General features: G+C 36.0%; 6 protein-coding genes across 12 annotated transcripts; 3 read left to right on the top strand and 3 right to left on the bottom strand.

The window, feature by feature from the left end:
- Positions 1-77,844: 77,844 nt before the first annotated feature.
- Positions 77,845-84,400, bottom strand: LOC139967591 (probable G-protein coupled receptor No18). The gene has a single exon (XM_071971552.1). The coding sequence runs from the start codon at positions 81,931-81,933 to the stop codon at positions 80,716-80,718; it is 1,218 nt and encodes a 405-aa protein (XP_071827653.1). The 5' UTR covers positions 81,934-84,400; the 3' UTR covers positions 77,845-80,715.
- A 49,008-nt stretch (positions 84,401-133,408) lies between these two features.
- LOC139967589 (exocyst complex component 6-like) lies at positions 133,409-175,180 on the bottom strand. Of its 3 annotated transcripts, XR_011793048.1 has the most exons (20): positions 174,668-175,180; positions 166,256-166,421; positions 165,488-165,626; positions 164,335-164,380; positions 163,542-163,746; positions 162,470-162,601; positions 161,392-161,544; positions 160,626-160,672; positions 159,856-159,976; positions 159,132-159,203; positions 158,510-158,607; positions 155,597-155,702; positions 154,744-154,967; positions 150,444-150,524; positions 148,915-149,020; positions 147,302-147,430; positions 144,724-144,865; positions 138,293-138,479; positions 136,019-136,716; positions 133,409-135,965 (listed from the first exon to the last, which is right to left on the bottom strand). XR_011793048.1 is itself a non-coding variant. In XM_071971547.1 (19 exons), exons 1-19 carry the CDS (start codon positions 174,814-174,816, stop codon positions 136,584-136,586), a joined length of 2,433 nt encoding a protein of 810 aa, XP_071827648.1. In that variant the 5' UTR covers positions 174,817-175,179; the 3' UTR covers positions 133,409-136,583. The 3 variants fall into 3 exon arrangements, 2 of the variants coding, with proteins under 2 accessions (XP_071827648.1, XP_071827649.1); XM_071971547.1 differs by having other exon boundaries at positions 133,409-136,716; positions 150,444-150,523; positions 154,746-154,967; positions 174,668-175,179; XM_071971548.1 differs by lacking the exon at positions 174,668-175,180 and adding an exon at positions 169,688-169,979 and having other exon boundaries at positions 133,409-136,716.
- On the top strand, positions 170,150-185,037 carry LOC139967590 (uncharacterized). Of its 3 annotated transcripts, none has more exons than XM_071971549.1 (5): positions 170,150-170,620; positions 180,279-180,462; positions 180,795-180,984; positions 181,717-181,802; positions 182,411-185,037. In XM_071971549.1, exons 1-5 carry the CDS (start codon positions 170,566-170,568, stop codon positions 183,108-183,110), a joined length of 1,215 nt encoding a protein of 404 aa, XP_071827650.1. In that variant the 5' UTR covers positions 170,150-170,565; the 3' UTR covers positions 183,111-185,037. The 3 variants fall into 3 exon arrangements, with proteins under 3 accessions (XP_071827650.1, XP_071827651.1, XP_071827652.1); XM_071971550.1 differs by lacking the exon at positions 170,150-170,620 and adding an exon at positions 179,319-179,477; XM_071971551.1 differs by lacking the exon at positions 170,150-170,620 and adding an exon at positions 179,325-179,477 and having other exon boundaries at positions 180,288-180,462.
- A 1,964-nt stretch (positions 185,038-187,001) lies between these two features.
- LOC139967592 (uncharacterized) lies at positions 187,002-250,663 on the top strand. Of its 3 annotated transcripts, XR_011793049.1 has the most exons (14): positions 187,003-187,676; positions 215,676-215,777; positions 227,790-227,921; positions 228,778-228,908; positions 231,303-231,412; positions 233,351-233,540; positions 234,803-234,990; positions 237,920-238,989; positions 239,471-239,587; positions 241,880-241,934; positions 243,585-243,634; positions 244,674-244,718; positions 245,166-245,812; positions 246,002-250,663. XR_011793049.1 is itself a non-coding variant. In XM_071971553.1 (13 exons), exons 2-13 carry the CDS (start codon positions 215,726-215,728, stop codon positions 245,234-245,236), a joined length of 2,211 nt encoding a protein of 736 aa, XP_071827654.1. In that variant the 5' UTR covers positions 187,003-187,676; positions 215,676-215,725; the 3' UTR covers positions 245,237-250,663. The 3 variants fall into 3 exon arrangements, 2 of the variants coding, with proteins under 2 accessions (XP_071827655.1, XP_071827654.1); XM_071971553.1 differs by having other exon boundaries at positions 245,166-250,663; XM_071971554.1 differs by lacking the exon at positions 215,676-215,777 and having other exon boundaries at positions 187,002-187,676; positions 245,166-250,663.
- Positions 198,801-210,075, bottom strand: LOC139967588 (uncharacterized). Its single transcript, XM_071971545.1, has 5 exons — positions 209,488-210,075; positions 206,023-206,123; positions 205,012-205,135; positions 204,058-204,186; positions 198,801-201,979 (listed from the first exon to the last, which is right to left on the bottom strand). Exons 1-5 carry the CDS (start codon positions 209,763-209,765, stop codon positions 200,353-200,355), a joined length of 2,259 nt encoding a protein of 752 aa, XP_071827646.1. The 5' UTR covers positions 209,766-210,075; the 3' UTR covers positions 198,801-200,352.
- A 2,668-nt stretch (positions 250,664-253,331) lies between the features above and the next one.
- Positions 253,332-260,953, top strand: LOC139967587 (uncharacterized protein C2orf42-like). Its single transcript, XM_071971544.1, has 8 exons — positions 253,332-253,476; positions 255,350-256,097; positions 256,312-256,432; positions 258,164-258,283; positions 258,877-259,080; positions 259,616-259,824; positions 260,236-260,395; positions 260,670-260,953. Exons 2-8 carry the CDS (start codon positions 255,372-255,374, stop codon positions 260,864-260,866), a joined length of 1,737 nt encoding a protein of 578 aa, XP_071827645.1. The 5' UTR covers positions 253,332-253,476; positions 255,350-255,371; the 3' UTR covers positions 260,867-260,953.
- Positions 260,954-271,558: the final 10,605 nt, after the last annotated feature.

Genomic DNA, 271,558 nt, shown 5'->3' with positions numbered 1-271,558 from the left:
GGGGAAATGAGCTCATAAATATAATTTAAAGATTGTTATATCGATCATATTTTAAGCAAAAGTCAAGGTCACGTGTATTTCTATGTAAACCGCTATTTGTTGGCATCAAGGGATGTTAATGTTGGTTCTTTGCTAATTTAACCACGCATTCATCATTTCCCCCTATCAGTGACATGTGACATCATAAAATGTTCACTTTCTGAACTTGAAATTTAAAATATATATAATTGGTACGGTAATAAGACAAGCAAATGAAAACATTAATTTCCTTTTCTAGTTCACATTCTTTGTCCAAACAAAAAAACTGAAAGGGGACATGCTCATTATTTCCCCTAATTTCTATACAGGTACTTTTTTTCAGAAAACCAAATAAAATTGATCCACTCTCAAGTGACCCTAGTCCCCTTATATCGATACTTAAACCGTATTATACCCGAAGATAATTATATATAAGTATGACGAGTCAATGGGAAGGGGAATATATCTTACACATGGTCAGGTTTAAGATTGTTCAGAGATATGCACTACTATTTAGACATGATCTTAGCCAAAAAGCACAGATACTCTACATTTTCTTAGCATTCATGAGTATACAAAAAGGCTATACTAACTATGGAACGCGAAAAAGGGGAAAAATCGTTAACAACGTCTTGATTTGTAGCAACCACCGTTTATACGTTGTTAACGATTTTTTTAACGAATGTTTTGTGTTACAATTGACGCCGTTGTTAACGAATTTTATCCTTTTTCGCGTTCCATGACTAACTGACCAACATTTCAGTGATATTCACGTTAAGTCAATAAGCGCCAATCTTCGTCACCCTGATTAAACTTTCAAACGGACATGAATAAAATCACTTAAAATGTTGCGGAATCGATCCATTTCACGGTCAATGAATAAAACACAAGTTAAAAGGAAAGAAACCAAAGGAAAAGAGTAAGAAGAAACTAAAACGTGTTTGTAAATGTAACAGTGGGAACGGAAAAGGTACTCAAGGGGTACCAGCTTACCAACACCCAACATACATTTCTCTAGACATACTTTATCTGAATAACTTCAGGCCCTGATCGGATAGGGTATAATAAAATCAGTATGGATATAAGTTATAACCTCTATTTGGTATGTATTAGATAACTATGATTATTCATATGTAAAACAACTAAAAGGTTCTCTCTAGATATTAAACAATTTGTACAATCTATAAAATTAAAAAAAAATAACATCTAACCACCCTTGAATAATAACGAAAGAAGATTTGCTGGCTTAAATACAACCAGCGCTTGTTAAATACCATCTTCAACAGTCAAGAGGGAACTTCCAACCATTGTTTTTACTCAAATGAACATTTTAGTTGCGAGTGATTATAATTACCTTTCCATTTATATTTCTCAAGTTTTCCTTGAACATTCGTAGACCGTTGCTATTCTCGGCCTTTTGGCTAAGATTATAGTGTATAGCATTATGTTCCCCTTGTATAGGGGAACCGTGATACACACCTGCCAATGTACACACAGTCACAATCTCGATGCAAGGTGACTGGGGTTGAGAGCGGGTCAGTCGTTCGGTTGTTAGGTTTTTCGTGCCCATGCTGCAGGTTCAATTCACACATTTTATTTCGCTCGTCAAGAATATAATCACACGACAGACAGTACTATACAAATACATGAAGGACGCCGTTGTTATTATTTATTACTATGGAACAGTTACTTTAATTATGATTTCGTGGTTTACAACAATTTAATATGATGTGGTTGAATGTTTTCATCCTTCCTGTCTAAATTTTAGGAATAATGTACCATAAAAAGTTCATATTGTTTGAGAAAGCTGTGTCATTTTACCGGGAAATAATAATTAATAGAAATGTAAGGAAGTTTATCATCCTATACTTGATCAGCTGTATATGTAACAAAGCCTCAGTATATGGATTTTGTTAATTAGTGTTGTTGAATGTTATTTGTTATATCACAGGTCAAGAAACTGCTTTGATTATCAGAACTGGTAATATATGGTTTAAAAAAAAAAGTTAGAAATATCCCGTTACTCACTTTTGAGGAACGGAGGGTATTTGCAACTTTTGTAGGACACCAAAACCTCAAGAATGCGTCTCCAATCTGAACTGAAGACCCATCCTATTTTTTTCTTTTGAGATGAAAAGATTTGCAACAGTGATTCGAGTTACAGTGGGCCTCCCAAAATAACAGGACACCCTAAGATTAAAAAGTATCATCCTATCAATGTAATAGCTAAAGGGGAAAACAAGAGCAGATTTCATGCAATTGTGCCGTAAAAAAGTCAATGATGAATTGCAAATTGATATATATTTGTAATTCAAAACGCTTTAGTTAAAGCTGACATTCATGAGAGACACACCGAGATACATATAATTACATTCCAAATGTAACTCGGGAATGAATTTAAATACCCCCCCCCCCACTCCCCCTAAAAACAAAACCCCGAATGGACCCTATAACCGTCGGTTATGATAATATGCGGTGATTTAAAGGAGTCAGACATCCAACCCTTATTATTGTTCTAGATGTGATAGAGAAAACTGTCATGAACAATCTACCGAAACAGATAAGGAAAATCTTACCCCGGTATTCCATTTGGGACAAAAAGCAAAGGTTTAATGTTCTTTCACACACAAGGCAGAATATTTGATCGAGTCTAAACATGACATCATTGAGCCACGAGTGCTTCGTTATTTTTTTTGTTTATTTATTTATTATATTTATTCTAATGACCCTAATGATGACATTGGTTTCAATGTCAACACTCTGTTGACATGCTACCTTCAAAATATGAAAAAAAAGGAGAAATTTTAAACGGTTTCAGATCCTTGAGGCACTATGACATCACAGGATTAAAAACAATCACAGCTCTAAGACATGACTTTCAAAATAGGATATCTCCCAAAATCGAAAAAGGATTGCTTAGTTATTTGGTGAAGTTAATCATGACCGTTATCTCTATCACATTAATGATTAATGATGATGGCAAGGTTTGTGTCTACAAAGAGAAATACAAAAATAATATTTCTTATATTTCCCATGTCTAAAAGAAACACATGGTAAAACATTTCGTCTAGACTACCAGCCGGAGCTATCGGCGGTGAAACGTGTACGTTTCTGAATGAATCGATTCACCCCCCCCCCCCCCTTGTGACTTCTGATTCATGAAGTTTGTGAGCAGTATGCATAATGATATATTGAGAACATTAAAAGGCAAGTTGTAATATATATATTCCTGTTTATTCACATTCCTCAAAATGAGCTGCAGTTCTTCTCAAGTGGAGTTATTTTCTCATTGAAATTGAAACGATGCAATGTAATTCCACATTAAAAAATATATATAAAAAGCTTTTCGTGATGAAATGAAATATGTTAGCAAAACTATCTTGTCAAGTGATTAAGCAAGACTCTCTAATGTCCTCCCCTTTTTCATCCTCAATACAACGTGTTTGTTAGAATTAAAAGTAATATGCTTCCTCCTTGTTTCACTTAATTTGACTTCAAAATCATGGCTTGTATTTCCTAATTTGCTTCGAAAGATAATCCTTGATTTTCCAAGCGCTTGACAGTTTCAAAAGACGGGGTGACGAAAACGACCTGATTTAGCTGGCTTGGTTGACTTGTTACGAAATGAATTCTTCAAATTCCAGAACAGAGAAGTTTCAGGTAGAGGAAATATTGATTTAGTGAAAGTAAAATCATTATGATAGAAAAACACTCACTGCAATTTCAGTGACATTATCGGCTTTATTAAATTCTTGAAAGCGCGTTGAGTTCATTTGTCATTCATACATTCCAAAATCCTAAAAGTTACAAATCTATTTTAGCTGAAGTTTGTTTCTCATACGAAATCCGTTTCAAGAGATTAAATAAGTTTGGATAAAATTTATGATAACCATCATGCTAAACTACAAATATAATCTATATCCTTAAATATGGGATATTTTTTAATTTTTTTAATTTAGTCCATGGAATTAATATGAAAATTATTTGAAATTTTTTACCATAACCTGTTGAGTTAAACGCTTCACCAGTAGCAGAATGTGACACTGTTATACTCAATGATACACATCATATTATACTAAATTATACAATTATACTTATATTTTCAATTTTATTAATTTTAAAGATAAATTTTATACAGGGATACAGAGGAATTCATAACCCATATATATTAATATAATAACATTATTGCAATAAGTATTGCAAAGAATAACACTTTATCTACTGAATAAACATGTCTTTCTTGCAAAATGTAAGTCATGTTGTACAAGTAGTTCAAAGTGATTCCAGGTACATGAAAGGAACACCCATAATACTAGGGACACAGATCTGGTATAGAAGAGGGAACACAGGTGAAAAGTCACCCCACCCCACCCCCACCCCCACCACTTCCACCGAGTTTTGTTAAAAACCTTGAAGGTGACCCCTTCTTTTAACGAGAAGTACCACTTTGTCATTGTTAATTGAAAAAAATATAACCTATTGTTGCAACATTAAGAACGAATTTTGATTAAACAGTACCGTTTTGTTGAAAAAACATTCAATTAGTGGATTTTTTCCTAGAGAGGGCACTGAGGGTCTATTTTGATCGAACGTTTGAGGTGATATGGGATTTACCCCCCCCCCCCTTAAAACAAAGTCACATATCCAACTGCTCCCCTCCCCCCCCCAACCCACCACGCCTTCCTTCCCCTCCATGTTGCACCCTCTCCTGCTGCCTTTGTACATAATACTTCTTTAATAACGCTAACATTACAAGTACAGTCTTGTTTGTAATAAAGAAAACAGTTGCGAAGGAAACCCATTTTGATAACGGTTGTGTACTTCATCTAGTGGTCAAGCGGTCTAGTATATGTTTATACTTAAAACAATTCGGTCTCTACCACCGGAAATCTCTTTAATTAAAACCAACACTCCCTTGGTTCCACATCGTCTCTCGTAGAAGTAAAATAGATGGATTTCTTGCAAGAAGACCAGAGACCTAGTTCGACTATATACTCGATAACATTTGTTGTTTTTATCCATATACGCACTCTCTTACACCCCAAAAATCGTATTTCTCCTTTCTAAATTCGATGCCGTGGTGAAACGGAATTCTTCTTTTTTGTTTTTTAATTAAACTGTCATTGGATATTTGAGTCGTTGAAGTACACAACTCAAGGGGGTTGATTATCGCTTGTTCATCAGATCCAAACTGCCATTTCTAGCAAACTCTTAGGCCGGTGGGGATGTTCTTATATACAGACAGATTTTCAAGTGTGAGAAAACTGACACAGAAGAGTTTCAATTACTCTGTATATGAGATGAAAGAAAGAAAATGATGTACGAATATGAAGAATTAATCCTGGTTCAATTTAAATGCAAGAATGACAGAGACAACACCAAGAAGAGACAACACATTCCTGCATAATTTCTAAGACTCTGGGACTCTTTATTTCGTCTGCATTAAGAATAATCTTGCCATAGTCGTGTCTTCCGAGAATTTCACTTTATCTTCTTTATAGGCGGATAAAAGTGATATTAGAAATAGGCTAACCGTCCGTAAAATTCGATACATAAGTAAATATGGAAGGGACTTCTATATATGTTTAATTGCGAAAATATGGTTACTTTTTAAAAATATTTGATGACATCATCTTGGCAAAATATCTTTGTTTTTCGTTGTTATCGATAAAATCATTTTGTAATCCGGAGAAACATTTCGAGTCTTGAATTTAGACTTATATCAAAAGCTAAGCCAACATTCCAGATGTTTCACATGTCATTTCAATGACCAAATATATTACAATATTATAACAATACATTTGTACGGTCTATATGTAAAGAAACAAATGAAAACTGGCTGGGACATTATCAACAAATGGAAATGAACAGAAATTTTTTTGGCTAGAACGGCGTTAGAAAAATTGACCTGATGCATTCTGGGACATTAACCGCTATCGTATGAAAGAGAGACGTTGTCCCATGTTAGACTGCTTCTTTGTCATCCTACCAGCACATACATCAAAGGGATCGCTACTAAAAATGTGCTAGATAACTCAGTTATATACAGTATAGGGCGCTAGGTTTGTAATCCTAAGTAACTGGTTTTGAATCCCGTTCTATAACCAAAACAATGTATTTTGTTCTTTTCCAAGATTATCAAATTAAAGAAAGTATACAGTTCCAAAAGTTAACAAAATTATCATTAATATAAATAATATGATATGTACATATATATAGGAACCGGTACAGAGAGGTACACAACTCCTGCTTTCGAACCTGCAGTGTGTCGGGGTCCCTGATAAGCCTAACCTTTCCTGATACCCTACACCCGCCCCTCCCGTCTCCCCGTCTCTCTCTTGACGCCTATATAATGTCAAACCGTGGTTATCACGATGCTTGCTCATGGGCGTCAACAGGTGGGGGACGGGGGGGACATGTCCCCCCCACTTTCAAAAGTGGAGGGGATATCATATCATTTGTCCCCCCCACTTTTCAGAGCAGTTATTAAAAAAATCACATGCATATGCGCGATTTTCTATCACAATTGCTGAGCTGATTCAAGTAGAATCTAACTTAGGAATCATTATCAATAAATTGCACTGGAAATTAGAACAGTGCTTGGCCCTTTATCCCCCTTCCACTGATATTCACCCTCCCCGCTTCGTCCGAGACCTCTGATAAAAGTTTGTGCGATGTTTGAACGATGTTTTAGAGTGTTTTGTGGAAGCACCCCTTCTCGCCAGAAATGGAATTCCCCTTGCCCTACACTGTGAATCAGAGAAAACGACGCATTTCAACTTGAAAACAAGTCGAAGACCCCACCAGGAAGGTAATATCATATATTTTAGGCCCTACAGACAGTGTTCTGCCTGTATGCAGGGTATTATATGATACCAAACTACCGAAAATATTTCGTTTGAGATGGACGCTGTGTAATTCGTTTCCCTTGGTGTCAGAACGGCATCTTTCTACCAGTACTTTCTGTCGGAATTTAGTTTTGTGAGACAAAATTTCTCCTCACAGATCTGGTTCTGATGTAACTAAAAACGACTCAGGAAGGCCGTCTCCTGCGATCTAGGGGGTCTTATGTACCCAAAATTTTCTGGTACGCTACGCGCCAACCAATGGTGGCGCTCCGCTTAGATAGTATAGTGTCCCCCCCACTTTCTGAAACCTGCTGACGCCCATGTGCTTGCTTATAGTTAAATCCCTACGAAGTATAAGAAGACATCCTCACTCCTTGGGATAAAGACTGTTTGCGAACTGTCAGGATTTCTGTCAAAAGATATGACAAATCAGATTAATATTCTTGTCCCACAGCAAGAACAAACATCAATTCAAATCCTCTTTATTTGACAGGTTTGCCACGTTGGATAATTTTGTATTATGTATAGGCTATTTTACGTTAATATTATCAAATCTTATAATAGTAATATATTGAATTGATGGAAAGTCGACAAACCGATAAAGTTGAAAATCCTTTTCTTGATTCTCAACAATTCCTCAGGGATATGACTGTTCACGAATCCTATGGATTTTATGATTTAGTAAAATACTCTTCTTTATATACACCAAGTTACACATACTGAAATATTAGTTTTAAAATATGATTTCACGTTTTGAAATTCGATTACTTTTTCAGTTCAAATGCAAAATGAATAAACCCCATCTAACACCACTAAAATCTCCCACACAGTTTCGAAGCTTCGTGTACAACAGAATCCAACCTCCCTCCTCCCACACCCCTTTCGCCAAACAAAATCGGAAGATGCAACACAGCATAATGTGTGTTTCTTCAATAAAAGTCTCCATTACATACATTTTCATAAATTTATGATAATATAGTTTCCTTTTATATTACGACTCTCAATGGTCCATATCTATTTAAGGGAGGAATACCATTAGACGACTAACAAGACAAATACTGTTGTTACTTGTGCTGTAATCGCTTTACGTCATAAACCAGTAAAATATCTTGATATGAAAAATAGGTTTAGAAGCACGATATCTGTGAACACGTGTTCCGATATATATGCTTTCGCTTCTTGAATATTACTCAATAGGAAATAAGGTGGTAAATATTATACATAACCTAACCCCCCCCTTTCATAACTTCATATTGATCAGACCAAATCTTACGCCCACCCCCCCCCCCACATAAAAAAAAAATTGTGAACACCCACTGATATTCATCAAATAGTTTACGAAATATTCTTTGTTTACATTCCAGGAATTATAATTAATTAAAACTTTTAATTCGGGGGATTCTCTTTGTCGTTGTTTTCGAATGGTATTGGCGAAGAATTGAACGTTTTTATCGAGTCATATCGTGATTTGGGTCATGAAGTCCCAATGGAGTATTTGATCAATGGAATCTTTTAGTTTGAGAACTGCTTTGATTCTCAACCAACCAATTATCCATATTATCATTATTCAATACAAATTCAATCACAATTCAATACTAATACAAAAAATATAAACAAATACATTCACTACATGCAACAAAATGTGAGATTTTGCACTTCATTATATGAAATGAAAAATGAACCGTTACATCAAGTTATGCTAATGAACTACTTTGGTAAAAAATTATAGTCTTGGTTATCATCCAAATATCATCAAATCAAGTCACAAATATGCTTTATTGCGAGTATTAGAGCTAAAAACTATATAGCATTGGCATCAGTATATTACCATATAGAGGACATGTTGTGCTTTCCTGCATGGAGCATATAAACTGCAGTACATATCAAATAGCAAATAGTTTAGTTGTGACGTCACGGTGAGCCGTATAATGTCTTGGTCAACAGCATTCTGAATCAGATCCACTTTGTAAGATTGTGTTATGCACTATAGCAGAGAGACTCAAAACTATTAGGTTATTATTATCATTATGATGCTTCAACTACAATACTGCAGACGATCAGCGCAGAGAGCTGTCATTGGTCAGTCCATTGTATAGGCTCCCGGTCAATTGACTTTCTAAGAGCCATGTATAAATGGTCTTTACATGGGAAGTATAACTTCCATGGTCTTAATGGCGATATGCTTCAAATATCTCCAGGTCAGCTAGAGACAGACCAGAACGTCGATATATTAATGATTTGTATCCTTTTCATTTGCGTTAAAATGTCAGTTAAAACAACTTTAGATATACCCCTGAGGTGAACTGGGAATCATAAAATGTATGTTTTGAGTAAGAGACGTATATAACAGGTATAATATGAAACGTTCATTTATTTATTCTACTCGGCAAGAGAAGTACGGAATTACTTTAAAAAGCATCAATTTGTTTTAAAGTTATTGTTTTAAGCAGTTACAAAACAGTTCATTATAGCTATTACAAGTCATCAGCTTAGCTTACAGTTTCAGTTAAGTTTTTTCATTTCGTTACAAAAATTGCTTTAAATTATTATTCAGATGTACCATTCATCGTGTTGGTAATATATTCAGACACGGAGGAGCGTCAAATTAGAAATTAATATGTCTCACATATGACAAATACTTATAGCTTAAGAGTTTGGCAGTAAATATGTCACGCCATTTTTCATAGTGACAGTTCTCCTGAAGTTTTAATGTTGAAGTTATAGCTGGTAATTAATCATTTAAATTAATCAAACAAGTTAAGATGAATAGTGAACCGCCATCCAACTATGACCTTGAGATGTCATTTGAGGAACAAGTTTCCGAAAGCTTTATGGATATTTTTACTCCATTCCAGAGATATCATCTTGTACGTATACTCCTTGATATTATAGATCGACAACCGTTGACTGGAGTTAGTCTAAAGATGACATCGCAGAGTGATTAATTACGACTCTATATAATTTAGATGTTTATCTTCATTCATTTCTTTGTTTACTTGCATTGATAACGATAACATTGACAAGTGTCATCTGCAATGATGACGTCAGTAATAACGACCGATCTTAATCTTAGCAGTAACAACGTATTATTTTATTTTTCACTTTGAAAAATATAGGAGAGAAAACAACGTTCCAGTTTATACCTTCCCATATTGCACTTTGACGCCAATAATTGACAAAATGGACGCCCCTGACACGAATTCGAACCTGGTAATTCTCCCATACGAAACAAATACTTCCCTTAGCGCCGAGAGGGGGTGGTGAGGGGGGGGGGTGAGGCGTTGTTCATAACAATTAAATCTTTAATCTGAGATGAAAGTGATGTTTGTGTTTGCTTCTGTTACATCAGAAGGAGGATACAGGCAAGAGAAGACATTTTGTACAAGATGGAAAGTACACCCCCCCCCCCCCCACTCTCGAACCAACTTATTTTCCTCTTCTGTTTTTGCTGTCTTCTTAGCGGGACTTATAGGGCACTCTACGTCAGTTTCCTTCGTCGTCATCCAAGCAAACAATACTCGACTCTTACTACTCGGACACTTGATTGCTTGAAACCTCTTCTCGAGTTCAAATCTGCTATCATAACAGCTCTCTGAAACTTTCAACAGCCATAACATGTAATATATCTCTACCTTTGTTGATTATAGAACGCCGTACATCATCCTATGTTTTTGATTTGACAATTAATCGTTTGGATTGACCATGGTCTTCTTCGACACTGACGCGAACAGTCCCACATGATTATAAAAAAAATATAAACAAATAAAACAAATACGTTACCCAATAATTAAAAGTATAGGCGTTGAGGGAATTGTATATAGTTGTCACATATTATTTACTCCCACGTTATCGACAGAACCTGTAGCGTAAGTATACAGTTGTTCGTTTAATAACTGTGACCACAAAATGTTTTCTATCACCTGTCAAAACAATGATGGTGAAAAATTGATATTTGGAAAAATTGATTTGGAAAAATTTGCGAAATCTAAGACTCTCCAAGGCCCATCAACTGTTTGTTTCATATTCCCAGAGGGTTCCAATTTGCATATCGCAAAGGGCAATCACTCACATAATATACTTCAACTGGGCAAGAAGACTGACATTTCTGAATAATCTTAACAAAATCAAACCAAAAACTTCTCATGTCTGTTTTTTTTCCTCTTTCTCTCTCTCCTCTCTCACTTTCTTTTCTTTTCTTTTTCTTTCTACATCTTCTTTCTCTCCATCTCTCGTTTAGCTTTTTTGGTATATACCCTCTAGTTATTTCGCATCGGAGACTTGTCCCTGTGCAGAAATAAAAGCTACTTCGGAAATGAGGGAGACCCCACTCTAATAAAATACGGTTTTCTTCAGAGGCATAATGTCCTTGGAAGTTGGAAATCTCTCTTTATAGGTGGTTCCGTAGTGTTTAATAATAAAGAGGATTTAAATCCCAGTTTTGATTGAAATTTAACCCTAGAATAAATTCAATCTCATATTTCTCACGTCCTTATGTAGGTATTGGATTCAATCAATGCGGGTATATAACACAACTTGATGCGATGTCAGATTCCTCATCATTTAAAGACCGTAGATGAATTATATTATCACAATGCAAGCACAGGGGCTTTCAATAGTCATATCCGAAGGAAATGTTTTCCCTATCGTGCTCCTTGACCCAAGCTGACCCCTTCCCATTTCCTGATTTTCTTACTCCACTTCCTCCCGCCCAACATGCACACCGGACGATACAATAAACCACGTGAGAGATGTCTATCAAATATCAAGTCAATATACATCTCTGCAAGTCGTATCTGCATTCAAAGGTACATGGGCAACACTTTCCGAGTAGATTTACGCATGCGTCCAGCTTCTTTGCATGTAAGATTCGGGACAATTCCTCATACCACATAAAGCCACATGGTGAGTTGTGTTTTACCTATATGACATACAAACCAAGCCATGGAATCGTTGCACATAGCGGGATGCCTATCAATCCAAATCATATAATTTTTGACGGCTGTACAACTCTCTCAAGAAAGAATTGACGTCTTTCAAACTAACAAACTAATGAATCCTCTTTCATTTGTTTTATGTAATGAGCGAGTACCGTAACTAACTAATAACGATGAAAATTGTTCCCTTCGCCCGGTTGTTTTTTTTATCTTAATATTAATAGTAACCTTATGTAAAAACCAACATAGTGTAATTGTTTAAGTTTTTATTTAACATGAAACTTGTACCAAGTTGAAAAAAGGGTTTTTTTTCGTTTTATAAACTGTAGTTTCAGGCCAGGATTCAAACATTTGTACTTTCAGTATGATCAGAATCAATATTCAATATATCAATATTCAAAATATCATTATCAATTAATTTATATTAAATAATATAGGTTAGGATTGGTTCATACTGACAGTACGAGTGCTTCGAAGCATGATATGGGAGGACAGTATATAGTGTTAGCACTTAGTCTTGGATGTTATCGCACCCGGATGCCTTTAATCGAGCTACAATGATATGCAAATTGGTGAAATCTAAACCGATGACAGCATTGGAATTTTAATCAATATCAACTTAAAACTTCTTTTAAAACTTGTCTGACTATTTGGTGAATTTTTTTTTCATTCGCCATCTTTATTCAAAGAAACAAAAAACCCGGAAATGTTGATCCTTTCATTTGATTTGTTTTATCTTGATCCAGTCATGCGGGGTTTTGTTCCTGAGATTTGTGACTTATGCCGCTCTCTCTATCTCTAAAAGTTATCTTTAAATGTAATTAAAATACAAATTAGAAACAGTATATAATTCTATAATATGAAATAATGGATATGACCTCGAGGCAGAATGAATGCAGATTTTATTTCACTGTAAAAAAATTAAAAATAAAGAAATGCAAAAAGTTAAAACACATCACATCTTAAGTCCTTCTCGCACTTTTATTTTATCTATCTCTCTATCTCTCTCACATTATTCATACATATATATATATATTTATGTATTATATAATTCTTTGGAAGGATTATGAAAATATACAGATGGTTCTACGTTTTGGTCTGCACAAAACTCTTGTCAATACTTTAGACTCTTGTCGCCATAAAATTTAACTTTCATACAAAATTAAGTCTTAACATCGATCTTCTATAATGAAACAGAAAACCAAACATAAATTCCTTGGATCAACATAACATGCAAAGTATAAATAATTCGCAACTGTATATTCCATCGGTTGTGAGAATAAATTAGGTGTAAATTTCTAACTTTTCCCTTATAAGGAAAGATCTTCGAGGGGATGGAGGTATAGTTCAGTTCGGGACAGACCTGACTGTATCAATGGTGTCAATTTCCATCATTTTTGTCTTCAATTCTGATGTATAATATTATATCCATTCATAAGCCTTACTGTCATGAAGTTTTCAACAAACGTTATAACAGGTTGATATGAAAATATTGATCCATATATAGAAATGAAAGAAATTGGAAAAGTATAGGGAAAATATTTAGTAATTAAATCGATAACCATAAAACAACCAGGAAAGAAAGTTGCTCATTACATTTGTGATTCGGCCAATACTTTAAACTTGTTTCTGCAGGAAGAAGTAACAGTAGTTTACGAATATCTGACCAAGATATGGTAATATGTTTGGAACTCCAAAATGTATATAACGAATATATGAGAACTTGTTCCATTCATAGTTTTGGTCTATTTTCATGTTATGTTTTTGTAAACTTTATTTAATCTAACTTTACAACAATAACAAATCTTCATTATAAATATGCAACAGCTTGATAAAACATGAATGACATACATCATGTATGCTCGCTTTTATTTTCCCACATTTTACAGCTTGGAATATATTATGAATATTAATGAATTAATTTGCATAGTATTTTGAGCTTAACATTTGCTCAATTGTTGGTTTTGATTAGCGTGCATGATGTTTTGTACCTCCGTAGTCTGTTATATGTCCTATTGTTATTGCCTGTGTTATTGTTATATGTTGTGTTATTGTTATATGTGGTATATGTGGTATATGTGGTATATGTGGTATATGTGATATATGTGGTATATTGTGTCATTGTTATTATACTTTATAGCCTCTCAAGCTATACGTATCTACGTTCCTCTCTGTTAATTTACGCCTTCGTATATACGATTGATGTTCCGTTAGAAGAAAACCAAATTATGTAAGATCTTGAAACGCTTCTCACTGCCTGTGTTGTACGTCGTATTTGTATTGTTGTCTTGCAGCGTATGAAGCAATTGATTTACGCTAGTTTACGTATCATATGAAGAGACTATGCGGTCTGGCCGTTACAATATACACCGACAGAGGAACCTAGCGATAATTAATTTCGGTTTTTGTGCCCTAACTCAATCTTGGATGATTTTTTTTGACAAAATAGCTATCAATAATGTATTTCATCTTCCCAAACCGTAGGAGCATCCATTATATTGATAAACACATCGCCTTCGCCAAAAAGGAGAGAAATAGTCTTCGACGTAACATACATCACCCTAATTCAGTATGAGAGGGGAAAAAACCTGTTTCAATAAATGCCTAGCGTCCCCAATTTAGCTAAGTCGATTCAATCACACCTGGTTGTGCATTTGTAAGGAGGGATGGAAAGGAATTGGGTGGAGATGGGGGAGGGGGTGTATCGAGAAGGAGGGGCATGAAGAGGGAGGCGTGTCTATTGAATATTTGATTTGTATGATCATTTTATAACTTGGAAGTTTTGATAAGATATAACATGCGCCATTTTGCAGGTAGATATATACCACAATGGTGCAAGACAAGTGTACATTACCTTCGCATTTACCGCTACAATATATAGGGTAGCATACTCCTATTAAATGCCCCATTGACTTACAAACTAAATCGTCAAAGTAATGTGGTCTCTAAGTATAGATCGAAGTTCTCACTATATGTCGCCCTAAGTCAAATGTGTCCATATATTTATGTATATAGAGGTCGAAAATATGGTTGATACTATGCAAAAGTAAATTCATTAAAATTACAACTTTTCGGGTATAAACCCTTCAACAAGTTAACAAAATACAACAAACAAGACACGTAGCAACACACAGTCTTTAAGGATACGCTCAAATGAATAAGAGAACCAGAGAGGACAGGGATAGGGGATAAGCTAAGGGAGGGAACTAAATTATCGAACTTGGAATTGAGACTTATAGGGAAGAGGGTACCCAAGGAGGAAATCAGCCTATTCTCTGCAACAAGACGCTCATAATTAGAACCTCTACAATCAATATCTGCTGTGACCGAAAAATGACTGATATTACATTGAGATGGAGGGTTAAAGTGAGCAGCGATTTTGTGATTCCTTAACATATACCGTTTGGGAACAGCTATTCGTGTTTGGTTTACTTCGCACAGTATATATGCGAGTTGATATCCTTAATAATGCAGTTTATCCGCCTAACTGGTAAAGTTTCAGAGCCAAGTGTAATAGAAAAACGTCAAACGTTTCCAAGTTCGGTATTGGATTTAGTTTATATTAATAATTACAAAGTGTTCTCTTGACGAAATTCAGCTTCTTGTAAGAAAATATGAATTGTAGTGAGTGGACAGTTTCCTACATCCCATAACTGTAGCCATTTAAGACTACTGGGTTGTCGAACCCGTCACAAGTACGTCACACACCGACAGACCATCAATAGAAATGCGAATTATTAAACAACCATCCCTTTATAAGAGACAACCTCTCCTCTGTTTTAACTTGTTTTTTATCCTTATGTAGGATTTCAGTTTTTCCTTAATTTGGAGTGTAAATTGTAACTATTTTCACTTTGCGTCTGACCTTGGTTTTGCTCGTTAAATAAAAGACACGTCAATTTATTTGATTTATTTTTTGGGGGGACCGACAGATCTCAGAATCTGCTCTTTGATTTTCATTGTACATATATCATATTTTATACAGTCACTGCCCAGAGGCGACAAAAGAGAAATGATGTCAGCCATGCAATACGAACAATTTCTGTTTTTTTTTAATTCAAGTTGGAAGTCACTCAGTGATAAATGATGAATGATTAAAATGTGTCTAACATTACGCATTAAGTTGACTTATAATTGAAAGAGCCATGTTCGTGATGTACAATGTAGGGGCATGCTCGATGAAACATGTTGAACAAACCAACACTGCTTAGTGGCACCAAAAGTATAAATATAAAAAACTTGTTTACAGGTTGTTTTTTTCGTCCGGCAACTGTTGCTTACACGTTATAACAAAGAGATTACATAGGATGGCGGCCATCTTAAGATAGTGGAATACTTCATTTAGAAGACAAGTGCCAAAAAGCAAATGAGAAAATATTTTCAGATACATTACCAAATAGAAGTTTGTTTATGTCCATCGGTCGTTAAAGTGCATAAACAGTGGGGCAATAAAATCAACTGTATCCCCTCCCCTCTCCTTCCACTATGTCTCCAAAGCGGTATAGGCCTTTGTTAATCACTGTGTAAGGCTTGTTTATAATTGGTGAACTGTCACTGTTACAGCAATTCAGATAACTAAGGGTGATAGCTTTATCTGGTAAAAACTTCTGCTAAGCGTTAAAGACCAAATCACTTTGACGATTTAGTGTTTAAGTCAATGGGGAATATACATGTACTATGCTAACACCATACGGCACTTTTTTTCATATGGCGGTTTCAGTAGTTGGGGTGAACCAGGTGGGGTGGGGGGGGGGGTGAGTGGAGGTGATGACAAGGAGATGATTTGATTTTTTTCTTGAAGGATTCAGGAAGCTGGATGAGACACGTAAAGGAAGTAACATTTGTTGTACACCTCAATTCTTAAACATGCGTGATAAAGTGTAGAACTCGTGTATATTCATGCGCATTTTCTTCAGATGTGAAAGAACAGTTACACAGTTTGTAAAGGGCGCCATGAGTGACTTTGTGAAGGCTTCTCTTTAACCATATCATCCGCTTAACACACCGAGTACATTCCATGCTATATACTGATATATTACAACACTCGATCTTATTACAGCAAATTCTCTTACAGTCGGCAAGAAATTCCGAAAGATGTTTTTTTTTCTTCAGAACTAATTGTCGTTACGTCAAAGGAAAGGGTTGAAGTTAAGAACTTACAATTTCTCAATTCATCATTCATACTTTTGCTGCAAGTGAGGTTATAATCCAGGTTGGAGAACCGAAACTAAAAAACTTGCTTTGTCATAAAAGCAATATCAATTTTCAGCTCCAAGTAATATTCTAAACCAAATTATGTTCCATCCATACTAGACTGCAGAGTCTCTTTAGAAAATTCCTCTCTATATAGTATACCTACCCTGAAAACTTGTCGCAGCTGTTCTTTCGGTTATCGCTAAAATACCTTCCTACCTCAAAAACAGCACAACAAAGGGTATAGCCAGTGAGGAGGAACGATCACTTGTGTGTTCATCTTTGTTAATTATATATATATATATATATATATATATATACATATATATATATATATATATATATATATATATATATATAAATATATATATATATATATAAATATATATATATATATATATATATTTATATATATATATATATATTTATATATATTTATTTATTTATATTTATTTATTTATATATATATATTATATTTATTATATATATATATATATATATAGCAAGTGATATGACAGAAATATAGACAGTTTGAAGATACAACTGAATCGTTTTATCAAAGTAATAATCCTGTTAATTTTTGTGGGAGAGTCGATAACCCCTGGCGTGAGTATACAATTGTTAGGATCTCACATTTACTCTTCTCTTGTTACGTTACAAACGTACCCGAAATACCAACAAGTTCTTACCCCTCAAGGTATCCCATGCTATAATTCATTCTATTTATAAATAGGAGACTAGCTTAGTTGAATACACAAGTTCCCCTCGACAGATTTGCCGATCACGATATTTTGAAACATTTAACATGAAAAACATATTCATGGATTCCATCAAATTTGTAATGATGTGCATGGTATACTAAATGAAGGGCATACAGGTGAGCGTAAATTGGTTTAAACGAGCCCAGAAATGTAGAAGATTGACAGGTGGATTGATTAGAGAGATGAGTTAAACTTGTTCCATTCAAGCTTTCCTTCAAATCGATAAATAAATGTAACGTTATGTTCGTTTTATTTGACAAATTCATCTTTGATAAGTACCGTGGGATGTATTGCACCTGGGAATAAATTGTACGATTCCTTCGTGATTGGAATGACAAGAACGATAAATTTGTCAGGAATAAATACACATTGAAATCGAGAGGAATTTTCAGTTTTTATAAATAACTTCTTTTTCGTTCGAACGAGAAGGTTCCGCGTAAGGTAGTCTGCATCTTCCTGCCCGCATCGTTGAATATGTACTCGTCTAGTGGTGATGTCTTCCCTTCTCCTCGTCAAGAAGAACCTGTGATACGTGTTAAATATCCCCCACCCCACCCCAGGGCGTCGAGTGTCTAATCCAGCGGTATTTCAGATCTGTTCGTTATCAGACAATAAGGACCTGCAAGGCGCACACTCTTTTGACCCTATACCAGAGGCCATTCAACTTTATATAAGCCCACGACCTAGGATCTTCCTGTGAGGGCTATGCCACGGCGCTCCAGAACCCACCCCACCCCTTCACAGAACACCCACACCCCTTCACACAACACCTCCACCCCTTCACAGAAATGAATGCTCAGGATACACGGAAGTTAGCTTGGACTAAATGCTTGATATTACAAATAGCATCATCGGTCACCGTCGGAAAGCACCCTAAACTGCAGATCAATTTTTCGACGTCTGGAAAAAAGAACTCGAGACGCGACCCAAAGGTTATGCAACTCACTCTTGTGTCGCTTTCGATAGTTTGCTGACCGACTCCCTTTACGACCTTTTACCTGAGGACTTGCCCTCTTTCTCTTACCGTATCGCTTCCTTTCTATATAATTGCCCCCCCCTCCCCACCCCTCCTAACGGCAGGTGAGAAACTTCAATACTATGAAGAAGTGGATACACTTTATTGGGGCTCGTTTGGGTTTGGTCTGTCGAAAAATCGACACCTTCATATGGTCGTGTTGGCAGGCATTAATGAGAGTTTAAAAAATAAAATGGTGCCAAGTAACGTATGATTTTCAGACTGAAATTCCTTCCATGGCCTGCAATAACGTCATAAGTGTTCCCCGCCACTCATATATGATATAGCATGTTACCGATGGTAAGGAATGGTCACTCATGTCACAAGACCACAATTTTTTACTGCCATTCACCTTCAAACAGGCCAGGCTCCATCTTTGAGACATGATCCTATTGCCAAACTTAACAATATCTATAAGTAATGTTAATGCTAATACTTTGGAGGGACATAGAACCTACAAAAACTCATGTTGAAACTTTATATGGCAAATATAAGGCCATGTCATGAATGATCAACAAATGACGTGAAGTCCTAGAAATGTTATATTTGATGAACCAAAACTTCATATACCATCTGTTAAATTATCTGAGGTGATAGATGCGCCGAATAGAATGTGTGACTCGTGGTATTGGTCATGAATCAACGTCAAACATTAGTATATCGTCCCTAAATGTGTTAGGTGAAATAATGATCAATCATGTAACTAATGTAAAATTGAAAACATAATAAGAAGGAAAATCCAGAATAGTGAAAAAACTACAAGATAAAAATATAAAAAATAAAATATAAGATAATAGGCCTATATATATATAAATATATATATATATATATATATATATATATATATATATAATCCCTCCACCGGGATTCGAACCCGGGCCTCCCGCTTTGTACGCGGACACCCTAACCAACTATGCTATGGACGCTGATTGCATGTCCAGAGGTTCGAAACCGGTAAAGGAAGATCATAATTTCACTGTAGGCGTTTGACACCTGTATCGAACAATACTAGTATATATATATATATATATATATATATATATATATATATATATATATTTATATATATATATATATATATATATATATTTATTATTAGAGAAAACCAGAGAAATAAGATATGACTCATAATTGACAAATAAGGAGTAAGTTTTAGAAAATATATTGGAATTTTCGGTCCCCCTGGGACCTTCGTCAGCAATACTTGGCAGTCGAAAATAATATATTTTCTAAAACTTACTCCTTATTTGTCAATTATGAGTCATATCTTATTTCTCTGGTTTTCTCTAATAATATTTTCTTTTGGAGTAAACGTGGATTTTCGTTATATTATATATATATATTTATATATATATATATATATATATATATATATATATATATATATATATATATATATATATATATATAAATATATTATATATACATATCACATATACATGTAAATATGGTATAATCAAATAACTAAGTAATTTTTAGAGTTTGGAAATGTTGCCGAGTTTACAAATTCGTTGGCGTGATGATATTTTATCAACCTGTTACCTTGACGTGAACTTGTAAACACTGACAAGAAAGTTCATCACATCAACACGGGTATATAGTTTGATTGAACCGGATCGTTGCACTCTTGTCAGAGCGTTCACCCAACATTTGATCTGAATCAACCAAAGGCAATCACAAAATTTAGACGATGCGCATTTTGTTTTATTATAATCTGTATTTTTATCGTCGACTAATTGTTTGAGTGTTCCGAGGAGAAAAAAAATACAACGAGAAAGAAAAACAGAAAAATCTCTCTATGATGGTTTTCTCTTTTAAAACAAAATTGTGCTCTTGAAGAAGAGGAACCTTAAAAACGACAAGGATGGGGCAATATGCAATTTACCTTTTTTCTTCTTCTTTGAATAGTTAATTCGGTGGATGTTTGGACATTTCCTGTTAGCGCTTATGAAGGGGTCTTGTTAATAAAATTACATCAGCTGAAACCTGTAAGAAATTTGATGCCAATTAATGGACTTGACTTCCTGCAATTGCTTTTGGCTGTAAAACGCATTCGGGCGATATGAGTAAGAAAACTATGAAGGACAGATAGAAGTTTCGTATAGTTAAGTCAAAAGTGGAACTTTCCTCGAACATTTTACTGCAGTGATTATATACGTATTGGACTGAAACAACGACTGCACTTCCGTGACAATTAGGCGTCAATGTAAAATTGTCAATGAAGATAATTTCTCGTGAATTGTCTCATTTACTGGCCTTCCAGATATCATTCAAACTACCAATGTATACCCCAAAGGAGGATTGCTAAAACTGCTACCGACTAATTTATCGCTGATTCATCATGTGAGCAAGTCATTGCCCTTTTATGACTGTATTGAATTAGGACTAAATTAAATAAAAGTATACCGGTTGATCGATGTGCCACGATATGTCAAAGCAATTTACTCTTTGTTGGAGGTAGACGGAGGTTCTTTTGATCGCTTGAACTTTGACCTTAAGATTCTGATCGTGGGTACTAGAAACATATGTGATGGGGTATATTGACATCGCGTTATTCAACAGGAAATTATTGGTTTTAGACAAGTTTTCATGTATGTTATTTAATGATCATGTTGGAGAGTATACCAAATAATGAAAGTATAACATAAACGAGAATGAGGAGGAATATGGTTAATAATAAACACTAAGTGATAAGTCAACATTCAGTTTATAATATGAATTTTTTATCCGTGGCAACAATCAACCATTGTATGAAACAAACAATGACAAACGACCAACAGCAACAATGACTGCATTTACGTGGGTGGGACACCTGTTGCACCTGTCTTTATACAATAACATTGTTTCCCCGCTACACCTCTGTAATAAGAAAATCTACATTTGTTTTCGGCAGCAGGTAAGCAATCCATGTGAAACCTACTTGTTTATTTGGGCAGACGTAATAATATGAGTTAGTACCACTGCATTGATGTAGCAGGTATACAGCTAACACGAATTCTACATTCCCTTGTGGCAGCATTAAGCATCAAGTTGTTCCGAAAATAGCATAAAATCTATACTCAACATTTCCAAGTACCAATGATCACTCATCTCTCCAGAATTCCATGTTACGTTATTTGTCATTACTTAACTATAAATATGAATAATTGATCTCTATAAAGAAATTGTGTTAACGACACCTTCTTAGGGCTGGTTAACCTCGTTCCTTTTGAAGGACGAAACATAAGAAAGAACTTTTTTTCGAACGCCTTGATCTACTTTCGTGATAAATTATCATCCTCGATCGGGATTTTGATATACATAAGTAAGCATTCTAATGAATACCTTTAGAACTTTTTTGAGAACGCACACTTGTAACTGTGATTTTCATAGTTTGAGGGGTGACAAAAGTTCTCTTATGATTTCATATATAGTCAATGTTATAAAGTATTTCTGCATGGTTACTTATAATGAAAAAGTGAGAGTTAAGGCACGACATAATTTTGAAACAATTTAATGATGCTAGTTTTCCACACAACGATTATGTCGTCACTATATATATAGAGCTGCAGCATGAGCAGGATTTCATACCCTATACCAAATTGCTACGACGTCATGTCGTGCATATTCAAAGCAAACGTCACTTCTGTCTGTGACGTCACCGTATACTTGACTCTCGTGTCCTTTCGGTTACTTGAGTCTGTGATTATTGGTGACGTACGTAGTGTACTTTTCCTGCTATAGGCTATCACCAATTTGCCAGTAATCTGACTTGTTAAACGTTAATTTAATATGTAGAGTTTTTATTTGATACGCATCGATTTTGCAACGAGGAAATTGTTTAATATATATATATATATATATATATATATATATATATATATATATATATATATATATATATATATATATATATATATATATATATATATATATATATATATATATATATATATATTTAATCTTGCACAAACTGGCAATGTAAATCCCCGTGATAAGAAGAGATTCTGTGCAAAAGTCCTTTGAAAAATTAAGTGTATGACTATAGTAAAGTTTGCATTTCTTTTATAGGATAACTTTAACCTTATATCAGGTAACTTGAATAACTTGGTATATTCTAGTGGACTAGGTTGAACATAGGATACTCGTGCAAATAGCTATAGCTTCCACTGACAGTTCTGTAAATGTCGACATCAAGTAGATAACTTGTAAATGTTCTGTAAAAGTTCTGTAAAAGTTTAAAAAGGAAAATGAACGCTCGCGGTAATGAAGGTCGTTTGCTTAGCTTCCTTTAAATGTTCTGTTTTTTTGTTTCGTTCTTGGCTTTCTTTTACCAGGTCTTTCATATTTTTTATGTTCGTAATTTAACCCTTCACATGAAGTAAAAGTTTAATTTCAACATTTAAGTGACAAACTTGCCTTGTTCTACTTTAATATTACCCCCCTGACTGGCATTCCCGATTACAAGACTAAATAAGGGACCATCTACAATGGCCTCCAAAGAAGTTGAATCTACTAGTGAAATTGAGGTCAAAACCAGATAGCTATCTAGAGTAGACGAATACGTTCTAGAATTCTCGATGGATTTGTCCTTGTCATCCTGTAATTACTATCCAAGTACAACGTGATTACTTCAATTGCCTGTCGACCAGTTCCAAGAGCTAATAATAATGAATACACGTTTTCGTATTCTGTATGGATCTTGTGCCGGTTTTATCTCTCAAATCCTGCAGCAGTCATTTTAGACAGCCGTATATAGTTACACGGTATAGTCTTTTGGCCTAAAGGACTTAAACGAATGCAATGCATTTATTGCTACTATATATACTAAAAGCAGGGTGCCTCCAAAGTTCAAGAGTCTTGGTTGTTTATGATCGATGGGCTAGCGACCCACGGGCCCCTCCTTAAATTGGGAGTTCATCCAAGCCTGAAGGCTTAACGTCTTACTTCCTCTGAATACGATAAGTCATAGAAAGGACCCGGAAATCACCCTTCCAAAATCATGTGTTCATCCAACTGACCTACATCACCAAAGGTTTTGTGTTGGATAATTCAACACTTGTAGTTTTCAATTGGTAAATGGCAAGTTGTGTTGCTTTGTAACGTGTGTCATAGGACGGCTAACAAGTGTTATTTTTACAAGTGACTCTTTGATGAAGTAATTATCCTTGTATATCATTCAATCACATGTTCACTAAACGCAAAAAAAAGCGTAATGCGCAAAGATTAGCAGCCTTATGTATTTAAAGCAATGGTGGCTCTTTTGAATGTGAATAATTCATATAGACTGTTACATAAGGCATTTTTATATCTATATAGTTGTATCATCAAGCAGGTGGCCATTTGAAATCTTGCTATGTCAATATATACCAGACTGAAAGTAATACTGGACAATTTGCTAAACTGAGACCTTCAGAGGTTTCATGGGTAAGATGGAAGGGAACTGTCCTCGAAAAATGGAACAAAAATGTTCCTCACGACAAAGTTGAGTTACTGATAAACTGTTTTATTGTGTCTTATGTCCTTTTATAGTCTAGGACTCTTCTCTCACTTAAAATCTCGGTTACACTACTGGGAGTGGGTCGGCTGCCTCTCCTTCCCAAGTCTCTATAATGAAACATATATTATTACAGTCGACTTCCGAGACAGTCGTAATTATTACCATCTCGTCAATGACGCAGACAGGCCGCTATAAATATATAGGGCAAGGACGTCTTATAGGTAATCGATGAAAAAGACGAACGCCTTCAAACTCTCAACCAAACCATAGTATATAAATGTACCTTTGCATTTTATTCCATACATTTAGCCCATGTACAGCTATTATGAGTAGCTCAAAAAAAAAAAGAAGATTTACTGTAGTACAAAACTTTAAGAGTGACCGTACAGTTACTGTATATGTGTGTGAATCAGTGGTCATAATTCAATTCACCTCGCATATTCGTATCAAGAAAAAATCGCGTCTCGGAGCCCTGACGTCATGAAAAGGCGTCCGGGTAAACCTGGGATATATAGAATTAATGGATTTACATTTTCATATAATAACTTACCGTATATATGTAAAATATGACGAATGCAAACAGTTCAATGACATAACTGTCCCCGAGTCCCTAAGCTGCTTCTCGAACGCCTCTCAATTAGCCTAACAGAGAAACTTTTGGAACTTTTATATGTTAAACATTCTGATTATTTGTTCTAACTCTCTTTGGGTACATCCTCGTGTTACTTTCTCTTTCTTTTTCTCTCTTCTGTAAAAGTAGGTGAGTGCGTTACACTTTCAGATAGGCCGAGGACAAGACTAAAAATCACCATCAGGGAATTGGTGCCTGATAATTTAATTTTTCAAATCTTTTATTCAACTTAAACTCACCACTTCTCAGTATGTCGTTGTGTTTTCTATAACTTTCTTTTCAAAATGTCATCCTGGCGATTTTCTTCGCTAGATTATCTTTTTCTTTTCTACTTCATTTGCTTTTCTTTCTTTATGTTTTTTTTTCTTTTTGGATGAACGGTTACAATATAGTATCGATAAGATGGCAATTTAAGGAGCCCGATCATCCTATGTAATTCCCGATTCAACTCTGCATTAATTTATCGCTTGAATACTTTTCAAATGATCACTTCAATCTGAGAGCGGAACATTTTTGCTTACAACTTAGCACCTGCAGTGGTATCATTTACCCATCGTTAAGAGATAACTTTAGGTTCAAAAGAAATTTTGATACATTTCCTGTAAAAGCCACTATTACCAGTTCGGGTTATCTATTTATAGCGCTTTAAAGTTTTGAGGGGGGAAAAAGCTGACTATAGCATTGAGGTTCATTAATTAAAAACGACTGGACAATTTAGTCTATAAAACACAGATCATTAGGCCAGTTACTCAGATGCAACATAGAAACTCAAATGGGAACAAGAGACTTTCATTACCTCAATTTACATGCTTACAGAGCATTGCAATATGTCAAATAAGGTCAAATGTGGGGCGGGGGGGGGGCGGGTGATTCAAACAATGTCACCCGACTGATTAAATTATAGTGCTGAGCTTTCGTGGAAGTGCCAGACGCAAACAAGGTAGTTAAGTGGGTGGGGGGGGGGAGACTTCACTGGAGTCATACGAGCCGACTCGTGTGTAGGCGCATATGGGGGTCCTGATATGTTTAATGGTGGATTATACGACAAATATAAACTACAAACTATGTCTATATAAGTAACCATAAACGCAAGGTTTTGTCCTTAAATACTTTTTGAGGTTACAAAGAAGGGAAGAGGGAAACCCACCATCATGGAAGGGGTTCCACCCCCCCCCCCCCGCTGAATTAAAAAATCCCCCGACTGAACCATTTCTCCCATTCCCGACCCCCCCCCCCCGCCCTTCCCGCTTGTGCACGCCCTGATTCTGAGCGTTTTTAAGCTATTACCATGATGCAATTAAATTCGACATGCAGTGTATGCATGGAGTAGTGCTTAAAATTTAAATGTATTTGCGTGATACGTATATATGTTTTACTCTTTGGATTATACCTTTTCGTTCCAAAAAAAGTACAAGCAAATCGATAAAACTTTGACTAGTTTTCGGAAAATAATGATACGTTCGGACTATTTTATTCGGCTTATTAATGGCTCACTGAGAAAATGAGAATATAAAAATTTATCTCAACGGAAATTTCCTATATAGTATGTATATATATATATAGGTTAAGTTGAATAAATTGCATATAAGTATGACTTCAACTCGTTTTCTTCAGAATAATGGCAACTATACAGTAATGTAAGAACCAAAATCACCATAAAGACTTAAAGGTCATCACAATTAGCCCCATTGCTAGAAATTTCCAAAAAGTACATTCTTGAAAGCTGTGAATAATTTTTATTTTTAAAGTAGGCCTAGACAATATATGTCCCATTGTGGAAAGCTATACTTTTATAATTGGCATTAAATGCTTGTTCAAATTTGAGATTGGGTGACCATTATCTTATACTTCCTAGCATATTTGGGTTCAATACTGATAATCTTGAAAGTAACATTTCCATCGTCGGCATTCTGCAGCGCTTATGACGTCATGATACATCATTTGGTATACACAGGAGACAGAGTTTGACGGATTATCTTACTAACGCGAACAAGATGTTAGCTATGTACCTGTGTAATTATGACCAACAGCAGTCACGTTCGGCTCTCGCTGCAGCGATGGATTTAAAGCCGCGAGTAATGATGAAGTACTATTCTCCCCAGTATGTATATATGTATGCCGAAAGTATAAGAATACATCTCTAATTTGGGCAAAACAGCTCCCTTGACACTTAAGTGACGTCACAAATTGTTTTGAAGCAGAGGTGTATTTCAACACCTGCTCAAGAAAAACAATGGGAAAGGAGGAAATTAGTTGAAAGTGTTAAAGGCGTAGTTTATCTCATGGCGTCCTCATTAACCCTGTTTTCTACTCCAATAGTCTCAGAGTCTTTCGATCACGAAAAGCACATGTCTTTTATCCTCTTTATCTCTCTCTGTCGCAATTTCTTTCTTTCTGTCTTCATTCTTTGATCCATGCAAAGCACACAAAAATGTGAATTCTAGGTCATGGTCGAAATGGAGACATAGCAAATAGCCTAAGCGAATGGAAACCCTGCAGACGACACCATCTTCAGCAAATGAAAGTATATAGGCCTATAGGCCTTTACGTAAGTAAAGTCCGTTGTAGTTCTGGCGGGAACAGGAATAAAAGACAGGAAATGTAAATATAGGATCGAGTTTTTTTTTCTTCTTTCTTCATGTGTAAACGTATTCGAACAAGTGTGTGACTTATATTTTGACACATATTTTTGTCGACTAAAGACGTAACAGTAGTCTAAAGTTAGCAGCCAAGTCTTCGGTGAGTTTTAATAGGTCAGTTAGATACGTGAAGGAACATTCTGATGGCTCAGTTATGTAGAACACGGACAACACTTGATCATTTAAAGGAACAATTCCCAGGAGATCTTCCGATCTTATTGCAAACCTTTCCCATGAGATCAATTTTTGCTTTTAGATGAAATCTCAAGAGAATGTAACAGATAGCTCAGCTTATATATACGAAATCTGTTTTTGTGAGTCCATATAGATGTGAGTAACATATCATTTCTTTTTATATGATTTCACCTAAGAACAGAATAGAGAGATCTATTCAACCACGTATAACATTTTCTTAACTATAAGGGGAAATCTAAGTGCTTCTTTGTTTACGGCGAATTCATAAAGGCTGTAGAATTATTTGATTTTATGTTGTTGTTGCTGTTGCAACATTAAAACATTTCCCCTGCATCGTTTCTAAAAATAGGTTAACAAAAGATTTATTATGTTGAAAATAAAATCCATGAAGCGAGTAATATAAATGAATGGTGGGAGGAATATGACTTTACTTAATAAAACTAAATACTAAATAAAATAAAAACATGACAAACATTGTATTTGTTTTACTACAACATTGTTTAATGAAACAACGGGAACAGGGAAAGGGAAAACTGTGATTCTCTTGGGTCTGATGCAGCAAAAACTAATATTGTGACATTTAAAATTACCAGAGTGTGAGGTGCCTCATAATGTGCATATGAAAATAAAATAAAGGAAGGTGTGTATTAAGACTCATGGGAGTGGGTGCAAGCAGATTAATTCATTGACTGTATATATCATGCAGAAATTGGAAATTCAGATAAGAGTTAAGATGATTAAACGATCCCTTTTTTTCTGGCGTAGTTACAATAGGATGCATTGAGTGATAGGTCTTACAGACAACTTTTTTAGGGGGGGGGGATATCATTCTAATCGCACCACGCAAGGCTTAAGGCGTTCACCCCCTCCCACTCCCCACCCCATCCCCTCCCTCGTATGTTATACGCTGTTCATGGCGCACCCAATACGAACGTTTAGTGACGGATTACACATTTAGCGTGCAGGTTATGACTGGTGTTAATTACTTCTCTTAGTGTGCAGAAAGTATTGAGATAAATAAGGGCAAAGAGTAAAGCAGTAACCGTCACCCACGCCAATCCTTTCCCATCAGAATTCTTCATTTAGATGACAGTTTCTAAGGAAAGTAATCTTTATGTTCGTTATCACTTTCTGTTTAGTTATGTTCAAATGAAAAATGGTTTTCGAAAACATTGAAATGTTTAGTTTATTCTTCATTTTAACCAACACAAAATTCAATTTTATTAGTATGATTTATAAAGTTCTTTAGTTTCTTTACAATTCTCAGGAACATGTAGGCTACATTAGTCTTCGGAACTTCGTCAAATTCAGTGATATTTTTTATTTCCTTGCGACCTGAAAGATAAAGTTGTATTCCACTAATCTGTCATTTATCTGTTGGTATTCTTCAAGTGAAAGCTTTTCCAACCGTAGACCTGGAAAACAAATTCTGTCTCTTTTACCCACTAAAATTCCGCCCATATCAGGTAAAACGTTGCACTGTTATAGAAGAAGGAATGAAATGCAACAATTCTAAATTATATTAGATTTGTGCGGCACAAAAAACAGTTCTGGATTGAATTAAGCAGTTCCAATAAGGAGTAGTTGAAAGGCTGCAGCCAAAGAAAATCCTTTAGTTAGATTGAGAGGACATCCAATTATAAGTGGATATTGCATGATTTGGTCAGAAAAACAAAACCCAAATAGGCAGCCGGGCGAAGAGGAAGCTTTGACAGAAAAAAAAACCTCTTCAAAGTAAGTACCTCTTCGAAGCTTTGGGTAGCCCTGTATATCAAATTGATTAAGACCTAGATACTTTACTTAGATCACCGCTCAAATTGAAGCTTAGTCATTTAAAGCAGTGTTCTCATCCGATTCACTAGATAGCGTGAATAGTCAATACTGAAGTAAACATTTATCACTTCTTGTATTTGAATAGCAAAACTGGTAACGCATGGTAATTATTACCTGTTAGAAATATCAGATTGTTGTGCAAATCTGGATGAACCAAAGTTGACCTCGCTCCTTTCCTTACCCCTTCCCCACCAACCGTAAGTACTGGACGTAAGACACGTCATGCCACCTACACATGGTCAACAGAAATGACCAGACGGTACCTATTAACACGTGTTACTAAAAAACACAAACAAAACACACACATCATGCAGGTTTAAGTGATGAGTGGTTCAAATTATATCTTTAGAATTAACTGCTTAGTCGTTGCTTAACTTTTTATATTATTCTGCAAGGAGTAAAAAGTAAGATCGTGACGCATTTCATAAGCTTTTTGTTTTAGCTATTAAGAGTAATTTGAAATAATGAAGACAGATGCGAAAAAAATGGAAGTGCTTTTTTGTTTGTTTGTTTTATATCCGATTGCTAACATATGGAAATATGTTGGATATATATATATATATATATATATATATATATATATAATTATTTAGGGATAAGACGGTGTTATAATTAGAAGTTCAATTCGGTGTTGTTTTATTTTAGTTTATGTCACCTCCTTGTCGGTAACTCTGTAATCTCCTAGTTGAAGAACAATAAGCTACTTTAACAACTACCGTCTGATAAGTAGGTTGGTTCACCAGACGACAGGCTTTGCACGATACAGTTGGGGTCTAATCAAATGCATCAAGCTCTGCTCATTTGCCCTATTTCCTTGATGGTATGTAGATTTGTCTACTGCACTCGTCTTGTACTTAATTTACCTCGTGTTTTTGCTAACACATATCCCAGGAACCTCATCCTAAATCCATGACACCAATCTCAAGACGTAGTTTACATACATACATACATACATACATACATGCATGCAGACTTTTTGTCGACATACGTACACGGTCCCAATTTCTAAGCCTTGGAGATCAGGCTTAGATTACAAGACGGTGTTTAATAACAGCGAGATACTAATACGGAAATCTCTCGTCCATCGCTAAAGGAAAGTTAAATATCGTCATCAGGTAATTACAATTCCATGATATGATTCATCTCACTGATAAGCTGACAATGATAATGTATGTTAGAACGATTATTGATAAGCCTTGTACATGGGATTTCAATATATATATATATATATAAATATATCTGTTTCGAGAAATCGACTATCATGCAGTGACGTGCTCAGGATTTCAAAGGTGAGCGGTGGGACAAATTCAAAATTCCCGCGACTGATCTAGGTAGGAGCAAGAAACTTTCGGAAGGACGTCCTTGGCCCCAAGGAGTTGTCATATATTCTACCCTGATTAAATGTAAGAAATCCCAGGCCACACCCTCGCCCCTCATGCTCGTAAGCACCTATAAAGCGTTATATTGGTTCCCCTTTGCTATTGTTACTCAAAATCCAAAATAATATTCTTTCATTTTGTGTTGCATGTCCATAGTACGGTAAAGGCATATTTGTTATGTGTCTCAAAATACAAATTTGTTTTACTGTGGCAATTTTGGTGGTTACGGTTTCGGCTTTGCAGATTAAAATTGCGATTGAAAAAGTACTTACAATTTGACACACAAACACGGCAGCTACAGTGTCTATCAGTACAACTAAATACTTATGTATAGCACAGTACGCGAATTTAAGGGAACAAAAGAAGTTACCGCATACCACAATACATTAGTTGTGCTTTATCGGTCACTAAGGACTTACAAGCGTTACAGAAATGTAACCTGACCTGTCTTGTTAGTTATAAATGTTGTTAACGTCACCAAAACTACTTTTAAGAATTACGTCATGACCTGATAGCGATAACAACCTTTCACCTTCCACATTCTACTAGACAAGCATGGCTATAGGTCTAGACGTGCATCGGGTGCTTGCAATTATGGTTTGCCAACAGTTAGTGATTAAGTTTCGGTTGCTAAAGTATAGACTACCTTCTAGTAAGTAAATATCTGTGACGTCATTCATTTTAACAAATTAATGTAATGTAATGCAATTCTGAGTATGTATTACCATACCCATCCCGGTATTAAAGAAAATAAAATCAGATTTTTATTGATCGAACAAATTAATATCATGTAATGAATTCGATTCCATCCTCAGCGTATATTTTCGCTCAGATACTTGTCATGTTAGTATTAACGTGCATGCAAGGCAGCTTCATATTGTGTCAATCAAACAGATAAAAAGAACATATAGAGTGTGTCGTACTTTCGCTAGATAATATGAAATGTGAAGAAAAAAAGAACGAGTCAAGTGTAATGACATACAACGGCATTTTAGTATTGAATATGCAAAGAAATATATTCTAGTTCGACTGGAGCAACTACATGTCTTACGCAGAAAAGATGCTTACTTGAGTTTATGTTTTTGTATGACGTAAGCGGCAAGCACATACTCTACTACATTTTTTATAGTTTTGGCTATTGGACTAAAGTCTACTATATGTTCATTTCGTCCACTTTAAAGAAAGACTCTAGGCACAAACTGAAGGCTGACATGTTAAAAAATCGTTAAGAAACAATACTGCAATCCGGGTTGTATTTCTATAGCCCTTTTAAGTTTCGAGAAATGACCCATTTAACCAGTTGAGATTCATCGACTAAAGTGACTGGACTATGTAGTCTAATATACAGACCATTAGTTCAGTTCCTCAGATGCAACACAAACGTCAATAGAAAACGAAATAAATTTATGGTTTTGGAAGGACAGGTTTACATTATACAAATTGTAAAGAACAAATAATATTTAATGTCATACAATGATGTTGTGTCGTTTAAAAGAAGTTTAAGGACCATATTCTGCTTGAGGTATGAAAAATTATATAACGTTGTATTAACAGTAACGTTAAGACATGCACTGAGAAGCCGACGTCATTATCACTTTAACCTTAAAGGAGCATTCCATAGCTGTTAAATATTACAAATTAAAATATCTTGAAAACCGCTATTGGCCTACCTGTAAAAATATTACTGGTGTTCTCTTTTGAACTATAACATATCAAGACTAAATTTCTGCCGAAAGTAATTATTTAATATAAAGTCCTTCTGTTATTAACTCGCTTAGCAAATTCATACGTGTGTACAATTTCTTCAATTTCAATATAAACAATATATATGTATATCTATATATATATGACAAACACTGTTATGAGACCGTTACATCATATTACATAATCGTCGTGGACAAAAATGACATTTAATTGACGGTTTCGCTGTTCAAACAACTAGTCACAGTTTGTTTGACTATAGAAACATAAAAGCAAACACAACTGCACCTTTATTAGAATTGCAGGGTGTGTATACCGTTGTGACATTTTCAATTTTTGGAATGAAGAAGACGAGTGCAATATGTTAAATCCACAATACATTCATTTTATGTTTTAAATTTGTTTTTTATTTTATCATTAATTGAACTTTTTATTGACAGCACAAGCTTGAGTGGTTGAAGGTACCTCTAGACAACACTGAAAATTATATATTGAAATCGTAGGCCTAGTTCAATTTATTTCTTCGAAACAAATAATAAAAAAAGGCTATTAATGAATTATTAAGATCGAATTCCAGAGTTTTACAATTCAAAATCTCGTCGTATTCAATGAATAATTCACTATGTTTTAATAATATCATGGTTACCGCATTGCAACCATCCATATGTTTTCAACTATAGACACAACAGAATTTGATATTCTCTCAATATGTTTAAGTAAAAGCTAGGCTTCCTAAGCAATCATGATTTAGCGTAATAGGCAATGAAAGATCTACTGTATTGTCTTCGTTGTCTTCATATGCGAAATGGTATTGTTTGAATGTAAATCATTGCATTTATTATAGCTAAAGCGATTCATGCATTAAATAGTATATGGCAATTACTGAAAGGAAGAAACAAATATGTCACTATGAGTCCATTTGTCAGGATAAGTCGGTCTCAGAGCAGTTTTAAAAAAGGCCTAAGTTTATTTCATTTTACCTTCAGTTTTTATCTTGCACTGACGTAGAATTGCAAAATAAATTGCCTGAAAATAAGGATTAGCTCGGCCCATAATGATATTTGCTATCTAAATAGCTCACATGACCGACTTGAAATTTACCCTAGAGCACTCTATTCGTCAAGATTTTTCTAAATTGTATTAGTGAAGTAATCCCTGTGTCAAACTGTAAAGCGATTACCTGAGAATAGCTAGAGAGCAGACAAATATTTCACGGCTATGGGAAGTTCTCTTCAAGTTGAGCTACAAGCAAGCGATGCTTCAAGAGAGGTCGTTCACCAGAGGAAAACTGTATATTACTCACGCTCATTAATATTCAACAGTTTATATACTCGATGGATAACAATGGTCAAAAAGTAATTATGACATTGTACAGTGAATTATTTATTTTCTTTTGTTGTTGTGTTTTTGTCTTGTTTGATAGTGGAGGGGGGGGGGGGGTTGCCTGGTTCTGCGAATTCTACAAGTTCTCTGAATAGAATTATTCTATAGCAGATTTTCCTCTGACTAAACTTTAAATTCCTGTGGCAAAAAATGCATTTCACAATTAATAGCATAAGGGTCCCCCAGAATAAAATCAACCCCCACCAACAGAAAGAATGTTACAAAAGACCTAAAATACATAAATATGTAACATGTATGTGCCGTACAACATAAACAATGGACACTTTTATATCATTTTGCATGTAAGCACCTTTACTTCTAACACCAATTCCCAAAGGGTAGGAGACCCCTGCCCTGGATAGCATAAGATCTTAGCCCCCCCCCCCCCCCGCTCAGTATAACAATGGTGGTTGAGTCCCTGATTGCATCATACCTCCAACGTGATCATACAAACAACCCGAACACAGTTATACAGTCTTCCGTTTAAGATGGTGAAAAAGATAGGAAATTGTAAGATGTAGTTGTTTTCTAAGTCACTCTTGGATTGAATACTAACTGATAATAAAATGTGTAAGCCTGTCAGAATACCATCAACATCAAATGGACACAGATGATCGTAAAGATAAGAAATATAATTCAAACAGTGGACACTTAGTGCCATAACTTCTCAGAATGCTGTTTCTTTATAAAAAAAAAATACCAAATACCTAAATATATATATGAAAGATATCATCTTTGATATCTCCAATCCAAAACTTTACAATAAACAGAAACCTATTGAACTGTGACAATGGCGTTTGCAATTGAAAAAGTGAGCATAAATAATATCAATATTGTTCAACTTTGTTCAACTTTAACGTCTTCATAACGATTACTGCACATCTCTGTACCTTTCGTGGCCTACTACCACTTACGTCATAACTTTATTAGACGCCGGCTGGCAGATGAAGACACTTCTTCTCGTTAACAAACGTCTAAAAAGAGAAATAATTATCCAAAGCTGTTCCTCAAATTGTTGAAGAATGATGAATGTTATTGCAGAAATCACCGCAAATTAATAGTTTGACGAAATGTCGTCAGCTTCGAGACATTTTTTTCCGACATCAAATGCAGATGGGTATATTTTTTTATCGAATTAAGACTGAAAACAGAAGAAAAGTGTTGCGAACTTTGATAATAAATTGCCTAATATTAAATAAGTTATCGACAAGAATATTAATGATGATAGTGTTTGGTTTGTTCAGAAGCGTTGGGGGTAATAGTACATGGGGAAGCATGTTTTTGTCGGAAATAAGAACAGAATCAAGTTGACCATGCACAATCTTCTGAAAGAAATGACAAATGTCTCATTATATGAAAAATGGAGAAGTAAAACGACGAAGCAACGCCGGATCCAGGGAGGGTAATCCGCGGGGAGGAGGGGTGGAGCTGTGGTCCGAGACTCCCTTTCTAAAAGTGTTTTGGTCTTACATGACCACAAGTAAAATATCAAAGAGGTCCTTTAGGTCCCTGTAGAAGACTGATAGGAAGGCTAACATGAAGGAGCTGCATGGTATCATCATTATTGAGATCGGGGATCTGCGGGATAAGAACTTAACACGCGATAGCCCCTGCAGATGGGACATTGAAAATTCAACTTGTAATCTCAAAATCCCTTGAATTCCGCACTCTTAGACAATCAACTCTGCCTATAAAGACATATTGTAATGAGCACAACCGTCCATGTAAATCTAATTATAGACCTACTTTATAGCCTGCATATGCCTCTGAAGGCACAATGGACGTTAACAAATTGACTTGACATTGTTTCCTGTCGAGAGGACCCTTACATGTCCACACCATGGAGAGTCGGTTTCAAAAACAAAAGGGCCACATCCCTCTTGTTTTTAAAAAAAAATCCTGATCCGCCCTTGAATTCCATGATATATCTGCAATCTAAAGAAATCTAAGGCAGGTCTACCAATTTAATAGCCATAAAGTCATACATTTGTCCAAATTGTCTACATTATATCTCTATTTTTTTTGGGGGGGGGGGAGCAAAATTGTATCCTAAGTTGGTTGGATTCATACATACCCAGTGCTGGGTCAACTATTTCCCCAACGATTTTGTTTTTATGTTTTAAGAGTGAGGCCTTTAAGACCTATATTTGCCTCGTGAGTAAGGCCTCCATTATTATAATTATTATTCACATTACCTCAATTTTACGTTATCCTTTAACCACGAAATTCTATTTAAAAACAGACACAATCTTGCAGTGTTAACTATTCTCACGACTGCGTTTCATAGCTAACATTTAAGAACTTAAATCGTTAATCTCTCCCACCTTCATTCTCTCTAGCCTTGTCCTATATTTATCTCAAAGTTTTAAACGTCAATTTTCTTTCCGATGTCAACCCTTACCTGTATTCGGTACAACGACCCCCCCCCCCCCCTCATCATATATAATTATAGATTTACCTCTCGGGCGCTTCGTATATGAAATCGATTTTTCTCGGGCGATTATTACTTTTGGAAGGATCATGAATTGCCCCGTAAGGGTCAATATCATACATCACTACAAAAATCACGACTACAATTACAAAATATATTAGAAATTGTTGTTTTCATTTTTATTGTATGGAATATAGATGGTCAGGCCTGCAATATTATGGAGGAAAACAATGGTACAGCATTGCCCAAGGTTTGTACATACATTATCAAGGTTTTTTTTTTTGCCTTTTTTATCTAGGTCATGATTCGGGTGAAAGTCCTCCAAGCAAAATAAAACACTTACACTACCCTACTGGGTGTAGATTTGCCATGAATTTACAATTTCTCAACTTATATTTGTTCTCTTCTTTGGTGATTATTAAAATATGAAAGAATTATTTAATAGGTTTGAGAATGTTGTAATGATTTTGTAATTAGATCAGTTTCTAATTTCTTTCGTTTCCTTTTTGTTGAAGTCATTTGGGAGACACGTTACTGTTTTTTAAAGAAGAAAACTGCGCCATGGATCATTTAGGCATATCACGGTCTAATTGACTAACAAATCTCGTACGTGCTGAAATATATATGTATATTGCAGGAATTTGTAATAGATACATTTGTTACAAACTAGAGCAAAACTTTGAAATCTAACAAGCAAAAGAAAATGAGGACAAGAATATTTTCTTTTCTATTCTTCCAGAAAGGCAACTTCTGCTTCGAACTTCGGTGAACTTGTTATAAGGCAGCGTATGGTAACGCATGATAGTCTTTTACGGTGATCTTACCTGTATATTTAATTTATTTTATTTTATATATTATATTATTCAAAAGATAAAAGGTTACTTTATTTTTGGTACAGAGGAAGACAATTTTGTGAAGATAGGTTGGTACGTTACCTTTAATTAATTCATTTGTTGTGTTGTTGTTTTTATTTGTTTTTTGTTTTTGTTTTTGTGCTTCTTCTACTCCTTGGAATGGAATGATTATCTTTGATTTTCAAGATCAAAACCTTTTTTTTTAATTACAAAGAAATTATATGGTGTTACTGTGAGGTCCATATTATGTGTTCATCCGAGCCAGAACTTTAACTTATAAATAGTGGATCCATGATTTCTCGGAAGAAGGAACCTGAGATGCAAGCATTACTAGATCCCCGACAGAGCGGTGCATGTTAGAAAAATCGGTGGAAAGTAAGAAATGCCCGAGTGCGAGGCGTGCTGTTTTGTTTACACTATGTACCTTGTTTTGAGCAAACCCGATGTATTGGTGAGGAGGGAGCGCGTTGGCCACTACCCACCCTCTCTCTCTCTCTGGACTCGGTGGCATATCTACTTGTGGCGTTTCATTACCGATATGCCATTTCACACTATAGTTACAGGGGCAATGTCTTGTGTTCCCCGTGTATATGACGTGTTGTATTGCTAACTGAAGGTCGGTAAAGCGGGAGGGGACGGGCGCGGGGAGGGGGTGGGCATCGCCTGATTGTTATAGCTCCGAATGTTATTTTTAGTTGATATGATCCTTTTAATGAGGTATCAGAACCATAAAACAAATTTGAAGGTAAAAGAAGCAATGGTTTGCAATAATTTCCTGACGTACAATGGGGGGGGGGGGGTCGATGTCAAATTCTAGGATTTAGAGGAAAGGATTTGCAGAAAGTATTACCTTTGTTTTTTTTCTTTTAGCTAAAATCCACAAGAAATATACCAGACGAATGAAACCGCGGAATGCCACATAAACTTACAACAAACAAATATGTTGCTTGGAGACTATCTACGTTTTGATTTGAAAAGAAATTCCCCGTTAATCTGACGCGAAGCAAACTGCTGCAATTCAAAACATAAATTTGGTATTTTGATGATTCTTTTCAAATCTGACGTAAATGATGCTTACATAGAAACAAAATAATGATATTGAGATTAAAAAAAAGAGGAGTATATTATTGTCCCGAAACATCGTTAACTAAAACCTACTTTAACCAAGCCCAAAGAAACACGAGATTTTTACTGGTCTTTTCAGCAAGAAATGACTTTAGTCAAGATAATTGATAAGAGACATTTTAACCATGCACGTATTCCATTATACGCAAACCAAGCTACAATATATGTGCCAAACCATTGAAAAAAGTTCTTTCAAAAGCTCATCAAACAGGTCAAACATTAAACGTCAAAGTTTCTTTTGACAAGATTCTCACGTTTTAGGTATACTCTTCAAAATGTCTATGCATCAGTAGTCATGGCAACAACACCAAAAAAATCCGTTAAAATTATTCTTTAATGTCAAAAAGACATTAAAATCCTGTTCGAGTGTCGGCAGAGATCGCTTGCTCCATTTCAAATGGTGTTAAAAGATGCAGTAACATCCCCAATGGATTCGGAGCTTCTCGGAGCCCTCTCAATAGCAACCGTTACCGTGGAAACGACTACTTAATCATAATAATCGTTGTTTTTTACCTTCATGCCTATTTCATTTTAAAATTCAGCGTGCATGTATAAATGAATGTCCGATGCATTGACTGGATATCCAAGTATGACACATGAGACTAAACCAGTCTATCAAACAGTAAAGGCGCGCAAAAAATGAAAGAAAATAAGTAGAATTTTGAGCAGACGGTTTAACACAAGTAAGGGGTCATACCAACATTAATAACACCATTGAGTTACACAATCAATTCGTCACTTTTGCTACAGCATATGGTATACAAGTTGTCACGTGACATGTTCTACCCACCTTATTTTAGCTAATGGACTAGCATCGCACAAGGGCACTTTCATGGCCTATTTACCAACTAAGACCATTAAGATTTTGGCCGAGAAGAGATGAAAGTTTGGAATAGTATAAATCCCAAAACCCGTGTACCAGTTCTCATTGCGGCATTTTTTTTTCTGTTTCACGAAGGAAATCACAAAATGCCTTTAAAATCACCTTCAACCTCCTGATTATTAAAGACTTCATAATGAAACACTCAATTTCTTATTTAACTGAATTAAGCAATCCGAGCAACCCCCTATCATGCCCCCCCCCCCTCCCCTCCAATTTCTCCGCCGTTATGCCTCAACACGCATACAAAATATTCATGGATTCAATAAAGTTGGATTTAGATACGAATCCGTCACGGACTATACGTCGTTATTATTCCTCGGAATGTTTAACCCGTGAATAAAACCTACAACTTAAAAAGATCCATTAATTTGAAACTTTCGACACTCTACAGAGTAAAGTTAACGTAGATATAAGTTAACATGTCCGTCCTTTCTTTTTTCTAGTTTTTCATTTTTTCTAGTTTTTCTTCTTTCTGTATAGGTGACCGACCTAATCAAGGTTACGTATTCTAAACATGCCATTTCCCCCCCTTTTTTTCCCCCCTTTCGTTCTTGTTTATAGCTTAAATCAAATTTAAATTTTATTCCATTATCCTTTTCTTTTGTAGATTCTTAATACTTCTTCAAATCACCCTGCAGCAGCATATAGTAATATATAAAGTGTATACGTGTGTCACCGAGATGCATTACACAAGCCATGCATCTTCGCTTATATTTTCGTTCTATAAATTATAAAAAAAATTTTTTTAAAGAAAGTGATTCCATTAATGTCTTGGTAAACTTATTTCTTTTCGCGAGTGTGTTTCTTTTTTTCCAAAAATTAGTTGAAGCTAATGGAACAAATTATACCCCAATTTTATAAACGACCTTGCCGATGATTGAAATTTTACCCGGCAATTTTTTTTTCTCCAGCCATACTAATACATCCTCCAGGGGAGACTGAAATAACATTGCTAGGAGATATGCCTTAATCTTTAGCAGCCTCTGTGATCTATCGCATCATTCTAGTAGATAGCAGTTTCAAATTACTGAAAAATATGAACTTTTTTTGTAGAACAAAAAAAAAGAAGAAAAAAGTTTAGATATTATTAATAAACTGTCGTCTCGTATTTCAGTACAAAACTGTGACATAAGGTAATTCTTACTCCTGACACGTGCAATAAAATAAACTAATTGCTCGTAACAAAAGATCAATCAATAGAAACAACATGCCATAGATAAGTGGCTTAGAAGAATACGTCAATACGCGCATGCGCTTTAAGCTTCTTTGCCAGTCGGTCTAAAAACAAATTTCTCTGCGGTATTTTCACCGTTGTATGTTATACTAGTAACCTCTATAGTTTAAATGTCAAAAAATGCTCTTTTTGGTTTCAAAATACAAACTTTTTCTCATTGGGTTATTGTGTTAAGCAGAAGTGTAATAATAAACTTCCTTATTTTTCATACGAAACAGTTCTAATTTAAGCAGTAAGAAAATCGCTGATCAGCGACAATCAATTTAGGACTTTTTGCCCACATTTAATTTACTGAACGCAGAAAACAGTATAACACCGTGTTACCACAGCTCATTAACATGTATGTGGAGTTTACCTATTCAAAATGCTCATTATATTCTGGCTGTAATTTCGTCCTTTATGTGAAAGTTTTAGTCATTTTAATTTTTATATCTGCTTTTTTTTCTCTTTTTTACTCTGTAAATGCAATCGCCCGATAATAAACTGATAGGGGAAAATGTCGAACCTATGTATTACTGATAACTTTCAATATCATATATTTTATTAATTTCTTTGCCAAGTTGATGTTGTCCTCCACATATATAAGTCGGTTAAATAAAACGACAGAGAAATTAAACGGTGGATATTTTAAAGCCTGACAATTCCATCAATCTTCTTCGATCAGAAATAGATTTTTATATTAACCACACATCATTCAAACCACTGCAATAAAGGATCTAGATATTAAACTTGGTTGTCAAGAAGCATCCGGAGTATTTTATTTGTTACCATAAAAATGTCACAATTTCTAACCACATAAACTTATCAATATACATATATAGTTTCTTTTTAATATTACAGAAATAAAATGATTGATATATCCTTGATATGTAAATTATTCAAGTCTTGCTTTAAGGAAAGAATATGTGTTGATATGGCACAGTCTTATACAAATAAGAGGAAATTTGGAGCAAGTCTTGTTTCAGTATCTATAAGATATTAATTTTTTCCGGAACGCTCCTTTAATGTTAATCCTCTTTTTAATATTAAATATAATATCTCACCCTCTTCCTTACTTTAATTCTGCTCAATGATTATAATACTGTAGCCTGTTATAACATCAACTGGTAGTCCAGTTATTATTTCAAAACAACTTTTTTCTTTTTTCTTTATATATTTTTTAATATTTTTTTGCAAAATAATCCTTTTAACATCTGTCAAAGTGACTTGATGACTTATTCTAGGAAGACTGACCACTAGATCAACTACGCAACGTCAGTGACAATATTTTTTATTTTTGCAAAATAATCCTTTTTTAACATCTATAAAAGTGACTGGAAACAGAGACCTCTATGTCAACTACTCAACGTCAGTGACAACACAAAACTTCATCTAGGAAATGCACCATGCTTCAATGGCGGAAATAACAAGTGTAAAATGCATTCCAAACTTTCTCTATCGCCAGTCTTGGCCCCAAATTTAACTTTCTAAATATTGCTTAAAATGTTTCAAAAGTACTCAATCCAAGGTTTCGACTCCCAAACTCTTGCCCCAAAATAACAGGGGTTCACTAAGACAATCAAATGTATAATAGAGGATCATATGCTCTCAGGTTAGCATAGGGTCATGAGTTAGACTTATTATAGGGGAGGCCCAATATTTTCTCTAGGGGGACAGGCAGAACCTATTTTCTAGGGAAAAAAATTCTGACAACTCTTTGGAGGGGTGGGGGTGAGAGAGTGGGCCAGCAAAATATTTAGGCGCCTAAGTCTCTCCACCGCCCCCTCTTCGCGAGCATGGCTACGCCACTTGGGTGAAAGTAAAGATTTGTTGTTTTTATAACTTTGAATATGGGTGACCATTATTGAACTTCCTAGCATATTTGTTGGCAATTCTGATCAGTAGCCTTGAAAACGACCGGTAATTTGTCTTGTTGTTAAACCGAGCAGCAAGCGTCTGTTTAGTACCACAAAACATATATCTTTAGTTACATAGATGAATATATGATCCGAAGAAATATGAATATTACATGGCTTTATCACTCTCTGCCAAACGTAAATTACGTAGCATGAATATAGCCATATATTCAAGTATATCATAACAAACTTCAACATTTTCACACTTTTTTGTTCTTCATTCTGACACTTTGGAATCAACTGACCGTAAACTGATGGATGAAACGTCAAGAATAAGATCGAAACGGCTGAGGGAATAAAGGTAGGGAATGCACTTGTAATAACTAACCTGCACATTAGCCACGATTGGAGAGATTTAAAGGGACTGTCTTATGTTGTCTTTTTTCTTCTTTCTTCTCTTATTGTTATTTTACTTCGGGTCGAACATGTTTTCTTCCTTTCGTACCGCTCAAACCGTTGTAGTAGGTTTTTTTTATGTTAAGGTAAGAAACAGCTTGTTTTTTCTCTCTTTGCGGTATGTTAGGACACCAAAATAAACACGTACATAGAAGAAGAACCTTAGGAAAGTGGATATTGCTGTAACTACAGTTTACACAGTTAGTAAGTTAGTTAGTTCTACAATCATGAGGACAAATAACAAACAAGTTTGACTTGTCATCCTCAGGATTGATACAATTTATAGCAATTTTAAGTCTTATTTTGACAGAAATTTCCAACTGAACAAACTTTATAATCGACTATGCTGTTATCATGGATATTCGTTGTTAAACATCAAAGTATAAGTGTTGAAAGTGACTTACAGGAATCACTTAGAAATTTACAAATTTATTCTCTTAATTTAAGGTAAGCAGAGTCAGAATGTCGACAGCTCTTTTCGCAGGGTCTGTTTCTTCATCATTTTCTCAGAGTGAAACCGTTTACTACTCTTTTAGGTTTAAATTATTCACACGCTTATATGATCAATCGAAAAAGTGCATAACTTGTGTGTCTACTACGCGCTGTTGGAACGACCAACCGGGTGAAAGTATGTGAACGTCACGTGATACGAACATCAACGCATGGTCGAAGTCTTAACACGAACGAAACCGGTTCGCCCCTTATCCGACTATGTCTATGGTCTAATTAGCTGTCTAGCCGAGATATTGAGGACATTTTCGAGTTTCCACAACCTGAATTAATCACGATGTAAGAAATTATGCCAGTAAATCGCTAACATTCTGGATTACAGTTAACATATACGTAAACGAGCCAGTGGCGTGGAAAGTATTTCAAAGGATTCAGAAATTCTCACGGCCGATTTAAGAATGGCTGAAAATACATGGAATGGCCCGAGACGAACTAAGGAACCCCCCCCCCACCCCTTGAGCACGCCAATGGTAAGAGTAGTTGAAATCGGATAATTCCATTACTATAACAGTGTGTCTAATTCGATAACATCGCACGTTTCTGTTAACGTCGTCAGGTTTCGAGAAACGCGCGTCGCACCGTTCTCAAATATACATGGCGTGAAATTTGGATTAATGCGTTTCTCCTGTTTGTCCATTAAAATAAGCGTCAACCAACTTCAACGACGCATTAATGAACGTCACATGATCATTACTGAGTAAAAGTAATGCTGGGATTTTTGAACGTCAAGGCTTGACGTTCACCACTCGAGAAAGCTTAATCCATAAAATTGTGGATTTTTCTTTAAAGTATATTAAACGCTTGCTGTTGATAGTGCGAGTGAAACTTTGCCCGATTGAATAACCTTGCATGAGTTCAATCGATGATATTTCGTAAAAAACGAAAATCACCTTAATCATCTGATTGTCTTTGTTAAGTTATAGCATATAGCTTTACAGTAATATTACTCGGCTAAATGTGAATAACCTTTCCATTGTGCCTTATTGCAACAAGAGAATATGACGTCACACTTTGCAGGATCGAATGTCCGACTCAAGGATCAAAAGTTTCAGAAAATACTTTCAACGACTTACCTATTAGTTATCTTCCCTCTGAAGTGACCTCTGGAATAAAGTTAGGAAGTTTCAAAATAAAAAACATTAAATTAAATATGAATATGAATATTGCAAAGAAAATTTTTATATGGAGGGGGGTAGCAGTAAAGTAGCATTCTCCAACAACGGACCTCTAACTTGTAAGCTCACGACCCCGAGAGTTTCCATGAGTTTCCATGAGCCATGACTTTACGTACTCCTCAGACTCGGCGATGATCAGAATGAATGAGAGCTAGCTATGGAGGTCGGCAAGCTACGGAAACTGTTCATAAATTTTACAACATCTGGAGATATCCAGTTTCTAACCGAAAAATATTCGTGTTCCACTTTTTTTGGGTCACGCCCAAAGTTTGGCGTACCATCGTTCTAAATGTTATTACTTTGCAAAGATTTGTTAACTTTACACTATCAATTACAATATCTTTTGTATTTTCTCATAACATAGAAACCCTAAGCTGCATATCGAAAGGGTGTTCGTGATGTAAGTTGCTCAATAATAGTCTTACTTAAACCAATATTTGTGGAATTTCATGGGATCATATATGCTAGAAACCAGGGGCGAAACAATTGCTTGTACTGGGGGATAAAGTAACACGTCATTATCGTCAAGGGAAAGGGTCGAAGGGGAAGAGGTCCCACCCCCTTTGAAAACTTGTCCTACCTGTCGGTGGGGGTAGTATTGATGTTATTCCATAATCCCACCCCCCCCCCCATGCCTTAAAGTATACGTGGATATGTCTCCCGCTAGATACTTTACATTCCGGATGTTGCGCGACTTTTCCGAAACATTACAGAATTTTGCATAGAACAAAGGCACACGTGAAGCTGCAGTATTCTTCGTTGAATTTTTAAACATATTTTTAGAAAGTTATCACGAAAACATTATCCGTTGCCTTAGTTTACCGAGAACACAGATAACAGAAGCAATGGAATTAGGTGCCTATATCAGAGATTTCCACATGAAACAACTATAAATTGTGTTAAATTTTGTAGGACACGAACTAGTTGTAGTATAGTTTTCAAGTTTCTGCTGAAGACGATGACTGCCTTGCGTGTAGACCTATTTAAGTATCTTTTCGATAAATATGCCACAGAAAACACAATAGTTTCCGTCCTTACGGTTTCTCTTTTTTGTTTGTCTGGGGGAAGAACCCCTGACCTCACTGCATTGGACCAAAGGGCCACACCTCCTATACCTTTTTTTAAATCTCGGATCCACCCCTGTCCTGTTCTATCTGCGATTTCTGTTATAAATATACTGTTGTACAAAACCTGTTTTATTTCGCCCAAGTCCTTGTAGCTATATACCTGAAATGCTACATAGCACAATGTCTGAATTTCTGAATAATGAACTTATAAGCGAAAGTTCAAAATTATATAAAAATAAAATTATAGCAATCTCGCTTTATCTTTTCGTAATTATATCCGCCATATTGAAATGTAAATTAAGTAGTTTTCGTTGTTTACTTTTGTTTTGTGTTCAGTTTCATGAAGATATTGTCTACATTTGTATTCCTGAAGGTTAAAATCCCATTACTACTTAGCTAATTGGTTTACTGGGTAAAATAAGGACTTTAAGTCAACAGTTTTATTTATGACTAAGAGTTTTCGTTATATGACTCAGGTATACAGTTTCACGATACAATGACCTTGTCAGACAATACCATAGATGTACCATCTATGTGAGAATTTTATATGTAACGTAAGGTAGTTAAAGGAATAACGAAGGCAGTGATCAAAGACATATTATATTATTAAGTAACCTCAAAACTATAATATACTCGATTTTTAAGTGAACCGCTTCCTGTTGGACTGAATACGCTCGCTTTGAAAATTGGCTCCTAAGGCATCATCACAGTACACAGTAAGCCGCCATTGATTACGTAATGCGCTTAATGACGTCAGAGAGGGAAAACTCTCGTAACAAAGTCATTTTCCGTGTGGTAAACTCCCCGTGGAAAATGTTCAGCTATTGTTGCTAGGGCTATAACTTCAAAAGGCTTTCAATTTCCTATAAGCCCGACGCAGTTTAAAATACTAACGAGAAACCCATAGTTACGAAGAAAACCAATAGTTCTCTCTTCTTAAAATTTTCGTTAAAAAGAAGGCCTAGGCTACGCTAAACAAGCACATTGAAGCTAGGCCTAGGGTACGCTAAAGTAACAATGTAGATGCTGACTGTTAGGTTAAGCATACAGCATGCAAGACTTAGGCTTACTTCATGTCCAATTCAAATGGGATGTACCTTGCGTGGCCACAGATATCGTTCCTCATCACTAAGGTAGCTCGTAGTACCGCTTTATTTTGGCAAATGGTTTCAAAGTCTGTATTGACTATTGGAATGAAAGAAGCTTCGCAAAATTATCCACTTCGTGGCAACAACCACACTCTACCTCCGTATGCAATATCGCACAGTTGAATTGCCACACCATCATCTTCTTCCCTATTTACTCTTACGTTTTCCCTTACCTGTAATTCCTCTGCTGTAAATATTTGATCAAAATCATTAGGCTGCGACCCTGCCATTGAACCTTCTTTGATTTCTTTCGTTTTAGTTCAGAAATTTTAACAAAATTGTTGTTTACTGATTATGCTTTAGTACAGCGTTTGTACGGAGAAAGCGCTATTGCTCGATTGAGTAATTCCTACATGACGTCATCAATATGGAATTTTAAGCGTATTACGTAATCAATGGCGGCTTACTGTGTATTGTGGTGAGGCCTTAGGAGCCAATTTTTTTCTAAACGAGCGTATTCGAACGTTACATTCTAGCAGCTATATCTTGAATTAAAGACAAGTTATTTGTATAGATGGGGCTTTCAAATACTGTGAGGGGGTGGGGGGGGGGTTGTTCTTGAAAAGGTTTTAAGTTAAAACGCTTCGGCAAGGTAAAATGTCTTTCAAATCACGCATGCGTTAAATTGTACTGTATAATTTCGATAAATGGGTTAAAGCATTCATGAAAATGTCTCAATATGCAAAACTAATGTATCCTTCATTTGACTGTATCTCATTTATAATTGTTCTCAATTTCAGACTTCGTAGACTAGAACTGGAACCAATCAACATCATAAAGCTGACATTTTTTTAAAGGAAATTAACAATTTGAAAAAAATTTATATCTGTAACGGTTATAGAAGTTCGGTTATGAAGTCAAGCAAAGTACTCATTCAAAAATCGTTATCTTTCCTTCATTTTCTAAAGTGCCTGGCACGATATGTGCCATAAAGGTTAGTATAGCATGGACACTGCGAAGTTCGGACACCTAAGCCTTAAAACACCCCAAAACTATAACTTCCTTTTATTGACAAATATGTAACTACTTGCTTGCACAAGGGTCATTTTGGAGAGAAAATAATTGTAGCTTCGTAGTTTTTCGTGAAATTGGCTCTTGATGTAGGTTGCCATGGTGAAATCGTGTATTTCTTAGGGGTGTCCGAACTTCGCAGTGTTCCGAACTTCGCAATACTGACTATACATGTTTGAGGTTTTATATACTTCATCTGACGCGCAACTTCGACACACACACATATATATATACGCAGTTCATGTTGGCTAGTTATGCCAAGTTATAAACTTCTCCTTTTCGGTTTGCTAACATACACATGTTTTCGTTTCTCTAATGTTTGCCAAATTATCGATATGATTCGTTATGACTAACATCTCATAGAAGCATGTTCCGTTACTTTGTGTATTCAACTTTCATTTTAAATAAGAAGAAACTTAATGTCTCCTGTTTGCTTAAAGATACTTAAAGGGCGCACTCATTTTTGTCATCTTGTATGTTATTGCGTCATCTCATATATAATCCCGATCCTGATCGCTAGAGGATTATTTACAGTTCAAATTGGCTCGATTTTGGCCGTGATTATAATCACATTTTAATTAAAAAAGCAAAAAAAAAATGTCACACAATGATATGAATACCTGCATATACAGATATCCATATTCCAAAACATTCGAAATAAATGCTGAAACAAACACTGTATAAATGCACTTTAAATAACGCATGCATTCATAATATACAAGAGTGTTGTAGGAATATAAGTAACATCTGCAAACACACGTCTTATCTCTGATATGTATTTCTGGTTACGTGTGTCCATCTTATTATCAAAGTTGTGCTTAAATCGTATAGGATATATGTTATATAGAACGTGCCTTTCCATAAACAAATGATACAACTCCTACTTCATATCCTTCACCAACAAGAACATTTCCTTCAGATATTTCTTTGCGAGTTTATTTCGTTCCCGGGGTCTCTGTCAATGGTGACTTTCCTTTAAAAAAATATATAAATACTATTAAAACGTTATTATTCTACCTACAAATTTGTTGTATTGTTATTAAGATTTACACGTGTATATGGAGAATACCTCATGTTTTTACATGTTTTGTTGTCAGTAATTTTGTAATGTGTGGACGGGATTTTATCGACTGATTAACAGTTATATATAAAGTGTAAAATATATGTAGTGGCTATATACCTGCACGTCGGCATGTGTATCACGCGAGTTTTCAGTTAACCTTCCACGTTTACTACGATTTGATAATCGATAACTCATTTTACAATAATAACACGGCGTAATTGCTAAGTAAATTTTCTTCGTATAATATTGACAACTTTTACATTTCATTAAACCTCGTGAAAGAGATTCATTTCATTGGTTGTAATCTTCCTTATTAAAATGCAAAAGAAAAACATCTCAAATATTTACATCGATTTTTGTCTTTTAAGAATCGATTATTTTTACCGTAGGGTTCACTGCTTAAATAAAACTAGGTCAAATGCAACCAAAATAAATAAATCAACGCTTGAACACTTAACGAAGAAAAAGAAGGGCAAAAAATGAAGATAACAAGAAAGAAAAAAATCCCGCGTTTTTTGGTTATTGAAATACGAAGCGTGCATTCCATGATAGAAAGAGACAAATTCAAGAATGCCAGAAAGAGAAGGCGAAGACGATACAAGCGACAATACAGCGCGGAAAGATTAAATCAATAAAAGTCTATCAAAGCAATATTTTGATTTGGTTGATGTAACTACTAGTAGTAATGCTTTTATGATTTCCCTGGCGGAATTACCAACAAAATTTTTTTAATACTTCGCCCAGATTTTACTTATTTTATACCTTAAATAGCAAAATGTTCCTTTGGGTTTTAGGTAAAGTCGGTGGTTTTAAAGATATGTGTTATATTGATTTGTTTAAGTTTTCACTTTTTCTTGCATATTTGTCATCGCAATATTTAATGTAGTCACATTTGGCTGTATATGCATAAGACATGTATCGTATAACACGCTGATAGTCATTAAGAAAAAGAACATTAAGATATGACGACTTTTGTTTTTCGTTCAGTGTTTTTGTTTTGCTGTTTCTTTTGTTTTGGTTTTCCTTTCTTCTGCTTTGTTTTTTCTTTTGTATTGTTTTCTTTTTTCGTTGTCTTTGTCTTTTCATTGTTTTGTCTTGGTCTTTGTCTTTTTCTATTTTCTCTCTTTTTTTTTCTTTTTTTCTCAATTTCTTCTTTCTAGTATTTTTTTCTTTTCTGTTTTGTTCTATTTTTGTTCTTTTTTCTAGTTCTTTGTTTTTTTTTTCTTTTTCTTCTTTTCTCCTTTGTATTACATCTCAGTTCTTGTTCTGAAACTGATAACGCTACGATACCCTGCATGTAATTAAAGCAATGTGTGTGATATCCCGATGAAAACAACTATATACAAAATACAATACAATGCCATGCAGAGTCACAGCTGACTACTGAACAAAATAATCTGTAAATAGACTTGAACAAGAGGCAAAAGCCTGTTTCAGATCAATAATATTAACTTTCTTTTTCATTCGAATTTTCTAATGTTTTTTAATAACGAATTTAAATTTATGATAAAACTCATTTACTGCGGGCTTCATGTTTATCAATTTGCAATAAAAAATGTACTGCTTCATACAAAGCGTTAGAAAAGTATATATATATATATATATATATATATATATATATATATATATATATATATATATATATAGATCAGTTTCATGATATATAAAATCAAGGAAAAAGAGAAGACTTCAACACGGTAGTCTGGTAACACGATTGCTGCACCCATGACCTGAGTTGGCTCTTGACGCTATACTTGCCAATGTAAATCATTTAAAACAAGCGAATTGAAGTAATGATCCAGTTCTGGGGGTAGGGGGATGCTAAATTTTCTTTTATACAAGGTTTAGTCACGACGAATGATGTCGCCACGACTACCATCTATAAAATGTGTTCTACATGTCAAGCAGTCATAACACAAATATTGTTTTATATTGATATAGGCCTACATCTATAGGGGAAACGATGTACATTACGTTTCGTAATATGATTCCATTTTTTTCTCTCTTTTTTTTTCTTTTGCGATGTCATTGTCGCCCCACTTATCGGATCTTGTGCCATTTCTTCTTCTTGTCTTTTTCCTTCTATATATTTTTCCTGTCACATGTGTTGAATTGATAACCTAAAGAGATTCGACGTTGCAACATGATGTTTTTTCCCCCCTTCGATGCAGTCCGCCTGTCGCCTCATATATTTCATGGTTTTCTTTGGTGAGCTGACCCTGTAACGTATTTTAGTCCATATATCCTTTATATGAAAGATGCAATTCCCATGTATTGTACGTCAGAGAAATGTAGTATAATTTATAAATATATATCTATAGAGAGAGAAGAGAACTGATGTAGAATTTTAGAATATTTTGGTCAAATATTGGCGACAACATTCCCCGGTAATGCTTCGTAGTGCGAATATCATAAAGATAATTATGAAATATATTCTTAGAATATTGTGTTTTTTTAACTCTCGTAATGTGCGTTCTGCATACGCGTGTTGACAATTTTTGAAGCAACGGGTTTAAAGAAAATTCCGATGGGAATAATCCATGTAAATTGTCGCCAAGTCGATGAACAACCGGTTACCCAGTGTATATATCACGGGAGGTTTGAGTCTCATCGATATTAGAAAGACAATATTGTTTTATTGTTTTAATGGTCGCAACTTACGTCATTGGCTTACTTTTAATTATCAGTGCAAAACATAAGATAAAAAGGTTAAAATAACTACAAATTTACCAAGATTTAAAGTCTGATTTTGTATAGCTATTATAGACGGGCATTTAAAAGAAGACTTAGATTTATTTTCACATATGGCGGAATTCATTTGATTAATGGTTCAATATGCAATTCACACGAGGAAAAGTGATTTTCGATAGGTTTTCTTTGATTAACTGCATGCACATAGCTTTTCTTTCAGCTCTCTGATATACGATACAGAACTATGACGGATTTAGTGGCGTAACCAAGAGTATTATGAGAAATCGTAATGTCTATAATTAATAATGTTAAAAAGCCACTTAACTTAATAGTGTGTTACACTAAGATATAATTAACTACAGTAAGTTATGCCATTTTTTTACGAGATCCCAAGCTAGGTATCTGGTTTCCGGGCGGGGGAGTTCTTAGCCTATAAAATGGGTAACGCCTGTGACCCACAACATATCTGTAACGTTAAGTTATTAGTGCAACTATTCTCGTGTTGGTCCATAAGAAATAAAATAATAAAGTATGTAAAATGCGTGACGGGATTGTGAGTTGGTCGACAAGTTGTATAAATTAAATAAACATCGTTAGACAGATGAGATGTTGAGCTGTTGTTCTTCTTTTTCTTATTTGTCTTTCTTCTTCAAACTCGCAGTTTTTTACCAGCACGCCTGGTTCCTTCCGATGTACCCTCGTAATTGGAATTTGGGTACCAAATATGTGGGTAGATCACGCTTTAAATAAATATAAAGAGATTGATAATAATAGAGACGAAGAGATTGTTAGAATTGGACGATAATGTTTTACCCTATTTGCTGCTACATTCAGCCTGTAGATTTTTTAATGTTTTGAGAGTTTTTTTTTTTTGCTATATCGAAGCTCCTACACTGAGAAGTCATCTTTTCCTCCCGGTGACAACAACGAGAAAAAAATATGAAATTAGGATTAGGGGGTATCTTTGAAGGGATGCAAGAGTTACCGAAACTTCTTTCAAACAACTTTTAAAACAACTTATCAGTTTTAAGAGTACTGTATAAATAACAACAATGAATTAATTAATGTCCAACTAATGCTTTATACAGAGAAACCTATTAAGCTGTAATGCCATTGAAAAAGTTTCTTTTTTACCTAAGGGCGGAGTAAGTCATTTCTCGACGTCATTTTTCGGGCTGTGCAAGGCAAGGGACGCCAGTCCCCGGCATATATATATATATGGTTTGGTTCATTTCTGTAAAACTGTCCTTGAATACCTAAGAAAATACATTAGTTAAGGCAAACTTATACTTGGAAAAACTCAAATAACATTTTATCTTTTAATGTTTATTAAAATTCTAATTATATTCTATATTGTGCAGCAATTGGAAAGATTGACTGCATAAGACCGTGAGACGTCAAATAGATCAACGGTATTGATGCATTAGTAAGTATAGCGTGTGACAGAAACATCTTTTCCTGTAACGAGTTGAATAAAAAACTTGCAATTGTCACTGCATGCCTTTCGTCAACCGAAACTTTCTAAGTAAAACTGCTCCGAGGTTAAACCCTTTCGTGACTCTCACACTTAAATTTTGTTTCAACAGTTTGTAGTAGATTATTTTCAACTTGTGCAAAGTACACGCCACAAATATGATTTACGACAATTAATAAATTAGGGTAGTATATGTGTCTGTAGCTATTTCGGTTTTCAAAAAAAAATTCACCTTAAACATGTGAATTCTCTAGACAGTTGGAATAAAGGCTCAAATTAATGATGACGTCAGGCTCCCTGCAGTAAAAGCCTTATCTTTAATATTAGTCCATTGTATTATAATTTATAATAACCCACCAAAAACATGTTCTTTTAACTTCACATAAACAACAGAACTTCCGTGGATAACATTCAACTCCATTAGTTTCATTTTCAAATTCTGAGGTCGATATTTCGAAGAAAGTCTCATATTTGCATGGCGACGAAATATCGAGAATAGACCAGCATCATTAAGAACTTATACATTTACTTTAATTTGGTGATTAACTTTATAAGATAATGTTCTTTTTAACTTTATCAGTGTTTAATTTTGCATAATACGAATTGCTAATTTGTCGACCAAGCGTTAAAAGCTGCTCTAAAAGCTAGATTAGCTTTAATAATAATTCTAACTATTTTTTAGGTTTTAAGTACATCTCCTGTAGTAAAAGTGAACTGATGATGACATTTGTAATCGAGTATATGCACATAAATTATCGACTTATGAAAATACATTTTTAGCTAAATCGAACACAAAATTAAAAAGATTACCACAATGTATTGCATTATTACACGTAACCCAAAGTGCCTTAACTATTTAATAAAAAATTGTTGAATTATTCATTGAGGGGGGGGGGGGGTAATTAGCAAGGTGATTTCTTTATTTAACCAGTAATAACGAAGACGTCCTTCAAGGTCTAAATTTGAATTTTAAGGAAGAGTGAAGTTCAGCTAAAATTGATCGCCACTTACATCGTAAAGAGTTGAAAAGTTCATATTTTAAAGTCAATAAATGCCATCTTACAGATAAGGGGGGGGGGGGGAATCATATTTTCACGTTTTCGCGATGACTATGGTCAGAGTTTTAATAACATTCCGCTCTCTGAAGGTGTAATTTGACTCTTCTTTTTGTCGTTATAATGTTACCAATTTACTTTATCAGAGGTACCGTGAAAGTGCCTTTTATCGGGATATATATATATACATATATAAATATATATATATTGAAATCTTAATGAGTTGGAAAATCAAGAACAGTGAAAAACTTCCAGACTCCACCGGGATTCGAACCGGGGCCTCCCGCTTTATATGCGGACACCATAACCACTAGGCTATGGACGCTGATTTGTATAACTGAAATAACAAAGGAGGTTTCTAATGAAATTAACACACACAAAAAAAGTCCAAGTGAAAAGTATTACCAATTATTATCCTAAGAAACAAAACAAAATCAGTCATAAATGCTTTTATAGTTTTGGTTTCATCGATTGTTAATGATTGTTTTAATATTCCCTCCCTGTAAATACACCTTTGATTGGCCAAACGTAATCTCAGGCAAAAATTTAGGAATCCATCTCAAGTATTTTATTCTCAAGGGTAAAGCATCTAAAGAAAGCAATCATACCCTAGGACATTTATGAGGCTAACAGAAAGGGTCACTTTATTATCATCTTCCCCTTTTAGTCTTATCTTTGAAAATACTAAATAATTTTCTGCCAAACCGACTGTCGACGTTTGAAAATCCATGAGTAGTGGCAGAAGTAATAGTACTAGTAGAAGTGGAAGCAGTAGTAGTACTAGTAGTCGTAGTAGTAGTGGTAGTGGTAGCAGTGGTAGTCGTAGTCGTAGTGGCAGTAGTAGTAGTGGTAGTGGTAGCAGTGGTAGTCGTAGTCGTAGTGGCAGTAGTAGTAGTGGTAGTGGTAGTAGTAGTGGTAAATTAGTAGTAGTAGTAGTAGTAGTAGTAGTAGTGGTGGTAGTAGTAGTAGTAATAGTAGTAGTAGTAGTAGTAGTAGTAGTAGTAGTAGTGGGAGTAGTAGTAGTAGTAGTAGTAGTGGTGGTGGTAGTAGAGGTAGTATTAGTAGTAGTAGTAATATTAGTAGTGGTAGTAGTAGTTGTGGTGGTGGTAGTGACAGTAGTGGTAGTTGTGTTAGTAGTGGTAGTTTTAGTAGGGATGGTAGTGGTAGCGGTTGTGGAACTTGTAGTGGCAGTCTTGCATGTAATGGTAGTAGTACTTGTATTGGTAGTGGCATTTGTATGGTAGTCGTAGTGGAGGTGGTGGTGGTAGTAGTTGAAGTTGTTCTTGTAGTGTAGTGGCAGTGATACATGTAATGGTTGTGTCAGTGGTACTTGTAGTGGCAGTGAAAGTGGTAGTCGTAGTGATAATGATAGTGGTGGTAGTGTTACTTGTAGTGGAAGAGATAGTGGTAGCGTTACTTCTCGTGGTAGTAGTACTTGATGTGGTACTTGTAGTGGTACTTGTAATAGAAGTAGTAGTTAAAGTAGCGTCACCATCATGTTACCCCAAATTCTTTCGAATGGAAGTGATTTACAATTCTTCTTCTCCATTCAATTCTTTACTGAAACGATAATCAGAGATTGAAATACTGCATGTTTTGGCTGTGAAAACTGTAAACTTTTTAGAGAACGGATTTTCCGATCATTCCGATAATTTCTATCTAGTCACAACCACATGGCGAGCAACTTTTCATTTGCCCCCTCCTCCCCTTTCACTAGCTAATCTCTATGTTCCCCCTTTATCAAGTTAAGATTATTTCCCCTCCCTCTAACCCTTTTCTCTCCACCCCCCCCCCCGCTTCCCCTTGTCCCCTCCTTCCTCCGCCTAACATCTCTTCTTTATATTTTATGTCTTAATTCATATTAAGGAGCCTCGAAGCAAACTCTCATGAGTGGAGACTTCCTGCGTAGATTACCTGTTCTCATTTATACGAGTCTTCTGGCGGCCATGTTTGCCAGCAAACGAAGACCGGAAGTTGGAATCATTACACATTCGTTTAGAACGTGGGTAGGAAATGCTGAAGTGTTCTCGCCGTGAAGGCAATATGCGATAAAATGTCTGATAGCTGTTATTACCGTAGTTTAAAAATAACCGAAGAAACACAAGTAATGGTAACGGGCATTTAATGTTTGTTTTATAGACTCGGGATCATGCGGTATCTATAACGCATAAGCATAGACATTTACAGCACAGCAGACGATAGAGTTTATTCTTCCAGCATTTTGGCGCGATCTCTAAGGTATATACACAAACGCGTTTATTCTTCTAGCATACTGCTGCAATCACTTTTTTTCCTCTATATATAATAGCCCTATGCATGGTGGTTGACATATAGCCCTATATATGCAAGGTGGTTGACACGAAACTTGACACATGAATTAAAAGCACTTGTTGCAAAGAGATCGAATTCTCTTCAGGCTACCAAACACAATAAACATAGGAGGGGGGGGGGGTTTAGAAAGAAAGACAAATTGATCCTAAATTACTTGCTTTAAGTTAAAGAAATCAGATCACCTTTGTCTTCAGAGTTGTCTTTTTCTGTCTTGTTTTCACATCTTCTCAAATCGTAAAGTAGATCTTTCGTCAAGATACTTGCAACATATATCTGCCTTGCTTTTGGATATAATACAAGGATCGATTCCATTTTCAGATATTGTTTCTGATTAAGTCTCAAAAAGAGGAAGGTTCTCTCGGGGCAACGGTTTATTATTACATAAAAGAGAAGATTCGTTAAAGATCGCACTGTTAGATTTGTGTTTAAGATTCTAAGAGGGCAAAGACTCTTTCTAATAGTACAGCAGAAAGTTGAAGCAATCTTTCTGAAACCTTTCATTTCTTTCTATAAATTACATAAGCTGACCCTTTGCCACATCTTACAAGCATGAAAACATGATTAAATAAATATTTCTATTAATATTAAGTAAATTATAACCGGACATCATTTATTTCAGATTGTCCACATTTTGAGCATTCTTTTGCTTTTTTTATATGAAGGAAGAGCTATAACAATATTTAGATTTAAATTTCACGAAATTTTAAGTACTTTGCTTGGTTAATTTCTTATTTAGTCCAATATGCGATATCGTTTTCCGAAAAAATGAATATTTACATATTTTTTATTAACCTGTTTAGTTTGTTTTGATTTGATAATACGTATTTCTCTTGTGGTACATTTTATAAATAATTCAAAACAAAAACACGCAGAGAACGTAGAATCTGGCGGACAGGGGTTCAGTAAGACACGTGACTTTAATTTGAGGGGAAATAACGAAATTACGTCAAATCCTCCCGACAAAATGGATCATTTGGTTGGATCAATGGTGCATTTGTGTACATAGAGTATTCCACTTTTTCAAGAAAACGGTTCTATTTATATTTATCTCAATTTTTCAACAAAATGTACAAAGGGTGTCCTTCCATTAACAAACAGGACACTTCTAATTTTCAAAGGGCGCGCTTTTGAGTCTTTACACAAAACTTGTTGGGACGTGCCCTTGTATCCCCCGACTATGCCACCCTTGAAAACGGCAAGATAAATGCCAACTAATTGTTAACTTTCATTATACTTCAATCTAATATCCCAGTCATTATACTGTGGCCAGTCAAAGTTTGATATCATATAATAAACAAACGCTTCGAAATGTTTACAATTATAAATAAATTACAATTGTTGCTCACTAATCATATCTTTCCATACTCGTCGTAATAACATTTACATGAAATGACCAATAATCGACGCACGTATTCAACGGCAGATGAACCATGACTAAAGATACCCATCAAAGACCTCATGAATCTCAATAGAGAAGCAACCTACCTTAATTGAATAACATACCAGTACCTGTCAAGTCGTCCCTATAAGCCCCATGCTAATCCAGGCATCATCCGAACTTTTTTAAATAAGGCTTGTTGCATGCATGCGCATATAATTCTTACTGTTCACTGAGCAAGAATAACGTATACACGATAATAATAAGCCCAACATAAAAGGGCAATAATATGTGATACCCTACTTATACCATAGCAAAGAATTTAATTTGTTTCTACTTTCTTATAAAATAAATAATAATATAGTATATTACGGTGTTTATATTAATCTTAAACAGATGTGCTTTATTCCCCTACAGAATTGTGTGAATGGAATTATTTCTGATGTGCATGATGTCATTTTCTCCGCCATTCTTGTATTAGCCAACGTACATTACGATTTACACCTTCAGCATTCATCTTCTCATGACGAAGATCATGGAAGTGATATGCATGCCCGCAGTTGCCTTTTTGTCATTTACTTACTTCCGAAGTCTCTTGAGAATGCACAAACCATTGATTGTAGACAGACAGATTTTCTATGTTCCTTGTATAGTATCTCACGTGCGTTGTAAATGCCGCGGATATAAGGCCTGGAATAAATGATGTAAACGACTTCGTGAAGAGTTCACAGAAAAGGTGACAAATCTACATTCACATGACCTATCACCAAGACTTACTGATATATATATGCATATATATATGTATATATATATATATACATATATATATACATATATATATATATATATATATATATATATATATATATATATATATATATATATATATATATATATGTGTTGATACTAGTTGAGACTAGTGGAACACTAGTAGTTGTAACTCGGAGTTTCACGCGTTTTAGCGATCGTCAGACAACTATATATATATATATATATATATATATATATATATATATATATATATATATATATATATATATATAAATATATATCACACAGTACCTGAAGTTACGGAACTCGTGAAGTTACCGTATCCCACACCATACTTCTTTAACACGCTATTTGTTCTTCTTTTTCTCTTTTCTTCTTGGTTTTTTACTTTCTGTAGTAATGGATTTTTGCAATAAGCTCATCACCTAAGGCGTAAAGATCCGCCTGCCCAAGCATTTTCTTGTCTGCTCAATTTTCTATTTATTTTTATCTCTAAGATACGTATTCTTTTTCTTCTTCTTTTTGCTTTCAACAGCGAAATACAAATTGTCAAAGAGCTAATCAGATTTTTTTGGCTCGTTTCGTCTCGTCCGGTAAAATTCTTCAGTACAGTCATTAGTTTTATGAATGTAGTGTTTTCCTTTTGACACACCATCTAAAACGGCTATTTGTCTATTTCCTGAAGAATTAGATAATTTATGACTTACACGACAGTCGAACAATTCTTCTTTGATATATCTCACGTTTTTAGAAAACTTTCGTTTTTCTGAAGTCTTTTTTTTAGATTCCTTTTTTTCTTTGCTTTTCTTCTTTACATCGCGGCTTTTGTTTTTCATTATAAGTGTAATAGACATGTTACTCAGATTTTTCCTGTACTGCTCCGAAACGGTATCAGGAAAAAACCCAAAAGACCATGTAGACGATATGACGCGGTGTGTCTGTTTTATTATAAGGAACTGCAATGACGCAAAATAAGGGCTTCGGGGACAGTTATGCCACGGGTCCCCCTATTTGAAGTCCTACTGAAAATTGAAAATACATTATTCTCTATCCCATTATCCCCAGGACCCCTAGTTGACTCCGAGCCCTGGAGATGTGACCCCCCCCCCCCCTCTCATCAGGTTTGCTCTTTATCGATGCTTTCTTATAATGCACTGCTATTCCTTTTATTATTTTGGTATCTATACATTTGCCTCCAGAGCCCCATCTTCCGAGAAACAATGGATCCACTATACTGTTTAGGCTTTATCTCTTTTCCTTATTGTAAGCTCCTAATGTACCCAACATGAACCTTCTATTATTGTATGTAATTACTATATATATATTGCACATTTAATTTGTACTTATATCTATGTATGTATTCATACACATAAATATATATTTTGTTTTTTATTTTATTTTATTTTCTTCAGGGAGTCTTCCACATTGTTAAGCTTTTAAGCTTTATGGAAGACTTCCCTCCACTTTGTACTTTCGTGGCAAACAAATAAACAAATATATTATCTGTCTTGACTAACATAAACCTGCCTTCATATTTATGTCAGAATGACATGCAGAATGAATTATTCCATTATAGAGTTATAAAAACACTCTGAAATAAACATGACGATGTTCCACTGTCGCACACTTCGACCTATTTTAGAAATAATCGCCGGGACATTTTAACTGCTTTTGGTGACATTTAATTGCAAAATTTAAGGTGAACAAAAATTAAATCTGAACAAAAAAAGTGTTACTCTGTGACGAATTACATTACTTTTCATTTTATCGAGCGGTAAAAAACGGCATATTATAAGAGAAATTCATATTTATCAGAGTAGAGACGTCCCTCCCTAATTGTATAACCACTTGATAAAATTGTTCCCGCTTCTTGACCTATTTTAAACAACTCCAGAACGAATTTATATATTTTGCTCTCTCTTCTTCTTCTTCTTCTTCTCCTGCATCTTCTTCCTCCCTCCATCCTCCTCCTCCTCCTCCTCAAACTGCTTCGTTCGATCCGTGGGTTCTTCGTTGTAATTACAAACGGGAATATCAACATGAATTCATTTATTAACTCAGAGAGGCAGATCTTGAAATGTGACAAAAAAGTTACGAACAGATGAAATGAATGGTGCTTGTTAATAGATTGAATTTTGATTAAAAATTGGTTGAGTTGAATAATAACCATATACCTTATCGTATGCGTCTTCGCTTCACGATAAACTGTTGAAAAAATGATGACTTTATGTGACTACATACAGAAACAATAGTAGTAGTGTGACTGAAGGAAGTGATACGTTAATTCTGTGACACCATGTATGGGTCGCATGTACATGCACATTCAGCCAAAAAAATGATTATTTATTAGAAAAGAATTCCCATCATTTTAATAGCAGGGAGGAAATTAATAAAGCAAGAGATGTAGTCTGTTGCTTTCATGGGGGTCTGAGGGAACCTCTCCCGCCTCCCCCCCCCCCCAAGTAGGGACAGATGACAGGACCGAGATTGAGAGTGAATCCCTCCAAGATAAACTGTTGAAAGAGTGATTTTACAGCTGACTTTTGTTCATGACAAATATTCATGCAATCATAACGATGGCACCAGTGCAGTCTGCACCAGTCTTACGAAAGAGTCGTTGTTGGCTATGCAATTTTTTTTATTTTATAAATGAACATATTGTGTGCAACAAACACGATCTAACATTACCAAATTGATCACGCAGCTTAATTCTTAACAATAATTCGAGAAAAAAAAAGTCACATGAATTTGATCCTCTGCAGCTAATTTCAAGCGGATTGGCGTTGTGCTCTCGTTTTATCCTTAGACAAATAAATATTTCCTTCAAAACCAATTTTTCCAACATTTCTCGTTGCCACAAATTTGATTAAAAAATAGAAAGACGGTGATTAAAACTTCAGTTTCATGTAATCACGTGACACACATATCATTCAATTCGACAGTATATGTAAATCTATGTGTATATATATATATATATATATATATATACTCACCCCGACAAGGTAAATAATGCTAGTTCCTTCTATGTAAAGAACAGAAATCGGTCAATTTAATCTTGTGTCATAGGTTTTCATAATTTCATTAAATGTTATATCGTCCCACGGAAGCACCAAAGCCATGTTTACACTTAGAAACTTAGGTAAACTTTAGCTGAGCTGTGACCGAGTTTTTTTTATCAGTCATACACTATTCCTATCTCTATATGTATATATATATAGATATATAATGCGTGATGGTGTTGATCTCGGTCCGTAGGCAGGTATTGATTTTAGTTTCGGTGGTTACTATATATACGATTACTCCAGCTTCAAACCTACTCGTTCAGGCTAATTGCAGGCCTCGATGCTGTGACCAATAGTTTGGCAGATGTATAGGTAGTGTTACTTTCATTGGTATAGCACCTATATATGTATCATTAAGGTCATCGAATTTCCAAAATATTTATTTAAAAAAAATAAGAAGAAGAATAAAATGGTTCCCGTGCATTTATGACGATTTATATCGGAAAATCAGAATTTCGCGACAAAATAAATAATTATAGTCTAATTTAATTAAAGTGCGTAATAACATTAAAAGTTTATTATTCCACGGAGAGTTTAATTGTAACACCTCTAAGGGACGGACGGACGGACGGACACTCGACCATGCCGTATGCAGAATAATTGATTAACAAAATTAAGTTGTAGGCCTACACATATTGAGGTCAATCCCTATGAGAGTACCTTGAGCAGGTCAGTGAAATTATAAATAGTCATGTACGGACTATAGGATTAAATCACAGTTTGAAATTCTAGGATTAAATCACAGTTTGAAATTCGATAATGTAATGTTTTTAGTTTTGATAATAGTTTGTTATTTGGCTTTTCTCTAGTTACTTCAGTTCCTGCTAAACATATTTCAATCGATTTTCTCACAGAAATCGTCCTCATCCAATCTGTGCTGAGATATGTAAGGAGAAAAGAAGGGTTATGGAGGTAAGGAATGGTTAAGGGAAGAGGCTAATTCATAGGGTGAGATTCGTGTCCGGTTGAGCCTGTATAAGCATTCCCCTCCACTATACTGTAGTTGTACCATTAGACGATCGAAACGTAACGGCGCTGCTATCTTCAACCCCAGTTCCAATAGGGAATTTCGAGCGGATAGCATGCATGTGATTTAAACTCAACTCGGTCGTCAGCACCACGTTTTTTTATTTCCACAGTGTTATGTAAAATTGTTTTACTAGCATAGGCCGAAGATTCGAAAGATAGCGACATGAGGCGTATATAATACATACACTTTTGTCAGCTTGCACAATCTAGTCAAATATTTACCTTTTCCGTCGTAAATACTTAATAGCGTGTCCAAAAAATGAAATTACCTAACACGTCGTTATCTATATGTTGGTCAACGAGGCAACATGTTACTAAATTTGATATGACAATGAAACGTAGGCCTATATGTTATTACCATAGTTCAATTAGGGTTGGTTCATAAGCTCAGGACTTAGGCCTATTTTGTTTATGTCAATAATTATAGAAAAGAGGCAAACACAACCACACTAATCTCGATCAGCCATGGTTATCCCTGAGTTAAAATGTCTAAAGCAATAGAGTTCACCACTCTTGTATGTGTGGTCCAACGCGTAATTTACCTTGCATTCAAAATTAACGTGCGACCTTTCATAGGTGTCATATAAAGTTGTGCGTTAGTATACTGAGCGTGTGGCTTTGTCACACTATAGAGAGATTTTATTCATGAATAGTAGCTCCCTAAGGACCGAGTACCTGGTCTAGCTCCTACTGAATATCGTATACCCATCACCCATGCATGGTCAGACCAGTGAGTTGTCCTTACAACCCCCGATGCAGTCGGACTATGTCAGTTTACTTTACATTGTCTATCGTGCGTTAAACAGGACAAGACTAAAGCGTGCAACTTGCCACGGACATAATTATCGATCCTTCGGTTGAGCGCCGACAGCTTTCAAAATAGCCTAACTTTGTAATTATGACCGGATTAAGGATGCTTTGTCTTTCAAGAAGCATTATAGGTGTCAATTCCTTGGTACGAGTAGCCCAACAATGAGTAAAGAAGACAGCGAAATATTTGTCTTATATGTTTTCTTTGTTATTCCACTTTCTTTGCAATATGCGTCCGAATTATTAGAATACACGCTTCTTTGATAAGGTTGATTATACCCCTTAGTGTAACAATAATACGCAAACAACAAACTTCAATTGCTTGTTATTATTATTTAAAAAAATCCTGTCTTTTTTCGGGGGGGAGCTTTTTTTCACAATGAAAATGCATGTAAGGGACTCTCAGAAAACCTCCTGTTATGGGAATCCCAGCAAAGGTTCTCTCGTGTTTACTAACTTTATTTCATAACAGTGAATCCCAAGAGGAGGTTATATATATGATTCATCTGTGCATCTTTACTGCCGAAAAACATATCCATTTATGGAGTTTTAATATTAATTGATTAATATTGCAATTAAAGGCTTCTCATAATAAGATAATCCATTCAAAAATATACATATACTGCTGGGAATTTTGAGATGGAATTTATTGAACGATATTTGGAAAGACTCCGTTAAGTCTGGTAGGGCAGAGAAAACTTCTCAACGGCGGAGTAAAACTGCGACTATTTGACGAGAGTATACCCTTGATATTAACAAGATCTTATTTTCAAAAGAGGCCATGCGATGAAATTTAAATCTTTAAATGATGTCATAAGATACTTGTCAAGATCACTTATGTAATATTTTTACGACTGCGCTTGTTCCGTTTGAGCTGCCTATGCTCTAGGGCCAAAGAAAAGGTAAGATAACGGGATTTCATGAAAGAAAGATGAGAGTAAACTCGAGTTTTCTTGGCAATAAAAGTGGGAAATGTTGTTTGATTGATCTATTGTTCGTGTTCATTTTGGAGACATATGAGTCCATTAATCACCGTACGTGTAGTATTACATTTATTGCATTTGTAATTTTCGCTCGCATTACAGGTATAGGGTAACGACGTGTGCTTCGAGCTGTCGGCTTCTCACGACGACATGTGACGTCACAACAGTCAAACGTTATTAGGGTACATAACATCAACTAAGAACACACGATAAAGCCTCAAAACAATGATGCTGATCAGTAATGAATACACAGTTGGCAATAGATAGAAGATACTAAAACTATAACCACATTGAGACCGGTAAAATGGTTACAAACAAAACTGAAAGAAAAGCATGAACATGGGCATGATAAGTGAGTCACAAATAAGGACCTCCCATGCCAACTTTTAAGACCAGGAGATTGTCGGGCACTTAATGCTTTTTTTCACGGTTGTAATATAGGCTATACTGTATAGGTTTTTAAAATAATAATAATAATAGTGTACACTTGGTATTGCGCCGGTATCCGCCCGAAGACGCTCATGGCGCAGGGCCTATAACCAACCGTCTATTATCATTCCATAACCGTTCTCAAGTCACTGTGGACTATACACGATGAGCTGCCACAAAGGGCGCTAAATCGTATTTACCGATCAGACACACATATTCCCCCACTCCATACTTATATGCTGAGCACCAAGCAAGATAGCAGTAGGTCCCATTTTTAAAGTCTTTGGTATGACTCGGCCCGGAGTCGAACCCCGAACCTTCCGGCTGATAAGCGGATGTCTAACCACTAGGCTAACCAGTCGGTATATAATAAAATAAGTGACGAAGAACCACACTGGTGTTATAGGGGTATAGGTGGGTGGGCCGTGGAGGTAGGGGTGTAACATTTAAGTGCCAGAAAGACAAGAGCAGCATGGCCACGCCTCTGTAGTTAGCTGCGTAGAGTAGAATGCACATGTTAAGTTCTATGGCAGTAGAAACGGTCCCTTCTTTCTTTCAATTGAAACTATAGATTTACGCGAAATTTGTTTCAAGTAAGGCAGTTTATTCTTCTTTAAGAACACTGTATTCGTGGTTTGTTTGAGAACATGATCACAGCGAGGGTTTCTTCTCTTCGTATTTGTGAAATTACCTGTAACCAAAGAAACGGAAATTTGGCAGTGAAAGTCCGTGGGCATTGGTGCTTTATCTTTCGTCTGGTAACACACATGAGCAATTAGGTTGTTATTTATATTCAGCTTAAGTCTCCAATTTTCTCATTCGCCGGGCACCCTCAAGATTGCTAGCCCGGTTGCTAGTAACACACGCGTTAACTTGAAGTTCGTAATACAATAAGAAGGCAAGCAGGTCACGTGGTGTTTCTCCATGCCCAGCAGTAGAGTGCTGAGACCAAAGAAGGACACATTGGTGAGAAACATTATGAGAGTGTCGGGGTGTGTGTGTTTAAATAAATAACACCCAAATGTTACATGACATTCAAATCTTCTAAGAAGAAGTCGTAATGGAACTGTCACAGTAAAACTAGTAAGGCTAGAGAAGTATAGTCCGTAAAGGACTGTCTTCCCAAGTAAAATCAGTCTAGGGGACCGACGAAGGACCTGTCTGACAGTACCAAATCTTGCCTGGCAGTTTGAAACGACGTGCATCTAACGAAAAGCTGTGCCAAAGCTTAGATGACGTAATTTTGAACCAATCACGATACCGTTACCGAAATGTCCGAAAGCGCTCTTTCCGTCGCACAAATAGGTATAGGTCATAAAGTGAGAGCAAGATTTGGCACAGAATAAAAATAATGCAGGCCATATGAGGTTTGGTAGTATTCCTCCTCCCCAGAAATTGCATCACCTTCTAATCAGCAGAATTTTACCAGTAGAAGTACGTAATAGAGTAAAAAGAAGCAGTCAAAGAGTTGTGTATCTTCCTGCCTACTTTTGGGCATGACAAACTTGATTTGGTGGCCCAGGATGGGGGGGGGGGGGGTATCGAACATGTTTCGGATGGCAAATATTTCATTCTTTCCAGCAGCATCAATGATAAAGATGATGAATGAACATATGCCAAAATCTATTTAGATCCATTTAGGGACTTTTCTCGCCAATAGTTAAACTTTACAGCGGATTAAAACTACTCTAATTGCGGTATGGTTAACCTATTCTGCGAAGTCATTTAGGAATCCAGTGGGAAATCGTTCTCGTTCTGATCGTACTCACCGAGGTCATGTAATACTATAAGATATGACTGGAGGAAATCGATTCAGTTTTGTTTTAGTTTTCATGTCTGGAATTTGATCATCATTGAAGTTTGTAAGGACGTATCCGAAGAGCGCTTGAATAGCGAACTACAGATCGACATACAAGATTTGCACATTTAGCAGTATAAAATGTTGTACACCAACTTGTATGTTTAGTACATGCATGGAACTGATGCCTGGTATTTAGTAGCACAGCATTATATCGGTAGAGTAAGTATTAGTATATATAAAAATTAATTGTAATATATTAGTACTGTAAATTTCAATGTAAGTAATAGATAACCATGTGCTTAGTACGATAAATTACAATGTAAGTAATTGAAAACCATGTGCTTATACTGTAAATTTCAATGTAAGTTAAAGAACATGTCAGTTTAGTACAGTAGAAGTCAGTGTAAGTAATAGAACACTGAACGCGTCAGTTTACGTTTCGTAAATCCGAAGAATAACGAAGGCCGTTAAGCTACTAACAGATAACGATAGAGGTCGAAACTATCATATTTTACGTAAGAACAAACCGAAGCCACGTCGGTTAAGATGCACCTCACACTTGTAAACTGAACTTAGATGTAATTTAAGACAAGAGAACTGAATCTGATTTGAAAACAAAAAAACCTTTCCTTTCTATAAGGTACCGTGGTATATAAAGGCATATTAAATGCCAGGTAGTGCAGTAAAGTACATGTATAGCTAAGATTATGCGTAATGCGAAACAGTCAAATTTATACTCTTGTCCTAAACTGTACTGTAAGCATATCAAGCTTCCGTTTCGCTTAGACTTACATGTCTCTACAACAGAAGGATGGCGTCGATTAATCATCTTCAAATCTGATTATGTTTCAATTTGATAATTGTTAATGTACTTATCCGGTTGATTCGCAGGGTAAATTTAGACACCGGAAATTGAAGAAGAAGAGAAGAATGAATACTGATAGCCTTTGGGCAACTACGCAACTTCTAGATCCAACTACCAAAGAAAATGCTTAAGAAAGACATTTACTCTTGTTGTACTTTCAAAGATATACTGACGCCTCCTCGCTGTAAGTTATTTGAACTCATGGAAAAGGACGCCTTCGGCCACATCTGTGTAATCATTTATACATATATGTATGTATATATATATATATATATATATATATCAATTTAATTGAATGTTATACCAATCTGTCTTACGGACAAGAGAATCTTAATGTCACTCGATACTCAGTAAATAAAAGGATTTCTCTTTCCCCTCCCCCCCACCCCCTTCTTATTTACTTTAAATGAATCCCTTGCCAAATGTAGGTCGTTTCTTGTACCTCAAGTCATCAATCAATTTCATTTGCTGATTACAAGTGTAAAAGTACTAGACCCAGGAAAAAAATAACAACTGATTAATGATGTTTTGTCTTCTTCTTTCTTTTGTTTTACTTTTCTGTTACAAGACTCCGTAGGCGTCACCCTATGGTTATATCCGTTTAGCATCTGATTTATATAAATCGACCCATCACGAGCTTAAAGTTTCAATCTAGGTTGATATGTGCTACAATCATGTGACAGCATACTCGAAGATTGAAGGGAAAGAAATTAAACGGTACTTGCAAAAAACGTAATCTGTCTCAATGCTGAGTCCATCAAAATCGCAACAGGAAACTATTAAATTGCGGAAACTATTTCAAAAGTTTTCGCATGAAAAATAAAACTGACATGGTATATCTATAGCTATTTTAATCGGTAAATTAACATTAATACTTACAGAAATTTATTTGACCAAAATTTGAACCAACAGCTATAAGGAAGCAACATATCGGGATGTTCATTGCTGATGTTCATTGCTATACATCAATCTATATCAAAATTTATTACACAAGCAAGAAGAAATTGCTCGTTACATACTCTGGTCTGGAATTCTCCTATTAAACACAAAATTCATGATGACGTCATTTCCTCAGACATGAACCAAATACGGTAACGGAGAAAAAGAAGTATTGAGTTTTGTGTACGGTTTTCATTTGCAAAACATTTCAAGTTGATGCATTTCATTGTTCCTGTTGCAAATTTTGATGAACTAACGAAATAGCAATTTCCGTTCTTGTGATGCTTTTTTTCCCTTTTAGTCATTGTAGTTAGAACTTGTAGTTAACAAATTCTGGGATGACACTTGAGGTAAGGGTTTGAGAGAGACCCCGTGAGATGGATTTATTCACTGTGAATTTTGGAGTAACACAAGAGGGAGAATCTTTAATAAACTTTTTCATTTTCTATGCTTAACATTTTATATTGATTTGTAAACATAAAAAGAGGTTCCTCCTGATGACATAAATTGTTTACGAAAATACAGATTTGTAACTGAGGTTGAAGTGTCTATTTGAGAAAAAAACAGAACAAATTTGAAATGATTGAAAATATAATTTTGTTTTCGATTGTGCGTGAGGGTACGTAAGAGTCGTTTACATTATGTTCACTCACAGTTTATTGTTATTAAGATGATGTAAAATTTTGTACTGACATATTTGTGTTCAAGTTTTGTTCACAAAGCAAAGGAATGAACGAAAAAATGAGATGCATAAAAAAAATTATAATTGTAGTTAGAATATTATGTTTGAGATTTGCCTAACTTTTAACAAGTGAGTTTTATATTGTGTCACTTGCAAAACAGTTGAGGCCGATGTCAGTTGATGCAATGTTGATACAAAATGTAAACTAGAACCGGTAGATAGTGTGTTACGTAACTTTATTTCCCTGCCAAATATACGATTTCACCAGATTCTGATCAATATTAACTAATTTTGTCGCTTCAAATGCAACTCTTTCAGTTAATACAAGTAATACAGAACATAACCTAAACGACTATTTTTTAGTTGTGGTTTTGTATATCTAAATTATTCTCTATATTATGCATTCTCTATACACAATATTACGTTATCCAGAGGGTTCGTGACCCGGAGTTCACTGATTCCAATTATATTCTAGCAACATATTTCTTTGCTCTTTTCCGTTGTTCAAAATATCCCAGTCAGTTTTTTCGTTTTTTATATTTTTATGTAATATTATTCGGCAATATGCGATATATATATATATATATATATATATATTAATATTCTCTACTGAACTTCATGCTTTCAACGGTATTTTTAGTTTAAGTCTAAAGATTGAAGTGGTTGAAATACGTTGAAGAGGTATGTAGTAAGTAACATGGTGAAGAACCTTTTACACATAGGAATTTTTTTTTTTAACGCAATAATTGTTCATTTCCGCATATATTTTGTCCTTGGAAGTAATTACCTGTATAATCATTCGCAACTCCGTAAAATCGTTTTCTTGCACCAACGATAATTGCAAACAGCTTATCAAGGTCATTTTGAAATATAAATTGAATTAATTGGTCTGTGATGAACTGACGGTTTTCGATTCTAATTTTGCTTCTGCCCAAATTTTCCAAGGTAAACATTATGATTGTACCATGAGAAGTCATACAATTTACAAATACGTGTAAATATTAGACGTTATTTGGTTAAGCTATACTGCAATGATCAAAGGTCAGATCAAAATATTCAAGTAGAATATTACTGTAACTTAAGATTTATTATGAAGAATAAAATCATAATTTAGGCGATATAACCCTCGTCTGGCGATGATTTACAACTGTACATCAGCTAAAAACTAGAAATCATATATTGTTTAAGGAATATACAACGTGACCAAAGCTAATGAATAATAAGTAAATACAAAAAAAGCATATATAAAGCTCAACCGAAATTGAAACCGAATCGTAGCAGTATCTTTCTCACAAGCAGACTTATCCGTACCAGTATATCCTCACGTGCAGACTGAATCGTAGCAGTAAAATCCTCACGTGCAGACTGAATCGTAGCAGTATCTTTCTCACACGTGCAGACTAAACCGTACCAGTATCTTTCTCACAAGCAGACTGAATCATACTAGTATAATCCTCACGTGCAGACTAAAACGTACCAGTATCTTTCTCACACCAGCAGACTGAATCGTATACCAGTATCTTTCTAACAAGCAGACTGAATCCTAGCAGTATAATCCTCACGTGCAGACTAAACCGTGCCAGTATTTTTCTCACAAGCAGACTGAATCGTAGCAGTATAATCCTCAAGTGCAGACTGAATCGTAGCAGTATCTTTCTCACAAGCAGAATGAATCGTAGCAGTATAATCCTCACGTGCAGACTGGATCGTAGCAGTATATTCCTCACGTGCAGACTGAATCATATACCAGTATAATTCTCACGTGCAGACTAAACCGTTCCAGTATCTTTCTCACAAGCAGACTGAATCGTAGCAGCATAATCCTCACGTGCAGACTGGATCGTAGCAGTATATCCGTCACGTGCAGACTGAATCATATAACAGTATAATTCTCACGTGCAGACTAAACCGTACCAGTATCTTTATCACAAGCAGACTGAATCATATACCAGTATAATTCTCACGTGCAGACTGAATCGTACCCGATCTTTCTTACAAGCAGACTGAATCGTACCAGTATCCCAACAAATTTACGTAGAACCGTTTAAGAAACAAACTACAATTGATACAGTGTCACATTCCCATGCAGACTCAATCTCTGTAGCAGTGTCTTCGTTTTACATCTGTATACGCAGAAAATCAATTTATAACGTACTGATTATTGGTTGGTTTCCTGTTTATGTGTATGGGTAGGGGAGGGGGGACTCTAGCTATGTAATTAAGGTATTTTTGGGAATGCTTTAAGCAGGGAGAAGATAATATAAACTGTTAAGCCTAAAACTTACTTGTTATTTCAAATATGGAATTACACTATCTTAAGGGAAACCATACCATAATGGCGTGTAACAACCTTTATATCCAATTTTACCGTTGTCAAGTTTTCATCCTAATGAGAGAAGCCATATTGGTTTCATTTGTAGTTAATTAATGAGCAGTGGCTACACGCCATAGTCTACACTGTGTTATTTTATGCACCTTTATTCCCATTGGATTTTACATGAGTAACGTGTGAGATATATCTTTCGGCTAGCTAGCTGTAATTAAAACTAATGACAGTTATCTTCCCATATAGAGTATAGCCTTTCAATCGTTCTATAATTTTAATGTTATTGCGTCTGTTTCGATCGCCAGTAGCTATTTTTAAATAGTCAAATTATATCTCAATTATGATCACCAATGTGTACATCATATTATGTTTTGTCTATGGCGTTATTATGTTGTTGACGACGTATTTTCACCGTTAAGTTATTTCAAATCAATCCTGAGTATCCTGAAGAGGAAAAAGAAGAATAAATACTATTCTTCAAACATCGAATTTACAATTCAAGTGTTTTGGGTTGTTTTTTCTTCTTCCATGGTTTTTGGCTTTTTATGGCCGTATATTTCAAACTGACACCCCTTCAATCCACTCAAAAGGTGATAAAAAATTCCCAATAACCTTCGTGCTGCTTGCATAAAATATTTTTTTGCTGCCAACACTTAAAGAGGGAAGACCTCTCCAGTGTGTCATAGTTACTCGCGATAAAATTTGGCGTAATTGCAGTTATTTGTAAACTTGTTAGGTATCCGATGACATTTTTGTAGGTTGTGGCTAATATCTTAAAGCAGTATAATGACTTGTATTCGAGTTGATTATAACGAGTTGAATATAACGAGTTGATTAGCTTCAATATCTAATGTTAATTTCTACCCAAAATAAAATCGAATTATTGACAATACTCACCTTTTGGGATATAATAGCCTGGTATTATGAAGAAAATATTTACATGATTATATCTCTCTTTAAGCTGTTTTTATTAATGTTTAATTATTGTGTTTAATAATTGTGAATACTTCAAACTTAATTTATTCCAACAAATGATTATAGTCAATAGGCTTGATAAAATAACCCGAAGATAGGACCAAACTCAATACATCTGTTTCAAAATATGTAAGTATAAGCGTCGTTCTGTGTCTTATATTTCTCCATTAAGTTACCGGTTATACATGACTGTCTAATTTTCGGTTTATATATACTCTATCGATCTATTCGCGGAAGCATTATTCTGTCCTGCAGGAGAATGTAAGCTTAATTGTAGTCAGTAGTCATTCTTGATGATCTTGGCATATGTCGGTCAGAGAATCCAGTTAATAATGTTTGAATATTAAACGAGAATGTGCCTTTAAGTCTTATCTCTTGTGTGTTACTGAACTCAACACAGTGTAGAATCATAAAGCAAGGACATGTCTAAAGGATGCCTGCCACTGAGTCCCAACCCCCCCCCCACCCCTTCCCACAAAACACACACCTCCACCTTCCACAGTTCGGTCAGAGGGGGCATGATTCAATCAGGGGATTCTTACATACAGCCCAGGGAAGAATAAGACCACTGCTACGCATGTAACCCTTTTTCAACCACACACAAAAGTAGTTATGAGGACAACCATCCTACTTATAGATTTAAGAAGGACAGTGCTAAAATAACATGCTTACGATCAATAACTTAGCCATAAAGCACAACGTTTTCTTGCTGTTGTAAGGCTATCCGTGTCATGAATTATATGAACATTGAAATTTGATTCTATACATCAGTAAAGTTTTAAATTAAATAGGAAAACCTCTCTCAGTGATCTTGTGTCTTCAAGCAAGTTAAAGTTAATGTAATATTTAGGACTGCTTGAAGTAAACAGAAGTTGCCTCATTTTGTCTCGACTTGAAAGGTATGACCACTCACATTGTCTCAAAATTATGAATACCACCACAAATAAAAAATTAGTTCGAACCTGTCAAAAAAAAAAAAACTGAAAATTGTGTTGTGACTTTTGGAGCCTTGAGGCCAGAAGTTCTAGCAGTTTCGCATACCTTTATGGCCGATTTTAACAAAACTGAATAATCAAAGATCTACTCCTGTATAAGCACATGCTTTGAAGAGCACAATATCTGGCAATTGAAGTAACAAGAGCGACAGGCAGAAATACTTTAACAAACACAAAATACTGATCCAGAATAAAAAACGTAACTTTTATTTCTAACTCCGTTGACTCAGGTTTACTATATTGTACCCGTGTTCCATATACAGTCATATTACGCATAGTCACGTGATTTCGAGTTTAAATATTTATTATGCTGCATTCGCAAACAGAAAAAAATATTGTCAGTCAATTACAAAGCCTACTCAAGATAATGGAAAATGTCAATCATTCCTTCATATGAAGAGCCAAAACCAATCAGTAACATTAAATATTTCAATATGATCTTGGAGAACTATGTAATTCTTTTTTTTTTAATAATTCATCCATTTTCAAGATAAGACATTTTAAAACTTTTACTTTTACATACTTTTACATATTCAAAATTCAATGGTTGATTCAAATGCAAGCCGGAGGTTTTAATGCAAAACTGAGGTTCCTCTAAAAACAAACCGAACGTGAATTTTTTTTTTTTTTTTTGGGGGGGGGGTGTATTCCTTCTATCTTTTTAACAATATTTCCGGGTAATGCCATAGAATTTAGAGATACTTAACTGTTAGTATTGAATATCACAATAAAATTCAGTTTCTTGTGTTAATATATCATTTATTTTCTCACTTTTGTCATATTTTTCTTTATCTTTTTATTTTTTATCACTGCTTCTATCCATTTGTAAATTCAAAGAGTCATTGTTATCTTGACAAAATCCCCCTGCATCGCCTCTCTTTCATTATTGGAATGCACTCTTAAAGGTTCTTACATATCCTTCGGAATATATCTATTATTATTATTACTATTATTTTGTTAATGGTAGACTCTACATCGATTTATTGATTTGGGTTTTTTTTTATTAGAGAGAGAATGTTCATTTCGACAGTGAGGAAACGGAAACTATGAGGGAGTTATTTTTCTTCATTTGGTTCATTTCCTTTATAAATTCATTCTTTTGGTATATATGATGTTAAACTGAAGACAGCTTACAAGGACAATCACAAGAGAAATAAATGTGCATAGAAGCAAGAAAATATGCAAATATTTCAAAACAGGTTCAAATTGACTTCAGATCTCCCTGAAGCTTGCAAATTGAAATATTAAACCGCGGGGAAAAAACACCCTTCTATCGCAATGTGGAAATAGCAGAGCTTCTTACTGCAAATAAAGCTTGTGTATAGGATAATTTATACCTCACTCAAAATTGTGTAAATGTATTGGCGTGTCTGTGTTAGGGCAGAGGCCAAAAATGTAAATTAAACTGTTACAACGCGAAACCATAAGTCGACGTACATGAAACCTTTAAGAAAAACACACCTATAAAATAGAGCCTGCATGGGCACGAATGCAATACAACGTGGTTCACTCTCAACCGAAGTCTCCTTACATCGAGATTGTAACAGTGCGATCTTGACTGTATAGTTGCGTGAAGTGAGATATAACGAATCCTTGACCGTGACCGTGGTCTAGTTGGTTATCAGGGCATCCGCATTTAAAGCGGGAGGCCCGAGCTCGAATCCAGGTTCAGGCTGGAAGTGGTATTTTTACACTGTTCTGGATTTTTCAACTAATAACAAATTCAAATATAGATACATTCATTTGCCTTTGTCTTTTACTTCCATTTCAATTAACAGAGTCTGTTCAAAAGTATCTCCTTCGAGATTCGTCCTTAGGACTCGCAAATGATTTTCGAGTTGGCATCATGTATGAAATATGTCACCAAACAGAACTAGCAATGTTCGATACAGATTGCCAAAGTCTACAGTGGAATGACGACCTTCCTTACTGGTTTCGAACCTCTGTACATACAAGCAGTGTCCATGGACTAGTTGGTTTGGGGAGTTCTAATCCCGGTGGAGGCTGGAGGTCTTTACACTGTTCTGGATTTTCCAACTCACTACAATTTCAATTACATATGTATATAATAAATTACTAAAGATCAACACACCAGAAAAAATCTACTTCACTACCGGTTTTCGTCCTTTTGGGACTCGTCAAGCGAAGGTAGGAATCGAAGCCCGGACCTTGTGTCACAGACCGAAGTCCGTACACTCGACGATGCGTATGCTGTGTCATTCAGTTACACTGCAGTAAACATATATCATGTAAGTTGCGTTCGTGTGGATTTATGTAGAGAGGGTACCCTTACATGTAACATTGTAAACACAAGCATGAGCTTACATCTACACGGCGTGCTGTTTATTCGTGGAACTATTTAACTTGATGTCTATGTCTGTTAACGAATCTACCTGTATGTCTACGACAATGCGTTTGTGTTGTCTGTGCTGTGTGGGGGCTGGGGGCTGGGGGAGGCGTACATTAAGCAGTAAAAAGTACCATAAAGTACCACAATTCTTATTCCTACAATGACAGAACAAAGTGCTAAATATACTAAAATGGCCCAAGGTTATTAAAATATTCATTCAACATGCACGTTGCCGCATTTCTTTGAAATTTATATGAATTTTGAGCAACGCAGTCTTCGCTGAAATTTGGAACCATCAAGCTACGAATTGTATTTGATTCACTGTATACTCATACTTGTATACTCATACACTCATATACTGTATACTCATACACTCCTACTCATACACTTCCATACACTGTATACTCATACTTCACTGTATACTCATACTTGCTTCACTGTATAAACACTTTAATGATTGAAGTAGTAGATCAAAAGTAGATGCAAAATGAATATTCATTATATTTATGCGTGGATTTTGAAGATATTCACAAAAGTCTATCAATATTGTTGTCAATAAATCAAATCAAGCATGAGAATGACTGTTAATCGTGTTTAGCAATGTCTTATCCTATTGTTCCTGTAGCTATTTATATCGCATTGTACTATCTGTATCGTGTTTATCCACTGAATATTCATCGTTTCATTACAACACTAAGTATATACCCCTGAATATAATCACTACCAACTAAGTCTCGATGACTGACGATATTATTTCCTATAAACATAATTACTATATATGATAGAAGTGATCTAGTTGATAATACTTCCCGTTAAGTATATAATAACTGTCAAGTTAATTCACTAAGATTAAAATATAATTACGTTACCCTTTTTCGATCATATATATATGATGACATCACGAATAAAAAAAAACTGTCATATTAGTACGGTGTTACTTTGACATATTTCCATTGGTTAAGGTTTGGGTTAATTCTGATATTAGATACCATATAGTCAAAAGTTTCTGTGAAATGTGAGCCTGTATAATTAAAAATTACCATATATATATGCAAATATCAGAACATGTTTTCAATCTCCTAAGATGAATATGTTTTCATTATAGTCATGACAAAATCAATCTCTATATAGATTGTCGTCGCATCTGAGTGAATTAATCTCCCTTCGGATTCTATAATTATCTGAAACACCACTTCACATTTCCAAGGAGATTACGATTACCGTTTATTATGGGTTCCACTTACACATATTGATGCTTGATCTCTAATGCAATGTATAGAACCATAAATAATACTATACTTGAAAGTTTGTCAGGTTGACTTTAAATTCTTAGGCTGTTTCAACGATGAATTATATTTCCCTTACAGAAACATGCAGAATGGTATAACTGTTGAGGGTCACGTGGGAATTTGGGGGGAAGGACAGAAGGGAGTATTGTTATGATATTTTCTGAATCTTGGACCACTGTGTGTTTTTGAAGTTTCAATACAATCTCATACTCACATATACGGTGATGTTTCATTCCCTTCATTGTGGGTATCTTGTAAGTACATCCAGTTTACTAATAACAGACGACTGTAACATACGCCAACATTGTTGTTGTCTGTGTGTCGTTATAACTGCGATTGAAGTACTGATGGTGTCTTCCGTGTAGTTTGGAAATAACACAACTGCCAAGAAAGGTCATTGGAAAGAAGTCTGGTGTGACTGAGAGACTCAAGTCTTTCTTTATGCGATTTATCATTGTGAGCTGCAATATCATTCCAGATACAGGAAAGGTCATCATAAGCCACTCCTCTTGTGGTCAGTTTAATGAATGCCGATCAAGCTTACGATACATTGGAGTTTGATGGGATCATTCATGTAAGGTGCTTTCCGGGTTAAGTTCCTAACACTGGAAGTTCCTTTATAGTTAGAAATAACTTGCAAGATTTCCATTGTGGTGTTGGCGGGAATCGAGTCGTTTGGTTTCACGTCATGGAATCACTTATTTACAATTCAATCTTGAGAAACACACACACATACGTACACAACAACAAAAAATGTTTAACAAATATCAGACGAGGAAACGTAATGAGTGAGACGTGTGAGGTATTTGAACGCATGATTTATTCAATATACTATAAATTTTCTTTTTACAGTGAAGCAATGATTTTTATAAAAGAACTTGATTTTATGTTAACATTCGATGGAGTCTCACCAAACTACACACAATATGCGCGTTACAATCCATTATATGTACCGTTTCTTCCCTTTGCTGTGATCATTTTGCGCAAATTTAGAGAATTCATATCATTTTCTTCGAGAATATTTTATATGTATACGACAAACGGATGACATTATTTTGTTGATTCTTTATGTACCCCTGTTGGTTAATGGAATATCCCGGTTACGGGAGTCGACCGTACCAAATACTAACTGTACTCCACCCCGAACCAGCAAACAATAACCACATCCTATTAGATTATTTTATCGCAAAAGGTATATGAATGTTTAAAGTTTGGTCAATTGATTTCAGAATTGTGCTTGTTACCTTACATAATAGAGTGACGTCATTGTTGTTATTGAACTGACAACGCTGTTTTGTCTTCTTTATTTATGATGTGTTAAATCATTTATCAACAACAACAACAAAATATGTTTTTGATTTTGCATCCATGTGAAGGGATAGGCAGTATTATTCAGTAAATATAATTCAACGGACATTGACATAACGATATGCATCTCTATTTATTTCAGGTCAGAGAGCATATATACTAGTTTAACAGCACATTATAGCTGTTAAACAATATAAGCCAATATCGCCAAGTTCGTCTTGTATTTCTCATGTTAAACTCATTTAGTTTGACTTAAAATAACCAACATATTTAATATTTCATACAGTACTAGTGTTATGACTTGGCAACTGTAATATGGAATACTGTTGTTGTAATGTAGGGCGAATTGGCCAAACTGTATACCCCCCTGCAGGGTGTCCATTATAAGCACATAATTATAAATATGTATTGATTTACTGGATATAAGACTCATTAACAATTATCACTTTGTTTGACCATAATGAACCCTCCAGTTAAAAGTTAATAAAGAGAAGGAAGTTAATTAGTTTTTCTTTAGCAAACTCATACATTTCTACTTCTGCGTTATGACAAAGAATTCTGCAATTCTACCATATCTATCAAGTTTTATTCAAATTAAGATTATAAAGGATGAAATTTGAACCAACCCAAAACCACCATCTTTAGCTTTCATAACAGAGACCTTTGTGATGGACGACTCCTCTAACTAGCTAAGTTTTACATGAGGCTGTTATTATTTTTTATTTCTGTGATGTCACTACTTTGCTGCTGGGATCTGATACATTTTACTTGTTCTTCTGACTTCAAGGTAGTCTGCTAAAAGTGTTGACACTGAAACCAGTGCTATATTTAGGTCATGTTAAGAACATTTATTATTTTTAGATTTAGCATTTGCAAATCCATCTCGATCATTATAGCAACGACAACAAAATCGATTGAAATAAATAAATAGATAGATAACAGAATAAAACGCATAACAAGAAGAAGGACAAGTGTCTATAGATGATGCCATACGGCTTAGACTTGATCGATGCTTTAAGCATTGCGTGTGAAGGAACATTAACTATTGTGCTATTTTCCCAAAATAGAGCACAATTTGTCTCAGCTGTTTGTGAACCTGTGTTCATCACAATTATCTTAATCACATAGACCAATGTTGATGGTTGGTTGAGTCTGTATCTCCTTTTAACCTTTAACCTTACCTCAGTTTTTCTTTATGTTTCTAACTTCTATTTTCGTTATTTGAAATATAAAAATTAATTGATTATTTAATTTAATAATGACCTACATTTTTGTGCGATTTTAATATCAAAATAATATCTATGAAAGCAACAAATCCTTTCCAATAAATTAAGCTGCTTGAAACGTCATAACTAGAATTTAGGGTCTTGTAAATTTACCCAATAAAAACTACCTGCATAAACCTTTTGAAAATTGTGCTATAGAGAGTAAGTCATGGATCAATATTGAAATACGTTTTTAACAATAGGATACACCTTCATAACACATGTGACATACTTTCGGTCTAATTGCATTTTGTGCCTTTTTTATCTTATTCTTTCATCTTGCGGTTATTAGTTGTTGTCCCATATGTTGAGCTATTATATTTACCTTTACCCAACATCAAATGTTGACTTATAGCCCTTAAGCTTATAACCAACTGTTATTTCAGTTCCATTGGTCTATTGGTAATCTGTATACCCACATAGTTACACAGTATATTTTGTTTGAGATGAATCGTTGCTGAACCCAAAGATTCCATCTGACCTTTGATTATTCTCGAATAAAATGTATTATTAAATCTCATTATGTGCATTTTCTCTTTTCGTATCATAAGGTGATAACATATAGGCTAACCTAAAAAGATTACCTACTATGCCTTCAATAAATTGTACGTTAACATGTCATCAAGGTAAATAAAAAACAATTTACATCCATCTATTATCAAAGACGTTACTCGCCTTATGCTTAAAACTGACATAATACGGTAACTAACTTAAACACAACGTAAACGTAAACAATTGTAACTAAATGCTTGGGTGACTATTTATAAACAAAAACTCCAATTCATATCTGATTCTGACTTTCCTGTGTTGTTCACTATGACTGACGTAGCTCCAAAAAATGTTTATAGTTTTTCCTTCTTATAATTACAAAACGTTATCAAAAGCAAAATTTCTTCAAATTCCACGTGTGATTCGCAGTGCGATATTGGTATAGATTCATTCATTCATGTCCATCCTTTTAGATTAAAAACGAGTTCTTAAACTTACTAAACAAACAAATAAAGTTGAAATAACAAAACGGAAAAACAACTCAAAGATTTGAAAAAGTTATATATAGCTGCAAATGACATATTATTTGTATATTATTCACGCTGTGTAGACCACTTTTAATATCTCTGAGAGTAAGGTGAATGTTGGTTCATCTTACAAGTCAGTATCTTTCGAAATGCTTGTCTAAATTCACGGTTGAATATTGTGTAAATGAGTGGGTTAGCTGCAGAGTTGGCCCAGCCTAACCACGTAACTGCATTGAACGTTTGAAAGGTTACGTTACAACCAATTCCAATTAAGACGTTAGTAATGAAAAACGGAAGCCAGCAACAAATGAACACTGTCACAACTATGGAGAGGACAGACGTCGCCCGACGCTCCTTGGCAACCGAGATTTTCTTCGTGCTCTGATGTCGATCACGCTTGGATATTGATTTAGATGGCTTACTCGGTAAGCATTCTGTATTAGGCAATTCACTCATACCACTCGCCGTACTACCACTGCCGTTTGGCTGCTGTATTTTAAGCCTATCCATTTCGTCTATCTGTGTCGCCATAGTTTCTGCTTTTGTATTTAAAGTTTCTGCTCTTGATGTAGGATCCCTTAAAACTCTCTTAGGTATAACTTTTTCGCCGGGTCTTCGTTTACTCAAAGCTTGTACTGATCGGTAAATTTTATAGTAAACGAAGAGGAGAATGAAACAAGGGAAATAAAATGAGAGCATTGAAGATGAAATCTGAAAAATTGGACTAACATTAAGAGCGCACTCACCCTGTCCTTTGGTTTCGTCAAAACCGCCGACGGCAAGAAGCGCGGGAATTGATATCATAAAACAAAATAACCACATGGAAACAATCACAACGACTGCCATAGTCGGAGTACGTCTAATCGCGTATTGTATCGGATGGTTGATTGCTAAGAAACGATCCACACTTATAGAGCATAGATTCCATATCGACGAAGTACAGGTCAATACGTCTATGGCAACCCAAAGATCGCATATTCCACCCCCAAGTTTCCAAACCCCTCTCGTGATCTCCTGATGTAGAGCCATTGGCATTATCAAGAAACTCACCATCAGATCAGCCGCTGCTAATGAAACGATAAAGTAGTTGGCAACTATTCTTAAACTCCGAAACTTGAAGACTGATATAACGACGAGTGTATTTCCTACTACTCCACATACAATTAAACAACCAAGGATAACCAGCTTTGCTGTTAAGGCAATCAGAGATATATCTTCTTCATTTTCTCCTGTGGTTTCGTCAATTGTCACTGAATTTCCTGTGACATCATCTCGCATTGTAGTGAAGTCTGTATCCAAAGACTCCATCGTTTTTTGACATATACGCCAGGAGCGAATTTTTTGTTGTTGAAGATTTAAGACTCACGTTTATTCTATAGACCACTCCTTTTGAGTTACCTTTCGCAAAATATTAAGATATTCAAAAGTAAAACCCAAAAATTGATTAAAAAACGAATTATCCTTCACTTCAAGGGAAGGTATGTACGTAAAAGGTTCTTTCCTTGTTTCTTTTAATCAAATTGACTACTTCTGAGCATGTAGTACATTCTATCATAACACTCACAATATATAACATCAATATTAGGGATGCTTTCTAATTAAGATGAATCCAATTGACTGCTCGACAAAGAACTGCTACCTTGAAACCCCCCCTGGTGAAGATGTCGTTGAAAATGTGATATAACGAATTGATTTCAAGGGACTATCCTTGTAGGCTTATTCGAAGCTTTTGACGACTCAAAGCGTACAAGCATAAAATCTTTATTTTTCGTAAATAGATCCGTCGTTTTCCCATGTACATCATTGTGATTCTACGTTCCTTCTTGGAAAATCTCGAGAAAAAAAATACTGTGACTTGGATTTTTTAAAAGATGTCCTGTTTGTGAATAATCAGCTAACTTTAATCAAATAAATAACCTTTCTTGTGGAATCCTATTGCGGTTTTCCAGTTCTGTGTTTTCGGTGAACTCATCGTGTCCGTGAAAGAATCCCTATATGTTGATAATGACTTCCTGATGAAACCCTTCTACTAAAGCAAAATGACACGCATGGTTAATTCTCCAATGGAATCATTACCATGCTCAGTGATTTGAAACTATAGTCTACATATGCACAACACACGCTCTCACTGACTCTGTTATTCCCAAAGTTATTCCCAATATAATTCAAGGTAAACCAATCGCTGGTGTTAATTAAAAGCTTTGAGATTATTTGTCGTCGTAGGGGGAAGAATCTGGAATTGTTTTCCGTGATAAGTTACAAAAAATTAACATTTAACATTTGTCGTTTGTTGTTTTTATATGATTGCTCTGGAGGAGGATGCGGATGTATTAAAAGTCATTTGCAGATCATTAACGAAACCAGAGAGAATACATCTATAAACTCCGTCATCATTTCAGGCAGTACTGTAGCGAGAAAATGACATGAAGGACACCCGAGCCTCGAGTGTTAGGAATAATCTGAAATCACAAAATACGCTGGTGGAATATCGTACTCACGAAATGATTCAAGAAGATTATTGCATTATAAGATGACAGTTTTTCAGCATAAGTGATTAATGATATGTTTTCCCGTTGGGTGTCATCAGTTAATGTTGTTATTGCAGATGGGCTATATATGTTTGTTTCCATGTACGAATACAAGTAAGACTTCTCCGTCTACTAATCGGCTACGATAATAGAAAACAATTAAATGGTGTCTCAGACCGGGTTCATCCACATGAGATGAATTTAAAGACCAAATAGGTTTGCAAGCACTGCGATAGCTGGTTGTTTCCAGTCTTTTATCCTGTCAGCAGCAATCAGCTCATAGTTACTAGTTAGCAATTCGCAACATCTAAGGGAAATCCCGAGGTAAACCAATAAATATGATTTTCTAATCCATTTTAGATTTCACGCTGACACTGCTGCTACATGACACTACGTTTTCGTTTTTGTTTTAGGTTAAATCAATTTTTGTATTTATACCAATAGAATGGTAAGGATTGGTAACGCTGGTTCTTCGCCTGCATGAATGATACAAACGCACTTCGTAGGTTAAACAAAAAATGCGTAATTTTAATCGCACTTATACCATTACAGTAGAAACCAAAGTTTCATGAAGTTTTGATATGCTTTAGAGTCTAATATTTACTCTAGAGATGACGTTTTCACACCGTTTGCTCTTATGCAACGTGTATACAACCAACTATACTTCCAGAGATTCAATTTCAGTAACCGACAGTTAATGACAAATACGTTCGGAATACTTTACAAGAGAAAGGCAAAACAGTCGGTCAACGGAACCCGGCAACTGGCATAAATTCTTCTTGTAACTCTGAAGGGATTCCTTTATCCTTAGAAGTTGCTGTTCCACGGGTGTTCGTTGTCTATGAAGCCTTGTTCCTTTTATCATATCTTGAGTAAATGACCGCCAATCTCGCTTAAATAAACTCCGTTGCATTGATTTGTAAATTCCGAGCGCCCTTTAGTTCACAATTTAATTGAATACCTGTATTGATCCAGTAATAACGTGACCTAGCACAAGCACGAGAAAAGTTTGGAAGAACATCCGTTTCTAAAATACTCGATTTCGTTCTGTCCCTGGTAAAGATGAGAGTTTACTGCACAAACAAGACAGATGTATCAACATAAATAAAAAGGAAACGAACGCACCGATGATGTTAGATCTGTCAACTCAGAGACTAACTATGTATTAAAACGCTGACAGAACTTATATATAAAACCATCGAGAATGCAAATTCCGTTCTTAACAATTCCCAATTACGAAGTCTACCACGCAGAGTAGACCGTGTAAATATTGTGACTATCTACACGCTAGCGATGTATATATGTGGGCGGAGTTATATGACATTTTATGTTCAACGATTGGTCAATTTTATATGATTGATTATGAACGTGATTGGGTAATATTAGCGTATTAAAGAACGAAAACGCCGTCAATTTAATCACTCGTCCAAGTTTCGTAATATAAAAATATGTAATGTACTAAGTAATCAGACAACTGCCGTAGTTGGAATTCAAAGTAAGGACAATGTGTCCAAGATCGGTCAAGATGAAGAGAGAGAATAAAGAAAAAACACACATTTAACTTCGGGATTAAAAAAAAAAAAACGATTTCCTGGTTAATAACCAGTCCTTGTTTGAGTTATAATTGGAATGATTGATGGCAATCTATTATGTCATAACATAATTTCCTGGTAATATGCGAACCATTTAGTTGATTGGATCTAACGGGTTACGTCACTTATGTCAATTTGTGAAAGAGCAAGATTTATATGAATGAGACAAATATCAGAAGTGAATAGAAATAACTCAGTGTGGTATTTAGCCTTTGTTATAAAAGAGTATCCATACGAAACCAAGGTCATGTAAAACGTATAGCATATATGCTAGGGATATATATGGTTGTTTCAAACAACCTTTGAATATTGTTAATCTTACTCATGTTGAAGGAAGACACACTGTAAATACTGAAATGGTTATTTTGGTTTTGAAAGCTGAAATAAACGCAACTTTTTGAACACCTCCCAGTGTAAACTGTGTCAAAAGTTGTTTAACATACACACGCTAATTGTGTATAATCAGTGTCCAAACATATGTATTTCATAAATGTCACGGAAGAATGCATTGTACAAAGACCTACAAGAATAAGAACAAGCCAGGCTATCGTGATGAGCAGACATATTTGTAGATTCAGGCAATGCATAGGATATCCTTCAATGAAGAACTTCTCCTCATTAAGTTGTTTATTTACCATACAAACCTCACATACGTTTATACCACGTTATCTCTATTTATTAGTAGATAAACCTAGGCTATTTGTGTATCGTCTTTAAGTACGCGGTTTCCATCAACATTCATAAAATATATGAGCGACTTCTAGGATACAAAGAATGATTAATAGAAAGGTTCAAAGTAAAGTTTGGTTAGTCCACAGAAATTTCAATTTCATAGCAATTTGCACCACTTGGTAATGCCATTTATGTCGGCAGTGAAACGCAATAATTGGCAATACCAGTAATGAAGACTTGAATGTTGATTTGTAAGTTTAAAACAGGCCATGTCCAAACCATAATGGTAGTATACAACACCTTGCTTTTTTAACAACAAGAACACTGAATAATTTGATACATAGTAACTAACCATTATGACTAATCTGGATTCTTCGATTGAAAAATACTTATGCCTAATATATTGATATCTTAAACAACCCTATAGAAGAGGTAGCAGATGATAAAGATGATAATGCACAAAGGGCAATACATGTGAGTTATTGCTTCAAATATTTGCGTTCATCTGCTGATGGAGCTCTTTCAGTAAGAGCAAACATTCAACCTCCAACCAGACTGCATGTCCAGGACGGTCGACGTTTCTGCGAAGTGTGTGTAGCCTTCTTCATGTGCTACTCCCAGCATGTCCAGCGTCACATTTACAAGAAGACCCGTCATTAGTCTCTTCAATGATGATATCAAGGTAGCAAGCACGTCAATTGTCTCTTCAATGATAATATCAAGGTAGCACATGTGTTCTTCAATGCCGAGCTCTGCCAGGGCTTCCAATTGACATCAGGTGTGTTTACGATTCAATATCATTTGGCGGTGCAGGAGTAATGGTAAAGAGAGCGCCATCCTACATTAAGTATGTATCTTCAAAGGAGAAAGAACATGACAAACGTCAGTGAGCCGAATCCACTAACGTGCACTAAACACGATGTTCTCAAAGTCTGTATAACAGATGTATGTAAGCATCTTGTGGACTCAGAACTCAATACAGCTTGTAATTTTGTGCGGCAGAGGTCCACAGTGTTTAATTTACAGCAGGGATGGATCTGCCTTTCCCATAAAACTTTTTATTGAACCAATCGATTCTTTAGAATACTGCCGAAATGTAAAAACGATAACAATCGTGATACGTTTGTTATTGCCGAATTTACATTACATATACATTCTCTACATGTGACCCAGTTGACCGACGGGAATCAAAGGAAGGTATGGACTTAAATTGTATAGGGCCTCGTTCCCATCTTCTTCAATCATATGTGCAATAATGGCCTTGAATGAGCAAAATGGTTGAGATCTCGACAAATGACTACAGTCCGAGCTAGAATCTTGAACTCTGCAATCTCAATTTGCCTTGGAGTACCTCCTTCATTTGAGATACATATTCAGCCAAGTGTTTGTCAGCTCATGCTGATCTTGCTACTGGGACATTTCTTTGGGATCAAGTACATCGCGTACACTTTGTATTTTCAAGTAATATGGAGAATGGTAAAAGGCATCATACCAATTACCGGTCCGCAATGAATGCATTAGTTATATAACTCGCTGTTGTGCATTTTGTGGCAGTGAATAATGCTTGTGCGTGTCTGTAACTAGATCCTGTTGGGCAGGAAACTGTAAGATACAATGCTAACTGTATCCGGGGTTCAATCTACCACATATCAGTAACATAGAAGTACAAAACAAATCTGTTAAAGTTACAGGACGTTAAACTCATTTGATTTCACGATATATAATATATGGTGGTTCTAGACAGGTGAATTGTAGAGGTATAGCTTTATAGTGTAACGCGACATCCATTTTGTCTATAGTCGACAGGTTACGCAAAAGTTACATCTGGACGAGAATGATCAAATTGTCCAGTTGTTGCGTTGTACTTGACCAACACGTCAAAAATTTGATTCGTTTTTGTCGAGTTGACCATTTACGCTAACTTTACGTATTGTTGCTGTGTTGCGCATAACTTAGGAAAACGTCAAAAATATGACATTGGTCTCGCTGACAAGTAACGTTAAAGTAAAATATTAGCGAAAATTGTCCGATTGTCGATTTGCTGCGATGCTCGTTACTTGTCAACTCGATAAATAAACAAATAAATACTGTCTTGTAAGTCTTGTTGTATTAACCAGAGTTAAAGTGTGCTATCACTTTGCTTTGATTCCTAATGGATTTGTTCCAGTCACTTACAAGTCATATAAATATATTAATGACCTTTCAAGCTGACATTTATCTTAATGTTTAAATTGCTATAATGATTTAAAATACTGTGCCGTCCGAGACGTGTATGTCATTCAAAAAAGCCAAAGTTAAGCTAATGAGGAAATTTTGATATTTTGATATCTGTTTTCAATTATATACAATTTTCGTACTGGAGAAACATGTAGCATCTAATTCGAAACCTTCAACACAAAGCGATTATATAGCTGAAATAATTTCATGGGGTTTAAAAAATACATGCGCTGAAGAAGGACACTGGCGTTTCTGAAATATACGCTATTCGTTATTCAAAAACTTTGTGTTCTTATGTGTAATTTTTCTGGTTTGAATACAGTGTTAATTTTATATGTAAATAATTTATGTAAATACGACAGGATTTAAGCTATTTTCAATAATATTTGACAGTTCGCGCTTGTCTTCTTTCACTGAAAGAATTTCAATTTAAATCAGTTCGTACTGCACATTTCAGCATCACATTTACTTTTCGTGAAAATAACCTGTAAACGATCGGTATCGTCCATTAAAATTGCTGGATTAACTACTCTTAACCAGTATAACAACTCTTTGACAGCAACATAAAACATCAAATAAATTTGGAAAACAAATAAGATTGTATGGCCTCAGAAGATAAATAACGTTGCAAATAAATTTGTCAAGGACATATATGGTGTGCGATGTCGTGCTTTGGGGACTCTGCCGTTGCTATGAATTGTAACGAAAAATGTTACTTTGAATTGAAAGAAGGAAGAAATATAAATGTTTGTAATTTCAGAGTCAAAATCAATCTTTTTTCAATATTTTCAAATAAAGAGTATAGATGTAATTTAAAGAGATATCTTTAACCAGTGCAACACTAATAGAGACCAGTGTCATGAATATTTATATCTTCTACTAATTTAGTATGTCAATTTATTATGTTTCATTCCTTCAATTTACACTAACAGATTTGTAATAAAAATTTATATATATATATATATACATATATATATATATATATATATATATATATATATATATATATATATATATATATATATGTATATATATATATATATATATATATATATATATAAATATACAGTTTTTTCACTGTTCTTGATTTTCCAACTCATTACGATTTTCATTTATATATATTCATTTGCCTTTGTCGTTTACCTCCATTGCATTAACATAAAATATATATAAATATATATATAAATATATATACATATATATATATATATGTTATATTTCACAGACCACTAAAGAGTATTCCATTTTGTTGGGGGGGGGTTGCTTTCATGCTCTTAGTTGAGATACATGTCGAATCCTCTATATGTTAAAATGTTGCGTTCATGTAGTTTTCTAAACCTTGCGAATCGCTGACTCTGTGTTATGTTCTTGAGAACATTGACATGTCGAGATAGAGGATTACCTTTCATTGAGTTTAACGTGGTCGTGATGTGGTTAATTAGTCTGACGTATACGTCATGCTCGGCGTCATGGCATCTCGGATAATAGGTAGTGGAATCAGCCCTAAGGCACCCCTAGCTAACTTAAAGTAGTTCAATTCAAAGGTAATTCTACCATGGTTATCTGCACAGACTCTTTAGACGTCACCATCGAACGAAAGAAAGTTCATCGGCACAGTGGACGACCTAGTACAATAAGTCTTTTAAAGGGCAACAATACAGATTATAGAGGAATATTTCATGTGGCAGCAGATATAAAAGTGTTGAAAGAACATCACACTGAGTACGTTTAGTAGGTACAAAATAAAAACAGAACTGTTTGTTTAGGACTTTAATCAATTGTTCACAATTAAATAACACTGAATCCCATTATTATTTATTTTGAACAATAGAAAATTCGAGTTAAAAATCTTTGACAGGAATTTCCTGAAAATTTAAAGGTTAATGATTTTCTTCATTTGTAATATTACTTTTATCTGAATGTCAAGGTTATTTGTGATATGATATTGTTATGGACGGGGGAAACGAAATAAGTTGAAAAGTTGAGGAATAACTTTAAATGTATCCTTGACGTGAAATTAAAAACCTGGAATAATTATGAAATTTCTTACTCAAAATCGTCTTGAGAAATTCCAAAATGATTTCAGCCTGAAATAAAAGCAACACGATATGTAATATTAATCCCATACCCCTTTAACCATATACAGCTGGGATCTCTTGAACCATCTCCCCATACTTTTTACACATGCATAAGGCTATAGTGTTATAATTTTCACTTCTCCATTCCCCTCAGTAATCTCACAGTCCTGTGGACGTCGATATTAAATGCTAATTACAATAAACTACCGTTTATCTCGAACAGCGCCTCGCATTTCCTCAGGTGGTCGAGGCCAACAATTTATCTTGGCCTCATTTCAATAGCTTAAGTGAAGGTTGAAAAACTCTAAACCCCACAAAAAATATTCCTTAAGGAACATATTGTGCGTTATCGATTCCCTTCGCCTAGTTTTTCTTTCCAAGGCCAATGGTTGTTTTTCATCTGAAACTGCGGCTTGACAGACATCAAAAGTTATTTCTTCATCTCATTGAAACATTTTCAAATTCAAACGTTTGGTAACAAAAACAAAACAACAAGCAAAACTAACGCAGACTACATCAGGTATGGAAAGCTTTATTGAAAATAAAAGGACAGTTTATCGATAATATGCCAACCCAAATTATAAAAAAAATCCACGTGTACTCCAGAAAGAAACTAAATACAAACAAAAGCAGAGAAATAAGATGTGACACATACTTGACAAATAAGAAGTAATTCAAACTTTTTTATTTTTTTTTGTAATTATGTTTATGTTGTATTTACAGGACTCATTAATTGTCAAGTAGACAAGACCAGTTGTCTGATGATCGCTCAACGCGTGAAACTCTGAGTAACAACTACTAGTGTTCTCAACTAATTCTCATCTTTATATATATATTTATATATATATGTGTGTATATATATATGTGTGTTTATATATATATGGGTGTATATATATATATGTATGTATATATATATGTGTGTATATATATATATGTATATATATATATGTATATCTATATATATATATCTATATCTATATATATATATATATATATATATATATATATATATATATATATATATATATATATATATATATATATATTATCATTAGCCTAAACTACACTAGATTCAGCCGTATTCATAACTCCAACTTATCTGAGATAATGACTGCCACGTTCCACATATTCAAGTAGTATATTAGTACGATGGATGATTTCCCCCCCCCCCCCCCCACCCCCGATTTCAATGACATCCGTTTTTAAAATATTTGAGAAAAAAACGCTGATCGATCCTCTGATTTCAGAGAAAGGATTTCGAAGCACATTTTATTACATAACATAAATTTGTCTGCATCTATTTTCGTTTCTTCGCATATACGAGAGAATGCTTCAGAATCAATCAAGTTAAGTTGTGTTACTTTCTGTAGAAATTTGACGAAATATGTAAGGATCATGTAAACATATATAAATCATCTATCATATAGCTATATCACTTTTGCCATACTGTGTGAGAAGAATGGGTGCGTCAATGTTAAGAATATCTCTGAGTTTGCATTAATATGAAAACGAAGAAGATTAATAAAAACAAAGAAAAGGGATTTCGATCTCAGTCTATAGGAGTCAAGATAGGAGTAGTATCTGCTAAGAATGTAATCAGACCTCTGAAAACCTTCTAAACATACAAACACAGAATCTTAAAGTCCCAAGTCGAAACAAGTTACTGATACGGCTATGACATAAAAATTTCACGTCGATGATGAATATATCTCTCCTACTTCGTGTCTTTTGACTCCTAGGATTTCTATACAAACACGATTAAATCGAACCAGTTGGATAGGAAATGATCTTCCATTGATGCTCTCAATTTCATGAATTTAAATTCGGTGATGATGAATTACTCTCCAGAACTTATGTGCATTATGTGCACTTTCGTTCAGCTCTGTTGAGCTGTACCGCTCCAGCTTGCTCTCCTTCTCCCTCTAACTCCCCCTCTCCCTCCACCCTCCCTCTCCACTCTTCCTCTCCCTCTCCAACTCCCCCCACGTCCTTCTACTGCTAATGTCAAATCATTTATAAAACAGTCACCATGGAACGTGTTTCATTTTAGTAACACATATGCATTTGTTCGGTTTAGGATCATTGGTCTGTGAGTGTTAGAACACCTGAGCAGACGAAACACGAACGCCTATGTGGATTAGAAATCGTTCAGTTATAATGAAAAAAAATCGACCCATGTCTCTTCCTCGGAGGTCAGTCTGCACTTTTCGGTAAAGTAGACTTTGAAGTATTATCCTATGAATGATATTTAGTTCGATTAGATTTCACGCGAGCGTGCATCTCTCTCTCTCAATATGTATCTACTGAAATGAAAAAGTGTATCATCTTATCCTTGATACCATCGTACATTAAAATTACGAAACATAAAAAAAAACCAATCGATAGTTTTGTCGCTTACATTCATTAAACAGATCATACGCTTACAACGAGATTAATGGTTCTTCGTGTTAATATTGTTGACACGAAGTAATAGTTTTAAGTATCAGACATATGGTAGAAAAAGGGGGGGGGGGGTGGGGGAGCACGGATCGATCAGGAGAACAAGTTCAATACAGTAGATATATGTTTAAAGGTTTATTTGATCGAGCGGTTTAGTATACACCGAGGTCCGCTGTTCAATTGCCAGTTTCTTTGTACTTTTTCGTTTTGGTTTTTGGTAATGGATGTTGCAAAGTATTAAAGTTATACAAGGTACAATATTAAACTTAATATTATCACAAGTAGGTTTCTGTGTGGCCTTAACCTTTCAGTTATAAAGATCTAAAAATTCAACGAAAGCATTGAAGAAAAAATATTCAATGAGCAATGTGTGAGAATGCCCTCTAAATAAATTAATTCGCTCGAGTGCATGTAAAAAAAGCTCATGAAACATGTAAAGCAAAATGACACTGAACTAAGTCGTTGATATAAAGTTTCAATTATTTCCTTAATTTAATTAAGGCTCCATATAGACGAGATTCGGTTAAATTCTGTAATTGTTTATTCCGAAATAATTAATCATATCTCAATATGTTTAATTCATTTGATGTAAGATACGTTCGTGTGTATATACACAAGTTCAGCAATCTCTTTTGAAAACAATTAGAATTAATTGGACTTTAAAATAGACTTCATGAGAAAGTTAATTTTCGGCTTCCCTTACTTGGCAAGTTGACAGTTTGAAGTCCAAACTGTATACATTACCAGGTAAAATTACTTTAGAATTATAAGCTTAAACATAAATTTGGAACCTCCAATTAGGTCATATTGATATATTTTAAGTGCACAATTGACTTGCACGCGCCATGCTGTGTGTGTAGTGTCAAATGCAGGTTATAGAGAAGACGAGATTTGATACACTGTGCGTGTTAATATATAATATTATAAACGGGGAATACTGTCCTGCAGTTTGACCCGGTTAAATGGGGGAGGGAGAAGTTTTCAAATTATACTGGCGACAAATTAAATTACAAGGACATCTTGAGCCTTATATACAAAAAAAAAAAATATCCAACAATCTCCAATATGTGTGATATTCAAACGTGCTTAAATCTTAAACAGTGGTGGAAGCGTTATGCAGACTCGGATATTTGTTTAACTCATAAGACTCCATTGTTTATTGTAGGCTATATACTGCAGAAACTTTTATTGTCTTAGTTCAGAACTAAAACAAATATATCGAACATGTAGAAATGCAATTTAAGTTGTATAACATGACTTCAAAACTTACCTTCAGATGGTATTGAAATTTACGAATTGATTGCCTTTCGCAAGTTCCATTCCGGTTCTTGTCCATGCATATCATTAGACCGGTCTGAAAGTCCAGAGAGAAATACAAATATTATGCTATTAATTAAAAGAGATATGGACATTAACTTAATTGTGCTGATCTTGTCTTGTAGAATATCGATCTTTAGTAAGGCTATTTTAGGCAGAGGAAGTGGGAATCGTGACAACGTAACATTGATTAGTATAACACAAGTTAATGACATTGTTTCTCTATGGAAAAAAGTTGATTAATTCGACCATGCGTGTAGCATAACCGTGGGCGAAAACTCATCAATTTTCAAAACATATATATATATCTAGGTCTCTATATATATATATACCTGCCAGTGAAAATTAAATCGCAATGACTGTTTTTCTCCCTTTCCCTACGGTCCCAAAAGCGAGATCGCTTAACATATATTTGCATTGTTTGAACAATGCAGGACAGGAATTCTTATGTATATACGTAAATCACTATTCGGTGAAGTCGCCCTAAGAGTTCTTCTTCCTTGGTTTAACATATAGCCTAACATTTTATTTTGATGAAGCCTATGCAAATGTTGTTAACAATCGGGTACGGTATATGCTATACGTACAGGAGCGGTTTAGCTAAGTCATGGTCACGTGCGCTATAGGCTACAGCAAAGGCTGATTTAAAACAAAACTTATCATTGGCATATTGCTATGTACATTTTTTAAAAAATTTAATTTAAGAGAATGTTTAAAGCCTTGGGTATTGCTGCGTAGGTGTGCCAAGCCCACTGTGAACTATTTGAATGAATAATATGACTAATTATGATGCACATGCATGTATCTTTGCTACGGCAACAGCTGCTGTTTAGACAGTTTCAGTATCATATCAAAATGTTTCCATAGTCGGTTTTTCTAAACTTTGCAGAGAGCGTGGATCTGAATATCTTAAGAATTAAAACATTTATAAACGAAATCATCAATGTAGAACTTTTTTTCAAAGTAGAAAAAAAAAGTTAAAAACTTTGGTACAAAGTAAAATCAATACAAGCGATACAAGCGACTATTAACAGTCACACCGCCATCGACAAATACATATATGCTGACCATTACCAGGCACACCGCCATCGACAAATACATATATGCTGACCATTACCAGGCACACCGCCATCGACAAATACATATATGCTGACCATTACCAGGCACACCAACATCGGCAAATACATATATGCTGACCATTACCAGTCACACCGCCATCGACAACTACATATATGCTGACCATTACCAGGCACACCGCCATCGACAAATACATATATGCTGACCATTACCAGGCACACCACCATCGGCAAATACATATATGCTGACCATTACCAGTCACACCGCCATCGACAAATACATATATGCTGACCATTACCAGTCACACCGCCATCGACAAATACATATATTGTGACCATTACCAGACACACCAACATCGGCAAATACATATATGCTGACCATTACCAGGCACACCACCATCGGCAAATACATATATTGTGACCATTACCAGACACACCAACATCGGCAAATACATATATGCTGACCATTACCAGACACACCACCATCGACAAATACATATATGCTGACCATTACCAGACACACCACCATCGGCAAATACATATATGCTGACCATTACCAGACACACCACCATCGGCAAATACATATATGCTGACCATTACCAGTCACACCACCATCGACAAATACATATATGCTGACCATTACCAGACACACCGCCATCGACAAATACATATATGCTGACCATTACCAGTCACACCGCCATCGACAAATACATATATGCTGACCATTACCAGTCACACCACCATCGACAAATACATATATGCTGACCATTACCAGACACACCACCATCGACAAATACATATATTGTGACCATTACCAGACACACCACCATCGGCAAATACATATATGCTGACCATTACCAGTCACACCGCCATCGACAAATACATATATGCTGACCATTACCAGACACACCGCCATCGACAAATACATATATGCTGACCATTACCAGACACACCGCCATCGACAAATACATATATTGTGACCATTACCAGACACACCACCATCGACAAATACATATATTGTGACCATTACCAGACACACCACCATCGGCAAATACATATATGCTGACCATTACCAGTCACACCGCCATCGACAAATACATATATGCTGACCATTACCAGTCACACCGCCATCGACAAATACATATATGCTGACCATTACCAGACACACCGCCATCGACAAATACATATATGCTGACCATTACCAGTCACACCACCATCGGCAAATACATATATGCTGACCATTACCAGTCACACCGCCATCGACAAATACATATATGCTGACCATTACCAGTCACACCGCCATCGACAAATACATATATTGTGACCATTACCAGACACACCAACATCGGCAAATACATATATGCTGACCATTACCAGGCACACCACCATCGGCAAATACATATATTGTGACCATTACCAGACACACCAACATCGGCAAATACATATATGCTGACCATTACCAGACACACCACCATCGACAAATACATATATGCTGACCATTACCAGACACACCACCATCGGCAAATACATATATGCTGACCATTACCAGACACACCACCATCGGCAAATACATATATGCTGACCATTACCAGACACACCACCATCGACAAATACATATATGCTGACCATTACCAGACACACCGCCATCGACAAATACATATATGCTGACCATTACCAGTCACACCGCCATCGACAAATACATATATGCTGACCATTACCAGTCACACCACCATCGACAAATACATATATGCTGACCATTACCAGACACACCACCATCGACAAATACATATATTGTTACCATTACCAGACACACCACCATCGGCAAATACATATATGCTGACCATTACCAGTCACACCGCCATCGACAAATACATATATGCTGACCATTACCAGACACACCGCCATCGACAAATACATATATGCTGACCATTACCAGACACACCGCCATCGACAAATACATATATTGTGACCATTACCAGACACACCGCCATCGACAAATACATATATTGTGACCATTACCAGACACACCACCATCGGCAAATACATATATGCTGACCATTACCAGTCACACCGCCATCGACAAATACATATATGCTGACCATTACCAGTCACACCGCCATCGACAAATACATATATGCTGACCATTACCAGACACACCGCCATCGACAAATACATATATGCTGACCATTACCAGTCACACCACCATCGGCAAATACATATATGCTGACCATTACCAGTCACACCGCCATCGACAAATACATATATGCTGACCATTACCAGACACACCGCCATCGACAAATACATATATGCTGACCATTACCAGTCACACCACCATCGACAAATACATATATGCTGACCATTACCAGACACACCACCATCGACAAATACATATATTGTGACCATTACCAGACACACCACCATCCACAAATACATATATTGTGACCATTACCAGGCACACCACCATCGGCAAATACATATATGCTGACCATTACCAGTCACACCGCCATCGACAAATACATATATGCTGACCATTACCAGACACACCGCCATCGACAAATACATATATGCTGACCATTACCAGTCACACCACCATCGACAAATACATATATGCTGACCATTACCAGTCACACCACCATCGGCAAATACATATATGCTGACCATTACCAGACACACCACCATCGACAAATACATATATTGTGACCATTACCAGACACACCACCATCCACAAATACATATATTGTGACCATTACCAGGCACACCACCATCGGCAAATACATATATGCTGACCATTATACCAGTCACTCCACCATCGACAAATACATATATGCTGACCATTACCAGTCACTCCACCGTTGGCAACAACAAACCTACAAGATGCAGGAAAGATCTACATGTATATACTTCATATTACGTTGTTAAAGTTATACTTGCTGAAATTTATACAAATGTTCTATATGTGACTATGTGACTATATGTGACTATGACTTTTATGCTGATGTTTACGACACTAAAACCCAAATAATGTTGTTATTAGTATCGTGTACCTGGTCTATTGTATTACAAGTCCGAAGATACTTTCACTGTTTAATCAAATATATATTCCACAAAGTTCAAACACACTAAATTCGAATTGCCATGATTCTGTAATTCATACGTTTTGTTTGCTAAACGTGGTTTCGTTTTATTTCACAGTCGATTGGTTATAGCCATGTGTAAAGAGCAAGTAATTTCACAAAATCTAAAATTATGATTGAAATGTACAGATCTGTTGCAAGGGTACGGAAGCTTAAAGGGCCATCACCATAATAAAAAAAACTTTGCCCTAATAATTCAACATTTTTCAGTAAATGGTTTAGATAACAAGGTAATATCTTATCAAAAATCAGAAAAATGTTGGATTGCTCAGTTGCTTTAACTGAGCATTCCAACATTTTTCTGCAAAATGTTTAATTGACAACTTAGCATATCTCGCCAAACAACATTTTTCTGCAAAATGTTTAATTGTTCACTTCATTTCATCTGAGCAATTGAATAATTTTCTGCAATATGTTTAATTGACAAGCTTCCCTGCAATGGTCTAACATTTCTCGTTTATATTTACGGGAGTAGCGGATGATGTTTATAATTGAAAATTTATCTCTATACTTCTCATCTGGAGGACAGCCAGCAGGTTCAAAATTGCCAAGTGTCAAGTGGACATTTGACAAGATTTGACATTCGAAGATCAAGGTCCATCTTAATGAGCTCTGGGATAAATGTTTATAACATATAGCAGACGGCCTATCTGTGATTAGCTAAAGCAGAGGACTAAAAGATCGTTCATGAATCGATTCGACTTCAACCAAATGATCTCTCGTCATCGCTTTCCGTGTGTTCCTTCCATGGGTTTCAGAGTTAACCTCTGACCTCGTCGCAAGACATTATCGGTAGCATTTTGTGCCTTATCAACTGAGACAGTTATTGCTACCTTCCAGCTCTGATATTTAATTCGGTGTACAAAAAGCTATCTCGCTATGCCTTGATTTTGATGCACGTCGACATAACTATACTTTACTTGAACAAAACGATTTAAAATACCAAGGAACAGATGCAGCCATGAGATCCAAAATGTTAAAGAATAACTGATGTGATTTCTCTCTCTTTCTCTTCCCTATTCATGAATTATTCCCCCTTTTCTATTTTAGAAATTACCAATTCCAGTCAGTATTCATTAATTTCTCAAGAGCTTTTCGTCTTCTTATTCTTCTCCTCTCCGTTTCTATGTTCGATATGGTATTCCGCGTGGCAAGTTTTGCTGTTACCCTGCGGCTTGTGATCTTTCAAGGTCAGTAGTCTCTAATTAAACTTCGACTTTTCTCCTCCGTCATCTTACCAAAGACTAACCCCTCTATGATTCAGATGGGGATGTAACTTGAACTTGCAATTCAAAATCTGTGAAGTGGATTCGAGAACGGAAGTTTTTTGTAAATATTGTTTTGTTTTTGTTTTCTTATAAGAGTTGTTATCAAACGAAGAGGTATATATTTGTAGGAGAAATGAACCACAGGTGGGCCTTCATTGAAATAATTGATACAGACACTCTTTTCCGAATAGACTACTAACATGGAAGAGATACCTACGTATGATACTGAGAGATAGTCTGTTGCATGGTTTTAAATCAATTAGCTGTCACATTTAGTATCCTAATTATAATGTGAGTACTTAAGATGCCGTTTTGTGTAAATTATAAATAACATGTCTGTTTCGTCGGTTACTTCCTTACATGGTTTGTCTGTTTGTTGATTGGTTTGTTTGTTTGTTGATTGGTTTGTTTGTTGATTGGTTTGTTTGTTGATTGGTTTGTTGATTGGTTTATTTGTTTGTTGATTGGTTTGTTTTGTGGATGCTTTGCTTTATTACCATCATATGCTAATAACAACTTTATATTTGATAGATTTTGATAGATATTCAAATCTCATCGTAGTTGATAATTGATAAGTTTGACTATAGCCAAACTTCATTTCAAAAATGAGGTGAAGAAGGAAAAGTTTGTAGCTGACATTCTTTCCAAATGAGAATTAAACTTTTGGAAAAATGTGTTTGGGCTAAAAAATGAATAAAGGTATCGAAAACAAATGTATTAATTGATCGTTTAGTGATGTTCGCATTGTGGAATAAATCCAGACGATGTTTTAACCGCATAAACTTCTCTTAGCTCGATTGAAGAGTATAGTAAGCAATAGCACGTGTGAATATCACATCGTTTTGACACAGAGCTACAACCTACGCAATTTGCAACTTACAATTCAGTGATGGCGCTTGAAATCACATTACCATCCCTACTTTAAGCCTTGGCTCTAAGGCTAGGAGATAGTAACCGACCTATAACATTTAGCAAGTTATAGCTTCAAAATGGTTACCTCGTATTTTGCAGATAATGGTATATGAAGACAGTTTTGAACAACAAAACGTTTTCATTAGCATACGTCAGATCAAACTCGATATTCATGTTACTGCATTCTAAGCTTCTTAGACCATTTATAGCCAATCACAGCCAATGTTCATTTTGTAATAATACATCAAACAAAAGTTTGAACCATCTGTTTTGTACAGTTTTACTTTATGTTTTATGTTAGAGGTAGAAGAGCGATTTGTAAGTAAACAAGTTTGCGTTGCAAAACAAGACACTTTCGTTAATTTTGGAATAAGTTGTAATCATGTATCTAATATATTAAGCGGCAAAATGATATTGATGAAATCTTTTATAAATTTAAGTTATATAAGTAGTGTTGGAGGTGCATTAATTTAGGAACACGCAACTAGAATAAGAATAGGGTTAATTTTATATAGCTAAATAAGATGTTTCTCCAACTGTACTAATTATTTATTCCATTAGTGGAATGAATTAAAGTGAGCCTTAGTCAGGCAACAAACCACAAACAGAACTTAGAATAAATGGAGTGGAACAGATTTATAGTTGAACACGTACATTTTAGTCACAGAACAATGACCAAGAATGAATCATTGTCCAGGTAGACTTTTGTAGTTGACCATGTGAATTAACAACAACATAATGAATTCAAAATAAACCTTACTCAGGAAGACTTACAGTTGAACATGTCCGAAATATGACTGATATTTGTAACTATTCAATTCATCAAACAGAACTGGAATAAATGGAGGGGAAGAGATTTATAGTTGAACATATGAATATAGTCACAGAAGAATAAATACAAAACACTTGTCATAGATAGAGAAGTAAATCGACGTTAGAGTATACAGGCATTAAATCCTCCTCTTCATGTCGTATGGTTTGCCAAATTCCCTCTTACGATATTTCTTTACCTATAGCAATAAATAATTCAACTCCAACGCAAACTGCTAGCTTCGCCTACACTCGTTGATATTTCTGACACTCTAAATCTATTTATATCTGTGTGTGTTGTTGGCTAACTAATATGTATATAGTTATTCTATGTAAAGAATAAACCACGTCGGTTTCTCCTTTGAATTTCCAGGAAAAATCAACTATTTGATCCATGACTTACAAATGCACAGAAGGTTGTCAAATCCATAGATTTTTTTTATTATAGCATAAATCAAGTTTCTTAACGTAAGAAAGAAGCTTATACTCGGTTGAACAACCAACACTCATCATTTTCCTGTTGAGCCTCTCATGGGATCATTTGTCGCATATTAGCATACTGTGTCTTCAACCTTAACAGAGAGTCAGTTCCGATATTCCGATCGTTCGGTTCAGGCAAAATGTCTAAATTTCATCGGAAGAAGATTTAAGAAACAGCATCTTGACGTCGCTTGTTTTCCCTTTATTGAATCTATATTTTTCTTCATCTCAACGTTCAACTTCAGAGAGTTATGAAAGGTCAATTTCAATAAAGGATTGCTACTAGAGTTTGATAAGGCGTCGTGCGAGTAATATATCGCGTGCTTCTGTAAGAATATATCAGCGCTCATTAAGATCTTTTCAGGAAGTTCATTTGCAAATTTGAACTTTCTACTTTTGCTGTTAGCGATGTTTTTTGTTTTTTGTTTTTGTTTTTATTTTCCTTCATCTTCTTCTTCTTCTTCTTTTTCTTTGAAAGAATAGTTCAAACACCAACTGCCGTTTCACTATAGTATCGCTTATTCTCAAAATAGTTTCAAGAAGTCATAGGCCATACAGAAGTGATTTCTCAAGGGTCATTGCAAAGTAAGTATGCAATGATATGTGAACCGTCTTTTAAGAGCGCAATATCAAACGGTGATGTACTCTTCATTCGAAATAAACTGTAGTTATCAATATTCATGAACTATACGAGGAACATGTCGTGAGTGGTACAGGACTGCAAGCTTGGTTATCATTTTCAATGTGGTGTACTGTAGGTATATATATAATATATATAAATGGGTACACTTGGTCTTGTATTTTAAACACCCATATTCGTACCCCACCCCCCCCCCCCTCCATCCCATCCAACCCGCCCCTCCAACATATGCAGGGATACTTTGGAAGGGAAAGACATGCAGGGGGAAAATGAGAGCATTACTCATGACCTTTAAGGAGGTCATCATTTTTATGAGTGATATAAGTACAGCAATCACGGGATGATCTTAAAGCGTGGCTTCATCCACCTTTTCACACCAACTAATGAACCATCTCAAATCGAATTATTCCGAGGACAACCAAATTTTCAGAAACTCCAAGAAGATTTTATACTTTATTCCATCTCTTGACTTTCCAGTGCTTAAGGCGTAAGTCCCTTCAATTCATACTTGACCACGGTAATAATAACACATTCAAATCGATCTTCTGATCGACTTTCATGGCGGTTTTAGCAGTAACTTAATTCACCTTTTACTTTTAATTCTGTTTTACCTTTACATCTGCGAGGCTGGGAAAGGGGAACATAATCATGACCTCTTGCGCTCTTTTGAAGAGTATCATGCATTGCATGGTGAGGTCCTGTTAGCGAATCCGCCAACCATGTATGTAGTACGCAAATTGACTCTGTTTAGTGCCTGTGTTTTTATATATATATATATATATATAATATATATATATATATATATATATATATATATATATATATATATATATATATATATTATTTGTTTATATGTTAATATGTTTTCAGGGACCTTTTTTTCTCGTTTGGACCTTGATTTTGATATAACTCCAAGATTATGACAAAACGTATAGCTTTAAATTAGATTTGGTTTACGGCTTTCCTTGCTATTGAGGTTACTAATTAGTTTTTGCTCTGCTTAAGGGTTAATTTTAATCGCATCATTGCACCCCGTATATGAATAGAAAGCGTCATTCTTCGTGCCTGAATAATGCTAGAATTATCTGCCCAAGTTGTATGAAATTTAATTTCGCAAATGGGTTAGACATGATAAAAAATGTGTAGACATCATTATAACTTTATGGATTAAACTATAGCTCATACAGCCTCTTATTCCCTTACGGGAGGCAACCAGCTATGGAATTGACGTATACATCGGGGGTACGGCAAGTTACAGCTATAGAATTTAATGGAGGGGTACAGCTTAAAAGAAATCAAAGCTATAGTAGGGGGTTGGGATACCACCTGCAAATGTCAATAATATAGAACGGGCACATCTTTATAATTCAAGACAGAAACAGTTTATACTATGCAGTCTTGTGGTACAAGATGACGATTTCAAGTGCAATATGCTATATATAGTAAAAGGAAGAGAATCTATACAATTCAATATTGCAGTTCGGGGTGCAGATGTAGTCCAATGTTGTAAGATCATTGCTTCAATACTATAGGACCTGATACAGCTATTGAGTTTAATTTATATCGTATGACCGGATACAGCTATATAATTTAAATTATATCGTATGACCGGATACAGCTATATGATTGAATGATGTATGACGGGATACAGCTATAGAAATGAATGTTGTACGGGATACAGATAGAATTCAATACTGTTGTACGGGATACAGATACAGAATTCAATGTTGTAAATACGGGATACAGCTATATAATTGAATGATGTACGGGAGACAGCTATGTACCTCCATGTTGTAATACGGGACACAGCTATATAATTCAATACTGTTGTACGGGAGACAGATACAGAATTCAATGTTGTAATACGGGATATACAGCTATATAATTGAATGATGTACGGGAGACAGCTATGTACCTCCATGTTGTAATACGGGATACAGCTACACTAATTCGATACTGTTGTACGGGATATATACAGCTATAGAATTCAATGTTGTATGACGGCATACAGATCTTTAAATACTATTTTGTTTTACAAATGTTGTGACAATGTTGTGTCGTCGCGTAAATAACACTTTACGCAATTTACCTACAGAGGTTGCATCATTCACGTATATATCGTATATACCTCTATAGTGATTCTTTGGCTTTCCATATTAAGTATCAGGTACACATATAGAATACAATTGTACGGGATATATATATATATATATATATATATATATATATATATATATATAGAGTACAATGTTGCAGTTAGGGGTACAGTTAATCATCAGAGTAATCATCATTCTTGTTGTACTCATAGTTTTGTAGTTGTACTCGTAAAACTTTAAATAAAGAGTACCCGTACCCGTGACTTTCTCTTTTTCTACTCGTACTCGAGTACATTTTTTCTGTACTCCAAGGCTCCAACTCGTGTTTGTACGCCTACTAAGCTATTTGTACTCGGGACATTGTACTCAACTGTGGAAGGGGAGATTAAAGACCTGAACCACACATGGGAACCATCCAAAAACTAGCCCAGGATCGGAAGGAGTGGAAGACTTTTGTTGCTGCCCTATGTGCCAGGAGGCATAATGGGCAGTAAGTAAGTAAGTACATTGTACTCATATGAGTACGAATAGTCATCATATCTCCTTAATCAAACATCCATTTATTTTCCTACTTATAATAGTCGCATTCGCTTCGTTGTTATGTTTTCAGACAACTGAACACTAACATGTGTTTATATGCATCCGTAAACATAAATAATTGCAAGGCGCTTGGTTTTCGAAAGCAACTACAAATGGAACATCCCACATCATTTTCAAAGGATGTGGACAATCTCAAACAATCTCTATAACACACATCAAGGAATCAAATTGGGCGTTAGTCTTCATTGAGTATGAAATATGTTGAATTCGTTCGTCTCCTAACTGTTTACAGTTCTTATAGTAGATTAGTAAGTTCACTACAGTTCTATTGACCGCCAGTGAACTTTGACCTCCACCAAATAGCAAAGGTAGTCCACAGTTCGGTGTGGGTTATCCACCTTTGATTATAATAACATCTATCTTTGTTGCCAGCTATATGTAGATAATATGTATATAGTTTGACGTCACACATATACACGTACACAGTGCACACATAGAACAACACACACATACTAATATACATACATAGATGCCAACTCGAAATGCATTAAGTTCATTGCCTATGGCAATGTAACCAAAACATGAACTTATCAACAACCATCTCAGACTCCACTTACTCACATTGTATAGGAAGTTTAGTATAATAACCCATAGAGATATAAACATGGTAGAATCCTTGATGAAAGATCTTATCTCTTTGCTGTAGCAGACCAAAAACAAAAATATGAGCTACACGAATCAGTAATGAATCTCGCGGCAATTGCTTTGCTCGTCAAAAGAATAAGAGACAGAGATAGAGAGAGAAAAAACAGAAATGACTGTATCACATATCATGATCTTCGCGAGTTTATGGTATCTGGGCATTGGAGTAACAAATATTCCCTGCACGACAGATCGTATGTAAAACAATTCTTTCAAAACCAGTAAAAACAAAACAAAAGAGAGATAGTTAAAGAGATATTCCAGGTGTTAGACAATGTGACACTCCTTGGAAGATGTATGTATGTATGTATTTTAGATCCTATCCTCTGCAAGCAGGAGCTCGCGAAGAAGCCTCATTGGCTTATCAAAGCCGCAAGCTGACCGAAGTCAGTCTCTTAGATTCATATTTAACGTCCATGATTATGAATTGTCAACAACTCTGTAACTGGACGACATGCATATAGATAGATGAAATATTGAAATAGCTGAAATCCATTTTTCAATATCTTGTTTCTAAACTCTTAGTTTTATTGAGGATTACTTTTTCTTGTTTTTGTTTGTTTGTTTGATTGATTGTTTTAAGGGGGCCCCTTTTTTCTCTTTCCCTTTAAGATGCCCATTTTGTGTAAACCTTTCATGTACCTCTGCAGGGATGGATAACAAGTGGGTGGTCAAAGATGTCATTATTGCACATGTTCATCGAGTCGATATTGCTTTAATATGTCATGTTTGATAGAAAAGAATGTTCACTTAAGTAATAATGTTTACAAAAGTCGAATCCTTTCAAAAAATACTTTTTTTTTTGTGAGGATAATATTTCCTATTAGCTGCTTATGTCGTCATGGCGATCACTCATTCCATTGTTTAAGTTGTCAGATACCTGCAAAGTAATTCACCGCACTTTAATAGTGCATATTTTGTGCGGTAAAATATACTAAGTGGTTATGGCTTTCGTACAGAAAGTTTATAACAATTTAGAAATCTCAATTCTTACAATTGGAACATCACTTTAAAAGATTATCTTAACAACAATCTCTCTGATCTGCTATATATGTCTCAATGGACGTTTTCTGAGCTTAATTTGCCATTCTACGGTATAGAGATGGCGGTCTTCAAACTGCAAGGTATTCAAAGTTAAAATCGTTCGACGTGCACTTCGCAATATACTCTTGGATGTAATACGGAGATTACACATCAAATGTTTTCTTTATAACTTAATTAAAACTAAAAATGATATGTGACTGGATGTTTTTGTATGTTGGTATGGTAGGTATGATCAAATGACTTCTTCAAAATGAAACAGTGAATTCAACCGTAGAGGCGTTCTTATTGCATCCGTGACGAAGAAACAACAACATACAAAAAAGAAGAAAGAAAGAAGTTTGTCGGTGGACTGAGATATTAACTTCTATACTGGCGCTGTGATCCAACCGGCAATGCTTTATGTAGGACCTTGAAGTAAGGAGTGTATTTTGGCACCTCCGACGAAACTAGCACTTTTCCCGACCAAAAGGAAATCGGCGCCTTTGTCGCCTCACTCCCATCGGCGTGGTTCCGAGTCAACAAACCGATAGTTGTGGTGTGAGTATAATGAAAGATTTCACTAGTTTTAATAAATATCTCCTACATTATTAAAACAATAGAAAGAACTACATAAACACAATTAAGGAATTATCATCTGGATGCGATGAATCATTTGATCTGAGCTGGAACTGAAATTGAATGCAATGCTTTCGTCATACAGCTTGTATATACTGCGGCATGTATCAATATTAGCAGTGTCAATATTCTTGGGATTCAATAACCATTGGCACCGTGTTCTTAAAAACGACGTGACCTGGGTTAAAGGTCATCAGTATTGGCGCCAATCAATTTAAATACGCTCAACATTGCTACAAGTTTTCCAAAGGTACTTGCATGGAGGTTTTCCTTCCTTGTACTTTTTTTCTTCTCATACTTTCAGGAGAAATTCAAGATGAAATTTCTCTTCTTTTATTTGTCTCTCTCCTTTTTGTGTCGTTGTTGTACGTGTGTGTGTGTGAAGTGTTGGGTAGAAACAAACACACAAACAAAGGTACCGACCAAATATATACGGACAGTAAAACCAATTTGAAACAGTCTCACTGAATAACTCTTTTGGAAAACGATCTTCTGAGGTCAATAATCGGAGTCACGAGTGAAAATGGCCTAAGTTATGGTGCGATTTCTGGACTGTTATGGATTTCTACATGCGGTCAGATTCCCTACTTTGTTCGCCGATAAGCACTCTAATGGACTCCGCACGGTTTGACTGCGGGCGGTTAACGATTCCTTGTCTTCTACTCACAGAGACACACAGAGATGAGATAAAGTTGCACGTTAAAGAAGAAGAAAAAAAGAGAGATAAAAAAAAGAAGAAAAAATCTAGAATAAAGCATTTAACCCAAAATGTCATCTCCTTGGGAAGATTTACTGGAGCAAAATGAGTAGTAAGTCGATTTTACAAGTGGATCCGTCGCAACCCAATTCCTACTCTAGTGCTTGCGACTGAATTCGATGGACATTTAGGACCCTCCAATCCTACTTCACGTGTCGGTGCTGGAGTAAAGATGAGCAAACATGATTGACGGTAATAAAATCTTGGCCTGTACCTACTTCTTTGTCTCTGTACGATGGCAATGAACGTGACGTCATCTACCTGAACTGCGTGTTAGGTATAAAAGAAGCTAAAAATAACAGCTACTTGAAATTAAGACAATAGTCAATCAAGCTAGCTTTACAAGAGACAGAGATATAGTATGGATGGATAGATAGATAGATATTTCAATATTTCTGAGTAATTTATGTATTTCCATTTAAAAAAGTACCGTATCATATGTAGATCTTTACCTATACCATTCATGGCAGCTATGTTTGTTTTGACGGATAATATGTTTACTTGGAAATCGTAATAAAACATATAGCTTGAAACTGGATACAGAATATGGTCCAATAAATGGATAAACATTTGGTTGTTTCTGACTAACATTGGTCGAAGGTTTCCAAGAATCGTAGGTTATCGCTTTCTGCAGAAGATGAGTTCATAAGAATATTCAATGATGACAGGTGTATCGCCTACTTGGAAATATAGACAATTGCTTTGAATTACCTTGTATACAATGATTGTAACAACAAAATAAATGACGTCATCGTGTCATGTGATCTATCCAAACAGTACAAGTCATTGTCTTTTTCACACAGACCTATTACCTACTTACCAAGAAGAAAAACGGTTTTCTATATTCACATTGATCCGTTCTTGAGATATTAAAGATAGCACTTTATTCAAATATAGGATATTATACATAGATTATATCCTCTAAACTGCTTCCGGTTTTCTTAAACCCTGAAAACAGAAACAAAACTGATCAAATTTGTGACGGGATGTTATTGTATGTTTGTAAGATGTAATCTTGTAGCTCCATCCAGCAGTGTTTTTAGTTTTACAGGAGAGGGAGGGGTGCATCCGTGAAAACTATATGACATCGCAATGTTTTGCAAAATGTATTAGTATACTTATCAAATTAAACTGCATTCATTCATTCCCCATAGCAACATAACAATCTATACGAGAAGAGGGTGGACCAATCTGTTTTATTCCACTTTCTCCGAACCGTTTATTTAAAGGAATGAAAAGCTTCCAAAACCTAAGAAAGAAAACGTCGGGAAATGTTAAATTTCCTGTCTGTGAAAGTGATAAATAATGCAAAAAGGAAGGAATGTATTTAAGTTAAGTTCATAATGTTTTAGCCAACTACTTCTAAGTGTTGTACCACCTTAATATAACACTTTGATTTATTATTATTGAAGATGGTACTACATCGGTACACTTTTTGGGACCATCTAGAACTCCGCTCTGAATAGGTACACGTACCTTCCTAAGAAAAGGTTCCCAAATATAGAACCTTGTACCGAGACTATAACATGATGATCATGATGATGTTACGTCAAGTGAGTATCACGAGTGCATTGCAAAGGGAATATATCCTACAGATGATAAGGTTAAAGGTTGATGAGCGAAGCACTATACTGTTGACACAAGCACGAACAAAAGATATTCATTTGCCAAATGCCTCAAGAAAGTTCGTTTGACTCCCCATTGTTCTGTCTATCAAAGAGTCAGTTACGTTGTACCCAAATCATGTTTATTTCAAGGAATTATGTCATTATGCTTAAAGTAATTAAAATGCTTAAAATGAGGGTTCTATATTACTTGGGAAGACGGGGAAGAGGGAGCCTTTCTAGAATGAAAAAGTTATTCAAGTTAAATAGACAAAAAGTACATCACTTTTCTTTGCTCTATTTGTCTGGTAGAGGAAAGTTTCAATTCTTTTATCAGTCCCAGCTTTATCAATAATTCTTAATCACGAGTACAATAAAACCTATATAGCTGATCACGTGTGGGAATACTGATGGTATTAATATACCATTATAGTATTCCCACATGATATATACAGCGTACGTTTGTCTCTTCTGTTTCGTTCGACTACTGCATGCGATAATTATGTTACTGCAATATCTATCTCTATCTATCTATCTATCTATCTATCTATCTATCTATCTATCTATCTATCTATCTATCTATCTATCTATCTATCTATCTATCTATCTATCTATCTATCTATCTATCTATCTATCTATCTATCTATCTATCTATCTATCTATCTATCTATCTATCTATCTATCTATCTATCTATCTATCTATCTATCTATCTATCTATCTATCTATCTATCTATCTATCTATCTATCTATCTATCTATCTATCTATCTATCTATCTATCTATCTATCTATCTATCTATCTATCTATCTATCTATCTATCTATCTATCTATCTATCTATCTATCTATCTATCTATCTATCTATCTATCTATCTATCTATCTATCTATCTATCTATCTATCTATCTATCTATCTATCTATCTATCTATCTATCTATCTATCTATCTATCTATCTATCTATCTATCTATCTATCTATCTATCTATCTATCTATCTATCTATCTATCTATCTATCTATCTATCTATCTATCTATCTATCTATCTATCTATCTATCTATCTATCTATCTATCTATCTATCTATCTATCTATCTATCTATCTATCTATCTATCTATCTATCTATCTATCTATCTAACTATCTATCTATCTATATCATTTCATTTTAATAAGAAATGTAAAATGTGTCACAGATGTCTACGACTATAATTTATCCTGATATTAATAATTCAAAATCTGGATCAATTACTCGAGAAATTAATGTATAGTAACTTTATAGTGACATTTTGTTTGAAAAAAAAATGCATCAGTTCCGTTTCGTTGAAGGTTTTATTTGAGATTTGGCGCCACTGAAAGTGTGAACATTTCCTTCCCTTGATTTCTATACGTTCTCTCGTTAATTGTAACATTCCTATCACATGCTGCACTTCTTCCCGATAATCAAATGCATCTCTCATTCTTAATATGCTGCCGTGTGGTAATCAAGTCCACCCCTTAAGCTGCACAGGGAGGAGTATAACGACACTTAAATGTTTCCGTTCATAGTAAGTGGGTTTCCTGTTTCATTAAGACGAAGTGCATTTAACCAAAATGGATTCTTATGAAGGAGGTAATAGCAATATATAGCAAGATAAAGGGTTGGGGTGTGGGGGCGGAAGAGAGGCAAAGGAAATGTTTTCTATTATTCTTAGTACATTACGGAACCCATATCTAAGTGGTCTTGTCTCTTTATATTGTTACTATAAGTACGTCTAATGCTTTTTTCTTCTTGTTTACATTCTTTCGGGGAATTTGAAGTAATGGAAAGATTTCAAGTATCTCCGACTTACAGTGTATACAAACCGGTCATAGTAATGCAAGAGAATATGGACCAGTGTAAATTGTCGTTTTTTGGGGGCGGGGGGGGGGGAAGACTCAAACCCAACGAGCATCTTTGATGTGTATTACAGAAAAGCTCTCCAAAACAGCTCCGTTTGGGAGATATCCTATACTTTAAAGTTCATGCCTGGTGACTTTCATTTTGTAAATCTGTGATGTATATAGTGTCACTGTGATGTCATAGTGTCACTGCGATGTAATGGTGTCACAGGGATGTCATAGTGTCACTGTGATGTCATAGTGTCACTGTGATGTGTCACGGTGTGATCTGAGACCTTTGATAATCAATTTGCTAATCTCGTCATGTTTTCAATGTAAAATAATTTAAGTGTTGTCACTTAAACCAATGCCATGATTTAGTCATGTATAAAGAGCTTTAATTTCAATGATTCAGTATAATTGCAAAACCCATCTCTATTTACAGAAAATATACATTGTTATAAATAAAGGAAAACATAAAGAAATTAAGCCCATGTGGCTCGATGATGTCATATTTACACTTGACCAATGGAGTGTTTGAAAGAATATTAAATGTGTGATATCCCTCATATAAAATACGATATTTATGAGCTGTTTGGAGTTAATAGCATTTTTTCCTATCAAATAGAACCAATGAAAATAATGGTTGGAGTTGTGTATGCTTTATGTTCTTGTATCATAAAGGTTTACTGTTTACTTTACCGATCCATTTTGGACCTGTCAATCAGAATATCAGCCAACAGTTTCAATTTATGATATTTCTTAAATTGATAGAATATCATGTTCATTGAATTGACAAGTTTTAAAAACAATGGAGGTTGTGTTATGCAGGTCAGCATGTACTTTAAATATACAGATATGAAAGTGACAAAAATTCTTATCTATGGATAAAGAAACCTCTAGTTTGGGACAATTTCCAATGTTTGTACCACTGTCTACTGTTCTCTCATCTCAAGCAGTCGTTTTGACAATAAAGACAGTTTCGGAACAAGTTATTCATACTGTTAGCATGAACTTGGTTTGACACGTAACATGAATCGTACAGTGTATACAAAAGATAATGTCGACATGTGACTTTCATCAGAAAATATTCGTTCTAAATGGGTCGTGAAGTTGGACTTTACGCTGATTTTGCCTATCAAAGCATGTCACTATTTCATGCAAACAATCAAATAACACGCATGAAACTGTTAATTCCTTTTTCTCATATTACAGCTTGTTGTCTTCCCTCCCTCTCTTTCTTTCTTTTTTTTCCTTTGGCGAGATTTTAAAGACAACTAAAACCTAGGACTGTAAATGAACATTGAAATGACAAAAAATTGTAAACATGAGCCATTTAAGTTAAATGATGGACATCAAATTTAAATGTCCCCACCGTAGTCCGCTCTTAAAATTATTTAGATGACTAACACGCTTCTAATCCATCTTTCGTGACCGTGATAGAAAAACGCTTTTCATCCATGGCACGCCAAATTGGTCATTAAACCGTAGCGTACGTTTGTAGAAAAAAAAAGAATTATGAAACCTGAAGCTAAATAATTCACTTTCGTGCCTCTTTTGTTGAAATAGTCCTTTTAATACTCACGAGAGGCGAAGGATATTTTTTTTTTTTTTTTTTTTTTGGCTTGTCATTTTCTGTACAATTCCGTTTTACCCTCCAGTGCTCACAGATATCGTTATGTTATGTGCAAGTTTGATATATATATGTATATATATATATATATATATATATATATATATATATATATATATATATATATATGTATGTATGTATATGGATTGAAAAGGCACATGCTTCTTCACTGACCACTGCATCCCAAAAAATTGTATTATAATTATGCTGTATCTAAGGGTATTTTATAACGTAACAGTCAATTTGTAAAACTAGATACTCCACATTCCCTTAAAAGTAGTTTTCTGGGTAAAGCATTTACAAAAATGTGCATTTCTTCAACTTAATTGAAATGTAACATACTTTATGCATTTTGCTTATACTATATACTATAAAATACTACTATACTAATGCAAAGTGTCAGGAAAAAACGAACTCTTTAAATGCGTCTGAAATTGCCGAGACGACTTTCCAACGGCTGAGGTTGACTTAACAATATTTCTCATAAAATTCTGTATGGCAGAAATGTGAACTTTGGTGACCTTTTGTGAATCCATTTGGCAACAATTGAGTGATTCATGTCACCATGTCATTTCAGCTGAAGACATTTCTTTATTTTTCTTCACAATATTTATTTCATTTTATCCACAGACCTCACACAGAAAAAAAAAAAATTTCAACAAGACAAGAAGCATTTTGATGATATTCTCAATATACACAACAATAACAACTGAAAAACTGCAAATTTATTTTAAGGACAATCAACAGCTTGAATATTTACTACGAAAAGTAAAGCTAGCACGATGACGTCACAGACCACGTATAGGAACAGCTTTGTGGAGTCAGGAAGAAGGTTATCCAGTCCATTAAAGGTAACATTCAATCAACCATATCTCGAGTTAGGGGCGAGATATTGAGATGGGGCTTCAATGAACAGTGTGATTTTTTTTTTAATTCCTTGCAATGTAAGTGATAAACTGTCTGCCACCGGAAAAGCCCTTTAATCGGTTTTCCGGTTGCAAAAGTCTTATTTACATAAAGTATAATATAAGTATACTATAGGTTTGGTAAACTTGCTGAATGTTAATATAAATATTAATGTTCTAAATACTTAACCAAAAAAATGTCTCTCCTCACTTCAAAGTAAACAACAGAGAAACACAATTTTTCTCTGCCTGAAAAAAATTGTACTCCATTGTACACATGTCATAGTAGGCGATAAAATTCTTATCTTGTCCTATTGACTTTTGTGTTGCATCTGAAAAACTCACTAAATTGTCTTTGAGTTTAGGATAAAAACTTCAACCAGTTTAATTGATGAACCTGATTGATTTAATGGCCATTTCTCTAATGTTTTTAAGTGGTTTAAAATACAATATGAATTAAAAGCCGGGTTTTTTTTTTAATGGTTTACAACACATCAGAAATCAATTAAGGCACCCCTTAGAATATCTAAAGGTACATATGCCAGTAAAGAGGGGGGGGGGGGGGGAGAATGTTCCAACACGTGTAGGATGAAATATTCATTGTTGAATAAGGTTAATCGGAAAGTTGTCATCCCTCACTGTTCTTTCGTATTTGAAAATTCAAATATATTTAAAGGTTCCCCTGATTTCTCGAACAAGACCCATGTTTATCGCTGGTTTTCCCCAATAGACTGCTTCAATACTTTGAGTCCTGCCTTCCTCGGTCCGGGCCTCGTAAATTTGAGACCGCTTTCAGGGAAAACTTAAAAGGATTGTGATCAACTGCAAAACGTTTATATTTTGTGACATGTTTAATTGTACGAAGTTTCCGACGCCATCCATTGGGAAATATTGTCTTGTCAAAATTTAGCTCGCAAATCTTGATAACAAACACCACTCAGAGTTTACATGAGGGTAAGAATGTATAACCGTGAACTACTTTCATCGTGAGCTAAATTAATGTAGGATTTTCGTCACGCTACAACTAAATGCCCTACACAGTATATAGGAAACTAAAACTCCAGTGAGATTATTCGGAAAGTACTGATCTAAAAATAAGTTTAACTCATGAAATATTATTAATAACCGTAATATATTATAATAACAAGAACATCTCGATGAGGATTTTCTTTTGATCTGCAAATACATATAACATTTTCCATAAAGTGATGTATAGTATATTGAAAAACAATATTTTGTAGGTATATTGTGGGCATTTGAGTGTGCTGAGTGTACCATACAAGTCTTGCAGTGATCCGTGTACAAGAAGACTTCCATTGGTATGAGTACTGGAGCATGGTTCTATAGGCGAATACCAGTAAGTAACCTTACAGGCCATGGCGATATATATATATATATATATATAGTATCTATTAATCTTCACTTACTCTGAGGTGTATATTGTTTAAAAATAAAACATACATTGACATTTACAATGCGGCCTGCCTTTTGTAACTGATGTGATTATGTCCAGATATTTTAAGAGAAAGGAGCACCAGAAATTAAACATGGACCGATTTTATTGTAATATATGTGAGTTATACCTACCCACCCACCCCTCCCCCCTTCAACCCCTTCCCTTTATACTTATAAGAAAAAGATAGCAAATGAACCCTGTGAACACGTATCTTTAAAAAGCTATTTTAAAAATCATTCTAAGCGGAAACTCGACAGCTTGTAGTTGAACTACCTTCACTGCTAGTATGACTAATGTTTATTTTTACTCCAGTATTATCAGTTATTTTATTTTTCTAAAAAAATATGAAACTGATTGTATAACTTCCAGATGTTGTCCTTGTCAGACTAGAGTCTGCCAGACTTCCTGGAGGATAACAGGTAATGGGTATATTTGGAATGGAACGATGGAAAATGTCAAACGTTCACACAGTCTACGGCAGATGTGAACATAACGCGATAGAATATGACAATATCATAACTTTATCAACTTACATCGCTCAATATCAATATGTAAAGCAATCAATGATAATGCGTGGAAATGCCTGTTGTAGAATTTTATGTATGTGTGTATATGTGGGTATGTGTGTAAGTGTGTATATATGTATTTATGTTTGTATGTATGTATGCATGTGCGCGTGTATATATGTGTGTGCGAGTCCGGACAAACAAAAAGAAAATCATGTGATCGCTTTTTTTACGGTGGCCCAGTAGGAACCTGTTAATGTATAAATTTATAAGTTTCGTAATAAAAAGTTTGAAATTCCCAATAACGCGATTTATACATATATAGGCCTATATGCTATAGCCGAACCACGTGGAGTTAGACAATTATCTACATTAGCTTACCAATATTACTGACACCTGTCTCTGGCCCAACAAATTTCCGCTTTTCTTGCCTTCTTAGCAATCATATGACCTGAAACATTGCCTCGTATCTAGGCGTGTTTTTAGTGTAATCATTTTGCTGAAGTCCCATTTAATACAAACAGTGACTAGAAAAACAGACATAAAACGGAAAGGAAGAGCTGCTGCTAGAAAATGATTTCGAACCATCCTGTCTAAGATGGTCTCAAAGGTATACTTGAGGCGAGCCTTTCTTTCATTCGTTGGTATTCACCGTATCAAGCCTGCAGGGGTGGATGTCCTATCCATGAATGGTAAGTTGATCGTTCAACTCAATACTAAGATATAGCGGACAGGATCAAAGGTACGGATAAGCCTATAGATAAACTGTCTCGAATAATTACATACAAGTGTTCGAACCTATAAGGGTGAGAGGAGAGTGGTCGTTGGGCCAACTGACATAACTATTGCATAACGGACATATAAGGATGAGCTATATGAAAAGCTACAACTGCATAAAAATGTACGAAATTGTTGCAAGAAAACATCGACGATATATCAAAATTAATTTTTTGCCTAAAGTCTGCCGTGTCATTTTAAGAAGAAACATATTAGCAAAGTGTGATCCTCAAATTACCTTACTCACTTATACAAACATAAATACAAATATCTCAAAATCAAAGCCAAAATATTTAACATTGGTATTCAACAACAAAAAATATCTGAATAATTGAATTGCAAATATTTCTAGAATCCGTTGCAAATATAGCCTTCAACTAAGTTAGAAATATGACATGTGTTTAAACATCCCCAATTTATATATTACGTTTCATATACGCCCGCCTGCAGACAACCTTGTAAAGACTGCTTTATACTACTTAAAAGTGAATTAACTCAACAGCCAGATACACATCACCGTGCAATTACTAATGGACTGAAAGACAACCGTCTCTTGAGCATTTTAAACTGTCTTGAATTGACAGGGGCCAGTAATGTTTCACGATTTAATAAAGCTAATGTCTTTGAAGCAGGTGTTTCAGTTTCACCACTACCTCTTTCAATAACATGTTTACCATCATGCTCATGTGCTTTTTGCAAATTCCATACTAACATTATATATTTAATAAGTCATTATTTTCTTCTAAAGTAAAAATTGGTCCAATGTCCGCATGATTAGTTCATTTAGAAATTAAAAACATTCAGAGGTATAATATCATATTTACATATATATATATATATATATATATATATATATATATATATATATATATATATATATATATATATATATATATATATATATATGTATATATATATATCCCAAATCCTCATTCAATATATACGTTAGCATGCAGATAACCTTTGTAAAGGTTCTTTTTTTTTCTTAAGCGATTTCATTCAACAGAAACACAAACCTCAACGGGCAATTTATTGTTAATGGGCTGAAAGAAAATGATCGTTTGAACATTTTTAAATGTTTCCAAATGACAGGGGCCAGCAATGTTTCACAAATCAATCAAGTTAATGTGTTTGAAGCAGGTGGTTTAATCTCAAGATAACACCGAAATTTCAAGAAGAATTGAAGAATTGAGTTTGACACAATCTGCGATACTTGTTCGACGAACATCTCTTAACATTTTTTTTCAGTAGACTATAGTCAAGTTTTATTTAACAAAAACGGTTCAAGCGTAAAAGTTGTATAAAATCCCCACACCCCACCCCTACCCGCTACAAAAAAAATCAAATTTGCTAATGGCAAGGGATAAACAATAGCATGATAAGTATCTTGTCAATTATAATCGGGTAAAACAGAAGTCGATAATTCCTCGCTCATTAACCAGCACTAATTGGTTAACAGTCTAGGGTATGTCTGATAATTTTATACAAAACAGTCCTATATGTTATATAATACTCGACATGGGCACAGCCGAGGGCGGGGGAGGGGGGGGGCACGTGCCTCCAGGTTAGTGAATAACCAAAAAAGCGTTCTTTTCTAAAGAAAGAAGTACCTTTTTTCCAATGTTGTAAATAAAAGCTTTGTACCCTTTTGTTATTTACAAATGCCTCTCTGTTGCGAAAATAAGGGAAAACTTAATTAAAAAATTTCGTCTCTATGGAAGCAATCCCGCGGATACAATGAAAAGTCAAAAAAAGCAACCTTTCAGAATCAAGCATTTGACTCTGCTACAGACAGATTTTTACCGCGACAGTAACGTTGTCAATATTTAACCATTTAGGCTATCATTCTGACCAGCCTGTCCTGTCAAGTGATTGGCGAGCAATCATCATATTTTCTGTATGACATACAGTCAAGTTCGTAGCTGTACAAAATTTAAATACTTCGTCACGTTTGGAGTAAAATTATCGATTTTGAACCTTTCTACCTCGAGGGCAACGTTTCAGCCTAAAGTTTCAAAACAAAAAGCCGATTAAATTTCGTGGAATTATTTATGTCGCATAGTTCTTGTCTAAAAAGATTGATTTTTAATGTTCCATAGCAATCATCTTTCTTTGTCTCCTTGTTTCTTTTTTTTTCTTTCTTTTTTTACCTTTTCATTTTTTTCTTCTAACATTTTCTTTGAAAGAGAGAAAGATAAGATGAAGGAGGCAGATAGACAAGAAGAATGCTTATCAAACCTTTTCTTAATGTTAGAGAGTAGAGGACAAAGTGTCAATTGAAAATGTACGTCGCCAAAGGATATGTAGTATATCCTACCTACACCTTCAATTACTTTAGTGAGGACCGCACGGAGGAATACATATATATATATATATATATATATATATATATATATATATATATATATATATATATATATATATATATATATATATGTATGTATTCCTCCGTGCGGATATGTAGTATATCCTACCTACAACTTCAATTACTTTATATCATTTAAATTGTATTCATATATATATATATATATATATATATATATATATATATATATATATATATATATATATATATATATATATATATATATATATATATATATATATATAGAGTAGGTTGGCGTCTATCTTGGCGCAGAGTGCTCTATGTCCATTGGACAGAGCGGAATATATGTTGATACTAGATGAGGCTAGTGGAACACTAGTAGTTGTAACTCGGAGTTTTACGCTTTGTAGCGATCTTCAGACAACTCTTCAGACAACTCAGTTGTCTGAAGATCGCTACAAAGCGTGAAACTCCGAGTTACAACTACTAGTGTTCCACTAGTCTCATCTAGTATCAACATATATATATATATATATATATATATATATATATATATATATATATATATATATATATATATATATATATATGTATGTATATATATATATATGAAAAAAAAGAAAGTCATTCGCCAAATCAGTATATTTCTAACAGATGCATTTTAAAATATTATAAAAACAAATTAACAGTGAATTAGTTTTGCCAACCGACTTTTTATATTTAACTCAATAATGACAGAATTAATAGCTAAGACCAACTATAATCACACAAATTACATTGTTACTTTAATTTTAATATCTGGAGAGCTCATTGCTTTCCATTTCTGTCTCGTAATGCGATTTTATTTGTTCTGGATATGTGATGAATTTGAATCATTTGTTTGTCCTTCCAGTCATAACGATTCCCAAGCTAGACACAAGGAAATATCCAATAACAGCTCTTGTCTTTTGGGAGAATGTCAAAATATATAGTAAATAAAAAACAACAACTGTTGTAAGTGCACTCAAAGCACGTAAATAATTCCAGCATTCTGTCATTGCCAGAAAAAAACAAGCCATAAATAAAAATTGGCAATAAATATTTTATCTCCATTCATTTATGCAACAAGAAAGTTGGTTTATAAGTGACCGTAATTTTTGTTCTCAAAGTTTGATCATCTGTGACCATTATTTGACTTTCCAGCATATATGGGAACAAAACTGTCGATGTTTTAACAGTCGGTCGTCTGCCTTTGACAACATCTCCCGCCAGTTAGTTGTAAAATGAGCATAAATTGTGTTTACTATGTAGTTGATGTAACATTGTCTATAACAGATACTCAACATTTTCAGAAACCTCCGTTTACTTTTCAAAAAACAAATATAAACATTTAACATTTAAAGCTTATGTCAGTCTTTCTATTTCAATATAATTAATGAACATATGGCCTATATTTTTGCATAAGGAATCGGGACTGTGCATTATTCTGATTGGTTCAATAGACAGCCAATTAAAGCGAGAGTAATGTTTAATAAAGACCAATTAGCGTTTAAATTTGTACATGTCTTCTTCTAAGGAGAAAGCGGTATATGGTCATATCGGTAATGAAAGTACAGCAGGATCCTTAGGTTTCATTGTAGGGCAAGTTATTGATTAATTTCAGTGCAAGCCTTTGCCTTAGTAATGCTAATAGGACTAAACGTTTTGTCATATCGTATGCGAGTCAGTCGCGTCATACACCACTGCACATACATATATACATTTCGTCAAGGTTTTTTAAACTGAACCTGTTATATAGAAAACACCCGATAGCCATCTGTCGATTGCACAGGTCAAGAGCGGTCTTTCTCAAAATAAACAAAATTCATTATCATTTGGGCCGGAGCACTTCAACAAGTCGGCTCTTCACCTTTCCGGGAGCCAGTCTGTCAAGTGATTAGCCGATCAGGCGACAGGTAAGAGAGGTAACACAACCCCCCAAAAACGACCAACAAACGTCATGCAATCATCACGTGTCAAGATTCAACACGGGAGGCTGTTGAATCAGACGGGAATTAAAACTAAAATACTTACTTTTCGTTTCAAACTCTAGTTTTATTCTTTTGGGGGTTACGGTAAAAAAGCGTATAGAAGACAGAGGCGTGCATGGTAATTGCATCATAGGAGGATCCAGGGTTTAAAAAGTATATGGAGGGGGTGGCCCTGTAGTCGTTAAAGTCGATTGCCATTTAGGGGTAAGGTATCCAACCCCCCCCCCCCTCCTCCATTTACGGATCCCCCACGTGGTCATGATTTGGGCGATTTGTGTTGTACGTGACAATTCGGAGACATTTTCTAATTGATACTTTCAAGTGCTAATGTTGTTCCATAGTTTACATTGTGAGGATGGTGGTGGTACACTAATTTAACTAATTGATAATAACAATTAACGTTCTCAACATTCTTAGTGGGAAATATTTATGAAATGGTGGCATGTCCTACGAGACACTTCACGGACATGATTTTTTCCCCGCTTTGCAAAAAGGTTCAAAAGTTCTCTGAAGTGGATGCAGATATTCACTTTTGTTGATTCTAGTCTCAGCATATTAATGTAACTTTCAAATGCTCAATCTAAACCTATTTAAACCGGTAGGTCAGTATAAAATAATACCATCCGTGCACTTAGGGCTGCTTGTGTTTTGTTTTATTCATTACTCTATAAATTACGTATACGTTTGACAACTCTTGATGCTAGAGCTATAGGCAATTTTGGTGTGATGTTATGCGGTTCGTCTTTGCATGTCTTCTCCTAATTCCTCTTGTTTTAGGCCTACATTTCACGCATATATTACTTTAAACGCAGTACATTCAACGTCTGGTGCCATGACAACCGTACACCGGACTAAAGTGATCAAGAGCATTTAGAGAAATGTTCATCCGACAAGGAACCGATAACATAGAAAGGTCAAGACAAAGACGGTTCAGCGACTTCGTTTTAATTTCAACACTTCTTCTATCTCCTCAATAGTCTATGCAAGATGCAAGATTGTACTATAGTTTGCAACTTTGAAACAAGTAATGTTGAATTATGTTATAACTATTTACAATTTGTTTAGAATTTTTAATGCATGCCCGTACAATGTTTTTTTGTTTTGTTAGGAAGGGTTGATTTTATTTAAGTCATGGACTGCCGGCCTATGGGAGGGGTATATTAGGGAAGGGCCTATTAGACGGGTCTAAGGGCGTCCGTATCCCCTCTAAGAAACATTTCTATAAGATAGACTGCTTAATATGTGAAATGGGGCGGTCTTGCGCAACTTGCAAAGAACATATACTTTCAAAAATGTCTATGCGTCAGTAGAACAACGACTTTTTTCTGCAATATTCAGTCTTTCGGTGCCCCCCCCCCCCCACCCCCAACTGTATTCTCTGGTATAACATTCCCGTAGAAGTATATACGGGGTTGCGCCCCTGCCCGTAGGTCTCTCAATCTAGCACACATACATATTTAACCCCCCCCCCACCCCGAACGATCAAGCTATTTATTTACAGGCCCGTGTAGTGTCCTATAGTGAGACACATATCATTCAATTTTAGCCTTAACATGATACTGTCCGATCCTGCTTCGAAGGAAGAAAATCTGTCCATCGTGTTAAACATAAGACTATATAAACTTAGAGCATGTGCCTGCATTTCGGAATGCGTATATGTTTGGGACTCAACCCTTCTGAGAAATTGATCTATTTATAGGATTAGTTCTGACGCTGCGAATGGGGGCCCTGAAGGAGAATAAATCGACCAGACAGACCCACTGTTCATCGTGTGGAATGACTATTTCATAATCAACTCTGATTTAGATAAAAGGAGGGCATGTTCTATAGTTGGCTTTATTGTCTTACTCATGTCTGACAATCTTAACCTCCTTTTACTGACATGTATTTTGTCCTTCTTTATTAAAAAGAAGAAGAAGAAGAAGCTTTGTCTCTGTTGGTTATGCAAAGTTAGGCTCTTCATTAATGGGGGATTGGAAGGAAGGTTTGGCAAAGGAGTAGGGCGCTGGAATAACTGTTATTGCGTAACCCGTTGTTTTTTAAATTGATAGAAAGGTTGCCTAAGTTAAGTTCACTGGTAAGATTTATGTCTTCTTTCACTTTCATTCAACGAAATAGATTTAAATTAACTAACAGATGATCGTCTGTAAAGTGATGATATCGACCCTGAACATTATTACTCTACTTTCTTGTATCCAGTGTTTAGACCCCCCCTGTCACCCCCTCCCCTCCATGAAGAGAATGTGGTTCAAAGCAGAATGCAGACATTGTTTCAATGACATGGCAGGTTTTAGCCTGTTTTGTTTTTTTACATCTTTTGGTAGAGGGTAACAAAGCTGTTGTCTTCCATTTTACCTTCTAGTATCATATTTGGAGAAATTATGGAAATAAAATAATTCTTCAACTTCTTCAAGCCAACCAACGTTTTTTGTTTACAATTTTCTCATTTAGCATATACAAAGCAATCAGGTAATGCGAGCACTTTAAACGGAGCCATCATTTGTGATTAATTTATTATCGAAATAGATTTTAGAGAAAAAAAAACTTTTAACAAAATATTAATGATCTAGATGTCAAAAAAAGCAAAGAAAAATAAATTAAAACAAAGAAACACTACAGGAAAGAAAACAGATAATTAAAAGAAGGAAAGAGAGCGGCACATCATAAAATTAAAGACAAATCTCATTACTATAAATGAAGTTTGTGAAAAGTGGGTCTGTTTGAATAAAGATAAATCATTTTAGATTATAACAGACCAACTTTTACTGAGTTTTAGAGGGGAAACAAGAGCAACTTTTTTTCTACGGAGTGTTGTCAGGAGAAATAATTCTATTAGTTATTTAGTGGCATGCCTTTTAAAAATAAAGTTGATATTAGTTCAGGGTAAATTAAAGATTTGGAATGTTGATCTCAAACTGCAGTTATATCACAATACACCAGTGACCAATCTAAAATTTTGCGATTATGAATATACATCAATTTTTTTTTTTTTTAACTAACATGGAATGTAGCGTCTAAAATTGTCTTTCTGTCGGTTTTATCATAATAAGAGCAAAACTACATGTAGAAGTGATTAATGTTTAAATTCATTAATGGCGATTGATCTGCTGACGTCATAACGGATTAACATTACTACGACTATATCTACATATCCATATAATACAGAAAGTTACGTCACCAAGAATACACTCCAAGAATTACGTTGAGGAGGATAATGGCGTTTGAAAATATCGTGGATAAAACTAGAGACAAACGCGACCCTGTACAGTAATGAGTTGTTTATTTATTTTTTAATTATTATTATTGTTGTTATTATTATTGTTGTTACTATTATTGTTGTTGTTATTATTATTGTTGTTGTTATTGTTCTTATTGATGTTATTTTCATTTTTATTTTGTTTCTTAAACCTGCGTCACTTCCCCCTCAGCAATATTCATGTTGTTCTGTACCATGCACGTCCGAATAATGTGTCTTGGCAGGTCCATTTACATTGTTGACTGATGAGCTCAAAAATCAAAACTAGTTTGCTCGCCGTTTCTTGCGAATTATAGAATATAAAATAACTTGTCACCTCTTCGCTATGCTCGTGAACAAGAACATGGCTGTCAAATTAAAACATGCAATCAGAAATATTGATAAAGATGTCCTTCGAAGGTTCTTAATAACGTAAAAAGACTAAAGTATTTCTAACATTCCCTGTGACGATCAGTTATTTGCATGTACATGTTTAATACGTACATTGCGAGGCCTTTGATGGAAATGACAACTGTTCAAGGTAAACCGCTTATACAGCCTCGCAAAATATTCTTTCTACGAAAAAAAAAAACAACCACAAAGTTCCATCACGAAAGGTATACCGGTATGTGATCTTTTCTGCACTTTTTTCTCTGGTTTGTCCTTCGAATTACCCAACAACTCTGTTAATCAAGGAATAATATACCTGTCTCTAGACGAATTTGTCGAGATTCCAAACGTAACTTGGCAACAGTTTACTCTTGATAATTTTGTCAAAGTCCAAGAAAAAAAATAAGAAAAAAATGAGAATATGTTGTTTCTTCCAACACCTTTTTCTTATCTTACATGTATCCAATTTAAAATCAATGAAAGATGGAAAACTTCATTTAAAGCCGACCTCGTAAAGCTCGCATAATATATTATAAATTTCATCAATACATGTTGTATCTTTAACTCAAAACATGTTTTTTTTTTTAAATTAATAGAGCACCGATGGAAGATGTCGAGCATCACCTGACCTTACTTACTTGGTAATGCATTGTTATGATCCTTTCTATTAGGGGGGGGGGGAGGGGTGGTTGGCCTTCCATAAATGGTCTTTTGTTTTACTGTGGACTTAATCATTGCTTCTGACTTAATATTCTAGTATTCTAGTCCAGTCGCTTTCATTAGTGAGCATATGATGTTAAACGGGTAATTTCTGAATAAATGAAAGTGGTATTGAATTTAAACCTGAACCAATATCACTAGTTGGAACGGCTGATAACAAGTCAAGGTTAATTTGCCGCCAATATACAGGTATTATTTAAGCAGCAGCTGTCGTTAAGAGACTAGTCAAGGTCAAAACAATAGAACGTTATATAAGTAATACAAAATATTGTGATTTCAATGTGCGTCTATATGACGTCACACCTGTTTGACGTCACACTGTGACAATCTCAACTATACATATTTCGACAATGGTGCTTGGGAAATGAAGGTTCAATTGTAGGATTGCCTGTAGTAGGAAAATTATCATTTTTCTTCGGTTGAAAGTAACTTTATCCTTGGACTGTCCAGACAGGGAATTATATGCACGCAATTGTCACATTATACTGGATTGCTCCGAGAGGTCTGAGGCCTACCTGTAAAAAATATGTACACCCTGTGAGAGTTGTGAACACATGATGTTGGACGCTTTTGTAATACATAACTTGTGCAAATAATGAATAATAGAGGTATTGTGTGCAGTCTGTGGTCAACTTAAAACATGTGTTTTGTTGGCTTTTTCCTTTTCAGTTTGTTTCTAACTTCCGGTATTTCTATTAAAAGTTATATTATAAGATCGAGTTAAGACACCTTCCTATCACATCTCACGAAACGGAGATTAAAATTAACGAAAAATCTATGAAATTTGATCATACATATTCGGTATCCAAAACCACATTTTATATTATTATTATTATTATTATTATTATTATTATTAATGACCTGACGAAAATTCCCCGAAACGAGTATATTCGATAAAGTGAAACTTGGAAAGTCAGTTAAGTAATGAACTGCATTTTTTTGGAGTTTATGATTATCTATTGGAATATCCAAAATGTACCAAAATAGCTTAAAAAAATGCTTAAAATATCCATTGTCCTTGCCAAATTGTGTCTTGATTAATGGTGGTGACCAATGGCTACGAACTATAACAAGCTAAATATTAAACACAAGTGAACCATAAACAGATCAAATACTACATTTGCGTTATGAAATAACTTATGCCACTCTGGATATATACACCGTATGTGGTTAAGACAGTACGAATTGGTTATTCCTACAGGGAGGTCGTACCCCCTATACTCCCAACCAACGCCTAAAATTGTGAAAAAGTAAGCACACGATCGTACAAAAAAAATGATGAACGTTTGTCAGTGCCAGTTCCACTGTCACATCTTTGATAACATTTGTTGTTTTTAATTTCACAGAGGTTAAAGTTCGAGAAATAATTATCTCAGCCACTGCCCCCCCTGCCCCCCCCCCCCCCTCTCTCCATTTCCCCGCCAATTCAAACGAGCTCCGATTTCCTGTTCTGACTATAGGGAGTTATCGATGGTTTACTCGATCCTGTGGAAACATGCTCAACTTTATCATTTGTGGTCCTTTAAAGTTTGTACCTGCCTACACCGTACCTGGTTGAGATATAGATGGCTATAGGCTATAAAGTAACAGATACCTTATTGTTTCTTTGTACATTATCTTGTCATTAGCCAACACAAAAACTTCCGGTACAGCTTCAAGGAGTAATCCATAAAATTACCACAAGAACCTAATAAAATGTTCAAAACCATGGCAAACAAACCCACTACTTGTGACGATCTTGTTTTTGCCATCCGATCAGGGTACCTGAAATACACCCTGATCCGATATTCCTTTAAGGGGGGGGGGGGGGTGGGGAGGGTGAACCATTTTCGTAACCACAGTTTCGGAGAGGGCGTATACAATGTTCGTAACCAAAGGTTCATATTTTTGGCTTCTTCTTTATTTCTTTGTCTTATTAGTCTGGTTTTTTATATTTAAATTACATAAAAGTGGACCACTTATGCTTGCCTCGATGGATTTAATCACATTCCTTCTGACAATAATTGTTTCAGTTGTGTTGTTCATTGCACTTACATGAGAAGGTCTAAGAACAGCAGCACTTTGTAATTGTTCCATTTCTATAGATTATTTAATTTCAATTCAGAGATTTGTTTCTTTGTTTCTAGATCAGCTGCACGATTTGCTTTTCCTTGCTCACAGCTTATTGATTCAGCTGGATATTAAATTGACAGCTCAATATATTATTTTATCGTTTAAAAAGAGGTTAACACGGACTCGGTTTCTCTTTCAAATTTAGTTAAAATCTTAATTGAAGTTAGTAAGCACGGCGAATCAAAGCGAATGAAATGGTAACGTGAGCTTTGGGAAACCGCGAGGAGGTTTAGTAATGCCCCTAACTATACCCATACTGCAGAAATGCCTACAGCGCAGTGCAGCAAAACCTTACTTGTGTGATTAACAAACCAGTCATTTGCATTTCAATTTCTCCCCCTCGGCGGAAAGCCACTCAATACGTTTTCGAAGAAAAAAAACAAACAACTGTAGCGGTTCGACTTGTGATTGTTGCTATAGGCCAATATTTACACGTAATAATATATTATAAAAATCGAAACTACAATTAAGGAAAAGAAATATATATGTATGTTTGTTTGTATGTTTGTATGTATGTATGTATGTATGTATCTATGTGTGTATGTATATGTGTTTATATATGTATATATATTATATATATATATATATATATATATATATATGTATGAATATATATATATATATTTATTTATATATATATATATATATCTATATAAATAAATATATATATATATATATATATATATATATAGATAGATATATATATATATATATAAATACATATATATATATATTCATACATATATATATATATATATATATATATATATATAAGAGGCGACTTTGTCTAAAAGCGGAGTAGAATTTCAAAATACGCTATCAAGTGATCACTGTCTCGTTCAAGGACGTTTTCTTTGCTTCATAAGAGGTATAGGCCACTATCAGATCAGCTAATTTCATTTTACTAAATATATGACAACGGAGACCATTTCACTCTATAATCGAGTGTTTCTTCGGACTTCGATGGGACTGCCTTTCTTTTAGAGTTAATAGATGTTAAGGGAAGCATGCTGTCTTATCGATAGACCCCTTCTGGAATAGAGTGAGCACGATAATATGAATCAAAAGAAATTCAAATATACCGTTTTTTTCAGGTAAAACATCATTCTTCTTGGATCGTCTGCCTTTGCATTTGTTTTCCTCAGATAATATCTTAATGTGTCGCAGAAGAACGTGACGAAGTTTCCTACTTGGAAAATGAAAAACCTAGGAGTGTTAGTATAGCGACGAGTTGGATGTCAAACTTAGGTTTTCTTTGAATGTGATATATTAGCATGCAAGCGTGTACATTGAAACATGAACAAGGGTATTGTCCGAGCTGGGTTGACTATATAGGCCTGGTTATAACATCTGGGTAATTATTTACGAGTCAGTACCTAAAGGATAAAATTAAGCACAGCATTCATGTTCATATCTTGTAGACCCTTCCAAACTATACTGCTCTCGTTACAACTGTATTTCTGTCCCAAATTTTTATTTGAAACGACCCTTTAAACATCGCAGGCTCATTGTTGCTTATTTCTAAACATCTTGGTGTCATCATTTAAGGTAGGTAGCTGGACTACTTACAATGTAACAGGTCGATCATTAGGTCCATTCCACCAGTTGCAACACAAAAGCGTTACGAAAATATAAGACTTTAATTACCTCAAATAACATGTTTACAGTTACTTACAAATTTGTCCAGGATAAACGGTGTTAAACTATATCAGATGCGCTCTGTTGTTTATATAAAGCTAAAAAGAACATACTTTGATTAAATAATTGAAACAATGGAAAACATCAACAGTTATACCTGCTCTGAGGAGCTGACGTCATCATCAAGTAAACCTTAAATCAGCATTCCAGAGAATGATAATATTTTGAAGCTGAAGATCTTGAAAACCAGAGTAACTTGTTTTCTGTTTTCAGCCATGCTGTTCCGGGACCAAACCCGTAAATTTACTAACAATTTTAAATACTATATAATTTCTTCTTCCTGTATGCTATAAATGAAGTATGCTGAACGAAATGAAGTCTGCTGAACAAATAATTCCATTCGATTCACTATGATATTTCGTCCAGCAGGAAACTAACCAAATTAGTATTAAATAAACAAACAAATTTGAAAAACAAAACTTAAAAAGAGTTCGACCTTTTCTTCATCATTTGAAATCGATATATATATATATATATAGAAACCTTCGAAAATTGTTCATTAAAACTTTGTCTGTAACCAGACAAGCCTCACGCAGTTAATGTTTTAATTACTTAAAAGTCAGAGCCACAGTCAAGAGGTCTTGAAGGTCACTGCATGTGAAAATGCCAAAGGGTATTCTCAATCAAGGAAAGTGTTTCATATAGAATGTAAGTTTTTAGACTCAACACTCTAGAGTCCAGAGAGTGAGAGTTTACTTCTTGAAAGTGTTCAGGATGATCACTCCTATAAGTAGTGGAAGTCACTCTTATCAAAGCTCTTATAAAATTAGTAAGTGGTTTTTACTCGATAAGATGTAAAAAATTTAGCCCCCCCCCCTAAAAAAAAAGTTCCTCAACAAAGGAGAAGATTGCTAACGGTGAACCACCCTGTATACACTCTCATATAGAGTTAGATGAGTTCTCGCTCTTTGCAATAATTTGTTACAAACCTGAAGACTGTAAATCACGAAAATAAGAATATACTGACGGGAATTTATCTAATGATGAACCAGGACAACAATTACTATGATAAACTATCAGGTGAATAATGCCCAATCAAGAACTACAGGACTCGTCTGAGTACGGAGAAGGAGATTGCTAAAAGAGGAAGAAGAATCGTCACGTATACCAATGAATAATTGCTGCTTACGTTTACTGCAGGAGATTAGTAGATGTAGGCCTTCTGACAAAAGTCTAACGATTTATTCTGTATCCGCACACATTCCACTCCACGTTTAGCATTGTACGTCATTGATTGCCCTTAATTTTATAGCCTATATTAGTCCACAAAGTCATGACCATGGGTATACGCGTATCCCTTTAATGGGTGAATATACCTTTCATTGACGATGACCACATCAACCACGTGACCCTATTGCGCACTTGCGTCTGACGGTCGTGATCACGCACCAATAGGGCGGATGAACCTAGAGTCTCTGTTCAAGTGTTTTACTCTGAGGCTGACAACAGGGAAATGTCCTAAACGGCCCTCGAGAGAACGTGTCGAAAATTCACTTTGTAAAGGCTCTGCAATCGAACGTACTTCAACGAGTAGCAATGTGTAAAGTCTTTTACGTACAAGGTTAAGTTGTTGGAAGGAAATGCCTCAATTTTCGCGCCAAGCTATGATTAGAGAGAAATTGAAACTTGCAAGTCATGTCAAAAGAAGGCCTCATCTTGCTTTAAGATGTGAGGGTACTTTTTAAGTGTTGTTCAACGTTTCCTCCTGTTTCGAGGCGTATACTATAGTAAATGGCTACTTCAAAGTGTAGAAATGTGAGCCCTTACGGACATGTCCATTTCTATATAAACACTATTTCTAGCACCGAGGCACTTCCAAAAGTGCTGCATTATAGGGTTTATATTGTAAGTTGAGTCAATATCTCCAAGCTATGTAGTCCTAGATAACCAATTTTTAAAGTACAGATATTGTGAATGAATAATAATAATACTTAAAGTCAAATTCATCGAACGATATAGAGTTACAAAAGTAATGGCGGGAAGATGGTCCAGAAAAACAAGGACATCTTAAATGGCGTTGGTTTACGTAATTACATCGAAATTGTAGTCTGAAGACATGAATGGTTTGGGCCATTGAACTTGGATTATATTTAAATACTCCTGTATGATAAACTACGGTGTCAACGATCACCAGAACCCGAATGAGAAGTTTACCTTCTGGCTAATTCTGATCGGCAGAACATTTAAGAAAACCAAAAAGGAAGTCAAAGTCCAAGACGTGTCTTTGATGAATACATTGTATCTTAAGGTCGCACTCCAATAACACTTTCCCTATACTGAAACTGGGACGAGATGTATAGTGTGGAAGTTAGGGTTAACGGTAAAATGAGAAAATACCCCAATTATCATTTCAATCTTACGCGTTAGCCTAAATGCTTATGATAAACGAAAAAACCCAACAACAATAACAACAATAAAAAAGAGAAACAGTTCCATCAGTTGGAAGATGTTATGGTTTAGATGTCATTACACAGAGGGGCTGCCATTTTTGTAATTATTATGCCGTTGTGCCACGGTTTAATCGTGTGTCGAATATAGTGATTCATACATGACCATTGTGGCAAAACATCAGCTACGTATATATTTCATTTGTTAACTATCAGATCCTTACTTGTCTAAAACAAATGTTTAGTCCACACTTAACCGAAAAATTAACAACCCAACACAACACTAACGACGAAACGCATTCATGATGGGACACAGTCACAGCCGAGGCTTTTGTTGTCGTGGATATGTCATTAAATCGTTCGTGTCTGTAATATAGTGTGGTGCGGATATAGTACAGATCCATACCTTAAAAGTGTATCGCGTTATTTCTTACTATTCTCTGATTAACGCATTGTTAATATCAAGTTCATTCCCAAGCCATTTTATAATATATGTATTCCAGTTAACTCCATATTTATACGGATCAGGGAGTTTGAGCTTGTCTCCAAACTTTCCTGCACTATTTACGGACTATACGTTAGCTCATGCCATGAAATATATGATGTTGTACTCCACACATAATGTACCATACGCAACTCAGTAATGGTTGGCTATAGCCTATCCCCGGTTAATCTTTACTCGCTGAATAATATCGCTTACGCACTTAAAGTTGAGGCATTTCTTTACTGCTACATGTATTATTTTAAAATGATATATACTTGGGCCTTCTTCTTTTCAGCTTCTACCCGTCGAGACCCTCTAAAGGGAAGGTCGAGAAGCCCACCGTTTACTTAAGCATTTTCTACTCAAATTGACCGTGCGACAGTAATTCTTTGTATAAGCAAGCCGGGTTATGATGACACATGCATCACGTGAGTGAAATACGAACTATTTTAACCAATACAAGTAATACGACTCTTTTATGGTTTCAAAAAAATTCATGGAATGAGTAACAGTCATGAAGTCACCATCTTGGTAAGATATCATCGGCAGACGCCAGCTATTCCTGGTATCATGAATATTTACAAATCATGTAAATTATTGCTGTATAACGCCGGGCTATTATATGGTGAAACTGATTGAAGTAACGCGCAACTGAGGACCGTTTCAATTCTCATATACGTTGGAAGAAAAAACAACCCTTCCATCAAACGTAATATACGGTCTAAAAGTGTATAAGATGAGAATATTTATTTGAAAGTAAGATATGCCATCTGTCGTAATCATTGAGGTCTGTATATATTCCACTGACATGATTGGTCATTTTATTGACTGTTTCCGTTTTCAGAAACTGGATTGCTATCGAGTGCTGTATGTTACCTTTAGAAAAGGCGCTATATATGAATGTGTGGACGTAAAATACATAAGACGTTTACTCATACGGTCTACAGTTAATAGGAGAGATTATACTTCAGTGCTTCATCCCTTCAGTATTGTATGTTTCTCTTATGCATCTTTTTGTAATGATTACGATAAGATTTCTTAAATGTCTCCGAAGAAATGTAATTCATTTGCTCCACTTTCTTCGAAGTTTCACTTCACGAACAATTTCAGAAACAGGTCAAAACTTTGAAGAACAGCAATATATCGTTTTTTCTTTCTCTGCATGAGATAAATTTTAATAGGCAAAATCTTTCCAGCAGACTACGAACTTTTTAGAATGCAATAGAATCATAATTTGATGATAGTCTTGAATAGTGTTTTCTATTGATCACGTACAATTTTGAAAATTTGGTAGCGGTATGTAATGAAATTATCGTTAATTTCAAAATTAATGCGAAACCTGAAGGGGGAGGAAGGCGGTAGTATGTCAGGGCGGAGGTGGGGCAGTGAACAAACCTTGAGGCAGTATCTATAGGACAGTGGGAAAGCACAAAAACAAGGAAATACTTGAATTTTGCAAACCTTACTCTTCTTCAGTGCATGACCACCGAAAGTGACAAGGAGTAGCAGAAATTCAAGCTTTTTTTTTATAAGAGACGGGTGTCAGTTTAGCAAATCTCCCTCCATCTACCCGCAAGTACATATACCTCTACGGTCAGTTCTTTTGGTTATTCATTATTGAGAAATATTTCAAAGATTTCAACAATTTGATGAAAAAGCAAAACACAAGGAGATGAGCGAATCCTTCCCCCTGCCTCTCCTCAGGAGTTGTAGCAAAAATAAAGAAAGAAAGAAATGTCAACCACAAACATAGAAAAGATTGATTCATATATCGTAAAGTCCATTCATTCTATTTATTTTCTTCAAGTTTCAAGTTAATGGCAAAGGAAATTACACAGTATACACACGGTTATACATATTGCACTATTTACATAACTTACAACATTACCGACAGTTCTAAGTTTATTTTGTCTTCTTTAAAAACACGGAAGAGGAGATAAGTTAATACACATTTCATAACAATCAATTCTCTCGCACAAGGTGACGAGAGACCGAGGTGTTAGTATTGTAACCAAGGCAACAACTACATAATAACAATGCAAAATAAAACATCTTCAGTTGCAACTGAAAATAGAAATCATCATTATTTCGTCTTGTATGATTGAAATAAAAATTTGATTCTACGTGAAGGGAGTTCGGTGGTGGATAGCCCTGGTGAGCAACTTTAACAAAACCTACTCGAGTATTGCTCAAAATAAGAATTTGCATTTGATCAAAAGTAAGGCATATTTCTTTGTTTATTAAACAAAAGTCGCATGAACAAGTTTAGGACTCTAGCTAATGATTCCGGTCAGAGTTAAACAGTTTGTCTGACAGATACCTTCCTGAAATGAAACATGACACGTGAGCCTAATGAACCAGGTTTTTTATTGGTGTTTAGTATTGAATGATAATCACATAATTTAGCAAAACCAACTCAAAAACCTGCTTTAAGGTCACTCTTAAAGGTCACTTTACAGGTCATTGGCTCCCAAATTCTAGTGTAACTAAAAAACTGCGAAAGATTTTCAAAAGTACTCTATCTCCTGGAGGTTCAGACCCTCCCAAGTTATTCCTCCCAGACACAGAGGAGGCTTCAATTGGTCATTCTAATGTCTATAAAGTGGCAACAGACTGCTTGTGGAAATATCAACATCAGTGACCAATATGTCCACTTTATTTGCTAGAATGACAACCTTATGAAAGTTTCTTCAACTATCAAGTTGAACTTTAGTGCGAAGTGTTTTTTTTCTCCCCTGTGGTGAATCTTATTTGATATATTGCAGGTAAAATCCCACCTAAGCTTCCGCAGGATCAAACTATCTGTCTCCATGTCATCTAATCCTACTTTTTCAAAGTCTATATTTGGCTTTTTAATTTTGGCTAAGTCACGTTCTTTCTTTCTTTCTTTTGATTTATCACGTGACATATATAAGGCGATCTTGACAAACAATTTTAATTTATTCATAAACCTGTGCCCATAGATTATAAAAATGGTTCAGTAAATACATGGTTCACACGGCTTTCGACAAAATATTAAATTACAGAATTTTTCAAGCCGCCAAACCATATTTCGTGGTTTACTTTGCAGTCTACACACAAAAGATGACGTTGTGTTGGGCTTCCTAAAGTAGGTCTGTCAATTGTCAATTCGAAAGTGCATTAGAACAGAAAATTACAATTCGAAGTTGTGTAAATGCTGGGCATAAATGTTCTTATTGCAGAAAAGAGACATTGTTTTAAGTAGATATGAAAGTAAGAAGTCTTCAAATCAGGATCTTTTTCTTCACTTTTCCAGCAAAATTCAAAGACTTCTTTAAACCCAGAAAAAGATCATTTTTTTCTCCTTTTTAAAATCCTCCTTTTTTTCCCAACTTTGCCTGTTTACGGAACCGTGGTGACAAGAAATTCTGCAAAGATTGACAAGAATCAAGAGAAGAAAGCACATATAGTTCATCACAAAATTAATTTTGAGAAGATGTTGAGCTGCAACATTATCCAGATCTCTACCAATGGTGAGCTGGCCATAGGTCAGCTGGTAGAGCACAGGCATGGTCATCTGTAGAAATATAATTCAGAGGGTCAAGTCAAACTTAAAGTTTTCAAAAAGTGGTTAACCATTCAATGAATTCACTGATTTACGAAAGAAGCAGCTTAACCAACAAATTAATACGGTTGATCATACTTTTAGCCAAAGAACACAGATTTTTGGTTTTGCTATTTTACTGCTTTGATTTTCGAGGCCCCCTTCACCTCCCAGCCTCCACCCATCTACCACATTTTACTACTTTGATTTTCGAGGCCCCCTTCACCTCCCCCCCTCCCCCTTCCCACATCTACAAGCACAGGACTTACAATCCTGAGGTTACTAGTTTTGATCCTGTTCTAGCCATTAATTTCAACTCTTTCAAAGTTCATGAAACATTAAGATAGGCCTACAGTTGAAACGACTGCAAACGTGACTGTACCAAATGATGAATTTGATCATGGCCTTCAAGGCTTCCATACAAGGAGCTGCAGGCAGTGCGGCTGTTCGAGATTATTATTCAATGAGTAGAGTAAATATCCTTCAATAATTCAGTCTCAATAATCTATTTTACAAGATACTTCACAGACTTTTTGGGTCCCTATCTTCTTTCTTTGCTTCAACAGCAAGTACAAAGATCCACTGGGCTCCACCCCCACCCACCCCCTCTTTCTTTTAAATCCACACAAAATAATTATTAGCACAACCTTGTGTGTAGACCTAATTATGGACATTATTTAGAGCCTAAATATGCCTCAGAATTGCATCTAATATTGTATTTTCTTCTGAGGGATCACCCACAGACAGGGGAGTCTGCTTCAACCACCTTACAGTCTGCTTACAAGGGAGTCTGCTTACAAGGGAGTCTGCTTCAACCACCTTGTGGTCACACCTCCTTCCTTCTAAAGTTCTGGCTCCATCCCTGATAGTCATACAAGTCTGTGTACCAGAAACAGTCAATGCTGCCATCATACAAACTAGGACCTAGCTTTACAAACTTTGTCCAACCAAGATTAAATTTTGGGTGCTAAATCCCATGGATAACAAAACTTAACAGACCTCCTTACAAATGAACAATACAGAGTTAAAAACTTACAGCCAGGGAAATTGGAAAACAACTTTTTAAGCGACAGGTTGAATATTCGTGATTAATAAATGGCTAACTTGTGTGACATCGATTTGCTCAGTTTTGAGACATGTAGAATGAAAACCTGTAACATTTTCAATGCAAACATTTAAATTTGACATTGCCACTTGTATGTTATCATCAATAGCTTCTCCACTTAGATATAATATAAACTGTGGCACCAGCATCATAGAAAACAGCATTTTGCTACTTGGCTCAGATTGTCTTATGTTTGTAGATCGTAGCCATGACCGTTCAGAAGATCATCGTGAGTCACGGACCCAACATTTTGAGGACCACTGGTCCAGGATACCCTGGTCAATGTCCAAGTCCTGGTCTCGCTGTCAGTGCTCTCAGTTGTTTTAAGACTGTATCCATCAACTTCTTCCTGTCTCTTTCATTCTTCTTGAATGTTGTAAAAAGGTTTTTCTTTTTATCAGCATCCCTCATCCTGCAAAAATATAGACATAATATAACAATTTCAATTTTCAGATTTTATCAACTCAAATAATGACGGAGAACAAAAAAATAAATAGTTACATCCATATCATCCTTTGGATGAGCTGTTCCATAACATATACAAAACTACAATTCTTTTCTGCAGCATTTATTTATTTATTTGCTTTTTATAAAAACAAGTCTATAGACTTGTTCTAATCAGTTTACAAGGTTTGGTACTTAAGTTTTAACATAAAAAGTTATATATAACTTGTTAGGTTAAAACTTAAGTACAGTACCAAACCTTAGAACCTTAGAACCATTTCCTTTCACACAAAGTCTGAAAAGGTGAATTTAGGAATTTCCTTAAAAGAAATTGCATGGGTTTCCCAACAGAAGAGTCATGTCAAACTTTTTTTTGCCTTCCTTTCACTTACACAACAGAAGAAAGTTTCAACTCTCCCCACTTGGATGAAATGTTAACATTTTGGTGACCCTTTAATGACTACTTCTGCCACTTAAGGGACAATTTTTCTTCCACAAATTTTTCAAGTGGTTTGAGAGTCAACGCTAATTTAGTGTTAACGGGGAAGTGTTAGAGACAGAGACTGGATGTTCTCTCTCTCTCCTCAGATAAAACCCATCTCAATATGTACTTGAGAGTTGTTTAAGGCTTTCCATTTTCAAGTCATCTAATTAGCGGGTCCTTGAAACTAAAGTATGATTAGCCTTCACAAGGGATACTCGATCCTTCAAGAAGCTAGAACATCCTCAGACAATGACACGGTACACGTGTACATAGCAGGTAATGTTAATAACCATCTGGCAAGCTAGAAAATCCTCAGACTATGACATGGTATGAAACAACTCTTTGAAGCATTCGTGTACGTAGCAGGCAATGTTAATAACCATCCAGCGAGCCGGTTTAATAATCAACGAAAGGTCAAATCAACAGTAACCATCCATCACAGCAGTTTATAGGAGTCATTAGTTAACTTCTGTAAGTTCTGTAAAATTCTGGGAATTCTTCTCCCTATTCCCATTAGACAACCCTTTGGTTAAATGCTCTTGTATTCAACATGATGGCATCTATTTATTTAAGCCATTCAAGCGATGGTTTCGCCTTCCCTCTCTGTCAGAATCGTGTGAAAGTCTCTCCAAACAGTAAACAAATAGCCTTCTGTTGAACCTCTTTATCAAGTTAGCAGAGCCAACACAGTAGCGTGAACACTACAATGACTACATCACTTAAAGCTACAGTAGATGTGTCTGCTATTTTATTTATTTCTTTTTCAATTCTTTGCTTTAAATCCTTTCTTTTCTTTTCTTTTTACTTTCTTTTCATCAATGGTCAGAATATCCAATATTTCACACATCACCCTCCTACCCATTGCACTTTAAGAATTTAGGTTCAACTTACTAGGTAGAGGGTTATACAGCTGACTGCTGCCTCTGACACACATTCATTCTACCTCCCCCCCCCTCCCCCAACCCACCTTAGGCTGCATATAATTCCATATCAAACTAAACATATTTCAATATCAATAATATCATAATTTGATAAGACGTAGTATTTTAGCAGGGCGTACTTTTCCAACAATATGATGGCAGTTTGTGGGGTGACTCTGTCGTATTGTCTCTTTGGATTATTATAATCCGCCAGATAGGTCGACCAATCCCAATGGATGAACAAGTCCAGGAGTTGACGTAGTTCCACAAAGGTCATCTGTAGAGTACCGTCTTTGAATCCGGGAACTGGTTCCGAATTCACAAAGACTGAGAGAGAAGCAAACAAATAAGATTCGGTTATTGACGAATTAGTCATGACTTCAGAATGTACAACATGAATGTTAAAACTCATCAACATGGGACAATTCAGCAGATTACTAGCATTAAGGGGGGGGGGGTATTATTTAAAAGTAAGGCGAAGGCAAATTACTCTTGACGCTGCCTATGGCACAGGGAATAATAGCAAGAATTTCAAGTAAAAAAGCTAGAATTCAGCTAATAAAATCGAGTTCAAACTTCCACAGTGATGAGAATTGTAAGTCCTTTCCCGGACAAACTGTATTTACGAGAGCGACATGGCCTACTTATATCAGAAGGAAGTCAACAGAAGGAGTTCGCAGTCGTTGCAAATTTCATGGATATCGCATCTGCCCTCCAGTAAATGAATGAATCTATTCCTCAGATCAGCGGTGTGTGTGTCATATTAAGTCAAAACCAGAGATTAGTTAAGATCTCTGTAGACGGTAGGTAGATACAATAAAAGTACATTCTGATAGGGAAGCCAACCCGTAACATTTCCACGGCATCGACATATTTATTCACAGAAGAGTACAGTAGTAGGGTATTCAAAGTCAAGGAACGATGTTAAAGGTTCTTCACATCACATGGGATGTTTTTCTGAAGACTTCTCAGCCATTCATTCCCACATCTCTGCAGATTACCTCAAAGAAACTCTAGCTCAGACTCCTAGTTTTAATTGTGGCAGATTTTCCTTGTTTTTGAATCCTGTTTAATTGGTTAATTAATCTGTAATGTAAAAACTTTAAGCAGTAAATTAGATTAATTTTAAAGTAATTTAGCAGCCATCTTGTTACTTGTGCTTTGAAAGAATTGAGCCATTGAACAACTGAAGAAGCAGATAACAGTGTAATTTTATTCTTCTCTTTTCGTCATGTATCAATGACATACAGTAATGTGCATTTTACTACAGCAAACCACTTCAATGACATATATTTAACAAAGAAGACAATAGTCATAATTGTTTTTATGACAACAGACAGGGTTTTCATTTTGTAAAATTTTTACAACATTACAAATCTTAACCATTTGGTAGTTTCATATAAACATGTAATACCATATTCACCAGCCTTGAAAGTCAACTATTAAACAGGCTGGGAAGGCTTCAGTTCTGACCTAATACAATCTCCTAGTGTCCTATCCACCTAGACTGGCTTTCTCTAGTGTATCCAGGGTTGGCCAAAGAGGGTTCAATCTGTGGTTGGAGGGGGGGGGGGGAGATACACAATCTTGAGGGGCATTTGGACATGTGACTTTGATTTGAGGGGCCAACCAAAAGTTTCCCAATCCAATTTTGAAAAAATAGATCCTATGTTCATTGGTCTAACTGATCAGTTGTACAGGAATGATTTTCAACAAAAACTGCACTTTTTTTATTTATTTTATATTTCTTAATAACAAAGGGGGAGGGGCACTGTTTTAATTACAAAATTGGAAAAGAGGGTAATTTTTATTACTAAAAGGGACTCTTCAAATTTATGAAATGGACACTTTTGAGGTTTCACACAAAACTTGGGGCAGGACACTGCCCGCCTCTCAACTTCCTGCCCAAATGTATAGCTTCCTCTATGTTGCATTAAAACAATACAGCTGCTATCTTGCTGCACAGTATTTTAGTTTTGTTGAATTTGTTTCACATTTGTTTAATTTGCTTGTGTGGTTTCATTCAATTCACTTCGCGATATGATTCAAGTGGAAAATGTAAAAACAAAAAGAAATATTACAAAAATTATGACCATCTAGAGCTGCATCAATTTGTTTCTTCACAAATATGTTGTTCCATCTTACACTTTTTATTTCAATTCAGCTGGAATCCGTTCACCTTCTGTACCCCGTTTTGAAGGGGGGGGGTTCTATTTTTCTAAAAATATCACACCACTTTGGTGCTTTTGTAAATAACCTATAAAGGTGTTCTGTGCTTGAAAATATTGTTGGAAGATCCATACTAACACTTACGACATAGTATTAACCAAATTGCAATTGCATGATTTTCTCAGATTTTTTTTTTTTTTACTTTCTTTACATTACTGTACAAATCTTCATTCTTGGGATTTAGCATTCTGTAATGATCTCCTCGTCGTCGTATTATGTTGCACAAATAGAATGAGAACTCACTTGAAGAGGATATTCTTGCCATTACGATAGAGGCGATAAAACTTTCCTAAAGTTTCGGCTATCACGCAATAAGGTTTACTGCCTTCTGTCTACCATGTTAATTGAGAAGACCGAGGTGTCGGACGTCTTCAGAGTGCTGGACATATCCAGGCTATTCAGACATCTTATTGACATTTTAAATTGATACAACTCATTTATGCTTTCTGGTTTACTTATCGAGGGAAAAATGTAAGGTTCACGAAGAAAGTATCTGACATTAAAACTCTCTAGTGGAACCATTATTGTCAAACACAGACACTAAAGTTGGGTGTCAAATCTACACAGGTGTTACCAATCCGAGATTTTAAAAATGTAGTGAGCTTTGACACCGATTAATTACAACTTGGGAAAAAGAAACATCCCATCTCCTGTTTACTTTTATTCATCAACTGCCGTGCAATGAATCATCAAAAGGAATCAGCTCAAAACTTTCAACTTGCAGGAAGTTGAAAAAATTTAGGTAGCATAAGGGAAGTATATGTTGCACCACCGGGCAAAACAGTACTGCAGAAAACGTCTGTTTGAAAGTTCTGAAGTGCTTAATCTCATAAGAATGTGATATTAATTAGTCTAATAGCATACTAACATTGTTAAAATCTGTTCATAATGTTACGTGTGTATATGGCTATATACCTGCCCTACCCATGAAATGGTGCAGTGAACTAGTAATTTGTCCAGTTTGTTCATGACAATGTCAACTTTGACCTGAATCTTACAAACCAAGCAAAGTAGGAATGGCCTTAATATATCTTTTTCATATGGAAGTGCTGTAGGGGTAAGGCTAACTTTTGTTATTTCTTTTGAAAAAGTGGCCTTGAGTTTGGGATAAAATAACCAGTTTTCTGCAAGTATTCAACATTAATATCACAACAAACGTGTCTGTTAAACAAACTAAACTTTAGTGCACGAAACCAAGCAGATGAGACCAGATTCAGCAGGAATCCATCCCCCCCCCTCTTCACAACCCCCATGTTTTTTTGAGGGGGGGGGAAGGGGGTTGTATTTGAGTCAATAATTTGGCAGTGCACTGGTCATAGCTAGTGTAACTAAACATGTCTGATGATAAATTTATTCCAAAATCTGATTGAATCATTACTTGACATTAAGATACCTTTTTGTGTGGAAGGAGCATAGAGATTTATGTTAGTTTGATCAACTGCAGTCTATCTGCGATCAACACTTGATGTTTGCTAAAACTGCTGCTTAACTAAGGAACAAATGTGGGGGGGGGGGGGTTTGGGCGGGGGAGGATAATCCCACAAAATGCAAGGGTTGTACATCTGCTTGAGATATTAACAGAATTAACAACAGGACTAACAAAGAACAATAACTGGCAGCAAAGACAAGTTAACCTTTTCAAGAGTCAAAATCATCCTTCTTTTTTATCTTCTTTCCGGGAAATGAGCCGTGAAATAGTAAATGCAATAATTTAAGAGGAGTGGTTTGCCTTGCTCCTTGGTACAAGTTACAACCGATAGGAACACTGCACCGTCATCCCAGCATCTGAAAATTCCAAATGCTTTGAAGATCAAGAGTCTAACTACTGTATCTACCTGGGAATGTGACTTCCCTTTCATTAAATGTTGATGAGATATTGTCAATTCAGTTCTTCAAATGATCTCCATTTAATTTTGCTGCATATGAGTCAATGGTTCCTACCTGTCTGTTTTCTTTACCGTCTGAAAGAATTGCCTTATAATTTCTCAAAGATCTTATAATTGCTTTCAATTTTGATTCATAATTTCTATAATTTCTGTTTATAATTGCTATAATTTCTGTAAAATCATTATATTTTCTATCCGATCAACACATGTTAGTCTTTAATAAGGCATAAAGTCTTTTGTTAGGTTAAGGTTGCTCTTTTGTTCATTAGGGTAAGAGGAATGCTTGACTCCTTACCCTAACGAACAAAAGTGGCAATTAACAGCAAAAAACAACTTATCCCCATTCCCATAAAATTTCATTCTATCCCTTTAGAATGATTGACAGTCCCAAATTGTGATAAATACCTTTGCAAGACTTACAGTACGGTTTCCCATTTCTTTTCCTTTCTTTCTCTTTTTACTTGGAGGGGAGGGAGGGGGGGGGATTTTTCTTACTACATTCAAAATGTCTTTAAAATGTACTGTCAGGGTTCATTATGGGCACAAAACAAGGACTTTATTATACTTCTGCTGAAACACATTGCCCAAATTCCAACTATACACGAAAAACAACACATTTGATCTATCATCCTTTCGGTCCACCCGTCAACCACGGAGGGGGGGGGGATTTTTCTTACTACATTCAAAATGTCTTTAAAATGTACTGTCAGGGTTCATTATGGGCACAAAACAAGGACTTTATTATACTTCTGCTGAAACACATTGCCCAAATTCCAACTATACACGAAAAACAACACATTTGATCTATCATCCTTTCGGTCCACCCGTCAACCACCTCCACGCTCCGATGAACTGGCCGGTTACAAGTATACTCAGAAATCAAATAAAACCTCCTCCAAACACTTCAACCTAGACCAAAAAGGTGCATACGCCTTGCGGAACTGCTCTAAAATGGGAGAGACAACCTCAAGATCAACCGTCTCAACGATGCGACGACAATTGTAATTTTTGATGTCAAAGATTATAGCAGAAGGCAAGGCCATTCTCAGTTCGGTATCCGATTACTTTTGACACTCTGAAAAATATGATTCTATTGCTCTTATCGAAGTAAGAAGATCCGAAGAGAGAAGCCACGACTGTCGTTAGATTCCACAACAGAATTCCTATCACCGTGCCGTGACACCCTCGACTGATGACTCTTACCCACTTGTGGCAGATCGGGAAGACATTTAATGACAGCAAAAATGGTTTAAATTCAGACATTAATATGAGCTGAGGTCTTCATGCCTCTTGATGTACAAAGAGAGCATTTATTTCATATCAAAGATATGTTCATTATTCCAAGATTATTCCAGTTTTGATCGATAGATCCAAATAGAATTAAGAGACAACTGAGCATGATATAATATTCAAGAAAACTGTTTCTTCCTTTGGATGCAATTATGTTGAATAATCATTGATAATAGATTTTTTGTGCCACCTAACTCACATAAACATACTTTAACCCCCCTGCAGCCCCAATCCCTCCCTCCCCCTCCGCCTTCTCACCCTTCTTTCTATGTCTCCTCTCTTTCTGTCTTAAAAGCCTGCCGTCTATTATACTTCATAATAAATATAAATATATGCAAACTTCAGGACTATGATTACTTGGAACTCTCCAATGATTAAGTCTCACTCAAATTTCCAGAATTTTTTTAATTTGAAAAAGTTGGTTACTTGCACACTTCAAAAATATGATAATACCAAATAGCTAATTCAAATAAACATCACTGGTCTCTTCAATTTACATCAGTGGTCTTTTCCCGGGGGAACAAAATTAGAACTTTAACCCATACTTTCAGTGGCCCTTTCCAAACTTAACACTACAATATAATGTGTTGACAGTAATTCCCTGTCTTCTTTCAAGTATCTTTGTCGTGAAAATATCTGTCCTTGGGAAACAAGTGTCCATATTTGAATTTGATACTCTGTAATCATTTATGTATGCATCCATCTTTAGCCTGACTCTTTAAGACTGAGCTAAACCCTAGTTTTTTGTTCTTATCTCACACAGAAAAAAAAAAAATTCTTTTCAAGTGTAAAACAAAATCTTGTCTCATTTTGAAAGATGGGGCAACTCAATTCATGTGTTATTACAAAACTTTTCACGACTAGAATGATTTGCATTGAACAATGAATTTAATGGTCACCAGTATCAGCCCCAAATATGCTAGTAAGGTGAAAAATGGTCACTCATGCTCCTGACTTCATCAAACATTTGACTATATCCTTGATCTATTTCCCTCACTGAGATATTTAATTTTTTTAATATGAAAACATTTGATTATGTGGAAATATTTTGGAGAATCCGAACTACCAGGTACATACTTTTGAAAACTTTTTCAGCATTTTTTTTTTTAGGATGCTGAAAAATTTGGGGCCAATCCTGATGACCTTATAGAGAAGACTTGACTCACGTTCACATTGGATGACGTCCAGACTGAACTGCCTCAGGGCTCCCATGGAGATGAAACAGAGATTGTCATCGAGGAGAAAGGCCATGAGTGACGAGGCCAGATACTTACACGTTGACATACAGGCCGTGATGGCAACTTTTTGCTGACAAAAAGAGAAGGAAAATGTATGAAAGTAATTAGACCACAAAAAGTTGTATTTTCGTCATATTTTGAATTGAATTTTGAGCCAAAAATCTACATCAAAGGAAAGATAAAGTAGTACATGAGAGCAATAACAACCACAACAACAAATTGGAACCATAAAAAATATCAAAATGGCACCCAACAACAAGACCAAACATGAACTTTAATGGATTTTTAATGAATGATAAAAACATCATATTTTTGGAACACAAAATCCTCTCTGTAAGAATCATAGTATCATACTAATTATAGAAGGAATCATATTTGTTGTAGTTGAACTAGATGCAATGTAGATTTCTCTGCTAGACTGAAGGTTACCTAACTAATTGTGAATATCACATGACTTTGTTTACACCACCCTTTGCAATAAAAAACTGCACTTTTAAATAATTTGTATAAATTTTCAGAGACTGTAGTTGTTAAGTCCTTACTATTTTCAAATCTACTAATATATTAGCAGAGAATTCGATTCCTACGTAAAGGTAACCATATTCCATTAAGACACTGTCTTCTTTACACATTTTAAAGAATAATTTTGTATAGTTCTGCCTTTACATTTTGAGCATTGTATTATACTTTTTTCTTACCCAGTTCTATTAAACACCTATGAGTATGTTTTCTATGTGTCTTGGTATGTTTTTCTTTTCACTATATAAATTTTAATTTTCTCGTTTTACTTTGCAAGGGACTAGACTCAAAAAGTTATCTTACTTCTGGTCCCGCTGCCTCATTGCTATAACTTTGTCTTCAGAAATGAACATCATCGTGATTTAATGGCAGAAATAAAGTAAACAAACCAAACAAATATTTTAGAGATTTATAGATTAGGAGATGAGGTCATTTTGAATGTTTATCATTCCATGACAATTAACTGGGTCTAAATATTCTGTAGCATATGAGCCATAACATTACATAACACATGAGATATCAAACCAGAGTCCTTCCAAGAGCTCACAATCTCATCTTTGGACCATTTCTAATCAAGAGAGACATCATAAAGGAAGCTTTTTTTAGGCAGAATTTTAGTCTTAATATGTTATAGTCCCAAGAAGAACATATAAAAAATCTGAATGCTAATAATCATTCTGGAATGCTCCTTTAAGGCTAAATGATATTGAAGTCTACTTTATCAGTGCAGGATTAAATATTAATTTGAAACCACTGTAGTAGAAATTCTAGAAACTCAACCAAAACATGTTCCATTTAACTTGGCATTAACAACAGAGCATCCTTGGACGACTTTCAAGCAAGTTTGCCCTTTGATAAATCTTGTTCTTCATTGCAAGCATGTCATTTGGGGCCATAATAGTCTGTTTTTCCCACTGAGTTTTTGTGCTGCATCTGAGGAACTGACCTAATGGTCTCTGTATTATACTAAATAGTCCAGTCACTAACCTAATGGTCCATGTATAGACTACTGTACATAGTCCAGTCACTGACCTAATGGTCCATGTATTATACTATATAGTCCAGTCAATGACCTAATCAACGGTCCATGTATTATACTATATAGTCCAGCCACTGACCTAATGGTCCATGTATTATACTATATAGTCCAGTCAATGACCTAATCAACGGTCCATGTATTATACTATATAGTCCAGCCACTGACCTAATGGTCCATGTATTATACTATATAGTCCAGTCACTGACCTAATGGTCCATGTATTATACTATATAGTCCAGTCAATGACCTAATGGTCCATGTATTATACTATATAGTCCAGTCACTGACCTAATGGTCCATGTATTATACTATATAGTCCAGTCACTGACCTAATGGTCCATGTATTATACTATATAGTCCAGTCAATGACCTAATGGTCCATGTATAGACTATATAGTCTAGTCACTGACCTAATGGTCCATGTATTAGACTATATAGTCCAGTCAATGACCTAATGGTCCATGTATTATACTATATAGTCCAGTCACTGACCTAATGGTCCATGTATTATAATGTATAGTCCAGTCACTGACCTAATGATCTCTGTATAAGACTATATAGTTCAGTCAATGACCTAATGGTCCATGTATAATGACTATATAGTCCAGTCACTGACCTAATGGTCCATGTATTATACTATATAGTCCAGTCACTAACCCAATGGTCCATGTATAGTCCAGTCAATGACCTAATGGTCCATGTATAGTCCAGTCACTGACCTAATGGTCTCTGTATTAGACTATATAGTTCAGTCAATGACCTAATGGTCCATGTATTATACTATATAGTCCAGTCACTGACCTATTAGTCCATGTATTATACTGTATAGTCCAGTCACTTTAACTGATGAATCTCAGCAGTTTAAAGGGTCATTTTCAATAAAGTACACGTCAATCTGTGGCATTTGTATATAACCTGCTGGATCACTTCTCTTGTTTGTTTACTCACCGGTAAGTTTGTAAATGCCTTGAAGCTTCCTTCCAGAAAACTGATAATATCTAGAATGTAATCACTTGCTTTGCCATTTGAATCCTCCATCGACCAATCGTAAGAGCTCAATTCAAGGAATTCGTTAACCTGTAGAAAATCAAAACAGAAAAGTCAGCAATTAATTCAATGGCTGGTAATTTCGGTTGTATATTTAGTACATCTGCTGTGACAGAGATTAGCCAATCATGACTGGCATGATGGATGAATGCAGCTATTTTGGAGCAGATCCAATCAGGAGGCTCAAGAGACACTAACCCCTCCCCACCCCCTACCCCCTCCCCACCCTGACCCTTTAACTCAAATATTAAGGAGATACAAAGTAATGACATTGACTAATTGATCAAATCTCTAAGATTCTTTTCCATTGTCATAGAATTTAATCATTTCTTAACAAAATCCTTTAACGATCAAAATTGCCTGTTTCAAGAAAAATTAAAATGCTGTTTATTTGTCTGGCACTGATATATGGAAACCACATCCTCACAGGCTTGTTGAAACAGACAGATATGACATTTTACCATTTGGTTAAGTTTTATGAGTTTATATCTGGTAACAGTGTAAAGACTGGCACCATCATGGCAGATGAGTTGAAAATGTCTCTGTTTTATCTTTATAACCTCCAACAATTTATTTATCCGTACAGGGGGAAAAATTAATCATTTATATAGGACAAGAATTAATATCCTTAAAACCAATTCGGATGAAGATTTGCATTCACTGTACAATTTGTAAGCTAATAAAACAAATCGATGACAAGATGATGAGACTTATTCAAGAACATGTGCCATGATGACATCACAAGCCACCTTCTGTGATCCATTTTCTGTGAGTATGAAAGATTTTATCTGGCCAAAACATAAGCCAATGACAAACAACCATATCTTTAGTCAAGGAGCAACATATTAAAATGAATTCTTCACTCAGCAATGTGGAATTATTTCTGCTTTCAATGTATAAATGACTGTTTCATTGTCTGTCTCTGCAGTACTCCTACAACAGAGAGATATAGGGTAGCTTTGCCCATTGATTTACGTTACCACCGGTGCACATGTACACATGTGTGGAAGTAACACAGCTCTGCTGTATATCATTTTTTTATCATGCTCTGTGACAGAGAGCAAATTCCATCCAAGCAAGCCATGGAACTGCAAACAATTGTCAGCATTTCTCCGTCCCATTGGAAGAAACGAGCTATAAAGACCAAACGCTAGAAAAATGAGGAATTCTTGACATTTTCTGTATTGATATTAATTAAAGAAATAACGAAGACAGGGATTAAGGACAGTTTATCTTACTCAGTAACCTAAAAAACTCTCTAATACTCGATTCATCAAGATGGAATCTCAGGTGTATTACGTAATCAATGGCGGCTTGCTGTGCATTGTGGTGAGCCTTAAGAGCCAATGTTCAAAGCGAGCGTATTCAGTCATACAGGAAGCGGTTAACATAAAAATCGAATGTTAGAGAGTTTTTAGGTTACTGGATAATATAAATTGTCTTTGATCCCTGCCTTCGTTATTCCTTTAACTTTAAACCTGAAACTTGAGTTGTTTCATGCAAGAGGTGTTTACCTTGTGGTCAAGTCTGTTGTAGATCTCTTCAGCGGCCTCACTGCCGGCATCTCGGAATATTCCAGCACCTTGCAACCTTGCGGCATGGATGTTGTCACCCTGCGTCCTACAAGAAGAGAATGGTCAATGTTTCAGATTACACTTTAACCCCTCTGAGAGAGAGTTTTCAGTGAAGATGCTTCCGAATCTTGTACAAACATGTGAGATGCTAACAGTGTTGACCAGTCTCGTAGTGAGTCCTTACTCAAACTTGTATTGTCATTGCATAGTTACATGTACTCAGCCTTGTGGATTTGTACTCAATACTTAAATGTTTGGTGTGTAGTATAGGAACTATTGCATACTAGTGCATAGAACACTGTACCGATACTCATACCAAGGGGAATATTACTTGTACTCATGCTGTTGTACTAAAAGTCTGGTTTTAATCCTAAATATTTTCCAAAGACCCAATCATAACCATTTAAAACATAAAGTATGATGATAACTTAATAAAACACATATCTTGCTAATACAACTGCGTTTGACAATGTTTTTCTTTTTTGGCTTTTAACTTTAAGAGGAGCTCTTCATTAGCTTTCCATTGGAATTAACGGTGAAAGCTATGATTAACACAGTTAAGTAGCTGCTTAGCATTTGTAAAGCAAGTGCCTTCAGGCTGGTGACACACTCCCCAGCACATAAAGCCTACTTTAAAACAAAATAAAAAAATCTTTCTTTCTGTCTGTCTTTCTAAACATCAATTAGTTTTTAATTGAACTTTTCTGTACACCAAAAATAAATGGAAGCTGATGTGCTGCAGAGTCCTTGGCATTCTGGAAACCAGTCTAATTAACATTTAGAAAAGTATGGCCATTAGCTAAACCTCTGAAGTTGAAAAAATGACATTTTTTGACAATCAAATGATGCATTGCAGATTAAAAAGAGCTGATCTGATCTGTGTGTCTGTTTGGAACTACCCGGTTGATATGATCAACTCAATAGAGGGAGTACATTAATCTTTAGTTTATAGTATTCCAGTTTGCTAACAGGGAACTCTCCAGCATTTTAAAGGAGGGCGCTGTTCTTTCCGTCCAAATGTGCATCATCTGTACTGTTTAACGATCTCTGAATTGTAGTAACAGGATCGTGTGAAAAGCCATCACCAGGAATGCAAACACGCCTCATAAACTGGCATAATCAAGCACTGGGCGATCGACAAGTTCATTGTTAAACTGTGCAGTGTTGCAGAATGCTTTGGAAATCACAAGCAAATTTAAGTGCTTAAACAAGGTAGCTTGACATGAAACTCAGAAAATGTATCAGAAGGTCTCTCCTTCAAATCATCTCAAACAAAATTGATCGGCTCATGGTACCGTTATTATGAATATTCATATATCATAGTGGAACATATGCTATTGTTGTACTCTACAGTTGACGACTTCTTGTATTTATCTAAAAAAATGTTGAAGATTAACTGCAGAGCAAAATAAAAAGGTTAGTATCCATGGCAACAACACACAAAAATGCAAAACCCCAAGATGACTCACCCTGTGATATTTGAAATAAAGTCTTCAAGATAGATACATGCCTCCTCCAACTGAGTAGTGTTAACAATAACTTGAACAAGCTGGGGGCAAATTGCAAGAAGATGAAAATTTGTTACCAATTTTGTTTGAATATGTGACAAAACACTGAGCATTTACCATGTGTACAAAAGAGATTAACCATTGCAGGGTTTAACCTGATTCAACTGTACTTAAATGGATATTCTGTTGGCTGAAACTGATTCGTTATATTAAGTTGCTGAAAATTTCTGCTTTTTACGTCAAAACCTCATCCTCATTGCATTTTGTCTGGTAAAGATAAGAATCTTTGAAATTGGTGATATTTCTGTGAATTCATCTGTCAACAACAGACTAATCATGACATCATCATGGCAATGGAGCTACCAGAAGTCTTTAACATACCTTTATAATAAACAAAGAATTTTTCCATTCAGGAACCTAATATTCTTACAGAAAAGTTGCCAAAGTTGCATTGTGATAAAATACTTAATGAAAAGAACATTGATAAAGTAAGGCAACCCTTCAAAAGTGTATCATATTTCAAGGACACATCAACTGCCAACAACAACAGTATTATACCTAGGAAAACAGTCTGAAGAAAATTGGTCATGATTACATTGCAAACCACCTCCTGAACGGTACATCCCTCAGTAAGGCAGTGTTAATCTGGTGATGAGTATCCACACAAACAACTATGCCAAGATATAGGAACATACTAAACTTTCAATCATGCACACGAAAATGTGGCAATTTAAATTTTCATTTTCCTTTCCACCTTTAAACAAGAAATTGAAGACTGATCAAGAAGACTCATCAATATCATCAATATCAGAAAGCTGTAATTGAACAAAAGAGCTCTTAAAAGTTATAAAAATGAAATTATTTTAAAGTCCCAGCATGTGTTTTCTTTCTATTCTTGTTTACATTTAAATAAGGAGACAATATAAATATTTCCTACCTTCTTGAAGTAGTTTCACCATCTCTCATTCTCATCATGACAATAAGTCACATGTTTCTCTTTATTGATTAATATTCAACACAGACTATGATTTGTTTAATATATTCGATTTAAACAAAATAAAAAAGCTCTACATATTTTGTTATGCGTCTAAAATATGACCAGTGATGTGCACATGATTTAAACAGGTGGGGAGAGTGGGGGCGGATTCCAAATTTGTCCGACTGATTTAGGTAGGGGATATGAACATTTATAGATGGGCTGTAGGTGGATCATACATTTCAAACTGAGAGGTGTGAGTGTGGGGTGACCGAATGCAAGTCTTATGTAGGGGAGCAAGGCGGTCATCTCCCAGAATGAAATTCAAAGTTGAGACTTCCAATGGTGCAATCTGAGGCACATTTTGACAATAAATATTAAAGGCCTACATGCAAGGTTCTGCTAATAGACACTTTTGAACAAATCTCCAACTGAAAATTTGTCCCTATGACTGGTAAAGGTGGGTGGGAGAGGTCACGCTATCCCTTCCCCCTCCCCCTTTTGCACATGCCACTGTAATAAATTATGGTCTGATACACTTCATAAAGCAGATGGTTGCACTTATTACTTAAACAAAACTACCCTACCACAGTTTCCACATGAGCAGCTCAATCTATACTCAAATTCTTAAAGGGAATTTCATGAATATGTTATGACTCTTTCCATGACAATCTGGAATTGTGAAGTGCATTTTCCTGGTGTGTTGATCTACAATGATTTCCCATATCTGTCATTCATTTTACACATACACAGACATACACACAGACACCCACTTCCCTTTTGGAAAAGCATAACTTGTGGCTATGGTAACTAAAATATGGGTCTGCTCTGAAATCTTTGCGTGTCGAGAGGATGAGAAGCACTGAGGAGCAACCAACTGCTTTATTGGCGATATATCGTGCCTCCATTAACAAAGATAAATCGAAACATAAAAGTGTTAAGACAAAAGCATAAAGCTATCAAACTAATCATCAGCGAGTTATCCTAAAGTGATATCGGAAACAAAAATAAGAACACAATGAGTTAATTTAATCGCTTAGACTTACAAGTTGGTTATGAAACTTTCCGATAAATTCTAGTTAAATGTGGAGAATTTTCTATTGCTTCACATTGTGGTCTCACTTATTAATTAAGTAATAATTATGTAGGATCAGTGTGATCTTCCCTTCCAGACAATAATATTATTGTCTCATAGCAGGTCACATGCATCAACAACTGCAAGAAAATGAGATTGAAAGCAGGATTTGGGGTTTCAATTTCATTGGCTTCCCCCTCCATCCATCCATCCATCCCATCAACCCCACCCCCTCCCCGCACCATTTTCAAACTCCAATCCAGCCAATCTGGATGAATTACAAATATCTGCAAAAGAAGTCAGGCCTAAGTTGAATATTAATGAGCATGGACTTTGTGCAAATTTAATCACTTTGCTATGCACTACTTTGAGTTGCATGACCATCTCTGCTTTGTTTGGAATTTGCTTGTAATGTAACTGTACAGTACTTATGTCACATATTTCACAGCATATTGTTTCCTATATAGTACTATCCGCTGTCAAACTGTTGCTAGTGTTGAAATAATTGTAACACATCAGTTACATTACTTAACATTTACTAATTCCACAACAGCACTGCACATATTTACATGCAAGTGTTCCTTGCGATATGCATTTAAACAGAAGCATGTTATCAATCTGATTTCTTACTATTTTGTTTTCAAACCTCACTTCCATTGTTTGGCACATCACTTACAAACCTGCTTAACCTTCTATTTCAAGAAAATCACACACACAGATTTGCTTTAAAAGAATTGGAAAAATCCTGAATTGTTTATAATTTGTTTAAAGAAGAAATTCGGAGGAAGGGGGGTGGGCTTGCATGTTGTTAAATACAGCAATTACTCTTACCATGCCAAGTTTTAATTAAGATTTATGGATTTCAGATACTTGAAGAAATAGAAGTAAAGTTACTAAATGTAAATTGTTTTGATTTCTCCAAGGTTTTCATTTTGATGAACTCTATTACTGGAATACTGAATATTTTCTTGCTTTAATCTGGTCAATGCTGTGTGTGTGCCTCATGAAGTCGTTTTGAGACCCTACATTGTGCAATTAATAATGCTCTTGAAGAAAGCATCCACTAGAAGCTGTGTTCGTGCCAGATGTGTTGATTGTGTTCAATATTTTCTCTTGTTGAATCTAGAAACCACTGAGGGGGTTATCTGAGTTTGATCACCTGAGATGACTTTATTAATGAAACTCCCAAGGTATGGTCGATTAACACATCAAAACCCAGTAGACTATTTTTAACCAACTGTTTCCATAATAGGGCTAGCAAGAAGCAGCCAACACAGCAACATTTTTTTTTAATTAAAAATATTCAAATTAAACAAAAGAAAAATAAAGAACTAAAAACTCAAGGTTGCAAACAAAATTGTTACAAATTATAGATGAACAGGGGTAATGTTTCAAATTATATTTTCATGGCAGCAAAAACAGAATAGTTGCATGATATTGTTTTATTTTTTATTGTTTATTCGGAAAAGGGGGGGGGTAGTCAGTAGAGCAAAAACTTACCACCTGTAAGAAATAAACAAATTTTGTTGTATTTATCACCAAAAACACAACAACAAAATCAATATCTGTAACAGAGACATAATTCAAAAACAATTCGACTCTCACAGCAAAGTGATCTAAATGAAGTACCTAGGTATAAATTATTTTATTCCATATTAAAAAAATTTTAAAAAAAATGATTTCAACTTCACTTTACCATTAAAAAAATTCAAATAAAAACTGTCCTGCACTATGTGTTCAAAGCATATTCAGACGAGTAGCTGGGGTCTTGCTCAACAACAAAAAATGTGATAGGACAGGGCATCTCAAAATGGAACAATGATTGATGATTGATGTGAAGTGCAATGGAAATATCTCCATCACTACTACATAATCCATAAACATCCAGTTTCAATATTCTTACTATATCCACCCTCCCCCACTTCCCCACCCCACCCCATCTCACACCAAACCAGACACTTCTCTGCCTGTCCTGCCTTCTACTTCATCTTTCCCTGCCTTGCACACTTCTTGTACCAACCCCCACCCCAATCAAGGACCCTCCCCCTCCATTTCCCACCTCACCTCAATTCCCTTCCCAGATAGCAGATACACGCCAAATATATCTTTACCTAAACATCAATGGCTTTTGAGTGGAATATAAAAATTGACAAATAAATATTTGACTTTTCTCTCGTTAAAATGAATCGACCTTTCTGCGATATATACTAACCTCTGCTAGTCCAAGACTGTGTTTCCTTATCAAGGCCGTCAAACAGCCGCTCAGGGTCCTGGTCAGTAAGACGTTTGTCGACTTCCTGACCATATCCTCCCTCTCGGTGTCCGTGAGATTCAGCTCGAGGGAAAACTTGTGGCAAGCATAGATGAACTCTTTGATTTGTCTGTACACTTTGGGAACAAACTGGGAGAATGGCAGCTCTTTGGGATACGGTGCCTGCGGAGAGAAAGGGGTACATATTGGAAGGCAGTCCAGGTCGTTTCGAACTTATTATATCAATGCTAGAAAAACTTATAACAAACAAACAAAAAAAGTGATTTCTGATGTTGTACCACATGTGAGTCTTCCAGAGTTTCTGGATGCCGCAAATCTCCGATACTAGTCCACCGGGTTTGGAAAACTAGTATTCTGTCACAATGTTCAAAAACTACTTTTGTTCCACTTTAAATACTGGTTACATTAATATGTATGAAATACAAACAAGCTTATTGAGGTATAAAGCAAATTAGGGGTTACATCTTCACAACTGGAAGGTTCTTTGTATGTGATGCAAACAACGAATTGAGTTTAATAACTCAAGGGCTCCATCTTCAAACCTAGATAGTCCTTTAGGAAAAATGACCTAAAGTTTTCAAAACTTGCCAATAGAGATCGATTTATATATTTTTTTCTTCTAGGCAGCATCAAGTCCATAGTCTAAGCTAACTTACATGCATTCTGAGCATATATTCTGAGGGATGGGGACCGGATGGGGGGAAGGGGGGTTGTGGATGAGTACTCATGAAATCTCCTGGGTCATGGCTCTGAAAGTTTGCAAACCGCTGAGTTAGAGGGTCAGTACCCACCTTTCTTAGATCTTGATCCTTGAATGGAAAATTCTGTACAATTCCTTCAAATTCTTCCTGACTGTGCACTAGAATGGCAGTGTAGTTGTCTTCATCAAAAATTTGACTGAAAAGAAAACAACAACAACAACAAAAGGAAACTATTGTAATTCTGCCCGATGAAAGCAGCAGTATGAACGATATTAAATACAATCATAAAGTACTTTATTTGCAATTCTGGTGCTTTTGGCAATACTTTGTTACTTTTATGACTCTTTATGTATCTTTTATTTGTATTTTTAAAGATTTGGGGCTCTAGTCCCATGTAATATTGTTACATAAAGTGCTACATAACTAAATATATTACTATTGTTATTTTTATAAGGATTATTGAAATCCAATATGGGTGCTTTTGGAAATCAAGATTGTTGACAACTTATTATGACTTGTAGAACCATGTAAACGAGCAAAATAAAACGAAACAGTTGATGAAAGTCATAGTAGTGTATATTCAAACGTTTTCGAAGATTTCCCATCTTCCTCATCAGGAAATAGATAACAATATAGTCACTTATGTATAGTGCATACAAAAGTTGTAGTATTAATGTTGACTATCCATGTTCAAAGATATAGGAGGTTCTAAAATAAGTTGAGTATATATGACGATCCATGTTGAAATAGTTGATTGTTTAAAACGGGTTTGAGTTTCTTGATGTACAGTGCCTCCTTAATTTTAATTTCAAAGTCTGTATAGCCACTGTCGATGACACTATAAAAGTTGGTGATGTTAGCTGTTCGGCAGTCTATACAGTGAGTGATATGCTCATAGATTGCAGATTTATCAGATAAGTGCTCCTTGACCCTTGTAGCCAGATGTCTTTCAGTCTTACCGATGTAAGTTTGGTTCTTATCACAGGAACCTTCAAATGAATAGATGACATTGGCTTTAAGGGTCATGGGGGTCTTATCTTTCAAAGAAAAGTAATTACCGACTTTAAACGTTTTGAAAACTATAATACACTTCTTGTTAATGCCTCTAAAATGTTTAGTTCAACAATTATTTCAACATGGATCGTCATATATACTCAACTTATTTTAGAACCTCCTATATCTTTGAACATGGATAGTCAACATTAATACTACAACTTTCGTATGCACTATACATAAGTGACTATATTGTTATCTATTTCCTGACGAGGAAGATGGGACATCTTCGAAAACGTTTGAATATACACTACTATGACTTTCATCAACTGTTTCGTTTTATTTTGCTCGTTTATATGGTTCTACAAATGTAAAACTCTTCCTAAACTTTATTATGACTTGCTTTCCCAAATATATCACACAGAAATTTTACCTGCTTCAGATGTTCATTTAAAAATTTTCTGAAAGTATTAATATCTTGGCCATTTTAGTTATTGATAAAAACTGGGTATAATTTAGATACAAGTTTAAATTTAAATGCAAGATAAATTCAGCATTCAACCAATTGACCTGGCAGTTGTGCGACCTTACATGTAAATGGATATTCCATTAGCTAAAGTTTGACTGTTTATCATAATTGTGGGAAATGTTCTGTGTCTGTAGGTTAAAACAACATCCTTGTAGCATTTCCTAACGCGATGATTGCATTTTTCTAATTTTGGTGATATTTTCCTAATGCATCTGGCAATTGATGTTATGACTGAAATTGAACTGTAAATGTCTGTGTCTGGGACCGGTCATTTTATAAATCTGTGATGTCATAGAGCTATATGATCTGAAACCTTTCACTTACTCTTTGTTTTTTGTTTCTCATAATTTCAAAGTAAAGTATTAACTGTTTTGAGACTGAAATGAGTACGATCTGAAACTTTGTTTTATTTTTTCATAATTTCAAGGTGAAACTAATGCCATCAATCGGTCATGTTACGAGAATCAATATTTTAGATTCAGCATTTTCCAAAACCCATCTCCATCACATATAAAAAAACATTGCAATGAAAAACATAAAAATATGCAGCACATTGGGTTTGATGATATCATTATTAGACTGGATCAAGTCTTCAGCCATGTGTGTGAAGGGAACATTAAACCTGTGATACCTACCAAATGGAAGAACATTTGTCTAAGCTGTTTGGAAAATATGTTCATGACAGTTTTTGTCATCACATAGACCAATTGTGATGGTTGGGTTTGTGTCTCCTTTAAGGAGCAAGTTATTTAATATACCAATTTCAGTTTTGAACATTACCGTCACCGTTAATTTGAAAGTTCCAAATTTCAACAAGGACTTATTGACTATTATTAGTTATGTAACTTTTTTCTGACCGGTCCAGCTAATGAACTACATTGTCCTGGGATTTTAGCATCAAATAAACAAAAAATTGATCAAAATCCATTCAAAAAGATGCCCAAATACTTCTGCTACATGACCCCCCTTCCATCAGTTCCCCGCAGCAACGATGCGAACAAGTAAATAATGTCTTCCAATCGGCTAATTACTCAAATGTCCCATCAAGTCATATTGCAGAATATCATTTCCGTTAAATCCTGGCAAAAGTTGGCTTCTAAGTTTTGCAATATTTAACTGTAAACGTTTAACTCTAATGGAAAATAATTCCATTTATGCCATTCATATTTCCAGAGAAAGTGTTTGTTTACCTCTGTAAACTTGCTTGAAAATATCACCACCGTCAGAAATAATTATCAACAAACACTTTCAATTCTCACAGTTCTCTTCATAGATCATGTGCCTCACTGTTTTCTTTTCTTCTTTCAAGATTTGGTTTAGTGATGAGAATGAATCAATCTTGTGTAGCTAAAGTGAACTTACTTTCAGTAAGCATTCATCAGTTAATTTGAAGTTTTCTACAAGTTGCACTAAAAGCAATCCTACAAAACCTTTTGTAACCTGCTATGGAAGATAAAAAATAAGAAAAGAGAATATTTTACCTGAATATTCGTAGCCAGGTCTTCATGAGGATTTCATTGTACTGATCTTTCAGTATAACCAAGAGATCCGAGATGACGGTGGTATTGAATCCGTAACTCTAACGAGGAATAAATAACGACTTTGTTTAACCAGCAATGAACGCATTTTAATACATCCAATTTAGATTCTTCTTTGCCAAAAATGAGAATTTGCAATCTCTGCTTGAAGATTAAATTTTCCAAAAATGCAAAAGCTAAGATGCTCTGTGATTCCTTTTTATGTCTTTCCTGTTTTTCACCAAAAATCAAATAATGATGAATCTCATACATGGCTATGACACATTTGATTTCCTTTGTCAAAATATTATTTGAAAAGAAAAGCAAAAAATAATCAAATGCCCAGCCATATGGAACATCTTTTGATGAGTTTGCTTGATGGTCCGTCCTACCCTAGACAGTTTTTCAACCGCTACCACTCAAATGATGATACAGATGTAAATCTGGTGGCCGTACTTCTCAGAATAAAAGAGTAACAGGCAACAGTTAAAAAGTTTACACATTTGCACTTAACACTGCATTTTAAACACAAAACTGAAGACACCTTGAAAAGCCATAATGCTATGGAATATTTAAGATCACTTACAGTGAGTGTTTTTAGAAAGAGGACAATTTGGTCTTTGATTTGAAGAAGTAATGTAGCATCGGTACAGCAAGCCTGTATCAAGAGAAACAAAGAAGGGAACATTTTAAAAACATGATCATTACCAATAAGATAAGTTAATCATGTGACCAGCTAGGTTGGCAAATATTACCAGCCAAAAACCGCCATTTACCTTTCAACTGATGCATAATGTCCCAAACCGTTAACATGTTCAACATTGGCAAAGAGTGCCAGAACAATATAACTGGCCAAACAATGCTATTGCAAGTCTTGTGTTTGTGAATCAGGAAATTGTTATCACACACACCAGAAACATAAAGAGATACTGTAACACTTATTTTCAAGTTAGGTCAACAGGAGGCAAGACAAAACAAGCTGTTGATAACAAGTCAGTAAAATCTAGACTTTGGATTCAGGTCATCAGTTTTGTCACTGTTTTCTACAATTTTGGAGGCAGTGATGCTTTATTCTTGTTCTTAAATCTTAAAAAAGCTTAAAATATCCTGTGGATATATGAAGTGACAACACTTAATTTGATCATTTTAATTACATTTGATGTGGACATGCCAAACTGTCTTCCTTACTTCTGTGAAGCTAGTGGCTATTAAAACATCGCTATGTACAGTTAAAAATGAAATGTAAACAATAACTTGAATGAAAGGTAACATACATTCAATACCAATTAGTCTAATTAGTCTAAACTTACAGTGTTACTGGTCAAGGTGTCATTAATCTTGGAGAGAGCCATGTTCCAAAGTTGATCAATGTATTCTGAACTGGCCAGTCCATCTGTTGTGTTATATATATGATCCTCGACCACAAAGAACCTATTTCAATGGATAGGTAAACGAAAATATGAAAACAATACTTAACCTATAATTAATTTAAGTATAATTAGAGAAAGAAAAAGCCATTGCAACAGTGATATCGTTTACAAACAAAGGCAGAAAATCTATTCCGAAACACATATCTACAGAAAATAATTTAGACCGGTATCGAATCGGAAAATGCTATGCACAGTGGGCAAATGCTATACCAGTGCAAAGTTGTATAGTATCTTTTGTACACAGGGTCCATAGTATTTTATAAGAGAAAAGTCAGTCTTCACAACTGCTACACAAAATTTGAACACTAATTTATTCCCTGTATCTAGCCAAAAGAAAAAAAAAAGAAAAGTATGCTTCCACTAACTGTAGAACAAGATTATGTGTTTGTATATATATATATATATATATATATACGTGTACGTACGCACGCACACACGCAAGCACGCATGCACACAATATATATATATAATATACATAAATATACATATATATATATATATACAATCATTTGCCAATATTTGATGCCTGCATGTTTATGTTTATGGTAACAAGTTCTGTAGTACAATAGTTTTAGTAAAACATAATAACATATGGGGAACAAAGAAAGTAGGAAGGGGTAGGTGGAAAGGGTGATAACATGGATACTTACCCTACAACCTGGTAGAAATATTTCTGGTAAAATTCCACTTTATCATACTATAAAAGAAAAAGGGGGAAATAAAGGATTGAAGATTGCTTTTGAACAGTGATATGTTGGATTCACAAATTACTTTCAGAGATGAGCCAAAGGTAAATTAGTAAGTGAAAGACTATCAAGACTAAAATGTCCTGTAACATAAAAGTTACACAGAGGCATGGAGAGGTACATTGAATATGAACGGCATGTTTAACAATTCAACAGGTTCAAGCCTCACTATGAAATGAAACATTTCCCACACTTATTATTCAACCCGACGGATAGACCAGGGAGCCGTCACTCCCTGGACAGACTGTTATCTAATTAGAAACGTGTAGGAGTGTTAGCTATAGGAGTGTTAGCTATAGGAGTGCTAGCTCAGTGGTTAACGCCGGCGCCTTTCAATCATAAGGTCCCAAGTCGAGTCACCCCAAAATTAATGTATGTCCGTCCAGTCACAGAGTTGTTGACGATTAACAATTTATAATCATGGATGTTAAATATAAGAAGACTGACTTCCGTCAGCTTGCGGCTTTGGTAAACCAATGAGGCTTCTTCGCAATTTCCTGCTTGCAGGAGGATCTAAAATACATACATACAAAAAATGGTGCACATCTACTCACAGTATGACCTTGGGGAATCATGGTGTTATCTAATTAGAAATGGTGCACATCTACTCACAGTATGACCTTGAGGAATAATGGTGTTATCTAATTAGAAATGGTGCACATCTACTCACAGTATGACCTTGGGGTATAATGGTTAGTCTAGCCTGTTTCTTCCTCTCTCTTCTGTAGTAGTGTTCAAAAGTTTCCTTCTCACCGAGGACAGTGTATATATGAAGACATCTATAGACTGGAGAAAAGTCTACTTTGTCCTGTGCAAGAACCTCCTGGTAGAAGAAACAGATCAAAAAAAAGTTTCACAATTATATCTCCTAATTTTACACTTTTGGTCAGGGAAGAAGGAGGGGGGAGGGGGGAGGGAGAAGGGAAGAAATGTAAAATTTTACCCCGAATTCATTATTTCTATTTTCATCAAAGTAATCCTAACATATGCTGCTTTTCCTTACAGTTCAACAGAAGTGCACTTTTCTAATAACAAAAGGGTAGTTTTTAATTACACTTCTTAAGACAGACAGGTGCCACCCGTGCTTCCAGGCTTTGCTACTGTACTTCTGGTTATACACTAGTGCTTGGAAGTACATGCTGCTATTGAACAAGAGGATAGGCCACACCCACCAGTGCTGGACTTGGTGACTTGGAAGTACACGCTGCTGTTAAACAGGATGATAGGCCACACCCACCAGTGCTGGATAAGGTGACTTGGGAGTACACACTGCTTTTACACAGGATGATAGCTAGGCCATACCCACCAGTGCAATGGTCCCTTGTTGGCAAAGTGCAGCCCACCAACAAATATTTCTTGCCACTCATAAGAAGGTTGTAAAACCCTGTAAAATGTGACCCACAAAGCCACAGAACTTTGTATACAGTGCCTACTTGTGATATAACAGTTGGGCAATGTGCATATGGTAGAAATCTCTAATCTTGTATTTCTCATATAATTATATTTTGTCACAGGAGTAGGCCCACATCCTTAAGCATTGCGGTGCAGAGAGCGTGTACATTATGTCACAGTTGCTTGCAGATCAAATCTGTTACCAGCCCAGAATAAGGCCAATAGGATGGTTGATTGTTAGTCTGTATTGATAACTGAACGCATGAACAGACTTCAAAGTGACATATTCTGCAACTTTTCGACTATTTTTAAACTTGGCTTGTAATTTGGTGTTTCTATTGTTTTTATAAACTAACCTCTTCATCTTCCTCCTCTTCAGACTCCTTTTCCTCCAGGGAATTCTTATCAACTTCTGTCAGGCTGGAATCAGATTTGCTGCTCCTGTGTCTCTTTGGAGCAGAATGTTCCAAAGCTGTCCTCTCATGAACCTAAGAGTAATGAAGCAAACCAAGTCAAGCAGTTTGTTGTTATTTTTCTATTCTTCATTTGTAATTTGTCCCATCAAAATCCAGAGCTGATTATAAATCTCAGCTTAAATCAGAAATCAGTCTAAACTATAAATGTATCACTGCCTTTGCCCTTTATTCCTCTCACATCTGAATTGTTTCATAAGATCTGAAATAATCCCCCACCCCCCCTCACCCATTTTTAATCACAATTTCTGTCATTCTGGAATCAGATTTGCTACTCCTATTTCTCTCAAGAGCAGAAGTTTCCAAAGCTGTCCTTTTCTGAACCTAACAGGAACGACCCAATCAACAATTCTAATTTTTTCTATTTGCAACTTGTCCCACTCATTCCCAGAACTGATTATAAATCTCAACTAAACCAGGAATCAATCTAAATTAAAACGTATCACTACCTATGCTTCTGTCACTTCGGAATTATCTGGTGTCTTTCATTTTTCATACCCCCCCTCAACCACCCTCCACACCTCTTCCAGATCCCTCCCTAACATTTTGAAGCAGTACAATTTAAACTGATCCACATCATTACTTCATCCTATATCACGTCTCATAATTTATCTTATGTTTATCTTCTCCTCCTCCCATTTGCCCTTCCCCCTTCATCCACACCCTCTCCTTGCTACTAGCATCCTCTTCCATCTCCATTGCATCTGTAATCTGTTTAAACTAACCTGTATCATTGCCTATTCCCAAATCATATCTGAATGCTTCCTAATGCTCTCTAGGAAGTCTGTCAAATTAGACATGGACCGCTGTTTGATGTTCCACTTGATGTTCCCTTCACCCCCTTTGCCCTCCACTCCCGCCCCCACCCCCTACCTTGACTAACTCACACCCCTCCTCTCCTTGCTACTAGCATTCTCTTCCATCTCCTTTGCATCTGTGATCTGTTTAAACTAACCTGTTTCATTGCCTCTTCCCCAATCATATCTGAATGCTTCCTAATGCTCTCTAGGAAGTCTGTTAGATCGGACATGGAGGCCTCTTTGATGCTGTCTCTGATCTTGGGTATGTTTTGAGCGATTTTCTCACAGAATCTGTATCGGCGCACTCTGGGGAGATAGGTGTGCTCTAACTGCTCCAAGGTTTTAAGGGCTGGATAGTATCTATAGGAAAAGAAAATATTTATAGCTTATCAACGATGCCACTCCGACCTTCTAAAGTAACATTATATAAAATCAAGCATTGTAAAGAACAAAGTGGAGTTCTTCAGTTGGAGCACTGACCATTCTGAATAAAATCATCGACAACTTACTAGAAAATAGGTCTATGACCAAAATGTTTGATAATGTTGAGTATCGGTCTAGTTCAGCCCAATCCACCTGAACGGAAAGGAAGCTGTTTTGGAAGATATTTTATGAGTATGCGTTAATATTCTAGCAAAATATCAATACGAGACGTTTTCTAAGCAAATTTAAGAAAAGGGAACAAAGTCCAAATTTGAAATCTTTTAGGAATACACTCATCAACTTAGCATGATTAAGTTAATGTTAATGCTAATGCTAATACTAATTCTAATTTCCCCCCAAAAAACTGAAGGTCAACAGTTGGAGTTCCATGATGTGCCACACCAGCATATATACGTTTCATTTGGGGGTTGTTGGTTTAGGCAGACTACTTGGTAATAAAGATCATAACTACATTGTGAAACAGAGGAATAAAAATGGTACATCTCTTGAATTGTTGCAACTCACCTCTTCGAATTAATTTGATCATTGAGCTTACAATAGACCTGTAGCACTGCAAAGGAATGAAAAGATATTTGATTATTCATCAAAAAATTAGAAAAAGAAAGTGTTTTACAATTAGAATGAAACAGAAAAACAGGAAACAATATATCTTTTTATTGTTCTAAACAGTGACACAAAACATGCTGGATATGGTGACATGGCCATCAATGCAATTTTTTCTTATCTGGGGTGGGTTGGGGGGGGGTTCTGGAATTATCTATATGCATGATATTCATAACAATCTAAATGTTTACTGGTGATGAATACTTGACAGGCAGTCAGCAGATGAATTTTGTAATCACTTAGTGCCAGTTCCAAGTTGACATTACCATTCCTCTAAATCTATATCTGTATTGGCTTGTAAGTGTGCATCACACATAAACCAAGTTAAATAATAGTTGGATATCCCTCAAACTACTTTCACCTCGATCAATCTTGGCCACAATCCAGTGGAGGACGTTGAGGCCTCCGGAAGGAACCTATGGGAAGGAAGTATCACCTCCCTTTGAGAATTTTTTTAAGGAAGCTATAGTTTAACAATGGTGTCATATTTTTCAATTTTTGAAGTAAATTCACGTTCAAGACAATTCCACCATTTTTTCCCAAAAATAAAGGCATTTTTTTTCTTTTTTTTCTTGGAAATCTTTTGACGACCCTTCAAATATTTTGGTGACCCCAACAAGGATCCTGACCCCCCAGACTGATTACCAGGGATATATGCAGCTCAATCAATTGGCTGCTGCAAACTTAAAAGCGAGTTTATAGTTGTGTCATGCACTCCAGAAAATTCTGTGTCCCACAAAATTAACATAATGTCTTATGGTTTGCATTGCCTGAGACTTTGGTCACTTTACGTCTACAAAGTTACTTTTTTTATTTTCATGAACTAGACAAGATTAATTTTAAGGCGCCTCATATTCCATTAACAGTCAAAAATGTTACCAACAGATTGTGACAGATTGTGACAGATGTGACACAAAATAGAGCTTCTACCTCTGGCACTATCCAATGTCTGAACTTGAATGTGTCTTTATAATTTACCAGTCAGTTTTCCATTGTTCCTTTTACTTAATATACTGTTAACATACTGCTCTAGATGACTGGTCTAGATACACACCTGGCAGGCAGGTCTGGAGGTGTTCCGTCGTGGCAGCGATGTTTAGCAGGACTTTCCTCGCCTTCTGAAGTTCATTGGCTTGTTTCACGACTGGCTGGCCTGAACGCTGAAGTGCTTCATTCGTGTCCAATACCTCCTTCTAATATCAAAATAATCCAGAAATGTATTCAAATAAAAATCAACGATAATTAGTAACAAATATATACAGACATCCATTGCTCTTGTTTTCAAGCAATATGAGAGAGCACAAAGTTGAACGTGAAATGAAAGGAATAAATTTAACCCGTATGCTATAAAACAAGAGCAGTTGGATTCAACCATTAGCAGTAATATGGTGGAATGTAAATACAGTAGTTCTGTAGTTCATCCAGGTGGAAAAACCATCTACTTCAGATTGCACTGTAATTAAATACCCCCAAATAGGACAAATGATATATTGGTATTACCCCTAAATCTGGGTTTTCTATTCACCAAATGTACAGTACTACACACCTATCCTACAGTGTACATATTGCTGTTCTATTCACCAAACCTACACATCTCTCCTACAGTGTCGGCCATTGTTATTTTTGCCACCTTTTCTCGGGTCAACCAAATTTGCTTTTCTGAAAACCAAAATGTAAGCCCTCCTTGTTGTCCGAGGGACAACCAGAAAAAAAAAATCCTTAAAATTTGCCCTGCTACTGTACCACTGGTGAGTCTGGTTGCTTTAAACCTATATGTGTCTTGTTTTTATTTTAAACTCCTCAGATTTTTCATTCTGAATACCTTGAGTGTTTCAGCATATGCCCTGACTTCGAGCAACTCTCCAACGCTATCCACAAATCCCTGGTAGTGGAAGTTACACATCCTCTCGATGTCCTTGTCATGGTCCGAAATACGAGACTGAAGGTGTTCCACAAACTTCTGTTGATCGCTCCCATCTTGAATAGCTCTGCATTGATGAGAAAAAAATACAGCAGTGAGTGAATTACCTGTGGTAGTTCGTTACATGATTCGGATATTAGGGCCCTAAGATAAATTACAATAACTCAAAAAAGCAAGAAATTTGGGGTTTCATTTGAAGTATTGCCATCACAAACCTAGTCGCAACAGTGCAGTGTAATGCAATTGTGGTATAGGTCAGAGAGTGAATTGTGGTAGTTAGTTAAATGATTCATTTATCATGGCCAGGGATAAATTAAAATAATTCAAAAAGCAAGAAATTTTGGGTTTAATTTGGCCATCAAAAACCCAGTCACATCATTAGCATTCCATATCTACAGGACATCAAAGGTATAATCCTGCCTTTTAATATTTTCAGTGACTTTTTATAAATAAATAATAAAAAAAACCTACCCAGTTCCCACCAATTCATTCTCATTTAAAAGAGATGAATCATTTACAAGATCACAAAACTGTAAGTACATAATGAGAAGGCACTGGCCAATTATTGGGTATTGTTCTGATCAATTAATTTACAACTTAATGATAGAAACTACTTTAACTCATGTTAACAGATTCTTCTTTCCCTAAGATTGTACAGTATCACCATGCATGTCAACAGCATTCAACAGACACGCGACTTCAGCTAAGTACAGTAATGGCTCATTAACTGCAAGTAGTAATTAGGGAACTTCCCGCCACATACTGCAGCACTGTACTGTTACACTGTACATACTAGACTATGGTGTATAGTACAGTGCCTGTGTCCTAGCAGCATTTATGTACACTTTCAACACAGAATGTGTACAACTGGGTCACAGCTTTTCAACTACTGTATATACATATTGTACAATGTAGCACTAACAGTTAGTATTTCATACTGTGTTGAGGCTCGATCAAGTTGAATGCAGATATACCAAGCTACTACAAAGAGCAAGAAACCAAGAACGCAGTACTGGTTTAGCATACAATACCAATATAGCATATATCATGCTGTAAAAAATGAAGGAATATAAATATATATACAGATACATGACGGTACAGTATAACAGTTTTAGTACCAAAAAAAACAAAAACATATAAACATTTCCAGAACCTTCTCTCACAGTATAAGCAAACTTCACTTACCTCAAAACTGCAAGTACATAATATTATAACCCTAAATTATTCTCTGTTAAAGATACAGTCGATCAACCAGTATTAAGTTAACACACTGTAAAGCTGAAACACGTTTGCAATCTGCTATAAAAACCAGTAACATGCACTGCCCGGCTGAAAGTGACCTGTTTCAATCAATTTTCTTAGTGTACAGGGGGTCAGGTGTAAATCTAAGGGGTCTTCACGACCATCAAAAAGCAAGGTCACAGCAAGCAGACATCCCCAACTATTTTCCACTCAGTTCACTGGCAGCATTAATTTTGCCCTATGTTTTGAGTGATATCATACCAACCTTTGATGTACATTGCAGTGATAAAGTTTTCTTTTCCTTCAACATCTGAATAGTATATTACACCAGGCTTGTTGTAATGTATACAGCTACAGGGGTACACTTGGCACTTACTCAGCATTAAACACAAGCTCAGCTAGCTGTGAAAGTTTAAGTCATCAATCGGCATTCAATCTAAACATACACTTTTTACAGTATACATCAATAGAAATGAGCTCTATGTTAAACAGTACTACATAAAGGAACAGAACTGCACTACAGGTGCACCCTGAAGACTGCAAGTAACCACATGACTGGCACCCTGGTCTCCTCCTCAGATGACCTCAAAGCTCATACCAACCTTTCAAAACTGTTGCTACCCTAGTTATTATTTAACTACCCTGCAGTACACAGGAGATGTGTGCACAGTATAGTAAACATCACATGTCCATACCACAGGTCACTTTGTAACTAAAGCTCCCACCCTCCCTCCCTCCCTCCCTCCCTCCCTCCCTCCCTCCCTCCCTCCCTCCCTCCCTCCCTCCCTCCCTCCCTCCCTCCCTCCCTCCCTCCCTCCCTCCCTCCCTCCCTCCCTCCCTCCCTCCCTCCCTCCCTCCCTCCCTCCCTCCCTCCCTCCCTCCCTCCCTCCCTCCCTCCCTCCCTCCCTCCCTCCCTCCCTCCCTCCCTCCCTCCCTCCCTCCCTCCCTCCCTCCCTCCCTCCCTCCCTCCCTCCCTCCCTCCCTCCCTCCCTCCCTCCCTCCCTCCCTCCCTCCCTCCCTCCCTCCCTCCCTCCCTCCCTCCCAGTGGCGGAGCGTCCATACAGTCAGGGGGGCAGATGGGGGGACAGACTCAAATGGACTGCTGGCGCCCTTTTGAGCTCTTTACCAATTTTTACTTATTCGCGATTATTGACTTTTTTAGTGCGCTCTCATCTACCTATTGACATTTGTCACATTTTGTTAGTGTAATTTGGCGATGACACCTATTTATTCTTCGTTTATCTGCAAATAAGCCAGGCCCGGAAAGGGTCATTTCCGGCGATCTAGGGAGTATCTTTACTCAAAAAAATTTCTGTACGCTACGCGCCAACCGTGGTGGCGCTCCGCTTAGATAGTGTCGAAAGCGCCCCTACAGACCATTCTCGCCCCTCCTGACCAATACCCCTAGCTCCGCCACTGCTCCCTCCCTCCACCCCTCCCTAAATGATCGACATGCCGCAATGCAGTACGTAGTGAGTACATGAAGAAAATGACCTAATAGTGTGAGTTCTATAGAAGTATGCCACTTGCAGAATAGCAGTACAATCCTACATACAGCAATATCTGTGTGTACATGCATAAAGAGTTATTAAACTATCATGCATAACTGGTCTGTAAGTGCTAGTTTTATATATGTACCTCAGTGTCACACCGGCCATTGTTTACTACTGCATAGGATACAGTTTAATACAGGAACTCACTGAAAACGAGAGACATGACTGTATTACATATATGGGTACATGATATATTAATGGCATTCAAACAACACCGAATAAGGAGAAAATATTTCGACATGCCCAATGCTTTTCTCTAGTGTACATACAACATACAACGTTTATGTACACAAATTCCGCCTAACTTTGCTACTCATTGCATTGTAAATTGGCCCAAGTATATCATGCAGTGCAAATAACAGAAAACATTACAGAATAGAGCCTACACGATAGAAGAAACGTTGGAAACCGTTTGCGACAAATATCACTGTTCAGTAATATACTGTACTGTAAGACATATCAACCGTACTTTGTTCCCCTCCTATGAAAACTAAAAACATATTCATATATGTTCTATGAAGAATATTTTTGTTCTTACCTAAAAATTTGTCCAACAGCAGTTGAATCAGACTCTTCAATCACATGGATAAGTCGATCAAATTCAGGGTTTGCATCTGGCCCAGTGTTTTTGTCATCTCCCCTACTGATATACATTACACAATGTGATTTGTGGGGGGGAGGGGGGATATTCTCTCACACAGTATAACAACCTACTACAGCTCAAGAATTAGCAAACCTGAAAACCTGGTGAGATCAAAATATTTATTTTATCATTGAAGATTTATTTTTGGGGGGGGGGGGTGGGGGGATAAGTTCTTCAACATCCGTTTAAAAAATTAGTATTAAAAGGTTTGCTGCAAACACTAAATCGCACAACAGTGTCAATAAAAGCTTAAAACTAATCCCTCAAATTCCTAACCACCTCGTTGTGTTCAAATTGAACACCTAAGATCATCCAGATATGTAATCACCCACAGACTACAGTTTCTCACAACACATCCACACAGTACTATTGAATCGCTTGTACAGTATCTTATATAGAGATATATACCCCACACAACACTAAAAAACAATATTGATCTCCATTAGAAATAATGCACTGTGAAAGCTCTTCAATCGTGGAAACCACACAACCACGCACTTTTCCTCTCCATGAGCCCTAATGAAAAATCCCGTTGGCAAAAGCACATCCTAGCCAAGTGTCGACAGACAACTTATTAATTAGCTCCAGCCAATCACTCCCTTCTTTTCAGGAAGTGAGCCTTCGTAACCTGACCTCCTCCTCGGCTCTGTAATTTATTCACACACAGGATAATACTCGACGATGAATCTGTTGTCTAGATCTGATCGAAGACTGCGACTGCACACATCCGAGAACGACGAACCGAAACTGACTTCAATGGGAAGTGAAAACTGATGCGCTTCTTCCTTGTTAGAGTTATGCATGCGTCTCTAATACATGGCATCTACAGTAAGTACTAGAGATTGAAAACTGTTTGTATAATGGTGCACAGCGGATCCCAAGTACCAGCAATCTCATCATGTACATTTATTTTCTGTCACTGGGATGATCACCTACACAGTGTGTATGTGTGTGTGTACATACACAGAACTGTATATACAGTCACAGATAGGTCACTTTTCTCACTGAAGACACAACTCTGCTTTGTCTCCTTTCGACAAGGAACTTAACCCAAAGGTGCGAGTTTCAATTGTTCAGAGCCACTCACCAAACCATGATTGCTCATTTTACTTCTATGGATTGTCATATGGATTTGTAACGATATCACTAAAAGGTGAAAATGGGGCAAAAACACAATAGGGGCATGTATGGTCTATATAGGAGAACTTTACAGCGACTGTGAACTTAGCTGTCTGAGAGACGAATTCAAATATACGTATCAGGTTACATGTTATATGCTTGAAATGATTTTGGGAATTGATGGTTTTCGTTATCATACTCACAGTAGCATGTTGTTTCTGGTGTATTTTGTGAAGGATCTTCCAAGAGAGAGAACTTGTTATGTAGGACGCTATAGACATATATGATAACTCAAGTGAAAATATCATTCAGTGGCAGATTGTGTGAAGTCATGGCCTTCCATTGAGGAATGTGAGCACAATTTCAAACTTCTAGCTAAAAAGCCCATATATCTCAACTGAGCTAAGTATAGTAATACTATAGCTGCATGGTTGTTCCAGGGTATAGTAACTTACTATGTGTGTCTGATTGATGAAGCCTTCATTTCTTCTTGATAGAGTCTGTCTTGTTAGCAACTATAAGCTTTAAACATTTTCCTTTCTTTTCATAATCGTTTTTTTTTAAATGATGATCCATTTGAAATGACTTTTGTTGAACTATCAGTCTATGTACATGCAGGTAAGGTGTAAATTTAAGTAGTTAAGGCTTTAATATCCTAATTCATTTTTTTATTAAGAGTATAATCTACACTTTAATCACAGGTGAATAAATTACAGAACAAAAACAAATAGAAGTTTCGGCTCACAAAGTATGATGATGTCATTCGGACATTTTGATTTGACATTTGATTTCAGATACAATATACCAGTGATGTTCACAACACTAAAATGTATAGCGTTATCAGGTTCCTCATTTTCTCTTACAGATACAGAAAATTTAGGGTCTCACCAATATAAATACGATTCATAATTAGTATTCAGCGGCATATTATGGCATGCTTATGAAAAAATTTTGGTGGGGTTTTTCACTGTACAAAATTACAGCAACAGAACTCTCTGCTGCATCATGCATACTGTACATGTACCTTATGGTTACACAGTGGCCTACCAACATGCCAGCAATTTAATTTGGAAAAACACTATCCTATCATTCCGGGCATACTTTTGTTTTATGATTCTGTTTGACCAAAGTTACATTCAAAACTTAGGCTGTAAGTCTTACAAAATACTTAATCTAACTGAGTCACAAACTTATTTGCATAAATGATTAAAGATGACATCTTTGATGAATAAAACTGATATCATGTAGCAAAGACATTAGCATACTATATATCCTAGATAAGAATTTTAACTGCCTCTTGTGTTTAAGAGAACAAAAAAGATGTATAGTATACTTACACTGCATTATAGCTAATTATAGTATGGTACAGTGCAATACAGTAATTGCACTACAATGCATTACAGTACAGGACAGTATACAGTAGAGTACTATCAAATACAGTACAGTGCATGACACATACTTTACAGTACACTAGTACAGTACAGTGCACAACACATACTTTACAGTACACTAGTACAGTACAGCTACTACAGCAGTACAGTACAGTAATAACAGACTACACACTATGACCATCACCACTACTGGTCTAGATGTGATAAAACTAAATGTCATGAACAACCTCAGTATACTGTAGTTACAGTAGTTACAACCTCAGTACACTGTAGTTACAACCTCAGTATACTGTAGTTACAGTAGTTACAACCTCAGTATACTGTACATAGTTATGTACAGTAGTTACAACCTCAGTACACTGTAGTTACTGTAGTTACAACCTCAGTATACTGTAGTTACAGTAGTTACAACCTCAGTATATATACTGTAGTTACAGTAGTTACAACCTCAGTATACTGTAGTTACAGTAGTTACAACCTCAGTATACTGTAGTTACAACCACAGTACACTGTAGTTACTGTAGTTAAAACCTCAGTATACTGTAGTAAGTACAGTACAGAAGAGCACAGTACTAGGCTTATGTACATGTACAGGTATGCAGTATAATAACACTATACTACAGTATTTATGTTACTTGTTACCATGGTTTATCATCCAAATGAGCTGCAAAAAGTCAGTTAACTTCACACAGATATAAAAACGGATGCAGAAACACTGAATTTATCATGGTCAGTGTACATTTACTTGTATTTTTAAAAGCCAATATCAAGTCTTTCTGTACAATATGTTAGTCTTTAACATCCTGATGCAATGTGCATTAAATTTGTATCCATTTTCAAGAAATTAATTGTATCATTAAATATTACCAAAGAATACTGGAATGTTATTCAGTACATTCCTACTGTCAATGCACAGCACATACACTGTAACATCGTACCTGCACCTGCTTTGCTTCAAGTTCCTTTAGAGGTCTGTTACCTGTACCAAAGGGCATCAACTTCAAATAATCACCAAACTGTACAAGTTATATGGAAGAGGCAGAAGAAGGAAGGTAACAGCCAGTGAGGTACGGTTTCCACCCAACATCGTTGTCATTCTGGTCTTAATAGGGATGCATTTTTCTTTCGTAAATTTCCTTCTTTTTGAAAGAAAAGTTACTATAACACAGCTTTGTTCAATGGTAATGATGAAACATGTTTATGAGGATTTAGCGCTGGGCCTAACATATGTCTCAATCAAAGCCTCTTTGTGGGAATGGGTGATAACAATCCAAATGTCTGCTATTATCTCTTTCCATGCTGCACAGTTCAAGCCAGTCATTTCCATACTTTGAAATTTTCACACAGCTTGAATGAGACAACTGTGTTTCAGAAATACGTACTGTACCAGTACCTCAAGTTAGTTACAGTTAAAAGTAGAGATGATGCAATTTCAGAGGAATGCTCAAAAGTACTGCACATTAATAAGGTTTAGACTTTTGACTAGTCTTTGCATGAAAATTAACCTTTATCAAGATTTCTTCATAACGTACTAAAGAACATAAACCTACCACTACTAGGCTTTCCTTTTAAAGACAAATTTCTGATGAACATTATTTTACAATGATCCACTGATTCACATGATATGTTAGTTACAGAACTATATAATTGTCATAAATACATTAGGCCTATGTTAGAACACTAAGCTGGTTTAAGTCAGGGTAATGTTGTTGTAACAAATACATACTATTTGGGGGTAAGGTCGAGTGGCGCTTTCACTTAACGAAAACAGCCTCCAGGGGTCGGAATGAAATAAATATGTTGGGATAGAGTCCACGGATGAAAAGATAATTACAGGTTACTTGAGGGGTGCCAAAGGAATAAAAAAGATTTATGAAATGAAGACGCTCATAACAAGAAAAACACAGACAAAATATGCCCAATAGGACAAATAACTTCAAACACAAACTCACCCTGTCCGGCCCAAGAGAATTCAAACTCATAAAACAATTCAATGAAAGAATCTTATACATGCACACACACCTCCACCCTGCTCCCAAACTTGTCTCCTCCAGCCACCATATTATTTACTCTTTGTTCCTGTTCAGTTTTTTTCTTCCCACAGTTGTCACAAACCGGTGACATACTCTAATTATACTTTATAGGCCAATCACTGGGATACACTTCCGCCCAGATCAGCCTGCATTGGGCTAGCTGTCTACTTCTTACAGTACCAGTCGTATACGATTGCAGTATAGCATAGGCTACACCAAATGGTTTTCATCCTGTAAGTTAAAGTACATGAACCTAATCAATTTGCACAGTTAGACACAGCTTAGGCTAAACCTTGAATTAACGTGTATGTCCAGATGAATCATTTCCATACCTCAGTATTGGCGCAGCCGGATCTTCTGATGTTTCGATGTATGATATAAGATTAGAGACATGGGTGGCGGCCGCATCCTCACTCACCATACTGGCAAATGTAATAGCTAACCCAGCTTTCTTCCACCTGCTCTGTGCGTCAGTTGTCATCTTTGATGTAGTGGTATGACGATCATTTATGTCAATATTACATTTAACAGCCTAACGTTAGTAGTAGTGTTACCAGTGCTAACTTCCACTACACACGATCTGTGATCTTTGTTGATAATTCAAAGTAAACATTACCAAAAGCGATATTGATATAGTGCAGTGAAAAACAACAACCATAACCCTAGTATAGGTCATACTCACGTTCTACGATGCCAGAATCAAATTACAGATTATGGCCACACCATATGGTCCATCCAGCTTCCCGCATGCGGGACCAATGAAGGAATATGACCCCTGGACAAGGGAACTCTGTTTAATTGAGACGATATCTGGCGCTTGGAAATGGGCCTTCTGCAAGGGCGTAGGAACCGGGGCTGGGGGGCGCCAGCCCCCCCCCAGTGAAAAATGTGGAGGGGCGGAAGTATCATTCCGCCCCCCGCTCCGCAAGTCAGAAAACCGCTTTTCATTTCCAAATGAGAAAAAAAAAATCTCATTTGGAGCACCAAATTGCATCTAAGGCCAGGTGAAAATACAAAATTAAGTTTACAAAATGGAGTGGGTGTTGAAGTGTGCTATATTGCACCAAATTGCATCTGAGGCCACCTGGAAATGCAAAAAATTCCAAAGGGGAGGGGGACACCCCCTCCCCTTAGACCCCTCCCCCAGATTAAGATAAGATTAACATGTGACTTGCTGCTCTGTCTCTCTGTTGTAGGGTTATGGTTAGGGGACAGGGTTAGGGTTTCAGACATTCGGACGATCGGGACCAAGTAATGGACGATCGGGACTTTAAAATTTTAAAGTCCATTAATGGACAGTCGGGGTACGAAAATGGAAAACCGGGACCTGAAAAAGCGCCATCGGGACATGGAAGTTCTCAATTGCGACTTCAAATTACCCAATCGGGACCTGAGAGTGGATAATCGAGACCTTATGAAAATGGACAGTCGGGACTTGACAAATATTATTAATAAAATGCTTCCCCGGGGGGTGGGGGATCGAAATTTATATTTACACCAGTACTATTCCCTCGACAAAATGGCGCCAAAATTGCAGGGGGTTTAATTGTTGGGGATCCACCTCCCCCCAAGAAAATCTTGGGAGGGGGGCTTCTTCAAACTTTTTCCCCGTCATTTACATCCTATTGATGAAGGTCATATCAATTTCAGCATATTTGCATATTCCGTTAATTATATTAAGGAATAAACTTTAAACTCATATATAGTCAATGTAAGTTGTCACGAAGAACATTTGCTGTTATTTATAAGGCAATTGATCATTTAGGTTTTGAGTAATCGATCACATTGTGTTTGGTTACGTCACTTCCGGTCAGAACGAAATGGTCACAACAACGGCACCTATTTCGTACATCATGACGTGATTAGTCTTCGGCTTAATTTACAGGTTGATAACTATTCCTACGCTCGCAGAAACGCAACCCTAGGTAAAATTTTAAAGCGCCCTCATTCCCAGAGGGGTATTGATAGTACTCATCGAGTTACATGACGACATCAATTTTTATTTCGAAAAACCATTTCGTGTACATACATCAGTCGAGTATGTTAACCCCAAGCTAACACTAGCTAACCCTAGGGGTTAGGTTAACTTTTAGTGACCGCCACCTTGAATTGGTATGACCTTAGGTCAAAAGAAAAGTTCCCGTGGGGGTGGGGATCGCTAAAAAAATTGACGTTAGGGGTCTCAGGTCCTGGTTGGGAATTTTGTGGTCCCGATTATCCACAATGTACTAAATAGGAATATAATGTGCATTCATAGCATTTTCGGTTCGCTCATATAGGTAATTAAAAGAAATACAAAATTTGGGGTCAGTAGTCTAGGGAGCACAACTTATTATGAGGGTGGCTGGGAATTTGACCACAGAATTTTCCTTTCCCCCCCCCTCCCCATGGTGCCCAAAAGTGGTGCAAAATACCAACCCTCCAGAGAATGGGTCTGCAAAATTATTTTGGTTTTCAGTTTCCCACAAACTGCACTATTTATGAAATTGTTTGGAACCTGCTGCTCAGCATAAAATAGAATGGAGTAGGGCGACACTATAGACTTGTTCACCTCGCTCATGTGGAATTTAGACCTAGGCAACTGGCCAAACACTACGACAATACAATAGTCACCACATATACAGTACTAAGTAATAGAATGTCAGCTCGTAAATACCCAAATAATTTTGGGCATTGTTAGAATGTTTGTCATATTAGCCTATTTTTCTGAGTCAAACATAGAATTTCTCTAATAACACATTCATATGCTGCTGTTGGGGGTTAAATATGGTATAAGTCATACCAATAAGTATCATATCCTGCAAGTGTATGTGAAAAATCAGTGATTCCATTATCAACATTTTGTGGGACAGAACAGGTTAAAGGGCGCAATCCTGAAATCTACAGAGAGAGGCATAACCACTTTCATCTGAAACTAAAGACCAATGTGGGGCTCTTATTATTATTGATTGACTAAGTAAGATATTTGCATAGTACACAGTAACAGTGATTCAGTTGTGGGACGTCCCACAACGGTAGGTCACACAGTTTTGTCCCACGTGTGCTGGTGTATGTGAGTCACACTGTCCTACATCAGTGTGCAATGTAAACACACGCACACATGTAGTGTACTAAGGCCATTGTTGTATTGCGCCCTCTAGTAAAAAGAGGGTACTGCCTATGTAAATAAACCGATAGCTACCGTCTGAATCTTATTCGATCACCTTGAATCCGACCAGGAGGACTCTACAACACACACGACCTTTAAGTCCTGTATACGCCACTGAGTCGACAGTTGGTGAAGATAGTAATGGAATGTCGGAGAATACAAATCGAAATTTTGTTACCAATAGTCGTAGGTTTTAGTAAAAAGTAATATTTTGGAGAATATAAGTCAAAATTTCGAGAAACTATCATCAACATAAGTCGTAATTACAACTTAAAATGTCAAACCTATATGTAATTATATTGATATGTCAGGAAACTTAGTCAAAACCATTTTGAAGAAAATGACATTTAGTGAGAAACTGGCCGAAATTTTTTTTTATAAAATACTTCTACAAATGATTCTTTTATACGTCCTACAATGCTTCATAAACATGTTCGTCGTTTCCCCCTGGCCTTTACCTCCTCATTTAGCCCTTCCCACCCCCACGTACCCCACTCTCAAAACAGGTGCGAACGGTGTATACTACTACATACTCTCTCATGGTAGTATTTGTCCTCACTGACACATTTCATTGTCATATCATTACTACGTGCAGTTCATGTGATGCTTTGACTGAAAGCCACAAGAACTGCACCACATTAGAGCAAAGAGGTGATATACGGTAAATGTTGTACAGAGGCACCAGACACAGCTATAATGGTGCCACAAGATTGCTTGTTAGAGTTAATTATAGCTGCGAATTACAGTAAAATCCGCAACAAATTCGCGGAACCATTTTGAAAGTACTTGTGCAAAATTCTGGCAATTTTCAGCAGATTCAGCTTCATATTCAACGGCATCTTCAGATTCATACCACATTAACTCAGTTCCACCGAGATGAGACCCATATTGATGATATGTTACTATTACGCAATTAATGATAACGGAACTGCTTCCGTTGTGATTGTGGAACAGAGTGCGTGAAGAGAATGACGTTTTAAGCACTCTTCGAATGTCCCTTGCTTGTTGATGTGTATCACCATAGGCATAGGAGCCCATTTTGGGGGGGGCAGGCACGTAGCCAAGGGGGGGGGGGGCGAAGGAGGCAGCCGCCCCCCCCCCCCCCATGAGCATTTTTTTAAATGTTTTTTGTGATATCGCTAGTAATTTCAAAAGAGAAAATGCTAAGATGCAACTTACAAGGCCTGGGAAGTGCCATTTCCAGCGATCTGGGAGGCATTTTCAGCCAAAATTTTTTTGTACGCTTCGCGCCAATCACGGCGCTACGCTTAGATAGTTTGTCTAAATTTTCGCCCCCTCCCCTTGACAAATTCCTGGCTACACGCCTGGGGGGGGGGGGGCTGTAACGACTTGCCCGAAACTTTTGTTGAATAAAACCAGATTTTTGGGCGGAGCGCGCGTTCACCGTGTTGATGTGCATATAATATAGGCATGCAGCATTTATTACATCGCATGCCAATAACATACAATCATTTGCCGTGTTATTATCCTTCCAATTTGGTTATAATTATTGGGGAAGTCGTTACAATAATAATGATAGTAATAATATCAATTAAACCATTGAAAAACACATTGCAAATTATATTTCTTTCAGTAGGTGCCCGAAAATTCTCAGCACATTGACCGAATTTTCACAAATATTTTTGGTTGGGGAGCTGCACCCCAACCCACCCCCTCCCCTCCGCCTACTACGCCTATGTGTATCACGATGTAATTCTTTAATGTGCTGAATAGCTGTTGCATAGAAGGGCTGAATCTAGTGCTGAATATTATTCTAGCTTCATGTTTGTCCCAAACGCGGCAAATGCGCAATCTTTACCACTGATCTACACTAGAGTAGATCAGTGCAGTGATCTTTACCAAGGCTATGCAGCCTAGGCTACCTTGTTAGGCCAGTAAGTAGTTGTACATAGGGACAATCTTTGGTCTTTACTCGGCTAAGGCTTGACACAAATTGTGATGTTTGTTTCATCCTGGATCTGAGACTAACGCATGTAAGATATGAAATGTTTGTTTTGTGTATTGAATTGAGGCAACCTTTGGGAACTTAAGGACCGTGTCTAGCCTAACTCATCCGTAATATTACTAAGTAGTTACTACTAAATACTAAGTTTAAGGTGTCCGAACTTCGTAGTGTCTATGCTTAGTAAGTACGCTAATTGATAATGTTACTTGTTACCCTTACTGCCTTAGACCTAACGAACTTATGGCAGTGGTATCAGTTTCAGCACTGTTAATATTTCCCATTGGAAATATTAAAGTACATTACAGAGAAAATTACAAGTTTCAGATCAAAGTGGCACTAGGCTACGGCATAGTCGGCATTGCAGATTTTCAATTGACACTGGAGTGCAATTGACAGCTCCCAGACATAACTTCCAAATTAGGCCTAGGCAGTTTTTCTCGTCTTGAACTTTGCTAGGCCTATGCATAAACGAACCGACGGTGTAACAAGGTAACCATATTATGAGCATGACACATTGCACATACTACTACTTAGTTCTTTTTTTGCATTTCTCTGTGTATTTTGTGCTTAGTTCATTAGCTAGCTAAGTTAGTGAGGTCAAGTAACCAAAACGCCATGTAAAGCATACATTGGTGATTAATTCAGCATTTTTCATAATCCTGATAAAACACCAAGATTAGGAGGCAAGATCATTTACAAGAGAATATTGTCCATGATATAGCCCATACCTGGTTGGGCTCTCTCTTGGCCTACTTTCAGCTCAAGTAATATTATATATTTGGAATATTTCCTCCATATTTTTATATTGTTTTGGTCTTTAATTCAAAAGCTTTAAAAGAAAAAATTATGGGGACTGAAAGAACACCAAGACATTCAGGCAGATTAAGAGAGAAGTCCAAACGGGAGTTTAGAATGCCAAGCAGAGATGACGTCTTGGATGAAATCGAGGCAATACCATATCGAGACTTAGGTCACCTTAAGCCAAGGAAGATAATCAATGATTTCACCAAAGAGTAAGTAACACTTACATTGTGAACTCAGTCATATTATAAGCAAGTTATGCATGCAAAGCTGCTGCAAAACTGGAAGGAAAAGCTTTCTTCTTGTCCCTTTCAAGATTTTATTGGGGGGGGGGGGGACAAGGTGCTTTCTCAGTAAATTGCCATCACAATGGAATGCTCACCCTCAACTGAAGTACTTGGTACAGTAAATACAATATTGAGTCTTTTGAGGTTAAAAAATTGTCAACATTTAAAGCCTTGTTATTCTCAGAAAGGTCAGCTTGGTTTGCTTTTTGAACAGTGTCTAAATTATTTCCTTTCTGGTTTCAATCTCACTTTCAAAGGCACAATTCGTACAACAATAGGAACGATCTACCAGAGTTTTCTGAAGATGAGGAAAGCCTCTCCGACTTCATAGTTGAAACACCCACTACTAGCAAACGAAAGAGAAGAAAGAATGTTCTTGAAACCAGTCACAGGAAGAGAAGACAGAGAGTAAGAGCTCTAGATTCAGATTCTGAAGAGGAAGAAGTGGTTAGTAATAGTATATATAGTGCAGATTTATAAGAGAATTTGATGTTTTTAATATGGACAATCTTTCTGATGATAAATTTTTCTGAAAGAAGAATATCATAATTAACTGACCTGAAAGATCTACCTCAGTGCATTTTAATGTAAACAAAATGTTTTTAGAAAAAAGGTTGCCGGTGTTGGGACAACCTGAAGAATATGTTTTCGTTGTCTGATATAGAGAACTTTATCAATCCCAAACCATTGGCAACTATCACCACTTGAAATAGGACAAAGGTCTATTAATTTTATGTAATGCATCCTGTTCTCTCCGACTGGAATTTTCCAAGTCTACTTGCAAAGAATGTTTTTGAAACATTAACAGTACAAATTTACAGTACAAAAGGTATAATAGATGAAGGGGAGAAAAGAAAACACAATTAGCTTAATAATAATATGTGTTGCACAGTTGTGCAACTGTTTATTGCTTTTGTGGAGTAGTTAATAGTTGAGGAAGATGTAATTCCCTAAAGCAAAGTTGAATCAATATCAAAACAACAGATAATCACTGCAGTCCAGCAGTGCTTATCTTATAATAATAAAAAAAATTAAAATCCCACAAACGATTATGTCCTTCTCAGCTTGGTTGCATTATGCTGCAATTCCAGATTGTGGAATATAATAGAAGCAAGTTTTCAAATGAACTTATTTATGTTTTATTCATTTATTTCTTTATTTATGTTTTTTGGTTTTAAGAGAAAATCAAGGAGACTTAGAAAACAAGCAAAGAAAGAATACCACAAACCTGATAAGGAAGAGGCATGGAAGAAAATTCTTGAAAGGTAAGAGTAACAACAATCTGTTGTAGTTATCATATAGGGCCTGCAAGGCAGATTGTAACTGATGAATAATGAATTTACACTTACCAAAGGCAATTTGGGGTAAGAGCTGCAAAAAGATATCTGGGTCACAAACTGAAAGTGTATCCCTCGATTAGTAGTACCAGTCCTCGCTTAGTAATATCAGTACTCGATTGGTAATACCAGTCCTTGGTGATTAACCAAGCCCTGTAGCCATTTTGATCTAATTTCAAAATCATTTGGACAGCAGGATGGGCTACCCTGCATTGGTATCATATCAAACAGACTTGGTCCTGGTCTCTGGTCATGTTGTCTGGCATTAATCTTTTCATGGGCAGGCTAAAATAAATTAAATAATCAAAACGTAAAGACTAATCAGACAACCGTCTGTCACTAATCACTATTGAAATGAGCAACATTTTCAAGCACTTTGCAAGGAAACACTTAAAAGTTGTATACCAGTTTTTAACTTGAGTGAAGCTGGCCGGAAATGGAAATTGGGTATTGCAATGCAACCTTCTGCTTCAACCTCTTGATGTTTTTGTTGTTATCTTTGACTTACTTTGCTAACTATTTTACATCATCGACAGTGAACCGGACTTGAAAGATGTTATAGAAAGTGACGATGCCGAGGATTTTGTGGATGAATCTAGCTGCGAGGAGACAACATCCGAAGAAGAAGGAATAGTGAGCTTAGGTGGAACAACATCTGATGATGGTGAGAAAATGAGAGGCAGTGATGATGACACAACAGAGGATGAAGGAAGAATTGATAATCTCAACCAAATAGAGAAAAACAAAAAGAAACCTCTTGCAGATGATTCGGAAAGCAGCAGTGGAATTGAAGAAAATAATATGTCGTCGGATCAGAACAATTCCTTTGGTTCCTCATCTGGTGATACAAATATCAATAGACACAAACTCTGTTCACATGTAGGAGCAGACTCGGACCGGAAGCGTTCACATGCGAAAATAGAAACAGGTCAGACCTGTCCACACAGAGAGACAGAACTAGTTGAAGTAAACGATGAGCCAGCGCTTGAAGGCAAAGCGAAAAACGAAGACCCTGATCTGGATCCGTCCAGTGACGAGGAGGCACCTGCTATCAGCATTAACAGACGCTTACGGTTTAAAGTGCACCACAGATCACAACAGGGCAAAGCATTGGACAGCGAAGATAGTGACAGTGATAATGAAGTGAATGCTTCATTTGCCAAAAGGGAGCAAAAGAGAAAAGGAAATTGTTTAAATTCAGACGAGGATGACTCTGACGTAGGAGGGAGTCGATAGTGAATTCATAGATAATTAGAATAAAGAACAGAAAATTTAAATTTCAGTCAGTGTTGTACAGAGTCCTTACTCAAGTCAGCAAATATCCAAAATGGAACGACCCACACAAATCTGTGAAGTTATTCTTCATAGGTTAGAAAAGTGACTCCAGTCACCGACTGAACTCAAATCAGGGAGAATTCTTGTAGTGGCCCCACTCAACTTTGTTGTCAGTTCTTGAAGACTTTATTATTCCATTCTCTTCTAAACCAAATTCCTGGTTTTGTCCAAGACTTACAATCAGTCCTAAGGCTACTATAGAACAACGTTGTACCAAACAAGACAAGTCATTGACCCAGCCACTAAAGTCAACTGGAATTGCAGATTCATGGGGGCCTTGACCGGACTTGAGCAAGAACCCAAGAAGACTTTGAGGGGGAGGTCGACAAACCAGACTCATGAGCTTGACTTAATTGGGATGACATGATGTCAGTTTGAAGGAGAACTTAACCCAGTAGTGCATGTATGACATCATAGAATATTTCTCAGCAGAGGAACAAGCTGGAATGCTGGAATGTTAAAACCAGTTTGTATTTATATTAGAATATAGCTCAGTTTTTTGTCCCATGAAAGAGTTTGTCTCAGGATATACTGACAATGAGTACTCTTGTTAGAATATTAAAATAGTGAAAAAGCAGATGTAGTTAAACAGATCATGAAACAAAATTGATTCTTTAAATGGGGGGTTGGTGGGGTGGGGGTGGGGGGTGAGAGTCAAGGGCGGCGGAAGCACTTTTAATCTGGGGGGGCACCGACATTAAAGGGCACTTTGCAGAAATTCGATTGGACTGATGTAGCCTGATATTTAGTACCCTTTATAACTCTTATTGTATTATCTTATTTGCGTATACACATCACTCCATCAACGCCCCCCCCCCCCCCTCAAGGAAAATATGCATACTAGCACTGCAATATCCAATGTGCAAATTGGAAACAAGGAACAAGTTTTCTATTGAGACAAATGAGGTGAAATCATGCTAGTTGCTAATGTAGGAATCTTCCGAATTAGAGTTTATTTCTTGTTAATATCTTAACAAATTGTTTCCATTCGAAATAGCTTTGAGTTTGACTCACATAAATTCATTAAAAGTCAGGGGCGTAGCCAGGATTTGCAAAGTTGTATGCACGACTATCTGAGCGGAGCGCCACCATCGGTTGGCGCGGAGCATACAAGAAAAATTTTGGTTTTACAAACCCCTCAGATGGCCGGAAACGGCCCTTCCCGAGTGTTCATTCTGGTTCCTGGCCTCTTGCTAACTTGAGACACCTCAATTTTTATGTAGAAAAAGGGCACATTTTTAACTCTGAGGAAAAGTGGGAGGCACGTGCCCCCCCCGGTTCCGCCGCCCTTGGTGAGAGTGCAGTCAGGATGATCAGCCGGGATGATCAGTGACTTGTTTGAGGAAGTAAATGAACAGAATCACAGAATTAAACAGTTATTAATTCATTTATTTGTTTTATCGCCAATTGTGTACGATGGGAAAGGAAGTCTCCTATAAAGTCTTAAAAAGACTTAACAAGGTAGGAGACTCCCTGGGAGAAAATGTACAAATATATATAATACAGTTTATACGTAAGGATTAAATATACAGTAATAATTTCCTAATGATGCTGAGATGGATACGTGAATAGATTATATAATACTAGTATAAGTTAATAAATTCCTTTTTCAAATGTCTGGTGAATGTGGGTTTTGAAGTTATAGACTTCAACTTTTTTGATAGATCATTCCAAATTTGTATTTGCTCTATTACGAAGTTAATTACTTTATGCCGAATTGGTACTTCAGAAACAAATTTGTTTATTTTTAAGGGGAAGGGGGTGTAGGGGGGACAATGAAAAGTAACTTCTTCGAGGATATGAAATACATACTATTGAAAATGCCAAATTCTACCGTTTGTAACTTTATGCCTAAATTTACTACTTGAGATCGTTTCTAAGTACAATACACTTCTTTATACCGATTAAACATATTAGAGCAGTGTCTTTGAAAACAGACATCGATAAATGAATATTTCGTACAAAGTTGTAATGGAAATGTCTTGAAAATTAGATCAACAGTTAATATTTTACTTTAGATAAGCATCTCATTGAAGTGATTAAACATCCACTCCCGGACACTGGCCTACCCTCACCTCATCCTCATAGGAATGTTTCATGTAGTTATATCTTCACAAGGCAATGTTCACAGATTAGAGACAAGGTAAAATTTTTTTGGTTATTCCAACATGTGAAATATTTATTATATTATTTTGGTCGTGATAATCTCTCCCCATCCTCCATTCCAATTGCTGAGAATGGGTCGGGGAAGGGGGGGGGGAGGGGATCAAACAAAACGGTATTAGAGCATAGATCTGTTGACACTGATCATTATAGGAGGAAGGGTGTTAAAACATACCTCTCCTTTTTATTGAGCACCATCCAAGTTCTGACATCAAAAATGACCTGGCCGTACTTTGTTATTCTTCCGTTTTGGTTTAGCACCACACGGCCATTATAAATGAACATATTGCTCCCAAAGGAAACACCTAAATGTTCTCTAACCAACTCTGAATGCCTGGCCCCCTTCCTATCGTAAGACCCTCACCCCTCCCCCTCCCTTCTCTTTCTCCTTTCATCTCATGTCCGTGTCATTGCCTTCCTTAATGCTCTAGACCTTTGTAGAGTTGTCAGCTGGTTGAAAAGAGATTCTAGCTTTGCACTGGTCACACGCGAAGCACCGATATGTCCAAATTTTCATAACCCGTGTTCCCCTTCAGCAGTTAAAAATAATTCCCATACATTTTGAAATGACGATGCTATGAAAAATTTCTTTGGCCGCGCCAATCAGGTAATTGACAAGAGCACAATCTCACCCACAGGTAGTTAATCATAGCTATGGTATGTATGCTTGTTTTCTCTCTATATTCCTGACACGGAGATGGAAGAAGCACATAGGTTGATGGCAAAAAAAATGTACGATGCTAAGGGAATGAAGTTGCTTATCGAGACAAACTCGAGACCCGGAAATGAAGTTTCAAAAACGGTAGGTGAGTGTGTGCTCCCAATTTTAGAAAACAGAAAAATCAAGAGTACCTCTTCATAAATGAGAAGTGACCCTTTTTGACAAACTATTTTTTTTTTTTGTGGCAATTTTGGTAATGCAAAAGTGTCCCTTTCTTATTTGATAAGAAAATGCCTTTTTGTTGAGATGTAACGCGCAAGTGGCCTTTTGTTGAAAATAATGTAATTACAAAGTGCGGGTTTATTCAAGTTGTAAAACATTCAAATACTGGTTTCCCCTCGAATCAAAGTTGACCTAGTTAGCACCTGCTATGACAAACGTGGAGATGGTAATCAATATTAATTTAATTAAATAAATATATTTCAGCAGCGTGACAACGACTTTTTTAAGTCGGATACAAAATGAGTAGTACTAAAACATGGAAAGTTAAGGTCCCCTCAAAGTGATACAATCACTATTGTAAATAATATAAATTAAATTTCTGTTTACTAGAAAATTTGCAACAATGATCATTTCCGTACATTTTGGAAGTGAACAAGTTACTTTCAAAATAATGATATATATAATTACATATCGACTCTCAGCAATTGAAAATTGTTCGATGCTTCTTATTTAAAAATTTAACATTACCATGAACAAAAACACAATCAAGTATTGTTTGATAGCGCCACCGTTCAGTTCTCACAATTCTTTATCCTACTAAGGGATTGAGGGCGTTTCGATCTTTGGTCCAAGCATTGCGTTAGATCTATAGTCTACGGAGCTTTTAAACTGACATTTAGATATATATATCAAAATATTTTAATGTTTGTTTGTGTCTAGATATTGTTAAAAATTAGTTGCAGCATTTCCCTAATGTCTGAAACGTCAATCGTCAGAAGTTGGAGCTGTATTTTAGAACCTCTGATTCTCAATTTCACATAAAGAGCTCCTTACTAGTATATTGATCCGTGCGAAGATGATTTTCACGGACTTGTACTTGTAGTTGTAAAGCAATCAATCACTTGAATTGGAATAATAATTTCATTGTATAGTATTCAGTGCAGTGCTGTAGTTGTGTCGTCTGCTGATGATACATCGATTCCTCACTGCAAAGTGCGTATATCTAATACGCTAAATCTGTCGTTGAATGGGGTTTGTAAAATTTTACGATCTCACCTCCATCGCGTATTTATCGGTTATTAGAAACACACGCAGTCCTTCAGGTAAAGCGTCGATAAGGACCTTGAGTTATGATTAGAAGACATCTTTTTCAGGAATTGCTCTTTTTGCTATAATGGAACGCGTCAAGCTTGCAGTTGTGCTATCGACCGTTGAATCAATGTTCAGTATAGCCTAGGTTTATATAATACTAGCATCAGTCAAGTTCATTGCACCGTAGTAAGCCAGTAAGTTCATTTAGCTAATAAAAGTAATATCACTTTTACCAGTGAAAACCACGACAAGTGGTATTTTCACCATATACCTGTGGAAAACCCAAAACTTTCATCAGATGCTGAACGACAATGGGACACGATATCAAGGTAAGGTAAAACGTTCATAAGTGGGCCTTAGATCGTTCACAGAACTAGGCCTAGGCTACGTACAGTATTGAGGGTCGGCTAGGCAAACGGTACACTGATTAATTCGTGGTGTTTGCATTGACTTAACTTGTCCTACTGTAGGCCAGTTACGCCTATGTCACTCACTTGAGGTTCATTGTCAAATTGAGGATTTTGCTCCCAGGCTCTGGCGCTATGCTACACATTATGAGGACAAACTAAAACGAATGACAGCGAATGACAATTGACTTTGTACAGGGTTAATTATTATTTGCGAATGACACCGAATGACAACGAAGGACGGTGGTGAGAAGAGATAGAATGATTAACAGAGTGGAGTAAATGCGGTTATTGGTTTTCTGCGCAAAAATGATTTGAGGAAAATCGCATGTTACGTGGTTGCAGGGTTTTGATGTAATTTTTGTACAACAATATTTTTTTTTCAATTCCCCTAAGTTCACGGGGTATAATCCCACAGGGCAGACAAACATCTTGCTCGGAATTTCCGAAAACACCGGTCACAGTCGCAAAATGTCAACTCAGATTTTTGCGATTTTAACCCAGATTTTCCATATTTTGGGAAAAATTTCCGCCAGGGGGCGCCCCCTTGCCCCCCTTCCCTACGCCACTGTTACAGAGTAGCTTCATAACTGGTGCAAATTTTCTCCTCTTCCAGTCCCCTTTGCACCCCCCCCCCCTAAAAAAAAAAAAATTCATAGAAATGTCCAATATAAGGACTTCCTGAAAGTTTTAGCTGTTTCAAGATTATAGTATTGTTAGTTTCTAACAATTAAAATCGGAAAAATGACGTGAAATTTACGTTTTAAAATCAGACTTACAATTTCGCTTACTATAAGGTTTGTTTGTATCTTGTCCGTACTTTACTAGATCTGTAAGCCATGCACTTCGCGTCCACTCGGTTTGCGTGGCTTTAATATACCCACGAAGTCTGAACTGTGATATCCGGTTGAAGCAAATGTCTGTGCTGTCATTCACTGTCATTCATTTTAGTCAACGCAAATTTTTAGTGTGTACAACATATTGTCATTCGTTATGTGTAACGCAATTGTCATTCGTTTTAGTAACACCCCACATTATGTTCTAGGCATGAGCCAAATACAAATATAGAATACCCCGCCTACACGAGAGTTAACATTAACTCGCTAGGAAACGATTGGGGTCAATGATTGCAGAGAAATCATATTTCACTGCAAGGTATTTGGCGAAGTATCTGCTGGAGATGGTGTAAGTAGCCACTCCTTGAAAAACCATTGGACTTAGAAATATTTTCAAACAATTTTGGAAAACTTGATGAAGCTAATCACCTACTCACTTTTAATTAATGTTTGTATGCACTGTTTCACTAGTAATCTTGGTGGGTCTGATACTAATCTCTCTTGCCCCTCGTCTGAGAAATCATGCATGGACTAACCACTATCTGTTATGTAACAATAACATAGATATACTGTACATTACTGTGGGCCTAGAAGCCTATAGATGTCAATGCAAACTAAGGCTAATGAAAGTGTGTTTTTATAACATGCTTGTTGAGACATGTGAGTATTGCACCCTTCTAGGGTGGTAGACATTGGCTTCCCCATGCTAAGTGAACAGATGTTCTTTTAGAGGTGAAAGGGTATGACTTTATCATTGATTTTGGTCTGCTGTTTAGTTTTATCCTTTAAAATCTGTGTGATTTCACTGTGACTTCGATCAGATTCTGCCAGAATGAGATGGAAAATACTTGTGAGGTCTTTGATCAAAACAGTCGCAACAAGGAAAATTTTAACAACTTTGCCCGAAAGTGATAACCATTAGACTGGAGTTTTCAGTCAACCACTCAAGTACAGTTTATCCAAACAGCATTGATTGAGACAGTCGCAGTATATGTTCTCACATGTTTTTGTCCCTTTGAAATATTTGTACGGCTACTAACTATTTTTCTAAAGTAGGAGGACATTAACTATTATATTACTAGGCTCTGTCTACTCTTCAGGAATGGTCTATGACACATCACAACTCATCCTTTAAAGGTGGACTATAGACCATTAAATATCACTGATTATCAGTCTAGAGAGGTTGTATTTTAATCCCACTTTCATGTTTTCTTTTGAGATATGACCTTTTAAACAACTGAAGGCTCACCTATTTAAGTGGTTGAACCACTTAGCCGAAATATAAATAGGTTTGCTCATTAGAAGCGACACAAAACTCATGGGAAAACATGAGACTTCCCTAGCCTCAAATATCATGTTTACAATGCATTAAAAGTTTGTCATGGTCTAATATAATGGTGTTTAATTTCATCCAAGGAATGCATCATTTTTGTCAGTGACATTCATACTTGAATTAATAAGGTTAACAATGCAATGGACCAGTTACATTAAAACATTAAGGTCTGCAGCGAGAAGCTGATATCATTAGGAATTATTTAGCTAAAAAGCCTTAAATTAAAAATCCAAGTGGTTTATTCATATATATATTTCAAGCAGAATATCTTTAAAAAAAACAATATCAATAAAATAAAAAATAAGTGATATTACTAGCACTCAAGTTTTCTTGAACTTTGACACATTTGAAGCTCTAGACATAGTGAACTCATGGAAAATAACTAAAAACAAATCATAGGTATCCCGTCGTTGTATAGCAGTCAAACTAAAACATTAATCGGACGTATAAGCAAGGACATGTCTTGACCTACTTGACCTATGTAAGATATAATATTGAAAAACAATAACCAACCCAGTGATCAATCTTTGCTGGACTCAGTACGTTCATGGATTCAGCCGCCAGAGAATCAGTTAATGACCGCAGAAACATTAGTTGAGAGAGAGAAAGCCATTACATAATTGTGCTTTGTCATAGAAATTTCGTTTTTAAAAATACGTACCCAACTTTTACACTTAGCCTTATGTCTGTTATGACTGGAAAGGTCAATACTACTTGCCTGAGATTGATTCTGACTAATCTTGTAATTGCCTGTTTGGAAACAAACAAGTTTGTTATTGCTTGAACTTTGATGGGCCAAGATTTTGCCCAAAGAATAACTCATCTTGATTGTGTGATTATATATACTGTAGTATTACCAAAAAGACTGTTTGGACCGTCGAGACCAAATTCATCATGAGAATTTAAATTTCTAAAGGAAATTTACAGTGAATTTCAAAGCACAATTAATCAATAAGTCAATCTTGGTAATGAATAAAGTATTAGGTATAATAGCTAGGGTTGTTATTAAACAATTGAGAACTACAGTAGGAGGAGTCTTCATACAGTAATTTGTCCTGTATTTTCGGTCAGCCTCGTCAAGCAAGTCTCTACAGCTAACCACTATCAGATTAAGTTCATTTATAAGAGTTTGGATTGGTATCTTATTATTTGTTTGTATTGTCTTTGAGTGATAACGGTTAATTTTCTCACTACCCTGTAATTACAACCTTCTGAGGAAGAACAAATTTTGTACACTTGTCAGCTGTCTGTAGTTTTCAGTACATTGTTTACTGTGCAGTTAATTGTAATCTTCTTAGCTAGCAAAATGCTCGTCAGCATGGGAAACCTGTATACTGTAGTTCTAAGCTTGTACAAATTTAGAAACTTAATGAATTTGTTTAAGTACTCTTTCTATTTGTCACAGAGTGCCGAGTCCATTTAGTCACAGCTGCTTAAATGTCAAAATTACAGCAGCTGCAGTCCTCAGGCTGAAGTGTACAGTAAAAAACCGTAAGGACTCACTGGACACCGAATTTCACATTTCATGGGCAAACAATTTTGGGGTGCTGTGCCCAGGGGCGGCGATTTGTCAAATATTGGGGGGGACATTTGCTTGGGTGCAGGCTCGTAGCAACTTTCATCCCAAAAATTGTTTGCGCACTTCGTGATATTTTGTATATGTATATATCTATATATGTATATATATGTATATATACAGGCGCGTATCCAGGATTTTCTAACCCGGGGGCGCGAATTACTATCAAAGCGGAGTGCCACCATTGGTTGGCTTGTAGCGTAGAAGAAATTTCTGGTTTTGACAGCCTCCAGATCACCGGAAATGGCACTTCTCTGGATTGAAATTGACCAACCAGATGTACACTTTTGCCTGAGAACCAGGATATTAGATACTACTGTATATCCCCCCCACCTAAAATATTGGGGGGGACCCCCATGATCGCCGCCCATGGCTGTGCCCAGTCATCATGGGAACCCATGGCACTGGAATCTGTTTGCTTTGAAACATGTATGCAACATGAAAAGAACCTTGGCTAATCTAGCTGCCAAGTTCTGCTAATTTACAAAGCCAGTTGACCAGTTTATCAATGTACTGTAGTAATTATGTTCAGATAATTTGGTAAGCACTCTGCATCAGTTCATTAGTTAATTACTAAGGATTTTGTATACCATTACAAAAAAAATGATTGGAAACTGCATTGACATTGGCTGGAGTGTAGATTTGGGGTGTATTTTGTTTTTTAAATTGTTTTATACTCCACAAGTTGATGGCAAAAGCCTCTCAAGTGTCTTTTGTGTTAGGGGCATTAAATGAACTTTACTAGTAAAATTAGTGACAATTACAGATCAGACCCCCCCCCCATGCTTTGTGTACATTCAGCAATGAAACAAGATCAATTAATTTTGACCCTGTGCGTGGTATAATATTTAAGACTGCATGTTTACGATAACAGAACAAGAAGTTGAAGTCTGTTTACAAGATGAAAATGTGGAGTGCTGCAAATATACAGTCAAATCATGTGATGTCGGGTCAAACCCGATCTGCGTTACCATTACAAATTTCACGCCCAGCACACTGTCTGATCGATCTGCATACACTTCAAAATTGGTGCTGAAACCCTCACTCTTTCTCTCAAGCATAAACAGGGCTTAGATATATAGATCAAGCTTGCATACAGTTAAAATAATTTACTTCCATGGTTAGACTAACTTTGTTTAATATTTGGTTGTTTCAAGTAATAATTTTTTCCTTTTTCTTTCCTGATTTGTCCTCTTTTATATCCACACTCGTAAGGAGTAGATTTTCATCCAAAAGTTGCATTTCCCATTTCAGACCCCTCGTTGTATGAAAAATAAATATGTAACACTGCATGAACAACAAAAACTCATGAAAAAAAAAGCATCTTTTTTTGCCTCAAAGTCTTAGGTTTCATAACCGACGTGTCTTCCAGGACCAGCTGTCTGTGAATTTATCACTCCTGCAGCAAAAGTATTTGGGTGTTAAAGTGAATGTCGACAGGTGTTCTGAATTTGATACACTCGAAATGCCACGCTGCATGCAACATAATACTGTATGGTTATGTTCTCCATGAAAGGCAGTGCATATATTTATATAAAATATGAATTCTATGGCACTTTTCAGCTTTGGTGCCAATCTTTCAAGAACAGATCTCAATCTTACCGCTGTGCAGTCTTACTATCTATACTGTCATCCTGGCTTTTATGTGAAGTACAAAAAGTCCCGAGTGTGATTTGTTCCACGTAGCAAACAAACTCTTTCCAAAATCAGTAGGCAGTTGTATTGGCATTGTTTGTCAGTTTTTTTTTTGGTGAAATTAAGTTGAGACCACACCCAATGTTCCTGTACTCAAAGAGACTACTAAAATCTATCGTATTATATAATAACACGTAACAAACGAAGGGAGCAATCATTGCTTACCAGCTGTGGGAGGAAAAACCTACTTGTGTTTTATACTAAGGGTGTGACCTAACGGATATTTCGCTGACCGTTTAACCGGATCGCCGCCGGTCGGTTAAACGTTTAAACGCCGTTTCCCGATCGCGCCTTTTTCGACGCACCGTCACTCGACTATTAATAAACATAGGACATTATGAGTACAATAATTAAGGGTTTTTTCCAACAGGTAGCAATTCAGGCAACAAGACGACAATCAATGTATGTTAATTAGGCCCAATAATATTGCGGACATTTCGTGTAATAATTGCTGAAAAGAATAATACACATGATCAGTATTCGTGGTCTTCAGAAGTTCAGATCACTGAATTTATATAAATCGGCCTTCGGCAACATCGTAACTTTTGAAGAAAAAAACAATATATTTGTCTATCTATCACAAGATTTTAAACAAAAACTTGCCTAACTTAGCAAACTAACCCACCTTTCCTGCTTACTCATTGAAAGTCATGTTTAGAAAACAAATTATGCACGCACGTGTTGTGCGATGGGTTGTAAAAATCAAGTTGAAACTGGTTTGAGCAGCCTCCGATTTCAGCGACGTCACGTGCCATACAGTACTTTACATTTGATACAAAAGTTACTTCAACAACAGCTTCCCAAAATTTGTGTCGCAATAGTTTAAGTTTTAACCGCGCAGCACAGTACCATTCATAATTTGCATATTACACCAAAATTTACACTCGGCGTCCAGATGGCAGGAAAATGTAACATCATGTTCAATGTGTTGAATCGTTCCCATGGTGTGATGAACTTGGGCTGTTAATGTTATTACGGTACTTTCTAGAACAACCATTTGTGTCTTTTGGGGTCAACATACTTTCACACAGGATTTCACCATGCCATTGATCGATGTACATGTACGGGTGATATATGTCGCAAATATGAACTGAGAAAACGAATTGACGACACTATCATGAGTTCATGACTATTGGCCTACTACTATAATTTTATTGAACACATTATTCATGCCTAAAACATCGTTTTTCTGTTTTTTATTGATAGTTTGCAGTACAGTACATTACTCAGTTCTTTACATATTTTTAAATAATTTTCATGTTTAACATGTATTTGAAATTTTTTTTTTAATTTCCGTTTATACGGTTTGTGATTTTCTAAACGGATAGTGCATTTGCGGCCGGTTAAACGGTTAACCGTTTAAACGGTCACACCCTTATTTTATACCTAGGATTTCTCAACCCCTCACACAAGAACATTTCATTTGAGATACCCTGACGTTGAACATTTTATGTTGTAGCTTTCCAGCTTAGTGTAATGTTTACCGAAGAAAATAATTGGATGATCCAATGGTACAGTATAGCTAGAATTAATTAAGTTGTAAGCAATTAACAATGTGGATGTTAAAATGTATTAAAAATATAATGTTTTCGTACATTTTAACACGCATTTCTCGCTAACTTCATAACATATCATTACCAGGGAACTGGCACACTGAATTCCCATTAGCTATTTGTCGTAATCGTTTCTTTTCTGTGTTGGATGCATAAGGTTGTTTGTTGCCCGTAATGCATTTGCATTGATTTGAGTAGTACACAGGAATATGCTCCATCTTAAATGAACAATTTTGTTTCTACTTTGTAACCTGTCTTTGTCAGCATTACCATCTTTTTCTGAGGCACTAGCTGCAATGTAATTGGTCGTTTTTGCCACCTCATATTTTATGTCGCTAAAAATTGTGTAAAATTTGTAAAGAAGACACAAAACACAACCACCATTATTAATCTATATAGATGTAACTCACCGTCGTGAACAACGTCTCCAAACAAGAAAAATCTATATATTCCATTGCGAAGATATCGCAGATGTAATGTTTTAGTCTCTTACGACTCTTTGATCGAGTTAAAAATATGACATCATCCTGCCATTATAAGTGCTTCTCTGATTATTTATTACAATCTTTATTTTCTGTAATAGAGATGGGTTTTTTTCAAGTGCTGAATCTAAAAAAAAATTGAAACTCATAACATGACCTGATGATGGCATTGGTTCCAAAACTGATAACATTTCTAGCTTGAAAATAATCAAATTACAACAGAGATGGAGGAGGTAGAAGGTTTCAGATGCTACAGTAGTGGCCATATGACATCAAAGAGCTCCTTATATTAAACACGACTGTTATATACTAGGAAATCTCCCTTATCTGTTTGGGTGAGTTTTTCTTCACAAAGATGCATGTCATGTCAGCCAAAGAAGATGTTTGCAGTTATGTCTGGCCCTGCTGCCAGTTCTAAACTCTCCAAAGATTTCCAGACATTTGGTAGATTGGTTAAATGTTAGTTTGAATAGAAAGTTGTGTAAAGTAAGTAAAACAAACATTATAAGCCTAGTGGTTAAATTTAGAGTATTATATCTTTTGAATAGTGAGGAAGAATGCTTCCAGGTTGACTAAATATGCTTGCTGAAGTTTTAACCTGATCAAGTGATTATATATTATTTAACTAACAAGCATTGTTTGTTTAGGAACGATAACGGTGATCTGTTTATAAACATGTATCCAAATCAAGCCGTCCTTTAACTGAAAGAGTCTGTTAAAGGTGGGATCGCTCGTAAATTCCTCGTAAATTCTGTCCTTCACACCACCCGATTCAAAAATAATATCAATACTACCCTCTACCGGTTCGTCGCTGTTGTCTCGTAATTTCTTAGCAATCCCGTATTTACGGCGAGTAAGCAATAAACGGGTTTGGTTACCTGAAGCGGTGGCCTTGACAAATTCCTGCACATTTTCTTGTCAGTGGCAGTACATATGCGGTACACTGTTACGCCGCGTTTTCGTGTGTGTTGTGTGATACAAACGTCTGTGGTTTGTTTTTACGTTCAGAACTTTTCACAACTAATGGGCTGTACACACTGATCTACACTCAGTGGCTGTACAGTATAGGTTACGGTCGAGCTTTGCATCGAGCGTATTAGTTTGAGCTGCTACTCTAACAGCTCCCTTGTTTTACTCTTTTAGGCCTACATGGTGAGCAGTCGAAGTCCGAACAGTTCGGGTGTCCTGGTTTCGTAGTTGCTCTGCATGCTTTATGCTGTATCGAATATCAGAAAGTTTAGCCTTTTGAAGTACAGTAACCTAATGCTATTTTACTGTAAAAAAACACAGTGTATTTCCAACTTTTACAGATGCGCCAACCTTGTAGTAACCTGCAAGTATAGTGAACGGTCACCACAACAAGGGTGTATAGCTTGGGACTAGCACGGGGAGACTTGTCAACCTTGTGAACATTTTTCTGGGGGTGAGATGTGGGGGGGGGGGGGGAGTCCGCAAACTAAAACATACAGGGTAAACAGATGGAAGGAAAGGTGAAAAAAACAAGAGTGAAAGACAGATGAAGGGATGGAGGAAGAAAGTAAAGAAAATGTGGAGGTGGAGGCTATAGGGGTAGAGATAGATATAATATGAATTTAAATACAGAGAAAAGAAAACCAAGAGCAGAAAAATGGAGATCACTGGGATACTGTCAAATACACAAGAAGAATATACAATCTAAATACTGGAATTAAATATTGCACTTCATAAATACAGCTTTATGACATCAAGAAATCAAAGGGAGAGGATATAATGTTTCAAGGATGATGGAAAATAAGACACAGCAATAGATGACTATGGTCTCTGATCTAGTAGGCTTCTTCTCTCTATACTGCTACCAGGATGTAAGTGACTACAGGGACACAAAACTCTCTCAGTTGTTATGACCTATTTACCCTTACTGATGCCTAACTGTTATCTTGCCAGAAAATAAATACACGGTTATACACCAGTGCATGAAAGGAGGTGAGAGTAAGGACTGATTGATCGTGTCGATAAAGGTTTTTGATATACATGTGATACAAGACGATAAACGTAAAATATAGCATCGTTGAATACTACATAGGGGACCCCCCCACACACTCACACCCTCCCCCACGTTCAAATCATATCCCCTCCTGGCAACGGAAATGAACACCAGTGAAAATTAAACCGATACATATATTTATACCCGCTGTTAATCCGCAAATATTCCGGCTTGTTAAATCGTGTAGATTAATACAAAGCTGGCCATTCTCTGATTGTTTCTCCTTGATCGAATTTCCCCAACCTTGCCCGCCTTGAATTAGAGGGTGGCCAAGCTCCTGCTTCACAGTCATAGCTACTATCGAACAAAATGGACGAAAGCAATTTATCTCAATCTGGAGATGCAGATGTATCAATAGCTGCTGATCCAACGGTTTGTGAATGTCGCACGACCTGTCAACGAAAGTCTGGGAATAGTGCTTGCCCCTGTCGTATGTATGATCTCTTTTGTTCAGAATCATGTCAATGTGGCACAAGAACAAGACATTGCGCAAATCGTGAACCTCCGGTAAGTAGAAAAACATCTGACTCACTTTCAATATCATAGGGGTTTTGCCTATTCGCCAATATGGTGGGAACAAATGGGACCATACATATGTAGGCTGAATTATGCGTTTGTTCTTTGGACCATACTTGATTGACCAATGGTAGCTATAAAGGATTCTATTGTCATGTTATAACTGTCAACCCCCCCCCCCCCCCTTACCACACCTCCAATCCCCTTCGGTCGGATACAGCTATCAAGGCTAGGCCTGCGATTTTATCGGTCTTCAGTCGGAAAGACCTCTGTGAACATGACAGTGAATGCACGCAATAACTGAGCAATGTAAGTTTTCAAAAAGTACCTTCCTGGCAGTAGTTACTCTCCAATTTGTTCTCAGACATTCTAAATGAACACACAATATGACTTAATGTACCCAGTGGGGTAAATTTCCTCCAAGGTGGTAACAAAAACATTTTAAGAGTTTTTTTTACCAGAGGTGACCATTTGTAAACATCTGGCTTATTTGGATCCAATACAGCATACCTTTAAGGGTACCCACAATACTATATAGCCTTACTAGAGGTCTCCAAACTGCTAGAACTTGCTATAATGGTTTCTAATATGTTTGAGGGTGCCGGGTCATATTCGACCCCCCCCCCTCTCTCTCCCTCTCTCTTAGGACACCACATACATACTGTATTACCCCAAAACCTTTCACCTGTCATGAAACTGCAAAGTTACCAACTGAACACAGAAATATAAAACAAGGTAAATTATGGAAGTGAAAAAATCTCAAGTTGCATGTATTGATATGTAAAAACTGGGAAAATAATTAAATGTATTAATCAAGTCAAAGAAATATAAAGAACCAATGCTTTTTCTTACAACTTTTTCAATCTGCCCAATACATTACTGTTATATTTTTACCCAAAAATTACAACACCATCATAAATGTCTTTGTTCAGGATTCAAGTGACTCTGAAGATGATGAACACAACGAGAGATTCACTGAAGGCATGCCAGAACAATTGGAAGACACAACTGAAGAAAAAATAAAGGTATTTGTGACTAGACTTTTAATGATTAAATTTACCACATGCAAAGTAATAAACATCAATTGTTAGGCATATCTCAATGTTGAACACTTATGTTATGTGTGTTTATGAGTGTGTATGGGGAGTGATTTAGAAAGATTACACTTTACTTTTAGCTATCATGTTCTGCCACAACATTTTACAGATAATAACATGTAATTATAAGCAGATATGTGATAGAAGAACGTATGGAGAAACTATTACAAAATCAATGACAATGCCCAATCCACACTTCACTGTCGTATATGATTTTAAAAAGAAAATGGAACTTTCAAGATATGACATATACATACAATTTTAAACTCACTGGCACATTTGACTATGTGTGATTTCAAATCATTTAATTTTGACATAAGTTTGTTTGTTTATCACACTGGAATGCAAAACTGTATGTGTTAAGAAAATGCCCATAAAATATATTTAGTATACATAATTTTTTTGACAGACCTTTGTACATGAGCTTGGGAGGGAAGACTTGGAGAATGTAGCCACCGATCTACTGAAAAGGAACCCAGGTGCATATGAAGACTATCTGTTAAAGGAGAATTCTTCATTTCAAGAGGAAAGTGACCATTCACCTAAGAGCCCAGGATGGTGTAACTGTGGCCGGTGTAAAGAAATGCCTCAAGATGTGGAAAAAAAATGCTGCAGGTTGCAGGAAGGATGTCTGTCAACGAGTGAGGTTTTCCTAACTGTCTGCATTAATGCACATGTACTCGAGGTAGCAATGCGGGCAACAGAAGACATATTGGCAGATGCAGCCGTTCGAACTAACAAAAATTATAGGCACTATGCCTACAAACAATTTATATATTGGCAGCATGGCAGATTAGGTGCAGGAAGAAGAAGAGTGATACCATCTTGCTGCATTTGGGCAATCAGGATGAGATTTCCAGCTGCTAATAACATGTACAAAGGTTTTGAAATTGGTAATGGCATCTTGGAGGACTGAAGAAAATAAACTAGATGCCATAAAGAGTAGTTCATTAGTGAAAAAAAGTGTTAAATACTAAACAATCAATAAATTGAGTTTTTAGTTACACTACTGTGTATGCCATGTGACTTACACACATGTTCTGTTTATGTTAAAAAAATCCAACAGCCTCAAAGAATGCTTCCTTTGAGATACTGCTAACATTTGAGGTAGAATCATGGCTAGTTTCAGGTTTAACCATACATATGTTATAGTATTTAAAAAAGTATTGCATCTATGGAGTTCTTAAATTATTCCACTTATATGTTACCGTTCTATAGATCAATAAATACGATTTTAAAAGCTAATATGCTATGTTCCCCCCAATTCTATGCAACCATAATGAAAACTCTATTGAGAACTATTATTGACTACTGTAGCTGATAAGAGGACTGAATAAAGTTTCAAATTCTCAAACCAATATGTGAATTTCTACTTCATAAACACATCATAACATTAATCAAGATTTTCTTCATTATCATGTTCCCCTCGGTATAAGCTAATAAATCCGGGAGGGGGGAAGTTGGTGACATTTTGGAATAAACTTGACTTAGTTGGAGGGCTCAAAACGACTCTTATGACATTTTATTAGCTCTTGAATAGGTGGTCTAGGCAACAGAGAGATTCGTGGATGGATCCTTTTGGGGTCATTTTCCTTCATTGGTACTTGCTGGTTGAGAGGGCCAGTTGTGTTTGCACGTTGCAAAAAGATCAGTCCCATCAGCTCTGGTAGGTAGCCATAACTCTTTTGCTCCATGAGAGGCTGAGCGGAGAATCTTCCAGTGCTCTTACTGTACTTGCACTGAAAACGAGGGGTGCCATCCACCTGTGTTGCTTGTCGTCTGTCTGCGTGGTAGTTATGGTCAATAACAGCCAGCTTATTCCTAATAGTAAATCCAACATAGCCATACGAATGACGTTTAGGAGCATACATCAGTAGATGATTATTAAATGATTCCAGAATTCCAGTATGCCTGAAGTTTTTGTAATACTTCAAGTTATTCAAGAAACGCCGAGCTGTCAGTTCAGTTGCCAGGGTCTTGTGTGGAACAGAACCTTTCTTCAACCAGCGTTTGGTTCTCTCTGCATCCTGCAGCTCTTCATGGGCACACTTTCCTGGACGTCCATCTGTCCCAAACACCCACTCATGCTCGTCCACAATATGGTGCAGAATCCCAAGGAATGTTGCTTTCATCCTTACATCATCACGGTTGGACGTCTTTGAGGAGAACCAAAAATGGTTCCTAATTGAAGGTAACCAACTCTGCAACACACGGTTTTCTCTTAATCTGGAGGCTTTCTTAATTTTTCTGGCAATGCTTTTTGCGCCATGCCATACATCATGTTGATGGGTCACATCCTGAAACTTCACTGAATTCTTCATGGCAGCACTAATCTGTGTATGAGCATCTGTCACAAGTTCTTCAACTTTGATCTGTTTCATAAGGAAATCCATTCCTCGCTCGAATGCCATCTTTTCCATGTTTGGGCTTTTACCCCCAACCTCTCTTACATCGACAACTTCCACATGGAGAACTTTCTTCGTTGCTTCATCAGTAAAAACATAGCTGCAGTACTGAGCACTGTGACCTGGTGAATCGCATCTTCCATCTCCAGCTAGAACAACTTGTTGGTCACCATACGCTGACAAAATGCCTTGCTGCATTCCTTGCCAAAAATTGTCTACAACAGGGGCAACATACAGCCGCTGGGTCCTATAAAATGTATCTTTTGTGATGCTCTTCAATCCTATGGTTTTGAAAAAGTGTGTCATCTTCATTAAACTGTTTCCAGAAAGAATAACACCTGATGCAATTAGAAGGTTGCCGGCATACATTCTGTTGAATAATGGTTGTGAGAACCATTGACCAGGGCTATGTCCCTCACAACATGACCATGTCACTTTCAAGCCTGATCCAGTGAAAGTGTTTTGGTATCCCAGCATTCTTTGGCAACTGGGGTTAGGGCATGTTTCTCCATGGACTTGCTTGAGCAGTTCTTCTATCTTAGACACCCATACAATTATTTTATCTTCTTTAACACAGGAGTCAATGAAAGGTTGAGTGTCTTGCTTAGGTTGGTTTGGTTCAAAAACTGGGGTTTCATCTGAATCTCTGTCGTCTCCTTGAAATCCAAAAACCTCCTCATCCACTTGCAAACTAGTTTCAAGCTGGTTTCTGAAAAAAATATCAACAAAATATATTCAACTCGATTCCCAACAGGTCATGTTTACGATGGACATAAGTACATCATCTTGCAGTTAACAATGTATACCAGATATGAGATCTAGACAGTAGATTGTTTGATATGTACAGTATCATGTTTACACTACAGCCCCTGGGAAGGTGAATGTGAGAAGACCCCACTATGGAGAAAACATTTCCTATGGAATAACACCTACATTCAAACAAGAGCCCAAGGGCACTGTGGTTCCTTGCTTGGGGTATTTGACAATACACATACAGTAATATTATCAAGCAAGATTGGGCTCAAATAGTCCAAGTAATTGTGGTCCTACATGTTCCCATAAAGTAACCAACACTATAACCACCACTTTTGTGATCACAAAATGTGATCGGATTTTTGATCAAAAGGCACTTTTGAGATCTAAATATGGTGTCGAAAATGTAAGAAATATAAGAGACCTACAAGCGTGTCAACAGATATGATAACATTGGTGACCTCAGATGACATGACCTTTAAGTTTCAAAATGTTCCACCACCCCGTTCACAACTTGTCCCAAAATATCAACCATGTCACACCTTGGCATTGAGATTTAATTGCATTAAATGTATGAAAATTAACTTTGAACTTGTATACATAACTTCACACACAAAGGTCACCCGGAGGTCAACCAATTGACATTTTTGATCGGTGAGACCTAAATAGAGCATGACTGTAAAAATTCAAACATTTTTTCTTTGCCCATTTTCTCCCCCCAAAATACTACTTTTTTAACATTAGCTGACCTTTGGTGACGTTGGATCACATGACCGTTAAGTTTGAAACTATTCCCCTATACCATTTCCAACTTGTCCAAAAATATCAACCATGTCACACCTTGGAACTGGGAGTTGTTGCATTAAATGTCTGAAAATTAACTTTGACCTCATATAACTTCGCACACGAAGGTCACACGGGTGTCAACCAATTGACATTTTTGATCGGAAGGTACCTTTGATATCCAAATCTAGCATCAAAACCAAACATTTTCTTTTTTGCTCGTTTCCTCCCAAAATAAGCACATTTTTTCTAATGTGACCTTTGACCTTTTGACCTTGGTTTCAGATGTAGTTTAATCTCCTGATTCCAAAAAACAAAACGACAAGTCTGTACAACCATCCTAACTCTGACCGAAAAACTTTGACCTCATATAACTTCGCACATAAAGGTCACACGGGGTCAACCTATTGACATTTATGATCAGAAGGTACCTTTGACATCTAAAAATAGCATCAAAACTGTAAAAATCCCCCAAAACATGTAAAGGTCACCAGAGGTCAAATTGAGGTCAAGGGTCACCCAGATGCGGGTCGACAATTGGATGACATTAAAGCAACATCCAACCCTAACGGACATTTCGTTCTCAAGTTATCGCAAAAATACTAGTTTTTTATCATTAATTGACCTTTGTTGACCTTCGATCACATTACCGTTATGTTTGGGAACGATCCCTTACCCCATTCACAACTACTCGCAAAATATCAACCATGTCGGACCCTGACAATGGGAGTTATTGCTGTTTTTAATATATTGGTTTTTGGCATCTAACTGACCTTTGGTGACCTTTGCGGGCACCAAAAACAATAGGGATCTTCCTCTCACTATGGGCTATCCACCCAACAAGTTTGATCATGATACATCATTTCCTTATTGAGATATCGTGTACACAAGCCAAGCGTCACATACACACACACACACACACACGCCAAGTTGAACGCATAGGTTCCTTGCTTTGCAAAAAGCAAGGAACCAAAAAACAGAAAATCGTGGGGGGGGGGGGGTCTATGCCTAGTGCTCAGTGCCCACCTTAACTATGTACTTAGCTAAGTCATTACACATGCACCAACTTATGTCATAACAACACTGCTTTTTCAACTCCACACTCGATACTGAGCCATCAGTAGTCAACAATTGAATTTATTAGTTTATACTTTTGGACTTATCATCAAGGAAAAAATCAATTATCAAACCTTCAAAATTCTAAAATGTACAGTAGTCATAAACAGTCAGACGTTCAACAAATAAACTTACACAGAAAGTTTACTCTGGTTTAGTTCATCCATAACATCTTCCCAGTCTCCAAATTTGTCTTCCTCTCCTTCATCATCTGAGCAGTACTCCAGTTCTTTCTGCAGTTCTTTTTGGGAACAACTGTTACCCCTGTAAACAATAACAATGCAGATATTAAAAGAATGGCTTGAGTAAGTTGATGACAAGGTAGTGAAATATGAAGTTCAATTACACAATTCAAAAACTGACTTATACTGTGCTAAGCTGATTCGAACCGGAATAAAAATAATTGCATTGTGGTATCGATGATGTAACTCAAACAATTTTTTTATATAAATGAAGCTGACATGTAGAGTGAAATCATGAAACCTTCTTGATCTTAGTAAAACTGCACAAAGCATCAATTGATATGCATATTGTGCACACGTAAATGTAAATAGATACAAACATCCATCCATCCACCAATATATACCTCCTCACATACATACACTCGTACAAACTTAATACACACACAAAATCGTTTAACGATAATCATTTACAGCACAGATAGTAAATGTTCAGTGAAGAGTGACTGCCCCCACCCTCCTCCCTCCATACCCTTGGGTTTCTTCTTCCCTTACCAAATCCTTGTTAAATGTAGCAAGTCTCCCCTTCGCCACCTTCCATTCCCAACATAAAACAACAACTATTGTGGTGGAGAAAAGGATCCTTCTAAGATCATGCTAAGCAGCTGATCTTGCTCATTGTCTGTAGATAATATTTTATACCAAAGCAGTCTATAGAAATGATACCATTTGACTTGATTGCTTAACAGAGAGAGATGTGGAGTTTGCCAACAATCTGATACACAAGGCTTCTATTGAAATTGATGACATTAGTAACTATGCAGCTCATACAGGCTGTAAGTCTGTGTCAACCTTATTGCAATGTTTTAATTAGATCTGCATTCAGATAAGTTCAATATTACAATCTTACAATGTATGTGTATGGTCTGCAGTTTCTCTCCCATGCTGCTCTATATCTACTCCTACTGGTGACATTGGACAGAACATGGCAGATGGCTTCTTGAGAGGTGTCGAAGTAGCTGGATCAAAAGTTTCTGTAAAGATGACATAAAACAATAGTTACTAGCTTGCAAGTTTCCTGCAATATGTACTGTACACATTGGAAACTATGGCTGTGACTAAAAATATACTTTTGTTTAGAAATTGTTATACTTATGCAGCATTGGAAACTGATATTTTAATCCAAATGGTGTCATTTAGTTTAGAGAACATTAAAGTATAGGATATTGAGTTACAAGTATGTTGGTGAAACCAAGACCACCCTCAAGAAGCATTTCTAGTCACAGGTCAATGGCAATACCATGAAAATGGAGACTCCAGTAGGGGAACACTTGCAGCTGCCCAATCATACCATTAAAGACATGTCCCAACAGGTAACTAAATTCGTAGACTTAACATCTCAGACATAGTACACCTCAGCAGAGATAGAGAGAGTGGACGGAATGCCTTAACCTTGGGCTCAAAATACAGGAGGGACATGACTAACTTTATCCTGCTCCATCTCTGTATTCTGCCATAGTTTATTTGCCCTCTCTCCTTACTTAATCCTCGTTTTGTACTCCACAGTTTATCTATTACCTCTGCTTTCCCTGACTCCTTTTGTTCAATACACCATTAACTCTTTTCTTTGTGCTCACAATGTCCTCTCTGTTCCAGGCTCTATTGTGTCTCTTGAATTTCCTATTACTAGTCAGTTTGCCTCTAAAGAAGATCCTGATAATATCAGGCCCACTTACTTTTATAAATTCTAATACACATGTATGCTTTTTAGTGGATGAGCAATATGCTACCATTTTTTCTTTTCTTTGGGAATTTAATGAGAATGAAATTGTATAATTTTTCTGATCACATCAGATCAGATATAAGATTAGCACTGCTCTTCCAGTCTGTAATTCATGCAAGGATAAACATATAAATTTACCTTCTCCTTTCTGAGTGTCAACTGATCTTTCTGTGGTGACAGCTGCTGAGAATGCCTCTGTCTGACTTTCGGCATCTTTCCGGAAAAGATGCATTTGACACCTGTTCAATGAAACAAAAAAATTGTCCGTAGATCATATTAACTGAAATAGTAAATTAACTGTACAGTACACCACAAGCTTAATTGTATGCTTAATGAATCTGGTAATGACCAAATCATTAAAAACAACAGGTTTTCATACTGTACCTAACCAAGAAAAAATATGAAAGAGAAAAGTAACAAACAAACACTTTTCAATAATGACATATTGTTAACCCATATTGACTTAAACCCAGATAAGGATGAGATGTTCTTTCATACTCTTCTTCAACATATCCATAAACCTCAGTACCTTTCAAGAAAATTGTGAGGATAATTTTGTGTTGCCCAACTGCTTGCCCATCAACTTCAGCTCACATGTCAATGTACAATTTACTATGTAAACTTCCTGTCTAAGTGAACTGTTTGGTTTCATATCACTAAAAGATGTCCAGTCTTTTTCAAGATCAAAGACTGATGTACACTCGTTATTTACCTACTGTACTGTGTAAACTTCCTGTTTATGTGAGCAGTTGGTTTCATGTGTGAGAATTGTGATGCTAGCTTACTCCATGACATAAGCCCACCATTGTGAAGACTTCCTGTTTAAGTGAATAGCTTGATATCAGACTACCATTAACGCTCGATTACTCTCCACAAGAGATAAGTTTTGGCCACCAAATTTAATAGATATTATCATTTTTGAACACTAAACATCAGATCATTTACAAGAAGCTGAACAAAAACAAGCAAAGTACTGACTATAAAAATATGATAACTTAGGACAGCATCATAAAGTATGAGCATCAGGCCTACACAAAAAACTGGTACTTTCTTACCTCCAGGCATGGCTATATAAAGGTTTATATAGGTAAAGCTATATGTACTAATATGGTCCCTCAATTAGTGAGGCTAATTAACCTAATTTCTTGCATAGCAGTTGGGTTCCTTCAAAAATCCCAAACACAGAAATGTACACATGATTGCTGGAATATTGGACAGACAGTCAGTAGATAACAGTATACACTCTGTTGCCCAAATGAACCATTAAAACTTGATTGCATATATGCTGGCTGTGGCTGAGCTTAGAAAAACCTAAGATCTAGTTGCATACGTAGCGGTGTGAAAAGTGAAAACAGGGTCATTCCGTGTCAAATCACGGATGGCTGTTGCTGCACCCTTTCCAAAAATTCCCAAATTTATTTTATGATTGGACCACCATAAAATAAGTATATTCTGAAAATTTCAGTTGCATAACTTTACAATTGGCCGATTTATCACACTTTGAAATTCCGCAATTTGTCGCCACCATGGCATTTTGGCATTTTCTTGACTTTTGAGGTCTCATTTCTCAGCAATTGAACATTCAGAATTTCTACTACCTTTCTATTACAGATGCCTATAGAGTCTAACCCATAGAACAGGAAAAGAAAAAATTAGGCTACAAAAATATTGTCTTGTGGAGTTAGGTCAACTTAAAAGTGTCAAAATATTTTATGTTTGTACTTTTCGCTAAAAAATGTGCCATTTTTAGTGATGAATTGCTCCCAAACCATTGCTTCATGGTACTTGATTCTTTCAGAGGTTATTATGTCTACTACAAATATTACAAAATAGTGATTACAATGCTTTCTTATAATATGTTTGCAAGTTGTGCAACTCTAAAGTTGCTATTTCATGCTGCGATTCAGCATGAGGTAGGGGTTTTGATGCCAATTTTTTACCAAAGTAACCATGTTAGAGCTGTCAGGGTTTATACTTTATTAATGAGTACAAAGTTCTTACACAATAACAAATTTCAGGGTTCTAGCTGTTCTCAATATTAATTTATGAAGTTGTTAAGTTGCTCCGATGTACAAAAGAGGTTGTTTTTGACGGCCAATAACTCAAAACGCGTCAAATTAAAAAAAAATTGATAATTTTTTCTGGAAGAGATATAGTACCACCCTGTTTGCACAAAAAAATTCAGGAGGGTGTTTTGCCTTATTTTGAAATGAAAAATCCTCAAAGTTTGGGATTTTTACAAAAAACGTTTTTGCCTGTTTTGATGTTCCATGTGTTTTGAGCCTGGGTATTGTACTGTACTTCAAGGTCATTCAGTTCAATACTGTGCAGTTTTTAATTTCATATAAAAAAATACTATATGCAATGTACTTGTCTGCTCCTGGTTGAATTCATTTAATTAGAAGACTTATAAAATAGAAGAAAGAATTTTAATTTTAAATTTTAAATCGGCCAATAGTAAAGCAATGCAACTGAAATTTTCAGAATATGCTTATTTTGTGGTGGTCCACTCATACAATAAATCTGGGAATTTTTCAAAGATGTCGAACTACAACATACCCCAAAATTTGGTGATTTGATATGGAATGACCCAACATGTAAATCAGTTAGGAGTGATTCTAAAGTATTTATGTAGATGCATTATTTTTATGCAGGTCCATGTGGTTTTATTTGTACAGCATAGTAGGCCTTCCTCACTGGTGCATATTACAAAATTAGGGGATGCAATTACTATGAACATCATACTTATTACTAATACTATAGGCCTTAGTCCTATGTTATATGACTGGACAAAGATGAGGCTTCATACTTAATACTTTTCTTTCAAATGCTCATTCACAAGAATTATTCTTCAAACAAGGACAGCTGATAACAATTTAGAACCTGGAGGGGTGGGGATGAACAGATCACCTAGGCCTAGTGGTTAGAAAATATGTTTCCATCAATTTGTTGAGGCAAAAACAGTTTACTTTTTAGTGATGAGAAGGCCCAGCTTTCCATGGCATAAATATGAGGAGTGAAACTAAAGACCCCCAGTCCCTGTCAGTCTTCTTTAGGAAGGATATTTTAATGTTTAACTGTATACAGTATCTTCATGACAAGCATTCACAAACAGACTCAGTAAGAAAACTTACTGCTACTTTGTGCTAGGCTAAGTATGATAAGGTTAGCACATACTAGGTCCATTGGAAAAATAATGAATGATAGGCCTAGTTACATAGCCTAGGCTTATCAAATCATGTATGTTACAAAAACAATAGCATAGACACTGCCAAGTTCGAACACGTACCTAAGCCTTAAAATACACCAAAACTATATATTCATGTTATTGACAAATATGTACGTACATACTTGCACACGGGTCATTTTGGAGAGGAAATAACTGTAGCTTTGTAGTTTTTAGTGATATTGGCTTTTGCTTGTAGGTTATCATGGTGTAATCGTGTATTTCTTAGGGATGTCTGAACTTCGCAGTATTCTGTACTTCGCAATACTGACTAGGCCTAGGCTATACATGTAACCTAGGACAATACCCTGTAGTACTACCATGTACTAGTAGTAGTACTACCCAAACAGTTTTAGCCTAGCTAAGCAAATCATTACCTTTTTGTGTGATCCTGAAGCAAATGTTCTGCGAAATCTGCGTTGCTAACAAAAGTCAAATCATGGAAATGTTTGTAGAGTTCTTTCTCCATTTGCCAGTTTACATAAGAACGTAGAAGATAAATCTTCGTGGCATCTCTTTGTCGCTGTTGTTCCTTCACACTGCGGTTCCTATTCGGTCCATGCAACAAAGGCCTTCCTCCACTTGAACCTACGCTCGTTCCAGGATAAGGCCGTTTTCTTTCGCCAGATTCTCCTTGCCCTGATCCCTTTTCCATGATTTTCACTATACTCTCGATTGTATTTGGACGAAAATCGTACAGTATTCTTTACTAAAGGCACACAAACTACAAACTATCGAGTACGAACATCCTGTGCGGTACACTGAAATGCTGTGTTATAACATTATGTGTGCATGGGTACGAGCTTGTTACAGTACGCATACGCTTGCCTGTGCTATTCACTGATCTAAATTTGCCACCGAGGTCACGTGAGTAATATGGGTCCCATTAAACCTCCCTGAAACCGCGATAATGCTAGCGCCCTCAAAAAAAAGTCTACGAGCGATATCGCCTTTAATGTCACATATAATTGCTGAATGAGCATAGTTCCCCAAACAGCAACATTGGTCCATTGCTATACAGCTATAAAAATTACTGAAAAGGAATTAATAGCTTAATATGATCAATAATAGTCTTTCAAATATGCTGGAAGGTCCAATAATACTGATTCATATCCATTCCATTTCGTTTTCAGGCGATATAAGCTTTCTAAGCATCTGGGAATTATGTTTAAGGTATGTCAGAATATAAAATACATGAAAGTACTAGTTTAAGGTAATATCAATTCTTAGCATGCTTAAAATTTGAGGGCTAATACTGATGAACTTTAAGCCTTTAATCTTTATGAAGAAAACTTTTAATAAGCCATGTTCTGGTAAACTGGCTTTCAACATATATACATCTCAAAAATCAAATAGATTATCCAAAAAAATTCTTTCTCATGTCATCTCCCAGATTTACCCAGTTCTAAGTGCTCTATTAGTATTCTTTTTATACTTCTATTAGTAAGTGAAATAATTCATTACTGACTCTGATTGACAATGTCATCGTTTCTTTTGCCAGAATTTATTTTTGCCAAAAACTCCACTTCAGCTCATCAATATGTATACAGTTCAACAGCACAAGAATACTGAGTACAAGTAGAATATCTGGAATATAAATATGAGTACAAAGCTGTAACCAGGAGTATGATTACATAATTTTGCATGATTTCCTGTAATATAACAATTCGGATAAATACATCCTACCTGTACAGTATCTGTGTGTACATTTCATGTTTAAGTACTGGTGTAAGATTTACTACCAACATAGGTTATTATCTTTTATCAAGCAATTACATATATTGTTTCTATGCATGGTATTGAAATATAATCCTTATTTGATTACAGAATTCAACAAGAAAGGCAGAAACAGGAAACTTCATTCTCCATTTTTTATAGCACATCAGCTTTCTCTGTCACCATTTGCTATGTTCACTGCCAACATGCACAACAACAATGTCATTATGCAAAGACAAGTGGACATTGTTTGACTGAAGGTCCTTTGGTGTGTTGCACATTACCTATAGACAACTCTACTTACTCAATCCAACATAAGAGGAGGCACAAACCAAACTATATATCTTTGGCTTGTACTGTATGACAGAGATCTTTATGATGAAAAAAAAAAAAAAAAACTCTCAACCAGTATTAGAAAAAATCTTGCTTTTGTTTGCAGGGAGATAAAGCAAATCTTAGCTTTTATGTCATGTCTGGTAAGCAGGCAAGTTTGTAAATTTGTGATGTGGTAATGCCACTGGATCTGAAACCTTTTAATTTCATATTGATTTTCCTTACATAGTTTCAAGGTAAAAATGGTAATAGTGTTGACACTGAACCTAGACAGCCATCAATAGAAGTATACAGTAAAGAGTTTCAATATCTTAAGATTCAGAATTGATTAAATAAGCCCATCTGCATTGTCTGTTAGTGCTACAAAAATAAACATGTAATAATAATTCAATAAAGAAAAACATGAAGAAAATGAAAGACGTGTGGCTCGATGATGTTGTAATTAGACTTGATCAAGTCTTAGGCCTTATGTATGAAGGAACATTCAATCTGTGATATCTCCCTTCTTAGCTATTTGAAGAAGTTGTTTTATATGGCATGTTCTCCCCTTAAGGAACATTCAATCTGTGTCCCTTCTTAGCTATTTGAAGAAGTTGTTTTATGTGGCATGTTCTCCCCTTAAGGAACATTCAATCTGTGTCCCTTCTTAGCTATTTGAAGAAGTTGTTTTATATGGCATGTTCTCCCCCTTATCACATAGACCAGTGAAGATGGTTAGGTTTGTATCTCTTTAAATAATCTGTGATATTTCCAAAATAAAATAAATATTCCCTTTTCACACTGCTGTTTGGGGGGGAAGTTGTTGGTGACAGTTATCCCTATCACATGGATTAAATAATGATGGCCGGGCTTTTGTCTCCTTTAATAATATTTAGCGATAGCTTCTTCTGAGGTTTTCATTTTATAACGTTGTGACTGTTTTGCATAATTTTCGAGCAAAATTATCAGTAGATCAATGAAGAGGCGATACCTGATCACAGAAATTCTAAACTACAGGTCTATTAAAAGGAAACAAGATTGGGGAAGATAATAAACAGGAAGGATGAAAATGTAATTGCCCTTTGCTTTTAAGATAGTGGATATTATTAACGATTATGTCTGTTGGTCATTTTTCATGGACGTTCATAAAATTTTAAAGAACTACATAAGATTTTATTACTCATGACATTTGATCGAGCTTAAAGTAGTTAAGTAACGTACAGTGAATTGCCCTCTCATTATTCTTGTAAAGTACTGGTGACACGAAATTGCAATAAATGGTTTTCACAAAATCTTGTACACTTTTGCCCAGAATTTTTGCTGTCATGAGTGGAGTCATGCTATGGATCTTTGATATGGACCAATGAGTAAGTGTCAGACAGCTCACATACTACAATCACTTCAGAGTTTATTGCTCCTAAGTTAAAAGAATTTTATGACCTATTTGGTTTATTTTATTAAACTTGTCAATGTCAGCAGCACTGCAGATTAACAGTCCAGCTGATTGTGGTATCTAAGTATAGAACATGGCCATCACTTTGACTCAGCATGAGTGTGTCAGCTCAGCTCAAAGACATGCATGTAGATCATTTAATAGCAAAGTTTAGAAAGTCTTTCAAGCAAATACGTAGAAGTGCAGGGATGCCAACTTTAGTGTATGACCTAACCAGATGAAATTGGAGAGGTAAATACAGTGGTCTATAATGGCATTATCTGACAGGATCATCAGCTGACAAGTTAATTAAGTATGTAAACAACTGCTCATTACAGGCCTTTTAATTAATACCATGTGAATCCTCAAAGCAGACATTTATTCAGCTGAGACTCTTATTTGTCCAAGGGAAATGCGGAAGTTCTGCACCTCTAGGAATTCATTAAACATTCTGGCAATATCAGCCAGTGGCTTAGCTATGGAGGCAGGGTTGTAGCTGACTCCTATCCCACCCCCCCCCCACCCCCTCCCCCAAAATTTTCAGATACATTTGTGTGGAAAAAAAAGTTTGTCTCATCCTCCTCCTGCCCTAGAAAAGCAAACGGGTCCCCTCAAAACAGAGGTCTAGCTAAAACTTTGGGATCATGCAATGCTCATTATGACCGTGTTTAAAGGTTGAAGGCCTAAAATACACATTTATTGACTTTGTAAAATTTAAACTTTTTTTTTCTGTAGTCAATTGATTTTGTCAACACTGTGTATAATGTGTCCATACTGAGAGTGCAAGAAATTTCTGCATAATTACTGAAGACAACAATTACTGAACAAATATAATGTTCATTAGGACTTGTATTAATGCCTTACACAGTCTATAAATGAGACTATTGAACTGGACATATATATACTGTAGTTACCAGGACTATAATGATCTATAGGAAAGTCATTCTAATTGCTGTGGATGACAGGTCCACCATAGGTGACGGATATTTCAAGGAGAAGGAATTCTATGAATTTTGGCAATTGTACCAAATTTGTAATTATAGTATTGGGTATGATCAAATATACCATTGCAATACCATACCAGAGCTCTTTTTTATACTTGAAGTTAATTCAAAAGGTCAGTGTTTGACAAATAATTACAATCTGTCAAATTTGTCACCCAGACAATTATTAAACAATAGTCCTTAATCACACACAATCCCAAATTTACTGCATTCCTCTCTATATTTATATACTATTGCACTTCCCTCATTTACCTATAGCCTGTTAACTGGTAACATTTTAACACATATATGTATCCCTGTCAACACCTATCCTCTCCAACATATTTCTTGATGATTTGAAATAAAAACGTGATAAATGATGTGTATTGAATCAGTTTCATATTAATGAGGTGTATTGTAATACATATATGGAATTACAACATATGTAGTAAGAGTAATTTCCAAAATGCCTCATAGGAAAACATTTAACAGTAGTTCATAATTTAAAGTGAGACTTTAGTTGGATGGTAATTACATTAATTGTTTATTTATATGAAAGTGATTCCAGATTAACATTACCTTTTTTAATTGTCTTTTATATAGCTGTTGAACAAAGGTCAATCCCAAGTTAAAATATTTACGGTAAATTAGAATTATGATTCGCAATAAAAAACCCTCATATTCTTTGATATGGCAATAATCAGTCATGGTGCAACATTTAAGTTGTCACTTTCATGCAAGCAAGCAGTATATGAACAAATTACCATATAGTGTGCTCACTGATTTGAACAATAATGATGTACTGCCTAATGGACTTTGACTGGCAGTACAGTATTAAACAACTCTCTTCCATTGCAAGCTTCAACTTTTAGAGTCCACTTTTGGGAAACTGAAGTATCTTCTTAAATTGCCTAGAAAGAAAGCTTATGAAATCTGATATACTGATATATGTTTATATCAGTATACACACTTAATACTGTAACAGTGAAGCTGTAAAGTGCATGGATAAAAATAGCAATGTGAAATATATTTACTGTTCAATTAATTATATACTGTTCATGGATTCCATAAAATCATGTTTAAATTGCCATATGCTCACAATTTTATTTATATATTTTTTTTTTAGTGGTACATACATAGAATACATATTAAAGTAGAGTGTTAGCAAAAACATGTCTTATATTGCACAGTCATGTGATATGGCACCAAGAAATCTGCCACATAAACAATATCAATTCTGCTATGTTGTGGGACTTATGAAGTTTAAAAGGTGTGAAGACTCGCGCAAAGAGAAATGTCTAATGCCGGTAATCTGACCTAGTTTTGAATGAGGTGTCACAGAAGTGTTAGACACCACCATCGATCCCAGAAAATACACACACAACTTGCTACCGTCGGTAATTAGACACTAGTGTACAGTCAGTACATGCAGCTGCGGTCAATACCCACAGCACAGTATACACACGATACAGCGATGGACATCTCAGGTCCAGCTAAAGATAACAAGTCATCACGTTTCATTACTGTCTGCATTTTGTAGCGACACAAACAAAACGTCACTTGCAAGCGACGGAAAGTTAATTTTTTCAGATGGCCTCACGCGGTTTGGGGCGAGTCTTCAATGCCTTTAATGGATATTTATGCCAGAAATTCAATTTCTCTGTCATACAAGTATAGTAACCTGAGTTCTGAATTCACTTCATTTTGCTCTGTGTAAAGTTATTTTATGCCGATTAATTATTGATAGTACACTATTTCGAGAGAGGTGAATAATTTATTCAGGATTGCATGTGATAATAGTATTAATGATCAGAAAGATTTTAAGTGCAATAGTCAAAGAATGGTAAACATATATGATGCAAATGATAGGGTGGATGAACACTCACTCACGCAGTATAATACATACATTGGTAGTGGCACCATGAGTATTCATTTACTTACTCTCATTGTTTCAAGTCATATTTCGTTGTTTGTGAAATTAAACCCTTGTAGTGAATATATAGTACATTAACAAGACTAAATGCTTCCTTGTCAGCTTTTAAATGTAAAATATACCCATGTAGTTTGCCCACTTTCACACTGAAGTCCATGCATATCTCATCTCACCACATATTTTTTCCAGAGTAAATGCCATGGCTGGAAATACACTTTAATGTGAGAAGAACTACATGAATGCACTTGGAGATGGAATTTGCCAGCACTACTCATTTGGATAAAGATGAAGGTATTTTTTCCCCCTTTCTCTTCATTTTACTTATTTTTTGGTTTTAGGTTGCATTCCATAGTATATTTCAAAGTCTTGCCTCCTCTGAAACATTCTAAAGCATTGAACAACTGTGTTTCGGTTTATTTGTAGAAATCCTTCATTCCATTTAGTCAGATTACAGTTTACTGTTCTTTGTTGTATCAATTATATGACTCCTATAAACTTCCAGGCTCTCTTATCTCCCCTCCCCCTCCTTCCACCTTCTTCCCCCACCTTCTTCCCCCACCTTCTTCCCCCACCTTCTTCCCCCTACTTCCCCCTCCTACCCCCTCCTTCCACCTTCTTCCCTGCCAACTCTATAGCAAGAGTGCTGATGTTGTGGGGAGACAGGTACAGGTAAGCTGATTGCTCTTAAAAATCCAAACCTGCTAAGTGGGAAGAATATTTGTGGCATTGACCAGCTCAGTATAATCGAGAAATGTAAGTACATTATAAGTGTGCAAGGCATGTGTATGAATATTCCAAATTGATTGCGCTCTTCTCTTACTAGCATTCCCACCACTATCAGGTAACCCCCCGGGCCTTTACCCTATTCCTTCCGGATGAAATGATATCAAAAGCCTAAAATGTGAAAGCAAATGAAGTCTATGAAAGGTAATGTGACAGGAGAATGCATGTGTGAGGGAAGGTGCAGATGGGAGGCCGGGGGGGGGGGGGAGGGGGGGTGGTGAGAGAGTTCTTTGGAATTGAAGTGTGTATTTATTGTCTCCACCAGCCCGGTTCCTAAATCCTCTCAAATTCCCTTATTCCTTCCTACTGTTCTACCATGCAGGTTTTACCTCCATGGTTCTACTAACATCTTCCCTCGTGTTCTACCAACATCTTTCCTCCATCTCAATCATCAGACCTTGCATGCATCCTTAATGCTGAACCACTACAATAATCTTGACTTGAATAGAAGAATGCTAAACCCTAATAGGTTCCCAAATTGCAAATATGCAGCATTGCAGAATGTATACTTGAAGCAGTGCTGATTTTTATACCTTTTATGTTTTTTATAGTAGTTTTTAGCAACAATTAGACTTGGTCTTGTAGACCAAAGGTCCTTCTATTAGCTTTCAAAAATTCACAACATTGCCTTTGTGCACTTCATAACCAAGCAATCAGTTCCCTGTGAATAACAAAGTCCTCAGGGGTAATGTAGCTTACTGTTATTTAACTTTTAAAAACCAACCACATTATACGCAGACCACAGGGACATAAAAACTGCAGAATTAATATTGCATCATGAATAGCACGTAAAGCAGCACAAGTTCAAGTTGCACAGCAACAGTCGGGATAAATACACAACTAAACTATATGTACAGTACACTGCCCTGTTAATGAGCTTTGGATATGTCAGTATTTTTTTCCTTTTTTTCTTGAGGAGTTGATTGGCTTATATGATTCCCAGCAAACTGACTGTGTTACAATAATGTGGTGATAGTCAAAAATCAAAACACTGCATAATATTTACTATCTGATGGTACAGTATATCTGCATGGGTCCGTGATGCTTTCATTCTAACTTTACTAACAGGAGCTTAACTTTTGGGATGATTAGATTTGCCATTTATTTTTAGACTTATCAAAATTTGCAATTAGGACAGGCCATCATCCAGTTGGAAGGTAGGGAAAAATGGCCTAAAATCAACCTTTGATATCTGACAAGCTCTAACCTAAATTTGACAGCATATTCCTCGAAAAATTTTTGTTCGACAGAACTGTCGTTATGAAAGAGCCACAGTACTGCTGACCTTGGTGCTTAAAAGATGCAGACGTATGCCTAGATACATCAAGTTAATTCAAACTTTTATGTTTCTAGGACTACCTAAATGGGCTAATTTGTCAATGTGATAGAAAAATTTGCACTTCAGTTTTTCTGTACTTTTAAACACAATCCAATGTTTCCATCTTGGAAAGCCATCAAATCTTGACAGAATTGCTGGTGAATCCCCTCTAGAGACATTCGTCTAATTTCTCTGCGCCCCTGTGTTGATCCATATTTGAATTGGAAATAAGATTAAGATCAACCGTCCTTAGAGCTTTGAGCATGCTTCTTCAGTTTGCGGCCTGAAATCTCAAAGGAAAGAGTGAGATAGTTAATAGTTTAATCTGAACTTTACAAATAAGTGTGCAGTGATACTGTAGTACTGGCCATTCTTAATTCTTCTTGAGAAGGATATTGAATTTTTGCACAATTAAATTGTTCTGGAAACTTCAGTATAATTTATTTCATTCGATCCTGAGAATATCTGTCTCCATCCAACGGAATATAGGTATGCATACCGATCTACCTAACTTATAAATTGGTTACATATAGCACTGTGCACTGTGCTTGCATATCCTCACCTCACCCCAACTGACACATGGAGACAGGTAAGCACTGTATCTTCACATGCAAATTACATGTATAACAGTCAAGTCTTGGTGCTGTTTAATACTGGGCTATATAATATATAGTAATATACCTATTTCGTTAGCTTAATTGTACTGTAGTATTATATAATTGAGTTTATAGCAAGAATACTGTATATATCAAAAGGTTTCATGTCATTAAGTAAGGTAGCTGCTTATGTTTTTATTATGATATTACACAACATTATATTCCTACATTTAGGTTCTGCTAAGATCAGCTAGTGTAATGGTCATAGTGAATTCTACAAAGTACTTCTTGTTGCATTCGGAAAGATGTGATATTAACACTGATCATATATCATATGAGCTTGTGTCTGACATATCTTGTGTGCTAAAGATACTCTACGCGTATATACAAAGTTTACAATTTTGTTCTTTACTTTTAAACGTAAACATACTTTCTCTGGGTTAACTTTGTCTGTCTCAAATGTTAAAATTAAGCAATCAATTAATTTATTAATCAACAATTATTTCAAGTGTGTTTGTTTGAAAAGTTGTTTTGTTGCAATCTGAGTGTATTCCAGCTTGTTTATGCGTTACCCTAATGCACGTATATTGCAGCACTAATAGTGACGGTAGATATAGGTCTGTACGTACGTATATACAGCGTTTAGTATGCATGGAATAATTTATCTGGCATCACATAGAAAAAGGCAAACAGGCAAATTGAATCACAATTGCGTTGACATGCACGTACAGTTTGTATACATGCACACAGAAACCATAGTGTTTTTGAAGGATGAGGTCGATTATAGGCAGAAATTTAATCTGGATGTGTTATATAGTTAGTCCGAAGAAAAAAACACAATTGAGTACTATTGAAGTAGTGATTCTGTCAATAGTTGTTCCGGTTTTTAAGATATTCAACTTAAAAATATCTGGAATCCTTAAAGACCAAGGATGAGACGGCACCTTAGTGCAAGCTGAAATGTTAATGTTTATGAGATCCATTGTTTTATCAATTCTAAAAACTCCACCAAATCATATTCTTTTAGTCAAACAATCGAGCACCCTGGGTTGACTTTCAACACCGTTTGTCCAATAAATGGTAAATAAATATTAATGCCTTGTAAACATGTTATTTGAGCCAATAAAACTCAGTTTTGTATTGCATCTGAATAACTGACCTATAATGTTCTGCAGTGCCTTAGAATAAGAAGTCGAGCCTCAGGTTCAGGTGATAAATAAATCGTATCTCAAAAATTAAACATATCATTGAAATTCAACGTAGACTGTGATGTAGTATGCAGTGTATGTGCTTTCTTGATCTATACATTTACTTCGTTCCCCGCTTACCTGTCTCCCCACAACCTTAGCACCGCATTCTACCGTGTCTAGTATGCCCTGGTAATCTTTTAACACTGTGCACCCTCAGTGACCGGTCATATCCGGTCAGTGACCTCCTCCTTCTACCACCCAAAGTGTCCACATGTTTTTCGTAAAAAATTTCATTCGAAATCCGCCCGGATTCCTTGGATTTTTGACATCTAAGTGTATTTTGTGACCTAATTGGTCATCTTTTAATCTGAGGAGAGAAGATTCAGAGACTTCAATACTGCTATACAAAAATTAGAAAACTGAATTATTCCCTGGTATCATTTGGCACGTCGAAACTCGATTATGTTATGATCTACCGTACCATATATATACTGTACACACACAGTCACGCGGAGCGAAATAATTTTTCCATTTCATAAAAATTATATATTCAAATCTATGCATCTTCCCACCTGGCAGTCCCAATGACAGTTGGTTATTTTCACTCAAGAAACTGACCCCATGCAAAGACACTGAAAATTTGTTTTGCAAGAAATGTTACAGTCAGCTCGTTAGCCTAGTTGATGAACTTGATGATGGACAGTAATTGTATAACTCAGCCCAAAGCTCTTTATGCTGTATCATGCCTAAGGGAATACCTGACATTAATTAGGAACATGTACTTTATAGTTGAAAGATTAAATGTTGATATTGGTTTTGAAAAGCAGTTCTAAGAATTGTTCATGGGTTTCAAGAACTGTTGTGATGTAAGTACACAAGGACTAAAAACAGATGTTGCTTGACTGGAGCTGTTGACTTGACAGGACATTCAGTTGAATTTTCATTTCTTTTACACAGATTAAATATTTATAGAGGTTTTAAAGAAAAATTCAAATTGCCACAAAATCATCATAATCAAGTTTGTTATTGCCAAATTGAAATAATTGCTGTTTAATTTCCATGATAAAGTAGTATTGCTACTTGTCATTTCTTCTGAGCTCTGAACAGACCCAGCAATCTGCTATGAACCCAGAAATCAGTCAAGCTAAAATTATTACTGAAATTTTTAATATCTGTCCTAGTTTCAGGCCTAGAATTTTACGATTTTAATCAGTTTGCTAAAAAATGCCAGTGCATAAAAAATCAACTAAAATTCTTAAACATTCTTAATTTCTTATTCCAACTGTCATTTTGCCTTGAATCAATACAATAAAAGCAACATATCTCTAGCAATACTGGTGGGTGAAAAAAAGCCAGTACAGGTAGATGGCCTAAATTTTGAGCCCTGCTCTCTACGGGTAGATTGTAATCAGTGCATGTGTTGCCAACTTTAAATAATTATGAAATCACTTCTCTTTTACAAATTACCTCTCATGAAACAATATGGGGTCTTTAGCTAACAGTGGTGAATAATATGGGGTCTTTAGCTAACAGTGGTGGATACATATTATTCTTTTATATTAAGACTGTCAGTGTTCCATTATATGCTGCCACTATAGGATCCCTTTATTAAAGGAGACACATATCCAACCGTCATTACTCAATACCTTTTATAGTTATAGATTGGTTAAAAAAAAACTAAATATTTTGGATAAAGCTTGAACTTTTCAACTTTCAAGTTTCCTCACTCTATTAGTGGTGGACAAAAAGTCTTTTCTCTTTTTGGAATTATCTCTTTTCTGAAGGTTTCTTGGCAGGTTTCCATTTCCTGCAGATTTAAATCTATTCATCAAAGTTGTTGTTTTTTTTTTTGTCAGAAAGAGACTATTCCTCAGACTCATGTAATTATTTTTCTTTCCTTTCTTCTTTATGATTATGTTTATGCTTTGTTGATGCATTATGACTTTCTTGAATTTTTTTTTTTTTTGAGCAGGAAATGAAGCAATAAACAAGTTCCAAAACTGGCAAGAGATTCCCCAGAGTTTAAGGTTGTATCAGATGTGTGTAATCGAATGCGTGCTTGCTTATCAATGGTTAGACTTACTGTAATTGAAGCTTTACTGGTTATATAAAATAGCTTATTGTCTGTTTTCCATGTCTATAGGAGTTAATTATAAAATAGTCGTCTGTCATGTGTAAGAAACATGCTTAGTTCAACTCTGTTCATTGCAGGGTTTCCTTATTTTCTGTATAAAACTGAAACAAAGTTATGACGTAAATGTGGGTTGACTTGCTCACCGGCTTTAATTTAGTTTTCACACTTCACATGGTGTTCTGTTATTTACTTCGTTCCCCGCTTACCTGTCTCCTCACAACATTAGCACCTCATTCTACCGTGTCTAGTATGCCCTGGTAATCTTTTAACACTGTGCACCCTCAGTGACCGGTCCTATCCGGTCAATGCCCTTCCTTCTCATTCTACCATCCAAAGTGTTTACTCATGCGTTTTCGTAGTGGATTCAAATCTTTCGAAAACTGCCCGGATTACATTGGATTATTACCTTCTTTACATCCTATTGGATTTCTAAGCGTTTCAACAGCCTATTACAGCCTGATAAGTATCCTTTTCTTATAGGGAAGGGAGCTTGGGGGCTGTTTTTAGTGTGCAACTCACACCCATGTGTTCGTGTTTTATTAGCGTAACGTTATTTTCTCAGGTAGTAGTTCCGCGAAACTACTTCGTTCGAACCGCCTATTTCACCCTATCGCGAATAGGCGGTTTCTCTTCTTTGTGTACATGTTTTTATCTGTTATACTTCTTCTAAGATGTTGTGATTATTTTCATGTACTTTCGTTACTTGTTTGCTTTCTACTGTAAGTGTTGGGTTTTCACTTTTGTAGCGTACTTTGTAAGCCGCGAGTCCCTATCTCGCACTATCGCGGATAGGCGGTTCTCGTAAGATGTTATGAGGTGTTCTGTTTTATGGTTGGTGAATGAGATGCTCAAAATAGTATTAAAGTTTCTTTGTTTATGAGGACTGCTTACCATTCGTGAAGCAATCGTCTGCAATTATGTGTCGTTTTTGGTAGATCTGTATACAATGCCCGATAAATTATTCCTTTGTTCATACACTGTATGCAGAGAACATATTCTTGCTTGTGTAAAATTATTAGATTATTAACTAGCAGCAAACTTTCACAATGTCTGCTCATGCAGGAAGTACAATAGCTGCAATTATAAACACCTCGGTGAGATAATTAATGAACTCTCTGTCTTACAGTGCATCTCTTTCGAACATATGGAATTACTTTTTTACTAAACTTGCCATTTTCTGTATCGAAACTTTTCATACTTTTAGTAGGTTTAGGTTCCTTGTTATGGTATGGTGATTTGGGAGCGGGGAGAGGGTGAGGAGTACGAGCTCAAATGGATGATATTGAAAAATAACTGTGCTTCTTCACTTTACTGTACCTATCTCCTCAAGACCTCTGCACCCTGGCCCCACTGTGTCTTGAGTGACCTGGTAACCTAATAACCTTTGACACTGACCTCCGAAGGTGACCGGTCATCTCCATGCACTCAAGGAGTCTACAGAGATATATATATTTACTTCACTCTTCTCTTGCCTATCTCCATTTCCTATCTACATTAACTACATACAGTATGTACACAATTAAGTCAACCTAGCTTACAATTTAAGTTAATTGGTAACCTTTTAGCACTTCACCCCCAGTTAGGTCTGCTTCAGGGTCAGCTCCTACTTTCTGTTCTTCCCATATCTAGATCATTCTCTCCATTCAATAACTCCAGGGTAATTTTCAATCCACTGGAATCTTGTTGTATGGTCTAAACATTTTGGTGAAGTTTCTGAATATATCAGCAAGGACCTGAATCCGAGATAACGTCACTTGTATTAAGCAATAATATGATTTCTACCTCTAAAAATCTATTCTTAAACAGGACCTCTTGCAATCTGTGTAATTAATCATTCATTATAAGCACTGACATACGTACACACCAAGAGTGGATGAATATTGATACTTTCAGTCAAGAGTGTCTTTTTTTGTACTGTTATTCCTTTGGGATTTTGCATTTGCCACATGTACAGTATGTTTACATGTCTGTGGACGTTTTGCACAAAATTATAGATCTTGGCTCTATATATATGTATATTTCCCAGCTCTCCCATGCATGCTTTAGTTAATTCTCTAAATGAAAATGGAATACTGCTTTAGGAGGCCACATATCTTTGCAATCACATTTCGATCAGTATTTGATTAAGTTATTTGTCAAAATTGCCGCAAACTCGTAAACCGTATCAAATGTTTTTGCAGCTTAATTCCCATGTACATTTCTCTACTGTGCAGGTGGATTTGATCATTTAGATAATTCTGCTATATAGTTCATTGCACTAGTCATAAATGTCAAAACCTATACTTTAGACTTGAAGAAATTAAGTCTGTCGTACAACTTGTACTGCAACTCTAAAAGTTCAATGAATCAAAACAGAGATGAACACTCAAAGCCTCATTATGCATTGGATTCTTGTAAACACACTGAAGAACCGATCCCTAACTTTGAAATGCTTTTGTTACTATTTTATGGTAAATAATTTAACATTCAAATTTTGCATTTTAAGCAGTTTTCAAGACTCTGAGGTTTGTAAAATACTATCATTCCTGTGTTTAATAAAAACCCTGCTATACAACTTATATTTGGACTTGTATAGCAATTTGACCATTTTGCATAGCAATTTGACCATTTTGCATAGCAATTTGACCATTTTGCATAGCAATTTGACCATTTTGCATAGTAGTTTGACCATTTTGCATAGCATTTTGACCATTTTGCATAGCATTTTGATCATTTTGCATATCAATTTGACCATTTTGCATGGTAATTTGACCATTTTGCATAGCACTTTGTGATGCGGTAGTGGATAAATTATTCCCTGTATCCTATGGTAAATAAAAACACAATCATTCATGATGTACTTAATTGTATACATGTGTTTGATTAGTTAAATCACTGTAGTAATACCCATGCAGGAGTTTAAGCAAAGTTTGGTGAACAGTTTCACCAAGCCTACCGAGCAGGCCTGGATTATGCATATGGAGGGCCTAAAAGTAATATGGGAAGGAAGCTAGGGCCTAAAATAGCAAACCTGTGTTTTATATCCAATTGAAGTTTTGGGTATAAAAAAAAAGAAGAAATAAACTTAATACAAATTTAAGGTCTGTTTTGTCGGATTTTACTTGAAAGTTTTCAATTAACTACATTTATAACTGTACATGAAAGTACATTTCTGGAATTTCTAGCTCAGGATATTTGCAGATAATAGCATGATAACATTTTTGTGTTGATACTGTATTTTGCACACCAGAAATGCCCAAAAAGTGAAATTTGATAATACCATGAAAACACTCTCAATCCCATAAAGATAATCCGTACATTGAGGGTCACGACACATTCAGTGAGCTGGGCCCTAGGCTTTAATCCAATAATAACCTACAGTAGATATATAGGTTAAGTGTACTCAAAATGGGGTTTGAACTTGGTCAAACTATCCACCCAAACTGAAGGTCATACGAGTGAGTGTTTGAATTTGATTGGATTCTCAACATTTTGTCAGCCAGTCACTTTTACCTTTATAATCAGTATTAATCACTATAAGATCGTATGTAACCAATACTATGGTATGGTTGAGTGGATTAAGGCAGTGGCACGTTATAAGCAATGAAACCTTGCAATGACATGTCTAGCATCACTTAGTAGATGACCAGCTAACTTTAAAATATGGTGTTTTTCATTCAGGAGAAATCCACAGTTGTCCCATCTGAAATGGTCTTCCAAATTGTAAAATATTCCCAAAATAGTCTAAAATCGTAAACTGAATTACCTGATGCAGCCAACGTGTAGTGTAATGAAGTTTATAAGCCACATGACTCAATTCTACCACATGCGTAGACAGTATGGCTGCGTAGTGTCATAAAATGATAGCCTTCTGGCTACCCGGACAAATAAAGTCGATATTAAAAAACTGTAACAATTTTGTACTAAAGGACAAAGAAATGTTTTCTAATATTTTAAAATTTACAATGAAGCTTGCATGACTAGCCAAGCTTAATGAATCATATTTGTAATGGGATTTGTTAGTATCCAGTAGAAGAGAGCTAACAAAATCAACATATTAAAAGCTGCTTTAAAATGGCTATCAGTGAGGCCTAACTACTGTACATCCCTTACATATATATATATATTCTATTGTATTTCTGCACCTGCATCTTTCATCCCTACCTTTGTACTGCCTAAGTACTAGGGCAAAGGGGGCGAAGCCCCCTCCCCACCCCCCCACCCCGAGCATATTTTTTGTATTTTTCTATGATATCGCTAGTACTTTCAAAATAAAAATTTCTTAGATCTACTGTATGCAACTACAAGGCCTGGGAAGTGCCATTTCCAGCGATCTGGGAGGCATTTTCGGCCAAACTTTTCTTGTACTCTTAAATAGTTTGCTTACAAGCTTCGTCACTCCCTTGGCAAATTCCTTGCTACGCCCCTGCTAAGTATACTTACCAGGATTACTATTAACTGTGCATAGATCTTTCTGTTTGATTTTCTTCGTCAGAAATGCTGTATAGATTAAAAGAGTTTAATTTTTTTTCAACTCATCGTTTGTCAACTACAGAGAGCTGCAGTACTTAGCTTTGCTATATATGCTGCGTCAATTGCAATATCCTTTTGGATCTTCAAAGTATTGCAAGTTTGTATTTGCGTCAAATTTTACCATGCAAATGTTGTCATTGCTTTTAAAAGCAAGTTTTCCTTTAAGTCAACACACCATTACAAGTATTTGACATTGTAGGCAGTGGTGTCTCTGTTCATGGTTTGATAATCATTAAATTTAAGGCTGTAGGCTTCAGTTTATATCAATTTTTTTGATGTCAATAGTATTTAATGAAGTGTCAGTCTATGTTGAGTGTTGGCCTAGACTCATTCATCCGAAGGCTGCCTGGCAACTGTGCTTTAATAGTGTAGCGTAATGATTGTTCAAATAACATCCAGTTTGTGCAGTGAATATATTTTATCCAGAGCAGGCTTCTCCAGTACTGTACGGTGTTACTGTGTACACTTAATAGTAAAACTTATGTGAAACACAGATCTTGCATGTCTTGATTTGGATTGGGTATGAGGATAAATCTTGGTTTATGATTATAAGGAAGGTAGTGTCAATCTCTGTTAAGCTTCAGGAATGATTGGGATATATGGTGAGTTGGGGAGGGGGGGGGGGTGGATAAGGAGAGGAAAGAAGGTACATAGTTTTAGGTGGGGATTAAAACATAGTGGGAAGCTTTTAGGATACATTGTAACAGTCCAGAGGAAGACTATATATAGTATTTACATTTTAAACAATGAGAAACAAGAGTTTGATGGGAAAGTCAAATTGATCTTGTGAAAAATAATAATATTTTATAAATTTTATTATTTAAAAGCATAGTATTGTTGGATGGCCTATACTATACATGCATGACTATAATATTTATGTATAGAGTTTCAAGCAGGAATTTGATAAGTTTTTATCAATGAAGGTTGAAGGACGGCAACAGTATTTGTTTATATACGCTGTGAGTATATAATATTAGCTTGCCACATGTATATACTGTATATTCCACATACAAATAATAAAGTTACCGAAAAATGTGCCAAATTTTAAGGCACATATGGGTGCAAGTCTATCATCTGCCATGGTCATGGTACTGTACAGTATTTCATATCTTGCTGAGCATTAGGAATAGATATACTGCACACATCTATGTTATAATATGAATTATATTATATTAATTTTACATTCTGCTAACAAGGTACAGTACAGTAACCTTCTGCACTGCTGCCCTCCTCCTCTCCTATACCCTCTTGTTTCTCCTCACTGCTCTCTTCTTCTAGCTTCACCTCTCTTTTGCCCTCCCTTCCTCCTCTTCTGGCCTCCCTCATAAATAAAAGATTGAAAAGTGAATTGCCATGTCAAGTTGATATTTAAAGGCATTGAACACTGGCCCCAAACCGCGTGCCGCCCTGTGAAAAAGTTAACTTTCCGTTGCTTGCAAGTGAAGTATTTTTTCTTATCGCTACACATAATGCAGACACTAATGAAACGTGAAACCTTGTTATCTTTTATCTGGACCTGAGATGTCCATCGCTGCTATGTACACTGTGTTATGGGTATTGACCTTAGCTGCATGTTGTGACTGTACACTAGTGTCTAATTACCGACGGTAGCAGGCTGTGTGTGTATATTTTCTGAGATCGATGGTGGTGTCTAACACTTCTGTTACACCTCAGTCAATACTAGGTCAGATCACCGGCATGAGACGTTTCTTTGTGCGCGAGTCTTCACACCCTTTAAGTGTTTGTTTGAATATACTTTGATATTTACAGAGAGTAGAGGTGACAGTGAGAATGATGAGAGCTCTTACATGGCCCACCGGGCGGCTGCTGCAGGGAACGTCACCCTCTTCATGGATGCCGTCAATCAAGATCCAAGTGTTCTTGAATGCCAGGATGAAAAGGGTCAGTAAACATCATACACTGCAGAACTAGATGCTTTTATTTGTATCCTATTGTCTGCAGTATACTTCTCGATTAGTCTGCCCTCCATGTGCCTCAATTTGCACTAAGTTTTATTTCTGTACCAATAAATAATCTTAGAACTCATTAAGGTAAATTTCCCCTAAGTATTGTTAATTTATATCATGTCTACCCAGGAAGTCTGTCCTTTCTGGATATTGGAATAAAAAATTCTATATTGTAAAATCCTTATCAGTGCAGGATTAAATGTTTGATGCCCACATGGGAGCGCTACATACTGTACAAGAGCTGAGAATCTCTGATCTTTTCTGGTTCTCACTTAATTCTTACATAAATTTAACTCACTTGCTCTACATTAGACAGATAGTTATTTGGAATTTTGATTTTTGAGCCAATTGTATGTTAATTAGGAACCACAAAGCTAACTGGATTTTTGGTTTTTCTAAAAGCGTATATCTCTGATCATGTCATCATTTACTAATAGTATGAAATGTGTACCTTGCAATAGCTATGATTTATTGTGAAATTAAATTATTAGTGGTTGTAGTGAATATCATTCTATGCAGTTATGAGATCTACATTGCATATTAGTGTCAACTATTGTCTCAAGATTATTGACCAGTTGTTCACATTCAGCCAACAAGATTAGAATCAGTCAAGTCTTGACACATGGGTTCCCCCTCCCCCCCTCCCCATCATCATTAACAAACCTGTGTCTTCTAAGCTAGTTTGGTTAGTTGGTATTTATTACAAAATACTGTAGCTAATTTAACTAGGGTCTTCTACTACTGTGCCTTTGTAACTTTTCAATTTTTTAACATTCCATTATGTTTATCAGGAATGACACCGCTTTCTCATGCTGTCACAAACCAAAGATTAGACTTACTCAAGTTGCTTGTCAAGATGGGGGCTAATATCAACACCCAAGACTCTCTCGGTAGAACACCTTTATGCTTGGCTGCATATGAGGTTAGTAAGTCTACTGTTTGCTCCAGATCTAGGAAGAAGAACATGGGTGTGGTTTAGGTATATCACATTTATTGGTGTTTTGCTAAGGATTGAAGGCATTTCCATATTTTTTGTTTTTGTGTATGTGTATGAATCAAATGTTGTTATAAGCAATTGCTTTTGTTGCTGTTGTATGAATCAAATTCATAACAATGTTATCAACAGTAGCTTGTTTGCATTTCATATATTCACCAATGAGTAACACAGGGTTTGGTTTTGAAAGTATTCTGAAAAGATTTTTATGCCTTCACCAGACAATTTGGTCATATCCTCTTTCCTCTACCCACTACCCAACCCCCCCCCCCCCTCTATCTCTGACCCTCAGCTGTATTCTCAGCTGAGCTATTTCAGGTTCCCTCAGCATCAATGGGTTCATGAGCAGCAATAAAATCCTTTGCATATGATAATGTTAAGGAAATAGAAAACAAGAATGCTAACTGTAACAAGAACAAATGATTCTATTCTGGTCACAAAATATTACTTCTCTGTTTAAAAAGAAAATGTCTACATGATATCAATGCATATATATCTATATCAAATCAGCTAGCCATATATTGTATAGTGTGCTTAACTTACACATATAGACGATATAGACTGCACAAAGGTTTGTTCATGGTTGCCAAGGCAATGAGAGATGTTACCATGCCTTTGTGATTATTAATCAATATAAAGACTTGCGTTTACGCACTCCTTCCGCCGAATGATTGACCTGCATGTGAGATGTGCAGCAAATAGTTCGAAGAACGTGTGTTTTTGTCGTGTTAAAACATGCTCATCACTTATAATAAGCCCTGTCAACTTGGCTGTCTCCTAGCAATGTGACAACACAAACTTGAATGGATTGAGTAGTAAGAATAGCTTCATCTATACTATGCATAGAGATGTATGTTGATATTTGAAATTAAAAGTCAATGTTCAAAATTTAAATGCCTCAAGTATTTTTGGGGGCTGTATATGTTTTCAGATATGGTTGATTTAATATATCATTTTCACTTTGCAATTAATTTGATAACTCAACTGCTTTTTTTGTGAAGCTCAAATAAAATCATAGTAGATGGATGAAATAACTAATTGTGTCTGTAAGTTTTAGCTAAGTACGACTTGGGGGAGATTTTAATGTATGTAGCATTGCTTCTATTAATCTGTACGTAGAGTTTTTATTTCAGTATTTCAAAGGGAGACCGTACTGCATTTACTTCACCCTCTCTTACCTGCCTCCTTTATTTATGACACTCCTATCTACTCTAGCCCAAATACTAGTAACATTCTTGCATTTTGTCCCCTTTGACCCCTTCTAAGGTCATGATCCTCCTTCCAAGGTCTTTGATTCTTTTCTGCATTTTTTTAGAAATTAAACTGCATTAGACATGGAAACCTGAATATTGCTACTGCTATACATGTGCAAAATGTAAACAGTGAACACTGAATTCCACCTCTCTCCACCCCTCCCCCTCCATCCCCTTCCCTTTCCCTGGTGGTTTAGGTGTAGAAGAGTACTTAAATCAGCATATGAGACTTAAATCCATGCAACTATTATCTTAAGCTTACAGTAGGTCTTATTCGGGTCTTCGTCATGAGCAAATCTCCCAAATGTAAAGAATGTCTTACTCCAGTTATTAGATAAAAGAGATTATTAAAAGCTTTGTCAGGGGGTTGCCATTTTGTCAGTTTGTGATGTTATAGAATTTCATATTTCATATTTTCAAGGTGAATGCTATATATATTGTTGAAGCTGAAGCCATGCAATAACAGTGTTATCAAAGTAATGTTAATAACTGCCACATGTTAGATTTGGCAGATCTGCAAAACATACTTCTCTTCCAAGAAACTTATGTGGCTCTGTGATATCATATTTAGACTTGCTCTGAAAGTCTTCAACCTTTCAGTGTGATGAAGGAACATTAAACCTACATGATATCTCCCAAGTGGAATAAGTTTTGTCATAAAGTTGATGCTTTGGAGGGGAGGGGGGGGGGTATCGTTCATCTCAGGGAATTTTCTATCAAAATATATCATGATGATGGATTGGTTTGCTTATCTTTCAAATATGTATATAGATATAAGTTGCCTGATGATCGCCGCAGTGAAAAGAACTCAATGTGTGCGTGAAACTGTGAGTTGCAACACGATGGAATAGCATGTATATATATATATATATATATATATATATGTATATGTATATGTATATGTATATGTATATATATATATACAGTGTATATATATATATATACATATATATGTCTACATATTTATATATATATCTATATATGTACACTGGGTTTCATGTATTTGCTCAGATATTTTACATCACAGTTTTATTCTTTTTTTTTTTCCTGCGTCCTTTCATTTTTTTAGTGTTGGTATGAGGGTGTCATATTTCTCCTGAGGAATGGTGCAAAGCAACTTCTCCCAGATAAACATGGTCGGTTACCTCTCCATGCAGCTACTTGCGATAAGGACTCCAGGTGAGCTTATCTTAATGAAGATAATTAACCTGTCAGTGGTAAATTTTAGATGCCGATAGTTGTTCTGTGTAGCATAACTAATGTTTGATATTGGAAAATCCAATCATGAAAACATACCATATTAAAGCTCCAGACCGTTTCTCAAATTTCTGCATAGTCAGTGTTTCTGTGTATCCCTAAATTTTGCTAATATGCGCCTTTCTCTAAAATGACTTTAATAAACATAATTGTAATTTTTTTTATTTTTAGAAACAGAATCCTAGCTTCACGTGTTATATGTGGGTGTCAAAATATGCTAAACAGATGGAATACTAAGTTTCATAATCAGAATAATATCAAAGGATATGCAACTCTTTTCTAAGTTTTATTTTTAATAGTCATATATGCCTGTAGGGTATTAATATCTTTCTTTTAACTAAATGTAACACAACTGAAACAGAGGATCATGTAAGTGAAGCTGCGAACGTAGACAAGCTTTAATAATAATATGCATACATATCTTCTTTGTTGCATAGTGTTCTATTAATTTCCACAACAGAAGCAAGGTCTGTGCGTAGACCTGTTTTGCAGAAGATGTTGACTTTGATTTTCACAGAAAAAAATACAAAGTGTTACAAAACAGTTGCACATTTTTTTTTTTTTTGTACAAAAATGTATCAATACAGATAATTCTGCAATTGATAGAATGCGAAGGTTGGAGTTGACAGGTTTAAGTCCTTGTAGCCCACTTATTCAGTAAAAGGGTAAACCTTCTCCTTAGGAGCTAACACAGGCAAGACCTTAGGAGAGCTAACACAGGCAATACTATAAGATCACTTCAATACCTGCATGATTAGAGCAGTGCTCAGAAAGGAAACAGAGTTTGTAAATTGCCCTGGTTCCCACTTGAAACTCCTTGGCGATTGATATAATAAATGAGGGGATTTTTCTGATTAATCTACACCCTCTTATGATCAGATTTCTCTCAGAAAATTCAATCTTCCCATCTATCTGTCCTACAAAATATTTATTATTGTACTTCCGCAGTTCTTTGTTAATTGCAGGCATAGAATTTCACAATTTTAGCTACTCACTAAAATGCAATACAAGCCTGTTACTGTACGGTTGGCTTGCCAAAACATATTTGCTGATAACAAAACAATAACGTGGGGGCTACGCTAGGTACACTGTTGGTGTACATGCATGGTGGCCATTTTTGTACAGAAACTTCTCCTTCCCATCCGTTTTCAAGATCTTTGAACGGATCAGGCAGAACTTCGTTCTCAACGTTCAAAATCACACTGTAATCTGTTGCTTTTTCTTCTCGCAAATCCGCTACCTGCGGTATGTTCATGTGCACAGAGGCGTACGCTAAAGCCACGAGTTCATCCTTCTTTCGCTCATTTTGAGGTTTTGTTTTTTTCAGAAACTGCTTCAGTCTCTCGACTTTCCACATTTTAAATTCATCTATAGTTGTTTGGCTCTCCATACAAATACTTGTGTCTTGGAATTTCAGTAGAAAACCACCAATGATAGAGAAAATGTTGCTGTTAATGTCGATCATTGAGTGTCAGTTGTGTGTTTTGTTTAGTTTACATAATCAGTATAAGCAACTTGACTACCCCAGTGACCTTTGACCTGTACTACACCGCAGTAACTCTGAACTGGCTTATTGAGGTGAAGCGCCTTGCCAAAGGACACGCTGACGTTATGATCCGACCAAGATCTGTAATCTTTAGATCCCAAGTCTAATGCCAATAATCACTTAACCACATATAATGTAATACACGATGTTACCAAGCTACACGCTGACGTAATGATCTGGCCAGGACCTGTAATCTTTAGATCCCAAGTCTAATGCCAATATACCCATTAACCACTTAACCACAATAATGTAATACACAATGTTACCAAGCTACATACAGTTTACAGTTGTTTCTGCGTCTTCTTACAATGTAGAACACTGTCGGCTCTACTGCAGAATCTAGCGGTGAGTGACATCAATGAGGCTGATTATGATGGCATGACGGGACTACACTGGGCAGCATTCCATAACAGGCCAGAACATGTGCAACTTTTAATGTTAAGGGGAGGGGACATCTACAAGACAGATGTGGATGAAAAGACACCGATGCATTGGGCCAGTCAGGTAGGAATACCCAGAGTCCATTTTTAACAGCTTGCAGCTCATCTTGTTTTGAGTGATTTTTTATCGATTTTTCGATGAATATTCAAATTAATTCCCCAATCGCAAAGATTGACTGGTCAGACAATTTTCATATCAAATAACCACAATTTAAAAGAGGTGAGTTTTGTAGTCCTTCCAGTTTGCTTTAATTTCTGAGTGCATGTTATTTATAATACTGATAGTAAAACAGTGATGTGACCAAATATTGACGACTGAATCAATTTCATTCAATGGTTGAGAATGAGCATTCATTTTATAAGTTTGATGGATTGCAATTCCGAATATTTGTGTTGACAAAGGCTAAATTAGAGCTTAAAGGTTTAGAAACCTCATGCTATTGTTTCTGAGATTTGTTCAGTGTGTGCAGTACTTTAGGCCAATGCTAATCCAGATATAAACTTATCCTGTCATTTTCCCCGCCCCCTCCCTGTTTGATTCCTAGCTGGAGGCATAAAGACTCTTTGCGGTTGCGATGGCATACATGTGTATGCGTGTGCGTCTGTGTGTATGTGACAATGCTTTCTAACAGGATAACTCAATAAGTTAGCCATGTATCGCAGACTTGTAGTACATAGTTGTGTCTCTTATGCAGTCCTTGCCTTCTACTTATTGATCAGTGTGGGCCCCAAGGAAGTCAGAAAGTCAAGTGAATGATAACTTCTTGGAGGAATGCCATCAATAATTGCAAAACCTGGGGTCAATTCTCTGAGATTTGACTGCCAATTATATGGAAATTTATTTTGAAGGGGATACATACTGTCAAAACGTTTTGCTTCAGAATTGTTGTAGCCAGACCTTTGGTAATATTTTAGCAAGTCTTAGAAAGCAAATGCCTGGATCAATCTGTTACTCAATTGATATGTTTAATTCCAAAGGGGATGCAAGCTGCTAGTCAAAACGAAAACAAAAAATGGTAGAGCTTTTCTTGCTTGATATTGGAAAACTTTGCTGCAGAATGAGTGACACATTTAGAGATGTGTGTGAACTGTGGCCATGGTTTGTGAGTACCCATCATTAGTGGTGCACATGGACTTGCAATTCAGACATCACATGACATCATCGGTGATGTTCACCAGTCCTGTATAGATCAAATGTCACTTGAGGTCAAAGGTCAAATGGCAATATCTGTGACGTAAACAATAGTCTAACCTTGGCACTCTCTGGCCTGCAATCTACTTATGTCCTTGTAATGGATACTGTCTTCATTTTTGTCTTTTCCATAGAATGGGAGTGTAGTATGCTGCTCTATCATGGCTAAGTGTCACAATGGGGGTGCTCCTTTAATCAATGCTGTGGAAGGGACTGGCAAAAATTGTGTTCACTTAGCATGTGCCGCTGGCAATGCTGCTATTCTGGAGGTATTTGCCAGCATACCAGATGTTGAATTTGAAGCACTTGATCCAGATGAAAGGTAAAAGATGATATCTTCTTCTCTCAACTTCCCTCTCTACTGTTCCTTCCTGTTTACCTTTTCCTCCTCTGTAAAACCTCATCTACCTCCCTCCTCTGTCCTCTTTCTACCTCTGTTCCACCCATATCATATCCCATCCCTTCTCTTTCTTTCTTCCCCTCCACTTTACCTCCTCCTCTATCCCCACCTGCCTCTTAATACCTATACCCCAGCCCTTTCACTCACCTCCTCCCTGTCTCTATTTCCTAGTCTACCTCCACCCTCCTCCACCCTCTTTCACCTCACCCACCTATAGTGGTTCTCTATGCAGGAATCTTTTGATCTCATAAGAGGTAAACAAAATGGAACCAATATAAACATAATTACTGGAGAGAAAATACTTCTACATCGGTTAAGAATTTGACAATAATCAAAAAAAGTTTCATAATTATCTCTGTTTTTTTTAAATTACTTACAGTAATTTGGAAAGTAGGTCCACATGTATACATATTAGTGTGACAAGTTTTCTCTCATCTTGAAGAACTTTGTAGCCTTCCAAAAACAAAACAAGAAAAACAACAAAATTTGTAGTTCCACTTAAAGTTCAATGTTTATGTTAAGTTGTTGGAAACGTGTAAAACGTTTTCTCAGTTGAGATGCCTCTGTCGGCAATAAGACCTGTTTGCATATATACTTACTTAAGTGTAAGCTGCATCCAGTACTAAGAGCACTGAGGAAAAGAAAATAAATTCATCTCCTACGTCAGAAGTGAAGTGCAAAAGCCATTTGTGTCACACAGCGGTCTGAAAGAGTACACAAAGTTTGCACCATTTAATCATTTCGCTAGTATACAGATTAACAGCCTTCTAAAGCTCACAGATTTTGTATCAAATATCGCTCCTAAATGTCAAACAGTTTAAAGTGTGGTAAAATCTCTGGACTGACATAAAATGTTGAAATTCTACCATTACTGATCACTTTTCAAGCATTACTGAACTTGTATAAGGGTCTTAGTTGGAGATTGTGAGAATTTTATTCTGAGCCATCTAAGTTGTTTGTTCTGTTATCAAGTTATTGAGTTTTGGGAAATTGGGTTTCTTTTTCATGTAAAATAATATTTGAGCTGAATGTATAAAAAGTGAAGTTAATGACATTGCTGTCAGAAACATGATATATTTGATTTCAATCAAGAAAAGGTGAAAAAAAAGGGCTAAGTAAGTGAATTGCACCTCCTTGTGGTGCTATTAGAAGCAACATGCTAATGGCAGGCTGTATGTGTAATCATATATGGTCTCAATGCAACATGCTAATGATATGCTGTATTTGTAAGAATATTTGATATAAATGCAACAAGCAGATGATATGCTGTAGTTGTAAGCATATTTGATATAAATGCAACAAGCAGATGATATGCTGTAGTTGTAAGCATATTTGATATAAATGCAACAAGCTAATAATATGCTGCATGTAATTAGCATATTTGATCTCAATGCAACATGTTAATGATATGCTGTATTTGTAAGAATATTTGATATAAATCCAACAAGCTAATAATATGCTGCATGTAATTAGCATATTTGATCTCAATGCAACATGCTAATGATATGCTGTATTTGTAAGCATATTTGATATAAATGCAACAAGCAGATGATATGCTGTATTTGTAAGCATATTTGATATAAATGCAACAAGCAGATGATATGCTGTATTTGTAAGCATATTTGATATAAATGCAACAAGCAGATGATATGCTGTATTTGTAAGCATATTTGATATAAATGCAACAAGCAGATGATATGCTGTATTTGTAAGCATATTTGATATAAATGCAACAAGCTAATAATATGCTGCATGTAATTAGCATATTTGATCTCAATGCAACATGCTAATGATATGCTGTATTTGTAAGCATATTTGATATAAATGCAACAAGCAGATGATATGCTGTAGTTGTAAGCATATTTGATATAAATGCAACAAGCAGATGATATGCTGTATTTGTAAGCATATTTGATATAAATGCAACAAGCAGATGATATGCTGTATTTGTAAGCATATTTGATATAAATGCAACAAGCTAATAATATGCTGCATGTAATTAGCATATTTGATCTCAATGCAACAAGCAGATGATATGCTGTAGTTGTAAGCATATTTGATATTAATGCAACAAGCAGATGATATGCTGTATTTGTAAGCATATTTGATATAAATGCAACAAGCAGATGATATGCTGTAGTTGTAAGCATATTTGATATAAATGCAACAAGCAGATGATATGCTGTATTTGTAAGCATATTTGATATAAATGCAACAATCAAATGATATGCTGTATTTGTAAGCGTATTTGGTGACATGTTAAATCCTACTGCAAATGCAACCAGCCTTGTTAATGGAAGCTTTACTCTGCCAGACTTACATCATTTTCACTGCAGATATTGTTATGCCTTATCCATTTTTGCATATGTGACTCAAGGCTGAAAAGCACTTAGGAAATACATCAATCATGTATTAAAGGGATTTATTGTCGTTTTACCCTTTCACTCATCCGTGGGTACTATGTTCTCTCATCTTGATGGGTTGATGGGTGGATGAGAGGAAAAGTGGGAGGGAGGGGACAACAAGCATGAAGTTTGAAAGAGAATGCCCTTGTTCTCCAGCTATTACTGTACTGTGCTGTTCACTTGCTCCTAACCATAACCCCTTAATAGCATACACTCCCTTAAGCCAGCTACTAAACCACTTTGCCCATTACTTAACATGTTGTAAAACATTGGTGTACAGAAACAGAATGCAGTAGTGAGAAGGGGGTGGGGGGGGGGGGGAATTTGCTGGTTAGAAGAAAATTATACTTAAATAAACAAAACATTGATGAAATGGATAAGAAAGGCCCGTCAGAGATGTTTTTCTGAGCTAGTCAATCTTTATGATTTTTTCTTCTCTTTCCTAGAGTTCCTCTACACTGGGCTGCTGTAAAAGGTAACACAGATTGTGTTGTTTACCTTGTACAGTTGGGGATTGACCTTTCACCAGAGGATGTGTGTGGTCGCACCCCTCTAGGATACGTAAAACAAGCTGGCATGACAGAGATTTTCAATCTCTTAAAGGAAAGTGGAGCACAATTTAGTAAAACGGAACTCGCTGCCTCGGAGAAGAGAAACTCAAGGGAAGGGAAAGTGAAAGATCAAAAGTTAAAAGATGTTGGGAAAGAGTCAAAGAAAAGTAGATTCAAGTTTTTAACGGGTTGGTTAGATAAGAGGAAACACAAATCAAAAGATTCTGAAAATGGTGAGAAGAACAATGAGGATGATTGTGAGGACATGCTTCAAGAGGGGGGTGAACAAACCAGAGAGGAAACGGTACGCACCAAGGAACCGACAGCGTCATTAGACGTGCCCAGCCCCAGGCAGATACAACAAAGCTCGAGTGAAAAATCACTTTCTAATGTACTTTATCTTGGGAATTCCCCTAATCAGGGTAACTCCCCTCGTCTGAGAAATTCCCCTCGTTTGAGATGTTCCCCCGTTGTGGTCCATTTCGATTCCTCACCAAGATCCGAAGGCAGTACAACATCAGATAATAAAATATCTCCTCGAAGCCCCAGCGGAGATCTGTCGAGCAACAATCTGAATATTTCACCCCGATCTACGTCATCCAATCACTCGTTGATGTCATCGGACAATTCGGTAGATTTGACGGTTCAAGAGACGACCCTAGTAGTGCCTAATCTCAGGAACCAAGGACAGAGTGACTCCAGCAGCGTAGGTGATACCCCTAGGCAAAACATATCACCTCGATATAGAGACAGACAGGGCCGGAGGACTGTCGCTAACCCGTCCTTCCCGAGGTATAACCCGCTGCCCGATCCGTTTTCATTGTCCAGGCAGGAGAGTAATTCACAGGTTAACAGCGACATGCTGATGAACCCCATCAAACCGGTATGGAGCAGAGAAGGACCAGACTATGAGGTCTTGGAAAGGCAAGCCAGAGAAATACTGGATGCTCAGAAGAAAGCAGAAGGTGGGTAGACCTAGTGTTAAGTACTTCTGCATATAAACTGAATATCATATAGTTTGTTTTTTAACTTAAATGATATTAACACAGTCAGAATGATTATATATAAAACTGTGTAATATTAAAAGTACTTACAATGTTGCAAGTTTGATGCATTTCAAAGTAACTTATTCAGTGTTTCAATGAAACTCTCAGATTGGGTTGTGAACTTTCTGATGCTAATTAATTTGATTATACGAAACAGTGCTGGGTGACTTTAAGGTTCTTAATTATAGTATACCCAATATAATGGATGCTAACCTAACAAAGAAGATAAGCAGACAAAAGGCAGATAACACTCACATAACGTTACATATTTCGCATAGAACAGTTGTTGACTACTGACTGTTTACGAGGCATAATTGTAGTTCATAAATGTATATAAAAAAAAACATAATGTTATATATGCCAAGTGACCTGGTTTTGCTCGTATACTTTTAACTTGCAGAGGAAGAAACCATTATCAACATTCAACTTCCTCCCGAGGGTGACTTTTGGAATAGATTTCCTTATAACAACACAGGGAACCCGAAGCTGGAACCTATTCGCAGACCAAATGCCAACAGTGAGTAAATGCTATAGCAGCTAGGTTTAATGCTTCTTCTTTTTTATTGAGTGGGGGACTCAAGGTCTCTCAGCAATTTAGTTTTTGTCGGGGGGAAGGGGTGGTGGAATTCAGTTCCTTTTTTTGGTCTGCTTTGCAATCAGGAAAGAGCTGAGTTTTGTTTTGTCTGTCTTGTCTTGTTTTGACCTGAACTAGAAATGTAGAGAATATGATCAGCTTTGCCTTTTTTTGGAAACACTTGTATACAATGCCGACGCCATTGTATTCTGTCATGCTAAGTTAACGCAACAATGAAATTTGCATAGCAGATATCATTGCAGAGGTGACATCTGACAACCGGAAATGAAAATATCGAATAGCATGAAAATGTGTTTGTAAAATGAAACTTATAACTTGTGAAGGGGAGAGGGGTTGATGATGGTCTGGAGACTTCATTTAGCACGTCAACATTAAATGGTGTCAAAAAGTTCTGATATATTGTTGGTTTGCTATTTTGGTACTTTAATGCCATTGACAGGATAAAATTTGTCAACTCTTTGAGAGGTAGAGGGTAAGATATTTTTGCACACATTTTATTGCCTGTCGTTGTGACAAGTGAATTGTGTCAAGTAGACGAACTGTTGCTATTGTATTGTATCCTGGTTTTAATGAAAATAAGTAGGTTGAATATGCCATACTGTTTTTTTTTTTTTTGCTCCATAGCAATAGCATAAATAGTGGGTTGTTGAATGATGTTGACATGACTTTTATATTATTTACTATATATGAAGAATCAGAAAATCCAATGTTGCCCACCCAGTATCAACAAAAGTAGAAAAAATCCACCGGGTAGGGGAAACAACAAAAATGGAAGCTTCCCACTCAGTAAATTATTCATATTACACAGTTATGACCCGTTTGCATTCACTTGATTTTAATGATAATTTCTGTGTTAAACAACCACCATATATACACAATGGAAGATATTGTACATATTGTATGTTGATTGTGTTGGTGCCTTAACAGATGGTTAATACAGCATGAATGTTTGTTGTTAGGTACTGTCAAAATAATGTTAACAAGTAACAGTTAATGGGGGCAAGGGGGGGGTGGGGGTGGGTGATGTATGTTTGCTTCAAAGGTGAACCAGCTTTAAGTTTGGCTACCTTCACTGTAATTTAAGGTGTAGGATTATATTGCAGTTTTAATACACATGTCTACAATTAGTCAGCATTCATACAGTACAGTTGCTCATACAATAAAGGGTATGCCCTGCAGTTAATGAAATGTAGTTTGGATTAAATATTGTTTTGTAACTATCAGTATATAAATGGAGTCTCAAATCTTGAGATGGAGAGTGCTACAAAGTATCAGTTAGCCCCTAACAAATAAGTCTTGAAAAGTCTTTCAAATTTTTCTGCCGTGTATGTGGTACATACACTGTTTTTACACTAGGGTCAATCCATGCCAAATCAACAGATTTTTGGGTCGATTCCACATCGACCCTCTCAGAATCATTATGTACGATTAAAGTAGAGGGTGACACACCAGCAAAATGCTATGCAAAACTGGCAAAATTCTAAACCAGTGCAAAGTTGTATAGCAGTTTTTATGCACAGGAACCATAGTGTTTTATAAGAGAAAGTGTATTGAACTGCCTTCAAAACTGCTTCATAAACATTACAATGATAAATTATTCCCTGTAGTCTATTATAGGCCTTCGTTTTTTCCCTGAGTTCCCCGAATGTTGGGCCTAGCATTGCATGTTAAGCTCATCTCTATGTTGATGGAGAACATAACCATTCCAAGATACCACATTAATCAACATTAAGCACAGAAGGTAAATAAAGTAATGAATAAAGAAACACATTAAACAATCCAATGTACACCAGTTGTTTCTTTGATGTCATGGTTAGACTTGTTAAAGTCTTTGGTCTAATATATGAAGAAACTTACAAAAGCGGACTGCATATTAGAAGCTTAGAGATATTGACTCATCACAAACATCTCTATGATATAGGTTGATGGTTAGGTTTGCATATCCTTTGAAGTGTCGTGACCATGTATCTTTATCTTCTTTTGACAACTTCACAAAATTTCAGAAATTACTATTTACACACAATGAATCGACCATCCTCTAAATATTTCTAAATAGAGGAAAATATTCATCATTTTTTATCTTTTTTTCTTTTAATTCCTTGCTGTAAGTAGATAATGGAAGTACTGTTCGTGTAGCAATACACAATTTATTGGCAAATGTAAATATTTGCTAAATGCACCATTCTTTCTTTCTTTCATCTTTTTCCTGTGAAGAAAATTTTGGTGACGTCGCTGCGGCCCTTAGCAGCAGTTCAGCAGATGAGAGCTTGTGAGTTTCTGTCCATTCCTCATTGTTTTAATACTTCTGGAATGATATAATTACATAATTTATGCTTTAAAGTTATCTTAATGTGTTCACTCTCTTGGATAAATAGACAACCCTCTGCCTGACAGTTTGATTGTAAACTGTACTGTTTGAAGAATTAGTTTCGAGGTATAAGCTGACAATTCCTCATAAGTACAAAACAAAACTAAATCAAAGTAAATTCTCATCTGATTAACATATTAGAGAAAGTGACATGTTAACTCACCCACTCCCACCCCCCCCCACCCCACCAAAAAAAATTAAAATATATCAAACTGAAAAGTACAGACATGGTTGTGTCAGATTGACTTTGCTTTGCTTCCATATGTCAAATCTTGTAGCACACACATATCACAGTGTACAGATTTGCTAACATTATTGCTGTTGAATAAAGCCTTTGATATGATTCCAAAAATAGTTTTTTGCCTTTTCCAATTTTTTTGGTTCAACTATTGATGCCGAGAATCAGTTTATTCATGCCTCAGGAGTATAATATACTGTAAATTAGAAAGAGGTATGTGAGCATCTCAATCATAGTGATTATTCATAGGTTTTCAGCCCTGATAATGCTAGGCACTAGGTTCATTATACTTCATCTGACTAGTTGTCCATTATCTTGCGTTATAAGTCACAGTTCTTAATGCTTCTTCATTAGCCTAAACTTTATCTGAGTCATCGGTCTTTGATTGTTTACTTTGCACTGTTATGGCTTAAGTGAAATTTCCCAATGGCAGAGGATGTTGCAGTGATCTGGGCGGTCAAGACAAAGTAATATGTAATTAATTAAGTTAACTAAGTTTATTAAAATCCAGTCTAAATACGTAACCATTTTCGTAATTGTTGACAAATTTGGGGGGGCGGGTGGTTGGAGGAAAATTCAACTAGATCATCTTCTCTCAACCTACAATATGCTTTGGAATATGCTTTGGGCGTAGCATTGTTTTGTATATTATCTAGTGTAAATCTGAAAAAGAGACGGACTATTCTTCAAATATTATGAGTTCTGAACCATGAAAATATTTCTTATAAGTAATATCACCTAATTATCACCACATTAAAGGATGGTCACTCCATGTTCCATCGCTACTAATCCAACAATAATCCCTGTTTTGTGGTGCTTAAATCCAAATCTGGTCAACAGCCCAGTGTCCTGGGTGGGTGTCATCTTTGGATTAGCTTTTTTTTATTTGCCAGGTCTGGGGCATCCCCCCCCCCCCCATCCCTGTTTCCCACTGCTCATGTCTGTAGTTTGCTTTCAGTGGTTCTGCCCTTATTTTCTTTCTCTTTTATTTTTTGACTTCCAATCAGTATATTTGCCAGGTATGCCCCTTCCCCTAATCACACTGCTTGTAGGTTCATATCTAGATAAAGAGTATATATTATGCATATAAATGATGGTAATTATTTCCCTTGAGGAACTCTCTCCCTAATTGTAGAGCTTGTTACAATCCCTCTAGACGCTTGCATAATAGACAACAATATATTTGTTGATTGTATTACAAAACAGTTTCAAGTGTACAAGGAGGTCTGCATTGTGGCCTTGTACCCTTATCTATGCAAACGACCTTATGAGAGCAGTCAATACCAAGCATTTCTGTTCCCATTAAACTGCAGGGCATCGAATTCTATAGACAACAGGAGAGTAGCAGTCAAACAAGACAAAGGTATTTCCTTTCTTGTTCGTTTGTTTGTTGATTCGTTGCTGTTATTTTGTATTTTTTGGGAATGTACACCATTTACTGAGAATAAGACTCCAGGTTTCTGTCAAATAGGAATTGCCAAGTTTGAAAAAAAGTATACTTTGCTGAAAAATAATGTCCAACACAATATAAATTCAATACAATACAATGCGATACAATACAATACAACAATACAAAACAATTTAAAGCAATACAATGCGATACAATACAATACAACAATACAAAACAATTTAAAGCAATATGATACAATACAATACAAAGCAATACAATACAATACAATGCGATACAATACAATACAAAACAATTTAAAGCAATACGATACAATACAAAGCAATAAAATACAATACAAAGCAATACAATACAATGCGATACAATACAATACAACAATACAAAACAATTTAAAGCAATACGATACAATACAATACAAAGCAATACAATACAATGCGATACAATACAATACAAAACAATTTAAAGCAATACAATACGATACAATACAAAACAATACAATACAAAGCAATACAATACAATACAAAGCAATACAATACAATGCGAAACAATACAATACAATAATACAAAACAAAACAATTTAAAGCAATACATGCAATGCAATTCGATATAGTGAAATTTATCACATATATGTCTATCTAATACCTGTGCAAATAAATGCCCTCATGGTACTTATGAACCAATAAATTCTCCCTTGCCATTTTCCCATCTGTCTTCCAGACATTAACAATTCATAGTAGATAACCAATCTTCAAGAGTCTGATCTGCAGGAATATTTTCTAGCCAAGAATATTTCATTATTTTCTGGGAATGTTTGCTTTGCTCTGCTCCGAGAGTTTGTCTGCTTGTGATCAGTCCTGCGTAGTCAAATTTTCATCCATTAAAAATTCAAATAAAGCAGAAGATTTGAAAGGTATGACAATTTTTCAGTTCAAAGTAGTTCTTGTTTGCATTTTTGTATTTTAAAAGTTATTGTTTTATATTTTGCACTTTTTAGGCAAAACAACAAAAAAGAGAAGGAAACAGAAGAGAAGGGAATCTGGTGAGTGTGGAGTGCTATTTCTAAGGTTGCCAACTGTCACAGATTGATTATGATATCACAGATATTTGACCTAGCCAATGCCTTTGTCACAGGTTTATGATCAATGTCACAAGCTTATTAAAAAAAGGCTCATTGAGAGTATAAAATGAAGAATAAAGCTTGCTTATCATCGCTCCCACATGTTTTTGGTTTCAATCCAAACCTGGTGAAAAAAACTATTAAACAAATTTTGAAATGATGAACAGTTTATAGTTGAGCCCAAACATTCCAAAGAAATGATTAATATCCATCCTCATCTTTACAGTATGGTGAATAATGCAGAATTTCTCAACCAACTTCCTGTGGAATAATTTTGAACTCCTTTGCTGGTCAATAGATTATTTTTTTATTAATTAAACAGCATAATTTTATTTTATTGAAAGATTTTGTTTTCTTTCCTTGTTTCAGATCCTTCAGTATCCAGAAGATTGGAATCCATTGATTCTACCTCCAACTCTACTTCTATGCTTCGGACCTGAAGTTAAGTCTTTCACCAGACATTTCTTGTAGAAATGACTAGTGACCACTGAGGAAACAGCTACCGTTAGTTTCTCATAGAAGCGACAGTCCAATCCCTGGACTGAAAATTCTGTTAGTTTGTTGTAGAAGTAACCATACTTCAATGTAGCTGATGGTAACCTCGGTGAGCAACAGAATCATGAGATTATTGTTGAAGTAACCAGAAATCCACTTATCTAACAGTACCCTCGATGAGGTAACAGGATCATGAGATTCTTGTAGAAGTAACCATAAATCCACTTATCTTACAGTACCCTCGATGAGGTAACAGGATCATGAGAATCTTTTTGAAGTAACCAGAAATCCACTTAGCTAACAGTACCCTCGATGAGGTAATATGATCCTGATATTCTTGTAGAAGTAACCATAAATCCACTTATCTAACAGAACCCTCGATGATGTAACAGGATCATGAGATTCTTGTAGAAGTAATCATAAATCCACTTATCTAACAGTACCCTCGATGAGGTAACAGGATCATGAGATTCTTGTAGAAGTAACCATAGATCCATTTAGCTAACAGTACCCTCGATGAGGTAACAGGATCATGAGATTCTTGTAGAATTAAAAGTAACCATAAATCCACTTATCTAACAGAACCCTCGATGATGTAACAGGATCATGAGATTCTTGTAGAAGTAACCATAGATCCAACAGTACCCTCGATGAGGTAATTGGATACTGATATTCTTGTAGAAGTAATCAGAAATCCACTTAGCTATGAGGTAACAGGATCATGAGATTCTTGTAGAAGTAACCATAAATCCACTTACCTAACAATACGCTCTAACAGGGATCATTGTTGATTGGTTTACTATTAAGGTAGTCAATGTGCAGTAGATCATTGGTGTTCTGTAGTGAAACAATCTGATTAATATTCTGCAGCAGTTTGGTCCTTGTGATTACAACATGCTGTAAATAAAGGGTGAGTAGCCAACAATTCCCTCAAATCGTTAATATCGTCAGTTAAAATGGCGTTTTAAGAATGCACTGTGGATGAATGTATGAGACTCCTAATGTCTTGTCCTTGAGAATTAGAAAAGAATTTGAAAATAATAATAATTATATGACTGGATAGTCTTCTCTAGGAGTAGCTTGAGTCATAGCTGTATCTCATACTAATATAAATCAAGCCCTCATTGTCCATGCTACTGCACGACCTTGAATTATTGTACAATTTCTACGCTAACTGACTTTCATATACATTAAATGCATCACCCGCAATGACATCTTCATCAATGGTCGGTGAGAAGAATAAATAGACCATTCATTTCTCGTGCAATGTAATTAGTGCTGTTTAATTCTGATGTAAATTTAATACACACATCATAGGGAGAAAGCTCTGGAAGAATACAACTAATGTAGGTCATCTTCACCTCTTTGTTGAGTAGAGATATTGAGTAACTTGTCATCATTAAAGGGAGTGAAGTCTCGCGCACAAAGAAACGTCTGATGCTGGTAATCTGACCTAGTTTCGAATGAGGTGTAACAGAATGGTTAGACACCACCGTCGAACCCAGAAAATACACACACAGCTTGCTACCGTCGGTAATTAGACACTAGTGTACAGTCAATACATTCAGCTACGAGTCTTCAATGCCTTTAAGCTACGGCACACTGTCCACCAAACTACTGTATGATCTCATATTGATCTTAAGTGTGATAATCAAGCGGCTCAGAACTTGACTAGTGGCCGAGACTGCTAATAGGGGGACATAGTTATATATATATATAGGGATATATATATATGTTGTATAGTATTAGAAATATATGGGATCATCATTATCTCTCAGTGGGTCTCTGTGAAAATGCCGGAGAGCCCGGTTATATTTATTATTTATTGTGTGAGATAGCCCTTTAAAATCATGTTATGTACCTGCTGTACAACCTTCTATTATATTGAAAGTTTCTGCATTAGAAAGTCTTTGAATGGTTTCATCAATTGTAGAGCTGGACAGCTTGGCTCTAGGCTTTAAACTAGTATAAGGATCTTGAGTCCTGAGGTATTCACTGGTTTCAATTCCAGTCCAGACATCAATTTCTCTGCTCGCTCAAAATTTCACTAAGAATTCCCCGTCAGTTAAATTCTGTTTATGAACTGCTAACAATACTCGCATATCAGACTGCCATACACCAACTCAATTTCATATAACATTTTGCCTCTAATTTCAGATAATCTTACATCCGGAGCAAATGTTTATATTAGAACAAACAAGCCTTTGTCTGATCCAGCAGATTGAATAGTTAATTTGGTTTTTATCCCCCGGCTCAATGAGGAAGAAAATTTCATGAAAGGTTTTAAGAATGGTTGACATAAACAGTTCCTGCTCAGTATAAGAGATGTGAAGATTATAAAACAACAACTTGATTGACTTGGTTAAGATATTGGAATTGTTCAAGAAAACATTGAGGGCTTTTACGTTTGTAGTCTGCACCAATGTCCTCTCATACTATAGTATGATGTAATGACCAATAAACCGAAAGACTCATGATTCATTAGAGTGTCTGGTATAAGTATTATGCCAAGTCATGGCATTAGTCAATAGATCAGGGGTGGGCAACCTTTTTGACCGAATGGGCCAGATATTAGGAGTGAAAAATTGACTGTGCCGCACCTAACCAACGACCTGCTGTTGATTTCAAACCTTTGATTCCGAGGACTATCAAGCAGTAGGTGTGTGTACTTAATCTGTATTCACAAAAACATAATATCAATACAGTACAGTTGATAATTAATGGGGATAATAGGCCTACCTGACGGCATCATTAGTTAGTGCCGATACATTCTAAGCAGCTAGCTTTTTTTTGTGATGATTTAAAGTAGATTGGTTTTTTCTTTTTCTTGAGACATCTCACAGGCCGCAAGAAAATCACTGGTGGGCGGCATGTGGCCCGCAGGCCGTAGGTTGCCCACCCCAGCAATAGATGTATAGTGGAGTAAACAAGTTTTCAAAGTTCTTCCCTATTGAGAGATAATATAGTGACTCAAGTCAGTGACTTGAAGCAAGTCTGGAAAATAACTCAACACTTTAACACAACTCTGCATGGTATGAGAATTACTGGCAAATGTCAAATAGGAATCCAACTTAAAAATGTAAAGATAATTTTAAAAAGTTAAAGGGGAAGTGGTGGACAGGACACTTTTAGGACATTGTCAATTTTAATCATAGCTAGAGAGTTAAAATTTAACTCATCATCTCTCTTGGTATTTTTCACCCTTTACAATGGATATTCTCACGTCTCAAAATTGATTTTGATTATTGCTAAACTCAACACGACTAGAGTGAAGGCTGCAGCTAGGCCTCTTTGATGGATCTCTTAACAGATGTGCAATAAACTTGTATTAGACAGCTGAAAAAATTGTATTCACACATGTAGAAAGAAGGAATTGTTTTTATGGGAAAGCAGAAATTGTTTAATTAGAATAAGATACATTTGATGTATATACTTTGTTTTGTAAAGTACTAGCTACATTAATATTAGAACATTCAATTTTGATAGAAAAACAATTCCAGAATAAAAAAATAAAAAATAAAACTGTAGGATGTAACAAGAAAAACATTCTTACAGGACCATGTGTCAAACAGATAGATGAATATGTTTAATTATGTACTAATTATTATTTATTGAGAAAATGTTTTAAATAATGCTTTTCTTAAATTAAGAAGTATTTCCAATATGACAATTTATGATAAATAACCTGTTATAAAACTTTTCATGTCTTTCATGTATCCTTTAATAGACCATTCCCATTATGTGCAATGAATATTCATATAAATGTATCACCTTGCATAAATTACTGTGGTACTTATATTTATAAGTACTGAGTCAAACAAATATTACTATTACTGAGTATTAACATTACTCTTGTAGACTTTATTGATAAACAATATATAGACATATCAATACATATATATATATAAAATATAATATATAATTATATATAACAATATATATATAACAATATATATATATATATGTGTGTGTGTGTGTGTGTGTGTACATACATATTTATTTTGATGCCTATGGTCCAACTTGACACCTCTTGTGTAAAAGGTTTAAGTTTCATTGACAAAACTGAATACAATTAAGTGTAATAAATCCATATGGCTCATTTTGGGGTAAAATATTAACAGTTTTATATCCAACAACTTCAATGTTGAAACAAGTAATTCTCAAGTAGACAATAATTGGTGTTTTTTTTGTATTTATTCCTTTTCTTTTCTGTGTCTGGTTTTTTAAGTTGTTGTGAGATGACATTATTTTAAAATTATGGTGAAGGATGGTCTTTTTAGCTCTTTCGTCTACTAGTAGTGAAATCACTTCAAAATTCAAGTACAGTAAAACCTTGATTATCCAGATCTCTAAAAAATACCTACCTGAATTATCTGCACTCTTCAAATGTTGTATTGTTATCGACTTCAGTATTTTGATCAAAAACAGTTACAGCAGTAATGTGATACAAACAGATCAAAGAGTTAATAATTAAATATGGTTGAAACACAATACCATTTTGCACAGAAGCAGCCAGTGGGATTAAAATAAATATTTTGAATTCATTACATTCCTGTGGGAACTTCTATGGCTCTCCTTGTAGTTGAGACTGAAATTGCTGAAAGGAAAACAATTAAATTTAAATGTCAAGGACAATCAAAAAGGAAATGCATGCACAAATGTTTGCTCTGATGAAACAGTGTTGCAATGATGGACAGTTGCTTGGCATATGAAATAAAACATAAAATATGTTTACTGCCACTGACCATTGTAGTAAACATGTCACCAATATTCAATCACAATTTTTTTTAGTTTGTCAGTACCAACTGTCTCTGGCTACCTCCATGATTCTGGTGTCTGAATTAACTTGAGATACCACATTGCCGTGGATAAATAACCAATTTAATCTTAGTGTTTGAATTTTTTGAGGGCTCACTATTTTCTTTTTTTCTATTGGATTGGAACTGAGTAGCAGTACTGTATATACCATTGGTTAATAATTTTGTATGGTTTTTATCAAATTCCTTTGTACCTGGCATTATCTTGATGGGCTGGAGGTGGGTTGGTGAGATGTTGACGACCCACTTGGCATTATCTTGGTTGGCTGAAGGTGGGTTTGGTGGGATGTTGAAAGGTTGGAGTATACTGCTGCCCTGCTAATTTGGCTGTTTGTTTAGTCAAGTTTGATATTCCATGTTTTATTTTCAGTATATTTGTGATTTTTTCTTTACTCAATCTGTTATTGGAAAAAACACCTTGCCCTGTCTTGAATGTTTACTGTGCAATTCTTAACATTTCATCTAAAATACTATTTTGGTATAGAAAATGTTGATACATGTGCAATAAAGATTTTTTTTTTTTGGAAGAAAGAAAAAGTTCCCCTGGCACTCAAATTATTTTTGTTGTTTTGTCTATGAATGTTCTAGTTTTATATTGCAAATTTAACAAAACTATGAAAAGACAGTGTTTGGAAAAATCAATTGAAACAAAGAAAATACAACAGAAGAAATGATAATTATTTATCCAAACGATTTATGTCATATACAATTGAAGTACCAGGTGAACTCCCCCCCCCTGCATATTCAACCCTGCCCCTCACATAAAATAAAAGTATTTATTAGCACAATTATCTTGCTTGTAGACCTAATTCTATACCTAATGTATGAGGGTGGGGGAGGGAGGATCCAAGACGTCCCCATGGCCACCTCCCTCCCTTTTATAAATCCTGGATCTACTTCTGAGTACTTAACTATCTTTACAGCAAGTATTACTTTTATGTTGCATATCAGAGTCTGTTTCAGCATCGTCGACCACTGAAAGGGGGAGGCGATGGTTGTTCCTTTTACCCTACAAAATTATATTTGTCCCGACGAGAGTCAAAATTCCCAACAGGGCTAGCAAGCGTCATGGACGCTAAAACCATAGTATAAACAGTTGAACATTCAGGTGATCCATTTTCACCAACATAATCGGTCGAGTTTTCATGATATTAGCAATTACAAATTTAGGAACAAAGTGTTGAAATGTTGAGATTAAACGTCGAAATTGCGAGATAAAATATTGCCCAATATGCACATTTCTTTACATACACACTATCAATGGTCCCGATCAGTTCCGATAAATCTTAGGCCTGCAGACATAAAACTTAATCAATCGAACACAGTAAAGACATGGTTAAGTTGATCTATCAACTGGAGTTAGAAATATTGACTAGTCTATCCAAAATGATGAAATGAATCGCAAATATGTTATAAAAAGCCTCCTTACATCATTATCGATCATTGATGATGAAATAATCATTATTATCATAATAGTATCATCACTGTACACGTGCTCCGACATTAATATTTTTTCCGACGAACACGAAGGTCATGAATCCAGTAACCGACAGTCTGGTTCATCGCTCTGATAAAATTTGACATGGTTCCAACACGTATATATAAGTCCTCGGATATTCTGACACTAACCGCAAGATTTGGCCTAAAACGGTCGCTCATGCATGGCGACATGACAAAAGCATTTCTGGGGCAGCTACATCGCCCCGCCCCTGCCTCATCCCTCGCCCCTGCCTCATCCCTCGCCCCTGCCTCTAATAGTCACGCCCCTGGCCAAGATGGACATTCTGTACGTTGTTGTTGGGATGGGTTAATTGTGATGTATACGGTGTCACTGAACTTTTTTTTTCGATTTCATGATAAGAACATTTCTTCATTGAAAGCAATAAATCAGATTTTTGACGAATTTCAAAAATTAAGTGTAACTCTCTTTACCGTTTGCATGGTTAGTAGGCCTTCATCTTAATTAACAACATTTTCTTGAAGTTTTATGGGCGTTTAGGTAAATTTGTGTAGGTACCAAAATATGCAAATTGATCACATATAAGTGGATATTTAAAGAAACAAATATTCCAGACTGTTCGTTGAAACTTAATCCCATCTCAATATATATAGCTTGTCCCAAACTTGACATGTGGTTGTTTGGACGAAGCAACCCAATTTGAGCTGGTTTGATTCTTCAACTCTAGAGTGGGTTACAGTGGGTGGTCTGTGGTGTCATAATGGTAATTATGTTCTTCAAAAGCTTTCATAACTTCCTATCATACTCTTATTGTTGATATGTCTTTTTTGAAATCTGATACATTTAAAATGTTTGCGTACCTTCCAAGGTTCTCTGTAACTAGAATTTCATCCAAATGCACCTTTCTCGTAGAAATGTCATTTCCCTCTGTGAATAAGCGAGTTAAATATTATGTAGAAAAGTAAAAGCTATTTCTCCTGAATTACAGTAATGACATCATTCACTCTGCTGTACGTTGCCAGATGCTTTCACAAAAAGAAAAAAACAACAACAATAGTTCACCATACAAAATGATATGAGGATATGATTTCGAACTAACGATTGAAGAAATGCAAACATTGTTATGAAGCAATCAAAATTTTGTATGAGAGGTTAACTTATGGTCATCAGATCTTCGAAGCCCACTCTGTGTGTGGATGAGGGGTGGGGTGGTAACGTAATAAAAGTTGTGCTAATAACTACTTTAGATTTTTTTTTGTGAGATTGAAAAACGGGGGGAGCGGGGTATGGTGGGGGTGGAGACTTAATGCCATTTGCGTGAAAGTATTATGAATATTTTTCGTATTCTCTTTGATGCCCCGAAAGAAGATGAATTCTCGATTATAACATAATAAATATGTACCATCATGGTAAGTTCATGGCACAATTACGACTTATAAATCAAGTACAAAAATCGGTGTTACAATATCCAAACAATAATATCCAATAATCTGCAGCATTAGAGAACCTGAACACAAAAGTACGTCACGTGACGAAGTTTCGACATCTATGACGCAAACTGATTATGATCCTTATGGTTTTAAATTGGTCAACAATTCTGCCCTCGGGTCCTTGCGGACATATAAAACTATAATATGTTTGTTTACATTCTCGCACACGTGCGATTGTTTTGATCTAGCCCGCCACCACTTTTCTTCTTGTTAATAATCCAATGGAAATTTACGTCAGTAAATGCAGCATCGTCATGAACGCATCTCACCAATCAGAAACGTTGTTCTTGGGCGCTACCTTGCTGAGCTGACTAACGATAGAGTGAGGAAAATACTTGCTGGAATTATGACAAAAGCTAGAGTTCAACAACGCCAGGTCCATTTAGTTTTCCAATGTTATCAAATATTGTGTTGAATTGGTACGTTGTTACGTATTTTGAACATGTTTTAAAGGATTAAGGCTAAAGTAAGAAATTGTGTTCACTAACGATTGTGGCTGAGTAACATAGACCTTGGCTAGTGTTCCTAGGCCTTTGATTAGGCCTAGTACTACCCCTTACTCCCCCTTAGAATTACTCTTTCTCTTAGTCTCACACGTCATAGAGCAAGTCTAATTTAGTGTTAAAGTGGCTGGCCCATAACCCTTTCAAGGTTTCAGTAACAAAACGCAACCAGGGGCAGGCATAACTTCCTTATGCTACCTGCTAGGCTAGCTGGCCTAATTTAACCTAGGCCTAGCATAGGTTATGTTAATTTCTGCTAGCGAATCGTAGCAGGCTAGACTAGGTAGGCCTAGGCTAGGTCATATGCCTACTTAAGTTAATGCAAACGTACAATAACGCGAACCGTCAATTTTCCTTTTTGGGCAAAATAATCGTGCATGAGAAATATTCTTAAGCCTATCCTTACCAACAATATATATTACATAAACTCCATACAAAGAAAAACACAGCTGGATAAAAGTCAGATTTATTGAGATGATGAACTGCAAAAGCTGCTGACTGATTGTTAAAACGCCTAAAACAATTTGCAAAAATGTCAATGTCCCGTGCAAACCAAGAAACCATTCAACTCTTACATGTGCTTGAAATGATGCATGACTCAACAAATCCAACATCTGGTGAACTATTTCTCCAATGGTTGAATGAAAACAGCCTAAGTCAAACAACATGCATGAAAAAAGGTGTTTTTCATGGCCTGTTATTATGACTATCAAGTAATATGATTAAAAGTACATAATCTGACTTGACAGAAGTTTAAACAATTGGGACAATTTTTTAACTATTCACACTAGGCCTACTTCAAGTCAACTTTGGTTTGTAAATGCCTATCTTGCTACTGGAGCCTAAATTGGTGCTATATACACTAAGGCGATAGGTCTACGCTTTGTTAAGCTGAAGGCATGCCATAGTGCTAATCACACTTGCAATTGTCATGACTGATATTCTTAGTTGAACTGGGCTAGGCTACACGCTTTTGGTAGCTTAAGCTAAGCTGTCAACTGGGACTTTATATGCTAAGGTAGGCCTATGCTACATCAGTGGTATCCATTTTAAGTTACCCTGTCATTGTGAATTAGACAGAAAACACACCTCATTGGAACAAATCAAGAAACAAGATTATTTCAATAAAATCCAATGATATTAAAGAAAGAAATTGGTCGACAGGTCATGACAAGCAGTGATGTCAGACCCAGGCATGCACTACAGTCCCTTATTTCAAAACCTTGTACTGGGCTATTCAGGAATCATACTTGGTTATGTGAAGGACTCAGAGAGTCAGGGCTAGGGGAATTCTGAACAAGAATAACACAATCCAGCATTAATTAGGCTATTTAGGGGTAATATTATAAGTTACTTTGCCTGAATTAATATAATATGTTAAATCTTCACATCTGTTATGGTGGTTATTTCCACTTGCCTTTGAAAGTTACAAGCAAAGCAATTGGTCACCAATACATTTCCATTTTCATTATCCATCTTGCCTCACAATATCAGCTATTTTGGCAGAGATTATGCTAGGAAAAGATCCGCATTTGTTATAGATATCCATGCCGTATGTATCTAATTAATATTGTATTCTACTTAATGTTGACAGAGAATTCCATTTAAAAATTTGAAATTGATCCCGACCGTCTTAGTCGCATGATTGCTTTTGATTTTTATTGTTAAATAAATGTGTGGAAGTTTTGCCGTTCAAAGGTACGATTGTTCAAGGAAGCTATATAAACTAGTTCTACAGTGATATTAAATAATAATTTTTAAATGTTGTGTCCTTCTTTACTCCCGACAGAAACAGAATCCAGAACAATAAAATGATGAAAGCACTGGATCCCCAGAAGGAGATGTTTAAAGGTCTGGGTAAGGCCACCATGCGTGGTGTGAGAAAATGTCCCAGTTGTGGCACGTTAAATGGCATCCGTAGCCTTGGCTGTAAGAATAAATCTTGCAACATGGTCTTCCGAGGACACGGGCGTAAACCGGGTCACAGCGCTGATGCCGTGGAGATTATCACAGGTTCTACAGCGCAAGTATTTTCAGTTCGTCTCCGGGATAGAGGGCCAGACTATCGTGGCTTTGTGGAGTTTCCAATGCACAATGCTCTATTGAATGCTGACCTGAGGGGAAGCCAGAGCATGCAAGTGGAACCTAATCTCATCGTTCAGGTAGCCCAGTGTCATGTGGAAGCTTGTCAGAAGCATGTTGAACTGCCTGTCACGGACGACAACGCTTGCCCACACATTCAACATGCTCTGAAGTGTGAGAACAAGGCTTCGCCCCTGACATTGAAAAATTCTGTTTTAAACTCTTTGCCGATATCTAATGAAATGAAGCAAGCTATATGGATGTTAGCAACAGAGACTACAGGACCTCTGGTACAGAGGGTTTCTAAAAATGTGATGGTTGTGAAATGTAAAGGCCAGTCAAAGCATAAACTGGGCTTCCTCCACCTAACTTTTCCAGAGGGCAGGAAACGGAAAGACGGGGTCACGCAAGGCAAGTTTCAGTGTGCTTGCAGGACCTTCAGAAGTACAGGAAAGGTACAATAAGACTGTAATATAAATGCATATTCATCGAAAACAAAACGTGGCTGCATATTAAAAAAAAGCATAATTGTTAGTACTTATTCATTAAGTTCCATAGCATATCACTGGCTTCTTGTTTTCATCGTTAGCCTCATTTCACTGAGACGAGAAGCTATTTAACCAATTTCAGTATGTTCTAACATATCTCATTGTCCATTTCTACCTTCAGCTGGGGATCGCCGAAGACCAGAAAAAGCGTTGCGTTCACTATTACGCCTGCATTTGTGCATTTGTCAGCGATGGTGCACTATCCAAGGAGTTTGAACAGTTCATCAATTTGGAACCGATAGGTAAACACAACAAAGCCAGAATTTAATGAAGAAAAGTTGTCAGTTTTGAGTTGGGCAGGTTTTTCTTTTTTCTTCTTTTTATTGAAACGTCTAGATGACACCACAACCAGTATTGTATGTAATCTAATCAATAGTGTAATGTCACCAATACTGTCTGTATTTTATATTCTCTGAGTACATTAATTGGGGAAGATGGCCTGCATGTTATTTGTACCCATATAGGTGAAGAACCTGTAAAATGGTGATGATGTCTCAGTTTTGACCAGATAAAATATTTTATATAATTTGTGGTTTAGGCAACAGGGTCAATTAAAAACTTCAAGATTTCTTACAGCTCCGATGGTAGTTCTTATAATGGTATGGACTTTAGTGAAACTTTTCCATTCCTATAGACTGTCCAAACCCTGAAAGTTGAGCTCTTAAATAAACCTATTTCACATAAAAGTGAAAGTTTCCATATATTGTGGGACAGGATGTCCCTATGAGAATAATCTCAAGCTTATCTAAAAGAGTCACTTCTTGATATGCATGGCTTAAACCTAACCCTAGTATAACCAGTTGTTATTGGCTATAACCATCCTGTGTTCATGATTACTCCAAATCAGTACTTTGCTAAACATAATTAGCAGCACGATTTTGAATTGATTATCCATGAATTTAAAGACAGCTTTCAAAGTGACTAATTCCTACAACTGCTATCTTTGGTAGCTCAGACATGTCATGAGTACAGTATTTTTTTTCCCCAATCTATGTCCATTGGTTTCATTATATGAGTAGACTTCACCAGTTAAGTATTCTTAGTTTCCTGGGCAACTCATGGAGTAATTTTCCAATCAGGGAATGAGACTTAATATCTGAACGCAGAAAGCTCCATTAGATTTAAATCTTTAAACTGTTAATTCGCATGAGAAAACATAACCGCATGAGAAATCGTAACCGCATTGAATATCTTGAACAACATCCAAATTGTAGAAAACACAACTACCCTCTGGAGGGGTACTTCATTTTCCTTCTTTTGAGCTCACAGGAAACTTAAAGTGGTATTTAACAAGGGTGTTTGGCTTTGCAGATAAAGGAAGAATTTAGAAAGTAAACATGACGACCAAGTTGTACAACATCATTTATGCTCCACTGAATTGAACATAATTTGAGCTAGCACCAAGGTCCGTTTTGTAAAGTTGGTAATTGTGAACCAGAGTTATTGTTAAATACTTCTAAAACCTTGGATGGTTGTCATCTGCAGACCAATTACAGTAAAAAAGTCTTTCAATGGTGAACAATGAAGGGAAAATGACCAAAAAGCTGATTTCTAAAAGTGGCAAATATATTGTTGTATCATTGTTCGTGACTCTCAGAAAACATTTCAACATTCATTTTGATTGTTTGCACCATCTACTGACTGACTGAGATGCTAAGAAAAAGAAGAAAAAAATAATGGAAAAAAAAGAAGAGAAACACTAATTCCCTCAAGTATATGGTAACTGTCCATTAATAAACATGTTAAATTAAGGTCCTGCATAATTAATACAACTATTCACTAATTCCCTCAAGTGTATGGTAACTGTCCATTAATAAACATGTAAATTGAGGTCCTGAATAATTAGTACAACTATTCACTAATTCCCTCAAGTGTATGGTAACTGTCCATTAATAAACCTGTTTATTGAGGTCCTGAATAATTAATACACCTATTCATAACTTATTATAATGTTTATTTGCTTTATTGAACAGAAATTCCAGTACAAATCACACTAAATCTAGATGGTGAACTAATACACACCTTACCCTCAGAAGATGAAGTTACAGCATCCAGTTCAATTGGAAGGAAAAGAAGAAAAGATGACTCTTTGGGTGAGTCACCATGTACTACAGAGATGAAGTCCCAGTGACCATTTACCTTCAAGCTGCTAACATTCCTTTACAGGGACAGTGACGTTAAATAATGTACATGGCAGAGAACGTAAAAGCATAATCACCAGTCCAACCTTTTAAGTTTGTACCCTCTCACATACCTAAGGTGGTGGTCCTTGGCCTATGTCCCAGGATTGACTCACATTTTTTTTTCCCACTTGAACTAAGATACAACAACACAAAAAATTCTGCCTAAAGTCAAAGGATTAGTGATAAGTGAATCTGGTGGGGAATGGGATATGGTCAGGCATTTGTTATTTGCTCTCTTTCTTCATAAGATCAGACAATTAAAAGTTATTTCTGTGTTACACATGATAAATTTATTAATAACTAACTCATTGGGTGAGTTTCTTGTCTGCACAGAGCTATATTTTTTTCATCCAAAAAGTTTCTCACTCATTGTGAGGTAAGGAGGAGATAACTGCACTTAACAGTCAATTTATTCGAATGGCACTCTATTGGTGCTGAAAAGTTATACATAATGAAATTAATTTTTCCGATAAATCACTTAAAACTAAATTGTCATTTTGCAGCCCAAGCAAGTAGTGCCTTGTTAACTCTCCAGGAGGGTGGTACATCACCAGGCAAGAAGACCACGGTGAAGCGGCATGCGGTTGTGAGTTCCATTCCGAATCCAAAGGCCGAATTAGACGAGACACAACCGACCATTACCTTCAAAGATTGGCTCTGTAGTGTAACCGAGAAGATTAACCAAACCATGCACTTCCAGTTTAATGGTCAGTTTGAAATCTCAGGAGATCGAGTTTGATAGTCAGTTTTAAAAAGCATTGAGTTTATTGCAGTACTCCGTTGGGGGGGGGGGGGGGGGATCTGTCTCAAAAGTGCACCTTTCCATTAATTAGAATTGCCACTTTTTGTCATGAAAGTATCCTTTTACCTCTTTTTGTAATGGAAAAGTGCCCATTTCTTGAAGAATTACAAAGAAAGCAAAAGAATTGTAATTTTGTAGTAAGAAATTTTATATACAGCAATTTGTGATACAGAATGCACATAGGGTCCATTCTGCTGGGATGCTTTGTGTTGTTTTATTTATATTATCCTCTGAACTAAAATTGCATGTTCACCTGCCCAGTGCAGTGTGTGCCTTCCCCCCCCCCCCCCCCCCCTCACCCAACCTCTTCTACAGCCTCTGTAAAGATGTTAAGGTTCCAGAATATCCCTACGTACTGATATGGGTAAGGAAGCAAACCATTCCTTCTGTTGTGTGCTTTTAGTAATGGATACTGTTTTATACTTTGCTGTGTCGTACAGGTAGTCCCGAGACACTTGTATTCCATGTACCAGAAGTCTTCTTTGAGTGCCTCCAACAGAGAATCTCGTCGGGGTTCCGTAAGAAGAGGCTCCCTAATTCGACTACAGCTTTCATTAGAAAAGATGCTCTTCCACTGGGTACATTCACCAAGTACACCTGGCACCTGACCAACATCCAACAAGTGCAGAGAATATTTGACACACCTGAGGTGAGTGAGGAGAACTATCTTCTGGACTCCTGGGGTTGGGGGGGGGGGACTGAAGTTTAATCATCTGCTGAAGAAGTTGCATGCACAGGACTTCAAAGTTTGGGGGTGATCCAAATTTCCTAGATTTCAAGCATTTGAAAATTTCAAATGTTCAAAATTAATTCATAATCACCCATTGTGGATTTTGTGTCTGGGTGTAGTAATAGTAATTAAGTAATACAATCGCAAAATACTATAATTTAAAATAAAAACCTATGGTATTAATGGTATCATGGTTTCAAACTTGAAAATAGCAAAGTAGAAAATGTTGTGAATTATAATACATTTTGTAGCCAACAAATTTCTCCCTTTTGATTCTCCATGGACTACTCTGCTTTGGTTGAAACAAATCAACTTTTCTTCCCTGGAAAGGTTCCCCTAGAAGTGCAGAAACTATTTGTGGAGAACAAAGATGGATCGTACACCCACCAAGAATCTAAGAGAGAGGAATTGGAGTCGTACGCTGAGACCTATCGGAAGCTAGGTCAGAAACCCATTAAACCATTTGAACTGAAGACATTCCTCAAAGTTGGTGAGATCCTTGATACCAGTTATGTAGATTTAGACAGACCATAATAGCAGATAATTTGATATCTAGAGAAAGATTTGACACAACATTCCTAGATTAGGTTTTGTTGCATTTACTTTTCCTTATTTTATTATTATTATTATTACTTTTTTATTGTTGTTATTTATTTCTTTATTTGTATATTTTTAATTAATTATTTATTATTATAATTTTGTTATTGTAATTTTTTATGTTTTGCAGTACATTCTACATCTTTCCTGATTTTCATCTTTCTTAGGTACTCTTCCCGGAGAAACTAAACAGGATTCGACCCCATTCATTATTGAATGGATTCCCGACATCTTACCCAAAATGCACATCGGAGAACTGAGAATAAGATTTGAGTACGGCCACGTCAAAAATGGCAAGAGAGTACACGCGCCTACGTCTGCCAGTCAAACTCCACCAAATTTAACGACAGCAGCAACTTCGTAGCCAGCACCAACTACCTGTGGCGGATCTTTAGTACGGTGGTCCTGAAGGGTCAGACAAGTTGTAGACTGTCTTAACTGTGTTAGGATAACATGACAACACATCAAAACAAAATTTGTTGAGTCTTCATGTTACACTAATGTGATATTTGGACAAAAATAGTCAAAACTTGTTGCGTTGCTGTGTTAGACATTACTGGACAATACGTCCAATATTTGATGACTTGACTAGTCAAACCCCACCGACTTAAATGAAAGCAGTAACTTCCTAGTCAGCACCAGCTACCTGTGGTGGACTTTTAGTACAGTAGTCTTGAAGTGTTATAATATAATCTACTTCATTACCAGCATGAACTACCTAGTATTGGTTTATTTAACGGCTGAAGTGTGACTATCAGTTAAATCCCTCACCAGTGCTGCTGACCTTTCAAGCGTGAAAGAGATTAAATCTTCTTGGTAAAGCCTGGGGCCCAATTTCCAGCTTCCTTTAAGTATCTCAGGGTTATATGCAAAAAAAGCAGAATTGATTCCTCTTTGAAAAGGAATTCTTTGCCTCTTTGCAACTCAGTGTATTACCATTTCTTAGTTACAACGTTTGTATTTTGGATCGACTTGGAACTCCTTTAAAGACACCTTTGTTGCCAAGTTTGAATTCATGTCACAAGTTTTGAGCAAAGAAGGGGAAAAAATGATTTATTATTATTAATCGATTCCTGTCCAAAAAAACCCATTCAAAATTAATATTTTGAGTCCACATATCGATTTACCATATTGGTAAGTGTGGAATATGACGAGTACCATCCTCATTAATGCTGTGTCTGTTTAGGTGATATATATATCTTCACAAGTGACAATATTAACTGTGTCATAAACAATTGGAGACCCTTGGAAAAAACTTGTATTTACCATATTCATGCAGATCACAACGTTTTCAAATTTGACGTATATTATATTTATATCGAATGTTGAATAAGTGTTCCTTTCTGCTCTGCTTACTGCAGCTACTAAGTTATTTTTCTAGCGGATAAGCTTGCTTAGTTTTGCTCTGTCGTAGTAAATAACAGTTGCTAATTCTGAAGAAGAAGAAGAAGGGGAGAAAATGACAAAGCATATATCATTAAAGTTACATTTACAGATTGGTGTATTTTTGTATCACAGTGAATATTTACACATACTTTACACGGCATATAAAAATATTAAACAAAAACATGGCAAATTTTGGATGGAAGGACAAGTCATGGTGATAAGACATATCTAGCAGCTGTTTAATGAATGTTCCTTTGAATATAATGGTACCCAATGTAGAAATCTGAGGAAGAATATAAATCTACGAACGTTGGAACGAGAGATGTACCAACTGTTAATTTTAATTCGAAATGGTTAGTTTTGAAATTTGCACATGCAAAATAATGTGCTGTGTTTGATCATTCAGAAGAAAATGAGTGGAGGTACTCAAGTATTTCCTGGCCGTTGTAAGGGAAATGAAACCGCAATAGTTTATGTTATTTATTTCAAATTACCAATCAGCAGGGCTCGACAACAGGAGGGAAAGGGACGGCCATGGCACCAAGATCAATCTGGGAGTCTGGAAAAATACGGAGAAGGAACATTCGAATATGGGATAAAGACTATTTCATAATAAATTTTTATGAAAAGGGTACCCGATACTCTTCCCTGGGTCCGGCCAGGCTCTCAATAACTCTGCCGGTGAACCTTCTATGAATATTGTCAATGGAGTTTCTTGTGGAAACCCATCTCTTAGGAAATACATTATACAAGTATTTCATGGATACTACCTATGACCTCCATAAATTGTTGATCTGTGTATGCATATCATGCATGCATGTACTACATTCTGCATGCATGATATGCAAACTTTGTCATGGTTAAATTGTATGGAGATGTAAAGCTCTTCAAATTTGCTTATTTGACCTCTCCTGGATTCAAGTGACTTGCGACTCCCACCAAGAGCATTGCAGGTTTCTTGTGTTTATTGGAGTGACGGTGCATGTCAAAAATACCATCTGTTCACAATCCCCTTCCAAAGAAACAGGCTTGAATAATGTTAAGAAACTGTGGAGTAACAAGGTTTTTTTTTTTTATTGAACAACGTCTATCAAAATCAAAAGGGAAGCAATTGGACAACACTTCTTATTTTGTATTTGTTTTTAGAGATGTGCTGATGACTTCTGAGAAAGGATTTTCTTGGATGTAAAATGTCAAGTCATCATCATTTAATCCTTCACTGAGAAGACAAGATTGTGTCTGTAGTTGACTACTTTACACACATTCTAAAACAGGGTTGTCCAACCTTTTGATGAGGTGGGCCACCTCGAATGATTGTGATAAAGGAGGGGCCGCATGAGCCTACAAGCTCCTGTGGCATATCCAGGGTTTCGTGCCAGAGCGGCAAATTTAAGTGGCCCCGCTAGGGGTCTGTTAGGGGGTATGGGAAATGAAGTTACTATACAAGCAGAGCGCCACCGTAGGTTGGCGCGTGGCGTGCAAGAAAAAAAATCGCCCAAAAGATCCCCAGATTGCAGGAAATGACACTTCACAAGCCTTCTGATCTGTATCAAAACAATCTTCATATTGAGATATAATGATCTCTCAAATTTATCAAGAAAGAATTCCTGGGTAAAAGTACATTTGTAAAATTAATGAGGTTGGCGGGCCGGACGGGACCTTGCGGCGGGCCGCACTGTGGCCCGCGGGCCGTAGGTTGGACAACCCTGTTCTAAAACGTTAAAAAGCCAAAGAGAGGAAAACAAGACAGGAAGGCACGAAGCGGCGGTTGAAAGACAATTGAGACTGCATATTTATATATATATATAAAGGAATGGTTTAAATGCTGTTCATGACTACATGAGTTGTGTAAATAAAAGACTATATCAACTCTATACTTCTGAATAATTGTTGTTTTCTTTTCTTGAGCTACTTTCATTTGAAGTTTCTTAATAGGTAATAAGACACAAATGGTTTGCAGTTAGCTTCTCTAAAATAAGGCTTTCAAGAGAGCTTCTAAACAAGCTTGGACGGACAGTATTTCACAAATAGTTATTTGCTCCTGTGGCATTAATTACAAAAGTGTGGCCTTCATTAACAAATTAAATTAACTTCGGGCTCAATTAAAACAAGAGTGCAACGGGTACTATGGTTCCTTGGTTTAGTGGAATATTAATGTGTCTTGTATGTCATCATCCAATAATATAATACTTATGCCCACAAGTACCAGCTATTTTCCAACAACTGTATTCCAAGTATGGATATCATCTAGATTAAGGTTGTGGAGTTATTGCAAATTTAACATTTTGGTCCCTCCCAAAGAAATTTGGCCTGAAAATTTTGTGTGTGTGAACGGTCATTAAATATTTGGCCCAAACAAGTAGAAAATTAAAATGCATGCCTCTGGCATGGGCTCGAACTCATGACAAAGTGTTTGCCCAACTCTCTCAATCCAGAGCCCTAACCACTGTGCCACAGTAACTGATAAGAAATAATGCTCGTTTCTAATAACTCTACTTCAGAGTGGAAGGAGGAAAAGAGCAGAAAATTGAAACGCTTGCCTCTGGCATGGGCTCGAACTCATGACAAAGTTTTGCCCAACTCTCTCAGTCCAGAGCCCTAACCACTGGGCCACAGTAACTGATAAGAAATAATGCTCGTTTCTAATATTTCAACTTCAGAATGGAAGGAGGAAAAGAGCAGAAAATTAAAATGCATGCCTCTAGCATGGGCTCGAACTAATGACAAAGTTTTTGCCCACCTCTCTCAGTCCAGAGCACTAACCACTGTGCCACAGTAACTGCTTCGAATAAGCTCGTTTCTAATATTACAACTTCAGAATGGAAGCAGGAAAAGAGCAGAAAATGATAACCTTTGTTCATCGTAAAAGTTTTTCGGTCTTACTTTTTTTTGAGGTGAAAACAATTTTTGTCGCAAAGGCGATAAATGTGTATCTATTCTGAAGTTTATTTTGGAATTGGGTGTTGTGTGTGGGCGTGCAGGTGGGGCCAAAAAAAACCTGATTTATGATTTATGAAGAAAATAGAAATCATATAGACAAAAAGCCTTTCCCGGTCAGATAGTTACACGAAATTGGTGTATAACAAAGACAAGGGTGTCTTCTACTCCACGTTTAATTTTAATGTCGATGGGTGGTGTTTCAGAGAGGACAAGAGAGTGGGCTGAAAAGAGGGGGTTTGTGCACTTATAAAGAACACGTATTTCTATCGGGTCCTTTGGGACCACGTATCTCCCGAACGGAAGCAGATATGGACCTGGGAATTGCAGATTTGGGCTCCTGAGCATCGATTACTCCTTGTTACGTCATTTGGGTGAAATCGATTTTGGGTCGATTTTTTGTCAGTTTTGGGTCAGTGTTGGAAAGACTGCAAAACAGGTTTTTGGCCTCCCACGCCCCCACACAACACCCAATTCCAAAATAAACCTCAGATTCGTAATCAGCGTGTCGCGAACTACCAGAAAAGATACACATTTATCGCTTTTGCGACAACAAGTTTTTTTCACCTCAAGAAAAAGTAAGAGCGAAAAACTTTTAGGACGAACAAAGGATTAAAACCTTTTGTTGTCCCTAAAAGTTTTTCCGTTTTCTATTGTTCCTCTGAAAAGTTGCAAACTGAGCGAAGAAAAGGGCGCACGACGCATCTTGCCAATGATACGTGATTTCAAAGCAGTCAAATCAAACCTTTGTTTGTCAACTTGAGTTCTATCTTGATATTTATGAATAAATGGCTTAAATTTTGGCAAAAATTTTGGCAAAAACTGCTTACGGTTTTTTTTAGGTGAAAACAACTTTTGTCGCAAGGGCGATAAATGTGTATCTTTTCTGGTAGTTCGCGACACGCTGATTACGAATCTGAAGTTTATTTTGGAATCGGGTGTTGTGAGTAGGCGTGCAGGGGGGGCCAAAAAAACCCTGATTTATGAAGAAAATAGAAATCATATAGACAAAAGCCTTTCCCGGTCAGATAATTACACGAAATTGGTGTATAACAAAGACAAGGGTGTCTTCTACTCCACGTTTAATTTTAATGTCGATGGGTGTTTCAGAGAGGACAAGAGAGGAGGCTGAAAAGAGGGGGTTTGTACACTTATAAAGAACACGTATTTCTATCGGGTTCTTTGGTACCACGTATCTCCCGAACGGAAGCAGATATGGACCTGGGAGTTGTAGATTTGGGCTCCTGAGCATCGATTACTCCCTATTACGTCTTTTGGGCTAAATCGATTTTGGGTCAATTTTTTGGCAATTTTTATTTGCGCCCAAAATAGGTTTTTTGTCTGAAAAGTTAAAAAAGTACTTCTTTTTGGTACCCAATTCCAAAATAAACTTCAGATTCGTAATCAGCGTGTCGCGAACTACCAGAAAAGATACACATTTATCGATTTTGCGACAACAAGTTTTTGCACCTCAAACTCGAAAAAGTAAGAGCGAAAAACTTTTAGGACGAACAAAGGATTAAAATCTTTTGTTGCCCCTAAAAGTTTTTCCGTTTTCTATTGTTCCTCTGAAAAGTTGCAAACTGAGCGAAATAAAAGGGCGCTTGACGCATCTTGCCAGTGATACGTGATTTCAAAGCAGTCAAATCAAACCTTTGTTTGTCATCTTGAGTTTTATCTTGACATTTATGAATAAATGGGTCAAATTTTGGCATAAATTTTGGAAAAAACTGCTTACGGTTTTTAAAGGTGACAAAAACTTTTTGTCGCAAAGGCGATAAATGTGTATCTTTTCTGGTAGTTCGCGTCACGCTGATTACGAATCTGAAGTTTATTTTGGAATTGGGTGCTGTGTGTGGGCGTGCAGGGGTGCCAAAAAAAACCTGATTTATGATTTATGAACAAAAATAGAAATCATATAGACAAAAGCCTTTCCCGGTCAGATAATTACACGAAATTGGTGTATAACAAAGACAAGGGTGTCTTCTACTCCACGTCTAATTTTAATGTCGATGGGTGTTTCAGAGAGGACAAGAGAGGAGGCTGAAAAGAAATGGTTTTCCAATTTGTACACTTATAAAGAACACGTATTTCTATCTTGTACTTTGGGACCACGTATCTCCCGAACGGAAGCAGATATGGACCTGGGAGTTGCAGATTTGGGCTCCTGAGCATCGATTACTCCCTATTACGTCTTTTGGGCTAAATCGATTTTGGGTCAATTTTTTGGCAATTTTTATTTGCGCCAAAAATAGGTTTTTTGTCTGAAAAGTTAAAAAAGTACTTCTTTTTGGCACCCAATTCCAAAATAAACTTCAGATTCGTAATCAGCGTGTCGCGAACTACCAGAAAAGATACACATTTATCGATTTTGCGACAACAAGTTTTTGCACCTCAAACTCGAAAAAGTAAGAGCGAAAAACTTTTAGGACGAACAAAGGATTAAAATCTTTTGTTGCCCCTAAAAGTTTTTCCGTTTTCTATTGTTCCTCTGAAAAGTTGCAAACTGAGCGAAATAAAAGGGCGCTTGACGCATCTTGCCAGTGATACGTGATTTCAAAGCAGTCAAATCAAACCTTTGTTTGTCATCTTGAGTTTTATCTTGACATTTATGAATAAATGGGTCAAATTTTGGCATAAATTTTGGAAAAAACTGCTTACGGTTTTTAAAGGTGACAAAAACTTTTTGTCGCAAAGGCGATAAATGTGTATCTTTTCTGGTAGTTCGCGACACGCTGATTACGAATCTGAAGTTTATTTTGGAATTGGGTGCTGTGTGTGGGCGTGCAGGGGGGCCAAAAAAAAACTGATTTATGATTTATGAACAAAAATAGAAATCATATAGACAAAAGCCTTTCCCGGTCAGATAATAACACGAAATTGGTGTATAACAAAGACAAGGGTGTCTTCTACTCCACGTCTAATTTTAATGTCGATGGGTGTTTCAGAGAGGACAAGAGAGGAGGCTGAAAAGAAATGGTTTTCCAATTTGTACACTTATAAAGAACACGTATTTCTATCTTGTACTTTGGGACCACGTATCTCCCGAACGGAAGCAGATATGGACCTGGGAGTTGCAGATTTGGGCTCCTGAGCATCGATTACTCCCTATTACGTCTTTTGGGCTAAATCGATTTTGGGTCAATTTTTTGGCAATTTTTATTTGCGCCAAAAATAGGTTTTTTGTCTGAAAAGTTAAAAAAGTACTTCTTTTTGGCACCCAATTCCAAAATAAACTTCAGATTCGTAATCAGCGTGTCGCGAACTACCAGAAAAGATACACATTTATCGATTTTGCGACAACAAGTTTTTGCACCTCAAACTCGAAAAAGTAAGAGCGAAAAACTTTTAGGACGAACAAAGGATTAAAATCTTTTGTTGCCCCTAAAAGTTTTTCCGTTTTCTATTGTTCCTCTGAAAAGTTGCAAACTGAGCGAAATAAAAGGGCGCTTGACGCATCTTGCCAGTGATACGTGATTTCAAAGCAGTCAAATCAAACCTTTGTTTGTCATCTTGAGTTTTATCTTGACATTTATGAATAAATGGGTCAAATTTTGGCATAAATTTTGGAAAAAACTGCTTACGGTTTTTAAAGGTGACAAAAACTTTTTGTCGCAAAGGCGATAAATGTGTATCTTTTCTGGTAGTTCGCGTCACGCTGATTACGAATCTGAAGTTTATTTTGGAATTGGGTGCTGTGTGTGGGCGTGCAGGGGTGCCAAAAAAACCTGATTTATGATTTATGAACAAAAATAGAAATCATATAGACAAAAGCCTTTCCCGGTCAGATAATTACACGAAATTGGTGTATAACAAAGACAAGGGTGTCTTCTACTCCACGTCTAATTTTAATGTCGATGGGTGTTTCAGAGAGGACAAGAGAGGAGGCTGAAAAGAAATGGTTTTCCAATTTGTACACTTATAAAGAACACGTATTTCTATCTTGTACTTTGGGACCACGTATCTCCCGAACGGAAGCAGATATGGACCTGGGAGTTGCAGATTTGGGCTCCTGAGCATCGATTACTCCCTATTACGTCTTTTGGGCTAAATCGATTTTGGGTCAATTTTTTGGCAATTTTTATTTGCGCCAAAAATAGGTTTTTTGTCTGAAAAGTTAAAAAAGTACTTCTTTTTGGCACCCAATTCCAAAATAAACTTCAGATTCGTAATCAGCGTGTCGCGAACTACCAGAAAAGATACACATTTATCGATTTTGCGACAACAAGTTTTTGCACCTCAAACTCGAAAAAGTAAGAGCGAAAAACTTTTAGGACGAACAAAGGATTAAAATCTTTTGTTGCCCCTAAAAGTTTTTCCGTTTTCTATTGTTCCTCTGAAAAGTTGCAAACTGAGCGAAATAAAAGGGCGCTTGACGCATCTTGCCAGTGATACGTGATTTCAAAGCAGTCAAATCAAACCTTTGTTTGTCATCTTGAGTTTTATCTTGACATTTATGAATAAATGGGTCAAATTTTGGCATAAATTTTGGAAAAAACTGCTTACGGTTTTTAAAGGTGACAAAAACTTTTTGTCGCAAAGGCGATAAATGTGTATCTTTTCTGGTAGTTCGCGACATACCACTCAGAAGTCTTGATATGTTACAACTATTACAACCATTCTAAAAGATAACTTTGGATCGCAAATTAAAGGCATGATCAAAAAGGAAATTTGGCCCCTCCCCCTCCCCCCCCCCCCAAAAAACGATGTCCCTACGGATGCCGTGTAACGACATTATATAACATATGTATGTAGGTACGCTAACTCGTTTTTGGAAAAACTTCGAAATATGCTTAAAGCTGAAATCCTCTCCATGGAAATAGCAAGAACATTGCACGATGCGTGCCACGAGGAAAAATGCTGCTTTAGGATTAGTATCGGTGTGGGTGAGTGGTTGAAAAGGGGGTTAAATGACGCTGTAACCAAGGGAACTGATAATTTCCCCATTGAAATTTGAAGAAAACAATTCCAAGATTTTGTAATTAATGCCTGTTTTCAATGATTTGTTTTGAGAATAAGTTACACGAATTAAATTTTTGGCCCACACAAGTGGCTTCGACATATATTTGCCCTCAAATATTCAACAAATCTGAGCTCTGCTAACTAAACGAGCATCCTGATTAATATTTCAGAACTTTAATTTTTGGGCCAAATTAACTATTTTGTAAGGTTATATACTTATGATTGTTTTCAAATTTTGGCCAAATTATGAACCTTTTCATTCTTCGCAAAATTATGCTTAAGTAGAGGAATCCCTTTTGCGAGTTAGACAATGATTTTAAGACACTTTGCAACTGTTTTTAATGCAAATTGATCACTTATAGAAGGAGATTTGAGGTTGCTGAGTTCTAGACGTTCATTGGTTATTTTTCCTTAATTTTCTTAATACGTAGAAAAGTATTAAGAAATGACCTAAGAAAGACAACAAAGACCTTATGGATGATGTAGAACGTTGTTTATAATGATGTACTTAAAAAGATACCGTAGATAGGGAGCGAGGAATTGTCGCTGTAAGTGTGGCAAACGGGGACCAGAGTCGGTATATTTTGGACCTAATGTTATAGTCGTCAATTGACCTTGAACGAAGGGGCCTACCGTGAAAACGTACGGGAAATTCATCCATTAATATCTCCAAGAGATGATTTCACAGGATATAGAAATACCACTCAGAAGTCGTAAGATGTCACAATTATTACAATCATTCTAAAAGATAACTTTGGATCGCAGATTAAAGGCATAATGAAAAAGGAAATTTAGCACAAAAAACGATGCCCCTACGGATGCCGTGTAACGACATTTATATAACACGTGTATGTAGGTACTGTAGCTCGTTTTTGGAAAAACTTCGAAATATGCCTATAGCTGAGGGCTTCTCCATGGAAATAGCAAGTAGCATTGCATGATGCGTGTCACGAGGAAAAATGCTTCCTTGGGATAAGTATCGGTGTTGGTAAGTGGTTGAAAAGGGGGTTAAATGACGGTGTAACCAGGGGAACTGATCATTTCCCCATTGAAATTTGAAGGAAAGAATGCCAAGATTTTGTTATTAATGCCTGTTTTTGATGATTTGTTTTGAGAATAAGTTACACAAATTAAATGAAGACCCATTGAACAATGGTTTAAGGAAGAGGTACTTAAACTGTACACGTTTAATTCCATTTGGAAAACGTTGTTATATCAGTATTTTATCAGCCTCCGTTCCCAGTTTCTTCCAGATTTGGTCAGGATGCCTTTCATGGTCATCCAGGTTCCCAGTGGAGGTTTTACAACTAATTGAATGTGGGGATCTATTGAATTTCTTAGATTTGATCAGGATGCTCTTAATGGACTCCTGATGGTGTTTTCTCATAAATATTTCAAAGTCTCTTCTATTAAATTTTAAGCAAAGAAACTGATAAAATATAGGGTAACATTATGATCAAAATCTACTATTAAATATGTTGTTTGGCTAATATAGGGATGAATACTAATGAAATTATCCCTGGTATATGATAGAATGTCGCCCAAGTCCCGCTATGTGTGATTCTGGCAAGAATCGAAAAAGTCGCGATTTGGGGCCAATATTGAAAAAGTCATACAGCCTTACAAACTTTGGGGTAATATCGAATTTCTGAAACATAATGATATTAAAAGTCATGCATATGGTTAGGGATCCTTCTCATCATCCAGAAAAGATAAAAAAAATTATTATTCATCATGGCATGCTTTTGCCTCCGTAGGCAAATACTGATAT

Source organism: Apostichopus japonicus, chromosome 5 (assembly GCF_037975245.1).
Source record: "Apostichopus japonicus isolate 1M-3 chromosome 5, ASM3797524v1, whole genome shotgun sequence".
Lineage (NCBI taxonomy): Eukaryota > Metazoa > Echinodermata > Holothuroidea > Aspidochirotida > Stichopodidae > Apostichopus > Apostichopus japonicus.
Note: the sequence above shows the minus strand (reverse complement) of the source record. Positions and strands in the feature narration are given on the sequence as shown.

Bases quoted from the DNA above. Each gene is read 5' to 3' on its own strand.
- LOC139967591 (XM_071971552.1), bottom strand. From the start codon at position 81,933: ATGGAGTCTTTGGATACAGACTTCACTACAATGCGAGATGATGTCACA.
- LOC139967590 (XM_071971549.1), top strand. From the start codon at position 170,566: ATGCGCTTCTTCCTTGTTAGAGTTATGCATGCGTCTCTAATACATGGC. The intron at 180,463-180,794 runs GTAAGTAACACT...TCACTTTCAAAG, and splicing joins ATCAATGATTTCACCAAAGA to GCACAATTCGTACAACAATA. The intron at 180,985-181,716 runs GTTAGTAATAGT...TTTGGTTTTAAG, and splicing joins ATTCTGAAGAGGAAGAAGTG to AGAAAATCAAGGAGACTTAG.
- LOC139967589 (XM_071971547.1), bottom strand. From the start codon at position 174,816: ATGACAACTGACGCACAGAGCAGGTGGAAGAAAGCTGGGTTAGCTATT. The intron at 166,422-174,667 runs GTATGGAAATGA...TCATCAATGCAG, and splicing joins CCGGCTGCGCCAATACTGAG to AGCTATTCAAGATGGGAGCG. The intron at 144,866-147,301 runs GTGAGTAAACAA...TCTTTTTGTCAG, and splicing joins AGGCATTTACAAACTTACCG to CAAAAAGTTGCCATCACGGC.
- LOC139967588 (XM_071971545.1), bottom strand. From the start codon at position 209,765: ATGGAAAAGGGATCAGGGCAAGGAGAATCTGGCGAAAGAAAACGGCCT. The intron at 205,136-206,022 runs GTAAATTTATAT...TCATCTTTACAG, and splicing joins TGACACTCAGAAAGGAGAAG to AAACTTTTGATCCAGCTACT. The intron at 201,980-204,057 runs GTAAGTTTATTT...TATTTTTTTCAG, and splicing joins AACCAGAGTAAACTTTCTGT to AAACCAGCTTGAAACTAGTT.
- LOC139967592 (XM_071971553.1), top strand. From the start codon at position 215,726: ATGCACTTGGAGATGGAATTTGCCAGCACTACTCATTTGGATAAAGAT. The intron at 215,778-227,789 runs GTATTTTTTCCC...TGATATTTACAG, and splicing joins TCATTTGGATAAAGATGAAG to AGAGTAGAGGTGACAGTGAG. The intron at 227,922-228,777 runs GTCAGTAAACAT...TATGTTTATCAG, and splicing joins TGAATGCCAGGATGAAAAGG to GAATGACACCGCTTTCTCAT.
- LOC139967587 (XM_071971544.1), top strand. From the start codon at position 255,372: ATGATGAAAGCACTGGATCCCCAGAAGGAGATGTTTAAAGGTCTGGGT. The intron at 256,098-256,311 runs GTACAATAAGAC...TTCTACCTTCAG, and splicing joins CCTTCAGAAGTACAGGAAAG to CTGGGGATCGCCGAAGACCA. The intron at 258,284-258,876 runs GTGAGTCACCAT...GTCATTTTGCAG, and splicing joins AAGAAAAGATGACTCTTTGG to CCCAAGCAAGTAGTGCCTTG.